Source organism: Vigna angularis, chromosome 1 (assembly GCF_016808095.1).
Source record: "Vigna angularis cultivar LongXiaoDou No.4 chromosome 1, ASM1680809v1, whole genome shotgun sequence".
Taxonomy (NCBI): Eukaryota; Viridiplantae; Streptophyta; class Magnoliopsida; order Fabales; family Fabaceae; genus Vigna; species Vigna angularis.
Window position 1 is genome coordinate 8,873,287 of NC_068970.1, and position 288,358 is coordinate 9,161,644.

General features: G+C 31.6%; 30 protein-coding genes and 1 long non-coding RNA gene across 50 annotated transcripts; 15 read left to right on the plus strand and 16 right to left on the minus strand.

Annotated features, from left to right (window-relative positions):
* Positions 1–5,165: 5,165 nt before the first annotated feature.
* Positions 5,166–9,967, plus strand: LOC108335703 (MADS-box protein EJ2). Its single transcript, XM_017571820.2, has 8 exons — positions 5,166–5,564; positions 8,177–8,255; positions 8,608–8,666; positions 8,821–8,920; positions 9,069–9,110; positions 9,193–9,234; positions 9,463–9,596; positions 9,693–9,967. The coding sequence occupies exons 1-8, from the start codon at positions 5,380–5,382 to the stop codon at positions 9,775–9,777; spliced, it is 726 nt and encodes a 241-aa protein (XP_017427309.1). The 5' UTR covers positions 5,166–5,379; the 3' UTR covers positions 9,778–9,967.
* A 409-nt stretch (positions 9,968–10,376) lies between these two features.
* On the plus strand, positions 10,377–14,409 carry LOC108337472 (probable choline kinase 3). 7 transcript variants are annotated; one of them, XM_052867893.1, is made up of 8 exons: positions 10,401–10,494; positions 11,672–11,767; positions 12,387–12,535; positions 12,705–12,820; positions 12,982–13,037; positions 13,297–13,414; positions 13,627–13,704; positions 14,103–14,409. In XM_052867893.1, exons 3-7 carry the CDS (start codon positions 12,501–12,503, stop codon positions 13,671–13,673), a joined length of 372 nt encoding a protein of 123 aa, XP_052723853.1. In that variant the 5' UTR covers positions 10,401–10,494; positions 11,672–11,767; positions 12,387–12,500; the 3' UTR covers positions 13,674–13,704; positions 14,103–14,409. The 7 variants fall into 7 exon arrangements, 3 of the variants coding, with proteins under 3 accessions (XP_052723856.1, XP_052723853.1, XP_052723858.1); XM_052867898.1 differs by having other exon boundaries at positions 11,678–11,767; XM_052867896.1 differs by lacking the exon at positions 11,672–11,767 and having other exon boundaries at positions 10,377–10,494.
* A 5,187-nt stretch (positions 14,410–19,596) lies between these two features.
* LOC108332173 (truncated transcription factor CAULIFLOWER A) lies at positions 19,597–25,387 on the plus strand. Its single transcript, XM_017567351.2, has 8 exons — positions 19,597–19,928; positions 22,766–22,844; positions 24,049–24,113; positions 24,192–24,291; positions 24,380–24,421; positions 24,633–24,674; positions 24,768–24,877; positions 25,074–25,387. Exons 1-8 carry the CDS (start codon positions 19,639–19,641, stop codon positions 25,171–25,173), a joined length of 828 nt encoding a protein of 275 aa, XP_017422840.1. The 5' UTR covers positions 19,597–19,638; the 3' UTR covers positions 25,174–25,387.
* A 4,359-nt stretch (positions 25,388–29,746) lies between these two features.
* On the plus strand, positions 29,747–30,934 carry LOC108341451 (uncharacterized). The gene is made up of 3 exons (XM_017579133.2): positions 29,747–30,131; positions 30,296–30,381; positions 30,466–30,934. The coding sequence occupies exons 1-3, from the start codon at positions 29,843–29,845 to the stop codon at positions 30,748–30,750; spliced, it is 660 nt and encodes a 219-aa protein (XP_017434622.1). The 5' UTR covers positions 29,747–29,842; the 3' UTR covers positions 30,751–30,934.
* Positions 30,935–39,281: 8,347 nt separating this feature from the next.
* On the plus strand, positions 39,282–43,184 carry LOC108325185 (hexosyltransferase GAUT11). The gene is made up of 2 exons (XM_017558246.2): positions 39,282–39,741; positions 41,356–43,184. The coding sequence occupies exons 1-2, from the start codon at positions 39,586–39,588 to the stop codon at positions 42,808–42,810; spliced, it is 1,611 nt and encodes a 536-aa protein (XP_017413735.1). The 5' UTR covers positions 39,282–39,585; the 3' UTR covers positions 42,811–43,184.
* Positions 43,185–47,346: 4,162 nt separating this feature from the next.
* Positions 47,347–49,077, minus strand: LOC108331712 (isoaspartyl peptidase/L-asparaginase). The gene is made up of 4 exons (XM_017566595.2): positions 48,802–49,077; positions 48,477–48,710; positions 48,293–48,379; positions 47,347–47,944 (listed from the first exon to the last, which is right to left on the minus strand). The coding sequence occupies exons 1-4, from the start codon at positions 48,961–48,963 to the stop codon at positions 47,459–47,461; spliced, it is 969 nt and encodes a 322-aa protein (XP_017422084.1). The 5' UTR covers positions 48,964–49,077; the 3' UTR covers positions 47,347–47,458.
* Positions 49,078–50,385: 1,308 nt separating this feature from the next.
* LOC108341415 (protein BREAKING OF ASYMMETRY IN THE STOMATAL LINEAGE) lies at positions 50,386–51,489 on the plus strand. Its single transcript, XM_017579103.2, has 3 exons — positions 50,386–50,727; positions 50,802–51,088; positions 51,277–51,489. Exons 1-3 carry the CDS (start codon positions 50,446–50,448, stop codon positions 51,383–51,385), a joined length of 678 nt encoding a protein of 225 aa, XP_017434592.2. The 5' UTR covers positions 50,386–50,445; the 3' UTR covers positions 51,386–51,489.
* A 1,193-nt stretch (positions 51,490–52,682) lies between these two features.
* Positions 52,683–57,036, minus strand: LOC108346996 (protein MICROTUBULE BINDING PROTEIN 2C). The gene is made up of 5 exons (XM_017586119.2): positions 56,752–57,036; positions 56,397–56,480; positions 54,331–54,663; positions 53,501–53,719; positions 52,683–53,020 (listed from the first exon to the last, which is right to left on the minus strand). The coding sequence occupies exons 1-5, from the start codon at positions 56,917–56,919 to the stop codon at positions 52,850–52,852; spliced, it is 975 nt and encodes a 324-aa protein (XP_017441608.2). The 5' UTR covers positions 56,920–57,036; the 3' UTR covers positions 52,683–52,849.
* Positions 57,037–66,118: 9,082 nt separating this feature from the next.
* Positions 66,119–67,624, minus strand: LOC108337978 (dof zinc finger protein DOF5.4). Its single transcript, XM_052878492.1, has one exon. The coding sequence runs from the start codon at positions 67,326–67,328 to the stop codon at positions 66,471–66,473; it is 858 nt and encodes a 285-aa protein (XP_052734452.1). The 5' UTR covers positions 67,329–67,624; the 3' UTR covers positions 66,119–66,470.
* A 12,596-nt stretch (positions 67,625–80,220) lies between these two features.
* Positions 80,221–88,162, plus strand: LOC108347093 (uncharacterized). Its single transcript, XM_017586221.2, has 7 exons — positions 80,221–80,371; positions 80,464–80,754; positions 81,083–81,183; positions 84,897–84,994; positions 85,718–85,923; positions 86,803–86,855; positions 87,856–88,162. The coding sequence occupies exons 1-7, from the start codon at positions 80,362–80,364 to the stop codon at positions 87,874–87,876; spliced, it is 780 nt and encodes a 259-aa protein (XP_017441710.1). The 5' UTR covers positions 80,221–80,361; the 3' UTR covers positions 87,877–88,162.
* A 2,968-nt stretch (positions 88,163–91,130) lies between these two features.
* LOC108323785 (transcription factor BIM1) lies at positions 91,131–98,261 on the minus strand. 9 transcript variants are annotated; one of them, XM_052876484.1, is made up of 12 exons: positions 98,130–98,214; positions 97,927–98,036; positions 97,706–97,747; positions 97,206–97,595; positions 94,660–94,762; positions 94,424–94,551; positions 93,453–93,558; positions 93,237–93,306; positions 93,059–93,154; positions 92,389–92,834; positions 91,700–91,835; positions 91,131–91,586 (listed from the first exon to the last, which is right to left on the minus strand). In XM_052876484.1, exons 2-12 carry the CDS (start codon positions 97,940–97,942, stop codon positions 91,479–91,481), a joined length of 1,641 nt encoding a protein of 546 aa, XP_052732444.1. In that variant the 5' UTR covers positions 97,943–98,036; positions 98,130–98,214; the 3' UTR covers positions 91,131–91,478. The 9 variants fall into 9 exon arrangements, with proteins under 9 accessions (XP_052732444.1, XP_052732454.1, XP_052732442.1 ...); XM_052876494.1 differs by lacking the exons at positions 97,706–97,747; positions 98,130–98,214 and adding an exon at positions 98,243–98,261; XM_052876482.1 differs by having other exon boundaries at positions 97,927–98,224.
* Positions 98,262–105,787: 7,526 nt separating this feature from the next.
* On the minus strand, positions 105,788–114,531 carry LOC108320391 (uncharacterized). Its single transcript, XM_017551795.2, has 3 exons — positions 114,102–114,531; positions 106,541–107,837; positions 105,788–106,171 (listed from the first exon to the last, which is right to left on the minus strand). The coding sequence occupies exons 1-3, from the start codon at positions 114,402–114,404 to the stop codon at positions 105,936–105,938; spliced, it is 1,836 nt and encodes a 611-aa protein (XP_017407284.1). The 5' UTR covers positions 114,405–114,531; the 3' UTR covers positions 105,788–105,935.
* Positions 114,532–115,435: 904 nt separating this feature from the next.
* On the minus strand, positions 115,436–116,306 carry LOC128194972 (uncharacterized). The gene is made up of 3 exons (XM_052871619.1): positions 116,216–116,306; positions 116,047–116,105; positions 115,436–115,962 (listed from the first exon to the last, which is right to left on the minus strand). The coding sequence occupies exons 1-3, from the start codon at positions 116,304–116,306 to the stop codon at positions 115,636–115,638; spliced, it is 477 nt and encodes a 158-aa protein (XP_052727579.1). The 3' UTR covers positions 115,436–115,635.
* A 16,703-nt stretch (positions 116,307–133,009) lies between these two features.
* On the plus strand, positions 133,010–134,473 carry LOC108332562 (E3 ubiquitin-protein ligase CIP8). Its single transcript, XM_017567888.2, has one exon. The coding sequence runs from the start codon at positions 133,273–133,275 to the stop codon at positions 134,290–134,292; it is 1,020 nt and encodes a 339-aa protein (XP_017423377.1). The 5' UTR covers positions 133,010–133,272; the 3' UTR covers positions 134,293–134,473.
* Positions 134,474–136,600: 2,127 nt separating this feature from the next.
* LOC108339754 (basic leucine zipper 43) lies at positions 136,601–138,076 on the plus strand. The gene has a single exon (XM_017576957.2). The coding sequence runs from the start codon at positions 137,119–137,121 to the stop codon at positions 137,752–137,754; it is 636 nt and encodes a 211-aa protein (XP_017432446.1). The 5' UTR covers positions 136,601–137,118; the 3' UTR covers positions 137,755–138,076.
* Positions 138,077–144,522: 6,446 nt separating this feature from the next.
* On the minus strand, positions 144,523–154,285 carry LOC108323796 (serine protease SPPA, chloroplastic). 2 transcript variants are annotated; one of them, XM_017556547.2, is made up of 13 exons: positions 153,856–154,284; positions 153,581–153,764; positions 152,403–152,540; positions 152,039–152,209; positions 151,857–151,960; positions 151,486–151,553; positions 150,675–150,841; positions 147,614–147,683; positions 147,148–147,302; positions 146,482–146,587; positions 145,375–145,462; positions 145,148–145,291; positions 144,523–145,062 (listed from the first exon to the last, which is right to left on the minus strand). In XM_017556547.2, exons 1-13 carry the CDS (start codon positions 154,192–154,194, stop codon positions 144,832–144,834), a joined length of 1,965 nt encoding a protein of 654 aa, XP_017412036.1. In that variant the 5' UTR covers positions 154,195–154,284; the 3' UTR covers positions 144,523–144,831. The 2 variants fall into 2 exon arrangements, with proteins under 2 accessions (XP_017412036.1, XP_052726007.1); XM_052870047.1 differs by lacking the exon at positions 152,403–152,540 and having other exon boundaries at positions 153,856–154,285.
* A 7,464-nt stretch (positions 154,286–161,749) lies between these two features.
* On the minus strand, positions 161,750–162,175 carry LOC108340928 (protein SOB FIVE-LIKE 1). The gene has a single exon (XM_052871637.1). The coding sequence runs from the start codon at positions 162,173–162,175 to the stop codon at positions 161,750–161,752; it is 426 nt and encodes a 141-aa protein (XP_052727597.1).
* Positions 162,176–173,037: 10,862 nt separating this feature from the next.
* On the minus strand, positions 173,038–178,891 carry LOC128194208 (protein GLUTAMINE DUMPER 5-like). Of its 2 annotated transcripts, none has more exons than XM_052869133.1 (2): positions 178,392–178,882; positions 173,038–173,126 (listed from the first exon to the last, which is right to left on the minus strand). In XM_052869133.1, exons 1-2 carry the CDS (start codon positions 178,691–178,693, stop codon positions 173,093–173,095), a joined length of 336 nt encoding a protein of 111 aa, XP_052725093.1. In that variant the 5' UTR covers positions 178,694–178,882; the 3' UTR covers positions 173,038–173,092. The 2 variants fall into 2 exon arrangements, with proteins under 2 accessions (XP_052725093.1, XP_052725092.1); XM_052869132.1 differs by lacking the exon at positions 173,038–173,126 and adding an exon at positions 174,687–174,879 and having other exon boundaries at positions 178,392–178,891.
* Positions 178,892–181,172: 2,281 nt separating this feature from the next.
* On the plus strand, positions 181,173–182,971 carry LOC108341820 (uncharacterized). The gene is made up of 3 exons (XR_001833316.1): positions 181,173–181,303; positions 181,452–181,523; positions 182,769–182,971. It is a non-coding gene; the product is annotated as an uncharacterized LOC108341820 (long non-coding RNA).
* Positions 182,972–183,275: 304 nt separating this feature from the next.
* LOC108318892 (uncharacterized) lies at positions 183,276–190,635 on the minus strand. Its single transcript, XM_017549880.2, has 7 exons — positions 190,449–190,635; positions 190,120–190,348; positions 189,240–189,382; positions 187,502–187,645; positions 187,065–187,250; positions 184,765–184,889; positions 183,276–183,795 (listed from the first exon to the last, which is right to left on the minus strand). The coding sequence occupies exons 2-7, from the start codon at positions 190,322–190,324 to the stop codon at positions 183,570–183,572; spliced, it is 1,029 nt and encodes a 342-aa protein (XP_017405369.1). The 5' UTR covers positions 190,325–190,348; positions 190,449–190,635; the 3' UTR covers positions 183,276–183,569.
* Positions 190,636–192,950: 2,315 nt separating this feature from the next.
* LOC108319654 (agmatine deiminase) lies at positions 192,951–200,761 on the minus strand. 2 transcript variants are annotated; one of them, XM_017550869.2, is made up of 11 exons: positions 200,583–200,761; positions 199,962–200,169; positions 199,760–199,873; positions 199,586–199,675; positions 199,418–199,505; positions 199,206–199,261; positions 199,036–199,114; positions 197,937–198,071; positions 196,842–197,074; positions 193,932–194,090; positions 192,951–193,387 (listed from the first exon to the last, which is right to left on the minus strand). In XM_017550869.2, the coding sequence occupies exons 2-11, from the start codon at positions 200,049–200,051 to the stop codon at positions 193,304–193,306; spliced, it is 1,128 nt and encodes a 375-aa protein (XP_017406358.1). In that variant the 5' UTR covers positions 200,052–200,169; positions 200,583–200,761; the 3' UTR covers positions 192,951–193,303. The 2 variants fall into 2 exon arrangements, with proteins under 2 accessions (XP_017406358.1, XP_017406352.1); XM_017550863.2 differs by having other exon boundaries at positions 199,962–200,107; positions 200,583–200,760.
* A 4,474-nt stretch (positions 200,762–205,235) lies between these two features.
* On the minus strand, positions 205,236–216,961 carry LOC108346041 (inorganic pyrophosphatase TTM1). 3 transcript variants are annotated; one of them, XM_017584974.2, is made up of 12 exons: positions 216,719–216,961; positions 214,081–214,444; positions 212,334–212,448; positions 211,167–211,362; positions 210,964–211,077; positions 210,710–210,883; positions 209,748–209,942; positions 207,873–207,995; positions 207,684–207,796; positions 207,402–207,525; positions 206,789–207,061; positions 205,236–205,720 (listed from the first exon to the last, which is right to left on the minus strand). In XM_017584974.2, exons 2-12 carry the CDS (start codon positions 214,412–214,414, stop codon positions 205,502–205,504), a joined length of 1,980 nt encoding a protein of 659 aa, XP_017440463.1. In that variant the 5' UTR covers positions 214,415–214,444; positions 216,719–216,961; the 3' UTR covers positions 205,236–205,501. The 3 variants fall into 3 exon arrangements, with proteins under 3 accessions (XP_017440463.1, XP_052734214.1, XP_017440471.1); XM_052878254.1 differs by lacking the exon at positions 216,719–216,961 and adding an exon at positions 214,922–215,034; XM_017584982.2 differs by lacking the exon at positions 216,719–216,961 and having other exon boundaries at positions 212,334–212,404; positions 214,081–214,228.
* A 3,573-nt stretch (positions 216,962–220,534) lies between these two features.
* Positions 220,535–229,253, plus strand: LOC108321419 (phenylalanine--tRNA ligase beta subunit, cytoplasmic). Its single transcript, XM_017553168.2, has 20 exons — positions 220,535–220,664; positions 220,763–220,818; positions 220,940–221,040; positions 221,584–221,713; positions 221,800–221,915; positions 222,333–222,399; positions 222,812–222,853; positions 222,964–223,005; positions 223,121–223,197; positions 224,357–224,483; positions 224,577–224,744; positions 225,444–225,572; positions 225,687–225,818; positions 226,032–226,166; positions 226,774–226,848; positions 227,704–227,811; positions 228,061–228,156; positions 228,263–228,346; positions 228,652–228,736; positions 228,869–229,253. Exons 1-19 carry the CDS (start codon positions 220,607–220,609, stop codon positions 228,718–228,720), a joined length of 1,812 nt encoding a protein of 603 aa, XP_017408657.1. The 5' UTR covers positions 220,535–220,606; the 3' UTR covers positions 228,721–228,736; positions 228,869–229,253.
* Positions 229,254–237,657: 8,404 nt separating this feature from the next.
* Positions 237,658–239,931, minus strand: LOC108338518 (protein MIS12 homolog). The gene is made up of 7 exons (XM_017575442.2): positions 239,729–239,931; positions 239,590–239,647; positions 239,387–239,506; positions 239,005–239,097; positions 238,789–238,918; positions 237,976–238,113; positions 237,658–237,882 (listed from the first exon to the last, which is right to left on the minus strand). Exons 1-7 carry the CDS (start codon positions 239,866–239,868, stop codon positions 237,821–237,823), a joined length of 741 nt encoding a protein of 246 aa, XP_017430931.1. The 5' UTR covers positions 239,869–239,931; the 3' UTR covers positions 237,658–237,820.
* A 2,791-nt stretch (positions 239,932–242,722) lies between these two features.
* On the plus strand, positions 242,723–244,111 carry LOC108341436 (tetraspanin-11). The gene is made up of 2 exons (XM_017579121.2): positions 242,723–243,277; positions 243,495–244,111. The coding sequence occupies exons 1-2, from the start codon at positions 242,774–242,776 to the stop codon at positions 243,810–243,812; spliced, it is 822 nt and encodes a 273-aa protein (XP_017434610.1). The 5' UTR covers positions 242,723–242,773; the 3' UTR covers positions 243,813–244,111.
* Positions 244,112–245,254: 1,143 nt separating this feature from the next.
* On the minus strand, positions 245,255–248,861 carry LOC108324328 (protein CHAPERONE-LIKE PROTEIN OF POR1, chloroplastic). Its single transcript, XM_017557263.2, has 5 exons — positions 248,581–248,861; positions 248,362–248,432; positions 246,820–247,202; positions 245,654–245,730; positions 245,255–245,557 (listed from the first exon to the last, which is right to left on the minus strand). The coding sequence occupies exons 1-5, from the start codon at positions 248,637–248,639 to the stop codon at positions 245,407–245,409; spliced, it is 741 nt and encodes a 246-aa protein (XP_017412752.1). The 5' UTR covers positions 248,640–248,861; the 3' UTR covers positions 245,255–245,406.
* Positions 248,862–251,859: 2,998 nt separating this feature from the next.
* On the minus strand, positions 251,860–254,134 carry LOC108332711 (calcium sensing receptor, chloroplastic). The gene is made up of 6 exons (XM_017568026.2): positions 253,778–254,134; positions 253,434–253,679; positions 252,770–252,962; positions 252,494–252,635; positions 252,278–252,409; positions 251,860–252,194 (listed from the first exon to the last, which is right to left on the minus strand). The coding sequence occupies exons 1-6, from the start codon at positions 254,000–254,002 to the stop codon at positions 251,954–251,956; spliced, it is 1,179 nt and encodes a 392-aa protein (XP_017423515.1). The 5' UTR covers positions 254,003–254,134; the 3' UTR covers positions 251,860–251,953.
* Positions 254,135–261,187: 7,053 nt separating this feature from the next.
* LOC108340966 (ethylene-responsive transcription factor CRF1) lies at positions 261,188–262,179 on the plus strand. Its single transcript, XM_017578558.2, has one exon. The coding sequence runs from the start codon at positions 261,274–261,276 to the stop codon at positions 261,925–261,927; it is 654 nt and encodes a 217-aa protein (XP_017434047.1). The 5' UTR covers positions 261,188–261,273; the 3' UTR covers positions 261,928–262,179.
* A 10,441-nt stretch (positions 262,180–272,620) lies between these two features.
* LOC108329710 (uncharacterized) lies at positions 272,621–273,001 on the plus strand. The gene has a single exon (XM_017564058.1). It carries the CDS (start codon positions 272,621–272,623, stop codon positions 272,999–273,001), a length of 381 nt encoding a protein of 126 aa, XP_017419547.1.
* Positions 273,002–274,055: 1,054 nt separating this feature from the next.
* On the plus strand, positions 274,056–274,711 carry LOC108347414 (probable calcium-binding protein CML15). The gene has a single exon (XM_017586638.2). It carries the CDS (start codon positions 274,154–274,156, stop codon positions 274,634–274,636), a length of 483 nt encoding a protein of 160 aa, XP_017442127.1. The 5' UTR covers positions 274,056–274,153; the 3' UTR covers positions 274,637–274,711.
* A 1,710-nt stretch (positions 274,712–276,421) lies between these two features.
* Positions 276,422–282,643, minus strand: LOC108347407 (phospholipid-transporting ATPase 10). Its single transcript, XM_017586626.2, has 11 exons — positions 281,798–282,643; positions 279,990–281,338; positions 279,761–279,871; positions 279,375–279,651; positions 279,120–279,208; positions 278,924–279,032; positions 278,486–278,695; positions 278,161–278,286; positions 277,926–278,024; positions 277,574–277,765; positions 276,422–277,447 (listed from the first exon to the last, which is right to left on the minus strand). Exons 1-11 carry the CDS (start codon positions 282,188–282,190, stop codon positions 276,746–276,748), a joined length of 3,657 nt encoding a protein of 1,218 aa, XP_017442115.1. The 5' UTR covers positions 282,191–282,643; the 3' UTR covers positions 276,422–276,745.
* Between the last annotated feature and the right edge of the window lie 5,715 nt (positions 282,644–288,358).

Here is a 288,358-nt window from a genome sequence, read left to right on the forward strand (position 1 = left end):
CGTGAATAAAAGTAGTTTTTTAAATACGTAGGAACGGAATAAGGTGAACGTCTCGACTATATTTATTTACTTAAAAAAAAACTTAAATATGTTAGTTAACATAATTACATATCATATTCTTTACTTTTTGTTTCAGTATGGATGTGAAACCGAGATACAAACCTAACAAATCTCAATTGCTCCTTCCTGTGATACCGTTACTGTGGTGTCTCTCTTCCTGTGTTATGCTCTCCGAGGGGAAAATGAGCTGGGTACCTGCAAAGACACTCCGACGCTCAAGTCAGAAAAAGGATTTCCTGAACCTTTTCAGTTCAAAGTGATCAAGAAGAAGAAGAATAATTTCTCTCTCTCTCAATTTCTCTTAAGGGAAAAACGTACCTTTTTTCTGGTGTGCTTTGTGTATTTAAAACAGTAGAATAAACCGTTTACCTGAAAGTCCGGATGGTTACCGAATTTTATCTCTGGAAGTTATAACCGCTAGATCGTGTCTAATACTGGGTCAGTTTATTCCTGTGATTTATGGCATTGACCGATATTCATAATTGGTAACTTCTAACTGCTACACCTTTTAAGTTTAAGATATCGCTCATTATATGTCGAGCACCTTATGTACTGATGTAACTATGCGGACTGTCGTGCGAGCATTTTGTCACGACATCATTGTGTCGATCACTAAGTGGTCGGCGTTGAACATAAGAAAACCCAGAAAATGGTCGGTTGGGTTATATGTCGATCGTTTAGTAGACTGTATCACTGTTTGATGTCGATCACCAAGTAGTCGACATCAAACTGTAAGTGCTACGACCATAAGAAGGCCTAGTGGACGGTCGGTTGGGTTATTTGTCGACCGTTTAGTGGACTTAGGTATCCTACGGTATGACCATAAGAAGGCCTAGTGGACGGTCGGTTGGGTTATTTGTCGACCGTTTAGTGGACTTAGGTATCCTACGGTACACTTTTTATTATTTTTTTAATTTTTTTCAAAGTAATAGAAAAATATTTGTTTTTGACTTTTTTATTCTACACGCGTAGAAATAAGTGCCAACGATACTAAAGTTTTCTTTGATGACCCTTTTGATAAATGTTTGTTTACTGGAATTCCTTTCTCCAAAGTTCAAGAATGATAATCTATTTTTTTTTCACAAACTTAGTAAGTATTTTTACTTTACTTTTTATTTTTCTTATGACATTTTTCTTTTTCTACCTGTTTCGGATGTAAGGGGGCAGTGCTGGTCCCACGTCTCCACGTCCCTCTCTCCTCGTCCTCCGTACGTTGGATCTTCCGTGCTCACTGGTTGGTTCGTCGGTGGGAGACCTGAAAAAGATTCTCCGATGCCAAAGTCAGTTGAGAGCTAAGACGTTTTTCTCAGACAGTAATAAATGTGCAATGAATGTAACCTAACTACCACTCACCCTGGATCTGTATTTATAGTTTTCGCTATGGGCTTGGGATTAGTGAAACGTTAATCACGGCCCAATTTAGCCCAAATAGCTTTTAAACCCCACTTACCTTAAACTAGGATGACTAGTTACATGGCCGGCCTATCCGGATTGACGGACGGCCGGCTCCGGGTGAGTTCTGACAGGGCGTCCGCCCTGCCTTATGTAGCCTTCTACCAGAGTATGGTCACGGGGCATAAAGGAGGCCGCCCTATAAGTGGATAGGAGTGTACTCTTCTGGGTCTATGTTGTAGTGGGCGGCCAGTCAGTAAATAATCCGCTGACAGGGATGTCCTTCCGTACGGCGTCCGGCCTTGAGGTTTTGTACGTTGAAATGGGCGGCCGGGCCGGTCTCTGCTGATACACTACCAAAAGATATATTCATCTTCAAGGCATAAAGACTAATATTTTCTAAATCATTGTTAGAAAATTGCAAGCAAGTCCAGTTTAGCTAATAAACTCAAATGCAGGCAAAAAGAAAAAAATGATTACGAGTTTAGTTATCAATGATTAACATCTACTAGAATTAAAAAAAATTAACTCTTTGATTCGCATAAAACATTTAAAACTAACAATTATTAATTTTGTACTGAATAATCGAATATAAGATAGTTTTTCTTCCTCTGCTAAGAAAAAGAAAAGCATATTTGGAATCGCAAAAAGCTAAATTGAAGCGACGAAAAGTGATGGACAAATATGGAAAAAGGAAGAAAATACATTTGGAGGTTGTGAAAAGTAAATAATGAAGAAAGATGTTTCCTCGGAGAACAATACAATGTTGTGTTCCTTAAAAAGGTCTTGTGAACCTTCGGTTTATAATGCGCCTCGTTATTGACACGTGTCCATGACGCTGTACCCGTGTCTGTCTTGTCGCAAGAGCCGTTTATAACGTACGGTCATGCTCGCATACTCTGTGTGACTGCAACATATTGGAGACTGCCCACTCCAAAGTCGACACGTCGCATCCACTGTCACTTTGCAATGACAGTTTTAAGATCCTAATCTAATTGGACCCATTAACTTTTATGCATTTTTAATCTTATTCACAATGCTATATATATATATATATATATATTCATCTTTTAATAAATTAATATTTTAACTCATTTATAGACAAAATTAAACACAAGTTTAGAATGTATTATAATTATAATTATTACAAAATTGACACTCTTACTCATGTAGAATAATAAATGGTCATTTGATGATGTTAGTCTAATAAAAAAAATGAAAATAATAAAGTGTGAAGGTAAAAAAAATGGAGATGATCCTCCAAAAACCAACCTCCACCTTACTCTCAACTTAAGTTCAACTTTTATAGGCTCACCAACAAAATTCTTATTAGTTTTAGAAAGAAAAAAAAATGTTAACAATCCCAAAAATTTTATACAACCCTTTGATGAGATTGTTTTTAAAAAGCATATAATAAAAGATAAACTTGTAACTAAATGATGTAAAGAAAAAAAAAACTATTATATAATAGTACTGAGAGTTAATAAGTAGGCATAAAAGAAAATTGGGTTCTCAAATGTCTCAAGTTCTTTAGTTTTAAAAGCAAATACACTAAATATGTTAACAAAAAATTTCGACATATAAATTTATCTTTTAAATTAAAAAATGTCTCAAAATTTGCTTTAAATGTACTTATATATATATATATATATATATATATATATATAAAATCATGTTAGACATAGTTATTAAAATTTAACATTTCAATTGAATTGATATTAAATTTTCATCAAACACAAACTACATGAAAATTCTATAAAAACGGGGAAAAGTAAACAAACAATATAAGAAATCAAATCGAAATTTACCTAAAGAAAAAAATAATCTCCAAAAACTAACAAAACCTAAATTCTGAAAAGGCCTAAACGGCTCTATAAATATCAAATGAATGCTGTCAAAATAAAAACCTTCTGTTTGGTCACCGACCTCATAGCAAATTCAATCCTATCTTTTTAGATTTTTATTTTCAACTTAATTAAAATAATATTATATGGTGTGCAAAATAGATAAATTCAATTGTATCAACTTCAACGATTTTTCACTAAAGTCAAATTATCATTAAACTTAATAGAAAAAATCGCTGAATTTGGCTTTTGTATAATTTGCATATTGATTAAGACCAGCTAAATAAATGTTTGCAGTGATTTTATAATCTTCTTTATTTGAAGTTTTCTTCGGTAGCAGGTCATATTTGGGTAGAAATATTAGATAATTATCACATTATTTTTTTACATGGATGTCATGAATAGTTAGGTTATTATATACACACACACGTTGGAGATCTTATCTTTATTTATAAATAAGACTACGTTTTATTACAGATTTCATGTTTTGTAAAGTAATATTAACTTAAAATTTAGGTAAAGTTTATTATAATAAAATTGACTAGGTATTATGTATTGAACTATTTATGAACATTTAATTTCATGCTGCCCACATTTAATCTTTATACGAGAGAGTGTGTTAGAGATTTTACACTATCTATATAGAGATAAGTCAAATTATATTATTTAGATGAATATAAATATTATCTTATAATTACATTATGTAAGGTTAAATGAAACATGAAAAATAATTAAGAAAATATGTTTAGTAGTAAGAAGATTTCAAAAAAAGAATTCTTAATTAAATTAAACCTGCTATTTTATGTGAACTAAACTCCTTTAACAACTAATTGAAAATGACTTCATCCGTGTTTAGACGAGTGGTTGAAAAATGGATTTTACAAAATAATATCTTAATTAAAAGTAATTTTGGGAAAAAGGTTCACTTTCAAAAACAGTTTACATTTTGTTCCAGCCCTCTCACTTTTTGTATAAAATTCTCACTGTAGTTTGTTTCACGTCAAAGGATTTTGAACCCGTACACGTACTCATACCTCAGTGCAAGGTCAAATTTGTGAACACCTAAATTGTATTCTTACTTATAAGATAAGACCGTAATAGTTAAACTTTCAACGTAATTTTGAATAATCACATGTTAATCTAACTATATATACTTAATTGCATGTTTGAAATAATAGATTTATTTCTTCCTCATTTTAATTCCATGCTAAAAAGTTTAAATAATAAATACCTGTTTTCACTCTCTTTTTGTCTTTGTTAAAATGTGATTTTGGAAGTCTGAATAGATTTTGGCAGTGTTTTGAATCAACCAAACATAATTTTTGTTTGTAAAATGCTGATATGTTTGGCTGCCTCTAATTGCTATATATATAATAACGAATCAACTCAAACCCTAAAACTTGTTTCTGTTCTGTGCCTAATAAAGAAGAATGTTCCTTTTGGTAATAAAAAAGAAGAATGATCCTTTTGGTAATAAAAAAGAAGAATGATGTTCTTAACCTGCCAGCTTTATCGCATATGTGCCAACATTAAAACTGGTTGGTAATGAAAGTGAAGATAACCTAGTAACTCAATATACATTTCCTATTCAAGCATAACCAAAGTTGAATGAAGTAGTAAATGTGTCTAGAATTTAGACAAAATTTTGGGGTGTGGAATTGTGGTAAGTTAGTGAGCTAGAGATTTTTTGTGGCTACCTAGGCGACACTATATAGTTAGTGGCCTAACAATGGACAAACAAGGATTAAGTTCAACTTTTTGGGTACTAAGATAAGGTACAAACAAGATATATCAGAAAGTATGTCAAATTAGTATGCAAGCATAAAAGGTTGTCATTCTATTGTTTAGCTGATTAAACATATTATGGAGGGTATACGGCAGGGAGATGAAAAACAAACATAAGGGAACCTTTTTCAGGTTTCCTCTTTTATTTCCTCTCTTGCACTATTGTTTTATCCCTTTTGGTACCCTAAGCAAAGAGTCGATTTAAGAAAGCACACTCATCTGTTAACCAATACAGGAAAGGGAGTTTCCAGAGCGAGAAAGAGTGTGTTTTTAAGAGAGGTAGAGAGAGAAAAGAGAGATGGGAAGAGGGAGGGTTGAACTGAAGAGGATAGAGAACAAAATCAACAGGCAAGTCACATTTGCCAAGAGAAGAAATGGCTTGCTCAAGAAGGCCTATGAGCTCTCAGTCCTTTGTGATGCTGAGGTTGCCCTCATCATCTTTTCCAACCGTGGCAAGCTCTATGAGTTCAGCAGCACCTCCAGGTATATGTACATACATAAATAAACTCTTTATGCTTATGTCTGTCTCATGTTTGATTGTTTGAATGAGAACACAAGTGCAAACATGTCAGCAATTACTTCCCTTTTTGTGCACTAATAATGTTCCTGTTAATTTGGAGCACTTTTTGTGCAAGATCTGTGCTTCAGTGCTGCTTCTCCTAAGCCTAGCTACTTCCTGATTGATTCAAACAACTTATGATTAAGTTTTCAGCAGCTCACACCCAAAATCAAAGGCCCTTTTTACCTCACGTCTTTCTTCTTTCCATTTTTTTGTTTCTTTTTCCTTACTTGTGGGAAGTGTAAAGTTCCGATCTTTCTTCTCTGTTCGCTTTCCATAATTTTATATGAAACAAACCAAGTTGTTTTATTAAACTCCTATACTTTTAAGTGTGAAGATCTGAAATTCTATCTTTTAACCTCCTCTATATGAGGAATGAAGGAGTGTCAAAGGTGGGAAAATTTTCGTTTTGGTCTCTTTCAGATGTTCTTCTGGAAAACTTTGCTGCTTCTATTTCATCTGGGATACACATACCCTCTTGAACTAGGGCAAGCTCATTTCTGGAACAGACGAGTGTAGAAGTCGTTGATCTTTTGTTTTATTTTGGTAAAAGAACTTAAAAATAGTGTGACTTTGTCTTCTAACAGTCTTCTTAGTCTTTTTGGCGAAATTTGTTACTTTTTTTTTTTTAACTTGGGTGATCATGAATATAAACCATGAACTGGCCCTCCTGATACTAAACACTTGAATTTTTTTAATATTTCTGATTAGAGATGGAGCCTTAACAGTTCAAGCCAGGGTTTACTGTTATGATTTGGTGTCAGAGATGGGATGTTTGATGCGAAAACCTGTTTTACTTTGCATTAAAATTTAAGGATTACGCAGACTCAGAGAGGGAGAGAGACAGAAAAAGGGTGTCCTTTAGCTTCTAAGGCTGTGAATCTACGTCTATCCTCAAAACCGTTGTGGAATAGCTTGTTTGATCTACAAAAACTAAAAGACAAAAACACTTTTCTCACTATACTTGCTGAAACAATTATAGAGAGCAATTATTTTCCTTTTTCACATATTGAAATGAAAGAATGGAAGGTCAGAATTTGAGCAAGTGAGCAGTAATCTAACAAAAACTCTTCAATCTGTCTTGATCCCTTCCAGTTCTCCGTTAATCTATATCTTCTTCCTTTCACTTTCTCTTCTCTTCATTCAGTGACATTTTACATCAAACTTTCTTCTTATTTTCTTCCAATAGAAGTCTCTCTTGTGCACTGGAATGTGTTTGCGGCTGTTATTGTAGTAAGTTTTGCTTGATTGTTGAAAAACTGTCTTAGGCTTCAGGACTTTGAATATATACGAATGCTGGTGTCCGTGTTCTATCAAGAAGCGTCATTGTTTTCGGCTTTTTTCATAATGATATTAATATAACGCCTCCAAACGTTAGTGTATTATGGTAATTGTCATTGTTGTATAACCATTGGATCATTGTATGTCACTCAAAAACGTAATTTTTGACGGGTTAGCTGCTGGTATAATTAAAAAACGGTTCCATTTATGAACTCTTCTGCATTTGTGGTCACAATGCCCAGTTAAAAATATTTTTGCTTTAAATCTACTTTGTAAAAGGTTTTGCTTTTCTTTTCTTTTTTTGTTTCATTTGTTTGACCTTAAGTTCATTTACTTAGTTATTACTTTTGTTTTGGTTAATTTAATTTTTCACTGTTTTGATAGTGTTTTATATTATTATCAAATTGCCACAACGTGAGATTAATATATTTATAAAACTAAGTGTTTGATATCAAACTTAATGATGTAATTAATAGCTTAGGATTGGGTGAAAGTGTTCTTAATAAAGATAAAACAAAACACATTTTATAATATACCCACAGGCTGAATGAGTTGGATGTTAAAATTTTATGCATTTTAGATGTTCAAGGTGGAAAAAAAATGAAAATATCTGAAGCATAGAAGTTTGTAATGTGATCAATAATTCAGCTTAACTCAATGTCTGGACACAAATCAAGATAAATAATACAAAAATGTCAGCTAAGATGATTCCTCTCTCCCTGTCAACATGCCATTAACAATGTTTGAAAAATCCTATAACAGACTCAAAAATATATAAAGAATAGGAAATGCATCAAAAGTGATGTTTTAACTCCTAAAAGTGACACAATACAATACTTATCTTTTCAAATAATCATCTTCCATATAAATCTAAGCAAAGGGAACACCAAAATTCAAACTTTAAGATATTTTAACACTGGTTACTAAAGTCACAGCCGTAAACATTCAAATGGTGCAATTTTAGGCAACTTAACAGAGCAAAACCTGTTGATTTTCTAACACACAAACACACACACACGCATATATATATATATATATATATATATATATATATATATATATATATATATATATATATATATATATATATATAAAAGCATGCACTTTTCTTTTTCTAGGGTTTGGGGTGTACGCTTTTCTCACTAAAAATTGCAGTTTTAAACCTTATCATTTTTCATTTTTTTGTTCAAAAGTTTTCCTCGTTTACAGATCAATGATCCCATAGTTTTTATTGAGTGATTTTTTTGTAACACAGTATGATGAAAACACTGGAGAAGTACCAGAAGTACAGTTACAGTGCACTGGAGACCACCCGACCAATTAACGACATTCAGGTAAATCTTCTTGTATTAAAAGAAATCATTTTCTTGGTTTAAACAAAGGTTCCGTGGACTTTATGAATTCTCTCCATATAAATATATCTGTTTTTTTTCCTTACTGTATCACCTCTCCAATGACCTAGCTTTTTGTCATGCATTCTATTTGTGATATATGAAATAATCTTTTGCTGAAAAAGACAACTCAGTTTGAGCCCTAGTGATTCGAGTTTGTCTAGTAACCATTGCTTGCTGTTAACTTGTTGAACCTTTAGGTGATTCCTTCTTATTAATTTTGTTAACAAAACAGAAAATAGCTACTTTGTGATAGATATATTAAGTATCTAACAAGAAATATGTCATTTGACAGAACTACCAGGAATATTTGAGATTAAAAGCAAGGGTAGAAGTCTTGCAACGATCACAAAGGTAATTAACATGAGAAGAGATTCCATGACATTAATGCACCTTGTTGGTACCTGTGGTTTTGGTCTTAAATCTCATATTGTATCTATTTTTTTTTGTTTAATCTCTTTTGTACTTTATATGAATATTTTGCTGTCATTGATTCTAAATGATGCAGGAACCTACTTGGGGAAGATCTTGCCCAAATGAATACAACTGATCTTGAGCAGCTAGAGAATCAACTAGAGGTAGCACTGAAGAATATTAGGTCAACAAAGGTAATAACTTATTGGACAACTTCAATTTCACTTATAAGTATTATCAACTTATTTCTACTTCTTAGCTCTTCGCAAATGCTTTCACTTCTTTTGTGTTTTACCTTAAGATTTCTTGGATATTGTAATAAATATTTCACAATTTTTTCAGACTCAATTCATGCTTGACCAGCTTGCTGATCTTCACCACCGGGTATGCTTGCGTTTTTTCATCCTTAGTTTCTGACACTGTCTTATTCTTTGGTGTAACCTTGGCTTTCACGAACTGAATGCAGGAAACATTGCTAGTTGAAACTAACAATGTGTTAAGGAGTAAGGTAACAACTATTTCCAATTCAAATGCTATTTTTTATTTATTTGAAGTTCTGAAGTTATATATAGGTGATCTGATGAAACTCCAATTATTTGATGAAGCATTGTCAATGTTCCATTGGGTAGTAAACATGAGGAAATGGACAGATTTTTATCCATAACTGATAGTGCACCTAAAGGTTCAACTTAACTTAGGTTTTGGTTTAAAATGATTTGTGTTGAAATTGAAACAGTTGGAAGAAAGTAATAACTCACAAGTGAGTCTGGCTTTGGAAGCTGGAGGACCTAACATCCATTACACAAACTTTCCTCCTCAAACAGAGGGATTCTTCCAACCAGCAGGAGTGAATTCCAACTTGCAAATCGGGTAAAGTCATTCCCAGAAAAAAATTCTCAAAACACATTTTGGTTTATACATATAGATATGCATATATTTACTTCAAAGTGTGTTTGTTGATAACAGATTCAACCAGATTGGTGGTGATGATGCAAACGTTGGAGCTTCATCCTTGAGTATGCATGGATTCGCCTCTGGGTGGATGCTTTGATGACATTGATTTTACATATAACAAGGAAGCGCGTCATGGATGTGTAGAACACCCATAGTTTTATATATGTTCTCATATCGTTTTTTTTATGCATTATTTGTCAATGTTTAAATGAATAAAAAAGGTTGCCAGTAGTATTGTCATAAACATTTTATGAACCTAAAACGCTGTATATTTGCATTAAAGTTTAGACTTTAAGCTTTTATTATAATTAGCTTCAGATCTATGATTGTTTTTTCATATTATTTAAGATAAATTAAATTTTAAGCTTAAGAAGTGTCAATAAAATTTATTTTAAGCCTGCTTATATATATGGATTGATGAAATTCTCTTCTAATGAAAATTGTTAGGAGAGTCGTTTTACTATTAAGTTTGACACTTAATGTGATTAAAAAAATTATGTTTAACACTCACTAATAATCCGGAATAGCAAAAAGCCAATGATAAAAAGTAACAATATAACTAGATGTATAATGGCCCAATAAATTATGGACAATGGACAATGAAAATAGTCCCCATCTTTGTATTTGGGCTGACCTTTGTTATAGAGTTCTGAACCCAAAACAAACAGTACATTTTAAAACTGAAATGCCAGTAATATATAATTAATTGTTAATGGAAAATTTCACCGCATCTTTCTTAAGAAGATTAGCATCGGATTCTGCTTCGACGTTCAGAAACGCAGTGTTCTTCACATCGCATGGTCTTCTCCAACAGGTTAGGGTCCCATTTACACAGCCGTTCACCTTGGAATCAAAAATGTGATTTGTGGATTTGTTCTTTTCTTACTATTAGTTATGAAATTCATAGAATTCGTATTTCGGTGTGGCTTAATTTTAAAACTGCTTTGGTTGCAAATTATAAGCTCAAGCTGCCTTGACAACGGTTCATTTTAATGCTCCAAAAGCTTAGAGCCGAAGGAAAAGCAGGAGACTTGCAGTCTTGTTAATAGTAAAGAAAGATCTCATAGGCAGTGCAGAGGCTCGTGATCTTGACACAAACACGACACATAGAAAGTGAAACTATGTTAAGCAAGAATTTGTATTCAAAACTAATATGTTAAACAGTACGAGATAAGGTGTACCTGATCTCATGGTTTCTCAGCCTAATCAGCCCCAGCATTCCCACCCTAGTAGAGCACATGTGTTCGATAATGAATATGCTGATATCTGCTTATCCTATGAAGGACTTCCATTCTTATGAGAAGAATGATGTATAGAAGCATTGGGTACAAACAAAATCTCAGGGATAAAATATGAAATAGACATAAGTTTATATACACATAAGAAATTTTTCTTATTAAGAAACCTTTTGGAGTGGTACCAAAAGCAAATCCGTGAGGGCTTAATCCAAAATGGACAATATCTTATTAGTATGGAGATATATGGATATGTGTATATATTGAACCTATACAAACATCTGACATGGTTTATTTAAGAGTCTAAATTAATAAGTCATGGCTGAATCTTAAATATGTTATCACAGGCAAACCCATCTTAGCAACAAGTTAATTGTGGTACCATTGACCATACTTTGTTAAATGTAAGCAACAGGCGTCATCATTATACAATTTTGAAAATGTTTTAAATAATAAGCATGCCACTTTTAGGAGTATAAAATTGAAGAAAAGGGTCAAATATTGTTTAGAGGCTTTTTCTTTCGTAATCATTCAATATAGGGTCGAATGAAAAAGAATAGTATGATTAGAGAAATCTATTTTTCAAATTTGAACACTAATGATTCGTTTAAGCTCATTCCATTTTATCTATGAGTAATTATAAAAAAAAAATTGCATTATAAACTAGTGGTTAGGAGTTTCCTTTCTTATTAACTAGTTTGTAAATTTTTTTATTCAGATTTGTCATCTTATTCTGATTTGATTCATTTCATCTAGTTATAGGTTCACTTTCTTCATTTGCTCATTAGGAGCAGAAGCACAAGTTGAGAACGATCACGAATTCAGAAGAGCATACTCCCTACAGTTGGCTAGGTCCTTTTTTTATTTTCTCTTTCTCGTGTTTGGATCTAATTAGCTATAATTTCTCTAATATTACAAGTTTATCATTCTTATGGTGTGAGATTTATCTGTCTATTCTATAGCAAAAACTTTCTACTTTTATTTACACGTAAATTGGTTCAGTTTTGGATTTTACAATCTTAATCTCTGCTGGGTTAGGATTGTACTTGTTCATGTATGGTGAGCACTGGAAGTTGGCATAGGTAAAAGGGATTGCATTGTTTATGTAACCTAGAACAACAAACCTGTAACCTGTAATGCAGGGTTGTAGCTGTTAATGCAGGGTTTCCCTTTTATTCGTAGTTCTTTTTCTTTTGTTATTCTTAAAATTTTATTGTTTGCTTTTGGGAGAGTATGTTTGATAGGGAAACTTGCAATGACAGTGTTATTACATTGTTCCTAGTTTCATGAGATAGGGATTGTAGGTATATAGATAAACAATTCTATGTTATTTTCTGAGTTGTATTTTCTTTTTGGCAAATCATGGGCCAGTAGTTATATAAACTACTTATATAACTACTGCACAATTTGATAAACATATGAATTAATCAGTTCAATTTGATAAACATAAATTTATTTGAATGTTTTACAGATTGACTTAAGGAAGCCAAACGCTTGAGTTCTCCTGAAGATGTTGAAGCATTTAAACTGAACAGTTTGGACAAGGAATATCTACTTTGGAAAATAACTTATGAGGCAGTAAGCAATGCATAGGATTTTTCCACAACGATTTGCAATATGGTAACATAATGCTTTATGAAGAGTCTTCTGCTGTCACCATTATAGTGAGTCCTTGTTTATAGTATTGAGTATTACTATCTAATAATTGTTTACTTTTATAGCTCAAACTAGTTAGAGAATGTAAATTTTTGCATACTAACAAATAATGAATGTTGTACTTTTATAACAGGATTGTGAATATGCAAGTTTCAATCGTGTGGCATATGATACAGCAAACCAATTCAATGAGATGGCTGCCAATTATCACACATACCCCACATATTCTCGACTTCACTAAATACCGTGGTATATGAATAATCATTGTATTACTAATCTAGAGAAAACCTTTTTGAATTGAGAAATATTAGTTATTATTAGTTAGTATCATTTCTCATAATGAGAAATATTAGTTAAATATATGTCAACTCACCCCTTAAACCACTGAGTCGAGCAATTGCTTGATGAAGTTGAGAAGTATGCTCGTGCAAGACATCTATATTGGGACATTTGGGGAATGATTTCGGTAATCATCACTTTCTCACTTTAGCATTGATTTTTCTATTTTTAAGCTTCTTAGTATCTATACTATTTCCATTAATAAAAGCATCATGGGGATTATTGCACTCATGAATAACCAAATTGTAGTCTAGTTATTGAAATAAATAGTCTAAAATATTGTAAATTTTCCAAAAGGACGATTCTACATAATATAGATTTTCCAAATGAATATAAAATATTTTGGTATAAATGGTATTTAATTATCTTCTGAATTCCTTGTGGAGGTGCATGTAAATAAAATTGGCTTTAAGTACAAGGAATATGCAGAACAGAGGTTCCAACAGTATTGGTCAAGGAAAACTTCTATTGAAAGCTCTAATGGCTCTTCTCAAGAAGATAATGGTAATAGTACAAAATCATTACGATGCTTTTAATAAACTTGTATTTGTAAACATAAAATTTTGATTTCAGTTCCATTTACTTTCTTTCAGCATTAGCTCCAATAAAAATTTGAAGGTCTTAAACATTATCTACACATAATTTCACTAACCTTAATAAATTGTGTTTATATGTAGCATCAAATATTGCTATTCTAACTAGTTATTTGTTTGCAGGGGAGCAAGCAGCCACATTGACCAGTAACCATAAACCAGTTTATTGAAGATCTAAAAGAAGATGAGGTTGTTGTTCAGGTATATTATATAAGATTACTATAAAAGTATAATGCTAATACCAAATGGGTTATGAAAAGGTTGAAGCTTGCTGCTAAAATTTGCCTTTTTTCTATTGTGGCAAGGTAGATGATGCCATGAATACTTATAATTTTCCTCTTAGACTAGGTTTTGCCCTGTTTCTGAGAAGCTCTTTGAAACAATCCATGATGAACCAGACCTTGCCCTTTAACATTACTCTAGTTCTAGATGTCTACTTGTTCCAACCCAAATGATCCCATAATTTATATAACATTGGGTGAATATTGCTGTAACATGTCTGCGAATTTGTCATAATTTCTATTGGATACATTGTTAGATAATTTGCTTTCTTTTATTGGTGTTTTATATAAAATTATGATTCTCCTATCCTCTCCTAGGTGTGTTGAGACAACAACCCAGGTCCCAGCACAAGCTTCCTTCAGTACCTCTGAATTTCTTCACAGGGCTGCCTGCAAAAACTGATTGCATGCTTTGATTCATAGATACTGCACAAACTACAAATGGACCTGCTTTGTTTTTATTGTTTAGCACCAGATTTTGTGGGTTTACATTTTATTATGTCATAGGATTTTCTGTTTTTGAACTTTGTGTTAGTAATCCTGGTTAAATTTGTAATTTTGTAGGTTAAATACATGTGGATATCAGTATTTTCCCACTATGATATTAAAATAAAGCAGTTGATTTTGTGAATCCTTTTTATAACAACATTAAAATAAATATAAATATATATATATATATATATATATATATATATATATAAATATATAGTACCCAATACAATTTCATGAGAATCAAAATATTTATTAATTTCGCAAACATTAACGAAACAAAATTAGTAAAATAAAAAAGTAATTTTAAAAAATTGTAAAAAAACAAATATTTTAGTTCAAAAATATTTGAAACTATAATACAACACATACACACAAATATTAGACTAATAGTAATTGAAATTCAATATAAATATTTCATTTATTGTACTTTAATTTATTTTGGAGGATGATAAATAAGATTGGTGACCGTGACATTAAGTTATTAGATTAAGTTAGTAAACAAAATCTCTTTAGGCTATGATAAAATTATACTTATATAAAGAGTTAGAAAATGAAAATAAGTGTATTAGAAACAAAAATTAGTATTTTACATGATAAAAATAAATAATAAATAAATTTTTTAAAAAAGTTAAAGCAATCAAATGTGCATTTTATAAATAATTTGATATGTCGTTAAATAAAATAAAAAAACTGTATAATTAAAGATATAATAAGGTAAAAAATAACTTGGAGATATAAGAAAACCTTTTATATATCAAACTAATCAAATTGTTGAGAGATAATGATTTTTTTAGTAAAACAAGTTTTCTAAATGTAACAAAATAAAAAATGGAAGAGAATAAATAACATGTTTTATATATTACTTATTAAATTAATGTTTTATTGAATATTTGTAATTGAGAGTTAAATGTAAGAAATAAAAACTATTTAATAATACATTAGAACATAACTTGATAAGAGAAAAATTACCGAACCAAACCAAATAATTAGAAGAGATAAAAAATATGTAAGGAAAAAAATAATTATTACAAAACAAAAGATTTTAAGAGAATAATATATATATATATATATATATATATATATATATATATATATATATATATATATATATATATTGGAAATAGGGATCATGATAGGGATGAGTATTAGAGCGGGTACAAGGACGGGAAAAATATATAATGTTCATCCACTTCTCCATACACAATTGAAAAATCAATTACCCATGTTCATACTGAGTAAAAAAAAATGATATTTAATAGAAATTATTTTGTAGAGAAAATAAAAACTCTCTGCAAATTAATATTTATTAAGATGATTATGGGAAGTTGTATAAAAGCTAATAATATTAGTGATTTTAATTCTTTATTGAAAATATTTATAACCTACACAAATTATAATATATTTTTCATCATTCTTCCAATTTTTCTCATTCAACATTTTACACTCACTTTACTTTTTCTCCAAATTCCAAAAATCTAAGTATGTTCTCATTTCATAAAGTTCATCTCTGTCATCTTTGTTATCAAACCATAATTGTAAGTGCTATTGCTCGTAATATAATAGTTGGATGTAATATATATTAACTTTTTTAACTTTTACTATTCAGTATATTTTTTTTTAATTATTCTTATGTTCGCATGATATTATATATTTTGAAAAAGAAAAGGATGATGAATTTGAGAGATGAATTGTTTTCATTTGAGTATGTACCTAAAGATAGATTTACATATAGACTTTTTTTTATCACCCACGAATTTGTTCGGATTTGGAGTGATTTCCTTTAAAATGTTAGTTTTGCCCTCAACATTTTGTAAAATACCAAAGTCCATATAGATGAAGAGCAGAGAGGTTGAAGATGAAGAAGATAAAAAAAAATCTTGAAGGAGGTTGAAGAAGACTATGTATTTGGTTCTTCCACTCCACAAAACAAATTTAATGAACGTGACATTGTATTGGGTTCCGATGCTGGTGTAAAATTCACTCTCACTCACCTTAAAATCCTCTAAAAAAAATATAATCAACTTACTCTCAAATCCACTCAAATCTATTCATTCTCTTTCCACCTAATTCATCCTTCTAAAGTAAACATATCCTAAAACTTATTAAACAGTAGTGTGAATGTTAGAATAAAAATAAAAAATATATTGTTTATGTTTTTATATTAATTTGATGCATGGAATTTTATCCGAGTAAAGTATTTACCATATAGGTATTTTCATACATTTAACTATATTATAAATTTTATAATTATTTTGATAAAATTTAATTATTTTTATTATTCAAAATTTTGTTAACCTGAATCAATAAATAAATATAGTTTTTTTATATAGTGTGAGTCCCGACGAGAAAACAATATTTAAATTTTCTTTATTTTAGAATAATTAATATATTATGTAGATTAGATGATTGATTGAGCTTAAGAACTTTATTCTAAATATGGGTCCGTGCGGTACTAATGATATTATAAATTATTATTATTTTATGAACTAAAACAGAACATTTTTCTAACTTTTATTTTTTCTTTTTAAATATTTCATCCAGTTGACAGTTTTATTAAGTGTGGTATCTCAAAATATAATGTTACTGCTAATTATGTAGTTAAGCTTTTATGATTATTAAGAGTATTAGTGATGTTTATGATATCAAATAGAAGCGTAGTTTTTTAGTAATTTAAATTATTTATAATTGAAATTAATAATTTTCGTGGAAGTCAAATGAATTGCAAAAAAGACAGGTCCAAAACCAATATGTGGTGTCCACAGCACTATATTATTGATTTTGTTTTTACAATATTTAGTAGGAACTCTAATTATAATGACATTTGAGATAGCAACAGTTGCTCTACGAAGAATGATTATCGATTTGATCTTTTATATAATAAATAATACGACACAATAATACTTATCAAATTCATGAAAGGAAAAAAATATATCGATTTAATTTTTTATATAATAAATAATACGACACAATAATACTTATCAAATTCATGAAAGGAAAAAAAAAAGAAGGTTAAATATCAGGTTACTTTACATAACATCACATTATATTATGTTATATATATTGTTAGGACAGAACAGTGCAGAGAATTTTCACACTTTTATGAATGTAAATGTTTATATTTTATAGGCAATAAAATATGAATAGAATTTTCAAATACCTCTTATCAAGTAAGCGTAATTATTTGTATTCACCACGCCTCAATTACAATGAATAAATAAAGTGATAAAATATTTCAAAAATATATTTAATTATTAAAATGACTTTTACAATTTATTACCAATAATTATTTTTTAAGTTTTTTAGTACAAAAAAAACTTCAAAACTGTTAGTTATCTCACCTAAGATAGAAGATATTTTCACTTAATCTTTGAATGATTCAACAAAGATGAATACTTGTAAAGATTCAAGTTAATTGATGTGTTTTAAGTAATTCAATAATTTAAATTTGTGTCAAGATGTTTTACTACTTGATAATTCGTTACGAGTATATATTATTTACAGTTTGATCATTATTTGATTGGATTTGTCAACTGTATTTTAAGAATGTAATTATGTTAAGGAAAATTTAGATATTGTAATAAATATTATATTGTAACTTTAGATCGAGGTGTTATTGCCTCAAATAGACTGAAATGATATTAACTAATTTCGTTTGACTTGATCACTACTTATGTATGGTGGTTGTAATAATCAGATGGGATGATTCTTGTCTTACATTTAAGCGTGATTCTCCTAAGGTGGGAAAATGTAGTATTATTTATTAGGAAGCCAAATTTCTACCTTTGATTATTGATAGTCAAGTTATTAGTAGATTATAGAAAATTCTCTTCTATTCAAGTTAGTAAAAGTAAGATTCATATTTGGAACTACTTTTCCATTCCCCAGTTAAGGATGAAAAAAAATAAGAGTTTGTGTTTGAAACCTCATTTTCACTCACATTTGATGTAGAACATTTCATCCTAAGTTTGTTCACACAACACTATTTGGATCAATTTTAGATATCAAAGTTATGTCACAATTTTATCCTCAAAAGACAGTTCAAATGATTGAAGGAAAATATATTTAAATTTTCTTTAATATCAACTCAAACAATTTAAGACTATCGAATATATTAAAACAAGTCTCTTAATTGATGTTTAAGAAAAACGAACCTTCATCTTTAAAATCATCTTTTCATAAAAATTATTTAATGTACCAGAACAAACATCCTAGTCAAAGAATAAGGGGAATGAAAGTTCATCTTTTTGAAACTAATTTTTCATTACTTATAATTTATCTTGTTGAAAGTTAAAAGAAAATATGAATTTCAATTCTCTTAAAGAAAATAAGGTCTGTCTTTAAAACTTTATTTTTATTTTCATAAATGATGTCAATAGTTTGTCTTCTAAGTCTATAAATATAACATTGTCAAGATCATTTCTGATTCGAAGGTATCAACCTCTTCAAAGCTTGAAACTCCATAAAAAATTTGTCCATAAAAATAGACTCACTTTAAGAATTAAAGTAAACACAATTTAAATATATTTTGTTCCTAAAATCCTTTAACACATCTTCTAAAAATAAAATCGAAAAAAAAAATTCTGAACTAACAAAAATTCTCATGCGATATTAAATTATAATAATATTATCTTTAATTAACTTAAATTTAGAATCCAATTGGCGAAACACATTTAATTTCAGTAACTTTTAAATAATCATTTTAATATTTAAATTTATTTTAATGATTTAAAACTGAAAAAAATGATCAATTAAATTTAAATAGTTAAGATTAAATTAAATTATTTTTTTAATAAACAAAATACAAGACCTAACTAAATCAATGATTATGCAAACAATTTTACCCAGTGTCGCTATTTTCTCGGTTTTCTCATATTACATTGTTTTAACAAAAATTTTTATTTTTTTTATCAGACCTTTATAAAATTTCAAATTAATAGAATTTTTAATTATACGGACATCTATATTTTTATTATAAATCTGAAAATTATTTAAAAACAAAAGACTGAAAAAATAGAGTAAATAATTTAGTTAAAATCATAACAAAACAAAACAGAAGAGTCTGAAAGCACTGTTATATAATAACAGAAAAGAAAGATTGTATATGTAAGGTGTGTGGCAGCGCTTAGAGAAAGGGTGGGACCAGACTACAGGAACAGGACAGTGGGTCTAACCAATCGCAGGCAGACAACGTATTTGTGGAAACCACTCAGGTTTTGAAAACCACGTTGTAGATCCGATCAGCAGTTTGGCTTTCTTGTGTTTCCCCAATAGTTAATTTATTTATAATAGTAAATAGAAAATACCCACCATAAGATATTTGCGTTTTCTAATAAAGAACGTAGAAGTTGCGGTATTTATTTGGATGTACCTTTTCCTTCCTCTGTCTCGTTTCTTCCTCTCACATTCTTCCTCTCCCATTGAATTGGTAGCAGTGAGGCAATCGTGGAGAAGCTTCAAGAATTTCTCAATGGGAAGGGGAAGAGTGGAGTTGAAAAGGATCGAAAACAAGATCAACAGGCAAGTCACCTTCTCAAAGAGAAGGTCTGGTTTGATCAAGAAAGCCCGCGAGATCTCTGTGCTTTGCGATGCTGATGTGGCTCTCATAGTCTTCTCTACTAAAGGCAAACTTTTGGAATACTCTAACCAGCCTTCGTACGTTACTGTACTCTCTCTCTCTCTCTGTATATGCATGTGTCTCTCTCTTCTACCATTTCTGTGCAATTCATATCTAGTTTTTCTCTACCAGTGCACTATTATTCATCCTCTGTTTCTATGTGTTTTCTTCTGCATTTGCTTGTCTGTACTTTTCAATTTCTTTCTTCCTACATATATACTTTGATTCGTTCTCTTATTTTCTTTTTCAAGATTATTAGCGTTAGATTTCTTTTTCAGTTAGACTTGATTTCTGAAAGTAAGAAAGAAAACAAAAGAAACCGAACTTCTGCACCTCGATCGAGTGCGTGCGAGGTGTTTGGGCAAAGAAATTGTTAGAAATAGAAAGTTCAGCTTCGCCATTATATGTTTGTATTTTCTACTGATTTTAATATCACACTTATTGTAGAATTAGTTTGGTTGTGATGATTTTCCATTAACTAATTAGAAATTCAACCCGACATTATTTTAGGTTTAAAGCTTATTATTAATTTCTTCCCCTTTTTTACAAAACGCAAATAATAATGTAAAATACATTATCGTTTATTATTAAAAGAAACAAAGACAAGATTATAATAATAAAAGTTATACATACTAATTTTATACAACTGATTCTTGAAACCTAAAATAAAACCTTGAGTTATCTTAACCTTGTGTAGTCCTGCTTGATATATTTTTTTTTCTTTTGAGAGTGGTAATTTGAGTGTGTGTTGTTGGTAAAGTCCCTCATCATGTTTTTAAAAGAAGAATTGAGTTCGCAATAATTGAACTTTAACAACTTTTAAATTTAGAAGTACTAAAATAATCAAAGACAGATAATAATTTTGTCATCTACCCTACAGAAGTTGAATGTAACCAAACATATTGTAGTGAAATATATGTATGTGATTTTCCATTTGGAGGCCATCTTCATATCTAACATACATAGCCACACCTAACTTTATGTAAAGAAACCAATTTGGAAAAATATATTTGGATAACACTCGATGAGAGAGGTATGATGATGTAATAAAAAAAGTGAAAGAGACTCAATGTCTTAGCCCCATTCAAAATATGAATATTTAAATGCTATTTGGTTCCTTTCTTTAAGCGTTGTCTTTTAAGGAAGAGCCTAGAATGTTTGAATGTTTATCAATGAACTGTCTGTGGTGGGTGTCTTTAAAATGACTACTTACTGAAGTTGAATGGCTTTTTTTAAGCATGAAAATTGAATTTCGATCTCTAAATCTATAAAATAGTGATTTTACACATTGGGATTTCAGTTTAAATTTAATATAGCTAATATCTCCACACAAGTTATTATGTCTAATGTATTTCAAACTAATTTGGTAGAACTAAATTTAACATATTTAAATAATCATTTATTTAATATTTTCAGCAGTTAAAGAGTGCTCACAACACTTAAATGGGATAAACAGTACAAGTATCAAATCAAAGTAAGTTACAAATAGGAAAATGTTAGAAATACAATGGCTAAAAAGTATGCAATGACTAGATGTATCCAAAGCTTAATAAAGGTAGAAACGGGCTTTCCTTTTTTCTTGTGTGCTGATGTTCTCCTTTATTTTTAAAATATATTAAAGAATTTTTTAATGTATTTGTGGGGATAAATTGGTGGTTTATCATAATATCCTCGTGTGGGTGTGAGTATGGGATGGAATAGGTTTCATGATGTGAGTGAATATCAGATGAAACCGGTTCTATGGTGTGAGTGTGTGTGGGATGGAATCGAGTCCATGTATGCGAAAATATGAAATCGACTTTATGGAATGTGCATAGGAGATGAAATCGATTCCATTATAAGATGATGCATGTTTAGATTCTATTATTTATTGAAATGTATATGTTTTTTGTTTTTATATATATAATAATAATTATTATAAATAATAATAATAATAATAATATTTATTTATTAGAATAGTATTCTTTTAAATTTTATTTTTTAAAATATATTTCATAAAATAAATCTAATTTATCTAAATGTTATTTTTAATATTTAATTTAATTATCTTATTTTTCTTTTTATTAAATATTTTTTATCTATTAAATCATTCACAAATTTTTATAAATTTTATTTTTAAATTTACTCAATTTTATTTCAAAATCCCTTAAAAAAAAGACAACGTAACTTTAGTATAAATTCATCTGAATTTATTCGGTCACTCTTGGTCAAATCAATCTTGTCAGCACAGCCTTAGTCCTTAGTCCTCAATCTTCCAGAGCTTGATACTTATCCACTCGAGAAAAGCTGAATACAATATCTCATTGTTGAAATATCATGACAGAAGCTTAAAGCAATGTTTGACCGCTATGGACGGAAACGTCCAATAAGTTACAGGAGAGTATATAGATCTTTCAAGGAAAATCATTCGGTATTAACAAAATCTTCTAGGTAGAAACTGGGCTTCTTGGGTGAGGGTGGAAACTGATAATTATAAATTTCCCTTATATTATGAATTGATTGCCTTTTCAAATTATTACATTAAGTTTCATTGTATTTAAATGGTTATTGTAAAAGAAATTTGAAATTGTTAGTTTGTACTACTTTTTCCTTTTTATATTACTTCTCTCTCTCTCTCACTAAATTAATAATGGAAATAATTTTGTTAACCACTTAAACGAACAAAAGGATTGAATTAAAAAATATAGTAAAAAACCAAGTAGAGTAAACAAATCACTTAATTATTTGAAAGCCTTTAGCCTGCTATATTTGAAGTATGAATTAAAAGCTATTTGCTTTCCAATGCAGTTGTTGTGTTTGTTTGTAGGCTTTTAAGGTGATGCAATGAGCATATAAAATTTTGCTCACTGCAACTTTTAATTTCCTGAGTTAACAGTATGGAAAGAATTCTTGAACGGTATGAGAGGCATTCGTATGCGGAGAAGCAAGAAGGTGCAGCTGATCAACCACCAAATGTAAGTCTTTAATTTCCTCTTAATCAAATTTTAACTCTTATTTTCATATATAGTTTTCCATTGTGTGTCTAAACTTTTAGCTGTCAACTAATTAAAGATTATTATTAGTATCGTTTTAGTATAGTTTGATACTAAATTTTTAAAGATATTGGAATGATGATTAAATTTTCAGCAATGAGATGAATTTGGACTGCAAAAAATAAATAAATCTATTTCATCATCTATCGAGTTTCATCATAGTTAAATGCGGACCAAATTTGTAGGTTGGTTGGAGAGTAAAGGAAAATACCAAATGCAAAAACAATGGTTGCTTGGACAATGTATATAAGGTGGATGAGATAGAAAAGGACTAGGTCACGAGGTCATTGAAATTGGTTTTTAAATTTGGCAAAAAGAAAAAAAAATAGTTTAACACTCATATTAAATAGAAATGTAGAGTTAAGTTAAGAAGAAAAAAAAACCTCACAAACACAAAAGGTTTAAGAATTTGTGTTAGAAGTGGTATCGTAACATCTTATATAAACAATTTATATCTTAGATACAAATGATAAATATTTCCAAATTTTTTCTAATATAAAAAATTGTATCGAAATTATTTTGCAGGTCCTAATTAGTTTGTTACCGTTTTAATTGGGATAAAATTTAGTTCCAACTGCAATAGATTTTTTCAAGCAATATGTTTCCATATTTTTCTTGTTTTCTAAATAATTGAAGATAGAATATTGTGTAGTTAAGTTTTTTGTCCTCATGAATTTTTAATTAGTGATACAAATAATTGCAATTTCTGAAAAATGATTATCTAATTCTAAGAAAACAATTAGCTTCAGTTGAGTTGTAATAAATTTAATTTATTTTATGTAATTAACAATAGCTTCGGCTTATTTCATAAAAATAATGCCAAAATCATTTTTCAAAAGTCAATTTATTCATATTGCACCATTCTACTCAGCGTAATATGTTATAATTAGAGAACGAATATGTAATTCAACCCTTATGGACCCAATCTTCTTCCTTTCTTTCCAAACAAATAATCTTAAATACATGAACCCAAACTCATGTTATACATTTAATCATATTTCTAAATGGCACGGATCTTCAAGAAATATTCTCTTACAATCATTAAGATAAATAATTGTTAGCTGTTACTGTTACAATAAATTAAAAGCCTTAGAATACTGGTTTAATCATCTGCTTGCATTGCTAGGAAAACTGGGCTATAGAACACGAAAAGTTGAAGGCTAGAGTGGAGGTACTACAGCGACACCAAAGGTATTGAAATTTTGTGAACAAGACATGTGTTTGTTGTGTAACAAAATATGCAGTGACAGTTTTAGTGCTTCCTTTCAGGAATTTCATGGGAGAAGAGCTTGATAACATAAATCTTAGAGGACTTCAGAGTTTAGAACAACAACTTGATTCCGCCCTCAAACACATTAGATCACGAAAGGTGAAACAAAACTATATATATATATACATGAAACCTACATATCCACAAATGCATAACTACGTATCATTATCTGTGTGTTAATGTGCAGAACCAAGCCATGCATGAATCTATTTCAGAGCTTCATAAAAAGGTGATTTTTTTTTTGGGGTGTATAATATTGAATGTAGTAAACCACCGGGTTGTCATAACATGAAACGTAGTGAACAGTTTTTGTTTCTCTCTTTTTACAGAAGAATAGTGAAATATTGTTTTCATTGACAAAAAGTTCTGGATGAGTTACCCGTGTATGAATCATGATTTGATTAAAGTGACATACGTACTTGTATTATTCTGTCATGCAGGATAAGGCACTTCGGGAACGTAACAACTTGCTCGCCAAGAAGGTTATATATATTGTTGGTTTATAACAGCTTGTGTACTAGTTTGTGAAATTTGGATTTCAAATCTTAAACATACATGGTTTGAGTGCACAACAGATAAAAGAAAAAGAGAAGGCAGTGGTTCCTCAAGAACAGGAGGGGTTGCTAAATAACGGGGATGTGACTTCTCTCATGGTAACTAAGCCATTGGAGTCCCTGAATATTGGGTTAGTATCTTTCCTCTGAATCTATTTCATGTTTTTTACATCATTTATCATATCTTTTTCACTGCATTCTCAAAATAAGTTGTATGCAATTAGGGATAAGAACTCCAAGAAGTGTGTCATTTTTGTAATTTATTATGAGTTGAATTGCATTTGTAACTAATGATACTAATTAAGTGACTTGGGAGACTTGATGTAGAGGCTCCCCAGAAGCGAGATGTAATGAAGGAACTCCAACATCAACTCAACCTAAAACCATAATTCCTCCTTGGATGGTGACTCTTCCTACAGATGAATAGAAGAAGCTTGTTAGATCATTCCACTTGTATATAAGTTCACGTACATGAAGACATTTGCTGCTGTCTATACCGCTTGGGTTGTAACTTGTGAGCTACGTTACTGCATTTTGCTATGTACATCAAAGGTTCTGCATATAATAATACTAATTAAATTGTTTCAACTAAAAGGGTTCAAGTTTACGACATGTCCAATATAAAATTCTTGATAACTTTACCAATAGTGCCGAAGCTTTTTTTATAGGCAATGAATATATTAAAAGGAGCATTTTATTCATATGCACAAAAAACCGACAAACTCACGATGATGACTATGTTATATTGTATTAGTCAACAAATATTAAATAATCACCTTTGTGACCCAGTGTAGAAAGAATTCGCAGTCCAATTATATTGTTGCAATACCCAAAACCATGGAGGTCATTACATAACAGCTCTTGTCATGCCTATCTGTGTAACCTTTATCTTTGCTTAATATCTGATTTCTTAAATATCAAATCTCAAAATTGATTGATTTTCTCCTTTTTGTTTATTTTTTAATTCTTGTTTTCTTATCTGATTACATCTAGGTTCTAATAACACATAATTTTGTTTGGATGATAATTAAAAAAATATTCATCTAGGTTCTCTTCTCTTTGTAACACCATTTTCTTCTTACATGATGTTTTTTCGAACAAGATCACGCTAGAATGAATGTTCGACATATTCATAGTTGTCCAAGTAAATAAGTCAATATTAACCTTCGGTGTCCTTTCTAGATCCTTCTCATGCTCTCGACTCAAGGAATTGTCAACGTTCGTGACTTACCTTTTTTTTTACTAAGACCTAACAACTTGATGTCGCTTTGTGGCTCCACACGGTCTTATGTGTTTGTTCGTGGGTCTAGATCGATCATCGTTACCTCGAATCTCTTTCTTCTTGAGAGGTATGTAGGATTCAACTTTTAGCTTTGCCACGTAACACTCTTGAGTGGTCTTATGGTCTGCGTGGATTGTGCATATTGTTCTCCTATTAGAAGGGAACTTCATAACCAGGTGAGACGTGGTGACAATTGCACCAAAATCAGTCAGACATGGTCGCCAAATTAGCACATTGTATGAGGTATTCGCTTTTGCTAACATGTACATCACCTTCTTTGGATGGTCGATTTTAACATACATATGAAGGTGACCTGCCTGGACCAACTTCTCTATCTTGTTGTAGAGGATTGCGTACTCCTCTGTTGTTTGCCTCAAGTTTTGATGATACTGATAGTGTTTCTTAGTGTCAACATTCCATGCACTAATAAATTAATAATAAAACTAAAAAAAATGAAATAATAAAAAATTGACACATATGAAGAAATAAAAAGGATAAGTGAACAAAGTAAGATACCTTAAACATCTTTACTAATAAGAGGTAGACTTTCAACTAAGATAGGAAATGTATATATTTAATCAATATAAATACCAAATAAAGTGCATTGAATACATAAACTATTGTGGAAAAATAAAATTTCTTATATAATTTAATTAAGAAAAAGATAACATTTAACTTGAAAAAAAAGTATTTATGTTATCCATAAGTTTCTACTTAATTTATATTGAACTTGATCTTTACCCCTTTTCCAACTCTCTCTTACTTTCCAATCTATGACATATGCATTAAATAATGACTACATTAAAATGTAAAGTGAACTCGACTTAACGTAATTTTTAATTATAATAGGTACACCATATGATCGTCTGGTCAGTCACAGATCAAATGATCAATTGTTATTGGGACGCATAAAAAAAGCTATCATCAAGATCAGATGGTTGGGAAGTTGGATTGATTGGTCTATGGTCAAGATGATTAACTTTATTGTTGAACAACTTAGAGGTAAAATGTCATTATTAACAATTTGGTCATAATTAGGTCATTATTAATCAAAAACTTATTTCAATACCTATAAATATAAGTTTGAGATAACGAGGTAAGTGATATGTATTTATTGTACCATTAATAATTAAATTGTCAAACCTTAAAATAGATTACTTTTTGGTGTATTTACTTATTAATTCTTAAAATATTTGGTTTAGAATACTACTTTGATTCATCTTTCGAAAAGTTTGGAATGTTGATGGGTAAGATTTTCTTTTCAAAGTTTCATATTTGAACAAATTTTTATAATGAAAAAAAGTTGTATTGATGAAATCATCGTTCAAAAGTTAAATAATGGTGGCTTAAACTTAGTTTAGGATTCCAAAAATTTTATTTGTTCTTTTAGATATTTGTTATTGTCATTTGTTTAATAATCAATAGCAAATATTAATTTTAGTATTGAAGGATGTATTTTTAGACTCCACATCTATACAAAATAGAGAATCCAACCAGTGATGTTTTTTTATTTTGGAGTCAAATATCGGACCAGAGTTAAACGGCCAGGTTTGACATTTTTTCACTTTTAATAGATGTTATAAATGTTATAATGATATTTTTATTAAAATTGATATTTTTATTAATATTTTTAATAATATCAAGTTTATTTAAATTAATATTTTACATTAAACTTTATTTAAATTTTGTTTTTAAATTTTAAATTGTTATAAAACTATTTTAAATTTTATATTTGAATTTATAAGATTTTTATTTTTAAATCAACTCTAACATTTATATAGAATTTATTAATATATAAATATTTGAAAAAAAATTTACATAAAGTTCAATAGAAAATATAAATTTAAATAAATTTAATATTATTACAAATATTTAATAAAAATATCAATTGTAATGAAAATATCATTATACATCTATAAAAAAGTTAAACTTAGTCTTAATTTGAAGATGAATGAAATTGCTCCAATTTAAAAAAAAAGGACTGAATTGTGACAAAATACAGATAAAATGATTAAATTGAAATTTTTTGCATATGACATTGTCATGTCACACTATTTCTACCAGATGGTAGAATCCTCATTTGACATATGATAATTTCTTTTAAAATATATAAAATAAAATTTGAAAAAAAATAATAAGTTAAAAAAAATTAACAAAACCACGTACTGACACGTGGTACTGAGTTAACATCATTGATACTTTATTAAAAAAAAAATTAGACCATCTTATTTTAAAAAATAAAAACTTAATTGAAACAACTTAAATCGAAAAAATCGAATTGAAAATCCAATACAGATATGAATATCATCCGATAGTTTTAACCTATTTAAAAATTATGACATTCATATTCTTTAATTTTGTATACTTCATTTTTCAGAATTTTCTAAGTTTCAAATAAATCCAACATTGCTAATTGCCAAACTGTTGACATAAGCATAGATGTTGTTTCGGGCAATGATGTGGCAGTCGCGCCACTAAAATCAATCGTGGTAGTTTTGTAATTAACACAAAATAGTTGTCGTCGAAGACTTTAAGAATAAATGTAAAAATTAAAAAGTGATTATTACAATTTCAATGTATTGTCTAAAATGTTAAATCGTGTAATATTGAGATCAATTTTTTTAGCTACTTATTCTTTGGGGTAGTTGGTTTTGTTACATGTAGTATGAACAATTATCACGATTCGGTAGAGGAACTATGATACTATAAATATATAAATAGGAATTGTTTAAGTTTATTTGTATTGAATTTGAAATTATTTAATCCTAATTTTATTTTGAATTTTTTTATGTTTTTGAACTCCATGACCCCTCCTTTTTTGGGCTACAGAACTCTAGACTCCAAACCATTGAATGAAATGGCTGAGATTCACAAATTGATGTGGGCCAAACATGGACCAAAAAATTTAACAAAGACCTAATTGAAAGTTTTTACTTCATTTTACCTTAATTTTATATTATTATGGTTTTATATAAGTCAAATAATGGCAATTAATGCTATTATTTTATTTCATTCTATTTGATGCTTGTTTCATCCTTTTAAATATAAACTGAGGTTAACGTTACACTCTTTTAAATAAATAATAGAGAATCAGGTGGATATAATTTGTAAAGAATTAAGCAGAAACATCAACTATTTCTATTTAGATCTTCTGCTTATAAATTAATGTTGATTAGATTTGACACACTTATTTAATTCTTCACAAAATTATCGCAAGGGAAGGAACATGTTTAATCATATCTTTGGGAGCTTAATTGTCATCGTTTCCTTTTACATAGAACATCCTCCCATCCAATAATGGAAGGATGTTTTGTGAGTTCTGTGATGAAGGAATCTCTGAATGATTGAGATTACGTGACTCCATGTTTCGATCGCTTAAAATTCTAAATCAACGTGATCTCCATGACTCCACAAACTGATATAAGTGCTTTTCTTTTTTTTGTTTAATGATTAGAGCGCACAATTCTAAGTTAATAATTTTGTATTGGTGGGTGTTGTGTCGAGAATTATTCTTCCACGCGTGTGGAAAACCATTAAGGATTAAAGAATTTATGTCAACATTGTCAACTCCGGTTCATCATGCAAACTCTTCTTGATGGTTGGCACGTTCAAGATTAGGCCCACATCGAAGACATCACACGGAAACAGACGAAGAAACCATTAATTAGCATTTGAAGGAGAGGCATAAGAGAACAAAGAGGTTCGAAGTCAAGGGTGAGTGAGAGTATGACAAAGAAGCTGTCCTTCATTAATTTTGTTCCTATTATTGTGTGTATATAAGGATACAGTTTGAGTGATTTGGGACCAAAACAACATGGGAAAACCACGTATCAGGCTGTGCTTTGGTCACGCCACGCCTCGTGTTCGAGCCTGTTCTGCATCTACTTTTCGCTCCAAGTCTCCCTCCTCTGCTTCCATCAAATATGCGAACAGAACAGAGTTTACAGGCCACCACTCTAACGGGGCCGAAGCAGGCAACAAGATAATGGTGGTTGTGGATTCTAGCTTTGAAGCTAAAGGGGCTCTTGATTGGGCACTTTCTCACACTGTTCAAAGCCAAGACACTCTTGTTCTTGTTCATGTCACCAGACCCAACATGGAAGGTCAGAAGTGATATTCTGTTATTTTCTGATTCTACCTTATTCTAATTAGCATGCACTTAAAAATTGGCTAAAGCCGTAGAAAAGAGGTAAAAAAGAGAGGCTAATTAAATAGGCAAGTGAATTGTGTACAAGTATTAACAAAAGCAGTGTGTTTGTATTGACAGATAGGGAATCTGGAGGGAAGTTTAATGTGAAGGCTTATAAACTTCTCCTTGATATGAAAAGCATGTGCGAAAGGAAGAGAGCTGGGGTAAGTTTGTTTTGTGATGAAATGGAGATGCAAGAGAAGAAGAAGTAGTGTACTAACTGTGTTGTTGTTGTTGTGGGGTTTCAGGTGGTGGTGAATGTAGTGATGTTGGAAGGAGAGGAAAAGGGTGTTGCCATAGTGGAAGAGGCAAAGCAACAGAGGGTGTCATTATTGGTTGTGGGACAAAGAAAACGATCCTTCTTAAGGTGCATCTTGCGAACATGGGCACGAAAAGGAACAAGACCTGGCTTAGTCGAGTATTGTATACAGAACTCACCCTGCATGACAATTGCCATAAGGAGGAAGAATAAGAAACATGGAGGCTACTTGATTACTACCAAACGCCACAAGAATTTTTGGCTTTTGGCTTAGTCTTATCACCATTTCTCAAATCTCATCAACACTTTTCTCTCTAAAAGGCCATGTTCTTTTGAGTGGATTTGAGAGGATGGATTTGAGGGAATTTGAGAGGATTTGAAGATAATTTTTTTTGTCATTTATTTGAGTGAATTTGAAGGTAAATAAAAGTGAATTTGGAAATAATTTTTTTTAATTTGTCATGTCCATACAATTCTATACTAATTCCTCCTTCTTCAGATTGTTTGCTCCAACTTTTACTCTACTTCAAATTAAATTATATATATACCTTTACTTGTGCATTTTACAAATACTCCTTTAAAAGCTTGCACAGCATTTTGGGTGATTCTCCACACTGTTCCACACCACGCAGGGGATATAATTGAAAGCTCAAATTTAAAGTTTATGATTGAAGGAAGTTAGAAACAGAAAATGGTGGACAAAGTACAGATATGAAAGTTAGAAACTCGGATATAAGAAGTAAAAAAAAAAAGCAATGAAGCATTGTTTTGGTATGGGCTAGCCCGATCTAAAAAGGTAGCCCGACAGGGTGAAGGGTGAAGGCTTTTTCTTGTTGGAAGAACAGGTTTCAACAATTTTAAATATCTGAATAAAGAAATTAAAATATCTTATATTAATTCATTTTAGAGAAATTATATTTTTTTTCAAGGTAAAAATTTATTTTCAAATATTAAATTTCAAAATTCAATTTGACCAATATATATATATATATATATATATATATATATATATATATATATATATATATATATATATATATATATATATATATATATATATATATATATATATACTACTGAAAACATGTGTTCAATTTTTGTATGATAACAAGAATAACAAAATTATTATCGTTATAGTTATAATTTTAAAATTAAAAGTCAAATAAAAAATATCAGTTTAAAAAAAATAATCGATAAAATGGTAAAGTAATTATTTTAATTTATAAAATCAGTTATTTAAAGGATAAAATGTAAAACAAATGTTTTCATCAAAATGGAAACCCCTCTATATAATAAATAGTACAATAAATATAGCATTGATAAAAAAACAATAAAATAGTTAAGATTAAAAAACAGTAAAAAGAAAATGAATGATTAAATTTCCAAAAAAGAATTATTACAAGGATAAAATCAATAAAATAATCATTTTAATTTAAAAAATATATTTAAAAGAGAAAATTAAAAAAAAATGTGAAAAGAAAAAGAAAAATTCACTTATATATAGATATAGATATTTATACTGGTAAAATTTTGAATATTCAAATAAATTAAATAAATTACATTTAATTATATAATATTTAATGATTTAAGTACACAAGCATTAATATTTTTATTTTATATATTAATGACTTTTATAAAAGAACATAATGTTATTCACTGATTATTTCACTCAATAACGACAAAATAACTTAGTTATAAACGTTAGAAATATAAGACATATCATAAAAGCGTAATATCATTAACCACATATAATTTAACTCACTATAATAATATAAACATGTAAATGGCTGTCAATCTCTTTCTTATAATTTGTTTTCCAATCATCTCTTAAATTTATGATGTCTTTTGAAACCCATGAAATCCAATAAAAGATGTTAATTTGAGCTCAATTTGAAGTAAGATGGCAGTATACTTTTGCACTTTGTTCACTTAAATGGATGTGGGAAGAGAATAATTGAATGCATTTAAAAGGATTTGAAGTTAAATTTTTTGTTATTTATTTAAGTGAATTTGGATTGGATTTGGAAATAATTTTTTTTAATGTGTCACATCAATCAAATTCTACACTAATTTTCACAAACTTTACTTCCAAATCCACTCTCACTTACCTCCAAATCTACTCAAATAAACTACAAAAATTTATCTTCAAATCCTCTCAAATCTATTCAATCACTCTCCCCCAAATTCATTCAAGTAAACAAAGTCTTAACGAGCTTAAAATTGTTCATATTAAATTTCTCAACCTATTTTTGTTGTTATAGATACAATTTTCCATTTCCTCTTATCATGAACAACTTTCATGCCAAATATTTGTTTTACTATGAAATTATCTCTTGCAAAAGATTTTCTCAATTCCTTTTACAGATTTTGAATATAGTTCATTTCATGACCAATAATTAACATGTCATCGATATAAAGTAAGAGAATAATAAATCTTTCATTATAAAATTTCTTCACAAAAACATAATGAGGTTTTGTCATACCTGTAGTTTATCATGAAGTGTTGGAAACCCATAAAAGAAAAACATTATTTTTTCTCTATTTTTAAGTCAGCATGACCCATAAATTAGTGACACGCTTTCTCTAGAAGAGAATCTGGAAAAAAAATTTAACATTCACAAAGAAACCATTTCATAATCAATCAATTTGATTTGTATTTCGGTGGTAATTTTTGTGGGACCGAGACACTAACCTTTTTGACGTGGCTTTCCTTCTTCTAACCTCTGAATCTCCTGCTCCAAGTTCTTCAAGTCCGAGACGAGGGGGGAAGTACCTACAAAAGGCACTCTAACGCTCAAGTTAGGCGTTTGTTGAAGGAGTTGTTGCTCACAAATGAATATTATGATAATTGAGTATTATGAATTCAGTAGAGTGTGAGTAGAATGTAAATGGAATGTTTTGGAGTATGAATTGAGCCTACCTGGTTGATGTCCCTGACCTTGTATTTATAAGTTGTCACAAGCCAAACAGACTTACCTTAAAATCTGGGTGGTTGAAAACAGACTTCCCTTAAAATCCGAGCGGTTGCTCATAAACAACTTTATGAATATCTTTTAATCAAATATATTTGACTGTTTTGATCATCCACTGAACACTTGGCCCAATGAGCGCTAGCCCAATTTAATAAAACTGATTGCCCTTGTTGGCTATAGTGGTGACCGAACGGTGCTGAATGTATGACCGTTTGGTATCTACATAATTGTCGAGCGTTGTCTTGTTGACGAACACTGTTGCAGTAGATAGATCGATCGGTCTTGGATGCTAACCGTTCGGCCTAGATATCATACTATACATAATGCCCCCCCCCCCCCAAGTCCGAGTTAACCGTTTGGCTTTAGCCAAGGTTAAGTATAGGACTTATATGAGCTTGGGGAAGGCCGTCCTTGTTCTATTGGCCGATCGGCTTGTGATGGGAGTTCTTTTTAGAACTTTTTCCCTATGTTGACTAGCGACTTTGATAGCTTTTGTTTACCTGCAATATGTAGTCGACTGGCTGAATACTTTTTGGACCAAATGGCCGAATGTCTGTGAAGCCGAACGACCTAGTACTTGTGAGGCTGCATGGGTAAGCACTTTTGAGGTCGAATGGCTGTGTACTGGTGAATGCGTATGAGTGAGCGTTCTTCTGGATGATAGTCCATGAGGGACTGTCTTTACCGCTTGATTTATATATTCCAGGGAGGACTGTCGTTACTGCTCGGTTTATAGTCCACGGGAGACTGTCTTTGATTTATAGTCCACGGGGGACTGTGTTTTGATTTATAGTCCATAGGGGACTGTCTTTGATTTATAGTCCATGGGGGAATGTGTTTTGATTTATAGTCCATGGGGGACTGTATTTGATTTATAGTCCATGGGGGACTGTCTTTACTGCTCGGTTTATAGTGCATGGGGGACTGTTTTTGATTTATAGTCCATGGGGGACTGTCTTTGATTTATAGTCCATGTGGGTCTTTACTGCTCGATTTATAATCCGTGGGGGGCTGTCTTTGATTTATAGTCCATGGGGGACTGTTTTTGCCGTTCGGTTTTGAACGTTCCCTGAGTTTTGTGGACGACCCTGTAAGGCTGATTGGTCGAGCGCCTGTGAGGCCAACGGGACCGAGCGCCTGTGACGCCGGATGGCCGAGCGCCTGTGAGACCGGATGGTCGAGCGCCTTTGAAGCCTGATGGTCGGATGATCGAGCGTCTGTGAGGCCGGATGGCCGAGCGCCTGTGAGGCCGAACGGCGGAATCGAATGCATGGGATGCCGAATGGCTGAATACATGTAAGGCCGAACGGTCAAATGCATTTGATAAAGCGTGATGGTAGTGTCATAAACGTTTATTCCAACAAAAGAATTTAAACAACAAAAGTCTATGCCTTAAGAAATTGAAATAAGCATGATAGTAATGTTCAAGTAAACTTTGAGATTTGTTGCACTTCACATGTTAGGAAGGAATTTTTATCATATCCTTTAGTCGATACGGCCCCGAACTGAGCGGTAAGGGCTCTGATTGCGGCTACGACTTCGCCTGTGTCTTCGTTCGGCCCTTTGATATGACCATTCGGTTTCTCTATGCTAAGACTTTTTTCTGGTAGGACTTTTTATTCAGGTTCTTTCTTCTACAAATCTCTGCAGATGCCCTCCTCGGATGAGCCTTTCTATCTCATCCTTTAATGCATCACATTCCTCTATAGTATGTCCTCGATTTAGATGAAACTAGCAGCTTTTGCTTTCGTCAGCTTCTTTTGGAGAAGACTTTTTTCCGAATTGTAAGAAGCTCAGTATTTAGAGCTTCCTCAAGAACTTTTACCTTGGGTGCGTTGAGGGGAGTGTAATGATTATACCTGGGTGTTCGCAAGAAATCCTTGTGAAACGTACCTTCATTCCTGTAACTATTGTTGAATGACTGCCTGCCTTCTTTCTTGCTTCCACCTGTAGATACTTCTGGTTGTTTCTTTCTTTGTGAGATTCACATATCCTCCATGTGGATGAACTCAGCTACTCTTCCTTGGAGCTCTTCCATAGTTTTTGGTGGTCATGCATATAATTTTTCAGCAAAATATCTTGGTCTCAAGCATGAAGGCAAATTGTTGATAACAAAAGAGTGATTAACCTCTTTAACTCGTCGTGTAGTTTCGTTGTACCTTTTCATGAAGAGCTTTAAAGTTTTCCCTTTCTCCTGTTTAGTATTTACCAACTCCGCCGGTGTTATCTCTTGTTTTTTATTGGAGGCGTATTGCTTTCTAAAGAGGGTTTCCACGGTGGCGAAGCAATCCACTGTGTTTGGGGGAAGAATGTTATACCACTCCAATATCTCGTCCTTGAGTGATAAGGAGAAGGCTCTACATACGACTGGATCACTGTCTGTGTAGAACGTCATTGCATTGGTGAAGATCCTGAGATGATTGTCGGGATCCGTCAAGCCATCATACTTCTCTAATGTAGGAGGATTCTTTTCCGGCATTGGAGTTTGCATGATGGTCAGTGTAAAAGGGAGTAAACTGTTAGGCCGAACAGTTTGGATAGGGATGGTCCTCTCCTTCCTCGACCGTTCGGGTTGGTGTGTTGGGATGGTTGCCGATTACGGCTTCTCTCGTTTTCATTCTCTTGGTTTGAGGCGGACCGTTCGGTATGGACTCGTTCTGCCCTAAGCGTCGCAATCTCTTCTGCGTGCTTTCGCTGCAACTCCTGTTGTGCTTCCGCCTGTACCTGTATTATTCTTGCCTGGGCTTGTATTTGTGCCTGCATTTGTGCTATCAAATCTCCGGTATTCTACTGTTTGTCCATGCTCCTCGTGGTCACCATTTGGGCTTCTTCTGCTTGCTCTCGACCCCATAGTGGGCGCCAAAAATGTTTCGGTGGTAATTTTTGTGGGACCAAGACACTAACCTGTCTGACGTGGCTTTCCTTCTTCTAACCTCTGAATCTCCCGCTCCAAGTTTTTCAAGTCCGATTCGAGGGGGGAAGTACCTGCAAAAGACACTCTGACGCTCAAGTTAGGCGTTTGTTGAATGAGCTGTTGCTCACAAATGAATATTATGATAATTGAGTATTATGAACTCAGTAAAGTGTGAGTAGAATGTAAATGAAATGTTTTAGAGTATGAATTGAGCCTACCTGGTTGATGTCCCTGACCTTGTATTTATAAGTTGTCATAAGTCAAACAGACTTACCTTAAAATCCGGACGGTTGCTCATAAACATCTTTATAAATATCTTTTAATCAGATATCTTTGACTGTTTTGATCATCCACTGGACACTTGGCCCAATGAGCGCTAGTCCAATTTAATAAAACTGACTGCCCTTGTTGGCTATAGTGGTGACCAAACGGTGCTGAATGTATAACCGTTCGGTATCTACATAATTGACGAACGTTGTATGATTGACAAGCGTTGTTACAGTAGATAGACCGATCAGTCTTGAATGCTTCGGGCCTAAATATCACACTATATAATTTGTTATCAAAATGATAAAATGTTGAATTCATTCCTAGTTGATGTTAGAGAATTTTGGGTGTGTGGAATAATGCAATATAAGTATAATAAATACTTCGATAACTTCTGTTTAACACTTTCTAGAAGTTGCAGAAGCATATCTTCACTTTAGGAAAATGCCATGAGTTAACTTTTTTGCCAGCATACCGACAAGATCCTTGGCTGACCTCATATTTTTATTTTTATTTATTTTTTAAAACTTTTACTTGTATTCCTGTTTTTCCAGTATTTTTGTGAATATGAAGTTAAGATAAAAGAGGAGGAAGAGAAACTGATGACAGCACATGGCATCATGTGAAGCTTCATGCACAAAGTACATCTAATTAATTAGGTTATGTTTCCAGTTTTTATGAAACTATCATAATAAGTAAGAAGTTGTTTTAGTTCTATGAAAAAATTTCCGACAATTAATGCCATTTATCATACCTTCATATATGTGGAAAGAGAGTTATCGGTTTAAACTCTCTATGTTACTTTCACATTATTTCAAATTTTATTGCTTAATTAAATTTTTATTATAATATAAATTGCATTTCTGAAACTTTATATTGATATAAAACTGTTTAATATTTTACAGTATACACTAAAAATTATCTTTTTTCACAGATAACCTATTTTTATATGAAAATTATCCTCTTCTATTTCATTTACATATCCTCTTTTTATTTACTTGTTATAATCGAATCCTCAACTCATTTCATTTATTTATGATAAATGATGAGTATCAACATGAGTAACATGATTTAATTTCAAATATTTTTAAAATTAAACAAAAATAAAATTATAATAAAATATAATATATTTTTAAAAATTTAAGATTTAGTTAATAATATAATCTTTGTAATAAATAATATACGCGATGAGAGTTTTGAGAGAAAAAAGTAGTCTGTAAATATTTTTAATGAATTAAATATTATTCGTTTTAAATTTTTTTCAAAAATAAATAACATTTTGGAAAAATAAAAGAGGCAAAATTTGTGATTTAGAATAATAAATTGTCGTCCTCTCGCATACATTGGAAATAATCTTCGTATGTCTCGCAGAATTTAAGCAATTGCTTCTGCATTTTTAGGGTGAATATTGATGTAGTAATAGACAAATACATTGAAGAGTGTATAATGGAGAAGCAACTATGTAATATGCTGCATCTACTTTATCATATAATGCACCAAAATTCTAAAGATAATAGTATAAAATATGATGAATTACACATTTATATGAACTGTCATATTCGTTAACTTATTGATTTATTAATCTATTACTTATTTATCTTTTTATTTAATAGTTCATTAACATATTAATTAATTATTTTTTATTCCATTAGTTTATCAAGTTATTTATTTAAAATATCTTATGAACTTATTAATTTTTTTAAGTAAATTTTTTAACTTATTAATTGTTTTTTGACTAAATGTCTGTTGACTTGAATTAATTTATTAACTTACTAGATTATTAGTTTATTTTTAAAATGATTAGACCGACTCAACAAGCAAATGTATGCCTCCATTAAAAATTAAGAAATTTAATAGTGAATGATATAACATATTTAAATCTTAATATATAAGTTTTTAAAATGATGACTTTAAGTTTAATTTAATTTTATCAAAGTGATTCGTAAGAATAAAATTATATTTATTTACGTATTATAATTTGATATTATTTTTAACTAATATGAAATTTTAATAAAAAATAATTAATAAAAATTTAAATAATTATTATAAAACATATTTATAATTTAAGTATTCTTAGTAAAAGATTAATCCTTTGACATGTTGAGATTATTTTAAATATGGTGTGAGATGATAGTTGATTACATTATGTGATAGATTTTTTCTTTATTTCTTTAACTATAGATGTCAATTTTTAGTAGGGATTAAATTTACGTCCTCTCTTGCTCATTTTTCAATTTTTATTATCAGGTCAACTTTATCATATTGAAATAAATTATTATACTTTTTATATTAATTCCTAATTTCATTACTTAAAATCAATTTAGTATATTAAAATTTAATCACTTTAAAGACTAAAATATTTGAGTAATTACATTTAAGGATTAAAATAATACTAAGAAATAAAATTCAAAAAGTAAGGTGATAGTTTTCTAATTAGAAAACTAAAGTGATAAATAAATTACTCTTTAAATTTTTTATTTTTATTTTTGAAAATGAACTCTCTCACAAATTTGAATAATGATAAATAATACTTCCATTTTCATTTCTAACAAGAAAAAATTTATATAATGTTTAATACAGTAAATTTTTCTAAACTTAAAAATATGACTTTCTTTGTATAAAATATAGGGAAGGTATTAATAAATGAAATTTGAGTTTTGAGAGTGGAAGGAGTGTTTTTAACTGTAAGAAATAATATAAGAGTTGGCTAACAGGTCCGAAGTGACAAGTTTCAACCTCTATGTGTAGGTTTCATTTGATGGCATCATTCATAATTTTTGTCTCTGATTCATTGAGGGAGTAAATGAATCCACAGTGAGTGAAGCCTCGCAATTGCATGCTTCTTTGCAATAGCAAGTGCCGTCAGATTCAGATTGGAATTGGAATCCACAGTTGAATTTGAATTTATGCTGTTGGGCTGCCGCCGGTTCCGGATTGACTGGTGAATCGGTGAAAGATGCGACGACGGGCTGCCGATTTTCGGCGCCCGGTTCGACGGAGGTTTTCATATTGGATCTGGCTTCTCCTCGCCTTCTCCTCTATTATTGCTCTCCTTCTCTTCCTTCTCCAACACAACCACCACCACCGAGATCCGCATCATTATCCTTTGCCGGTAACTTTCAACTTCTCTTTTCACTTTTCATTCCCAATCTACTAATTCATACTTAACTCACATATATCTTACATTTACTTAACCGATAAGATTACGATGCCACTCATTAGATCCTATTTCAAATCATGTGTTTTCGGTTATTCACTCTTATTCACTAGCTTCACGCCATTAGCGTGCTCCTTTGTGGTAATCCGGTGTCCGTAAGTTTGGTGATAGATGAAGTTTGTCTACAGTGAGCCAACAAGAGTGCTTATGTTTTTTAATTTTAGTAGGATGAGTTCACTGCGCGTTTTATATCAAATCTTGGGTGGATTCAACTTTACTTGCTCCTTTCGGAGGAATTTATCTATACAAGTAACAATAGTAACGTTTATGGTTGGATGGGTTTTTGGTCGGAGAGGAGCCTTCAGGACTCTGTTCATATGGTCTGAATCTGTTTACTTTTGTTACCGGTGGCTTTAGCTTAGCATGTTAAATCATTTTTTTCATTGTACATTGGGTGCACTGGAATCTATGTTTGAATCGTATTCGAAACACGAAGTAATGGAAATTGGTGATTGTTGAATTAACAAAAAAAAATTAATTACCTTTTGTTCTTTTGAAATGTAAGAGATTAGAGAACTGGTACAATAGGTGGAGATCGTTTAGTGATTAACTACTAAAATGGGAAGCAGGTACTAATTACTAGGTTTGGGAACTGTTCTGTATTTACTTGCACATCATTTCCCTTACAACTGTTCACTCACATGCCACCCAATCTTAAGAAAATTTTATGCCATAGTTTCTCATTTAATCAAAACCTGTGACTTGTTTCGATAATCATTCTACTTTTCAACAACAATTTATTACTCATTTGACTCCCCTTTCCGTGTCATGTTTAGTATCCATCTCTTGTTCATTTAACCTGTTTCCAGATACGTAGTTGATCCGAATGATGATAAACTTTTCGTCATTCTATTATTTGCCATCCTTTGTTGTGGTTATATCATGTGACGCTCTTTGAAGTCATCCAACAATCAGGAAAATATCTAAATCGATGACATGCTTCTCAGGAAATGTTTTCATTACTGAGTTTAGTTTGGATAAAATTATCGATAAACACTTACAGGAGAAGGAAATGCAATGGTAAACTAAATCAAACTTCTCTAAACAAAAACTGAATTCAGCATATGTACCTCGCCTGTTCTGAACTTTTATCTAATTTTTCCAAATCCGGTCATGATGCTAAATGTACGCATTTACTTCTGTATGCATAAATTACTTTCAAACTCAATTTTCTGTTTGATATCCAAATCATATGTTAAGTGAGTTCTCATCAATATGAAATATAGTAAACAGGATTAAATAAGCTTTGATAGTGTAAAAGAGTGGGTCTTGAAGACTACTGATGCATGTAAAATAGACTATAGAAGTTAGAGGCCAGAGACCTTAAATTAGAGTCCGAGAGAACTTATCCATTTCTATGCACCACTGGAAGAGATATATTATATCTTCATATATCTTAGTTGCTGTTGTTACCTTTTAGTTAATATCACTTTCTGTTGTTACAACTTACAAGTATTCCTTTATTTGTCCGTTTTGGATACTGATGGAGCAGGTTACTTTGCTTTGCAGGAGAGAAATGAAAGAGTTGAACAATTTGCTAAGGAGAGTTTGAATTTTACTCAAGAGATTTTAAGTGTTACATCATTCTCACGACAGTTAGCAGAACAAATGATTGTGGCCAAAGCTTATGTGGTTATTGCCAAAGAGCATAACAATCTTCACCTTGCCTGGCAGCTTAGCTCAAAGATCAGGAATTGCCAACTTTTGCTTTCAAAAGCGGCCATCACAGGTGAGCCCATCACGTTGGAGGAAGCTGAGCCAATTATTAGAAGCCTTTCTCTTCTGATGTTTAAGGCACAAGATATCCATTATGACATTGCAACCACAATAGTGACCATGAGATCACATATTCAAGCTCTAGAAGAGCGAGCCAATGCAGCAATAGTTCAAAGCACCGTGTTTGGTCAAATAGCAGCTGAAGCAGTACCCAAAAGTCTTCACTGTCTAAATGTTAAACTCATGTCCGATTGGCTAAGGATGCCTTCCCTGCAGGAACTCTCAGATGATAGGAAAAACTCCCCACGGCTTGTGGACAACAATCTATATCATTTCTGCATATTTTCAGATAATGTACTGGCAACATCTGTAGTTGTAAACTCAACTGTCTCCAATGCTGACCATCCAAAGCAATTGGTCTTTCACATTGTCACTACTGGAGTCAGTTATGGGGTAATGCTAGCGTGGTTCCTACGCAATGACTTTAAAGGAGCCACCATAGAGATACAGAACATTGAGGAGTTTCATTGGTTGAATGCATCTTATTCTCCACTTGTCAAGCAGCTCCTCAATCCTGATTCAAGAACCTTCTATTTTGGAGCATATCAAGATTTAAATGTTGAACCCAAAATGCGGAATCCCAAGTATCTTTCTTTATTGAATCATCTTCAGTTTTACATCCCTGAGATTTATCCGCAACTCGAGAAGGTTGTCTTCCTGGATGATGACCTTGTAGTCCAGAAGGATCTAACCCCACTTTTCTCACTGGATTTGCATGGGAATGTGAATGGTGCTGTGGAAACTTGTCTTGAAGCATTTCATCGATACTACAAGTATCTCAATTTCTCAAATTCAGTTATTAGCTCGAGATTTGATCCACAGGCATGTGCATGGGCATTTGGTATGAACATTTTTGACTTGGTTGCATGGAGGAAGGCAAATGTGACCGGAAGATATCACTATTGGCAAGAGCAGAATGCTGATGGGACACTCTGGAAGCTGGGGATACTTCCTCCTGCTCTTCTGTGTTTTTATGGTTTGACAGAGCCACTTGACAGAAGATGGCATGTTTTAGGATTGGGTTATGACCTAAATATTGACAATCGACTTATTGAAAGTGCGGCAGTCATTCACTACAACGGGAACATGAAGCCGTGGTTGAAGTTAGCCATAGGCAGGTACAAGCCACTATGGGACAAGTACATAAATCAAAGTCACCCTCATCTTCAAGATTGTGTCACAAGTTGAAATGCACTACTTCTCGATTGCTGATGGATTATGCAATCTCAGATTATTTTATATTCTTGATCTTTGGTTGCCTAAATGTAGAGTCAGAAGTAGAATTTTTTTCTTTTCTAGGAATTATTTTTCATCCCCTCTCTTATCTATTCCCCAAATTTTCTTTTGAATCAATCTTGAAAGGAAGCAGAATGATTTCTTATACACGACAAAGTTTATATGCGTTAGGTGAAGAGATATGGGAGAAATCCATTTTTGGCCGGGAGGGCTATCTTTTCCCTTTATGCAAGTGGTAGAGTGATTGTTCTTTAGTAATTCTTGTAATAATTTATCAGCTCTTTCAAATAGCAATGTAATCGAATGAAAACATTTTTTTCCTTTTCCGTCGTGTTATGGGTTACAGAAAACTTACAGTTGTCTTTTGCCCTGTGAACGCAACTTTATTTGCTAAACCAACTGTAATTTGTTGGGTGTTGTGATCCATTTAAAATACGTATCATTGTGAAGGATAAGGCAAACCAATTCAAAGCTGATTCTATTATCACTGTTGATTTTAGGTAATTGGTGGAACAAAGACAAGGATTGAGGAACAAACCAGTAAGTAACTTACCACAATGGTAGGACAATGACAGCATAGGTTACCATTTCAATTCCTCGGCTTTAATTTACCATAATAGCAGAACTGGTTAGACTGGAAGCATGTTTCAAACAACGTCTTTGCAATACATCTAACACTTAACATCAAATCACTAAACTAATGTACAATAGAATCACATTAAAACGAATAGCTGTTGTGTTAACTACTTCGTATTTTGTTGTCTAAATATTGTTTTAATTGTAGTTTTTGTTCTCTCAGTACGTAACATTTTTTTTTTCAAATTGTTTTCTTTAACCGTGATTCACCGATAATAACATTATAATTATTAAAAATAGTTCTTTAAAATATTACATACTGATATCCACCCATAAAAAGTACTTAATGAAAGATGGAATGATTTTACTTTAAAATTTCATAAATGAACAATACACGCATTACTCAAACGGTTAGGATTAGGGATGACAAAAAAATCCGCATCTACGAATATTTGCGGATAAAATTCACAACGGATAATTGATACTCGTACTCAAACGGTTGGGATTAGGGATGACAAAAAAATCCGCGTCCACGAATATTTGTAGATAAAATCTGCGATGGATAGTTGATACTCGCAAATATTTACTATCCCAAAGTTGTGAGTAACGAATATTTTAATACCCGCTTATAAACGGGTCGGGTACGTGTATTATACTATCCGTACTTGCGGATATTTGCTATCCGTAAAAAATAAAAATAAATATTTAATTTATATTTTATTAAGTTGAATTTAATTAAAAAAATAATAATTTATATTTTATAAGGTTAAATTTAATTAAAATTAAATTTTAGTTTATATTTAATTTAATTTATATTATATTTTATATATTTTTTATAATTTTAATTTAATTTAATTTTAATAATTTATAAAAACATATTTTTTTAAATATTTATGGGTATCCGCGAGTTTTAAAATATTCACAAATATTTTTTAAGCAAATATACGTGTAAGTAACGAGTCGGATGACGGGTAAATTTTTCTTTTGTCGGATCAGATTGTACGGGTAGGCATTATCCATATCTAATCCGACCTATTGTTATCCCTAGTTGGAATTGAATCTCTAGTTACCTACGTTACCAAATTGACTTGTGTATTTATTTAAATATTTTTTTAAAAATATTGTACCATTTTGAATCATGAGGAATTGACCTAGAAATTGGATTTAATATTTTCTCATAATGACTCGTTAAAGCATTGAGTTGAACCAATTTTTACAATTTTAATAAATAATATTGTTATAATGAGTTAATCCAATATAATTTGTCCTTGAACTTGAAAAAAAATTGGGTTTGGTTAAAAAGAGAAAAAAAATATATGAAAAATGAGTAATACATAAATTAAATCACCAGGTAAATAAGGTGATATAGTAAATAGTTATAAATAATCTAAATATAAACATAATTTTACAATCATATTTATTATCCGACTAGATTATTTTCGCATAAATGTTCTTCTTCACAAACTATAAATAACAGTCTAATAAATATAGTGTAAAAAAATATTGTAAAATTCACAATAGTTTACAAAAAAGATGTTTCACAAAATAATATTTAACAAAACAATCCATCAAAATATTTTCCACTAAAATCCCAACCTATCATGCTTAGATGTATGAAAATGAGTTTGAATCTCTAAGTTGGAATGACTCATCATAAGACTGACTCAGGTTAGATTGAATAAAATATATTTTTTGAAGATTAAATTGAATTTGACCTACTTAAGCTTTGTCTTTTATAACTTTGATTCGAATTGAAGATGGGTTGACCATTAATTTATTAACAAGTCTTTTATTATTTTCTTATTATAATTATTTATCACTTCTAATTATATAGAATGATATTTTGGTTTGTTTTAAAACAAAAATGCCGTTAGATGTTATTTGAATTATTTTAATGCTTAATTTTTTATTTGTCAAATTATATATTGCTAATTTGATTTTCATATATTATTTATATAATATAACTTAATAATTAGGCTTATTGTTTAATTGAATAGATGAACACATCACTGTAATTATGTAAGCTAAGTTATTTTACTTCTATTATTCTACAATGATCATATGAAATAAGTTAGAAAAACAAAGTACAATATATGCTTAACTTAACCATTCCACCTAACTCACAAATATGTGATGGCTTAACTTAAGTAATCGACTTTTTACTCATACAAAGTGAGTTAAGTTTGGTTAAATTTTTCTTAGTTGGTAATTAACTCCGGTGAGTAAACATGTATGAATCAAGCTAATTAACTTTTAACAACCTTCCTTCTTAATCAATTACGGCACTGAGCGTGTTATGCAAGTTAAAATATTATATCAAGTAACTCAACCTAATGCCATTTAACATTTGACATGCTTATACATAAGTTACATTTTCAACACTCATCCAATCAAACAATTATATCAAAAAAATATTTTTCCTCAACCCTATTAACACCTAATGGTAGAATCCATGGTGGGTATTAGGAATCTAAGTGTGAGTTTAAGTTTCACATTAAATAGAAATGAGAAAGTAGAACACCTTATAAAGATGAAAGTTTCATTAACCTATTGTCTTAAGATTTTGGATAGAGAGTAGTGTCGATCCTTTATATAATTGGTTTCAATGGTGTCCCTATAATTTATACGGAGTATTATGTTCATTTTACTAAAACCTTGATAACCACTTGTGCAGTTTTTGTAAAGAATCTCTTGGATTATTTATCTTCTTCCATATGTATTTATACTTGTATTACGATAGTTTTTTCCTAAAAAATCATTGCTGTATTCTTCATATTCTCTTTATAATTTTTTCCTCAAAAAATCATCGCCTTATTTCATGTTCTCTTTCTTTTATGAATGAAAAATTTATTCCTTTCTTTTCATGAAATTAAATTGAATGTTTAATCTTAATTTCATTCTAGTCTTTCATCTTCAACCTAGCTCCAAATGTCACATTTTAGTGGCAATTTTACTGTAGTAAGTAGTTCATCAGATAAAGTGCTAGAGTTTCTTCTGTTTACGGTACATCATTATACATTGTTCTTTTTCTCAAATGGGGCAATCTCTTCTACGGAAGTTAGTAGTTCTGTCACGCTTTGTTAGAAGTTTGCGTTGTTGCTAGGAATTTTAAATGAGGGAGGTTTATTACAACTTTCCCAATCAATTATCAACAACTGATACATCAAATTAATCAAAACCTATCTCATCATTCCGAAATTAACCAGTGGTTGGAAAAATAAATCATGCCAGATAGTTTTATCCCTCTACCTTACCACACCAAAGTTAACATTTTATAACATTACGAAACTTTTCCGTGACTTCTGTTTTTGAACTGAGCTTGGTACTTACTGCTAAACTTAAAATGTAACCTAATTTCTTCACAGAATGGAAAGAATGTCGTCCTCCCCCTTCCCACAAAACAAAAAAACTAAAGGAAAAAAGATAAGCATTGTATGAGAAAGTCTATAATAAAGGAAAACAGTGATATATATTGTAGGAGAAACCAACAAAAAAATTAAAGTACTGTAATTCTGCAAGAACTGTGCATAACAAAACAAACAATGAAGTCTGTATGCTGATCATCTAATTTGTGATAAATTAACTCTTGAAGTCTTTAACCTTCCCTGGCCAGAAAAGTTCACAAGTTCTCTATCACTCCAACAAACAGGAAGTGTTGGTTATCGTTTTGCCTTGACAAAGTCCATGTGGAATCTCACGTGAGATTAAATTTTGATGTTTGATCTGGTTCACTAATAAAATTTACGCTGTTATTGACAGTTATGCTCTATCAGAGGTCAAGAGCATAGGTTATATTGCGTTATGGTTGTTTTCCCGTCAGCATTTATGGAAGACGATGATTATAAAACACCTGATAATGATAAGGTGATCACATTCACAATGTGGCACAAACTACACAAAAAAACACAGATGTCATCGATAATGGCAATCTGTACCTTGAAAAGCATATAGATTTTCCTTTGACATAAGCGCATGAAGCATCATCAAATGTCAGAATACATTAAGCTTGGGAATCAGAAAAAGATCACTCAAATTTGGCAGCAGGCCAAATTGAAATCTCAGAATACCCATCTTCAGTAGCACAAGCTCTGAACATGCCTGTTGTATTAAAAGGCATTGCAACTTCTCCTTTGGCAGACACAGCAACCAAACCAACAGTGCCTTTTGGCGTGCGTTCATGCACAACACAAGTCGCAGCTTCCTCGAGAGAAAGACCCTTAAACTCCATCAGAGCAGCGACATCTCTTGCCACAGTTCCTCGTATTATTGCTTCACCTTTGCCTGTTGCCGAAACTGCACAACGTGTATCAGCATAGGTCCCAGCACCTATGACCGGCGTGTCACCAATTCGGCCAACCATTTTGTTCACTAGTCCACCAGTAGATGTTGCAGAAGCTAAATTTCCATTACCATCAACAGCCACACACCCAACAGTTCCAATTTGACTATCACCATTAGCAATTGCTGTTTCTTTCTTGGTATCGTTTTGGATAGGTTGGGTGTAGTCAATCTACATATATGTGAATCAACATCGTTGGAAGAATAAAAAAGGAACTTTGAGGCGATTAATGTAAGGAAACAACTTATATGTACTTTCTTAAGCATGTTTTAGTAATGTTGTCTGATTAAAATTAGAGCACTCAAGCAATTTATATTAATATTTAATGCAAACCTACATTGTACAAATGATTAAAATGAAATTACAATTCCGACAAGAGGATGAGAATAAAAGCTACATTAGCATCAAAGTGTAATAAAAAAATACTGAAAAGAAATGAGTTTTGATAAGAAAACAAACAGTATGACATAAATAAAATATATGCAGAGTAAATGCATGCTTGCTTTCAAAATTAAGTACCTGGACCCTATTGGCTTCTATTGCCTGCTTTAGCCTTTCAATGTTTTCTGCGGTGATAAAATGGCTTGAATGGAGAGTCTCAACTCCCTGAAGACGAAGGATGATTAATGAGGAAGAAAGACGAGTGTTGTTGAAGTTATAGTAGTAATAAATGACGATGATAAGAAACGGAAAGGAGAGTAACTTGTTGTCTTGCAAATTCCTCTGCTCCATCGAAAGCGAGATAAATGTGAGGCGTCTTCTCCATGACCAATCGAGCGAGAGAGACGGCGTTGACAACCGTAGTGAGGCCGGAAACGGCTCCGCAATTCATAGTGGTGCCGTCCATGATTGAAGCTTCCATTTCGACGGTGCCTTTGGAAGTGAGCACAGATCCCTTCCCCGCGTTGAACTGAGGAATGTTCTCCAACTCCCGAACCTAAACACCCTCCAAGACAAAAAAGAATCAATAAATCACCATACATAAATACGTAATACGTACTTGTGAGGATGATTGATATGATACGTACGACGCGCTCAACCACATCGAGAGGAGGCAGTTTGGCTTTGAGAGCTTCGACGCCGATTTGGAGGCAGTGGCGGAGGGCTTCCTCTCGTGGCTGACGGCGCTCCGGTGCTAGCGAGAGAGGGATGTCGCCGGCGCCACCGTGTAGAGCTATGGCCCAACCCATACGTTGCTGTTGTTTGTTGAGTGTGTCTCTGTTGTGAAGATGACTCGCTCTTAACTACCCACACTAACTCCCATTCTCTGTCACACCAAAATATTATTTCATACTTTCACGCGTCAAATCTCAAATACGTGTAAACAAGGATAAATATAAACACTCAATTATTATAAATATAAAAAAAGTTCATAAATCAATATCTTTCATAAAAAATTACGATAAAAATAAAATTTATGAGAATTAGTATAGAATTATATTAACGTCACAAATTAAAAAAAATTATTTTTAAATTCAATTTTATTTACCGTTCAAAAAAAACGATAAAAAAAATTATCTTTAAATCCTCTCAAATCCGTTGCTTCAGATCCACTCAAAATAACAACAAGCCTAAACCTTGCCAATCTACAGTAAGCATGAAAAAAAAAAGTGAAAGTGGGATTTAGTTTCAATTATTTCTGTGAAAATGTGGAGAAAGTGGTGGATGAGTATGAACATGCTCCTCATCCACCTCAGCCATGATTTCAGAACTGAAAATCACTTTAATAAAAAAGTTTCTTCTCAGTTTCTCCGAACAGTGTAAACTATGATATCAGGATTAAACATGTTTGCAGGATTTGAATACTAAATTAAAATTAATCTTTATTTCAAAATTTAATGTCAAATTTTAAAATTGAATAGATATAATTTTTTTAATCTAATTAAATGAATTTGTTTTGATATATTAGAGAGTGTTTCATAAGAATGTTTGAGTTTTTTACATCATCTACTACATTTCATTTCATTTTTAAAACACTGTTTAATTTTTCTATTTAAGAACCAAAATATAAATAGGGATGAATTTCCATTTTATTTTAAAATTATTTTAATTGTGTGAAAGACACCCTTTGAAACTATTTTAGTTATATTTTGGAAATAGGTAAATATATATTAAAAAAGAAGGTTAAAATTTGATACCCAATAAAGATCTGTAATCCTTAATGGCAACGGTCACAACTCACTGAGGATAAAGTTTATCCACAGCCCATTTTTTAAAATGCTATCATTATTTATTTTTCTGTTACAATCCTTTATTTATTACATCAAAATGAAACATTTGATCAGGAATTTAAGCCACGAATTATGGTACATTTATTCCAAATTTATTTTCTCTTTAATTTCTGGTCAGTTTCAATAGGCAAAATGAAATTGTGTCATTTGGTTTTTGTCTAAACTCTGATGTTAAAGCAAGTTCTCCTAATTTTAATCTGTTTCCGGACAGAGAACAAAACATGACCACAATGACGTGTCTACTCAGATCATGTTTCTCTGTTTGCCGGTTGCCCTTAGGTAAAGTGAGAAAGCTAATTTCTTGCTTAATATTTTGTAGCTGTACATTTTAAACAGGATAAAAAAAATTACAATGTTTTCATTCTTATTCTCTCACCATTTTCTGAACTTTTGTCAGATGATCACGAACTGACTTCACCCCCTTGTGTGGCAGCGAAAAACATGACATTCAACAAAAGCGAGGAAAAAAACTTCAACAGTGTCTGCAACAACAATTTCTCACGGTCGAGCAACAAATGCAACAGCAAAAAACACCTGAACAATCCAATAATAAAGGACAAAGATGTTGGCGGGGTTCCCATCCGAAAGAAGTTCAATCATTCAAGTTGGTCACTCTCTGCAGATGAAGATTACATAGTGTTTTGCTTTGGAAAGGATGTGACACAAGAAAACAAAGAAGTCAAAGATCTCAATCTCAGAAGTTCAAGACCGGTGAACAGAAAGGTACGCAATTGCACATCATAAAATTTTGTTACCCTGTTTGGCTTTGTTCGATAACTTTCGATAATCTTTAGCAGCTGAAATATGGTACGGATGAAGAACAAGACAGTGTTTGGAACATTCATGACAAAAGTTCAAACTTTAGCCAGCATCGTAATGATGAACATGATGGAGCTTCTGTAGTTCACTACCACCACCCTCAACTATCCTTGCATGGAAAGGAACGAGTGATGGTACAAATGGGCACACAGAAACAAAGGGACAGCATAAAAAGGGCGTGTCACGTTGAGGGAATTGAAGAATCTGCAGAATCGAGAAACTCTGACCAATCTGAGAGCAGTAGAAGTTCTTTTGCCTTCCCTGTGTAAGTTATTTTTTGTACGAATTTTCGGCAAAGTGTGTATTTATAATAATCTTAGGTAGATTAGACTCATCCTAGTAAGTAAATTTCATTACACAAATAGCAAAGGAATAGTTTAACTATGATTAGAAATAGACAGTATGGATGAAAAAATGAACATATGTATTGATGGTTTTGTTTGAAAAACACAGACTATCTTGGGAATGGATTGGAAGCCCTGTACAAATGCCAAAATCATCAGGTTTGCACCTGAGGAAGCACAAGTCGAGAGCTGTGACATTTCAGTGTTGGAGATTCTGATTCCTGCTCATTCTTTTATTTTATTATTTTGTTCCTCAAGAATGAATTCTTTTAGTCAGCTACCAAATTGTACTTTTTGTTCATAGTCAATCTCTTGTTATGTATTTTCAGATCTTTGCTTTGATTATTTAATATATTGTTTGCTTTGATTTTTCACGCATCAATTTACATCCATGTGCGACCAAATACAATGTTAAAATAAGATAATCAATTTACAACCAAGGTTACTGGTTGCGCCACCCAAGCCAAGCTTGGAGTTAGCCCATTTTAACCTGAGGGATGAACTTTAAAATTAACTACCAAATCAAGGTTATAGTAAATTTTCATGGAACATATACATCTCAAAATATACATAACAATTATATTAATTATTAAAATAAATTTATTTGTAGTTCAAAATAAATAATTATTATGTAAAAAAAATTCTAAATTATTCCTTTGAAAATATCTCACTTAAAATTTATGAAATTATAAAATGTTTCTTATCAAAATTTAATTTATTTGATTGTATCATTTAAACAAACAAAATATTCATGCCAAAAGTATATTTTAAACAACACAACATATATTTCATAAAATACCTCTTGTTAAATACCCTCAATAATCCCGTATCCATTAAGATTAAGCACGATTTAAATATTCATTCTAATTTCCCTCCATGTTCATTAGCAGAAATTAACTTTATAAGTAAAATAATTACAAATTACTATTACTGTTATCATCATCTTCATCCTTACTTTCTCTATCATTACATTTTTATCATCATTACAACAACTATTACCATAACTACTGTTTAATGTTTATCTTGCTTTTACTGAAATATTATATCATATTATATAATATCTTCACCAAATGTGTCATAAATCGATTTATACAAGAGTCAATAGATAAACATAACTGAAAATAGATAATCATCAACTGGGTCCACGCAGGCGTATAATGCCTATTAATCAGTCATCACCGTTCCTTTCATTCAAGAAAAAATTAACCAGAAAACAATTTGGGAACAAAGTGTAATTTTACACAAATACTTTGCCATTGTCAGCCGTAACAGTTGCAGCTCGCAGGTGTGAAAAAAACACGGTACACAAATCGATACAAGTATATATATATATATATATATATATATATATAACTACTGCCAATGGGAATCAGCTGCTAGAAGAAAACTTGCCGAATGCCACTTCAAAGAGAAACTAAAACAAATCAGGTCATGATTAACTCTGGTTTTGAAAAATCCGATCCATTGGTCTGGTGAAATTCTGAATGCAGTTAGACCCGCGAGAACACATTTTCATTTCATTGAACATGCTCGTTTAGTACTTCGTCACATAAACGGCACAACTTTAAATATTTGTTCAGAAACAGGCTTGTAAGAAAATCAATCTCCCTAAGACAGGATAAGTGCCTTACCATTTTGACTAAAGGGACATAACGTGTAGACATCAAATAAAACTAGTGACTTTACAGGTTAAAATCTTTGGATTTGAAAACAAATGACTGAAGATGTAACCTAGCATTAGCAGCAGCCGCAATAGATTCCTCGTCTTGTCTTTCCTTGGTAATAGCAACAGCAGCCATATAAGCTTTTCTTGCTTCTTCCATTTCCTGTAAATCCATCTCGTCCAAATCATCCTGTTCAACGTTTACTTGAAAAGCTCAGCATCCAAGGATTAGATATTTATGCACACTAACACAATTCTGTTCTAGGAAACAAAGATATACACTAAAAGTCGATTTGGTAGGTAAGAAAGAAGTAGAATGGACGAAGCAGGAATGGTAGAATGAATGAAACAGAAAAGGCACATGAAAACAGATTAGAAATAAATCAAACAACCAATATTGTTTTCACTCTCTCCCTCCTATTTTCATTCTACCAAACAATGTATAAATTTATAGTCTCGTACCATATACCCCTTTACTGAAGTGAAAAGAATTAATAGAATCACTGAATTTGTAAGCATGCACAAGTGGAAGCCACGCACGCTGATAAACAAGTTATTCACGTATCTTGAACCAGGAAGGCAATCCAAATCATAGGACGGTGTTGAAATTGTTACCATAAACATGCGGAAAAATATGCCGTGTACATTTGAAAAATATTCATAAACTCACAATACTTGGCAGATGACTGAAATCATAAGGCTTCACATCATAATTGTCGGTGTATTTAGCAGTGTCAGTTTTTGATAATCCTTCCAGTAATAACGTGAATGATGAAATATCCGCTTGCATGGAACCTAGCTCATCTTGAAGTTTCTCTACTTTCTTGGTGGATGTCATAGCTTCCCACTGTATCTTTTCAAGAGCAGCTTGCTTGTCTGCGAGCTTAATCTGTGGAAAAAGGAGACTTGTTAATGTGTGAAAAGAAGTACTTTAAACTTCCCTAAGGGATACAAGGTTGGCTTGGTGGTAAAAGTGGAAGGGAGGAAGGAATAGATGGGTCATGGGTTTAAATCCCGGCTAACAAAAATTAACATTTAACAACTAACTTCTTGCTGATAAAAAAACAAAAACTTTAAAACCTCCCCATCACCAAGGAATTGAGGAATTCTTCCCCACTGTATATTATCTATCAGAAACTAAGATTGGATAAGGCAGTATAAGATCTGAACACAACATTTTATTCCATTGCATTCTATGATTGAGGTTCATAAAGTCCAAATAAACCTATAGTAACAATTTCTGTGGGGCAACACGCGTCAAATATTGAACCGTTGCAAAATCTTAAGTAGAATCGAAAACAAAATCAAATCTGTCAAAGTTAATCGCGTTGCAATTGTTAAGCCTTTCAACACATAGATAGATATATATATGTATGAAGCGTCCGTATTAAGTGAATAGGTATCATTAAGTCTAAGTGTTAAACTTGGCTAACGTAGATGTATAGAAAGACCTTACGACAAATTATTAATGGAAAAAAAAATTTAGAAGCGGATCATTACTTTAGCATCAGAGAGCTGCTGTTGCGTAACCTTCAGTAACGTGTCCTTTTCTGAAGCCTGGTGCTTCAGCTCATCAAGTTTTGCGCTAAAAGCATTCAACTGGTCTCTTGTGTTTTCTGCTGACTTTAGAAGTTCATCTTTCTCCAACAATTTCCTCTGAAGTTCCTCTACCTGCTCCTTCAACACATTCAACTCTTCACTGTCTCTTGAAGAAAATGTGGAATAAGCATCAGTGTCATTGCCACCAGTTTTTCCTTGTTCTTTTTCTCCATGATCCCTTTTCTTTTTGGCAGGAATAGATTGGGCAACATTCCTACTTTTAGTATCCGTTACCTATTAGAGGATGTAAATGATTCACTACAACAATCACGGTAAAGAAATGCAGTCACTCAGTCATAAGGCACTATGCACAGAAAATTTAGCATTTATGAGAAATTATTCTTTTCAAAAGAATAGTTTCAGACTACCTATGAACAAGACAGGAAAAAAACTAAAATAACGGCAATAAGCAAGTTGAATCTATAGTAAGAAATCGATACAGATATTTATAAATTGAACTTCAACATTTGGAAATAGGACTAAAGCTCATGTTACTTGAACTACATAATACCAATGGTCAGTCAGAAAAACAACCTGATTCGAATAACAAAATCTACATCACCACAGTCATACGAATGGACCTAGCATTCCTTCGCTTGTGTTGTATAATATTATTATTATTATATCACATTATAAACAAAGACCTTTCTGCTCACCATCTTACTGAAGGTTTTCCAGTCTAAACTAATGGAAATTTTTTGTTCAATGGTTCAATCTTCACTGACTGAGTCAAGGTGGTAGCAGTGCCAACCACCTATGATGAGAACATGGGTTTGAATCTCAACTTCTAAGGAAGCAGCTGCTGTAAAGAGGCAGTTAACCCATGTACTAACATGATCACACAGGGATTAGTCTCCAAAGTAATTAAAAGGGCCCAAACCAATAGGGATACTTCATGGGTTCAACAAAAGGGAGAAAAGGGGAAGTGAACTATTCAAACGAAGGGATTTAATTAGGTGAAGAAGTATGTAAAAGGTCCTAATACACAAGCACATATTTCAGATATAATATGAAAAAAAAGGACAGTCAGCAACGCACGGATATTTTTCATAACATACAAAGGATCGAAAATTATTAAATTTCATAATCAAAAGTCCAAGTATCACTAGAACTACATTTGTTTCAAATCAGGAGATTGAAGAGACAGAATAATAGAGATTTGTTATGTTACTCAAATTGTGTCCTCATTTACATGAATAACTATCATATTCAAACCCATGCACAAAAGTTTCCCGAAGTAAATGTTGCTAGGCATTAACTTTTGATTATGGACACATGTACAACATGCATTTAAGAGCAGTAAAAAGTACCAAATGTGGTAAGTTGGAAATATACAGAGCTTTTCTGGTATTTGTGCTTGAGGAGGAAATAGCTTAGTTCCACAATTTTTCATATAGAACTTCCATCATGGCAACACTCATAAATCATAAACGCAGTCAAAATATGCAAAATCATTCCACACAAGGATACTTGTACTAATACCAGAGACTCAAAATTAGGTAAAGCTTCAGCCTTTCAGCCTGTATTGATAACTGAAACTGAAGTGTGACAGATTCAAGTGGGAATTTAAACAGAAAGATGGAAACAACAAAAACTAACTCTGCATCATTGCAATTTTGAGTTGACTCCTAACTATTAATTGTTTACTAACCTAGGTAGAGAAAACAAGTTAACTATATGATACGCATAAATTTTTCATATTTTGTTTACATTAGTTAAGGAGTTGAGTCTATCAGCCAGGTCTAAGGAAGTTCCATAAGTAAAACAATCTTGATTGCAACTGCCATGATAGAGAATTTCAAATATTTGCATAATATATCCAACGGAAGGAAGTCCTTAATTGCTCCCATGATTGAACATGTAGAGTAAGATTTATGAAGATTAGAATAAACCCAAAAGAAAGGGAAACTTCGAAGAAATGGAAAAAATTTAAACAACCGCAGAGGGAAAAGGTGATCCGGTCTTACTCTTTTAGACAACGATTCTCTTGTAGGTGTCTTGGTGTAGATCATGGAACCATGCCGCGTGAACGAACTGTTCGCTTTACGATCCTAATCATAATTACACAACAGAGTACTTGAGATAATTAAATATAAATTCAAGAACACCAAATGTCAGAAGATCGCCAATTCTCACAAGTCACTAGATTTCAAGATGTTGTCAGCACACAAGCCAATACAGTAAAGTGGAAGTTACATAATTCCCAAGTTGTTATTTCCTTTTCCTCTTGCACAAAAAAAAAAACAAAATTTTCCTCCTTTTTGCGTTACCCTGAATTCGGAAGAAAGGAGAGGGAAAAGGGTTGAAGGGTTAGAGGGTTACGATGAGTGACTGAACGAGAGGGACAATGCCGACGAGGTCGTTGTAAAGGTCGCGATCCACATTGGTATTGGGCGCCGCACCGGAAGCTAACGCGTGCTCTTTCGATGAAAGCCATGAATTGGTCTCAGACAACTCCGAATTCTCCTGCAAATCCATGAAACGCTGCATTTTCTGCACTTCTCGCCGCAGTGGAGAGGATAGAGAAAGTTAGAGAGAGAAATACTCTGAGCTGACTGCACTTTGAAAATGCCTCACTCCTCTCTGCAGACAGACAAAACAAAACAACGGATATTCATCTTTAAATGACGGATATGCCCCTACACCCTCCTCTTACAATTATATAACCCTGCTAAAGTTTAATTATATTTGTAACGTTGAAATTTAAAGTGAATTCAATCATAATCTCTTAAATTAAAAATATTCTATTTTCCAAAAACTATATTGTTTTTACCTCAAAATATTAAAGTTTAGATACTAAAAATAAATTTTTAAAAATTATTTTAAATTCTCAAATTCAGTATTTAAGTTTTAGCCATATTTTTTTTTTTAAATTTGAGAAATTAAAGTAAACTTTTTTACACTTAGAAGATAAAAATAAATTTATTTAAAATTTCAGTAGATCATTTTAATGGTATTGAAAATGGAAGAACTAAAATAAGTTATTTTTTTTCTAATTATTTTAAATTTTAAATCTTTTAAAAGTAAAACATTTTAACTTTAAAGAATTGTTTCTCCATGATATAGTATTGCAAAAATGACAATAATGTGAGAAATTCCTACAAGTTTTATAATCATCAAGTTAAAATGTATGTTTTTATATTATATTAGTTTACATTATTCATCCACAAGAATGATAATTAACATTACCGTAGAGTTAATTGTGAACAAAAATTAATAGTTCTCTCAATACAGTGTCTAAAACTCCAGAGAAAATAGTATGGTGGTAGTATAAAATAGTGAAACTCGATTATTTTATTATTAAACGGTTTTATTATAAATAAATAATTTTGTTATAAAAGAGTTTCAATATTTTAAAATGTACCATCATTTTAGAAATTACTTTGTCTAGAGTTTTATACCTTCTCTCTAAGAGTTCTAATTCTTGAGTCATCTCTTTGACCATCAGAAGGTACCTAATCGACCACGACAACGAGGTCTACGTTTCTATCCGATCAGTTTCTTTAATAGAGCAAGTAGGTTTCGACTTTTTTTCCCCTTTCGTTTCCAAATCTGTTTTAGAGGAATTTAATATTGTTGCATGTGTAATCATGCATCTCTTACTCGTTATTGGTTCATCTAGAGTTCTAAGAACTCTGTCCGTTTGCAATTTGGTGTTTCGTAGGTTCGTATAGGTATTCCTTGCGGTTCAAGTAATCGATGGAGCGTGGGCAGTTTCTTTGAGAGGTAAAGGAAGCTAGACCTTGTCTTAATTGTATTTGTAGTGTAAATTTTGTAATTTTATAAATTTTATACGTTAGAAATTGGGGTTAGAGTAAAGTTGACGTATGTGAAATTTGTGTTTTTGTGATATGGTGTCACTGCAAATGATATAGGGATGTATTTGTTGTTGTATATTGTATTGTTTGTGTGTGATGAGGATCTTTCATTGTTTGAAACAAAATTCAAGTGGTAGTAAGAGTAGAAATTAAGTTACTTAGACTTTAAGCTTAAATGGAGGGGTTTTAAGTAGTGAAATTTAGAAATAGGTATGGGAATGTTATGGGATCTGTTTTGGCACTGTCATGAGGTTATTTAGAACTTGTTAGAAGGGTTATATGATTAAAAATTGTATGAAATGAAAAGGGTCATTTATAGGGGCTATTTTCAAGTGTTTTTGGTGTAAAAAGAGGGTGTTAAGTGGTAAAATGGTGAGGTAAATGGTCTGCACTGTTTTGAAAGGTTAGAGGTATGTTATCACACCTATTAGGACTTGTCTAGGTGCTTAAACCAATAACATATGTTCTAAAATGGAAAATGGTTTCATATGTTGAGTTTTTAGCCTATTTTAAGGGTTCTAAGGGGTGAAAATGAGAAGTAGGACAGTTGGGAGTATTCTGTGGTTTTGGAGTGTCCTATCAAGTGCAATTGGACTTGTTTATGCAGGTTGCAAACTGGTTTGATTGTTTAAAAGGATAGAAATGAAATTGAGTAGATTATAAGAGTGAAATTGGGTTTTCATAGGTCAATTTGGGTCTCAAGTGGTCAATTAAGGTTAGATGTATGTTTTTATATGTTTCTTAGCGCCTAAAAGTGTTTAAGATTCATTTAAACTTGTATAAAGGGTCACCAAAGTCAAAATAGGTGAATTTTAGAACTTGGTGCAATGCTAGGCGCCCTCCAAGGGGCCCTTGGGCGTTTTTACGAGAAGAATTCGCTTGGGCGCCCCTGTTCCAGGGGTCTGGCGCTCGGGTACCCCTTTTTGGGGCGCTGGGCGCAACTCAGCAGATTTTGGTTTTTTTTTTCAGTTTTCAGGATCTCAAATTTGGGGTTTCGGTTATCATTTTTTACGTTCTTTACGTCGTTTTGGGAGTTTTGGACCCTTCCGGAGTTGTTGGTGAGGGTTTCAAAGATGTTTTCCTTACCTAAATATGAGTATCATTATGCCATGAATAAATTGTGTTATTAGGTGATTTTTGATGACTTTTAATTGTGTTTCTATTTCTTTAATGCATGATCAATAGTCTCAAGTATTGGTGTACTATGTGAATGTGAATTAATATCAATGGTTTCAAAGGTATGGAAGAGAGTTCCAAGGAGGAACTTCTCAATAGTGGTTTCAAGTGTTGTAAGTATGAATATGGGACGCTCAATCTTGGAGTTCATCCTGACATTCTAATGGTCACCTATTCTCAAGTAGAGAAGGGTGAGGCATGTCATGAGAATAGCAAGAGGTCATAGTCTAGGGGCTTTACCTTGGCCTAAGGCGAGTGATAACGGACTAACCTTGTGTGGTAGCTTGGGGTGGGCCAGCTGTTTCACCACAACAAGTGCACGAACTGCTATAGCTACATATTCATACTAATCCGGATGGTCAAGTAAAAAGGGGTTGTCATGCATAAAAGTATTTGGTTGATTTGGTGTGAGATATATATCATTAAGTAAAATGTTTAATGTGTTTTGATGTATTATGAAAATATTTTGTATCACTAGCTTACCCTTGCTTTTCTGTTGTCTGTCTTTGTATGTTGTTTCTCTTTTTGCGATGATCACCTAATGGTGTGAGCTTAGGGAGTCTTCTTTTCAGTCGTTTGAGCTAGAGGGAGAAGCAGATGAGTTGTTAGATAAATCTACAGAAGTAGATCTCTTATTTAAAAGATGTTTATTTTATTTAGTTATTATTTTAGCATCTATGTAACGTTTTATTTTGATGGTTTTATACTGTTAAAATGAGATGTTACAGTTTGTTTTATATTTAAAATAGAATCCACAATTTAATATTAATTGATTTAATTTTAAAGAATTAAAAGAAACATATAAGAAAAGAACACAATATTTTTAGGGTTTAACTTCACTAGCTAATTGATTTAATTTTAAAGAATTAAAAATATATATAAACTTCACTAGTTTGGAATTATGATAAATTAAAAGTAAAAAAAAAATTAACAACAGGACACAATAATGTAAAATTAGAATAAGTATTTTTTGAAAAGTAATTTATCTATCACATGATAGATATATAAAAACTAACATTAAAATAACAAAAAAAAAAATCATGGTTAGAAAGAATACATGATATTGGATGCATAAGCCCAAACCATAAAGACAATGGAGACCGACATCACTGAAGATAATATAACTATCAACCTTCGTTTTGACATAACATTGGACGCCATCATCCAACTTATACATGAACAAGTATCATGATATAATAACTAGAAAAGAAACCAAGTTATTTAACTATGTCTTTTTTCCTTCTAATATCTATTAATTATTTATCATAAAGTAAATTTTATGTGTTAAAGATCTTTTAATGGATTGATATTTTTAGGTGAAATGAAAGTCAAAAAATTCACCAAATAAATGTATGGATTATAAGTTCCATAAAAGTGATTTTGAATGAAAAAAAATGTTTGTTAGTTAGTGATTCAAGTTTCAGGGGGTGGGAATTCACGCATGGAACTTTTTACAAGAATGGTTTTTGTACAAGTAGCGACTGGGCAGCGAACAGACCGGACGTCCACATAACCCTAATGGTCCGATCACGCTATCTTGCCGCTCGTCATCAGGAGGGGTCGGGCAGTGATAGGTCGGACGTCCGTAGGTCCATGATTATCCAATTACGCAACCTTGCTGCTTGTCATCCGGATGAACAACAACTCATACGAGACCGGTCGGTCATATCGCCAATTAACCAGACTGCCTATATGGGCCGGCCGGTCGTAGGACCAAACGTCGTGAGGGCTTGACCCAAAGTAGATGATATCTCTCTAGTGAGTCTATTCCTTTGATCCCCTGATGTACACATAATTCAGTCATTTACGTTTAAAGGCTAACCACTAGTGTATAAAAAAAGAGATTTCATACAAATTTAGAAAGGAACCTAAGAAAACATTTGAAATATTTATAAACATGAATATTTGATTTCTTTTTCCAATTTTTTAAAAATATTTTATAACTTTATCAACTTTGTTTCATTAATGTTTGCAAACTTACTAGATGTTTTTAATCTATATATTGTGTCACTTTGGAAAAGGTTTACTTAGTCATGAATTCATATTAAGTCTTCTATAATGTGACATTTAATTATGTGTGTTCATTAGTGAAGATTTAATCCCTAATGTCCATTAAAAGATGGTGTCTTACTTCACTCTAAAGAAACTCATTGAGTCATGAATGTGTATCAGGTTTCATGTAGTGTATATTGTTCAATCTTGTGGGTTGATTTGCCAGAATTTAATTAAAAGGTTGTGCACTTATCTATACATTACCTCACTTTGAAAAAGATTGATTGGATCATGAATGCATTTCGGATCTTATGTAATGTAACATTCACTCATGTGTGTTCATTTGTTAGGGTTAATATCTAAGGTTCATTAAAAAGTGATTAGTTGAGAAGTTATCTCTAAATTTTAATTAATATTAGTTTAATCATTTTTATATGTGTGATTTTGGTTAAATAATATATTACAACCTTAGCGTATAAAAAATGAAATTTCAATAAAATTTTAAAATTTGAAGTCAATTTTTTAATAGAAAATAAAATAAAAATAATTTAAAAAATTAAGTTTTATATATTATATTATTTGAAGGGTGTAAATATACAATAATATTATAATTTAAATTATTAACAATTATTAATTAAGTTTTAGTTATTAATTATAATATGTAAAAATAATAAATATTTCATTTATTCATTAAAAATATTAATTAATCAATTAAAACTTAAAAATTATTTAACGTATCTTTTTAATATATATATATATATATATATATATATATATATATATATATATATATATATATATATATATATATATATATAACTTTAAACTTAACCTGTAGAATCAACTTGTAATTCTAAGTTATTTATTATAAATATGTTTTATTGTATCACATTTTTAAAAAATAGAAATCTAATTAAAAAAATTGAAAGACTATTTGAAATTTTCTTACAAAAATGAGAACTGAAAATGTATTTAAACCTACCGTGTAAGTTGTTTTTACTTTTAATTGATATGAATTTCCAGCACACCTCACTCAGAAATATGTACATATTCAATGTTTGACTATATATTAATGATGACTCAATAATAATAATATTATAAATTTAATAAATAATAAATCTTTTTAAAAAGTATACTTTAAATTTAATTTTACAAAATAAACTTGTAAAATTATTTACTTTAAACCTGTTTTATTTCTAGTAGATATGAATCTCAAACTAAAAATTGTCACTCACAACAAAAATTGTCACTCACAACAAAGGAGTGATGATATTCAGGTGAATTATGGAACGCACAAATCAACAGATTGATCGACATGCAGAGTTATCTGGGACGAGCATGTTCTTGTGCATTAGATACTCAATTTCTACTACATCTTACGTTGTTTTTGGAACAAAATCTGAACGTGCGCCATAAATACAATGACAGCAAATTAAGCAGAACATATCCTCAACCAGTCAATTATGCAGCACATATTAATGATACGTGTTGTCGATACCATAGATCTGTCGGATACAATATGTTATATGTATCATACAGTTATTCTTAAAAATACACAAGATATGATTATATATCTATATGTGTACGTTATACATATTTATAAAAAAAAAAAGGACTTAAGAATCATAGAGAAAGCAGCTTGGACCACAACTGGAAAAACAAAAAAGAAGGTTAACCAACAACGTGGACAACATAAGACAAGGGAGGAAAAAGAGAGAAGCCACTACACTTTTTTTCTTTTTGAGTGTTTTGGATATAGATATTCTACACAGGAACAGTCTAAAAAAGAGGGTAGGTTCCATTTTTAGTTCATCAAGAGCAATTTTGTTTTCTCTTGCTAAAAGAAACCATAATTATATTAACTTTTTATAGTTTTTAAAATGATACTTATTTATGAGATATGAATAGTTTAGACAAATTAAAAATTTGTGTTTTATAGCTCCTCGAAGTGCAGGAACACGTACCTGTGGAGGGAATGGTGGGTGAAAATGGTGGAAAGACAGTATTGAGAGTATTAACGGTGGAAGACATATTTACCCTGCTGCAAATTCTCAGTGCTAAACTTTAACATTTTTACCTTCGTTATTGACACAGAATTGATATTAAATTCTTCTAATCAACACATAGCAAAGGGAGAGGGGTTTCATTTTCAAATCCTTTTGCCGGGGACATTTATGTTTTGTGTAGTGTGAGACAAGCAGAAAACTTTGCGGTTCCATGTTTCACTTTCATGGTGTCATACGGTGCTAGTGGTGATAATGTAAATTCTCTTGGCGTTGCCATATTTATGACTAGATATATGTCGTTTTACGCATGAGGTTGGAGCTCCTCATTATTGCATAATAACCAATAGAAAAGATATTTTTTCCCCAAAACAAGATAAGGATTTACGATATTTCATGCATTGAAAAGAGGGGTAAGTGCTAGCCCCACATCCAATTATTTTAGATGAAGAAGTCGTTTTTCTATGTCTGCAGGAAGTGTTTATGCATGTTTAGCCCGAGTTGGAATAACGGGTACCTAATCCAATTAATCAATGAAATATAAATTTACAGATGAAGGGTGAAAAGAAAAAAGGTACAATCGGTTTAATTGCGAGGTTGAAAAGAAGGTATAATGTTCGAACATCTTTCTGTGCAGTTTTTTTCCGTGAGTAAAGTCAGTGTGAATTTGGATCTAAGTAAAGTTTTGAAAAATTCTGAATGTATTCAGGGTTGGGATAACAATGTCTTCATAACTCAAATGATGGCTGAGTACATAAAAAATGAGTTTCTCACTTGCTTCGAATTGAATGCGAGTTAATAAGTCATGTCATGCAAAAGCATAAGGTGTTACTGTGGTGGAAGAGTGGATGTAAGTAGGAAGAGCAGAGGCATGGTGAAGAGAATGAAAGATAGCATTAATAATATGGGAGTTTGATGGATATGCATTTGAGGCAGAAAGTACAGAACCTCGTCCAAATGAGCCCACACCGGTTGGGTAAAGTGATTGATTGGATTATTACGGAGAGAAGTACATGTAGATAAAAAAAGTAGGAAGACTTGAACGTTACGTAATTAATATAAAGGGAAAAGATCGTGGGAAATCTGTTGGCAGAATGGGAAGGAAAGGAATACATTCCTAACCTTAACATCAAAGGAATACATTCCTAATATTAACGTCACTCGTCACCAGACATATGGTCTACACTCTGACTCTCTTCCAGAGAGCAATATAATAATGATAATAGTATTAGTTGAAGTGTGATTAGGGAAAGGAAAGAGCTAAGCAATAATGGTAGAAAGCACGAGTTCAGACGTCAAGGTTTGAATAGGGGCAGCTGTGTATGACAACACAATAGTGAGTGGAGAGAAGGACCACGAAAACCATGTGCCTACTTCTGAGGCCCTAACATGGGTGAAGTCGCAATCCACGCTGCTCTGTCACATTAAAAGGCCACGCCATGGACCAGTTGTCTCTAGTCTCACTCCATCCTTTCCATCAACCTATTTTGGCAAACAATATGGGCTAACTCTGCACACCCCCTTGACTTATCTTCATGCATTTCCCCCATCCCTTCCAACCTCTTCCCTACGTCTTACTTTACTTTTTATTACCTCCTTTGTTCACTAACCCATCGACAACAAAACATTCACCTTCAATCTTACATCTATATAAATAGATAAATACACCCAGATTGCTCGCTCCTTTCGCTATTCATTCTACCCATCAATTCTTCCATCATATCACTCACTTTCCTTCAAACTTTTATCTTATTGTTTGAGGATTGCATTGTGCATGTATGTATGCATATGTAGAAGAAAAAAAAAACTACGAAGCCACCACACCTAGCTGATGATGAGAAGGATTCCCTCTAGCCCTACCTAGATTAATTTAAATATACATTATGTGAATTTGGGTTGTGACTGTATTGGGACAGTGCAGTAAACAGTATAGATGACAAAATTTGGTATGTGTTGAGACGGGGGAAAACAGTAGTATATGGTGAACGATAAAGAAATGTGATCCTATTTTAATATGGTAAACAGAGGAGTGAGGGAGATTTGAAATGAAAGGTTGTTGGTTTGGCGTGTTGGAACAGAGGCATCCGCGTCATGAATAAATAATCAGAGTCAGCTTCAACTGTCGTTGATTTCTGGTGAAGAGAGAGGCCATCATCATGACCACCTTCTGTTCCCATGCATATCCCCACAAACAACAGTGCTTGAGTTGATACTCCACTATGAATGCACTACTTTAGATATGTCTTCTCCACCACTCCTCCATCCAGATTAATTGCTCTTCCCTTCTCATCCACCACACCACATCACATTCTTCTCTTCCCACCCAAACTCAAGCCCACGTGTCCCTATTTAGATAATTCCTCTCACGCACGCGGACTCATCAACATGATCGCGCATGCAACTCATCACTACCCCACGCCCCAACCTACCCTATCCCACCCAATCCCTAATTTCTTACTTTCATTTCCCTCATCTTAATCTCAATAATCAAATCCCCGCAACCCACGCTCCAATCAATCTCACACTACAAAACCAGAATACCAACCCAACTTACGATTTAACTAACATTCAACCAATACTTGTTATTTCTTCGCTCATTCTTCGTATTATAAAATAACAGACATGCCATGATCATCGTACGGAAATAAACAAAAAATGCCAAACATAAGCGACCGACTCAATAAACAATTACGCTCCGTATTAAAACACTCTGCTATAATTCTCTGTTAATCAATCAAATTCCACAAACATATATTAAAACGTGATCACATCAAACAAAGGAAAAAGAAAAATCAGATAGAAACTAACATGGAATTAGTTGTGCATGCACATCACTGATTAGAATCAAGCTCAATCACCCCCCAAATTTATAAATTAAAAAAAATATACACCTCGTAATTAATTATATCAAGTCCTTCCACCTTCGCTTTGGATTTTTTTTTACTTTGAGTTTGGTTTCAAATATCCTTTGCCCTCCTTTAGAGTTAAATTATATAAGAGATTAAAAAAAAACAAAAGGTGAGATGAGATTTGTGAAGGAGTGGAGCCGTTTTCAGGGGAGATGGAAGAGAGAAGAATTGTCGTGGTCAGACCAGTGAGTGTGACTCCAGTAAGCGTGATCAACGGTGTTAGGGAGATCAAACAAACCTTGATCCGCACCGCCCTGCCAATCCAACGATCCGAATGTTCCGTGGTTGGTTTTACCATGCAGAGTCGACAAATCAACGGTGTGATCGAGGAAGGAGCTTTCGGCCAACTTCAATTCCTGGTTGCTGCTCACCTTCGAGTGCTGCCACTGAAACGACGACGCATCGGGCAGACCGTTGCCGAAACCGAAACCCAAGGGCTCGTTAGTGGAAGTAGCGATCAGGCTGGTGAAAGGTCCAATCTCTGAGAAGATACCACCGCAGTCCCCTGCTCCCTGCTCCAGAGGATTCGTTCCCAAAACAGGATCCACGGGGACCGACAACTTCGACTCTTGCATGTTGGTGGAATCGGAGTTTATCGGCGCCGATACGGGCTCCGCGGCAGCGGCGGTCAGGCTCGAGCTCTCGCTGCTGGAATGGTCCGGGTCGGGCGGCGGGGGCGGGGGGGCGGCGTCGGAGGTTTTGGCGGGTTTGTTGGAGCGTTTGGATTTACGGCACCCGCCGCCGACGGGGACGTTGCGGAGGACGCCGCCCTTGGTCCAGTAGCGGCGGCAGTTTTTGCAGAAGTGGCGAGGCTGGGAGAGGTTGTAGTTGTTGTAGTAACAGAACTTGGTGTTGAGGGAGTCACAGCGGGGGCACTTGAGGGCCTGGTGGTTCTGGTGGTGGGGTCGGACCCTCCTGTCCGCGGAGGCGGTGCCGGAGAAAAACCTGGCTCCTCCTCCTCCTCCCGCTGTTCCTGGTGCCATGGAGTGTATTTGCTGCATTTGGTGGAGTTGGATGGGAGGGAGAAGATTTGATTAGATGCACCTGAAAGCAGTGTTTATGTCAGCGAGTGTGTTGGTGTTGTGGTCGTTGAGTAAACACACATGTGTCTGTGTGGAGAGAGTACGGAGAAGAAAAAACAGAGAGAGAAGAGATAAGAGAATTGGGATGCGGAATGAGAACGGCGTTTGAGAGAGTGACAAATATGCCTGCACTCTGCAACTATGTCCTTCTGAGCTCTCTATATTACTTACTTACATCTGTGTCTATCTAGCGAGTTGTAATGTTTATGTTATGTTATGATATCTTTCGGGATTTCGACCGAAGGTGAATTGACCCAACAAGCCCTATAACATAGCCGTAACTACTTTCGCAGCCCAACCCACGCACTTTTTAATACGCCTAAGATCTTTAATAAATTCATATTTATTCTCTATAACTCTCTCAATTATAACATAACTCACACCATAATTAAAACCATATAATATGCATATTACTAAGTTTATATACCAAACCTACTTATCCCTCTACAAATTTCGAAACCGTATATTTGCCTCATATAACTTGGTTAAATATTACGTCACAGATTGGAATGGATAATTGCATTTTTCTTATTTTATAATTATTTATTTCGTGAAAGTATCTGCTAATTATTACCACATTATTCTTATATAAATCAATTAATTTAAGACAGTGATTATCAATATACTTTTAAAAAAATATTGTTAAACAATTATTTTGACAAAATTCAAGTACTGTTTTCTATTTAAACTATTTAAATCCAAAGTTTCCGTCTCTTCCTCTATTGAAAAACTAAAGTGTATTTTTTTTTAAATAATTGGTGTTAGTTACTACAGCATTGATAAACTAAGATTTTTCCATAAAAATATGGTTATTTTTAACCAAAACCAAATAGTAATCTTATTTTCACCTCTCTTGGACCGTATGGATATATGTATTTTTAGATCATTTTTAATTAGAAAATACCGACATACTCCAATAACAAGTATATATATTAATGAAATTTAAAAGTATTTGTTAGTGTATACTTACTTTTTTAGTTTAATGTTAATAAGATATGTCATAGATGTACGCTAGAAATTTAATAACTCGTACATTATACTAATATTTTTTATTGGCATAAATTTTATTGTGGAATTTAAATTATTATTATTTTTTTCGTAACAGGCAAGTGATGTTGAAATTAATAATTGAATTTATATTAAGAACAGCATATTGATTATGACATTGTTACTGTTAAATTATTTCAATATTTTATTGTACTAAAAATAATATTTAATATCGATCTGTCTTGATATCAAATTCAATGATTTTTCAATAAAATTGAGTGATACATTTTAGTTTTAAATGAATAAGTATGTTATGTTTTTCATTGTTTGTGGTTTTATATTGATATTTGTACAGATGACCTCGGATGGCACTCGACAAACACTTACGACAGACGGTATTTTTCAAACATTCAGGACTGGAGGACCGTGACAGGTAAGTCTTCATACATGATTAAGGGAAAACACTGGTTAAAGAATTGAGTTCTGGATTGGGCCGTAATTAAGACTTTGCTAATCCAAGGCCCATGACCAAAACTATAAATACAGGTCAAATGTAAGAAGTAGACAGATTCATTAATTACGTATTCATTGCAACTCTTAAACTACCGATCGGACCATTACTGACTTAAGTATCGGAACACCTTTGACAGATACCCTCCCAAGCAGACAGGACAAACGGACTTTGGAGACCAGAGAAAAGAATCTCGCAGAGACCGAACGGAGATAACAAAAAGTGTGCAGATTTAGGTGACTCGACCCTATACAATAACAATATTTTTAGAATGTGTTAATAGAAGATGTTAATTTTGTCATTATATGTACATGACTAGTAATAAATTACATGAGAATTCTATATTTCTATATTAGATAATTATATGACATCAACTATTTAAAAATAATAATATATAGTATGCTTAAATTATCTATTAACATTTTTTATGTTATTATTGTCTATAATATCATTTGTTTTTCAAAGAATGTATTATTGTAATTACAATAATACAAATAAAAATGAACCAATTATATGTGTGCATATCACATTTATTTTATAATTCTGACTTTACATTATAGATTATATTGTTATACCATTATACTAATTGAGACATTATTAATATGATATTAAGATTCGTAATTATATCAATGAAGTAGAAAATGTCTTATTTAAATACCTTGTTACACACACTAATATCATTCTAAATATCTAAACACACCATAAGGGGTCATATATCATAAGAATGTCATGTAGATATATTATCTTGCATATCATTCATTAATAATGTAATATTCTAATTACATATGTTTTGTAGTTAATAAATTATATTAATGTTGATTAAAATTTTCTCTAGTTTTTTTTACAAGCCTATAAATTACATATTCTCTAAGGTAAAGAATAACACTTTAGTTATTCATTAAACTTATTTTCTATCCCCTTTCACCTTATTTCCATTTATCTCATCACTCACACCCTTATTACAAGATGTTTTGTAATGATTGTATCTAGTTGAGTTTTAATTTGATTTTTTTCACCACTGTTCACATTCCATTGGTTATGGATTTCTACTTCCAAGATTTTTATGATGGTTTGCAGTGCAGTATAAAGCTTGCGACTTGCTCACACATGGCCTCATCCCACCCTGTTTTTTTTAACTAATTATTATTATTATTATTTATCATCAATATTGTAATAATAATAATAATTTTAACTAATTTATCGATTTTTCTAGCATAATATATATATATATATATATATATATATATATATATATAAAACAAACCATGCAATTAATACATCGTTATTACAATTTGATTATTATTATAATTTATTCTTACCTTATCAAATATATATATATATATATATATATATATATATATATATATATATATATATATATATATATATATATACACTTAAAGAGTACCAGTAACAAACTTCAATAAGTTTCTTCATTTTGAATCAACCAAAATTCATGTTTACAGGAATAATATTATTCACATATAAATAAAATTAATATTTTTTAATAAATACCCACTTCATAATCACTCCTACTTTATATATTTACAAACATTTTCTATATCCATAAATTTACGCTCAAAATTATGATAAGATCACAATTATTACCACTTTAACACATTAACACATGCCTCCAAAAATCATAATTGGATTTCTTCTATATTTATTAAGTATCAATTTTTTTGGTTAAGTATCTCACAATTTGCATTTCTCTCATTAATTTTCAAAAGTTCTAAGTATTGTTTAATTAACGCTTTAGAAACTAACTCTCACTTGAGCATACATCCTCACATAATTACATAATTCGTAAAGGTTTTAAAACTTGTGTAGTACTATCATATTTTTGTTTTAGTGACTACTGTGCAACATCAACGATTTCCTTCTAAAAGATTGAGTTTTTATAACTTTTTTTTCTTCAATTACAACTTTTCGCTTGAGTTATTTTCTCAATCACTTAAGCGTTTAATTATGCAATGAGTGATGAAAGCAATCACTAAACACAACTTAAACTTGACCATATTAAGTATAAGAGCATTTGTTTTCATATTTCAAAGAAAAATACAAGGAAAAATAAATCCAAACCATATTCAAAAGTCAACAACACATTTCTTTATCAAAAATTAACTCTATCTGATTACTACTTCCACTTATTATTTATTAGGATACAAACAAAAATCTCACATAGAATAAAACAAGAAATGGACATAAATTATATACACATAAGATACTTCTATTAGTAAGAAACCTTTTGAAATAATACTAAAAAATAAATCCATAAGGACTTAACTTAGAATGGACAATATCTTGAAAACAAACATTAGATATTTTACCTACGTAAAACTAAATTCATTGTAATTATTAAATCCTCTTACTAAGATGTAGGGTGTCTACAACATTTATATTCTATTGATAAAGATTTTATTTTAGTTTTAATTTTTTTTAAATCATGTTACAATACGTAATGAAAGTGATAAGCATATTTTAATTTCAATTTTGTAAAAAATATAAAAATATTCTAACAAATTACACATCTTCTAGATTTGAGCAAATTGCAGAATATTGAGTAGTTTTCAAGAAGAACTGCATTGATATACTAACTAATTAAAAATCAACCAAAAATTAGTAAACTAGTCATAATGAACCTGTTAGCTCTCAGTTGGACCAGAAAATTACTTTCCAAAGTAAATCAGACTATGTAAGTTTATTTTAAACAATTCATATCTCCAACTTGTTTGGTCAATATAAACATAATGTTGTCATTCTGATTTATCATTTGTCGCATAAGTGAAATTAAGAAAAACAAAACACACTGAATTTCAAATTGGTATTTAAATTTAATAAGTTTGTTACCATCACGCTCATAGTTTAACTTCTACTCCTTTCATTTCTATGATTTTATAAAAATTGGTATTAAGAAACTAAATAATTTGCAACTATTATGGGTTGATGCTAACGTCTTTCATGAGGGGTTTCTTATTTTTTTTTTAGTTTTGAAATTATTATAGACTTTAGCTTTTTACAAAATTTAATAACATTCAGAAGGGAAAAGATACTCCAATCAAAAATCAACATCAATATCATCAATTATTTTGTTATTAAAGTAGAAAACAAATGAACGAATAAAGAAAGGATGAAGATGAGAGAAAAACAAATTGAATAAGTAAGGAAGGTGGATTAGAGTTAGGTGAGTGTTTGTGATTTTTTCACTTAAAACTACTGTAAGGATGACAGAGAAAATGTTGAAGTCAGAGAGATGAAAGAGAAAAGGTTGAGAGAAATGAAGGATGAGAGATGAGAGAGATCAATAAGGGTTTGGAGGTTTCTTGTTTTTTTTTTTGTTTTCAGAATAAAAATTATTCAAATATCCTTGATCTTAAAACTTAGAATCCATAATATATGAGGATATTTTTGTCTACTAAAATTCGGTACACTTTATTAAAATGTATCAACTGAATAAAGAGTTCACGTGTGTTAGCAAACCTCTATATATAATAAATACAAAAATATGAGAAAAAAATATAATTTTTTAATATAATCAATTCAATTTTAATAAAAAAATTAAATTATAAAATAAACTCATGATAATCGATATTATGGCATTTTGTATGTTTTTCTTGAAATTAAGGTGAGAGCATGAGAGTACTAAAAAGGAAAATAAAAAATGAAAGAGTTGAAAATGCAACACGAAGTTTGGGGATGTAGGGTAGGGTGGGGACATGCAGCTAAGTGAGGGGTAGTTGAAAGGTGTAATCCAGAAAACCAGTTGTCGCATTGCTTTGTCGGCCACTCCTATCTGTATGTGTACATCATATCTATTCATCCATAGTTCAACAACACAACTAACTCCCTCCTTCCTTCTGTGTTTTTTTTTTCAAACACATGGTGGACAATCACCCACGTCCCTCATCTTCTTCTTTCACAAAATCTCAAATCTCTCTTCTTACCGATGTATTCTGATAAGAAGGAACAAGTTTTTTGTACAATCCAACACCTGCATTCCGATGCTCATAAAATGATTTTTGACTATATTGAAAAAAGTTTAACAAACTGAGTTATTGTGGATTCAAAAGATAAGTTTAACTCAACATTTAACTTCCCAGAAAACTTCCTTTTGTTAGTCTATGGAGGTTAATGTAATGATATCAGTAACTTGTGGCATACTTATTCAACGGATAACTAAACATTATACTTGTTTGACTAATTGTTTAACCTAATTTAAGTAGTAACCGTAATTGCATGTCTTTGTTTGCTGTTTTTGTGCTACTGAAAAAAATGTAATAATTTTTCTGAGAATTTTAATGTTTTGTAATAAAATATGTTTTGTTAATAATTTTTTAAAAGAATATGATTTTAAAACTATATAAGAGTGATTGAATTATTTAAAAATAGATAAATTCAAATTCACCTAAAATATAAGAGTTTGAAATTCTTCTTATTATCAAATTTATGTCTCTTTTTTATACATTATCTCAACAATCTAATTATAGTGGTGGTTTCATTGGTTTAACTAAGTATAATATAATAATTTTTTATATTAAAGTAGATTATGTTCACCTTTTTTTTACTGACATCATTAACGTTATTTTATTATTGATGTGTGTAGACTATCGTTATTTTTTAGTTAATTAACGTTAGTGAAAGTTTTCTTGGTCTACATTAAATATATTCTTAGTTAATCTTAAAAGACTTTTCTTTTTCAATTTATGTCAACTCTTGCAGTTGAGGTCAACCATGCTTATTTTTTTTAATCAATATTAAATATAGTTATTTTTTGAACAAGGTAAGTAAGAATTATTTTTTTATCAATATTTTGCGCACCATTTATATTTTTTTCTTATTAATGTTAATGAGATTTTTTTTATCTCCAGTATTAAGATTATGTTGTTCTTCTATATCATTGTTATTTTTCAGTCAATATTAGTTTGGGTTTTCATTATAAATGTTAATGAGACGGTTCATGCATGAAAGGATGTAGAATGAATTCTATTGTTATTATTTGTTCATCATCTATGTATAAATATAGATAGGAACTTTTCTCGTTGTTGATATATATATTTTTTAATTTAATTATTTTTTAATTATAAAACTACTTACAAACTAAAAAAAATATTTACAATAAAATTATTTATATTTAATTTAATAATTATAATAAAAAAATCAATTTTATTATTTGTAATTGACTATATATTTTTTTCAATGAATTGTGGAACATTTTCAGCCATATTAATACAAAAGTTAGTAAAAAAATGTGTGTATCTAATTTGATGATTATGCTCCTATAACTATGTTGTTTACTTCTACAACTAAGTTATTCTAATTCAAGAGTTTTCATATTCACAACTATATTATTTACTTCTACAATAATTAATGAAATATGATTCACTTTCTTAACACGATTTAATGTATAATTTGTTTAAATTTTGAACTTATCCTCTGTATAACGATCAAAATGATTAAAAAATATAAATAGAATGATTTTGTATTTTACTAAGATGACAAATTGTTAAACAATACATACATAGTTGAAAATGTTACGAATAGAAAAAAATGATTATTCCAGTATTAAATGTTGCAATTTGACCACTTTTATTAATTTAGTTTTCAAGTTCTTTTACTCCCATTGGTAATTTAGTTTCTACATTTTATTGTGTTCTTTACATTTCATTACAATTTGTTTATTGTCGTCACCTCTACATCATTTCTAAATTTACTATCTTAAATTTATTCTTCATCCATTTTAATTTTGTTCCATTTTCATTGTTACTACAAAAAAAAAAAGACAGATTGTGTTAATGGACATACATGAAATTCTACGTAAAAGTTTTACACAATAAACAACTGTTACATCAAATTAATCTGTTTTTTTAGAAGTTTAAAGACAAAACATCCTAATTAATTAGATTAAAAAGTAATTATTTACTAGTCTTATGAAAAAGAATTCACATGATTTAATTTAAAATAATAACAATACAACTATCAAAACTAAATCATCAAAAAATAGTTATATACTCAATCCAAAGCTTAAAAAAAGAAAAATATTCATACTTGTTAAGACTAAGGTATATAAACTTACAAACTATACTCTAAATCAGTGAGTAGTTTCTCTTATTTTTTTAGATATTATTTTAGTTCGAGCATAATGTGAATTTGTATTTAGATAATTAAAACTTGAAAAAGTACTTTTCAATAAATAAAATTTTAATTTTCTCTGCTACAATCATTCCTTTTTTCAGTGTCCTCTGCATGCTTCATCCCACCCACCATTGCCACGAATAATTCCCCCCTCTCCTTCACTAAATAACTTTTCGTTTGATATTACTCCTATTGTTTATGTTATAATTTTGATGCTTTTGATACCTATGCTTAGTTTACTTTCATATTTTTCTTAATAGAATTTGATAACAAAAAAATTATACCAGAATTTGTTCATGGTTTATCTTCCTAAATTTGTTTGAATTATGTCAATCAAATTAAAAAAATATATTTATTTAAAAATAGTTTTAAAAAGTTAAAATTTCATTTTATGCTTTAATTATTTTTCTTGACAGTTTTCCTTATTTAAAAATAGACTCAATACTAAAGCACTTTAAAATCCAAATTGTTTAAGTAGACATTTAGTAATGTTGATTTGTTCCTAATTTAAGCCTCTCTGGGGAACTCATATGCTGAACTATTTCATTGCCAATAGTTACCTCCTTGGTAATGTTTGCAATTTCTTCCTCCTCCAATATTTTTCTTTAATTTCTCTATTACTCATCAAATCATTTTTCAGATTTGGTTGATTTTCGATTTTGGTGATATTAATTTGAGTCATAAAATTTGTCGACGGTTGATTTTAAACCCAACGAATAGTTATTAAAGTTTATGAGGTATTTAAAAGGCCCGTTGGATTAAATATCGGATTGGTCCACGAGAATGTGAACAAGCAACTTGTGAAATATTTTTGTATTAGCATGACACTAAATTGAAATAAATAGTTATCGGAAAGAAAGTACTAATTAAACAAAAAACTAATAGCATTATTTTGATTGTTACAATTATTTGACTAAAAGAGCGGTCATTAATTAATGTATAAAACATTTCGTAAGGGTTGACATGACATGTAAAATAAATGGCGTTTGTGTAATTGAGGATTTAATTTCCTCTTACACCACACAAAGTCATAATGAAGAGTAATTTTCTCTTTGTAATACATCCAATTATAAAGATTAATTTGTTGCTTGTTAGGAAATATTTATAAGATTTTACGTTAAGTTTTTTAATAATATTTAAAAGAGTATTGTCAAATGTTTCTATTTACCTAATGGTTTTACATTGAAAACCTAAAATAATTTAAATACTTCTTTCACTTTTTTAAGGATAAAATTGTGACAAAATTTCAGTTTTCAAAACCGACAATATTTTGGATGTATGATGATTGATGTCACTCAACAAACTTGGGATCGGAACATTGATGTTTATCGTGAGGTTGATAATGGAACAATTGGTTTCTTAAGTCCTCCATTGGAGATGATCAATCATTTCTTAAACCTCAACTAAGGGTTTATGTTTCTATTACACCAAATAGCTTCACATCACTAAGAGTTGAAGCTTAAACAATTTAAATATTTATTTCACCTTTCGAGACATATTTTGAAAACAAAGATATATCAGAACTCCAATCTCCAAAACAATAATACTTCGAATGTATAATAATTAACCCTAAAGATATCATTTAACGAATTTGGGATCGCACCACACAAGATTAATTATGTTAAATTATTCTTTTTCTTTCAACCCCTAAACACATTAATCTCCTTCCTCCTTACTTTCAAAAGTGATAAATTCCAAATAAAATAAAATAAAAATCAAGTTGTAAAGATAATTTAAATTTAGATGGTGATTTAAGTTGTTCAATAAAGTAATGTGGACTTGTAGTCAATGCTAATATGTTTTAGCAACCTAAATCTGACATTAGTTTGCATTAGTTAATGATGGACTTGCTAGTGTCCTTCTATAACCTCCACTTTGTCTTACTCATGGTACGTGTTTTCTCCACAAACTTTTTTAAGAAATTAGTGTCAATTTTATAACTCTAAGTTGTCGGCAATTTTTTCAATACAATGCATTAATTTTGGACATTAGTATAGCGTAATGCCAATATTTGATAAAGCAAGTTAATATTTGATAAACTAATAAATAATAATTCATTGTGTCAATGAAACATACCTCCATAAGAGAGGTTAGTATTATTGTGGTGTAGGTACATTTCTGATCTTTATCTAATCTTATACTTCAAAAGATAATGGTTGTTCGATCTTATTTTTTTGTCTGTCTCCACTCTATCGGTATCCTATTCATCATTTATTAATGTATATTTAATAAGAAAATTCTGATATTGTCGTTAAATTTTTTTAATTACTTTTTAATAAACGAATATTACACTAATAAATACAGCAAATCACACAGTAAACAGGAAATATTAATATGAGAAAAATTATAATATATTATGCTATATAAGAGTACAAAATCCTCTTCCTACTCCTTGGATAGAATAATTATATTTATAGAAATTTGAAAATAATGTTCTTAGTATAGACGTAAAATTTTATTTTATAAGTTAGATAAGTAAGGTGGAATTAAAAATAAAATTTACTTTTTAATATATCATCAATTTCTATTAAAATGAAGTATGTTGGGTTTATTGTGTCAGCTATGTTAATGAACTATTGATAAATATATCTAGTTTCACACTTGAAATATCATATCTTCAATGTACCAAATTGTATAGATTTCACGATGATTTAAGATGATTATAAATCAGAAAAAATAAATATTTCTAACTTATAGGACAGTTTTGTTTTTGTTTTTTTCATTTTATCTTGAACTAGATTTAAAATACACTAGTTGACCTAGTTGGTGGAGTTTGGTGAAAAAAAAAACATAAATAGGAATATCTAGGTTAATTTCGGTGTAAGCAATGTTACCAGAAGTGGTCAAATGGTACGAGGGAGTGAGTGTCTGATCAGTATCGGAGTGAATGAAAGAGAGATCCTGGCTTATGTTGGGATTAAATCTTTACTTAGTTAATGGTGCGATAATTGATAGAAAAGTTGTTGTGCCTTTGCGCGGTGATCAAACAGAGTTTGGGGACTAGGATTGGATTGGTAAAATATAAGACTATCCAAAAGAATGCTACTTTAGAGAATTGATAACGAAGTTGTGATTGATATCAACATTAGGGATATACATATGTGTCTGACCCAAACGTTAAACATTGTACGAGTACTAGGTAGAGAGTACATGTGTTAATTTGAAGATAGATATATATATATATATATATATATATATATATATATCGTTTAAAACATGGAATGGTGTTGCGGCAGAGAGATAAAACGATGATCGCTCTCGTTGTTTGGACATGTTATGTGGAGGAGTAGGCAAGGAGGACCACCATATCCAAAAACAATAAGTGAAATTACCGTAACGAAAATTGATGGACAAACGAATTGGACAAGCAGCATCAAGAACAGTATAGAGTGTGGAGTATGTAGATATTAAAAACGGTAGAGCTTGATGTTCTGGTGTTAGTATTATTGTTGTTGTGATGATTATGAATGTGTGATTGGAAATATTGCATAGTGTGGCGGGCGAAGAATAGTGAGTGACACTGGAAGAGTTTAATTAAACACATAGATAGGACACCCACCCTTAATTATTATTCCAACTAATTTGGACAAAAGTTGATCGATCCACGGTCAGCAACATATGCCTGCTATTTATTCAAGACTTAATTGTTGCTGTTGGTGAATCATGGTCACATCAAAGCAACAGAGCAGTGAAGTGAAATAATTGGTAATAAGAGAAATAGTGAAGCGTGATTGGAAGAGGTTGATATGCACATGGGACGGTGGGGGGCTCCCATTTAGGTCTACCGGTACTTGTCCACATCTATCAAAATTGAAAAATTAAAAGCTGGGTGCCTTCTTTCTGTGTTTGCTTACGTGTACGTGTGTGCATGAATAATAACAATAATGCTAACACAATAACAAGTTTAAATGGGGGGCTGCATCTTATGGACTTTTTCAAAAATCTCCCTCCAGCTTTCACGATCCATCAGATCGTGAAAGATACGCTATTTCATGCTTCTTCGTTTAATGGGTGTCACTGTCACGACCCACCAACCATGGGCTTCATCCCTATGCCTCAGGCCCAGTCTGTTCTACCTCTTGGGCCCCACGTTACCCCTATTGTCTTCTCCTTCGGTCCCACCACCATCTCCACCTATTATTGCCTCTCTACTCTGCAATCAACTACCTAGGTTTTCCTTTCACGCTTTTAAGGAACAAATGTGAAACCCAATTCATCGTTCATCCAAAACACGCCATTAACACAACATTCACACTTGTTACTGTTCCATAAATTAATTTTCAGAGTTAAATATAGTATATCTGTGGATGACTTTACTTTAAGCTATATGTTTTTTATTTTATGTTTAAAAATTTAAATATTTAAATAATTCTATAATAATCACATTTCCTAACTAATTATGATGCTTTATTTTATATGAAGATATTATGTATTCTGAAACACATTCTGTAAAATATAGTTTGGTTTTATAAAACGAACATCGTATTTTTATTTAGTTTTATATAATATTAACATTTATATATCATGTCAATGAATTTATGCCTCTGGCCTTTTTTTTTAATATTATCGAACTTTAATTGAATTTGGTTCAAATTGAAAAAAAAAAAAATCAATCCAAACTCGTTAAATTTAGATGAATTCTCGGATGAAAAAACTGATTAAATCTGTTGCAGTGGAAATAAGAAGAAGAATCACTTAAATTATATTTATGAATTTTTACGATATCATTTGGTTTTTTATATATATTTGAAATAAAGAAAGTGCTATAAAAAGGTTAAATCTGGCTAAACAAGGGGTAAATGTAGAAAAATTAAATTCGCTTGGATGCAAATAAAGCCCAACCCACTAAGAAAATAAGACAAAGAATTCCTGCACCTATCAAATTTCTTGGTGCACTCTATGAAAAGTATCGTAATAAAAATAGGATGATTGTCTATAAAAAAATTTCCAGAATTATTTTAATGTGTTCCGAAAAAATGAATTTCGAGGAATAATAGGGTGTAGGATATGGCCCAAGATGTATAATTTTAAATTATGAGATGTTATAACAGGTGTACGTTTTTTTATTTAATTTTCACACTTTTTCTTATATGTTTAACTTTTTTCACAAAAATACCTAATTTTTTGTTAGATCAACATGTCAAATAAAAGTACATTTTTGTTGTGCACAGCGAATTCGTCCACCCTGTTTTTGTTTATGAAATTAGTATATGTTGTTTTACTATGGTCATAATTTGTTCAAGATGTTTTCTTAAAAAAAGGAAAAAGTTGTGACCTTGAGGGAATGAAAATAAGGAAGAAAAAAAAAAGACAGAGAGAGTGATGAAGCACAGTACGTGGCAACCTGCACTTGTTCTTCTCTTCCATTCCCAATGAAAATTCTCGTCGTTAATTTGCGATAATTCTTTGTCTGAAATTGGTAAGGAAAAACGTGTAATCAATCAGAAGAAAAGAGAAAGATGGAGCTGTGGAACAGAGCCCGAAGCTTTGCGGAAGAAGCAGCGAAACGATCGAATGATCTGTCCTTGGGAGCTTCCAAATTGAGCGATATCATTACAGAGACAACCAAAGAGATAGCGGCACAAGCTTCCAAGCACTTGACCCAACCTTCGCTCATAAACGACGTCGATCTCCACCGTTTTGGCATCACCGAAGAGTTGAGAGAATTCGTCAAAGGGATCACCATCACTACCTTTGAAGATTTCCCCCTTGAAGGTCTTTTCTTTACCTTTTATTGTATCTATGGATTGACATTTGCTTCGTTTTAGTGAGAAATGGAAATTAGACTACAGAGTGAAGATAGTTTGCAATTTGTGTCATATTCTAAAGTGAAAATGGGGGCATTTTATTCTCTACCATTTATTTTTTGTTATTTAAAATCTGTTTTAAATGATTTTTCTTTCCAAAATTTCCGTCATTATCAAACACTAACAGTTCATTACAAATGCTACCTACCAAGTTTGAATTCTGTATCATTCGGCTGCTACTTTCCTTTATTTCACGGGAGGATCTTATTGCAGTTTTGGTTCTCATCTATTTTCAGATGATACGGAATTTTCTGATGTTCCTGCGATTTCAAATGTCAGGCAGGATCTAACCGATTGGCAGGAAAAACATGCCGGTCTTGTTCTTTCTACCGTCAAGGTAGCATCTGCTGTGTTTCTGTGAATCAGAATGTTATCAAAGCTGTGCATGGCATGGCTGCTTTTATTAATATTAATGCGCCGCGTGTTTTCGCAATGCTTTCATTAAATTTAAGAGAGGCACCTTATCAGTTTTTAATGGCATGCAAATAATGTTTGGCTTAGAAGTACTGATTACTTTTATTTAATGAGTTTAGTTTTAGATTCTTAGACATTTTTTTTTTAAATCAATCATATTAACTTGAAAACTTGACATGTCTTGGATATTATTAGTATTCTACACCACCTCACACAAGAGGAGAAAGAGAAAACGAGAGGGGAAAGGAGACCGGAGAGAAAAATGAATCTAATTAACAGAATTGAATGATCTCAGTTGATTAGAATATGTACATACTATGCTATTAGAATACACCAGAAAGAATGAAAAATTAGTTACAGCTTAACAGGCTAATCTTGAAGTCCACTAATAGAATTAGTTATATGTAAGATTCACATGGTATCAGTGGGAATTTCATCCTTATTGTCTAGTAAGGTCCCAAAAGCCGGAGTATGTATATGATACAAGTTTGACTTGGACAAGTTCTCATGATAGAAACATGAATGTAGAAGTTTTGTCAACATACCAACCACTTGGGCAGGGAACCGAATTGAATCCCAAATTGACGGGTTAGTGTGAGCTTATCCATGCGGAGTAAAAAATGAATAAGACCTTCTTGAAGCTTTCTCAGAATAAAATGAGAGTCAACTTTTATATGTTTTGTTTGACAAAAAAAGAGTAGAAATCTCTCTGTACAAATCATTACACAAATACTGTGACTACTGTAGGTCACACACAAGCAATTCAAGAGCTCTTCTATACTCTGTCTCCATAGAAGACCCGGACATTGTCGCTGTCTTTTCAGATTTCCAGGGAAATAAAAATATTTCCCATGAACACACAATGATCGGTCACTGACCTTCTGGAGTTAATGCAAGTACCCCAATCAGAAAATCCTTTGATAAATAGTTGATTATCACTTATGAAAAATAAACAAAGTCCTGGACATCCTTTTAGGTATCTTAATATACACGTTGAGCTGCTGTTGTATGATGTTCTCGTGGGACTAAAACAAATTTACTTAGCTTGTGAATTGCAAAACTAAGGTCAGGCCTAGAGCGAGTAAGATGTAAAAGGCATCAAATTAACCTTCTATATTCACAAGATTGGAAGTGACCCTTATTCATCATATAAATGACAAGATGGCTCTATAGGAGACGCGGCAGGTGTGCAGCTAAGAAACCACTATGAGAGAGCAGATCTAAGCATAAGCAATATTTTTGTTGGTGATGAACAAGTCGTGAGGATGAGCGACTTATTTCAAACCAAGAAAATATGTGAGTACCAAAATCTTTGATGCTGAATGAGTAGTGAAGATGAGACTTAACATGTTGAATTTCTGGAACATCATCACCTGCCAATACAATATCGTCAACATATACAAGCAAAGTTATAAAGCAACGACCAGTTTTGCAGACAAATAAAAGATGATCACCTGAACTTTGAACGTAATCAATGTCTAGGTTAGTTTTGAATTCCTTTGCTCGCTAGCCTGTTTTAACTCGTACAAATACTTTCTAAGTTTACAAACTTGTTTTGGACGTGAAAGAAGACCAGGAAGGAAGCGGAATCATGTAAATTTTTTCATGGTTGTCTCCATCAAGAAAAGTGCTATTCACATCTAACTAATGTAGAAACCAGGGCTTAGCACATGCCTTTAGCAAAATAAATTAAATGGCAGTAATCTTTACAACTAGAGAGAATGTCTCAATGTACTAAAGACCTTTGGTCGGAGTATAGCCCCTGGCAATCAAATGGCTTTTTATATATCAATATAGCCACTGTTTTATGGTTAGCTATATCAAACCATTTACTCCCAATAGGGTGCTTCCCTTGAGGCATATCCACTGAAGACCGAGTTTGATTACACTCAGGAGCTGAAAGTTCGTGATGCATTGCTTCTTTCAAACAATGATGTTGAAGAGTTTCTTCAAAGGGTTCAGGCTCTTGGATAGATAGAGGAACTATTAATTGAAAGATGAATATGTAGAAGAATGACTAAGACAATAAAGATAATTTTGAATAGAATATGTAGTACCTAAAGAATGATTGGAAGTATCCATTTAGGAAAAGAAAGTAATGTGGTAGTCTTTCCGGTATCTTGTCTTTTGTTTAGGACGAGTAGAAACTCTATTTGGGTTGAGGTTGTAAATCATGATTTGGATTTTTTAAACCAAGAATTTCATTTGACTGGGATGAATTGTTAGAATCAATATATTATCACCGATGACAAAATGGGTTCTGAAACAGAAGGGACAACATCTCTAACAGCTGCTGGGACTACAATGTCATTATCACAAAAAAATAGGGAAAGTAGGCACAACTTTATATGGATCAACTTTATCTAAAATTTCATTCTCGTGAAATGGAAAACTAGTTTCATGAAAAGTGACGTGTTCTAACAATTTTTTTTTCTAATCCCTATCAAAAAGTGTGTAACCTTTTGGTTCATCTTTATAACCAAGAAAAGCAAACTTTGTTGCTCTGTGACTTAGTTTTGCCCTTTGTTCACCATTAGTACTGGCAAAAGCTAAGCAACCAAAACACTTTGCATGAGAAAGATACGGGACTACATTGTAAACCATTTGAATGGTGATTTATTATGTAATAGGAGTAGAGTAGGTGTTCTATCTATATTAAATGGACAACATGCTTGACCACATATGACCATAGACAAAGAGGCAACTGAGATTGAAAAATGAGTACACGAGTGACATTAAAAATATGTCAATGCTTTCAGTCAACAATTGCATTTTGATGTAGTGTTTCCACACAACTAATTTACTGAACAGTCCCTTTTCTATCAAAGAAATCATTCATTATTATCACTTCTCAGCACTTTCAAATGAACATTAAACTGACTTTCAATCATGATAATAAAAGTTTCCAAATGGCTGTTCCAGCCTAAGCTTTCATTCATGTATATATCTAGTAAAATCATCTACAAGTGTTATGAAATATTTGTACCCTTTACCGAAATATGACTCAATGGGCCCCATATATCTACATGTAGTAGATCAAAGAAATTAGCTGATATAGTATAACTAGAAGAAAAGGGTGATCTCTTATGTTTTTTATGATGACATATATCACAAGGTTTGAAACATTTGAGTGATATGACGACAAAGCTGTCAACCTATCATGAGATAAGTATACCGTTCTAAAATGTCAACGTTTTTCATTATCAGTATCTATACAAGTTTTATTAATATTATTAGCCTTATTTTGTTTGTGTACTTGAGGAAGAGAGAAGGAGTGGTGGGGATAGAGCATTGGTGTAAGAGTTAAAAATCGTGAATTGCACCATGGTGAGTTATGGTTGTCCTTTTTCATTCTCCTGCAATTGTGACCTTGTCAGATGCACTCATGATGGTTGGTGATATGCTGCATGGTAAATCATAAGATGCTCGGTATTTTTATTTCCAAGTTTGTTGAAGCAAATCATTGTGTCAAAGACATTGCATGTTTTTATGTTAATCTCGCATGACTAAAGTAAAATCTTTCACCTAGGTGTATAGGGTGGTTTGTGTATTATAATCTGTCAATTAAATTTTTTCGTGCAATCACATATTTGAAACATAATGCACTCCCACTATTTAGTTGATTTTTTGTTACAGGAGATTTCTCGATTGAGGTATGAACTGTGTCCACGAGTCATGAAAGAGAGGAAGTTTTGGAGAATATATTTTATACTTGTGAATAATCATACTGCACCGTATGTAATTTTTCTTGTTGCTTGAGTATTTTGGTTACATATTAAGTATTGTTTTTGAGTTTCATCTGACTTGGCTCGATTTAATAGACGACTGCTAGATGCTTGTAGTCTTGAAATACTAAAGGGTCATGTATTCTATGCAGGTTTTCTTGATACTCACCAAATGAGAATTGAAGAGAGATATATAATATGCTGTTTTCAATTTTAAATAACTAAATATCATATTCTAGGCCTTAAGCAATGAATCCTCCTAATTTAGGACATAGGAAGTATAAATGTTCCCATAGTTCCGAAAGTACGAAATACTCTCATCCTGGAGGTATAAAAATAAATACGCAGAAAAAGAAATTGAAGGAACTTCTGCTATAAGAATATGAACATGTGAAGTTTTCAGAAATGTAATTTAGATGATTAAAGGAGAGTTCACACAAGCAACAGAATGTCGTTGAATTTTTTAAAATAACAAGTATTTGGTACAGTATAATAACAAAATTTAGTTGGATGTGCATAACTTATTGCAAACAATAATTTTAGCAGATTATTGATACACTTAAGCAATCAATATACTTGTGGAAAATTGTCATGCTGGTTATGCTAGCCCATGTGTCATATGAAATGCATCTAGCAATTAACTCATTCAGCTGATCATAACTTGGGTTATATTATTATATTTATGCTGTTTTTGTGACATTTAGTAAACTTCTGTCTTGTGATTTCTGTCAGCTATGAGAATAAGTACATGGAAGATGAAAAACTAAAATCTTCTGAACAAGGAAAAGATCGCATAGTCACGATGAAACCATTAAATGCTGAATTGATCTGTAACCAAGAGGCGCAGGAAATGCCAAAAAAGGACAATTTATCAACTTCAACTGAGCAAGACTTGGATGTATTTCTTCTGGGAGACGGAAACAGTGATGATGAGCCCGGTACACCTTATTACTTTAATCTATTAAAAATTGTTATTTATTTCTGAAACATGGCGTATATGAGTTTGGTACATCCCCATTTATAAACTATCCAAACACATTTAAAGTCTCAGTAATTTAAAGGATGTTAACCGTATAGGAAAATAGATGTATTGTTGGAAGTCTTCCATCAACTAAAGATAAGATCAATTTATAGTATATATATAGGTCCAAATCTTACTTTACAAACTGGATTTGTGAGATTGAGCTAAATTTAAAGTTCACTTCTTTAAGTCACACAATTTATTTTTTGGATAATTGAGGTCTTTTGATTATTCACGAAATTTCAAAGTTTTTAAGAGAACGAGATAGACGGGAAGGGAAGGGACAAAATTGTGTAATTTTGCATTCCTCGTGTTTGGATGATTTATGAGAGAAGAAAGGGCAAGGTAAAAAATGTTCCTAATATCACCTTTAAAAAATTTCAATATGACACGTTTTTATTCAAACAACTAAATTTATTCAAATAGTAAATGGCACGTTCTTAAGATAACAGCAAAGCTCCTTACCCTCATTACACCCTAGTTTGAATGTGAACAAAAGTAGAGCTTGAGGGCATTATTTCCTTTCCATGACTTCCCTTTCCACTCCTCATCAAGCAAGTAATCTAGATGTAACTCTTAATCAATGCAGACAGAACTAAAGTCACTTGAACTTTCGTCATGTTTTTCCTATTTGTTAGCCTATATACCACCATGTTCTCCGGAGTTGGAGTTATATCCAATGACAGTATTAGATTATTCTTTTGGGTGTTTGAGTTAAAGTATAGAATAACATGTGCTCTGGGTGAATTTAAAATTGGTGACTTTACATTTGCCTATAATCTCTCTGGACTTTCAGATGATGGCGATGGAAGATACAATGAAGATTTGGACAAACTGATGGATAATTCGGTAAGCATGATATAATCTGTACTCGTTAAAATTTAGGATTACTTAGCAAACAATAATTTTATATTTGTCAAAATGTTTCTGAAACGGTTGCTTGTTAAAACTTCTCTGTATGTCTTTTATATTCCATGAGTGAAAATGTTATCTATAACATGAACTCAAAAAAGAACTACAATTTGAAATATTTTTGGGGTTACATTAAAAATTTAAATGTTATAGCTGATTCTTCTTTTTGCTTTTGTTCCTTCATGAAAAATAAAAAACATTTTTATTTCCACATTTACAAATTGGTCCCTCACTATTTTTTGACATGATAAAGTTAAAGTTGTCAGATTTAGTACTTGCCAATATTTTTCGATTTTGTCCATATATGAAACAAATATACACTTTGTTTTGATCTTTGCAAGAAATAGATAGAAAAATCTACCATTCGATTCTTCCCTTGACACATTTTCTTTTGTTTTAATTCTACTTTTTTTTATCACCCATTCAATATTTTAAATTTAGGTTACAGTAAAATATACTTATTTGGTAAACTTCCCGGTGTTCCAGTTTTTGTTTACTTAATTCTAGATCAAGCCTTTTGTTATTGGATAAAGAAGAAGGTTAGCCTTTCCGTTTGAAATAAGAACCGTTTTCTTTTATACAGCCATAACCCTAAATCCATTGTAGTTCTAAAGTTAGAAATAACAATATAAAGAAGTTACAGTTTCTATAAATTAATTTTATTACCAAACAAAAAAAAAACTTAATTTACAAGAAGATCCCATGCACACTACAAAATATTAGTATTACTTTGTGTTATAATTTGGCAGTAAAAGAGGAATGTGTTTTGGTCAACAAAAATACTGTCGAACCATATATCGGATACTCTTTTCCCATAATAGAAGATATATTTGGCCTTTGGAACTTCAGTTTGGTCTTGAAATTTGATTAAATCATTCATTGAAGTTGGTGGCACTTATGGATATTAATTTATTTGAGGACTTACTTGAATGTACAGGATGATGAGAAAGGGAAATGACAGATGTTGGATGAAATTATTGGCTGACACATACGATGGCTGATAAGTTTTGTGATGCCTACGTTTATTGTTTCAACCCTTTCTTGCAACTTTATTTAAGTGTTAGTAGTAGTTTCCCCTGAATGTTGGGTTTCTGATCATAAAATTTATGATTATACGGTGTCCAGAGCTTTGTTGTTGTTTAAATGTTTTTTTCTCTTAGCGTGTAAAAAAGTACACATTGAATGTTCAGAAAGGAAAAGGAAAAATCATACTTATATTAATTGTAGATCCTTTTGTATGGACAGTTAAGAGGTTTGTCTGGGTCAATAATGTTGAGGTAAAGGAACTGTTGTAGTGATTTGAAAAATGTGTAGCTTTGGAAAATAGAACGACTAACAATAGCAGCTAAAACGATGTAAAGAACAGAGTACCGAAAAAAGAAAGAGCGCACTTTTTAATCACCCCGCCCTCTTTCTTTTGTAGTTTCCACCAAATTAAGGCTAGGTTCCTTGCAGATAATATGTTCTTGTTTTCCTATGGCCTCCGTATAACATCGGAGAAATCACCCGGTTTAGCTTCTGCAAGTATTGCAGTATCATAGGCAACAATGTTCTAAGCACATATGTACCAAATCACCAGATACACACTAGCACCAAAAAAAGATAAACTTTCTCAAACAAGGATGACACAATTGCCTTTACTTAGATGGTGGGAACTTCAAAAGCATAAACAAATGTCAACTGGAGGATACATACAAATTAACTTAAAGGGATACATACAAATTTGTATAGATTTTTATAATAGTTTAAAATGAAGGAACATAATGAAATTAACAATTGAAAAAGGTGACTTTCTTGGTGGTGTAAGGTGTCGGCATTATGCTAATTGCTGAATAGTAGTGCGTTGTATTCCACTCTGAAACACTTCGCCATATTCAATTCCTCATTTCTTCACACCATAAAAGTGGCAAACACACAATTTCAAACCACCTTTTTCTCAAACCCTAAAAATAAAACTTCCAGACAAGAGATGATGGAGAATCTTCTTTGTTTATGAAATCAAAGAGACTCTCAATTGATAGCAATTAGAGGTAAATAGAAAAATATATTTTGGTACATATTTTTTTAATAATATTTGAACAGTATATATATATATATATATATATATATATATATATATATATATATTATTCATTCATTATTTATTTGTTGTAGTATGAAATCGAAGAAAATACCGAGAAACTAATCAAGTAATTATATTTTAATATAGGTTGAAGGATCCAAGAAACACCAACTGTCAAAAGTATCCACTTCTATAAATTATCTGAAAAGCTATATATAAATGTCATTAATGCTGCTAATGGTAACACTAACTCAGAGACTTCATAACTATCAAATTATTATTCGCCTTTGAGAACACGTGCTTATATTAATTCATGCTGCTTTCATCGACGTTTGTCTCAATTAACAACCGTTAACACGAGCCATTATCAAGTAGATAATAATTAATTAAATGGAAGCTGTTTTCTAAAGCTTTAACATAAAGCGACTAATTGTTGACTTTTCAATCTAATATACTATCGTTCTTAAACTTTACACCATTAATAATGAAATTATTTCCTTCTTTTATTTTAGTTATGTTCATTTCGAAATATGGATTCGATGCATAGTGATTAGGTTGATTTTGTGTTATTTCTTTTAGAGAATTTGAAGATGAAAATAAAATTTGTAAAAAATTTGATGAATGTAACAAAATAATGTTTTAATAGATTAAAATGTAATATTATAATTTTAGTTTTTATAATTAAAATTAATATAAAACAAAATGTTATTATTATATATTATTCTTTACTTTAAAACATTAGAATGGATTCCTCCAGCACCGATTCTATCATTCCGTGCTCTTCATAAACACTTTCTGTAGGAATAAGAATGTGTTTGCATAGGCTCTAATTTAAATGAATTTTAATATTGGTCATGCTAAATTCAGATTAAAGGGATCACAAATACACATGTAGACATTTTAGTATTCATTTATGTCAGAACGTTCTATTTAATTTATTAAATAACTAGTAAAAATACATTTGTAATATCTGTGTTTAATTTTTTAATAATAATAAAAGGTAATGAAATTATGATTATAAAAATAAATATAAATAGCTTTTATATTGTAGTTTTTATTTATTTTATAGATAATTTTTTATTAAAAAAAATTAATTTAAAAATATTATTAAATAAAAAAGAATTAGATACAAATAATTAATTTTTATAAGTAAAATTGATAAGATAACTATTTTAGTTTATAAATGTTACTTATTAAAAGATAAAGTTAAAAAAACATATATACACAAAAAAAGATGAATATATCTTTATATAATGATGATATGAATACATAAAAAAATTAAATTTTGAGTTAAATTTAACTTGGTAACACGAAAAATTAACACGAATTTTTTTTTTCAAAAAATTTAAATCCACGCTCTAAATGCGAGTTACTCGAGAAATCTTTTGCTTAAATTTATTATTTACACTTTCATCCTCAAGTAAAATTTTAATCACTTTATGTAAATGTATTTATTATGATATAAAAGTGTAAAAGATAAAATAGGCAATCTCGTAAATATCTTATAAAAGATAATTCTTTTTTATTATATTTCTTAATTTCGTCATAACAAAATCGTAAAGGTCATGCTCTCCCTACCTCTTCGTTGCTTTGCCAGATAGAACTACCACACGTCTTCAAAGGGATCAATTTTCCGTACACAGTCATCAAACATTTTAACAATGCTTTTAAATTTTAAAATACCCAATAGACGTACACACAAAGAAATTCACCAACAGTAGCAATTTTTACAGTTTTAAACCGTCAAAAATTTATTTATACTTACTAAAAACTAAAAACAATTGTTGAAATTTTTTTAACCCACTAGTTTCTTCACGTTGAAAGTAAATGTGATGGAAAGAACTACAGTAAATCACTTAAAAAAATATAAAAGATCACACTAAACATAAAAAATAGGATATAAAACTGCAGGTAAAATTTGTCCTGTGAATTTTGAAAATATTAACCAGAATTGCGATTAAAATCGTTTGAATAGTTGCCTCCTTTTTAGTTTTCTAACTTTGATCCATTTAACGAGTTCGTCATTCTACTAAAACTCAACTATGGTTGGCTATATTATACCATCCAAACATTCTAAATATATAATAGGTTTTCGATGTAGTTTATACGATTTCATAAGAATTCACTAGACCACAAAAACAAATACCAACTAGACGAAATGTCAAACAATATGCAACAAATAAAGGAGTCAGAGTTTACAAACTTTACATGAATAGAAGCTGTGGTTAAAAAATAGCTTCTCAATTAGTATGGAAGCCTTTTATATTTATATGATTTAGAAACTAAATTGATTCATATTATTTTGTTGGGGTGAGCCTAACGATCCCAAATAACTAAGAGGACACTGAATGTACAGTCGATCTCACCCTCGCAGGATAGCAGGCCAGCAGAAGACATAAATACCCCTTCCAAAAATTAATTTTAAAAAAGTTACCCCCAAATAATTAATAATTAATGAAAATTATAATAATAAGGAAAGAATGAATATAACGGTCCAATTAATTTCTGCAGATCTTTAGCTTCTTAATTGCTTGGTCAGACTTCCCTGAGCTAGCAACTCTAGAGCGCATCATCTTTTGATTGTTGTTAGAAGGTACTTCACCATCCTAGGGGAACATCATCGACAAATTAGATAATGTGAAATTTTAATTCAATACTAGAACATAGCTTATGTTCAAAACAAAGACCCGGAAAATAAGTAATTAGAGTGTCACTATACCTTAGCACCACACACTGACACGGGTACAGTTGGTCTGATGTTTGCTTGTTTACCAAGTTCAATTTGCACTGAGATGCTAGCCTGTGACAGATCCACTCCTGAACTTTGCAGTGCATGTGTAAGCGTATGCAGCAACCTGTTCAAGTGTAATACATTTATCTTAGTATATTATAACCAAAATGCTCCTACCGGGTCCATAAAAATGTTTTCTCAAATTATCTGAACTAGTTTCTAATGTTGCATACCTAATTGTTCGAATGGAACAGAGCAGCACTATATGCCATCATTGCATAAGACAATTGATCTAAATTATTAAGAGATAAAAAGGATAATTTTTCAAGTATGAACTGAAATCATGAACTTCTTCCACAATTACACAGCATCATGCATTGCAAATCATAATCAGCGAAAAAAGTGAATTTAGTTTAAATTAAGGTTGCATAGCATAATCCAATGACTCTTCGGCATTATGTCAGGGTCAAGATAAGTATGATGCAACATTAATAGGTTATTATCAAAAAGCGTATCTCCGTAACGTGCCACATCTGCGTTTCCTTTACATGAATGATTACTAGAGAATAGATCCATTTTTTTATGTCCAACAGACCAACATAATTTCAAAATGGTATAGCGATTTCAAAACTACTTTTTATTATACACAAACAAATAAACATAATATAAATACTCACCCTTTTGAGTACACACTTGATATGCTAATTGCACCACCTTCAATAGCGAGCTCTTTCTCTTTCAGCTTTTCACTGGTAGCCGCCATGGTCTGACACTCCACTGAAGGTTGATATTTGTTCTCGGCATCAGAAACCGGTATATGTGCGACCTGAGACACTACTCCCCCTGGACCACCCATTTGGGCTGGAGGGAAGAAATTTAGCTGTGAAGAAATAGGAATTGGAAAAGCGTTATTCACTATTCCGGCCTGATGGTCCACTGTCTTGGAGGTAGTTGCTGTACTCAAGCCAGATTCTACATTCTGGGTACTCCCAGGAATTGTTGGGGAGATGCTAATATTTCTCTCCTCATTCTTTGAAGAAAAAAGCAGTGCTGGAGATGGACTTGACCCATTATCAGTGCCACGATGTTGGAAGTTTTCTGCTGGCTTGTCATTATTTCTCTGCTATAAAATTAAGAAAAAAAAAAAGAAAAATAAGTTTTTGGATGGTTCGCAATCGTTATTATATTTCTAAATTCAAATCCGTTGCAACAAGCTATTGATACTAATGAATGAACCCAACAAACATATGCGATTTAAATGATAGGAAACAGTAAATATCTCAAGGAAGATAAAGTTTTATTCCTTTAAATCCCGCGCAGCTTATGATAGGTATATATGGTATTTACCCATGGCATCAATTTTTCTTGCTCGTTACTCCACCCTTGAAATGAACCTTCATACTTGTGCACCTTCTCTTGTAAAAAATGAATATACTCAATGACCTAAAAATATTTCAGATTTAGCACTAATCAGAAATATTGTAAACTTATATAAGATAACAACTGTTGTCTCATATGAATGTACCTCTAATAAAAAAGATGCTTTGTCCCTCTTTTGGTCACTGTGTGGAATAAGCTCTCTTAGCATTTGGAATCTGCATAATTAATTCAAATGTTCTGTCAGAAGACTATGAACACCGTAAGGAAATTTGCTTTTAACCATGTTAGTTTATGTTCAGTTCTTAAATAATAAAGTAAAAAGGAGAGTTCCTTTAAGCCTGCATTGTTAGGGAACACATGCCTGTCATTAATTTTGCTCCTTCTCCGCTGTTCTGTTGCAGAGTGTTTTGATCTTGGTGTATTTGGCTTTTGATCGGTACTCTTACCATCCACTTTCACCCTTAGCTCTGTCGTAAGTAATCAAACAAATTAACTTGGTCAGAAATTTTTAAATAAATGACTTTGAGGACAAATACTCATTAACCTGCATCAATTTCCTTTTCCGCCAAGCCGAAACGATATAATTACATAAATAAGAATTACAAAGCGGTTGTTGTGCACAAAAGTTTCTCCCCCTCTTTACATTAAATTAAATACAAAAGCATGACACAGAAGAATAATCATCAAAGAGTAAAAGATATAGTTTATGCTAAGCATCACCGGAATGCATCACAAACTTCGACTTGTTTTGGATTGAGATTCCTTTCTAAAGTCTCTCCCAAATTCTACTTGAATGAAGAGAAGTGTAATTGTACGATATTTTATTTATAAGAAACTTCTTCCAACACATTTTCTATTATTAGCTATAATTTATTAAGAGCTATAAAAATTATAAATAAAGAATGAGACTCACAAATTTATGTTTTTTCATATTTTTATGCAACATAGAGAGAGAGGTACAGAAGATAAAAAAATGTGAGATAAAATTATATATATATATATATATATATATATATATATTAAAAAAGATACTATTAAAAAAATATTATAAAAATGATGAATAAATAATACGTTTTTAAAATTAGAGAATAATAAAAACTGTTCGATTAGCTACTTATCCATTCATAGTAATACATTTAAAATTTATTAATTCCTGAAATTTAAAACAAAAATGCCCCATTTGTGTGGAAAACCCAATATCTAGTTACAACTTTACAGCTAAAAGGAGAAATTTAACATGAAAATTATTTAGCAACCTGAGCATATTGCATGAAATATGTACGGTCAATGGGTATGGTGCACCTTTCTCAAGAATGGAATGTTAAAAGTTACCTCTTTGGTTATTGGAAGGTTCTTTCTTGAGAAAAAATGTTTCTTCGTTCTCCAGCACTTCATCCTGGGCACTATCCCTTGCGGACTTCATCATTTCCATAAAACTCTGGTTCTTCTGCCCAGTTGTCCTGTTCATCAATTCCACAAATACAACATAAACATTAATAAAATTAAGACAAAAAAAGGAGTATAAATATGGTATAAATATGGAAGAGGTGGCAGAGAGAGAGACTGACTGAGATGAAGAGCGAGGGCTGAAGCTGTCGTGACGATTGGTACAAAACGACTGTGAGGTCCGCTCCGTTGATGTCCACTGCCCTAGCTTTGTCGCCGCACACTCTGTCATATATTAAAACCGTTAGACATACCAATTATAGACAAACTAAATATATGTATATACTGCAATTCATATTTGACACTATCATTATTTCTACTGTTTTTCTTATTGCCGAATACCGATAGACAAACACTGAATTTGGTCTGGCTAACTAGCCCACAACGCTGCTTCGGTCTATCTATGACATTACATGTAGATCTTAATGAATCAGCATGTTAGATCATGTTATTAAACCTAAAAAAATTGTTAAATGAATCAACGGACACATTATTTATATAAGTTGAATTATTTTTCACCTTGATAATCCTATAAAAAATATTTGAACAAATGTTTTTCATAAAATCTTTTAAATACTACGAACATAATTTCATATTGAAGATATATGACTTTTTCCATCTACTGGTTAAATTTCCCAGCAACTATATTAAGATTATTTTCTTTTCCACTGTGAACAGAAAGGTAAGAAATTCACATGAACGAAACAAAATTGACAATTATAGTAGTTGACATAATCAGATTATTTCTTCTGCCGGTGACTGAATTTTTATGAAATAACGGAACAAATTTACAACATGAAGAACACCTTTATTATATTATTTGTGGAGAATAATTAAATGAATCATCGAATACGTTACAAGTAAAATAAAGATATCTTACAACAATGACGTGATAATACACAAAAAATACAAACACGATTTTGATCATTTCCAAAAAATAATAGAAAATGTGGATTGTATTTCACGAATTTGTTTGAATTATATACAAATAAAAATAAAAAAACAAAAAAAAAACATTGATTAGTTACAAATTTAAATAAAATTCAAAAATATAAATTAATCAATTTAATATATATATATATATATATATATATATATATATATATATATATATATATATATATATATATATATATATATATATATATATGTGTGTGTGTGTGTGTGTTTTAGTGTTATTAATAACAGTTGCATATTTCATTATAAATAGAATGAAATCAGGAATGTGACATGTTTAAAATAAATAAAAAAGATAAATAACCAATTTATTCCTTAAATATGTAAGGCTGGATTGATTTAGATCTTAATAAAATGAGAATATAATACAATTTAAAAGCTCGTAAAATACTCAAAATGGTTCGTATTCTCTAATTTATTGTCGAATTAGTCTTTTAATAGCAAAATATTTTAATAATTTAACAGTAAAATAGTCCTATAAAACTTAAAATAGGACATAATTTCAGGAAATTTATCAGATAAATATTTTCTCTCTCAATAATAAAATTAAAAGTGTCTTGGACCAGGTCATTTAATTAAAACGGAAATTACTAAAATCAACGGTCGTCAATTTATTTACTGAGAATATCACCAGATTTAAAACTTAACAAAATCCAACTTATGATTCATTAAATTAAAAGTGTATTTATCCACAAAGGAAAAATTATACATAACTCGATACAATGTGTCAACTTTTAAAATAAAATGAAATTAAAATCAGAAATGATATTTGGAATGAATAAAAAAAATTAAAGCAAAAGTAATTATTTAAAGCAAAAAGTGACTTGAGTTAACAATCATGAAAATCACTTTCAAATTATTGTAAAATGAGGGTTCTGATTTACTATGGAATGGTAGATTTTAACAAGTAAACTATGTTTAACACTGGAATTTTCAGCAAGTGGGTAGAGTATAGTATTTCAACAAACTTTAAGGATACCGTATTATTTTTTCAAAAAGAAAATACACAACAAGCTTGTCAATTTGAAATTAATTAAATATTAACTATTTATTTATGTAAAATTGCGATTTTTTTTTTTGGTTTTAACAAAATTTTGTAACTTATTTGTTTCAAATATTTTTTTCCCTCTAATATTTGTTTAGATAATGTTTTAATTGATGACATAAAATAATTTAGATCAGGGTTTCGACACTAAAATAAAATTAAAAAATGTTGGAATAAAAAATTTAAAAATAAAAAATAAAAAATAAAATTCAGTAATTTCTCAGAAAAAAAACATAATTTAGTCTTATTTTATGAAATAATAAAATTATAAGAAATATAAATTCGATTTCGTATTGCGGAAATAGGAAAATAATTGTGATTGCTTGACCTTGTTTTGATTTAGGTCTATAAAGGTTTTAGGAAACTCCATGAAAAATGTAGGAAATTGGTGGGACAAAATATTTAATAAACATTTATTCAATAAATTACCATGATACGAACTTTATCTAGGAAATTTATTGAGATAAGATGAAAAGTATTTTTACATTAACAAACCAAAAAAATATTAATAATCAATAATAATAAATTAAAAAGAACTTACAAATGTCATTTATTTATTTATTTTATAAATTACAATCAATTGGATGAAGTTTTTCCTAGATAGAGAGAGAGAAAAAAAGAAAAAAAAAAGGAGAGAGAGAGAGAGAGAGAAAATTTATGGTTTACCTCCAGTAGAGGGTCTGTCGCCCGAATTATTCTCCTTTCCTGTTTTGCCCCTCTTCCCCGATGAGTCTTCCCACAAAGTGAAACCGCTCGAAGTAGTATACGAACTGCAGTTGGAGTTCTCATCGTTCCTGTCCGTACTAGTTGCCTGACGCGCAAAAAGAGACGTCTCCGCTTTGGGAAGCCTTTGATTATTATTGTTATTGTTATTATTAACATATGAAATGTGGTTAATGCTGTAAGTCCCAATTCCTCCAGGTAAGAGGTGCTCAACCGAAGGTCCTGCCTTCTCAACAACCCATGATATTTCATCCGTGGCTTCTTCCTTCGCACTCCCCTTCGTCTCTAGCCGCTCCAGTGGCTGCAGGAAATCATGAGTCTTCAGACAACTCCCTGTATGTCCACAGGTAAAAAACGCCAATAAGATCGATGCAAGTCAACGGAACACAAACCTAATTCATTCGTTTCTCGCAACTTCTCAGCACTCTAATCTTATTACAAACCGTTCTCACACAGGAGCAGAACGCAACAGACTCCCGTTCCTCCTTAACAACAAAATTGAGTTTCAATATCTCACTCAACCGGCACAAAATTCTGATGAAACTAGGGACTACAGAGATCAAAACTGGAAATGAAAGAAAACAAATACGAAACTAAATTCCAGAAAGTTCGTGCAATGAATTAAGTAATTAAAAAGATAGAAACAAGTAATTTATGGCGAAACCTCCGTTGGCAGTCATGACGGTGGTAGCGGCGAGGAAATCTTGAAAAATCGGCAGCGGTTGGAGGACGGAGATCTAGATCGACGGCGGTGGTGGTCGGACGTGAGCGGATCTGAAATGGTGGAGAAGAGTGGAGGAGGTGAGAAGAGCAACGAAAGGAGAAAGTGAAGGGAAGGAGTAGATGAAGAGAAAGAGAAACAGGTACATGCAGTGTGGGTGGAGAGGGAAGAGAAGAGATGATAGAGAGGGAAGGGTATGTATGTATCGTGGAATGTGTGTGTTTGGGTTGGAGAAAGAAAAAGGGAGAGAAATACTTACATAGACATCTACCCAATACGTAAGCATTACACACTACCACTCCGTTAATCACAGCGCATCAACTCACACGTGTAACACAACAATAAACACCTACCTTCCTTTCATAACCCTCACACCGTCATAAATACATTACTTCTTCTTTAGTTCACTCCTCTCTCTAATTCCCTTCTTAAACTTAATTAAAACCACTAAACCTTTTCCATCTTAAACCGGATAATCCCTCCCACCACTCTCAGGAATGTTTGGATTTATTACTACAATAAAAAAGATAGGTTTCCAGTTTCAAATGTTTTTGTAACAGGTGATTAAATACCAAAACGACAAAGGTTTATGAGTTTTGAGTGTAGGCGTTGAGGAATGGTTAAGGTCACGTGAGAGAGGAGGGTAACGGGAGCGTTGACACGGGAACAGGAGGTGGTTGACGTGGTTAAATGAAATTAAGAAAGTGTTAAATAGAGGCCTGTGGTGATGATTAGTGCACAGATCCCTAGCCGGAGTTACTAATTAAACCCCTCCATTTTTTAAGAAACTGGAAATGGATTTACATTTCCTCTGTTTCGTTTTTTATCCATAAAAGATGAAAAAGAAAAGAATGAAGACAGAGAAAAGGAACAGAAGATGTTGGTGGTGAGGGAGGAAATGTCACGTGCCGCACGCACCACCTCACCTCACCTCCCCACTCTTCATATCCCCTGCTCTATGATGGATCTTTTTGCCTGTGCCGTCAAACGCCCCATTTTTCTTTTCTTTTTTATTTTTTATTTTTTATTTTTTCTTTTACTTTTAAATCTACCCTTCTCTCCATTCCATCATATCATGCCTTCTCCTATGCCTCCATGTGCATGCCCCTCAACATTCTCTCTCTCATACCCACCACACATATCTATCTACATTCACATCAAATATAATATAATATTTTTTTAATTTCTCAAAATATATATCATTTAAAAAATATATTTTACTTAAGCGCATTAAGAAGTAAAATAATTAATTAAAAGCGGGAACTGACACCGAATCATGGCAATTAACTAGCAACTTTATCATCTGCCTACGAACGCTTTACGATTATTTAAAAGAAAGAGTTGTTTGAAGTATTTAGATATAATTTGCGATAAACAGAAAATTTAGAAAGTTGTGACGTTAGAGAATTGATTATGCAGAGACATGTGAATTTTGAAGGTTTGTCGTGGGGTGCAGCTTCCCCCTAGCTTCTTTGTGTTTGTTTTTGTTTTGTTTAATAGTGTTTTACAATAATTGTTTGTTTAAATGGCTTTTAATTAAAGAAAGAAAGGAATATGAATTGATTAGTGAAAGGATTCTTTAGCCCTCCGACAATCATGGCGAGCATTTACAGTGTGATGCAAAGATACAATGGTACAGCTTGGAGTTACGATATCCATGCATCTTTATCTTTCTTCTTTCTCTTTTCGGATATATAAATACACACACAACTTATCTTTGCTTCGGACTATACTAATTAATCCATTCCTACAAAGTACAAACACACTCAATTTTCGGACACATGCCAATGCTTTTTCCCGTCAAATATAATACTCCACGCTATCTCATTACACACCTCAAACTTTTATTCCTATTAGTTTCCCTGCTTTATAAAGAGTTTCAAGTTTAAAATCTATATTCTGGTCCGCAAACAGGTTAGTGAACATGCATTACCAAATTTTTAGTTATTCTCAAATTATGAACGTTATGTGATATTCTCAAATCTGTTCATATAGATCGATAAGGTTAAATACTGTTCTTTTAAAAAAATTATTTATAATAGTAAGGAAACAATATGAGGACTAACAGATCAGAGGTTTTTCTTTTCAAACCATTTTTTCATTATGTTATTCAGATTTAATGTACCAACTTCAAACATATTGGTATATCAGTGTCAGAGTAAATTATCATATTTAAAATATTGTTCACTTTATCATAATTTCATCTTTAAAAAGTACTTTAATATTTTAAAATCTAAATTTAAATAGAATTAAAAAGAAAACATTAAGTAACATATAAGAAAAAAATTCATAAATTCATTAATTTTAGAGTTTTGATTTAAGGCACGGTGATTCTTTAATTCAAGTTTCATTAGTATTACTGAATATTTCTTTTTATAACTGATTTAAAATAGTATATATAAAATTTTCATTACATTTTAAATTAAATTGGTTATGCTACCATCGATTATATATTGTGTTCTAATATCATCATTTTTCACTATTCAAATGTAAAATAATAAAATTTAATTTTCGTATAAAAAATTTAAAATAATTAGTTATGTTAGTTAAATATTTAATTACATTTTGGCTATTATATATTCAATGCAAAACGTATACTATTTGATTAGTTATTTCTAAAATTTGTTTTAAACTCTTCTTTTTTTATGTATAATAAGATTATGCATCATCTTTCTAGTTGAAATATATATATATATATATATATAGGGGTTTGCTAACGCGCGTACACCTGTTTTTCAGTTGGTACATTTTAGGAATGTGTATCGGATTTTAGTAGACAAAAATACCCTTATATATCATGTATTCTAAGTTTTAAGGTTAAGGGTATTTTAATAATTTTCATTCTCAAAACAAAAAAAAAAATTCAAACTCCTACTCACCTCTCTCATTCCTCTCAACTCTTACTCTTTCATCTCTCTCACTCCAATCTTTTCTCTGTCATCCTACTGTAGTCCAATTGAAAAAATCAAAAGCACTTGTCGTTAAACAATCTTACAAAAAATGATTTTATAATGAATTTTCATTTTATAATTTTTGTCGTATATAATTTTATCTAATTTTCACAAGCATAATGACATCCGAAGGTGAATTTGTCAACGACTCAACTCTTTACAAAGACAAATTGTTTAACGGCAAGTGTTTCTCATTTTTTCAATTGGGGCTATATGGATGACAGAGAAAAGGTTGGAGTGAAAGAGACGAAAGAGAAAGGGTTGCGAGGAATGAGAGAGGTGAGTAAGAGTTCCCTTTTTTTTTTAGTTTTAAGAATAAAAATTATTAAAATACCCTTAACCTTAAAACTTAAAATCCATGATGAGTATTTTTGTCTACTAAAACTCGATACACATTGCTAAAATATACCAACTGAAAAAACAGGCGTACGCGCGTTAGCAAACACATACATGTATATATATTTAATATTTCAACTAAATTAACTTCATTAAATGACTGTAAAAAAATGAACTAACAAGTGCTTAAATCTCTTTCTATATAGTGTAAAATATGATCTAAAGATATTAACTCGTAAGTGTTGGATATATTAGGCAGCGGGTTGAATTCGATCTTGTGAGAAATAAAATAAGAAGTATAAATTATTGGGATAATTTATACATGATCAAAATATGTTAATTAATCGTATATTTATTATTTTATTGTGGAATATTAGTAATATAATTAGATATTAAAAAAAAAAAGGAAGAATGTAGGGTGAAAAAGTGATGAGCGGTGATATGGTTAGGTGGGTGGGGTTAGCGATGGAAGGGGATGGAGGCCACGTGAGGTGATCGAAAGTCACGTGCATAAAAACAAAAGGAGTATGCGAAACACAACACAACACTGCATAACCTTACATAACCTAACTCAACTTGTATGACCTCCCATAAATCATATGATATGTGCAGTGCAGTGCAGAAGATCACACACACAGCAACTCTACTGTCCCTCCGTAGGCCCACTTATGTAATGGGGTCCCCCACTTTATCCCTCACGCATTCCACTGCCCTCACATATTTTCTTCATTTTCATTTTCTATTTCCTTAAAATAATATTATTTTAGGGTTAATAATCCATCTATTTATCTATTTTCGGTGTATACAAGTCATTAATGTGTAATCTTCCTTTTGCTTAATTTTATTTTTTACGTATAATATGAAGAAAGGGAGTGTTGTTTAAAAAACAAGATTAAAATAGAAAAAAAGATTCTGATGCGTGAAGACAGCGTACAAGGTTCATGCACGGAGTCGCAACTCAGTGCTTCCTCAACATAAAATAAAATTAATATCATAAAAATATTGCTTAAAGCTCCTTATCGGCATCGGAGTCTGTTTGGTTACAATAATTGTTTCACTGATATTTTATTAAACTGATGAAATGAAAGCAAAATGTAAAAGATGGATCGAGGCCTATTCAGTGACCATAGCTTTTTTTCATACAGAATAACAAAAGTACTATCTGACTATGCTCTACCATTATATATATATATATATATATATATATATATATATATATATATATATATATATATATATATATATATATATATATTTATTAGAGAATGAATTGCACAGTCGTACTTCAAAAATCGGAAAGCAGAAATAAAATATACAACCAAGAACGTGACACTCTAATTCTGTAGTGCAATGCACTTTTTCAAGTACTAATTCATTTACTTTTTCTACAATATTGCCTATAAAGATGATCTCAATCATTAGTTATGTTTTTCATATTTAAGTAACACTGAAGATAGATCAACACCGAAAAATGTATACTAAAGAAAGATAATTATATCCATAGAATAGATTAGTATGATTATTAAAAAAAAACAGATTGTCTCACAACATATTAACATAAGCAATGAAATAATTATGAAAATTTTAAGCAGATATAAAGATTCAGTTAATTTTGGTGAAAAAAATAATTTAATATTTATGGCATGTGCTGGCTGAGAAGGTGGTGACATTCCTCTGTTAAGGAATCAGTTTAGGGATCAGTTAACAAATCCATTTTAATTAAGGTGATTTAATTATTACGAACTCATCCCCTCCACTCATGATCCTAATAGAGACATTCTTGCTAATAATCTAATTACAGAGTCGTCGAAGAACACTTCTAAAGCTTTTTCTTTTTAATTTTAATTTATGTTGGGTGTGTTTGGGAATCAGAAGTTAAATGAATATTTAATTAATAAATAAGTTGTAATTAGCTGTGTGTATGAGTTATGGCTTAAGTTAAGGCAACCGAAATGGAACAGAAAAGCATATCGGGTTCCTGCACGTCTTAATTGAACGGACACGTGTCGATTTCTCCGGAAGACCCGCACCCCATCACGTGATTAAAATGTATGCACACTTTCTCTCTTCACGTGGCCAACTCACCTATCATAGTTGGTGGCTCCACCATATTTACGTTAATTAATTAATTTAGAAACTTAATCCCTTATGCATATGAAATATGGTTCCTCTGTATAATTTAAGCGAAAAGGAGCATACGGCTCACATGAAGTTTTAATTATTTAAAAGCGGTTATGGTTTATGTCTATCATAATTAGATAGTAGTCACATTTGGTCCAATCAAAGTTATGGAAACAATCTGAAAATGGTAGAAATGTACTAAAATGAAATTCAGGAGAAGGAGTAGGTGCAATTAAACAAAAATTCCTAATAGTTGTGTATATGTGTTGGTGAAGAATGAGAAAGGAGTTGAAACGTTGAGTTACTTTGTAGAATCTTCAACGCCATTCAATTTTTCCTCGTTATTCGTTTGTACTGCCATCATGTTGCAGAGTATGTGATACATCAAGTGACTCTTCAACTACTTCTACTTTAGCTTTTGTGATGCAAGCGTGCGTCATTTCACTCACTTTCATCAAACTGAAATAGTTTTAACCTTTTTATGATTAATAGAGAGATTAATTAAAAAATAAAAATTAAAATGAGAGAAAGAGAGAGAAGAATGGAAAAGATAAGAGGTTATGAGAGTTGCAGGGGATGGTAGTTTGTTGTTAGAAATAGGGGAGCACGGTTGGGAGAGCACGTGAAGAAGCAGTAGGTCACGTGCGATGATCCCCTGCCGTTGGTCTACCCCGCGTGCGGTGGGGACCATTTCAGCTTTAACCGCCGTTGGGTGGTTTAGTTACTTGTGTGATGGATGATGTATGTGTATGAATGGATGATGGATGGGATGGGATGGGATGGGATGGGATGATGGGGTAGTGGGTGTGGGTATCTTAGTGGTGAGGGTGTCACGTGGGGGTGGGTGAGGGACCCACAGAGGAAGGGATGGAAAAGTGGGAAAAGAGGAGAGTGGGGGCATGTGCTTTCCTTTCTCAACTGACCTGTCGTTTATGGGTGATTCAAATCTGAAAGCGATGCAATAAGAGAGACACTTCTTTCACATGAGGTGCCTCACTCACGTGCCTCACTCACGTGCTTCTCTTTCTTTGTCGTTTATATCATGCATGCCACCCAATGGACCCACTTCTGGTAGGACAAGTGTCTCCATCCACCCCACTCTGTCCCACATTCCATTACTTTTTTTTTCTCAATTTCCTATTCCTATTCCTATTCCCTCCACTTTACATTTCTTAATACAACAATAATACTTTTATATTTTTATTTCTCCAAATTTTAAATAATATTCATTTTCTTATCCTCGCAAAATAAATACAACATGCCTCTTTACTATTCAAAAGAAAAAAAAAATCAAAGAACGCGTACACTATATTTTTTTTTCGAATTCCAAATCATGTAAGACTACTGATTTAAGTTTTTTATTAAAACAATCCTGTCACGGGAAAACTGTTACAGAGTGTCCAATTGGCATGAATCCAATACTATTTAGATCAATTTCATAACGATTGCTATATGAAAGCGTTTAAGGATGAAACAATAAATTATTGGAAAATAATATAGAAGCTTCAAATTAGAAATCCTTAGAAGTTTGTCGAGATTACATTATTTTGTTTATATTATAAGCAATATTTTATATGGAAAATTTTGGCACAGCATTTTTAACCTAGTTAGTAAATATATAAATGATTGCAACGTGATATTTTTCGTACCATTAAGAGATATTGATGTGAGAATAGAAAAAAATAGAGATTAATTGTGTAATTTCTCCCATTATCATAAATAGTTAGAATAATTTAATATGGAAATTAAAGCCGCACCTGCTTTAGCTTTATTTCCTCTTCCAAGCTTTCCCAATTCTGATGCTCAAATTTTTATGGACTGGGCCATGAGTTCTGAATCAATGCTACTGTTGAGTTTGTGCTCGGAAATAACCAAACACTCCACATCCACCAAAGAGCATGTTTGGAAATTCGTTTCGATATCATTTCAACATAGATTTACGTGTATTGAATATATTTCTTTCTAAACACGTAAGAGTTTGTTTAAATATGCAAAACGAGTAACTCTGTACCCTGATATATACTTAAAAATTTTAAATTAGTGACAAAATAGTCTCTGCTTATTTAAAAAATTCTTCATTAAAATTTACTGATCCAGTAATTAGCCACAAAAATGTCACCGAAGGGGTTGCAAACAGAAGCTGCTTTGGTACGGCCAAAGTTCGTGCCGAACGTAGTACAACACTCCTAATGTTTTAGTGCTTTCATGATTCGTGACGCAATAGGACTGGAGTTTACACACTCATTGGAGGCAACTGTACATTTTGCTTTTTCTCTGTACGACTGTACCCAAATAAGTGATACACTTACATAGTGCAGAAAATAATTTCATCATGCATAGGCTTCGAGTGATGAGAATTGTGCATACTAGAAGAATAGGTAAACAAATACTACGTGTTTTCAATTTAAAAATCCTCTCTTATTCCATCCAGGTAGAAAGTTAATAGATTACACTGCTATCCCCTAACTCCGACTTGAATTTTACAATGGAGAACCATAATCACAGCAATAGATAGAAGCACACAAGAAAAAAAAATAACGCAGATCAAGCACAACCCACTTTCTCCATCATGGTGGAACTGACAACGTTGTTTACAAAGGCGTAAAAGCATTGCCTGCAACAATTCGGCATTAAAGTAGATTTCTGAAACTGAGGAGTATTGTCGGAATGACAGCATACTGAGCAAGAGGAGGATGTGCTGCACTTTTGCTGCTCAGAACTGCAGGCAGCCAAGATGGTATGGGTGGCCTGCCTAGCAACTACCTTGAAGGTATCAAAACCTGCATCAAGAACAGAAGTGAAATACTTTCATTCAAGTAACAATTATCATTTGCATAAACATGTTTAACAGTTTTACAACAAGCATTCGAGAAAAACCACTTCAAAATAAGAAGTTTCTCGCACAATTTTTGTTTTGCGTGATAAAAATTGAGAAACCAAGATGAGGGATGGAATTTATGTTTGGTATAGGAGTGCATTCGGCCACATGACTGATTATTTCTCCAAAATAAGCTGAACTATGCACACACGCTACCTAATTAAAGATCACATATGGATTGTAAAATGTGTAGACAAAGCACCTATAAATATTTCAGCCAATACGATAATGTAAATCTAGCGCAAAAAACTGAATTTTGATAACTAATTACCTAATTTTTTATCTCTGGTTAAGAGCTTCAGATTCAATTTGACAAGAGACTGGATCTCAGTTTTTGCATCGTCAGTTTTTCCTGTGCTTCCATCCTCGAGACTAGCAGCTAATTTCTTTTCTTCATTGACAAGATCCACGTCCTTACAAGGGGAGAGGTCACTAACAAACTTGCCACGCGAGGAAGCTAAATCTACCGAAGTTACCTGGCAAGCATTTCTCTCTTCTTCACGAAATGGAGCACCACCCTGGATATTAGTAGGGACCTTTCTAGACAATGGACTTTCACAATATCCTTCTGAATGAGTAGTATGGTCCCTTACACGGTGTATCATCTCCTCACATCTAACTCTACTTTTCTTTTTCTCTTCCAACTTTAGAGTTGAGCAATTTTTTAAATTCTGGAAGAGTCTAGAATAGTCACACTGCTTCTCTTTCGCAGTGTTCCTTAAGTTTAATTCTTTGGAATGTTGATCTTTCAGTTCTGGGAAATTAGAGTGTTCAACTGATGTTTTACGAGCTCCACTGCATGAGGGTCTATCTACTCCCTGCCGATTGCTTCTAATTCTTTGAGGATTTACTTGCTTCCTCCTTGCTCTGTCCACCATTTTCCAAGCCTTGTCAACATTATCTTTAAACACTCTCTCATTCAACGTTTTGCTAGAAGAAGGACCACCCTGGACAGTGGATTGCTGCACGCTTGTGGAAGCCCCGGATTGTGAATCATATAGTTTGCCATGTGATAATGATCTAGAATCTTGCTTTTGACTAACCGTACTGCTGGCTTGATCTGCATCACAATGGAACCGTAATGAACCACTCCTCAAAGCATTCCAGTTCTCACGAAATGCCCCAATATTACGCTGCATACTATTGACACCTTCGGCAGGACTTTTTCCTTTGAATCTACTTAACCTATCTGATAAAGGAATAGCAGAAGGAGATGACAGGTTCTGTTGTAAAGGAGATGCCCTTGGTCTTTTAACCACCCGACTGCCTGTTTCCCTCACAATATCAAAGATATCAACGGTTTCACTTGGCTCAGCCTCTGGCACAACACATTGTTGGTCTGATTCTTCATTGGCATTGGTCCCCCGTGAAATAGCACAATCGTGACAAAACCAATCACCTTCAGGAACAGTATATCCCAGGCCAACACAGTATGTGTGTGAAGCAGAATCACAAAGATCACAAAGTAGTAGAAAATGTTCATCTGTCCCAGCACGACAAACACCACATTTGGTTTCGCCATAAGAATCGAGAGGACCAATTGCCACATTCCCATGAGGATGATAGGCCTGCAAAACATAAGAGATCATTTGCATATTAGCATTAGTTCATCTACTATATAAATACTAGCTCTTCATTCTTCAAGTTCATTGAGTCACCAGTTAGAATTAATTTATAAATTAAGAGTAGTATGATTTCTTCTCTGGTTGCGACAAAAAAAAGAAGAGAATTATGATTTCTTTGAACTTTGTTATTCCCTGTTTGGTTTAAAAGAAGTTTTTACACTAACTTATAATTTTGCCATTCACTTGTGACATCATGAGTTTGACAATTTGAGATGTCAAAATTACTAAACAATGACATGTTAGATAATGTAAATTGCATATAAACACCAAACTTTTGGCGGGACAATGTATAGCCACAAACAAAAACGTACAACGAGGCCGAATGATGTATAGGACAGTGAGGCAATAGCACTTCCAAATTTACACTTTGTTTGGATTAAGTGATGGAAAGTGGGAGAGTGTAAAACGAAAGAAAAAGGATAAATAGAGTGGAAAGTACGACTGTTTGGATTAAGGAATAGACGGTGAAAGGAGAGGAGAGTGGAAAGTTTGTAAGTGATTATTATGATTGATTTGAAAGATATAAAAATATTTGGTAATTTCTTAATTTGGTATTTGGTCATTAGGGCATAAACAAATATTTGCTATGACAATGAAAAGGGCTAAACATGAGAGCTTGTTGGTAAGGGTCCAGACATTGTTATTTTGGCACACACATAGACATATTTTGTTATGATTAGGGCATAATCGATTATGCTCTTCAAAACATAAGCATTGTGATGACTTTTACATAATTATGTAGGTCTGTGGTGCCACCATGAAGTGATCGAGGATGTGCATAATCAATTATGCATCATACATAATTGATTATGATTGGATAATAATTGATTATTCGTGGTAACATAATTGATTATGATTGGAGTATGATTGATTATGCATGATAGAGAATCGATTTTGCAACCATGGTAAGTGAAGGTATGGTTATTGGTTGTTCTTTGAATAATGATACAGAACCAAACCACTTTTGTGTTCCTTCACAACGTCTTCATCCTACTGAAATGAGCTTCACAAATCACAACATTCTCAGGGTGCTAAGTTCATAGGATGATGCCAATATGTGGTAGCTAAGTTTAGAATAATGGCAGTGTGTGGAGTGTTGGCAGGGTAGTAACTGATAATGGATTGACACGTGGATGTACCAAATGTCAGTGCCACAATGACTTTCCTTGCATTTCTGATGGTTTGAGCAAGGGACATACAATCAAGGCACCCACATACTTGTTTTCATTTCTCCTCAAATCATCCAATCCAAACCACCAATTTCCCATGCAAATTCAGCCCTTCACTTTCCTCAACAACAGTACATCACTGGAAGCAGACAAAGTCTGATTGCAGTTATGCAATGCAACATGGCATCAGTTACATAAATATTTGTTTAGTGTCTTTTAAGCTTTTGTTTCCTTATTCAAGTCACTTTGTAAAGCTAAGATTATATCAACTTCAAGATTAGAATTGCTTCTAATAAATATGAGGGTTTAAATTTAAAGGCTAGCTGATTCTTAACCTCAAAAATAGCTTCCTACTGATTGTGTGGTATATGCATCCATTCTTTTATCTCCACTCCTATCTAGCATCCCGAACCCTCCAAATGATGTTGAATTTAATTAAAATGAATTAGCATTAATGAATAATTAAAACATTATTTAAATTATTTGAGTCAACTATGGAACCATAATTTTTACTAATGCATTTAATCAATTTTTAAAAAGTGTAACTGAACTTTGTGACCCGTGATGAATTGGGTCATTCAAATTTAGTGGCCTGCTAACAGGTCCATATTCTCATCCTCATAACACGCACACTTGCACTTGCTAGACGGACTATAATTGTCTCTCACAAACTGATCAATGCAGTAAATTCTCTCTTCAATTATCATGGATTTTGAATAAATCCAGGTACTTGTTCTTGATATACCAACATCATAGCATAATGATGCTTGACATATTAACTTGTGTCTATAAGTAATCTGGACGTTCTAAATTTGCATTAAATTCTTCAAGTGATATCAAATCCATGTAGATCCAATTTTGAAGAGTTCAAGTGATGCCGACTCACAAGCTAGCACACAATTAGGTGTCTGGGCCCATCTAAAAGGTAAATTTATATATCTATCGAAAAATATTTACAAATAATCTTGTAATTTTGGTAGGTTTTCTAGATTTTTATACACCAGTTTAGTCCCTCAACTTTGAGGCAAAATTGAAATTACTCTCTGTCCAAAACTTTGACACACTTTTGTTCCAAACTTTAAAAATCAATGGATATAGTCATTTTAACCCAACTATGTTAAATTGTTTTAACGTATCAAACGCGTTTCATGATATCATTTGAATTGTTTACCCTGTTTGACGCATTTCCGCTTCAATGTCAGTGGGAAAACAAGTTTGACACGTCAAAAAGATTTAAAATAATTGGAGTAAAAGGACTTTATCCATTTATTTTTGAAATTTAAAAACCAAAATGTATCGAAGTTTCGAACAAGAACAAATTCCACTTTCATGTCAAAGTTGAGAGACTAAAAACATATTTATCATTATTCTTTTCAAGGTAGATGAATTCAATAGAAAGTATGAATTGGAAACCCTATTTTCTGAACAGCAAATCAAATCCTACCTTGAACTGTAAGATTCATGATCAATAATTAAACATGGCGTATAAATGACAAATAAATAAAAACATATCTCTAGGATTGTGAAACCCTGAATAATTAGTAGTAATAATTCTCTGACACATCACCACTAATACACACACCACGTCACTGCTACGGGTAATTAAAACCCACTTCTATTTCTGCTAAATCCTTCTGCTGGCCACTGAAACCAAACCTCATCATTCTCTGAAACACGCGCACGTCATACACTCAGTGCATTAAAAACGCACCAAGCGCTGCATGCACGCATGCCACTTGTCACGCTGGAAGTTTCGGAAGTCAGAATGGAGGTGCAGGTGTCCGAAAGAGAGACGCTCGTTCGTCTGGATTTGGAAGGAACAAAAGTGATTTTCGAAAACCCTTCCGTTCACCTGCATCACTCATCTTCTTCCTCACGAAAGCTCACCCCTTCATTTTCTCCAACTTCTCTCTAGAAACCCTAAACTTCTCTCTACTGTAATCCTCACGTTTCTCCTCCGATCCCATTTCCAGAACCGTAGGAACGTTCGTAGCACTGAGAGCTATCCACTGGACCGAACAGCTTCAAGGACTGAAACTGGTAAGTCCCCTTCCATAGCTCGTCCTTAGGTTTCTGGAAAACTAGGGTTCATAGTTGTATGCAAGCTTGTAGTCTCAGTGTTCTGTATTCTGTGGTTAGATTTGTGTTGGAAGAGTCAAGAACGTAAGAAAAGCGTAGTTGGGCGAATCCACTGTTGCATCTAAGACCAGTTTGGTTGCCAATCCGGGTAAGGGAAGCTTATATGTTTAATTTATACTTGCATGTTGTGTAATCTGGATTGCATGTATGAAAAGTATGAAGTTTGAGCTGTTATGGACGTTTACTGATATCTGGTATGAATTCTGGTTTTGATTGATCTGTCATGAACGAACACTGCCTGTATGTATTAAATACGTTGTGGATTTTGATTGAAATGCATGTTGATTTGATTACGTATGAATGGAGTATGGTTATTGTATAGTTGGAATGATTAAAATGATGAGATCTATATGATGATGATATTTAAGGTGAATTAAATCTGGAATGAAAGTTATAAAGTTTATAAATTTGAAATCTGGAAGAATTTTCTAAGGTTGAGAAATCTGGAATTTTATTCATCCCCTTTGATAAATGACGCTCGTCACTGTACGGTCTTAAACCGTTCGGTTCCCCTTAAAATAACTTAGAATGGGATTCCTTCATTTGGAAAGAATTCTGCTCGTGAACGAGCGTCCCCATTTGAATCTTTGAGAGCGTTCGACCTTATGTCGAGCGTTCGTCTTTGAGAGCGTTCGACCTCATGTCGAGCGTTCGTCTTTGAGAGCGTTCGACCTCATGTCGAGCGTTCGTCTTTGAGAGCGTTCGACCTTATGTCGAGCGTTCGTCTTTGAGGGCGTTCGACCTCATGTCGAGCGTTCGTATTTGAGAGCGTTCGACCTCATGTCGAGCGTTCGTCTTTGAGAGCGTTCGACCTCATGTCGAGCGTTCGTCTTTGACGGCGCACGGTATTCTACCAAGCGTTCGTTTGAAATAGCGCTCGGCTTATAACGAGCGTCAGTTCTAAATCGCGCAAGGTCCCATATCAAGCGCTCGTGCTAATTGATTAATTATTTGATAAATAGTGTTCGTCCAAATATTTCAATATTCAATTTCTTACGTTCATTCAAATACTGGTATCAGTTTATTTAACTGGTCAAACAGGGAGCCACGTCCGATCATCCAGTACTATATTTGAACGTTCGTCCTATTTCTTCAAAGGACTGAACGTTCGTTCTTTTGTACTCTTAAAGTTAAATATGAGATTGATTATTAATTATGATGAATTACAGTGTGAACGTTATATCAAGTGATTTTATGATTATGGAATTTGAACGAGCGTTCCAAGGAGGAACGTCTCAGATGTGTTAAATGTTAAATTTGGTAAAGTATGAACCTGGATAAGTTAAGCCTCGCTGTCCATCCTGATATTCCGTGATACTTCTCTTCAAGTAGAAGGGAGTAGTCATGTGTGGGAATGGCAGGAGACCCTAGTCCTATTGAGTATTTTGGACAGATAGGGTTAACCTCGAGTGGCAGCTGTTTGGTGTATCCCAGTTACTACATCACTCGGGTGCAAGGACGCTTGTAACTACATGGTTCATACAGTCCGGACGGTCGTCTAATATACATATAAATTACTATGTTACATTATGTTAAATTGTATGTTGTGCGTGTGCATCTAAATGTTAATTGTGTATGTTGAACGTATGGATTAAATATTATAAGCTTACCCTTGCATTTCCATTGTGTTGTCTACTGTCCATGTGTCTTCCGTCTTGTCAAATTGCAATGATCATCCGTTGTGGGTGTGAGCAGATGGGGGTGCATCTCTTGAAGAAATGCTGGAAGAAGAAAATTTGGAAGATGCAAATCTGGACGAGGTGGAAGTCAAGGCCGAGCCTTAGAGTGCTCGTTAGATTAGGCTGTAAATGTTAGCATAGTTTGAACGATCGGCTAAGTGTTTTGTAAAGCCGTTCGTCCTGGTTGTCTTTGTTCTCGGATTAAACGTACGCTATTTTTGTATTCAAGCCGTTCGGCTTTTGAATTTCTGCTTCCTGAATGTAAAGACTGCATTGTTTATATTATTAATTGTAATTAATCCTGATTTATGGTAATTACGGTATTTTGGGATGTTACAAGGATCATTTTAACCTAAGGAGACATATGACAATTGAAAATATATATATATATATATATATATATATATATATATATATATATATATATATATATATATTAACATAATTCCAAATGTTATATGTAAATGAGACAAATCGAAGCTATCTGATGGGCTTTCAAGTTTAAATTGCACCCCGAATTAGCTATTTAAAATAAACAAAATAAAACATAACAAACAGAGATTTTAAAAATTCATACGACGCACTTAGCTTTCTATGTGTGATTTCTTAAAAACATATAAATTTTGAAACCAGCAAGGCCCATACCCGATGCCCACACCCGACCTAGTTTTCTTTCCTTTCCTTTCTTCCTAAACCCTGACCACCACTTTCTATCCCTGACCCGCTGGCTGGATTTAGCCTCTGTATCTCGTCAGAATACCCTTGACAAAAATGCATAGCCTAGGACGCAATTCAAACCTGTGATGCATAAGGCAGCTGCAACTGCCTCTGTTGCAGACTTCACTACGTCATCACATTGCACTTGCATTTATGTCGAAACCCGCAAAGTTGTGCCAAAATCGTGGGACTTGGAGATCGCAAATTGCATCATCAGGCTTCCAAATCATGTCAAATCAATAATACCGTATGCTGATGCGTTCGATACTAACTAGCATGTTTATTTTTATCAATCTGAGACTATTTTAATCATAAGTAGAATACTTTTAGGTAGTTCTGCTGTTGGGAGTGACACAACAAGATTAATAAGACATCTTTTACGCTACTGAATATGTGTTAAAAGCGTATCCCTATTCCCTAAATTAAGACACCAATTAGGGAAGGTATTCTTCATCATCTTCACTAAATAATAGTCATATATAAGAAAGGAGTATGACAAGAACCTGGTCACGATGAGGGACCTTCACGTCCCGGGAGGAAGAAAATACGCCGTGCATGGGGAGCCTGCGAACGTTGGAGAATCTCTGGCGACAAATTGGGCATCGAGACTCGTGCTTAGCCCATTCCATGATGCAGACGAAGCAAAAGTAGTGGCTGCAGCAATCGATTTCCCCTGCGATCGAAACCCCTCGCTCCGCGTAGCAAATCCCGCAACAAACGCTCTCTTCGTCGTCCTCATCCTCCTCTACCTGGGATTTCGCTCTCTTCTTTGGAGAACTTAACGACGCCGCCGACGACGACCCCATCCTCGCCGGATCTCTCAACTCCGAAGCCTGCACCACTTCTCCTTCCGATTCCGAATCACCCACTGTTCAGAACCATATGGTGAAGAAGACGACAAGCTCCACCGCACCAGAACTTTGTTGCTCTGGCCCAACTCATCACTGTCTCGTATAACTCTTACTCTTGGGCCGGAGGCCCAATTTCACATATGAATGAGAGGTGGCCGTTTGAACTTGCCCAAACGTAAATTTTCTGGAAGAAGATCATATTTTATTTTTGTTAATTCAATTGATGAATTATAACTATTTATTATCTTAATTATGTATGAAAAATTATTATAGTATTAGTAAATTTATAGTTAAATAATTTCTTCTAACATATTTTAAAAACATAACTAGTTGTTAGTTTGGGGTTTAAATATATTATGTCTCTCAAAGATTTTTTTTATTCATATAATAAAAACAAAATCTGACTTAGTTTCTTAGTCCAAATGTCTTCCCCCTAAACTTCCTAGAAGAATAATTTGAAAAATTAAAAAAAATACATAACTTGTTTGATGAAAAAAATGTAATATTAAAGTAACGTGAACAAGTCGTAGTTATCAGACAATTTTCCTTTTGAAAAACTAAAAGTATATTTATTTTTAAATCAATATTAACTTTTAATCCAATAATGAAGTATTCATTTAAAAAATATTTAACAACGTTAGAAATAATATATCTACAATTGCTCAGAATGTGAATGTGTTAAAGAATTAAAATAAACAAGAATTATAATCTGTTAATAAATTTTCACAATAACATTTTTTACAATAAATTAGATATCATTATTTTATTGGTTCATATATTTGAAATAGACTAATAACATGTAAATGTTGTAAAGGAGTTGTCAACAAAATTATTAAAAAAACATTTTTCAATAAATAAAGCAAATGTTCCAAGTTGGGAGAATTTTGTTCTTTTAAACGAGTTCAGTAATGGATTTGTTAAATGTCGGATTTAACCAAAGAATACTATATATTTAAACCAAATCTTAATATAAGTAGTGGAAGAGCTGCTGAGTTCACATTCAAAGCCTCAATTTACATACAAGTATAATCACCTATAATTTACTTGTAACTATTCTAAACAGTAACATTACAAAACTGAGAGCAAAACCAAAGCAAATATGGTTAGAAGTAGGTAAAAACTAACCAAACTAAAAAAACACTACATATATATGTCAAATCCTTATATATGCTTCAAACTTTGTGATTCAGTTGTTCTTGGGAGGGTGAGGTCTTGGAACATAGTAATCAGCATTCAGAGGCACCAAACCAGACATGTTGACTTTCCCAGAATGCCCATTTATATTTCTTTTACCAACTTTATACTGTTTCACATTCAAAACTTCTTCATGGTTGCAGTTTCCAACCACACAACGCGCTTTCCGTTCGGTGGTCAAGCCCTTTGCCGGATTACTTCCATTCTCAGCCTCTTTCACCTTCAACTTCGAGTGCACTTCTCTAGACATCATCTTTCTCCCAGAAAGAAAACTCGTTCTCTGATCTGTCTCAGCAACTGCTGGAACACCATGATAAACCTGTTGTGAAAAAAATGCTGCCACATTAGTTAACTCACTGTTTGAATCACACTATTCATAGCATATATACAGTATCACACATACCTCCAAGTTCACTTGACTTCTTGATGTTTCAGTATTGGTAACCACCATGGTCTTCTTACCTGAACAATTAAGGTTGCAACAAAGTGAGGCAAACTGATTCAACACAATATTATGACAACAACAGAAAAGAAAAGAGAGAGATGATGAGGAAATAGAAAAGTTAGTGAACCTTGGTTTTGGGTGTGTGCGCCGGAGAATATTAGAGGAAGCAAAATGAAAACTAGGAGAAAGGTGGTGGACCTTAAGCTTGCCCACACCATTATTGCGAATGGAATAACAGAACGGTAATAAGGGTATGTCGTTGAACAAAAAGAGGAGAGGAATCCTGCGAAAGAGAAAGGGTCTTTCCTTATAGGGTCCACGTGCATCTCAAATTCTTTTAGCTATTTGTGAACAAATCACAGAAAAACGATTAATTTATTACTGAGACTTCCATGGTCGTTACTTGGGAATAGGAATTAACGACTAGCGAGAACAATGTTGAAAAAGGGCTTTGTTTTGTTTGTGGGAGTGAAACTAGGGTTGAAGTCAAAGTGAAGAAAAAGGTGTATGATCGCGTGAAATGGAAGATACGAGATGTTAGCTCTTGTCGGCCGTCATGCATGCAAGGAGGAGAACTTGTTCGGTCAATCCTCCATGACTCCATGCTCCACTTCCTATGAAACTTCATACACCTTTTTCGATTCTCCTAACATACAAATGAGACAAGAGATTAGTGGCTATATATATATATATATATATATATATATATATATATATATATATATATATATATATATATATATATATATATATATATATATAATAAGTGTTCGATTAAGTCTATGTGTAAATAGAGTTGGTTCTTAGTTATAACCTATGTTTATAAAAGATTGGTCTCGGATTCAGCTTTTAGAGACAACCCTTGAGTCCAATATGTAAGGTTTGTTTGTTGAAATCAATATACTATTATTAAACAGTGATTTTGATAGCTTGAAGTTTATACAATTACCTAAAAGTGAGTGGGGATGGGAGAAATAAATTAGGGCACGCTATAAACTAGGGCACCCTTTGTGGTAAACTGTGTATAATGTGCATTATTATATGAAATAAAAGGTGGTTAGTGTAGACTAACAGTTGTATCTCTCCTTCTTGGGGTTTTAAGTATGGAGCATCCCTTGCAGATAGCTTTAAGCCTTTTCTCATTTTGACCAGATTATAGGATGCTTTGTAAGAAGTGTTCTGATTTGACCATTACCATTGGCCAACAATGTTATAATTAAGAATATTTAATTCATTCAAAACAATAAGAAATGTCATTACAGAAGTGATTAAATAATGACGGTGACCACAAATGATTAAATATAAAAAAAAAACATTTTTTTGTTACCTTTGTATTGGCAGACAAGAAAGAATAAAGAAATGTTGTTTTTTCTTGTTTCTAAATTTTTAAAGCTATTTTATGTTTAATTAATATATAAGGTAAAAATGAGGAATAATTAAGATTTCGAATTAACTGATGATGTTTTATTTGACCCGCCTTTTTTATACATATTATATAGAAATTTAGAAATTTATTTAAATTTTATGATAAATAGTTAGGAGCTCAAAAATTAATGGAAGAGAAAATATATTAAACAATAAGAAAAATGATAAATTAACACCCACGAGAGTTATATTTAATCACTAGTACAAAAAAAGACCTTTAACGTCACCCTTTAGATGTCTGACTCTCGAATATCCAACGTAAAAAATGATCGGTGGAAGGGTCCGACGTCTAAATCCTAAATCCAGAAATTTAAAAAGTCACTTTTTGACTCTATTTAGACATCTGATCCCGTCACTCCGACTTCTGAAGCACTTTAGACGTTTGTTAATTGGGAGACGTCTGATCCCGCCACTCTGACTTCTAAAGCACTTTAGACGTATGTTAATATAGGTTAAAAGTCCAAAATAACATACCTCTAACACTACAAAAATAATATTTTATAGGAGGGGTTTATTACTAGGGGATTTTGAAACCTCCGAAACACTCAGCGGTTTTTTTTTTTAAACTTCTGGAAATTTTCGCGGTTTCGTTAAAACCACAAATAAATTATTTTTTTTATTCAAAAACTTTTTAAGTGAAAATATGTTTTCATTTTTCCTCTTTACACCGTGCTAATATTTTTTCATTTTCCTTCTTTACACCGTGCTGTAAACCTCTAACGTTTCATCTTCTTTCTTTTATGATCCTCTAACCAACAGAGAAACCAGCCATCGCACATCTCCTCCTGGAATCACTGCCGGTGAGCATGGTGTCCGGCGACGGAACTGGTGCGGCCAACTCTACTCCTCTCTCCTTCTTCGCTCGTGAAAAGTCAGGGCCAACTCTAATTTTTTGTAGTGTAAAGTCATTTTTGCACTAATGAATATATAAAAATTAGTGTAATGATTTGACTAAATTGGTATAATGATTCGTTAATGATTGAACTAATATATTGATTGTAGCACATCCAAACATTACATAACCATTAAAACACATTCATCATCACCGTTAACATTGTGATAACATTAAAATTCAATATTCACTTGATTATGATAGAGAAACATGACCTTCTAATTTTATTTTATTTTTTTAAGATCATGCACTCTTTTATACCAGTACAATATTTTGATTAAATTAATACAATTGTGAATTAAAGCCTAAGTAATGTCAATTTAGTATATACAATTTTAGTAATGTTTGCATATTATAATATACATATTATCATTCACACAATAATATAATGCAAAAATGTGGTTAATATGCAAAATGATGAGGTTGCATCATTATTTAATGTGTACCACTAGGCATTACTATAAAGTAAAGTGAAACCCTATAAAAATTGGATATGATTAGATAGAGTGATGACGTAAATCACCAATAATTATGTAATTTATTAGTAATATTGCTAATATTTTTATTGTAGATGAGTACTTGTTAAAAAAATTGTCCATGACTTATATTTGCATTAATTAGTTGGTAAAAAAAGATCAATATTAGTATTATACCTCTTTTTTTTATTGCTGAATATGAATTGTCCTATTTGTTAATTTTTAATTATTAGAAGATATGAATAAAATAAAATATAAATATAAAAATTAATTTTATTTTAAAAATTAATTATATAAAGTTTAATTAGATTTAAATTCATGGGTTAAATATGTTTTTAGTCCCTAAACTATTGGCCGTTTCTGGTTTTCGTCCCTCTTTCAAAGTAAGGTACGACGATTTGGTCCTCAATCTTTAAAAAACGTTCGTTTTAGTCCTCAAAATTTTGTTTTTAGTCATTGTTTTAGTCCTCAAAACGTTTGTTTTTTCGACTAAAACGAACGTTTTTTAAAGATTGAGGATCAAATCGTACCTTAATTTGAAAGAGGGACGAAAACCAGAAACGGCCAATAGTTTAGGGACTAAAAACATATTTAACCCTAAATTCATTTTTAATTTGATATTAGAGTAGAAATAGTGAGATTTTAATATTAAAAAATGTGTTTAACATGAGTTATTTTTATTATTTTAGCTATTTTAGATCTCTTTTATATATATATATATATATATATATATATATATATATATATATATATATATATATATATATATGTGTGTGTGTGAGAGAACATATGATAATAGTTACAATAAAAAAATGCAAATTATTTAAAGTTGAGTAAATTAGATTACTAAAACATCCCAATAGATCAATCCTAAAAATAAAATTGTAAGAATTGATAGTTTAATTTTATACCAGTCAAAACATATCTTATATTTTAAGAGCATTTTGACCAGATGTTTATATCAATGTATATAAACATTATATCTTTGTATCAAATCTTGAGAGATATGAGTATCATTTTTTTTATAGTGTTTTCTCACATATATCTTAATAATTTATTTTCAAAACAAACTATAAGATTTTTTTTAAAATGTTTATACTATTATTTACAAAATTCATTTGACAGAAAAAAAATCTTACAATAAACATCAACATTAAAGGATCTCTTAAAAGTATGTTAAAATTATTTTACACTGACAACATCTTAGAAAGATGTCCCTACGACACCAATCTCATACTACCCTAAGGATGTGTTCACTTGGGGTGATTGGGGGAGATGATTTGGGAGAGAGTGATTGAATGGATTTGAGGGTAAATTTTTTTTTGTGTTTATTTGAGTAGATTTGGAGGTAATTGAGAGTAGATTTAGAGGTAAAGTTTGTGAAAGTTAGTCTAGGATTTGATTGATATGACAGTTTTAAAAAATTTGTTTAATTGGTATAAATTATAGATTACCAAAATGCCCCTAGTTATTAAAGTTTTATAAAATGATAATTGTTAATGTTATATTTAATTGTAAAAATGTTTGTAAAGTGTAAAAAATTAAAAAAAAATTAAAATAATTTAAATATAAAGTAAAAAAATTATAATTTAGTAAAATGAAATTAATTTTAAATGTAGTATTTGTTTGTAATATAATTTAGTTCCAAGTAGTATGAATTTATTTGTTATGGAAGTGAGATTTATTAAAATAAAAAGTGCAAACATAATAACATACAAATATATTTGTAATAGATCATGATGAAGTTGCTTGAGTGAGGTATGTAAGCAATCTATTGAAACGATATTGTGTCGACATCCCTATTAAACGTCTTGTATGGGATGGATGTGAAGATACAAACTAATTCATGCCTGGATTACATGGCTAAGCGGAACCTCCAGGAAAAAGACCACATGAAGTCGTAGGTGAAACAAACCAGATTGAAACCAATTACTGAAAAATCTACCTGTGTTCGTTTGTTTACATTAAACACGTTCAGAGAGTAAAGAAAGGTAGTTTTCATTTTCTCTAGAAACATAATTTAAACAATTTTTTTTAAGAAAAAGAAAAGACAAAAAAAAAAGACCTTTGTAACTGCATTTACGGAGAAGCACAACAATGATTTGTTGAGTCGAATCATCAGCTTCCACAAGCAACACCCGAAGCACCATCCGAGGCAGAAAACTTTCCCACCGAACCATGGAGCCATTGTTGCTCTGTTCCTCCTGAGTCTGCATCACACCCTTCTCACCCGCCACTTCAGTCATTCTCAATCAATTTGTTTTTGCTACATTAATCCAAAATCCTAATTGAACGCTAGAAAAGTAAGAAGAAGAGGAAGACCTCATGCTGAGTCTTAAGTTGTGCAGTGAAAATATCTTAAAAGACCAATTGTTTTAACCACCATTGCATGCGCACTGCTTCCTCCAACATGACGGATCATGGCGCTTCCACCACCAACGTTCCAACCACACGCTGCAACCAGCACCTTCGTCACATGCCTACACCATCATCGTTGCAACCTCCATCTTCCTCAAACATCAACGCGCCATAACCACCAAGCCACCAAGCACGAACCAAAAATGAGAATGGGAACCGAATACACCTTGTATGGAACCGAATACAAGCTGCAACGTCCAAAGTTGAACCCTTCGTAACCGAATACGTAGCTGGGAATCGAATACACCATCTTCTGAAGCAATGGCGGAACCGAATACGCAACATGGGAACCGAATACGCTTTCCCTTTTTCTTCTTCAGACCTTGTAATCGAATACGGCGTGTTGGAACTGAATACAGTTTTAGTTCTTCGTCTTCTCCAGCGTCTTCTCCAGCATCTTCTCCACCTTCGCAGCTCTTGGTCTTCATGAAACACTTCGTTCACTTTCACTCTCTTCAGCGTTCACTTCCACCCTCTCATGAGTGAATAGTGTGTTTGCTGTTTTTAAAATGCTTAGAATCGATTCATATTTGTAATAGAATCGAATATATTAAGCTACGAACAATGTAGTGTAATTGTATATTTGTCGAAGGACACATGAGACTTTTTCATTTGGATCCCTCCAAATCTCGTCTCCTCAGTGGGTGATTAAAAAGGTGTCAATCCCGCAAATCAGTTGCAATCTGTCTGCGCAAATCGCTGCAAGTGAACACGTGATTACCTTGGATTCATCGCTTCCGAAACTGTGTAAAGAGTAATTCACCCTCAAGTGAACACAACATAAATGAAGTTAAAAGATATCTTACAAAAACTTGAAAAATTATGTTAAATATTACTGTGTCTTCAAATTGAAGTTAATATTAAATGTTGCACGGAAAACATTTAATACAACTTTGGATTAAAAAAACGTCTCTGAGTCTCACAACAACAAGTATAAAATAAGAAGTCACATCTTTCCAAATATTTCATATATATAGGAGTAACTTTTGAATAAAGAATAACTCTTGCACAAAAGTTTGTTGGCCTATGATTAATCTCATAAGTGCAACCTAGCTTGTTGATAAAACAATGTTATGGTTTTTAGCAATATAGTAGAGTGAACATTATATTGTATCCTTATTGGGACATTATAACTTATTTTAGTAACTTCTTGTAATCAAAAGTTTTAATAAAGTGTATTTCAAACAATATTTGACTGTTTAGTCAAAAATATTTAAATTCTAAACAATATGCAGTTATTTAATTAAACGAATATGGGTCAAACAATAAGTAATTGTCTAGTCAATGAATGTTTTTGAACAATATTCTTGTACTAAAAGTGTTTGTTTATGTAGTGCAACTTGATTGTATATCAAGAATTATATCTTGACTTTTATTAACAAATGAACCAATATAAAAACACAAATAAGAATTTATATACCTTTATTTCGTTCAGATTGTATATTATTAAGCTTAATCTAATTTTAAAATGTGTTCTTAAAATATTTTTAGGTCTTACACATTGCTTCCTGAAATAAAATAATAATAATATTTTATTTCATTTATTATTATTTATTATTATATTTAATAACATTTTTTTGGTATTTTGATTTTTAATCAATGTAATTTTAATTGGTATCTTTATTCCAAACAAATTGATTAAGCACTATTATACTATAACAATGTTTTATTAAAATTGATCAAACACTATTATACTATCCGGTAGTCGCTAAAAATGTTTTATAACAGTTGTAAGATGGAATTCAAAGTATAGATAAATAACATGACACAAAACAATAATAACGTGTGCAATAATTTATTTAGTCTTTTTGTACAATCCGGGGCACACATTCCCAAAATATAGTAATTACCATAGATTAGAATTAATTACAATTAACAGTTAAAACATGCAGTTTTACACTAAACTTAAAATTCCAAAACCGAACGTTCTTACGTACAGAGATAAAATACCATACAGCAGTATTTCAAAGTTTAAAGACGAACGATTTTACAAACTTTAACCGAACGTCCAAAAGCTAACAGAAAATAAAAGCTACAACTAACGAGCGCTCTAGGGCTCGGCTTTAACCTCTACTTCGACCAGATTGGCGTCCTCCAAATTTTCTTCTTCTAGTGTTTCTTCAAGCAACGCCTCTCCGTCTGCTCACATCCACACGGATGATCATTGCATAGACAGGACGAACGTTCATGGACGAACGACAACACAAGGAAATAACACAGGGTAAGCTTATTGAATTTAATTCACAAGTAATTCATACAAGTAGCATTTTAACATTCATAAAATATCACAACATAGAAAATCAGCTCAAACTCTCATAAGACAGACCGTCCGGACTGTATGAATCCATGTACCTACAGGCGTTCGTGCACCCGGGTGATGTGATAACTGTAAACATTCAACAGCTGCCACCCGAGGTTAGCCCTATCAGTCCAAAGTACTCATTAGGACTAGGACCTCCTGCCGTTCCCACACATGACCTACTCCCCTTTACTTGAGGACGAGCACTCACCGAACATCAGGATGAACTGCCATCAGCAGATTTACCATGGTCATACTACACAACTTCTCATATTCAAATCATAGAGACGTTCCTCTTTGGAACGCTCGTTCAAATTCCATAATCATAATTTCATCTCATATACCGTTCACACATTATACAATTCCCTCTAGATCACATTTTCATTCTTAGTTCCACTTTCATAAAAAGACGAGCGTTCAGCCCCCTTCATAATGAGGACGAACGTTAACCTGATACCGAGAGATACTCGTTTCTGAAAGAAAGAAAACGAACGTCTTTCCAAGGACGGACGTCATGACCACTTGAATCAATTAAATGGACTGACTCTAGAACGATTCAACTGATACTTAGAATAATTTAAATTCAAGGACTTTAGATCGAATCCAAATGAATAAAGACATCGCAAGACTTTTAGATATTGATACGGATACGAATTTATAAAAGATATTAACCGTCAGTCAATGACCGAATGCGGTAGCGGATATTAATTTACTGTTTGGACGAACGCTATTTTCATACGTTGGGAATCCAAGGGTAAGAACGAGCGTTCGGTATAAGACCGAGCGCTACCCATAACGAACGCTCTGGGTCGAGACCCATCGCTGAGGCGGGATATTAATAGAAAGAGAAATTTATAAGATAATCATAGTGAAGGGAATTATTTAGGAATGACTAAGTATATAAGGTGGAATTTTTCTAAGCTTCACACTTTCTCGCATAACTCTCAGTGCACCTACGTTTGGCCGAACGTTCAAACGTAAGACTAATAGAAGAGGGCGTTCGTCCTAGATCAGTATTCTTTCCAAATGAAAGAATTCTGTTTTCAAGTAAGTACAAAATATTTGACCGTTCGATAACGAACGTTCATTTTCATAGTATTTCATATTTCCAGTCTCAATTACAGTAACTCATTTTTCAGTATAAACCTTCATACATTTAACTACTCATATCATAGCACATTTCATAAATTTCATATATCATCTCATCATCCAGATCATACATCAAGGATCAAAAATACAAATTTCATACTTTATAATTTCATATAATTCATACAACACAACACATACACATGAATTAAACTTAATAAGCTTCCCTTACCTGGATCAGTAGTGAACGAATGTCCTAAAGCGAAATCCCGAATTCACCCAACCATCACTTCTATCCTCAGACCACTCAACTTCTTGCGAACTAAAACAAAATCCAGAATCAAAACTTGATTCAGATAAAGAGAATGCATGTAACCATATTTGGTTTTGCATGAACCCTAATAATGAACAGCTAAGGGACGAACGTACCAGTATTCAAAACTTGAACTTGTTCGGTTTGATGGAAAGCTTATGACGTCTGGATTGCTTCTACGGTTTCTGAAATTGGATCGGAGAAGAAGAAGGTAAGTTATGGTAGAGAGAAGATGGAGGTTCTAGAGAGAAGGCAGAGAGTTTGGAAATCAAAGGTTTAGGGAAGAAGATGAAGCATGCAGAGAAGTGGGAAAGTGTTTTTCAGAAAATTAATTTCTCTCCCCACGTAGGACGAACGTCCATTCACCTGCTGCCACTTGGATTCCACTAACGTTTTCGAATGTTCCAAAGTGACACTTGGCAGCTGCATGCAGAATGAGTGTGAGTGCGTTTTAATGGCACTGCACGTGTGACGAGGATGCATTAAATGGTGCTCAGAACGAGAGGGTGTGGTGCGTTTCTTAATAAAATTTCTGGACAGGATTTTAGAACATTAAAGACGTGATTTGACAGGTGGAGGTGATTTAAATTTTCAAGATCTTACAAAAGGATACTTAGTACCAGTGTTATTTTATACACATTTTTATGTTAAATAAATTCACCATTTTAGTCAGAAAAACCTAGTTATTATGGAAAACTAATTAAAATGATCTTAAATGGTTGTTATTAAATTTAAATTAAATTTTTTAATTTATTTCTTCATTGTCTTGTTGACAGAGTGATTTTAAATTTTTTAATTTATTTCTTCATTGTCTTATTGACAGAGTGATTTTAAATTTTTTAATTTATTTCTTCATTGTCTTGTTGACAGAGTGATTTTCAATAACGTCATTTCAATTTTAAAATTATAAATTCTTTATCGAAAATTACATTTACATATATAAAACTTTAAAATGAATAAAATATAAAAATATTTCCATCAAGATATATTTAGGAGCAAAATGTAACAAAACAGGAAAGGGTGTTTTATTCTGCACCTCCAACCTTTTCATTCTGCACCTCCAACTTCTTCACCTGCACCTTCCCAAAGATATCCTCTAATTAATGAAGTGAGTGTACCTCTAACCTTTTCACCTGCATCTTCAATTTCTAGAAATGTCATCTAATTAATAAGGTAGTTAGTTATGCTAAATATATATATATATATATATATATATATATATATATATATATATATATATATATATGTATATATAAAGATATTTATTTATTTATAATAATTATAATAGTGTATATATAGTAAATAGTTGATTATTAAAATAATTGTTTTGTTATAATTATTTAATTTTGTTAATATAAAAATCCATTTTAAATGTTTAATTTTTATAATATAAAAAATACACATTTATAATTATTTAAATTATTTTTAAGTTTATTAAATTATTTATAAATGTATAACTTATTTTATCAGATTTTATAATTTAATTATAAATGTTTAATTTATTGTATTAATTTTTTATTTTGTTAAAATTTTGTATAAAAAATATAAATAATTGAAAACAACAAAACTTAATCAAAATATAAATATTTATTTATTTAATTAATATAAATATATGTCTATGAAATAATAAAATCTTATTAACAATAAAAAATAATAAGACATAAAATTTAAGCATACAATTTTTTTAGAAACGCAAAAATAAAGATACAAAACTCAAATTAAAAACGCAAGACATTTAAACATAACATTTTTATAAAATAAAAATAAATTAGAAAAAAAATATTGTCACTTGAAACGCAATCAAACGTTGATATCTGATGAAATCTAATCGATTTTTGACGTCAGACTTATGCGCGTTTCAAATTTGTTATTGTACGAAAGATGAAACAGAAATGAAATGAGGCAGAGGAAGTTGTGCCTCCCAAAGAAAGAGTGTGAAGAAGAAATCAAATTCCAAATGAGGAAGAGGAAGGTTCTGTGCTGAGAAAGAAAGAAAACGAAGAAGAAATCGAAGCCCAAATAAGGAAGAAGAGAGAGCAAATGAGAGAGATTTTGTGCTGGACAGTAATGAATGTTTGAGTAAGATATTTTTTGTTTCCAAAAAATTAAAAGTGTTTTTAGTTAAGGGTAAAATAGGTATTTAATTAAAGTTTGGAGGTGGAGATGAAAAAGTTGGAGGTACAGAAACACCCAACAGAAAAAGAAATTTGGGTGGTATTTAGCCGTGACCCATACAAGGCTTTTACTTCCTAAACCCCATAATTTATCGCTCACCCCCTCAAGTTTTCGAAATAACCATTTCTACTTTCCGTATAAATAATTTTTAGATTACGTATTTTGAAATTTTTTTAAAGTTTCGGAATTTAGAAGATATTCGGAATAAAATGTTCAGAATGAGATTTTTTGAAACAAATTTTTCATAACAGAATTTTCACAACATATACATTCTAGAACAAATTTCTCAGAATGGGATTTTGAAACAAACTTTTCAGAATACATATAATTTATTTTCATCTTTTCCAAAGAAAAATTATTCTTTGCCACACTCAAATTTTTTACATTTATTTAATATTATTTTATTTATTTTTTACTCTTTTCTTTCTTAAATTATATTCTGTGTCAATGTAAAAATGTTTCAGGGTTTTTGAAACTGTGCTGCATTAAATATGTTTCGAATATATATATATATATATATATATATATATATATATATATATATTATTTTATTTTTCACGTTTTTTCTCTTCTTCTTTCTGTGCTGTAGTCGGCATGAGACGGTGGTGACAGCGTAACATTGATGCAATGCACTGTATGAAATCTCTGAATCTTTATCTGAAATTGTAGCGGTACAATTAGTATGTGTGAGAGTGCAGAAGTAATAGCCCCGAGTACAGACATTCGATTTCCTTTCAATACCAAAATATGAATTGAAGAGACATTTTAACTTAAAAGAAAAGTTTAAATTAGCTTTTAAAGTAATTAAAATTGATACCTGTACAGAAAAAATAGTATATAAGATCATTTTTATAAAATTCAGACTTTGTATTTTAAATAAACAATTCCAAGAAGATTTTGTCTATGAACAATTCTTTTAATATTCAATATTCTTTAACACTGAATATTTAATAAACTAAACATTTTAGTCTGAGTTTTTTTTCTTTTTTATATCTATTTTTTATTTTTATATATTTATTAAACTAAAACATATATCAAATAATTTAAATTGTTAAATGTTATTATTTAATAACTCGACCATCACATTTTACAAGATTAATTTATTACATTTTAGTGTTTGTTTTTAAGGATTTTGTGTTAACAAATAAATAGATATAGTATTTCGTCATAACTAGAGCTGTCAAAATAGGTCACAACTCACGAGTCAACCCGGCCCACCACGGATTTGAGTCGGGTTGGGTTAGAAAAAATTATATTTTTTTTATGTGGGTCAGATTTCAATCCTGTTCGTTTAAATCCGGCTCATGCGGATTGAACCCGTGGTGGGCCGGATTGGTCCACCAACCCACCTACCTAGTTTTATTTTATTAAAAATTAATTTTAATTTTATAAAAAAATATTTATTATTTTGTTTTTGCTTGAAAAAATTATTTAAGTTTCTTATTTTCAAAATATTATTAAACACTTAAAGCTAAAATATGTCGTATATTAAACCCATAACACTTACTTAAGTCTTAAAGAAAATTATAACAAATGAATCACCAAATACTTGTAATTGAATTGAAGGCTATATAATACAATAAAAAAATGCATTATAAGTTTTTTGAAGATATTATTACAAAAGATTAACTTAACAAATTAATCTGTTAAAATATTTGATTTATCAGAATTCTTCTACGACGTAAGAAATAAATGTAATTACTTTTTTCTTATGGTTGATATATTTTATTTATTAGGAAATTTTATTGAAAATTATATTTAATGGAATATTCTTTATGTTTTTTCTAGGATTCTGAACGTGAAAATTCTGCCAATATGAGTGGATTAAAGAATTTTAATATATATGTTCTTGTGTATCTTTAAGATACTTGAGTCAATAAAAAATTATATTTTTATGAATAAAAATATATAAAAGAGTGTATATTTCCTAATAAAATATCGTGTATATTTATAAAGTTTTTGAATTTTATAATTTATATAATAAAAATTTATAATATTAAAAACATATCAAATAATATTAATAAAAATAATAATTTACTATGTATATGGTAATAAAAAAATAATCATAATAATATAATATTTTATTAAACAAATATTATGTATATATAATATTAAAAAATACCATAACGTAATTAAATTATTAAAATTTAATAATATATTTTGTTAATATATAAATATTTATATTAACAAATATATTTTAAAATATTATATTGTTACTTTATATTAACAATATTCAAATAAGTTTTATTATACTCTGTCGCTAAAGAACATGTTGAATTATATAATTTTACTTGGTAGTGATAAAGTTGAGAGTTAAATTTATATTATATGAACCAATGTAAATAGGAACGAAATTGTTATCATTAAGACCAATAGCGTAAAGGGTGAGATAAAAGCATTTATGGAAACCATAACGTAGGAAGCTTTGATGGATCATAAAGATGCTATTAATAATCCCATTCCATCTTTTATTAAAGAAGGAAGCAACTAATGTCAAAAAAACCCATAACATTTTTAATGTTCTTGAAGTGAGAGGAATCTTTCCTTCACATCTAAGTACCCTTTCTTAGCCAAATAATATATTATAATAATTCACCTTTATTATACTCTTATTTTTATGTTAATACTATATATTAATATTATTTTATCTTTTATTTTTTTAGTATACCTTTTTATTCTTAAAGCGAACTAAATAAAAAATAATTTAAAAAGTTCTTAGTTAGATTCTCGTTTTATTGGATTTCCCAATTTAATCATAAAAAATAAAAATTTGAGTCAATTAAGCCCCTGTCGTTAAATTTGTTTAATGGGATTAAGTTTTTTATAAGCTGGGACGTTGACGTGCCCAGTTTTTGAAACGTGACATAAGCAGGGTATTACGTGAAATTTCTTAAGTTTGACGTGAAAAATGTTTGATTTAAAAATTTAAAAAAATGTCATCTTCCATTACAATGAAATCATCTTCCCTCTCTATCGCCCAGAAATCTTCTTCCCTATGCATCACACCTGTGAGAAGAAATCCAAAAATCAATTCCAAATTACATTTGAATCGGGCCTCACATAAATCTGTTAGACGTGAAACCTAGATGCAAGCCATACTCTGTCGCCTCTTCTTCCAATCTCATACTCTGTATCTTCTTCAATACCCTAGACGAGGAGTCCCAACAACTTCTGCATACTCTGAAACTCCACGGATTACAAAAACAAATTATGGCGCACCTTTGCCAAAACTTTGACATTTGAAATGTTCGGAAACAGAAAACAAAATTGAAATGATAAAAGGTTATCAAGATTGATTCACCTCGGCGGGAGAAATAGAATAGATAAGTCTTGAAGTTTCTCTTGGGAACTGACCTTATAACAACAATTCCACCAATCAACTTTGGAGCACTCAATAACAAGCTCCTTCCCCTTCTTCACAACTTATGTTATTCCTTAGTTGGTTTATCCAATCGCTTGTTAAGACCATCTATCTGCCTACCAATCGGTTCTACTTTTTCAAGGATGGAATACAAATTTTTCCAGGGTGTCTCTGAACTTCACTGTCTTTCATTACCTTAACAGTGCTCAGCAGATCATCAAGCACGTGTCCAACAAGAGCATTCAAAGCCATAGCCATGAGTAGTGCATGCAGAAACTAATTAACTAAAAACACCCAAAAACAGAAACTTTGATCTAGGTTCTAACACTATTATGTAACCCAAACAAAATCAATAATAAGATAGTTGGGGACGACGAGGATGAAAAGGAGAGTGGAGGAGGAGGTTTGGGTTGGGATGGAGGAGCGGGGAGAGGTTCAGAACAAGTGGATTGCGTCTATGCGTTCTCTGAATATAGGGCTACTGGATTGGGAATGGGATTGGAAGATGGTTTGGGGATCGATAACTTCAAGCACACTAGCCAAACCGGGCTTCACCCCCTTTGACGTTATCGAGACCTTGCAGGACTAATCAACCTGATAGAGGAGGTCATTGTCGGCGCTTGTCGTTAGATTGGTAAGGTTGAAGACGATGAACCTTGGGTTTCAATTTTCAGATTTTTTTTTTAATTATATATGCCACGTATAAAGGTATGTAAATGTCACGTTTACAAAACTGCCCACGTCGACATCACATGTCATAAAAAATAAACCTATTAAGCCAATCTAACGGCAGGAGCCCAATTGAGTCAATTTTTCATTATGACTAAATTGACAAAATCGCATAACTAAGGAGGGGGTTTAACCTAAAAAGATAATAGATGCCAAATAAACCCATGAAATGGCTATGGTCTAAATTCCTAAACATTTTACTTTTAAAATTCTATATTAAGAAATTATGAATGTGTAATATTTAATTTTTAAACTAAGTAATCTAAATAATATATATTTATTTTGTTTACATCATTTTTTCTATCTTTATCCATTACTTATGATTATGACTGTATTATATAAAACATAATGATAATATTTTTAAATCAAAATTTTAAGATTCTATGTTTAAATTTTTATTCTTCATATTTATTTAGTTTTATTTTTTTTTAATGTATAGTAATAAATCTTGATCAATAATTTTGAGAGACTAAAATAATGTTTTTAAAGATTAAAAATGTTTTGATTCTTCAACGAGATTTTGGTTTTAGTCCCAAATCAATTTTATCTATTTTTTTCATAGAAACTCGTGGATTTAATTCTCCAAAAGGTTATTAAATTTTTATGATGTGATTAACTGCGTGACACGTGTAAATATAGATATACAAAATTATGATTATTTTTTGAAATCGAAATTTATCTTCCTCAATGGAAGTAAGTATTTTGTTTTTCTATAGCTTCCGAAATTATGGAGCTCAAACTCCACACATCAATGGCTACTGTAGGATTCATTTCATGCGTAGCAATCTCTGTCGTGTTTACCCATTCCTCTACCTCCATTCTTATTTGCACCTGGTTCCTGATTCCAACAGGCGTGCAACAATACTAATCATTCCACTTACAAAACTCCTCCTTTACGTAAGGGGAACCATCCCATAGAACCCAAATTGAAGCTTGATCTTTTGGGAAAACCAAGAAGAAGAAGAAGATGATTAATCATCCAATATATTTCAAAGTAACTCATTCCACCAAACTTCATTTCAACTTATTTGATCAATTTTCTCAACTTATTATAGATAATAAATAGAAGAGAAATCGAAGTGAGTACTTTGATATTTGTTAAATACTTTTAGTTTAATATGAAATTGATCAACTCTTTCATGGATTTGAATATGAGAAGTGAAAGGTGTTCCTAAAAAATGAGAAAGGAGATTTCATCCACATGCAAGAAAACAAAAGGTGAAAAAGATTCAAAAATAGACCAAACCTTTTGAATAATCGACTGATAAGAGCATGTTAATTTGTTATATGTGTGATTTTGTTATTATATAACCCGAATTAAATTTTAAAATATTATTAAGGACATATTTAACTTCTTTTATTCTAGAAAATTCAAATAAAATAAATTATTTTTTCTGTATATAAATGGCACGTCACGTTGTTATTGTTATGTGACACAATGTTAACTTGACCTATAATAAAATGTTAACTTTTAAACGATGTTAGTACGAACTAACAATAATAATTTAATTATTCAAATTTTTAGAAAATAAAAATTCATTTAAAACGAAATAACAACTAAAAGATCTATTTCAGATAAGCAATCGAAGACTTTTTGAACTATTAAACCTTTTAGATAAGTTAGGAAATAAAAACTAAGATTAAAAAAAAAAAAGAGTCAACTTACCTTAAAAAATTACAATATTTGAACAAAAGAAATGTCAATTACTATATAATTTTTCTTTTTCTGGTAACGGATGGGATTGAGCATTTGAATCTTCTCCAATAAATAATAAAAAAAAAAGTGGAGAATTAATTAATTTGTGTGGCGCAGAAAAGGAAAGGAGACACATTCAGAACGTGTTCGCAAAGAGAGCGGAAGATGGTGTGCTTCCCCGTATTCCGGAGGCGAGAAGGCACGGAATTGCAACAATCAGGGGCACTTCCGTCATTCCACATCCCGACCCATTATAGGCCCAAAAATCCCACAGTTTCCATTCACACCACACTTTCTTCCTCCAACAAACAACAATGGCAGATGTAACCACCTACCCCCGCCACCACCGCCACTCCCGCCACCCCGACGATGACCAAACTCTGATTCCTTTCCCTTATTGGGACTTAGATTTTGATTTTGATCCCGAATTCCACTCCAACCGTTTCTCCCTCACCGACCGCGAGAACCAGGTCAATTTCGTCATGGATCTCTTTCACCAGCGCGTTGAACAATCGCAACTCACCGATCCCCTCTCTAACGACGCCTTTTTCGGCGTTATCGACGCCCTAGACGCCATCGACCTTGGCTTCCCCGCCGCCGACGACTTACTTGTCGGAGGTCGGCTCTCCGTCGGATCTGACTCCGACGAATCGCTCTACCAGTCTGGAAACATCGACAGCGTGCTCGGGATCTGCACGCACTCGGAGGAAGAGTACAACGTGAACGACGACGTTTCGAACATCCCTCTCTGCTTGGACGCGCTTCAATTGGAAGACAACAGAGACAGTTATGATGATTTCGAGTGGGAGGAAGTGGTCGACGAGAGAGAAGTTCTGAGCATGTTCGACGACACCTCCGTTTCCGTCTCCTTTGGAATCGAAGAGGAGGCGGAGGAGGAAGTAGAATTTGAAATGGAGACCAACAATTTGGGGTGGCAGGTTCTGTTGAACGCCAATTTGGAGGGAACGAATTCCGAGCCGTATTTCGGAGACAACGAGGACTTCGTGTACGCCGCCGAGTACGAGATGTTCAGCCAATTCAACGACGTCGCCTTCGTCGGGAAGCCTCCGGCGTCCGTCTCCGCCGTGAGGAAACTGTCGGCGGTGGTCGTGAGCGCTGTTGACGTGGCAAACGGAAACGTGGTTTGCGCGGTCTGTAAGGAGGAGTTTGGGGTTGGGGAAGAGGTGAAGCAGTTGCCGTGTTCGCATCGTTATCACGGGGACTGCATTGTGCCGTGGTTGGGGATAAGGAACACGTGTCCCGTTTGTCGCTTTGAGTTTCCCACTGATGATGCTGATTATGAGCAGAGGAAGGCACATACATCTGTTATGTGATCATGATGATATGTTTACTTGATGAATTTTCACGTGTAGGGTATTTGATCAAGTATAGATTTTTTGCTCCTGAAAAAATGCATGTGATGGTCTTGTTTATTTTGGAGATTTGAGTTTAGGGATTTTGTCTTCGAATTGTACTTTGGGATACATCACAGAAATGGATCATTTTTGCCTAGAATTTGTGGTTGTTGTGATTTCTTCATGTTCTTATTCTAGATGATTCAGCTCTCTTGTGCCGTTCTGAGTCACCGGCATATTGGAGGAAGTCTCCGGCAGATTGGAGGAACTCTGGAAGTGTAAGCAGACCCTTTTGACGGATTTTATCCTCTCATATCTTTATTATTGTGTGCATTCACATTCAAATCTGAAATTACATTGAAATATAATGTTAATTGTCATAACTTGCTGTGATTGGTTGGTGATGTTCAAATTGGGAAAAACTTTGCATATGCAAAAGTAAGTATTTGGCAGGGGAAATTTTAGGGAGTTCATATGTTTAATTTTGGATTCTGACTTCAAAATTTATTATTTCAATGTTTTTCTTCAAAAAAGTTAGCTAAAAGTTGAAAAAACTAGTTAAAACTGAAAAAGTTAGGTTAAACTAGTTTATCAATTAGTTGAAGTTGTAAAATTTCAAAATAAATGTACATTAATTTTTGAATCAATTATAATCTAAATTTTTTATATAAGTTAAATTTTAGGTAATATTCATATAAAAGTATTTTTCATTATAGTTTAAAATAGTTATCATTATGAATAAAAGAGTATTTTACTGAAACTATTTTTTTTTCTGCCAGAAGTCATGTCATGAAACTTAAATGCCAGAGGATTGAAAATCTTCCCTTGACTGTGAAATCGTTTTTCATCATAGAAGGGAGTCGAAGAGCCTTTTTTTTGAGAGAAAAATGGCTGTTGGATGGGTATTCTTTGTTCATGGTTTACCAATTAGTTTTATATATTAATAGTCATTGGATTTTGACAGTTGGCTTCCTGTTCTGGTTTGTTATCCATTCTTCATGTAGCTGAAGTCTTGCTGGCTTTCTTTGTTCTTGAGGAAGAAATTCTTACATAGATCTCTTTTTCTGATTGGAGTGTGATTTCTAGGATTCGTATGAGTGCTGAGGTTATAATACTAGAGTTCAGCTTTATGCTATCCTTTTATAGTTAAGGACAAGACGGGGTGAGATTTCTACACTATTCCTCAGCCACTATATGATATATTTAGTATTTTCTTTGTGACTTTCTTGAATGAAGTTACAGTTTAGGACGCACTCAAATTTGGTGCAGTTACCTGAAAATGGAATAATGAGGAATGCGAAGTTGCATTTTCTTGTGAGAGTAACTTGAAATATGATATTTGTTATTGAAAATATTATTTTGGTTGTAGAAACGTAGGTATTCATTCCTTTCTTTTAGGGGTGTTTTTGTTTAGTTGCTTGTTGAAGATTCATTTGTTAGGAGGAGTGGTCATTCTCACTTCGGTGTAGGTGATTATTGCCACGCACGGCACGCCTATGTAAATTAAATTATAGGATAATTTGTCACGTGAACTCAATATTAGTAATAATAATGACAATGAAGAGCGAAAATTCACTTCAATATCGCCTGCTATTTTTTTCATAATGCTGCATCTGCAAGATATTAGTAATAGGTTTTATCTCAATAAATTGAGCAATAACAAACCTATTCTTTTCTGTTAGCTGTTGGTTAGCATAAATATGTTCAACTTCAGACTAAAGAATTAATTTATATAGTTTATTAAGATGTCTATCTAAATAAATTTCAGTTGGATAAAAACTTGTAAAATGGATGTTAATAGGTTATAAATCCACATATGCTTGGAAGTCAGTGATTTGAAACTCCATGTGACAATGGGATCAAAAGCTGGTGATTTACTATGCATGAGAATACCTATTATAGGCAATATATTAGGCTTTTAATTAGCATCTGCGCTATATAAGCAATGAATAGAGAATACCTATGCCATTGCAAGTATCATACTTTTTATATACGTGTTAACCTTGACATATAAATGTCATCCGTGTAAGCAATATCTCATTGTGATTGCCCACTAAGTAAAAGTGATAGTTTATGATGGAAGATTCCATGGAGACGCCAGATACCCCAATTATTTGATTTGCTTTTCATATAACATTTGACATTTTTTTAATCCAAAGCTTAAAATGCTACTGTAAACAGTGTCTTCAATTTATCAAATCTCCTTAAGTATAAAAAGTTATAATGTTTATTGGGTAGAGTGAATTTGTCTACTTTTATTTAATTTGTTGTAACCTAATTTTAGGTTGAAATAGATGAAGTAAAATTTTAACGCGCATTGCCATTTTTTCTTGGGTAGAGTATATAATCAAGACCAAAAATAGGAAAAAAGAACTGCAGATAGAGTCCTTAGCCAGCATTTTACTGAATGGGGTATAAAGTTCTGAGCTTATATGGCATAATTTAATTTTCTGGCTCTCTTCTAGGTTAGAGAATCACTGAATTTGCTGCTTTGTATAAATTTTTAGGCATACTTATAATCAAAAAGTCAATGGCATTGCCTTCACAGCCATTAAACCACTTTACTTCTCAGATCTCTGTCTCTAGGTCAATTATATCCCACCATTTTACTGAACAAAACTTATCTGACCATTAGTTGTTATTAATCTTGATCAAATATGTATTCTTAACTTTCCTAGCATCGGCCAAATGTCAAGAAATTCCCATACCTACTCGTGTTCTATCTGCATTAACTATCCAATTCCAATCTATAAAACTTGTAGGTCAGTTAGTTCCGTCTCTCATACTCGAATGAAAAATTGAGACATGGAATGCAATGAAGATGATGAACTCCATGTAGCCCCTTATGCTTCCTTAACACAGTGCTTTCACTATCCTTCTCCAACCCAGAAACCTATCCCGACCTCAACAATGGAAACTGGTGAAGGCCATAATTTGACCCATCTGGACCAACCTCATAGTTTACACCACTTTCCATTTTTCTGCTCCCAATTGCACCTCCCAAGCAACAGCCACGACCCAATTAAAATCCCACTCCATAAACCCTCTCCCAACACTTCATCAAACAGTAACAACAATAACAATTCTGATGAAGCAAAGGCTCTCCTTGATGACAGAAAGAAGAAAAGGATGTTCTCCAACAGAGAATCTGCTCGCAGGTCTCGCATGCGAAAGAAACAACAGATTGAAGTCCTGCAGTATCACGTGGATCATCTGCAGACACTAAACCATCAACTCTCCCAAAAGATCATTTACTTGCTTGAATGTAACCAACAAATCCACCAACAGAATTCTCAGCTAAAAGAAAAAGTTTCCTCTCTTCAGGTAGTACTCTATGACTTGTTGGTTCCTGCAGCAGGTGCAGAACAACCTCACCACATCCCTAATGGCTTCCTAGCCGAGCCTTCTTCAACTAGACCAATTTCAAGTTCCCGAACATAGCCATATGTGCTGTAAGAATAGTTATGAGCACTTGAGTGTGAATCTGACGCAGACCTTTTGGCCTGAAGTTCTGGTTGGTTTCGGTGATGCAGTCACATAGAAAGCTAGCTCGGGTAAATATTATAAGACATAGTTTGTTACTACTTCCCAGCTGGTTAATGCAGCATCCGAAGTGGCAAATGTTGCTTAATATGACAATTTTATAATATTGGTGATCAAATGCTATGTATGTCCTGTAAATGTTGATTCGATACTCTACCATGGGATTAACATTATATAATATACTGAATATCTGTTGAATTAACCATCATGATTCACTTCTCCTGTACAAACTTTGCTTCTCTTTAACCAAAAGAAAGAAATAGATGAAGTTATACTACCCACTGGGAACGAGGATCGAACGTTTAACCTCGTGCATATTATCCAAACTTTTCAGGCTGATTCTAGTAGTTTATTTTAATACCTTTTTTTTTTGTCATTATCAAAGTTTATACTAAACTTTATTCGGTGTCGATGAAAGTGAAAGATCATGTGTTTGAAGTTTTCTTTATTATTTGTTTCGGGTATAAGGTTTGGGGACGTCCTACGCTAAAAACATTCCATGTTGTGCCGAAGACAAGGCAGACCTTGATGACCGGACGGAGGTTGAAGACTGGACGGGTCACGTAAATACTTCAAGCGTTCCAAGCTGTGGAAGAACAGACGGTTACCTGTTTGTTGAGGACTGGACGTGCTGGCGAAGACCGAACGGGCTCTCTCCTCTTCTTTGTATCCCAGTTGTAGTGTTTGTTCTCCCTCCTCGTTCTCCAAGCCGGGCGGGCACTTGTCAAAGGCACTCCGACGCTCAAGTCAGTAAAATGACCGAGCGGTTATTATAGCAAGTAGAGCATGTATTATGCAACCTGGTGGGAAGTCATACATGAGACCTTTATTTATACTGGTTGTAATGGGCTTTTACCTTTCGTGGGCCTGATGACGGCCCAATCATACCTTAATCTCCATTAGGGGCTTTAATGAGCTATTATCGTTTGTAATCTAATCATGCGGTCTGTTCGGCCGGGATGGTCGGTCATTATGGGTGGTCGGCCGGGGTAATTGGCCTGGTGTTGGCCTAAGAAGAACCGTTCGGTCTTAGGAATAGCCGTTCGATCTGGACCATGTGGTCGGCCAAAATGATTGGCCTGGTGGTCGGCCTAAGGACCGTTCGGCCTATGGGGGTAGGGAGGACCGTTCGGCATGTGGGGTAGGGAGGACCATACAGTACATAAGCCTCCCAAGCTCGAGCATGATTTTATTATGCGAAGGGGTTATGTTTATGGCCTTCCTGCTACGGACGGGATCTTCTGTTGGCCTTTTTTCTGTCTTCGTCGTTCGTTGATTAAGATGACTGGCTAGAAGGCTGAAACGAGTCATGCCTTAAGGACAAACCGTCGAGGTTGAACGCTCGATACCTAATTCCGCGAAGTTTGAGGCCATCGAAGGCCGAGTAGTAGAGGTCGAACGACCAGAGATTGGTGGTCGAGGAGGACAGATGGGGTAGAGGCCGAATGGGCGTGTACTGAAGGCCGAATGGACGTGTACTGAAGGCCGAATGGCCATATACAAGGCCGAATAGCCGTATAGCTGACGCTAATTTGGTTAAGTATCTGAATGGTAGAGAGGCCGAATGGCCGAACGGTTGGGGCCGAATGGTTGGCTGAGTATTTGTGAGGCTGGACACTTGATGCCAGTTTTGGCTAAGTACCTGAGGCCGGATGGAAGAGGTCGTATGGCCGAATGGTTGATTGCCGAATTTGGCTAAGTAAAAGTGAGGCCATGGACGACCAAGAGGAGGAGTTGAGGCCTTTAGAGGTCAAGTTGAGGCCAAGAGATAGTCAAACGGTTGAGGCCTTTGGAGGCCGAAAAGTTAAGGCCTTTGGAGGCCAATAAGTTGAGGCTGAGGGGGGCCGAACGGTTGAGATGTTGAGGCCTTTGGAGGCCGAGAAGTTGAGGCCTTTGTTAGGCCGAACGGTTCAAGCCTTAGAGACCGAGAAGTGGAGGTTTATGCAAGGCCGAGAAGTGGAGGTTTGTGCAAGGCCGAACGGTCGAGGCTTGTGAAGGTCGAACGGTTGAGGCCGTGGTGGCCGAGAATGTTGAGGCCTCTGAGGGTCGAACGATTGAGGCCATTGTGGCCAAGTTTTTGAGGCCTTTGGAGGCCGAGTTGTTGAGGCCTTTGGAGGCCGAAAGCTTGAGGCCATTTCAAGGCCGAACGGTTGAGGCCGCAGAGGCCGAGGAGTTAAGGCCTTTGAAGGCCGAGGAGTTGAGGCCGAGAAGGCCCAGTTGGGGCCAAGCAGTGGCCGAACGGTCGAGGCCTGTAAAGGCCGATTGGTTGAGGCCGCAGAGGCCGAGAATTTGGGGGCCTTTGGAGGCCGAGGAGTTGAGGCCGAGAAGGTCAAGTTGAGGCCAAGCAGTGGCCGAGAGGTTGAGGCCAAGGGAGGCCGAGATGTTGAGGCCTTTTGAAGGTCGAACGGTTGAGGCCACGGGAGGTCAAGATGTTGAGGCCTTTTGAAGGCCAAACGATTGAGGCCTTTGGAGGCCGAGATGTTGAGGCCTTGTTAGGCCGAACGGTTCAAGCCTTGGAGGCCGAGAAGTCGAGGCATTTGGAGGCCGATAAGTTGAGGCTGAGGGGGCCGAACGGTTGAGACCTGTGAAGGCCGAACGGTTGAGGCCGTGGTGGCCGAGAATGTTGAGGCCTCTGAAGGCCGAAAGCTTGAGGCCATTTCAAGGCTGAACGGGGTAGGCCTATAAAGGACGAACGGTCGAGGGCTGTGAAGGCCGAGAAGCTGATCTTTTGAAACACCTCGAACGACAGGGTGGACCTCGAAACGACTGGTGCGGCAGGGTGTCCCGTTCACCGTGCGACCAAGTCGACAGAAGTGAAACTCCATTCATCAACTTGGGTTTCCGTAGTAACCGGGTGACAGTGGTTCTCTGGGAAGAACTCGTCGTTCACCACCCGACCAAGTTGACAGGAGTGAAACTCCGTTCATCAACTTGGGTTTTGATACGTTTCGGCCGAGATTCCTCGTAGTATGGCCGACTGGTTGAGGGTGAACACTAGGGGCCGAATGGTTGGTTAAGTACCTGTGAGGCTAAGTTTTGTAGAGTACCTGGAAGGTCAAGATACGACTGAATGGTTGAACGTTGAGGCCGGATGCCGGTTGTACTTGAGACCCTACGGCCAAATGATCTGACGTTGATGCCAATTTTCACCATGTACCTGGAGGCCTGGTTTAAGAAAGTACCTGATTACCACGGCCGAACGGCTGAGGCCTTTGGAGGCCGAGTCCCTAAGGTCAGATTTGGTCGAACGGTAGGGGTCACGGAAGGTCGAGAAGCCGAGGCCGAACACCTGATGCCAGATTTGACTAAGTACTTGCGAGGCTAGGTTTGGGGAATTACCTTGGAGGTCGAACGGTAGGAAAGTGGAGACCGAATGGCCGTGCGAACAAGGCCAAGTGGCCGAGTTGTCGGGTACTCGAGGCCGAGCGTGAGAGGCCGAAAAATTGAGCTGACTTTCTTTTGAGGCACCACTCACTAGTTCCTTGTGGCTAATATGGGGAATACTAGCTCGGCCCCACGGTGGGCGCCAAAATGTTTCGGGTATAAGGTTTGAGGACGTCCTACGCTCAAAACACTCCATGTTGTGCCGAAGACAGGGCAGACCTTGATGACCGGACGAACGTTGAAGATTGGACGGGCCACATAAATACTTCAAGCGCTCCAAGTTGTGGAAGACTGGACGATTACCTGTTTGTTGAGGACTGGACATGCTGGCGAAGACCGATCGAGCTCTCTCCTCTTCTTTGTATCCCAGATGTAGTGTTTGTTCTCCCTCCTCGTTCTCCAAGCCGGGCGGGCGGACACCTGTCAAAGGCACTCCGACACTCAAGTCAATAAAGTGACCGAGCAGTTATTATAGCAAGTATAGCATGTATTATGCAACCTGGTGGAAGTCATACCTGAGACCTTTATTTATATTGGTTGTAATGGACTTTTACCTTTCGTGGGCCTGATGACGACCCAATCATACCTTAATCTCCATTAGGGGCTTTAATAAGCTATTATCGTTTGTAATATAATCATGCGGTCTATTCGACCGGGATGGTCGGTCAATATGGATGGTCGGCCGGGGTAATTGGCCTGGTGTTGGCGTAAGAAGAACCGTTCGGTCTTAGGAATAGCCGTTCGGTCTGGACCATGTGGTCGGCCAGAATGATTGGCCTGGTGGTTGGCCTAAGGATTCGGCCTATGGGGTAGGGAGGACCGTACGGCCTAAGGACCGTTCCGCATGTGGGGTTTAGGGGTTGGGGTTTACGGTTTACGGTTTTGGGATTTAGGGTTTACGGTTTACGGTTTTGGGTTTTGGGTTTTGGGTGGGTTAATCAGAGGGAGAGGGTTAATTAGAGGGAGAGGGTTAGTTAGAGGTTGGTCAGGAGGAGAGTTGATTAGTTAAAGGGTGGGTTAGTTAGTTAATGGTGAGGGTTAGTTAGTTAGACAGTGATGGTTAGTTAGTTAATGGTGATGGTTAGTTAGTTAGAGGTTGGGTTAATTACATGATGAGGGTTAGTTGGTTAGATGGTAGGTTAATTAGAGGTTGAGAGTTACTTAGAAAGTAAGTTAGTTAGAGGGTGAGGGTAGTTAGTTAGAGGGTAAGGGTTAGTTAGTTAGATGGTGAGTTTGTTAATGGCGAGGGTGAGTTTGTTAATGGTGGGGGTGAGTTAGTTAAAGAGTGAGGGAGTGAAAGTTAATTAAAGGGAGAGGGTGGGTCAGTTAGTTAGAGGATGAGTTAGTTAGAGGGCAAGGGTTAGGTATAGGCTAAGTTTGTTAAAGGGTTTAGATGGTGAGTTCGTTAGGGTTAGGATTAGGGTTAAGGTTTAGGGTCTAGGGTCTAGGATCTAGGGTTTAGTGTGTGAGTTAGGTAGAGGGTGGCTTATTTAGAGGGAGAAGGTTAGTTAGAAGTTGGTTAGAGGGGAGAGTTAGTTAGTTAGAGGGCGGGTTAGTTAGTTAGATAGTGATGGTTAGTTAATTAATGGTGATGGTAAATTAGTTAGAGGTTGGGTTAATTACATGGTGAAGGTTAGTTGGTTATAGGGTTGGTTAATTAGAGGGTGAGAGTTAGCTAGAAAGTGAGTTAGTTATGTGAGGGTTAGTTAGTTAGAGGGTAAGGGTTAGTTAGTTAGATGATGAGTTTGTTAATGGTAAGGGAGAGTTAGTTAAAGATGAGGGAGTAAGAGTTAATTAAAGACAGAGGGTCAGTTAGTTAGAGGATGATTTAGTTAGAGGGTAAGGGTTAGTTATAGGCTAAGTTCGTTAGAGGGTTTAGATGGTAAGTTCATTAGAGGGTTTAGATGGTAAGTTTGTTAGGGTTAGGGTTAGGGGTAGGGTTAGGGGTAGGGGTAGGGGTAGGGGTAGGGTTTAAGGTTCAGGGTTTATGGTTCAGGGTTTTGGGTTTAGGATTTAGGGTTTAAGGTGTGAGTTAGTTATAGGGTGGGTTAGTTAGTTAATGGTGATGGTTAATTAGTTAGAGGTTGGGTTAATTACAGGGTGAAGGAGTTGGTTAGAGGGTTGGTTAATTAGAGGGTGAGAGTTATTTAGAAAGTGAGTTAGTTAGATGGTGAGGGTTGGTTAGTTAGATGGTAAGGGTTAGTTAGTTAGATGGTGAGTTTGTTCATGGTGAGGGTGAGTTAGTTAAAGATGAGGGAGTGAGAGTTAATTAAAGGGAGAGGGTCAATTAGTTAGAGGATGATTTAGTTAGAGGGTAAGGGTTAGTTATAGGCTAAATTCGTTATAGGGTTTAGATGGTAAGTTTGTTAGGGTTAGAGTTAGGGTTAGGGTTTTGGGTTTAAGATTTATGGTTTATGGTTTAAGATTTAGGGTTTAGGCTTTATGATTTAGGGTTTAAGGTTTTTGGAGTTTTGAGTTTATGGTTTAAGTAGGGTTTCGTGTTTTTGGATTTTTGAGTTTAAGGTTTCGGATTTTGGATTTAATATTTAGGGTTTTGAGTTTCGGATTTGGGGTTTCGGGTTGGGATTTAAGGTTTAAGATTTGGAGTTTGGGATTTAGGATTTAGATATTAAAATTTAAGGTTTAGTAGATAATGAGTTAGTTTGAAAGAAGGAGGTTGGTTAGTAAGAAAGCGAAGATGTAAAGAAGGTAAAATCAGTTAACTAGGATTAATTAAACACTATTATCATAATTAATTATGATTAATTAATTAACTGTGAGTTGATATATAAAATTAATTAACTAAATTTATTAAGTAATTTAATTATATTATATGTTTCACCAACATCAACACATCAAAAAACACGTGAAAAATACGCCACATTGACCATTGTCTATATGGTAAAAATAATTATATTTGTTAAGTTATATTGAGACTCAATTAGCAAGTTACAAATAGTGAAAATTTATCAATAATCAATTTGCAAATAACAACTATAACAAATATCAAAAAATTAAATTAATGTTTTTCTTTAATATTATTGCAAGACAATCCCATTTTGATACTCTTGTCTATTCCACTCTATATGCAAGCTTTGGGGGCTTAAATTGCTTTTCAACCCGGAAACTCATTTCAAACATGGATTATAGGTAAAGTATAAAGCTCAAATATATGAATCTACAATTACACTAATTTATAACGCAATTAAAAATACTTAATTGGTTAAGGAATTCTTATTTTCTTTTTCACCTTTTCCTTATCAAACCCTGAAGTCCAAATAATTTCTGCGTTCGAGTAAATTAGCATAACTTCTAATTTGTTTTTTGAATGAAATTTTCTCTAAAAATGTGGAGACAACATAGTTTTCATGGTACACGAAACATCGGAATGAGATATTCTCACAGTAATATTCTCTCTATTATCTGACACTTCAAACACTTATCTGACACTTATTCTCTCTATTTCTCTTTTTATTACATTATATTATATCTATCATACCTCCATTTCTTTCTCTCTCTCTCTCTCAAATAAGCATACCTCACACTATACAATGAAAAACACAAACAGGAAAAACACTTAATACTTAACAACTAAAGGGAACTAAGATGATCTTTCATCAATGCCAAAATGGGGTTGGCGTATGGATATCCTTCCAATTTCTCAAACACGATTCCGTCCATCCGTGCTTGGACTCCATTGGAAAATGTCAAGTCCTGTAGTAATTCATTTAAAGTTCTGTCTACTCCAACGAGAGAATTACCTAGACCACTCAAAATCTCGGGCAGAGAAGGGCTGGGTCTGGTGACCTCCACAACAGTAACCTGACAGATCAAGCACAAAAATCAAACTGTCAATTGAAGTGTAAAGCATACCAACTCTAGAAACAAAGCCATTATCAAAACCAACCTGTCTATCTTGAGGTATACCGGCCTTCAATTTTGCTATGGCAACAGCTCGAGAAAGGCCACCAATAGCATCAATCAAACCATTAGAAGCTGCATCCTTGCCAGTCCAAACCCTCCCCTGTGCAACCTCTTCCATCTTGTCTACCTAGTAACAAGTACTTATGGTAACTTCGATGTACAAAGATGATCAGAAAGACAGCAAAATAGCTTGTTTAATTTAAAGCGTACAGTCATAGATCGAGAAAAGGCTGCTTTATCTCGAAATTGTTTATAAGCATGCTGAACAGACTTGGAAAATAGCTCTGCTTCATCTGGTCTGTATGTAGCAGAGAAAGAGAGAGAATGATCATGAGTACCAACCCTCCAATCAACCAAAACTAATGCTTTTTCACTTGAATGGATTTGAGGGAGAGTGATTGAATGGATTTGAAGGTAAATTTTGTTGTTGTTTATTTGAGTGGATTTGGAGGTAAGTGAAAATGGATTTGGAAGTAAAGTTTGTAAGAATTAGTGTACAATTTGATTGATGTGACAGATTAAAAAAATTTACTTCCAAATTCATTCAAATAAACAAAAGTTTACCTTCAAATCCTCTTAAATTCATTCAATCACTCTTCCCCAAATTCATTCAAGTGAACAAAGTGTAAGTGATTAAGCATAAGTGGAAGCTAAAAAGCAAGGCAATAATGACAAACAGGCTATATAAAACGAAAAAAAAAAACTCATTAAATCAGCATTAGCATCAGTAAAATAATATTCCAACACTGCGAGCAAGCCCTGGACATGTTTAGGGTGATCTGAAGAGCCTAGAGGATAGAGGCAGCATGAATGTTCTGCGTATTTAACTTCTTTTGCCATATTCCGCTCGCTCAGATTAGAAAACTTACAGTAGGGGAACAGCTGCATTGATGACAACGAGGGCAACTGCAAGTCCTTGGAAAAGAAGTGTACATGTTTCCATCATACATTTCAACTATTTGCACCCCTAAAGTCATTAATACCCCCAATATGCTCTTTTAAGGGATACTGAAAAGGAAGAATATAATTGATACCGGTATCAACTGATACATTGGAATCCTAATCACTGAATTAAAAAAATGAGTACACTGAACCCAGAACCGTGTTAAATGAAAGGATTTCAAATACCGCCACAAATATGGAATTTCATTATCAGCTTATTAGAACTACATTGGATACCATTCAAACCGATACATTATGTCTTCCATTCTCAAACAGACAGTGCCTCGCAGTCAGATATCAGATGGCCCAGTGCGCTGGTTAATACTCTCTACAGCCCTAAAATCTTGATAACTGAACAATAACAAATTCCATTACCTAAATGAACGCTGTTCAGCTGCCCGCAGCTCAGCATATCTACCCCTTGATATGATTTCTTTGTTGAAGCCAATCTTCTCATAGAGTTTCCCAAGGTTAAGCTTTCCTACAAATATATTTGTTATCATATAATCAAATTGTTAGATTACGATGTTTGGAGCGCTGTTTGTTTATAAAATTACAATGTTTCCCTCATTATTTCAGAGCTCAAACAAAATACTTTCGTTTCAGCTACAATTTCCTTTGGTTGAAATCAGTTATCATTCAAATAATCCTACAGACTGCTACATTTTTCTTCATAAAATGCTATATTATATTACCATATAGACACAACTCATAATATGCTATACATATTCCTGGGTGGGAGTTAACAGAAATTCATGCATATAGACATTTCTAAGTTGATTTTCAAGAAGAGTTTAGATTTGACTAAAAGGGAAAAATAGCAATAGTCATTATAGTCATCTAGCTATAGATTATGAGTCTAAATCACTAGTTTCCTAAATTTAAGAAATGCCAATTCAGTTTTTAACAAAGAGATCAGCATTGTCGACCATACAGCATGCTTATGTGGGTTCGTAGTAATTATTAAACTTTATATTATTATTTTCAGTTAAATTTATCATCCATAAATCCCGTCTCTCGTACTGCAACACCAAGGTTCACCTGTGACCACTCCAATTGAACCAGTTAAGGTAAGACTTTCTGCCACAATAACTCCTGCTCCCATTGCCATGTAGTACCCTCCACTTGCTGCCACATCAGACATTGAAGCAATGACTGGTTTTGAGGCAGCCAGAAGCCTGATTTCTCTCCACATCCTGCAAATCATGACACCCAAGCTTTATTAGTAAACAAGTAAACTAACCGAAATACTTGCAATTAGAATCATAATTTCATGACAAAGATCACACGTATTTCCATTTTCACTAGATCATTAAAGCCCTCTTAATTACTCTAAAACTAAAAGTATCATCTGAAAGAAATTATGAAGAAAAAAAATTATAGTACAATCCTTAAAAAAAGTATTACTGATGTTGTATAAATCTTTCTTAAATGTATTCAACCAACCTTATTGTATGTCACTTTAACAGAATGAATTTTGAACAGTGGGTAATCTACCAGCACTTACAAATCAGAAGCAAGGGCATCCCCTCCTGGACTGTCAATTCGGATAATAGCAGCCTTGTATTTATTTGACTCTGAGGAAAAAGAAGGCTCAGTGTGACCTCAAACTATGAAAATATATAACCAAAAAGAATAAAGATCAATATCATAGGCCAAATGTTTCATGTTTGACAAACAGCGTCATATATGAAAAATGATAGCCAATGTTATCCCTATATTTTGGTCCTACAAACAAACAGAGCAGTTGCACCTTGCCGTTTAATACTCACTCAAGTTACCTAAATGAATATGATTAACTCCCACTGCATACATCGTGCAACTTAAGGACAAAGATCTCATTTGTTATTTACTATTTCTCCAGCAAACAGGTTTCGGCCAAACTATACATCAGACATACGAAGGAAATTATTCGTCTAAAGCCTCATTTTTAGCTGCAAAAACATAAAAGGAGTGTATTCCCTAAGATTGTTCTCACAGCCTCCTTTTTACAACCATTTGTCAAAGTCTCTAGAGACAGAAACCTTATTTCTTAAGCCCATTTAGTTGAAAAACTTAAAAGAACTCCCTGAGCTTGTTCTGGCAGTTTCTTACGTACAATCATTTGTCAATGTTTGGGGACAACCATATTTCTAAAGAACCGCGTTAACTTTAAGAATGAGTTATTGGAGGAAGGTAATTGGGAATCAAGGTAGTGCTAACCTCAATTGGGATGGGATGTCTACAAAAGTTAGGAAGGGATGTTAGACCAATCTTTAGTGAATCAAAAAGGTTTCAAACCAAGATAAGCAATCTTGGTTATGGAATGTAAGTATTCAAGAAAAGTAAGAAACAAAAATGAGTGTTTTAAGGCCATACATGTATGCAATAATGCTGAAATTAGGTAAGACACTAGAAAGACAGAAAGGAGACTGTTAGGAGATGGTGAGTTTACGAGAAAAGGAATAAAACATTAAATGCCTAACTGCTAAGGCAGTTAGGAAGGGCGGGGTTATTGGCTGTATAAATAGCAAATAAACAATTGTAGTGGGGGGTCGATTGTTTTGATTGTAGTTCTAACAGGATTTGTCATCCTGAGGGGGGAGGTTAGGCTCTCTAGAGGGAGGTTATGCTCGCAGACCATTCTTTGTAAAGAGGATTCTTTTACTGGAATAATAGAAAAATCCATTCTTCCATTATTGTTTCTATCTTTTGAGTGTCTTCTTGTTAGGTTCCAAACCCAGGAACCTAACAGAGACCGTGGAAACTGTGACTGAGGCAGACTCCAAAGCTTTGAAGAGTTTTACTGAGATTTAGGGTTAAAGAATGAAGAAGTATATAGGGAAAGAAAATCAAAAGATTTGGACCAAGATGTACTAAGGATGAAGAGGGAAATTTTTCGGTTACATATAGATGAAAATATCAGAGGGATAGAAAAACTATTTTTATCAGGTTTTCAATAATAAACAAGGATTGACCTCTAATATGCAAGAATAACTAAGCAAAAGGAAGAACAAATTTTGGTTTACTATTGATGAATTCATGTTGGACAGGTAAAAGAAGCCTTTAAAGGGGATGGATAAATAAGGAGGTTGCTGATCCTAATGGTGTTCCTATTAAGTTTGCAATTGCGAACGAAATTAGGGTATCACTTGACTTACTAAGTTAACAAGATTTATATATAGGAACAAGAAAGTCAAAAATGTAAAAAAGGAGCAATTTGGGGTTTATATATAGGAACAAGAAATGTTCAGAATTTGTAAATTACAAAAAGATAAACTTTAGAGTCACACTATAAAATTATGAGAAAATGTGATTGAACATAAACTAAAGAAGAGATTAAGATTGAAGGGAACCAATTTAGTTTTATGCCAAGAAGATCTACAACAAAAAGCTATTCATCTTCAACAGTGTTAATTGAAAAGTACAGAAACAAAAAAAAATGCTTACATATAGCTTTGATTCAATAGTAAAATACGTATGATCAAGAGTCAAATGAGTATTGTTGAAGGTTTCGTAAAACAAAAGTGTTCGTGTGGCTTACATCCGAGTTACAAGTACATGTATAATTTTGTAACTACTAGTATGAGAGATCCTAGAAGCAAGACTGAGGCCATTCTATAAAGATTGATACGTCAAGACTTTACTCGATTAATAGTCTTGAATGGGTTTGTTAGGGACATTTAAAAATATTATCTCTAACTATAACTTTTTTGTGGGATGATATAGTTTGGATTAAGGAATTAAAAAATAAGGAAAGAGGTTAACTCTAAACTTGAGATTTGTAGGAAAAAGCATAAAAATGAAACGGTTTTCTTTTGATTAGAAGATAGAGTATATGCATTCCAGTCTAAGTAAAAGAGAGATAAATTATTGGGAAGTAAAATTTAGAGAGGTCGTACCACAAGTTTCTATGTTTATTACAAAATGATTGGAAAATTAATAATGTCACACACAATAAACAAGATGGGAGATTAAACTGATCAAAGAAACCAGTGATTATTTGTGACCACAATGTTTCTACCAAGCTCAACGGGAAATTCTCATTGTTACATGATCCGAACAATTATACTTTTATTAAATTGAACTTTAAAGGGGCACAACCAAAGATACATCGGAAGCATCAAAAAATGAAAATCTTAAGAAGCACACAAGAAATAAGAACATACAATAATGATTATACATAAAAAAATATGTTAGTATGCAACCTATGAAAGGAAACATGACAGGAAACCAGTTAAGATGGTTTGTGCATGTGCAAAGAGTGTCACAAGAGGCTCCAATGAAAATAATAGATCACATGGATTTTAACTGTATGAACAAGGGGTGAGGGAAAAAGGAGATGGATAGAAATCATTAGATCACAGAGAATAATATCACAGGGAATTTGGTTTTTAATCAAGCTGAATGACAACATTTGATTTCATGCAACTAACCTCATTGGGTGGGATGAGGCTATAGTTGCCGCAGCTTGTTATAGTGACATGACAATTGTTAATAATGTGACTCTAATGAAACCAAAATAGGTATGATGTACCACTAAAGACTCTATCGAATTAAAGAAGGTAACTCCATAAGATTAAGTGTACCTCTTATACTGCGTATCTTCTCAATTAACTTCTCTCCAATGATACCTGAGCTACGGGCACCTAGTGGACTCTCAATACGACGAATACTCCCTGAAGCTCGGATGATGGCTATTAAATCTTTACCATTTGATAGTCCAAGAGTTGATTTCCTAACTCCGGAGTATTTTCTGCATTTGAGGAAAGTAAATATCAACATATGGCTGAGTCTTTAGGTTATTTTAATTTATGAAAAATATTTTCAGATTATTAATCTGTTGGGAAACAAGATGCGATATACTAAGTCTTATTTTGCAATGTTAGTATCACCACTTGAGCTGCTCATTTGCAACCAATAAATGGTGGATGACTACATCACAAAAGCTAGCTATCTTAGATGGAGAGCCCGATGTGGGATTCAAGTCTAATACCTTGCAATTGGATCCTAGCAATAACTAAAATCATGGAATCAGATTCTGACTTGTCATAGTCAAAACCTAAAGATCAAATAAAACCTTCCCCCATGATGCAGGGGTGAGGAGGGGAATCCATGGTTCTAGGTTAATCCCCAATAAGAGTGAAACAATAAAGAAACAGGTAAAAGTTAAGGCAACGTTATTTGATTATGCAAGTTATTACAGCCTTCAAACTATAAATTTCTGAAAACGGAAATAAAATGAGACAAAGGAACAAACATTTTAACAGTCAGAAAAACTTTTATTTGAGTAAGGATTTGTCGAAAACTTTGAAGTTAACTTTTTTCTATTCTGAATAAATGCCATACTTCAATGTAAACCATATTAGATTTTTGAGGCTCTATAAGAAAAAAAATTACCTGTAATCAACCATAGGCAGATTTTTATTTGTTTTTACTTGAAGTCTCTCCTTCAACCTAGTAATAACCTGCAAACATTTATTGTTTCTTATCTTTTTAAGTGTTGGTCCACCTTGATAGTATCCTTCAGAATTGTTCACCGATGTTAATTATCAATACAATACATATGAATGAAGTACGCTTCACAAGTTAATTGACTGATGTAGCAAATAAAACCAACAGACTCTAAAGGAGCTGGACAAAACCCCTTTTCAGAAGCTTTCCATTAAATGAGATTGCCATACTCTATATGATTATATTAATCATGCCATCAGTTAGCAGGTTGACAAATGCAAGTGATCAGTCTGACAGATGCAAGTAATCAGTCATACCTCATCCTCATAGATTATGTCTGATATGAAGCCCTCCTCTTTAAGTGTCTCTACTTGATAAACACCTTTATTTATGAAGTTCTCAATATCTTCTCTTTTCTTTCCTGTATAGAATATGCAGAAACTCAAAAAAGTTAATTTATTGATTCAGGCTTCAAGTTGGTCTTTAAATACACTTGCACCTCTAGCAGCAGAGACTTTGTCCAGCCAATGTGTATAGATATTATCAAGCAATGAAGTAAGCATCTCATGATGATCTTCAGACATGGTTCTACGGGTAAGTTGATCTCCTACACTTTTGTACTTGCCAATCCTTTCTACTTCTGGTTCAATTCCAAGATTCTCTAAAACACCTAGAGAATTAATAAATACCATGAATAATTAGTTTTAGGCCAACTATAGTCATCAAAGAACTTAAGGGTCTATTTAATTTGAAAACATGCCCAAAGTTTTAAAACTTTTATTAAATAATTTAGTAGAGTGCACCAAGAACTAAAAGAACATTAGTCCAGAAAAACAACCCAAGGAAAAGCAGAATCCGCGTACCTCTGAAGAATGGAGCCTGAACAGTCAATCCAAACAAAGAAAAATAAGCACTTGGAGGGGCATATATTTCTTCACACGCACTTGCAATATAATATTCCTTTTCTCGACAGGAAGGGACATAAGCCACAATAAATTTTCCTACAAGCATCATGAACTATCAAAGCTGCCCGTAACTGGCAAAGATCAGAGCTTATGGACCAAGATATTAGATGATTCATAACATTGTACATATTTAGTATCACCAATTACCATATTTAAAAAGCCTTTGGAAGAGCTTATATATGGACAACATTTGGCTTAAGAAAATAGTTCAGCATGCTTCATGTATAGCTTATCAAAATAAGCTCTCTTTCTTTAGCTTATTCCAATGAGTCTCGTGGTAAAAATTATAATAGATGGTAAGTCACTCGAATAGCTTATAAATTGCTTTAACTAGCTTATAAGCAGCTTTGACTAGATTATAAGCTATTTTGATCCAAAGTTTGTTTGTTACAAGAGTTTATTTAGTAATTTCTAGCTTACACAAGCTACTTCATGCAGCTTATGAAAATAAGCTAGCTTATAAGCTACTAACTTTTTTTTTATATTTTTCATTTTTATTCACGATAGTTTATTTGGAATATCTCTTTACCTTAAATAACTAAATATGTCCTTTTATGACATTTTTTAATTTACACTTTCAATTCAATTGGCTAGCTTGTTAGTTCATTTTACCAAATACTTATTCACAGCTTATACGCTTCAGCTAGTTTAACAAACACACAACTAAGCCCTCACATGATAAAGGTTAATCGAATAAGCAATTAATTAAACTTAATACTCTCATGCATCCTCACTCGAGGTGCACAAACTTCAGTTGCATTATTGCCTCAGAAAACCACAAGCATCAGTTTTCTATCGTAGAAGAGAAAACACACTGATCCAGGCAACAGACAAATGCTAACCAGTTTGCACTTTAACAACATACTGGAAAAAAAAACATTAAACAAGTAAATAATTCTTTTGAATATCCTCTAGAGGATACGTGATTAAAACCACACAGACTGGCAATCAGTATATCACCATAACTTATTCACTTGACCCTGGCAGATAAAATTATTGTAAACTACAAAAATAGTTATACGTAAATTATACGTGTTACTACATTTTTTTTCCACCGTAACAGTAATTTCACACACCTGACTTTCTGAAATCGAATATGTGCCTTCGAATTTCTTCAACCTTTGCCCAGCCGCAATTTAAAATATCAATGTGGAGATAGATACCGGAAATTCGAGGATCATAAGCTGCCTTCAAGAAATTATCACAGATTTGAGGCAGAGATAATCCCCGAGAGAACCTACTCTTCCGCTGATCCGATACCTAAAGTGAAGAACCACGCGAAATAGTTAAAACAGTTATTAACATAACAATACTGTGAGCTAAGCGAAAAGCGAGGTTGAGAGGGTGAAACCTGGCCGCGCAACTTGATTGTCAAAACGGTGCCGTATCGGAGCCGGTGCCAGGGTAAGGCCGTTAGCATCTTGAGCTTGACGATGAATTTTTTCCAGCCAGTGAGAGGCGTGAAATCAAAGTCTCCACTCGGATAATTCTCGACACCACAGTTCAAGGTTTGTTTGGGGACAGACGAAGAATAACGATAGTGGAAGTGGAAGGGGAGGGATGCGCGCGTGAGATGTTGTTGTGGACATTGGAACTGAAAGCGTGTAACTGCAGATGAAGATGAGGTGATCGACGATAATGCGGCGTAGGTACAGCGGAAGCGGTGGACGGCAATACGAGCCCGTGACATTTCCGTCACTTTGCCGCTTCCCTGAGGCAAAACTTGGGAGGGAAAAGAAAGCCGGGAAATTCCAGAAATTTCAAGGCAAAAAAAGGGAAGAAGAAATAATTTTTTTATTATTTATATTATAGTTTACTTTATTAAAAGAATTACAAAATAATCTGAATTTATAGGAGATATTAACTACGTGTCCATTTTCTTTTCATTCAAACCAGAATGCTTTTTATTCAAAAACTATGTGTCCACTTTTTTTAACGTTGATAATTAATTGGATTTAAAAAAATAATCAAATTTAAATAAAGAGACTCTTAAATGTAAGAGAATTATGTTAGGTTAAAAAATAATTAAACTTAAATAAACAGTTATTCAAACAAAAAATAGTAAAGTAATTAATTTAATTTAAAAATAGTTAAATTTAAATAAATTGTCGTTCAATGTATAAAAATGCTAAAACAAATTACTTTTGTTTTAAAAAATAGTTATATAGAAAATGAGATTGAAATAATAAAAATTCATTTATTAATAGTATAGATAGTAATTATAAATTTTAACGTTCAATTAAATTATCCAGTTTAATATTTTGGACAAAGTTACAAACTATCATATGAGATAGCAAATAAATTTCTTTTCATAAGTATTATTTGTCTTTATTTTGATTTCATACATTGATATGGGACGAAATTAATATATATTTATCTCGTAATATTTATTTTATTTTCGTTTAAATTGTAAAATATACCTAATTTATCATGTAACTTAAAAGTTATACATATATTGTTATTATAATTTTTTTACTTCTTAATAGTTTGATTTTTTATATATTTATAAAATTTATTCAAATATTTAAAATATTTTTTGTTTCATCACAATCTTAATTATATATTGTTTGGATTGTATGATTATGTTATTATTAATTTCGTTAAATCAAATATTCCTATATAACACATTAAATTATTTTTATTTTTTAAAATATTTTTATTTATTATTTATAGTTTATACGATAATGTTTTATTTTCTTTCTATTGTTTAATTGCATAATTTTTTTATTTATTTTGGGGTAAAATAAAAATATATATATTTCTTTATTCTTTTAATTTAGTTTTAGTGGTAAAAAAATTTATTTGTTAAAATAATTTTCGACAAGTTTTTTTAGATTTCTAATGTATTTGTCATGTTATTACACTCTTAATTATATGTTCTTTTCTTTTGTGAGATTTTAAAATACTTATATTTGTTTTTCATTTTTATCGTCTAGAATATTATATGAAAAATTAAATTAGTGTCTATTAACACGTGACGGTGTTTCTTTTGACTGTGAAACGTTTATATAGACATTTCTAACCCTAAGATGTCAAATTTACTACTGTGAATGGTGAACCTTGATCCTTACATTTTTCAATAATAACTACATAAGTTTCTTTATGAGCACATAAACATTCCTCTCCAAATTGACTACCTAATTACTACATTTTTTATGTTTTGTATCACATCCTTTAAAAAAATTGCATATTTTTGGATTTTCTTGATAGTTTCTAACAAAGGTATATTAATTTCTACCTTTCTAATAGGCATCCATGATCTCCTTATCCATCTCTTCCACCATTTTACTCTTCTGGTCAATTCTCTGTGGGAAAGGAAGGGGAATGGACGATGGCTGCTCATCACTTGCACAAGGAGACATGTTTATAATTATCTTTTTGCTGGACAGTATCTCCTATAGTTGTATTTGACCCATTAGACAATGTAATCCTATCGTCTGATATTGTCTTAAACCTATTGTTTAGGTTGTCTGATGTTATGTTAGGATTTTTTTTTTCTTCTTCATCAAACTATGGATTATTAGGTGCTTGAATGATTTTACTTGATCTCAAAGTAATGGTACTGACATATTTCGAATTTACGAAAGACTGGGCTGGGAGCTGGGCTGGGAGCTTAAAGCCACGAGACTGCAATTGGTTCAAACTAGTAGCCCTTTGTCCAATCTAATTTTCCAAATTTTGAATTATGGCTCCTATTCTCCACTGGATTTGGATGCAGTGAGTTGCCATTTGCTTTACTAATTCATCCGAAGATGATTCACTTTGAGCACGTGCAATCGCTAATGGAACAAGTTGTTATCCTGGTCGTTGAGGATAATAAGACATATTACTCATCGCAACGTTGAGTTTGATATGAAATATGGTTGTTGTGGTTGATGATTCCCAATCTAGGGTTAGGGTGATTCCTTCGACTTGGTGATGTAAAAAAGGGTTAAAAATTATAATAAATTTAAAAAAATAATAACATAAGGAAAATTCAATATCTTTTCATGCATTGTGAGTATCAACCAAATAAAACAAAAAACACATAATAAAGAGATACCAATAAAAAACACAAAATGATTACAAGTCATTTAATGTAAGGGTAAAAATCACAAGTCATTCAGACCAAAGAAAAAATCAATATAATCAATGATAGAACACAAAATAGCCTCCAATAAAAAACACCAAATGATATTTTCAATCAGTCAAAACATAAATGTTTACAAACAAGAACAAAGAAAATGAAAATTTTTCAAGATAGAGATGAACAACTATTTTCTCTCAAACTAGACCTCCTATTGACGATTAAAACAAAGAATTATATGTCTAGAATTTACTGTCCAAAAATCAACCCGATCCAACAGTGAATGACTTTACAACAATAAAAATATCAATACAAACTTTTTGTTATGCGAAAAAGACTTTATCTCCTTCTCTCTCGCTTGATTTTTCTTTCACCAAATAACTCTTTTAGTCCTTACTAATATGATCTTTCTCCACAAAAAGTAAAATAAGACGTAATAATTTACATTATTTAATTATATTCTCATCACATGAAAACAACCCAATAACGTAACACTTGTGTCCTATTTATGATTGTTATATTATCAAAATAATTTATTAGTTCCATATATATTTGTAACATGGACTCAAGATCATATGTCACAAATATCTTTTTAAAATTTAAACAAGTAAATATATATTTGAAATGTTTTAGTAGATGAAAATGAGACTGAGAAAAAAAATTATATTTTCATAAGTGAAAATTTTTAAAGAGGAAAAATAATAGAAAAAAAGGTTAAAATTTTTGTGTTGGTGAAAATAACTAAATTGCGTTTTCAAAAAAAAAATACAATTATGTATATACTTATATATAGAAGAGAAATGAGGAAGATATATTTTTAAAAACATACTATCTTTTTTGTATATTTTCCACTTTGTTTTACTCACTTCTATAAAATAAAATATCTTATATTTAACAGAGAATAACACTTTTATTTTTATTATTAAACAAGAGAATTATTTTCTTTGAACTGATTGTGTTGTACATTTCCATTCTATATTTCTTTTTCCTCACAATCAATTAACGCTAATGAAAAGAAAAAAAAAAGAGTAATGGTTTTGTGATGGAAAGGTTGAAAAAAAAACATAAGATCTGCTACTTTTTTTAAAAGACAAAAATAAATTCTAAAGAGGTTGAGATACATCATAATTAGTTATGTTTTAGAAATAATAATATATCTTCAATTACAAGCGTATCATAATTTGTTTTGGAACCCTTAAATCAATTAAAAGAGGAAGAAAAAATACTTTTAAACTATATTGCTATAATTATAATGAATAAAAATGTCATTTTTATGATAGAGTCATACCGATCGAAGATTATAGGTCTGAGATCGTAAACTTAATTAAAGTGTTAGATGTAAATGAAAACCTTCTAATTTTCTTTTTTGGAACATGAAGTTAAAGGAATAAATTTTTTAACAAATATTTTGGTATTACATAATAAGTGAAACTTTTGTTAGCGTACAAGTTCATTTTTAACGTTGTAAAGAAACTTTTGGTTTCTGGGAATCTAACACTCTTAAATGCATATTACTTTGTGGATATGCTTTTTCCATATCCAAATGGAAAGCGACTTTGTCTTGAAAGCATGATGATGATTTGCGTTTAACTTCTTCTTTAGCGAGACACAGTCGCAAATATTAATGGTGGAACTCAGTAGGTAGCACCTAGCTACCACTTCATCCACATCTCATCATGCACTCCATACCATACCATAACATACTACTATCATTCATCATCTCAACCATTTCTCTCTTTTCTCATACAACAAAGGAATCCCTTCTCCTTCGCATACATCTACACAAATCTTATATTCATTTTATAACTTTTTTAAATGCTGATTTCTACTTAAATTTTTAATTCTTTTATCAGAAATGAGTTAGTAAAAAGTAATACCATGTTTTTTTTAATAATGATTTGCTTTAATTGAAGTAAGAAAAATAAAATTGTAACTTCTCCAGTGAGATTTTTCACGAAAAGTTCTTTAGTTGAAGATCATCATGGAAAACGTTGTCTTCAAGAAAATGATATATTATTTTAAGATAAATAAATTTTTAGAATTATAAAAAGTTATCAAACATTCTTGTATTAAATATTTTTCAAAATAATAAACTTTCATTATTAAAATTTATTCAAATATATTCCACGTAACTCATTATCTAAGCATTTTAAAAAATTCATTTTGCACATCTCAGTTATGTTAATACCACAAATTTCATAATTATTTATTATTACATAAAAATTTATTAAAATAAAAAATAAAAGCAAAACATGAAAATCACATCAAGTGGATCAAAAATCACACTTCATAAAAATAGATAAATTATACTATCATAAAAAAAAATATAAATAAATATGTAAAGGTTAAAATATTAAACGACATAAAGAAACCATTCATATTCATGTTCATTTGGCTCCGTCTAAAAATACCAAGGTAAATAGTTAAATAAGAATAACCTCTAGTTGCATAAGTAATATTTATCTTAAGTAAATAAACAATGAAACTTGTCATATTACATTAATAAATGAAACCACCCGTTCTTTTGATATATAAAAACTTTAAAAAGAAAAATCAAAGATAGTATTATATATAATTATTCACGGTTATATGCATTATCTTCTTTTTTTTGAAAAATAACGTAAGTAAAAATAATTGAAAAATGAAATCTATTATAATTTCTTATCCTCAAAACTATTTAGATAATTGTAGTAATGATAATCACTTTAATAAAAGAATTGGAAAGAAACTTCATACATTCAACAACCAAATTCAAAGATAAAAATTGCAAATTTTAAAAAACTTCCTTCAACCATTTTTACAACTACATAGCAATATAGAACACTAACATAACATGAAAGAAAATTCTCACAAAAATAACATAAAATTACACCCCTTTTTTTAATCTCCAAATTAAAAGATAAACAATTATTCAATAACTTTCAAAAAAATCAAAATTTTAGTTAGTAGCCCACATCCAACCAAACCAAATTGTCCGAATCTACATATTCCATACCATAAAAGTAATATTTTTTAATATTTTTTTTTAGAGAAAACACACTTACATAGTTTATAATCCAATCAAACACTTCATCAAACTAAAGAAAAAAAATTACATAAATTGACAACAAAAATAAAAAAGTTTAAACACCTATCAAAGCCAAACTAACAATTGAGTATAACTTTATTTTATCAAAATAAGAAATTTTAATCTATGCAAATGTTGGAACAATCATTCTAAATATTAAATACAACCATTCTTACTTAATTTCCAAAAAAAATCTAAAAGGATAATATCATATGCATCCGATACAAAATAATAAGTTTTTTACCATTCAATTATATTTCTATCTCAACATATTCCGCATAACGCATAATCCAGTTACGATAAATACTGGAACCTATATAACTTATATCTTATAGATGATTTAAAGATCTTGTTTCGATATTTTAGTGACGATTTTTGTTATCTAGCATGTATTATTAAAGTATTTTTTTTAGCAACAATAATGTATATAATGGTATTTGATAATTTTATTAGATATCTACTTTAAAAAAAAGTTTTGAAAAGTCCACCAATTAACAATTATACAAACCGAACTACACACAAAAAAATTCAAGGCTTCTCATTTTTTTTTAACACAGGACGATGTGAATACGGACTATTATAACTTCGTCGTGGGTTTTGTTTTTCTTATCTTTAATTGTAGAGAGAATGAATAGATTTAGAAAAAATTGCAATAACGTGGCTTCAATTCTATCACACAAAAATATATATGACAAAGATGTGGCTTTGAATTCTTTTCACACAAAAATCATACAAGTTAAAGACGACATTAATTTCATGATAATATATCGAAATTGTGCATATTGAAGATAATTTTTATTTTTTTAAAGTAAAGTTATATTTATGCACAACTTCACTCTTAAAAAGAGCATAGTCATGCTTCTCATACACGATTTAAGTTTAAAAATGAAAAAAATTGAAATCATTTTTGTAATGCACAATTTCAATTTAAAACATTAAATTGTTTTCATCATAAAAACTTCTTAACATATTAACAAAAAATTAATAAAATTAAAAATATCTTTAATATATACGATTTTTGTGCGAAGAAAAAAAATCAAACTAAATTCATATTTGTCATACACACAGTATTTGTTATTTAAGAAAAATAGCTTTGAATTCGTCTTTTCGTCCCGAGTCCTAAATGTGACTTACTCGACATTCAATAGTAAAAAAAATTCCTACTACTAAGAACATTTCCCTTGAACATTCCTAATCTTTCCTTGTTTAAATTTTTCCTAAATGAAAAAACTTCACAATCCAGTTGCAACTAATATACAGTATTTATAATTCATACCAAATAAAACAAATAATACTAACTAAACGTGGTATGGTATAGAAATCTATAATAATATTTATACCACCAACATTGTCAATTATAGTTATCAAAAGTCTATTATTAGACTCTCTTATACAAACTGAATAAAATATCATAGATAAACGATATGTCAGAATATATAACTATAAATACTCTGTGTACCTTTAACCAAGTCCTCATAATTCAAACAAAACCTTTTATCATAATTATATTTGATGACAAATCATGTTTCGCAACATGCGAGACAGAGGGACGCAATTTATGCATAGTTCATGATCAAAGTTAGTTAAGGTTTGCTGGTGGATTTGGTGCGATGCAACGTTATCGATATATTGATATATGAAGCAAAAGTATTGTTTGATCAGTACGTAATTACACAATTGGTGAGTAACAGTAGGAGTGCTAAGTTCAAGGATTGTCGTCATTGTTTTCTAGGAAAGCTTTAGTAAAGAAGATTCCTAGCATAAGATTGTTCCCTTCAAGCTCCTTTCTTGACTAAATCAACTAACCAAATGGGATAAGTATTGAATTCACTGCAACTCGGGGGAATCTGATGCAATTGGATGGAGTGTGTTGTTTTTGGAATATCAGAAGTGTAAAAATGAAATGCCTCATAGCATAAAAACAGGAACATACTAGCTAGTACATAGCTGAACAACATGTTTTAGAAAATAATAACCAGATATATGCATCCATACCCTTAAATCCTTGCATGCTGTAGTTAATGCAAATCGGTAATTGCAGCTATAAATTATTTAGTTAAAAAGGAAACCTAAGCAACAAATTAAGAAGGTGTGGAGCAGGAAAACATGTGTCTATTTCCTTTTCCCCACAAAGTTTCTTTTCACCTTGGCACGGCCCTGAACTGGAGACTTATCTTTGGTAGCAACGAATAACATCCCTTTGTTTTCCGCCTTTTTCCCTTCCATTTGCTTGAGTTGGGTTTTATTTGCCTTCTTCTCTAAGCAACACTTGTCTGCATCACATTCCTCTTGAGCATCTTGCTGGAAATCCGGAAAACCATGATTAATCCCAAGATGACTTGGCCCAGAAGACGCATCAGAAGCCATAGAATCATCATCACTTTGATCGTCATCGTCAGCATTCTGTGGATCGGTTTGAATGAGTTGGTGGTCGTTGTCAGCATCATCGCTGTGTCCACCATCATCCATAGGGGACCCAATGTACATGGTCCATCCAGATTCACTGCTGTGACATTCCTCTCCACCGAATGGCTCCATCCTGCGGGTGGGAAGAAGGAGAATGGAGAATGGAGAATGGAGAATGGAGGAGAAAGGGAATGGTAAAGCAAAGAAAGGGTATATGTGTATCTCTTAAATAGGAAATTAAAAATAACAACTAGTGTCCGTTTATGGACACCTGAAAACACCAGCAGTTGAGTTATTCACAGAGAGAGATGGTATGCGATGATGGTTATGTATGTGTAAAAGGTGTGAAAGAAAGCAAAGGTTGGGAATATGTCTTAAATGAGCATAGGGATATGTCTTCTCCACAGAAGACCACCTGGAAGTGCATCTAAAGACCCATTAATTCTCTGACTTACCCAGCACCAGACAGGTAGAAGCTGTCAATGAAAGTGAAATTAGCCTTGAGAGAGCATAAATAGCAGAGTTTTCTTGAATTTGAAAGGACATAGGGGTTGTTCACTCAGTCATTGGGTTCCATAAGGGAGAAGATGCAATCATCATTATTTCTCTGTATACCTCATTAAATAGGAAAGATGGGTTTAAATGCATAATAGGTGGCACAGCCTACAAAAACTGGAGAGAATATAAGACCACTTTGTTTAGCTACCACTCAAGAGGCCTTCTTCATTACCTGATTCAGCTTCCCAACCTTTTATTATCATTCCCTTGTCCTCTCCTATTAAACAAGCGCCACTTTTCCTCTGCTTCAAAATTCTTTCACCTGTCGGGGCTCTCTCAACAACTCATTTTGTTTTCTTTTGTTCAAAATTCTTTTTTCATGCGACAACTTTGTGATGACTAGATTTTTGTGTTGGGTGTGGTAGTAGGCATTGAGGATTGCATGGTTGGATTGAGATGGTCAATCCTAGTTGCTGTTACGAGAAACCACATGCTCCACGTTTTTCGTTCTTCTGCAAACACTGCCCCACCATGAAATGAAAATAAGCATCACGTGAGATTTGTTTTATTAAAAAAACATGAGAAGTTGATAAGCATAATGAAGAAAAAAACTGGGTATGAATAGTTGGGAAGTTGATGGTGGTGGTAAGTTTTGGTTGTTGAAGTTAGATGAGAAGGGAAGAGAGCATAGTTGTGCATGTGCAGTGATAAAGACGTGGAAGGGGTAAAAGAAGCGAAGCAAGAAAAACTGAGTTGTGATAAGTTTGAAAGGCAGTGTAATAGGGTTGGACCACTACCACTTTAGGATGCACTTAGGGTCTTCCCCACCTTAAATATGCAATTCTTATGCTTCAATGCCTAAAATTAATTGCCCCACTTTTTATTCCATTTCTTTCTCTTTTAAATGCCTTGGCCTCTGCTCCCTGCACTTTTCCTTCTTTTCAATCTACACAATCTTTTCAACTTCATTACCTCACAGCTACCCACTGTAGTGTCTTTCACTTTTTTCTTTTTTAATTAGTAAAAGCCCTTTTTATTATTTCTCAGATTTTCAAAAATAAGTCTGGAGGACAAGAATCATCTTTTTATTATTTTCTAATATTTAAAATTAAAATACACCAAAATAATATTTTGCTGTATTTCTTGCTTACGCTCCTCCTCTTCCCTTTCTGGGTCGATTTTTTTTATTGCTTAAATTTTAGATATATTTTAAGCATTACGTTGTCAAAATTTGGTACCATTTGTGTGATATATTGAGTGAACCTCGATTTTTCATTTAAGGTTCAATTTAAAATTTAAGTTTTATCTCCCATTGAAATTGTCTGTATGATTTACTTTATATAAAAACAAGATAACAAAATACTAATAGTTTATTGTATTAAATCTTGAATCAACAATTCACTACTTGAAAATATTAAATACTTTTTAATGGTTTATTATTACGTATACTTTAATCTATGATATATATTATGAAATTTCTTGTTAATAGTATTGTTTTCATCTTATCATGGAGGGACGTAGTTTTGATACTAATTATAGGGAGAGATAACACACATAAATCTCCATAATGGTAAGATGTTACTCTCACATATTTATTTTTGATATCATCTCAAAAGGTTTTTTTACTAATAGAAGTATCTTATGAGTATATAAACTCATTCTATATCTTGTTTTATTCAATGTGTGACTTTTGTTTGTATCCTAACAATATATCTTTTTTTATCCATTTGTGGCGCATTATGATTCACTTTTAGTGTTTTCTCTTCTCTTTTTTGTGTTGCTCTCTCCCATTTTGTCTTTTTCCATCATTTTCACATTTAACACCTCCAAGAATAACCTTCACTCGTTTATAACAAGCGTGCTTCCTTACACTTCAAAGATACTTTGACAATGCTATGAAACAATGAAGGACTTTATGAAACTATGATTTTAATATGATGTAATTTTGTAATGTAATTTTGTTTATTAACCTGACATATATATTACATCGATTATGAAACAATAGATGTAAAAAGACTTATTACATAAGTATAATTTACATCGAATCTAAAATCAATGTAATTATCGATAAAAAACTTATGTAGAATGTTATTTTTGCACTAGTGACTTGATGTTATTGTTTTATTTTTGTCATAAAGTGAAATGTTACAAAATATTATAAAATATAATAAATGATGATTAAAATTTATGGTTTAGTCAAATATGCAAACGTGAATATTTATTAATGGAATAATATTACATATTTGATTGAAAAAAATGTGATGTTCATGCATGGTGATGAAACAACAATATAAATCGATTAACTCAACATACATAATAAATAATACGAGGAAAGAGTGTGGTAATTTGTTCAATTTATGCAATGTAATGATGATGATAATAAGTGTGATGGATTAAAATTAAGTGTTTTTATGTGAATTGTTTAAATATAAGAAAAGTGCATGTCAGTAAAATTGTGAAGCATCTCTATGTGATGATTTTCTTAGAACTTGTACAACATAGACACCAAATTGACAAGGTTGTTGATTCAACCATGAACGACTTCTTTATATACATGGTCTATATGATATTAGAATCAGTTTGCAAAAGTACATGTATATGAAAATATGTCTAATGATAACTTTGTTTATATTTTGGTTCATTTCACACAATTTATAATGATTTTAAAGTTGATTAAAAACAATTAATGGGCAATTTAGTAAAAGATTTCAAAAAATTGCTTCACTTATTGAAAGACACTGTATTAATATTGGTTTAAATTACAAATTAATATTTTATATGTCGGTTGGGTGAGACAAATATTTAAAAAATATAAATAATATGTTTATTTAATTATGGATAACAATTTTTATGACAAACTTTGCAGCTTACTAAGATCTTCCCTGTGTAATAGACTATTTTTTTCAATGTTTTCCTAATAAATATCAGTGGTGACTCAGTTTTTTTTTCTCTTTTGCCGACCTGTCCCAGTTACAATTACAACAACATATACTTGAAAATGGTAAAGTATCGAACACATAACTTACAAAAAGAATATACATATATATATATATATATATATATATTATAATTTTTTTATTTTTCTAAAATTATTTAATCAATATTTAAAATAATAAGAACACGAATGTCGACGTAAATAAAAATGGAAAAGCAATCAAAATTTTATATTAATTAAGTATGAAGGTAAAGATGTAACTTTTAAATAAAAGATAAAATAGTTAAACCATATATATCTCTTACCATTGCGAGTTTTGCTTTAAGATTTAAATATTTTTGTTAAAGAATTATATATGTATGAGATAAGTAATTATATACCATTTGTTTCGGTTGAATTTATCCGAGGATCAATCATAAATGACCATTAACTCCTATCAGTATATTTCATATAATATATAAGTCTCCCAAGCTCAAGCAAGCTTTTTATTGAGCGAGGTGCACATAGATTATTATGAGTTTAAGAGAGGTCGCTCACGTTGTATTTAGGAAGTCTATTTTCGATGCGCTTTAAGTCTTCATTTCTCTCTGCACCGAGCGGCGGACTCTATGAGTTCTCTTTTGAACTTTTTCCTAGGTTGAGTAGTAGGCGCTAGGAGTTCTCTTTGGAATTTTTTCCTAGGTTGAGTAGTAGGCTGATATGAGTTCTTTTTTTAAAATTTTTTTCTAGGTTGAGTAGTAGATGTTAGGAGTTCTCTTTAGAACTTGTTCCTATGCAAGAAATTTTCACTCACGAAAATTATGTGTTAAATAAAATATTCAATATTTTTATTTTTATAATAAAAAGTCATCAGAACCTGATAAGGTTGAACGTTGGTGGTCTAACTGACCAAGCGGTAAGGGAATGAACCTTCCTGTACAGGATATTTTTACTCAAAAAAATATGCGTTAAATAAAATATTCAATATTTAATTTTTATAATGAGAAGAGGTTGAACGTTGGTAGTCCAACTGACCAAGCGTTAAGGGACTGAACATTCCTGTACATGATATTTTTACTCACAAAAATATGCATTAAATAAAATATTCAATGTTTTATTTTTATAATGAGAAGTTATTAGAACCTGATAAGGTTGAACCTTCCTCTGCAAAATATTTTTACTCACAAAAACATGCGTTAAATAAAATATTCAACATTTTATTTTTATAATGAGAAGCTATTAGAACCTGAAAAAGTTGAACATTGGTGGTCCAATCGACCAAGCGGTAAAAGATTGAACCTTCCTGAAAGTTCTCAAAAAAAATATACATGCCTTTATTATGAAATTTTTTGCTCTTGTTGCAAAACCTGGTATTGATCCGAAGTAGCCATGTCGAGACTGAGTGCGCGTCTGGTTCCTCGTGGTTTCATGGGAATGTCGCTCGACCCCACAATGGGTGCCAAATGTTTTGGTTGAATTTGTCTGAGGGGTCAGTCGTCATTCCTTACTCTGCTCTCTTTCGATCGTCCAATCATCTCTGTATTAGAAGTAGACTTTAAGCCTAACTCAACCTTACAAAATCGGCTTTATAAGGTGAGGTTTGCACCTACTTATATATATTATAATTTGGCCTTATCTCTAGTCGATGTGAGACTTCCAACACACCCCCTTCACGCCGTCGAGGTATAGACATCTCGTGCGTGATAGTAGAAATTGGGTGGTCCGCTTAGAACAACTCGCTAGGATAGGCTCTAACCATGGCTATGATACCATGTTAGAAATGGACTTTAAGCCTAACTTAACCCCACAAAACCGGCTTGTAGGGTGAGATTTGCACCTACTTATATATTATAATTTGGCCTTATCTCTAGTCGATGTGAGACTTCCAACACTCCGAGAATGCAATTCACTCCAATGGGTTGTTGATTCGCAAAAGACACTCTGATACTCAAGTCAAATATGTTTCATAAAGAGGTTTCTATTTTCACTGGTACAAATCGGGGAAATGACACCGGTTATTTTCGTTGATAGACACCGGTTCCTGAACCGAGGCATATTCAGACGAAGTAAAAAGTGATAGACTTTATGCCTCGATTGCGGAACGAGGCATAAAATGGTACGCTTAGGCATCGGTTATTAGAACCGAATTTGTTTCTCTACCTCTACTGCCTCCGTTGAAGACTGAACCGAGGCGGTAGGTCTTTTTTTTTTGTGGTCTCATGCCTCTGGTCAAGCTCCCAAACAAACAATTTTTTTTAGTAAAAAGAAAGCAAGTAAACCCGAAGCAGGAAGATGTTGTTCTCAGATAAACACATAAACAAACCAATTCTTTTTTCAATTGATTCCAAAGCTTCGGTCAAAACAAGAGGGAAGATGTTGTTCTCATATAAGAGTAAAATGAAGGTAAAATTTAGGGAAAATTACATGCATCACTCTTACAATATAGTTGTTCAACAAATCAAAACAAAATCAAAACAAGAGGGAAGATGTTGTTCTCAGATTCAATTCAACAAATCAAAACAAAATCTCACAAACGAAATCCAAAACTCTATTCAAACCCAAAGCAGCTCTCCGGCACGGTCACAGCTACCTGAAACCCGAAGCGGCGGAGAGCGACGGAGCGAGAGAGCAAGAGAGCGAGAGCGAGGGGAGGCGAGAGCAAGGGGAGGCGAGAGAGAGGGAGGCGAGACCGAGGGGAGGCGAGAGCGAGGGGAGGCGACCGCAAGGGGAGGCGAGAGCGAGGGAGGCGAGACCGAGGGAGCCGAGAGCGAGGGAGGCGAGACCGAGGGGAGGGAGGCGAGACCGAGGGGAGGCGAGAACGAGGGAGGCGAACGCGAGGGAGCGAGAGAGCGACGGAGGCGAGCGCGAGGGAGGCGAGACCGAGGGGAGGCGAGGAAGCTAGGTTTTCGCGCCGCTGGTTCTATTTCACGCTGAGAAGAAGATGAACATTGAGAGAAACAAATGTTACTGCTTACTGCCCTCCAACACCCGAAAAGTAACGTTATGAAATTTTAAACAGCTTACTGCCTCCAACACCCGAGGCGTAAACAAATGTTACTACCTCGGTCTTCCAACACCCGAGGCATAAACAAACGTTACTGCCTCGGTCAGCATTGTAACCGAGGCGCAAAGAATAGACAAAAATAAAAAAAGCTGCGTCATCACCTCGGTCAGTGTAAAAATACGAATTGCAGGTCTTTTATGCTTCGGTTCTGAGTACAACCGAAGCAGTAGCTGTACATCAGAACAGTTGGGCGGGCGGAGCAGGTATGAAGCAGAGTTTTATGCCTCGGTTTAGCTTAGAACCGAGGCAGTAGCGGGCTTTAGGCATCGGTCTCGGGGCAGCCGAGACATATAGATCTATACACTTCGGTTTCTGTAAAACCGAAGCCTATACGGTGCTTTCTAATCCCTTTATTTTACTAGTGTTTATTAGAATAGATTCTGGTTATTTTACTATATATCAATCTTATATTTATAGGGCTTGTGGTAACCAAGTACATTGATTTATTAACAATTAACACTTATACAATTAAACCCAATAATACCTGTTAAAATACCGGTTAACTGTTCATAAATTATCATAATAGCAATAACATGAAATACAACCAGAAATTTTATAACATGTTTTTAATTCTAATTCAAAAGGATTTTATTAACTGATAAAAAATAGATTTTAATCTAATTTGATTTTATAAAATAAAATTTAAGTTTCTTATATATTATCAAATCGGAGGTAGAAATTTTAAATATTTATTTAATCGTCTCGTATCTGTGTTACGATATATGTTAAGATACGAAGTAATGATTTTATTCAATGAACTGGTTTTGTTGAATCTGGTGAAAAGCACGAATAACAAAAAAAAAAAGTTCAATTCAAACATAGAACACAGGTCATAATCGACAAGATCAAAAGTCAAAACCTTGACGTATATCTGTAAGGCATTTGTGACATTGCAATCAAAGTACAATTGTCCCACTTTAAGCCATTTGCATTAGTGAATATGTGGCATCCAGCTGTAATATGTCCTTCACGAATCATATTCATTAATTATAATATAGAATACAACCATGAAGAACACCTGCCATTGACTTATTGGATATGGATTTTCAACAAAATATATATATATATATATATATATATATATATATATATATAACTTATAACTATTAAAATATTTCGTTTATAGAATTGTTTTTAGTGTCGATTGTATTTTCATTAGAATAAATTAATTATCAACCATTACAAAAGTTATATGCATGATAAATTTATTAAAACGGCTTATTTTATAATTCTCTTTTACGGACATATCTTTTAATAAGTTTAATAATATTTGTTTAATAATTATGATCAGAATTTATATATTTTATTGTTATTATTATAATAAAAAGTGGACACGTATATCTGCCATATATTTTCTCTAAATTTAATTGAAATAAAAAGTTCATGTCATCATATACTAAATATTTAAAATAAATATAGGTAAACATTTTTAAAATAAAACCCTAGAATAAAAATAGAATTAATAAATGTTTTGTTATAAAATATAACAATTTTCCAACTATATTTTATATTCAAATACATTGTTTGATATAGATTTCTGTAAAAAAAATGAAACAGACGAACAATATACATTTTACATTTAACCTTTCATACAATTCATAAGAAACTCAAATTATAAAATTAACGAGTAGTCACAAAAATTTTCGGCTTCATATGAGTTAAGTCGATTTAAAACAAACAACAATTCAATCAAATATTTCAAGTCGATTTAAAGCAATAATTTAATCAAATATATTACAATTCATTCCGACATCTTTATTACAATGTAATCGGCATGCATTATTGCGATATTAAAGTGTTTGAATATAAATAAAAGTAATATGTGTCCTACTCAAAACATAAACATTTTTAGAAATGTGTATATATTTTTCTTTTAATTTTATTTGTAGTATAACGGTTAATTATGATACATCAATCAAAATTAAAACTATGTACCAATTCAACTAAATGTAAAATAAATTTATAATATATATGAAGGAATAAAAATCTTATTTTACAAACAGATTTTATAAAATTAAATTATATCTAAAATTTTATTCTTAATATGATATAGAAGTGATTTTTTTTCCGAAAATTAATTATGTGAAATTGAATTAAATTTAAAATTAATCTCTGTCAGAATTTTTCTTTAACTAAAACTAATCGCAATACTAATCTGTTTAAGGTAGGTAAAATCTGCAAGACGGACTTTTTAATAAATTTTGATCATTAAAGGTATAATAAATTTAATGAAGTCCTTATTGAAAAACTTGTGCAAAACATCCTCAGATACAAATCTCCACTGTTTTTGGACAAAAATATATTACTGAACATAGTGTTGTCAAAAGTTTACAAAGGTGTTTAGATGTGGCTATCATTATAATAAGAATACGTTAAAATATTTTAGAACAATTATTAGATATGGGAATTTGGTCCTTTTACATTATTTAGCACTGATTCATGTAAGTTGGAGTTAAAAAAAGCACAAGCTCAAAAAGCTTCTATTAAAATAATTTACAAACTAAAATATTCACAAAAATTCTATTAATCAAGACCAATTCATAAACATTTTTTTAGATTACTATAATCTAAATATTTTTAATTTGTCAAAAAACTACCTACAAACATTTTAATCAGATTAACATAGACTTATTAAAAAGTTTTAATAAATTTTGTTGCTTACTTATATAGAAAAATCATACAGCAACATATAATTTTAAAATCCTTATAACTGATTAAACATATTTAATTTAACTAAACATATTTTTAAAGTATGAGATAATCATTTAATTTTGTTGTGCGAAAAATTAATCTATGTTTTACTCAAAACTAAATACAATATATTATTTTTTTAAGTTTTTCATGGACTCTCACATGTTCACGTTAAGAAGTGTTAAAATCATTACAAAAAAAAAATCTCACTATTTACAACAAAATTTCAAAAGTAATTGACAAAATTCATAAGTAATACAATTTTACCTATAAATAAATGTGCAAGTAAAGTGATGGTGGCAAATGAGAGTCATGCTCACGTGTCAAAATGTAATGAATCCATATATTGAGGCTGATACAATGAATTCAATTTTTATGTTTTTCCTAAATATAAATATGTTTATTTTTTTAATTATATAATATAAGTAATGTGAAAACAAAAATTCAGGTCAAAGCTTAAATCTAATAAATTTATAGAGTCCAAAAGTGCGGCTAATCAAGAGTGGTTGGATAATTACAGTGATCAAAGCACGCTGTATCGTGATTTTCTGTCCTTAAAAAAACACAGATTAGATGTCCTATTTGCAAACGTCCACCATTTGACGTATGCATGCACCAAATACATCAAATGACCTAAATAAAATAATTCGCGAGAGCATACCATAAGCCATAAATTATAGTTATTTTAGGGTTACTTAATGATTGTCGGTTCCTAGTCTAAAACAAAGTTTTTGAACTATACTTGGAAGTATAGTTTATTATCACTTATAGATTATATTTATATACTAGATTTTTCAATAACTGTACTTTATTATTATTTATAAATTATTGTTCTTTTAATAATTGTAGTGTATTATTTTTTTTTAATATTTTTAGATTTAATTAGTAATTTAGTTTCTATATTTAACTCTATTATTTTGTTTTGATTCTTATATTTATTTTTTATTTAATTGAGTTTTTATTTTGTGAAAAGGCTTAATGTAATTTGGTTTGCAACATGAACACAAAACATAACTAAAACCCTAATGTAGATGATCAGAAACTAGAAATTACATGTATAACTGATTACAGTGAATGATGATTTATCAAGAATGTATTTATAAATAACAAAAAGAGTCATTTAGCCTAATGTATTGTACAGATCTATAAAAATAGGTTGATCAAGTATTCTTAATGTAATTTATTGATTCAAAATCCAATAAATGGTTAAACATCATCGAAATACTAAAAAAAACAATAACTTCAATTAATATACATAGATAAAAGTTCTTTAATTATGAATTAATTAGATAATTACCTTATTTATATCTCTTTGAATATCTTGTCATTATTGTATATATAGTATATACATTTATATCCTCCAACTTGTTTATTATACAACAATATTGAATATCAACACAATTAATAACTTTAAACGAGTTTGTAATCTTAGAATTGATTTGCCTTTTTAATATATTATATCGGGAGTATAAACTAACAAAGAAAAACATTGATTTAGGGTTTGCTTATATAAAAAAAATGAAACCACATAAATTTTCATATTAAATCTGAAATAGAAAACCAAGATTCACATTTAATAACAACTTAATCTTAACTTCACACAAACTAAATTTGTCCGTAATGTACTTTGAACGAATACACAGTATAATAAAGTGGATGGATCTTATCATCAAATTCAACAACTCCACAAAAGTAATAAGATAATCCCTTTGCACCACCTTTATTAAAGTTAGCCATTTCAACCTTGTTTTCGTCTCCAACTTGTGTTTCTCTAGCTTTTCTGTTACTGCAGAAGGATACAACAACCCTAAATTTAAGCCAAAGAAAACAACATTCTCCAAACACTGAAAATGAGTCACGATCAAAACCAGCCTCAAGGTCCTTATGAAGTTCCCCCACCTCCACCTGTAATAATTCTGGAAACGAAATTCAAGGGTGATGGCTTTTGGAGAGGATGGTAACATCATCATTCATATATATTCTTAATTTATCAGTACTTACCTGTTTCAGAATTTAACAGTCATATTTCACTAAATTATTAGTTTTCATTTTTACACAAACCATGAATGTTGTTAAAGTCTGAGTACTCATCATCCCCCTAGTTACATGTTACACATTCATGATATATACTGCTACTAACTTCTGGAATAAAGTTAAACAGTTTCATATATTCCAACAGTATTATTATAAAGCTATAATTACAGAACATGGGTGGTGTGTTCCTTCATGTTTTAAAATCTTTCTTATGACTCTTCGTCACGACGGAGTCAAGCACCGTTGGTTGTCGGAGAATGATGTTTACGACGTTGAAGCAGAGTTTTGAGACAAGGCGAATCAACCGCTTTGTGTCGTTTGTGAGATGTTTCCTAAATTCAAGATTTCTTGGAAGACAAATTACATTTATATTCTTATTAAAAATAAATAAATAAAATAATATGTCAAATAATTTCAATTATCAACGAATAAATTAGGACATATAATTTTCTTAAACATGAACCAGAAACACAATAACAATTACCTAAATTTGATATCACAAAATTAATCATATCTACTCGTCTAATAAAGTATTTATTGTTGGATAAGAACCTTATGATAACTATTTATAATATAAAATATGTTAATGTTGTTTTATAAAAAAATATAAATATATATTTTAAAACTATAGAGATGTAACATGAAGAGTGTAATTTCGTCATAAATTTAATTATTTCGTTCGAATATATATTGGTTATATTATTTTATTTTATTTGTGACTAATATATATTTATTTTACTAAATTTGTTTGCAGTTGTGCTGGAATTTGTTGCTACTGTTGTTTGGACATTTGCTTCTGAGATAATGGGAATACTATGCATAGTACTGCATGTATTATATTTCTGAATAAAAAGTATATGTTTTGTGCGTGTAATATTATAAGGTTTCAATCTCTATGGAATCTACATGTATAATTAAATTTTACTTCTTCTTTTTTAATCTCTATACATTTTATTGTATTCTAAAGCTTCTAATGTATAGTTTTATTAAAAATGAGTGTACTTTTATTTTATTTTTCAAATTTACTGAAATGAATAATTTTTTAAAAATTATATAAATAAGTTAGTCATACTTCTAAAATAGCACCTTAAGATAAAGTCGTGCTTCCCACAATAGTTGTACAGCTAAATAGAAGTTATTGTGTTTTAAATACAGAAACTTTTATTTTCTTACTGAATGGTGAATGAAACATACAAATTCACCTTTTTTATTATTTTAAGAGTTTCTAATTATTTGATTAATAAATTAAAATTTAGGTTTAATTATTTTGAAGGTCCTATTAAATTTTAACAGATAATCTGATATGAAAGAATTTAAAATAAAAGTATATTAAAGTTTGTGTATATAATAAATTTTTTTAAAGATTTAATAAATAAAAATAAAAGATTATTATTTTGCCTTTAATTATAAAAGTAATTTAATATAAAATATAATTTCTCTTCACCGCCATTTCCTCTTCACTGTCAAACCCAGAGCATTTTCTTTCTCCCCATAGTTCCGACGAGACCTTGATGGGTCTTGACCATCAACGGCGTCAACGAGAACCGTCGCTTTATCGCCATTTCTTCTTCACCGCTAGACCCAGAACAAAACATCTTCTTTCTCGTCCACAGTTCTAGTGAGATTCCGATGGACCTTGATCATCAATGACGTCAACGATAAAATGATAATTATTTTTATTCGCTTATTATAAGCATCATTTAGTGATTTTATATGCATCACTTATCATACTTATTATTATCTTAGTAGTTTTATGTTTTTAAAATATTGTAATGCTCTTTCTGTATTTTCAAATTTTGTTGTCAATTTTTTTTAACATCTTTTAAATCTTACTTTTTTTTTTCTGACGTTACATTTTATTATAAAGATCATTAGATTTAACATTTAATCCTTCTAAAGTTTGTCGTAGATTTCTTTAAAATTGCTTTTATAGAAAAATTTGTAGAAATTGTCAAAAATAAGTTTTATGATTGGTTGTGGAAGATTATTTGTTATTCATTCTATATATGGTTGATGGTCTGGACAATAACAACTACATCTATAAAGATAACTCATTCGGGATTTGAGAGATGAAGAATCAGGAACAACAATTACATAGAGGAGTTTTAAAGGTGAACACTCAATAAAAGGATTTGATTTACAAGCTTAGTAACAAAATTAGTTTAGAGCTACCTCTTATTAGAAATAGAGTGTACTTGTGCCAATTTCTAAAAAATGCCTATTTTCTTTTTTGAGGCACATCTTCTATGGAATATGAGTACAAGAAGTTTCACGACAAATACAAAATCACTTTTAGTTTGCAAAACATTAATTATTTTGATATAACATTTTTATTATATTAGAAGATATACGATATCAATGAGATTTGAGTTCAACCATATAAGTGATTGACATCATTTTTAACTCAAAATCTTAAGGTAATGAATTAATGGATCTTCATTTTCATATACTACTCTACTTTATCATTTTTATCCAATGTAAGACTTGATTCATACTCGAAATTATAACCAAGGAAGGTGTTGGGTTAGGTTTCTAATTATGTGTCTTAAGAAAAAAGAAAGTTTAAAATTATCAAGTTCCTTAATTAAGTCAAGTGAAAATGAATATTTATAGGATAAGAAATATGTTTGTTTTCATAGCATTTGGGAAAGAGAGAAAATAGAAAGATGTTCCTTTTAAAATGATGAATTTGAGAAATGATAAATTAAAATATAAAATTACTATTTTGTTTTATAAAAAAATTGATATATTATTATTATTATTTATTATCAAAATATATATATATATATATAAACCCAAGGAAGTGGTTGTGTAACCGGTTCCTTCCCTCCCATGCCCATATACATCTAATATAGTCATGGATATGGAATCCCTCAACTTGGAAGGCATGTTCTTCACCAATGAGCAATGCATGTGAAAGGGACATTATGATAACATGTTATCTGCATAAATCTTTTCAACTTGATATAATGGAATTAATGTTGTATTTCACAAATCATCATTCATACCTGTGAATTCGTCCATACACTAAATCCAAATCATCATATATGCGAACACAGTCATAATAAAATTATTAACCACTGGTCAAGTTAAATAGGGAGAGACAATAGAATGGAAAAGAAAAGAGGACAATAAACTTTAGCACATGTAATGAAAGAATGATTGTAAAATTATTATTTTTGTGGCTTTCATTGATATAAACATTTTTTTCCTATATAAAGCACACAGACTAAATCAACAGAGTAGTTTTTATGAATTTAATGAAATTTTAAAACTTATTTTTATAATTTTGCTTGTTAGAATAAGCTGTAATAAAATAGATAAATGGTGCAATTTGCTTATTGATTAAAACCAAACATTATCATTATTAAAAGAAAACAAATAATTATTAAACAATCTGGTTATATGTGAAAAACTTTCAATTCGCCAAGAGCCACAGCTCCATCATGAATTGGAATGATTTAATAAAAGGTGTATGATCATTTTATAAATTTACAATACTTACCTTAAAAACCATTTCTCATATAATTTTTCATTTATTCACAATAAAAACTTTACATACCATCCTATAAAAACTAAAGTGAACAAAATTATATGTATAGAAAGGGGAAAAAAAATGCATGAAGATTATATATTATAAAAACATGAAATATTTCACTGAAAAAAATATCATAAAATGTTATTTTCACAATTAAGATTGCATTATATACATATACTTTTATATATGTAATATTATACATTTTAATTGTAACACAAGTAAATTTAATTATTGTCAACGAATTAGTGATTGTTTAAGAATAAGAAAGATTAGCTAGTAACAGTTCTGTATAGCAAAAACATTTCATACTTTTTTTAATCTTTTTAGGAATACTTTTGGGGGTTCAGGATATCCAATATTATATTCATTTTTAGGCCAATTTCTTTTCACATGTTCATTGAGTCAATGAAAGGCGTCTCAATGCCCATTTTCCTCATTTAAGACAACTTTATATAACAGAATAAAATATGTGATCTAAAAATTCATTCAATCTCACAAGAGATAAAAATTATCTTTTCATTTATATATATTATATTATATTTTATCATTAATTTGTAATGCACACGAGACTTGCAAACAATAATTTTTCATTACAAATAATTAGATTTATCTAATTTTGATAAGTTAATCAAATCAACTCGATGTTGAATTCTTTATCAATAAAACTAATAAATAATTATTTTTAATCTAAATTAAAGTGTTTTAATTTAATATTTTATAATTAACACAAAATTATATGTGACCAATTTATATGTTGAATTAATTTTACAAATAATTGATTAATACATTTATATATATTAAAAATAATTAGATTTATCATTATTTCACGTAACAAAAGCAAACAAAATAAAAGAAAGACATTAATACATAAACTCACTATAAGTAGCTACATAACTATCTTTCTTTAACAAACTATTAGATACATTTTTTTTCTTATAACACCAATAAATTTTTCTCTTTATGAAGACGTTTGGTCTTACTCTCAACAACTATAATTCATAAGAATAATTAAATTTTGTTTGTGTTAACAAAAGTTTTCCTAAAAATATTTATATAATTTTTCCTCTTAGAAATCAAGAAACTAAACTAAAACATAATTACTTTCCCAGGTTGGAGAATTAAAAAAAAAATTCTCTACCAAAGGTCTTCTAATAAATGTAGATACATTATAATATCACATTCGGTGTGATGTAATATTTAAAAAAAAAAGAGTTTAATACCTTCTTTTAGTTCTCTTATTATAGTTTTTTTCTTTAATTTGATTTCATAATTTGTAACGTTCATTTTGGATTTTTTTTTTAAAAACAAGTTAATATAATTTTTCTGTTAAATCAATGGGAGGGATAGTTCAACAATAACACAAAACATAAATAATAAATTATGAGTTAAAATTGATTTATATACTAAAATGAGATATAAAATGTCATTATAATACATAAGTTAGGTGAAAAATATGACTTAGTTAGAAAAATAAAAGCAAATTAAGAAGCTCATAAAACAAGATGAGAAAATTAAAAAATATTATTTATAACAACAATGGAAACTGAAATGGTAATGAGAAAGAATGAAGAAGGTGTGAGAGATGCAATAACAGAAAGGAAGAACTCACTGGTTGTGAGTGGAAGGGAGAGGCTTGGCCAAATGCGTTGGGTGGTTTTCTCCAGCTACGATTACCAAAATGTTAGGTCCTTCTTCAATTTCTGCCACTGCTACTGTTGCTGTTACTCCTCTTCTCAGGTTCATCTCAGCCTCTCTTTCAGAATCAGACCTTCGACACCGCGAACACACCACCACCAACAACGCCAAACCAATCACTCCAAAAATCGGTGCAAGACCACCGTACAGAAACGAAGCCGAAGAGTTCCACCATTCGTACCTCCCGGTTTCATTGTTAGCCATCGTCTCGTTCATTTTATCACTCAATCCTCAAACATTTTTCGCACACAAATAGAGATTCAACAGCAGTTATATTCTATATATATCTACTCAACCAGACTCTGTTTTTTCTACACAACTCAACCAAACTTCTAAGTTCTATCTTTAACTTTTTTTTCTTGTTACTGCTCTGGAACTAATTGAGGGGTTTTTTTATAGGTGGTTATGGACACCCATTATTTAATTTCAACCTAGGGTTCGAATTTGGAAACTTATTTTTACGTTCTTCAAAGACTGTGTATGGATTATTATTATTATTATTATTTAAATCTATGGAATAATAGAATCTTCATATAGTTTATTTATAATTTTTTGTTCCACAAAATTTTGGCGCGACTTTATGGGGAAAATAAAGGTTATGAAAATAAAATAAATCCCTTTAAAATTAAATATTGATATTTTTCTTCTTTTTATTTATAAATTGGGTGATGATGGTGGCCGCGTGGTTTTTGCCTTATCATAAATCCAAAAGTCGTTGATTTGAACATTGGATTGGTCACAGATAAATCATGAAAAATATGGTTTTGTGGTAAGGATAAATTTAAGCATTTATTTTAATTTCTTAACGTTGTCCATTCAGAAAATGGATTCTTGCGAAATTCCAAAACGAAAACTGTGTGTGTATATATATCACTCAATTTTATGTTACCTAGATTTAATCACACACACATTGTTTCATTACATGAAAATGATGTTATTTTTTAAATTGAGAGGTTTAGTAGATCATTAAAATATGTGAAAAGAAAAATCTTGAGTGATAAATTTCACAAAAAAAAAAATACTGATAGTGTTAAATGGTGTAAAAGGCATAATTAAATTAAATATATCATATATTTAACATCTAATGAAATAAAGAGGTAGAAAAAAAATATAATAAGTGTAAAGAATTTTTACAATAACTAATTTATAAATAATTGCTTAATGGAAAAAAAAAGTTCCAGTAAAAGTGGAAATTGCTGTACTAAAATTCTTTGCGGTGAGATTCACACATTTTATAGAGTTGTTAGAAAACTGAAGCTATCATATATTCTTTTTCACTTCGATCTATTCTTCCATTTCAATTACCGTTAACGAGTCATGTTCTTATCCCAATTAGATTTGTAGTGAAATTAAGTTTTGGAGAGAAAATAAAAATTACATGAATTATCTATCAATGAACTCGATAGTGTTGGAAAAATCACCACAAAACGTAATTATAAATGAAATTAATAAATATAGAAAGAGATACATTTATAAAAGTAATTGCTTTTAGACTCTTGAACTGTGGGAGAATTCTTAGGAATCACAGCAATCACATCTTCATGTAGTAGGCATAATCTCAGCATCTAAGTTTCCATAAAATAGTAAATTTGAACTTTTCTGCTAAACTCCGAGAAGGGATAATGGTCACTTTTTACTTTTCGGTCACAATCCACACTCTTTAATCAATATGTCTATGGTAGTAATTAACATGAATGTATTTGTACAAATGAAATGGAAATAAGTAAAACTCCTAATTTTCTTTGATAGTAAGAAAGACAAGTATGTATACATAATATTATTTTATATATATAAACTTTTATTTAATATTTAGATATCGTTGATAAAGAATTAAAGAAATAATATAAAATAAATTTAATTACTATTTAGGTTTTTATATTTGTTGTTTTTATTTATATTGGTCTCCTTAATTTTTTTTCAATTAAATATTATTTTTGTGTTAAATCAATTTAATTTAGTCATTTTTATTAAATTTGCATAAATGAAATTTGGATAGTCTATGTAAACGTTGCTTGTCAGTTCATAATAAAAATTTGCAGTTTTGGTTACAAAAAAAATTGCACTGGATGGATGGGCTTACAATCTTATTAAGAAAAAAATTGTACTGGTCGTTGTACGTTTTTAATATTTTTAAAGATAAAATTATGACAAAATTTTAAACTTTAAAGTGGATAACATCTGATTAATTAAAACATGATATTTAACTTTAATAATAAAAAAAACAACTCTATACATAGTAGAAAGAAATGTAAATGATTCACGATAAAAGAATTATGATGTTTTTTCAATTATTTTGATAATAAAACACTTGGCTAACATGAGCGTGGAATTACTGTAGAGTTAAAAATATTTTAAATTTTATAAGAACAATCCCTTTATTTAATAACAGGAAAAGTATTATATTTAAATTAAACTTGTACTCTTTTTAAAATATCTAAATTTATATCGTTATTTAGTTTTTAAATTAGGTTAAAAAAATAAATTTTAAATTTCTTCAGCCAATTCTGAAATGTCCTACTTTTGTGAAATTATCAAATAAATTATGGGGACTTAGATTTCTTTCATGCCACTAAATTTTTTTCGACCACCTATTCAAAGAATGTTAAAATAATCCGACAGATCGGTGAAGACATGTCAAAAGTAATTATATATATATAAAAGTCAATTCAACTTTTAACAAACTCTGCACATTTTCTTCAAAGTCATATCCTCTCTCTAAAATTTCAGTCCTAACTTTCTCTGGTGCATTGTCATTTAGGTGGTGATTCTGCATTTCCGGAGTCGAGAGCTTCGACTTGAACCGATCAGTTTCGCGTTCTATAGCTGGTAAGTGGTTTTGCCCTTTTCCTCCACTGTTCTTGAAATTAGGGCATGTGATTTTGCTCTTGCATGTGCCTTGTGTATTCTTCTTATCATTCCTTGCGTTATTCTAGCTCTAAGAGTTGTTGGCTGTCACCAATGCGGTGATCTGTAGGTCCTGTTTGGTTCTCCACTGTGTGGGGTCCTGTTTAAAGTATTCTAGCAAGCTGTACTGCTCAACTTCCAGGTAAGGGGAGCTAATTATTTTTGTATGAATTTATTTTATACAAATATATGCAGGTTGAATGTTGAACTGGTGTGTTCTTGTGAAGCTGTTCTACGATGTTAATTTTTATTGGATAATTATAACTGAGACTGTGGGATTGTGCTTAAATAATTTATGCTTTGGTGTTGAACTGGTACATGTGGCAATTATGTTTGTAAGTGTCTCTGTTGAAATTAATCTTTTTTGATTGAAATTGTTCTGGTGGGAGGGTTTGGAGTAAGGGCTCTGTGATAGCATGTATATGTTTAAGGTTACTGTTAGGGAAAATGTGATATATATAATTGGGTATTTGATGTCTAGAACACTGTAGGATAGTTTTAATAACTTAGATAATTAAATCATAACTTGTTAAAAGCCTTTCTTTGTTGGTACGATAGAGGGGACTTAAAAACCTGAGTTGGCACATCGTGATCATAGAGCAGCCTGGCCTGGTCCAGTACGTTGTGACTAGTCATATGTGCTAGCGCCGAAGGTGAGTCTGATGCGTTCAGACATCTGAACCATCTCCGGTGACCAATTGGGGGAAAGTAAGATCTCTACTATGATGAAAATTAGACAAGTAGTTTACCAAATAAGAACCATGATATATATATATATATATATATATATATATATATATATATATATATATATATATTATATTAACATATGTATGTATGGTGTTGTTGAGTGGTTGTAAAACATATGAATGTGAACTACAATGATGTAATTGAGTATGAAGTGAACATCTCAGGGTGAGATGATTGAAAGTGATGTGTGGGGTGTTGTTGTTGTTCTGTATAACTGTATGGAGCTTTAAACTGGTATGTCTATCTCTACACTCGAAGCACTGTTCATGCTCAAATAGATGAGAGCAGTGTAAGTGGTGAGAGTAGAGGGAGGTTCTCGTCTATAGTCTTAGAGTTTAGACATAGACAGATGGGGGATTTACCTTGCATAGTGTTGGGGAGTGCCAAGTGAACTACACAAGTGCAAAGACGACCAATAGTTCGACAGTTATACCAATCCGGATGAGTCGTGTGAGTGTTTGAGTCATGGTTTAAAGTGGTATGCCTTGATTGTTCTTTATATGTAGCTAAGCATGATGACATAGATTGATTGAACTATATGATTACTGCTTGTTTATCTAGCTCACCCTTGCTTCTTTGTTGTGTGTTGTTTGTGTATGTTTTCCTTTGCAATGATCATCCACTTGGATGGAAGCAGATGTTGTTGAGGAGGTTCCCTTGGAGCAAGAGTTGGAGGATGCTGATGATGCAGTATAGTATTTTTAGGATTTCTAAATTTAAGTTGGTGTTATTTTGAAGTACTCTAAACTGTTTAAGTTTTAAGTTCTGTCCTTTTGTGGATTGTAATATCAGCTACTGTTGTGGATGACTGTAATATCAGCTACTGAACTACTATTCTACTCTGACTGTCCTCTTTATTGGAATGTGGTATGATTGTGATTATTATATATTTGAAATGCCACAATTATAATTATTCATATTAAATTTTATTAAAATCAAACAAATAAAATTATCAAATAATTCATAATTAATTATATTTTAAGAAATATATGTTTCATCAATTTACATTTATATAAATAAGATATCGAATAATTTTATACTAATATAATTTATATTAAAAGAACGTTTTGACTTTTGAAAAAAAAAAACTTATCCTATAAAAAAATACTATAGTAAACAATATAATATACATAAAGAAAGAAAGTGAATAAATAAATGATACATAATATTTATTGATAAGTTGTGAAGACACGGGGAGATTGGAGATTTGATTACAAAAACAAAAATTATGTAGAAATGACAGAAAGAAGACTTTGCCAACGGCGGAGTGACTACCTAGACTAACACCAAAAACGAAGATACATTATAAGGTTAACTCCGTCAGGCGAGGAACTGCTGTTGCTTTTCTATCCATTAACATATAACCGGACAGTAAATGCACACCAAATCTTTAAATAACTGCAAAATATGTAATCTCATGCACCACTTTTCCCTTCTCTCATTGGGTGAACTTTGCAATCAACTTATCCACATGGATGATGATATCATCTATTCGGGGCCTCATAGCAGCCTGGGGCTGAAGCATCCATGACACGAACTGGTGAAAAGCTTCTGGATATGGAGGCTTAGGTCCAGCTGGCCATTTCACCTGAGCATTTACTATAGCCAATTGCAGGCTTCCACCAGACTCTCCCAGTGCATATTCAAATGGAGATACCCCATACCTGAACATTTCAACCATCAGATACAAATAAACAATTAAACATGAACTATATCTGCCACGATATAATTCTAACATGAAACCCACGAGGAGGAAAAAACCAAGACATTTCCAGATAAAAATCATCATGATAGAGCTTTGGAAATGTAGTTCGATGAGCCAAATCAGTGAAATATGCAAAGGGACACCATAGCTAAAAGATTTCGTTTCTCGTCATACTTGAAGAAGTAGAGCTTGCTCGAATTTCCTTTTCAACAACTCAAACGAGAGTTCATTTCAATTCCTGCTCGCACATCTCCGTTCAACTGCCTTGGAATTCGTGGAACATAAATCAAATACACGTTGTATTTGATGAAAGCATTTCTCCAAATCAATACCCTATGCAGAATATCATTATGTGACAAGTTTTGTAGCTTTCTTTTACACAAATACACCACAATTTTGAAGCCATAGCTCTGGCTAATAAGTATGATTTGCCAATATCAACCCAAACAGCAGTTGACTTTCAAGCATAATGTTCTTGGTTACACAACTATTACGGCAAGAATTGGTCAGGGCACAGCAAATAAAATAACTTATTTTCCGACTCTCCCTTTTTTTCTCTTATTTTATAGGTCATACTCAAGCAACAAAAAAATGTGAATCCACCATATGTTGTTTTTTCACTACAAAACAACATATTGCAATTCCATACAATATTATAATGGTGAGTGATGGTAATAGAATAACTAAGAAAACCTTCCTCACGCTATTTAAAATTTTTTAATACGTTAATTTGCAGAATCTGTATGCACAAGGGTTCCAAATCAAATGCATTGCACATTGAAACATGATTTTGATGAAAAGAATAAAAACTTAAAGAAAACCCGAAGAATTACCAAAATATGGTTATCATGCTGTATAAAGGCACAATTAACAAACGTTCTAACCATAAAAGTTAGCACAATCAGGCAAAAGAAGGATTAGTACTCACATTATTGCATATAATGTGCATCCTAGTGACCAAACGTCAGTCCTCTCATCTATAGAAGCTTGGCTTGGACAATCCCACAGCTCAGGAGCTCGGAAAGGTGCAGAGCAGTGTTCAGCTGCCCATTCCTACATAGGAAGATAAGCAGCAATTAGCAGGTTAGAAAATCCTAGCCAGGTAACCGAAATGTAACTATGATCCTTCAAATTTGTAAAGCTTGTTCAAAACATAAAAGCTACTAAAAGAATTTAATATTGCCAAAATGGACACATAAGCGAAGCAATTGAAATGTTTAAATGAAACTTAGAACCATTTTATGTACAACAACTTCTATATGCACCTATCATATTAGGTAATACAATTCACAAACTTCAAATGTAGCAAAAACATTTAAAAAATTCAAAAATAAGATATACTTTTAAGGCACAGCATATTCAGAACTGTGCTGAAGAAATTATCAGGATTGCCAGTGGAACTGCCAAGACATTAAAATGAAAGAATATCTTTATCGATAAACCATATTAGAGTATAATGTGTAATATGAAAAATATTACCTTTTCATTTTTCTTTTTCACTTTAGAATATTCTATTGTTTGTTGTGCCAGTTGTAACAGTTTGTTATTCTGTTGCCAGCTTTTGCACAACTGTACCCTAAGAGGAGCTTCTATAAATGCTCCCACTGTACTCTGTTCCCTGTTAGCTAAATGAATGAAAAAATGTTTACAGTTTAACCTTTTTCTCTTTTAATTTCTCTAAGATGGTATCTTAGCCATTGATTCAAATGGTAAATCCTAATCTTCCTTGAAATTCTTTTTCTCCCATGACAACCTCAAATTCCATCTCTTTCACATTGAGTCCTCCTCGGTACCTAACTGATTCAAGATTCCGATGCTAATCATCAATCCTGCATATGAAGATTGGGAATATAAAATGCTGCTTTTTCAACTTCAATCGGTGTTGATTTTTGTGAGAATTCTCCTGTTAAACCTATTACTATTAGACTCATCATCACTCTTGCCCTCACTAGTAATTGGGAATTATTTCATTTGAATGTGAATCATCTTTTTCTTAATGACTTCTTGAATGACACAATAAATATGGTGCAAACCCGACAATTTGAAGTTGAAGAGAAATCTTTTGTTTGTAAACTGAACAGGGCCCTTTATAGCCTAGAACAAACACACGCAGGCAGTGGTTTGACAGAACAAAAATCAAGCTCACTGTTTATGCAATCATCACTGTCATCTCATCCACAACTCATTCAGCAGATTACTAAAAATCTGAGCTCCACATTTTCTATTTAAACAGCTGGGTAATTCGGACTATATTTTGGGTATTGAGATCAAACACCTACTTGACAAATCCCTTCTTATGACTCAAAGCAGGTACTTAGAGATCACCTACACATGACAAATATGGCTGATGCTGAATCAATTTCGACTCCTATGACCTTTACATGCAAGTTGTCTAAAGCAAGTGGTGATAGATCCAAATCTTTATATAGATTTGTAGTTGGTGCCTTGTAGTATGCTACTCTCAGAAGATCTGAAATAAGCTTTGCAATTAAAAAAGTTTTCCAATTCATGGCAAATCTCATAGGGTCAATTTGATTGAAGTGAAAGAGTAGAGTGGCAAGTGACTGATGCAGGAAAATAAGAAAAAAGAAAGTATTTTCCTTGTTGATGCCAATTGGGATTCTGATATTGATGAGAGAAGAATCACCTCGCTGATTCTGCTATCTTCTAGGAACATAACTTGATCTATTGGTGGTCAAGAAAACAGCAAGTTACAACCAGATCAAGCACATAAGCAGAATATCACAGTATAGCTCAGACCTCAGCCAAGTTAACACGGGTTAAAGCTTTGTTAAAGGAACTTCATGTTCCTTTTACTACCTTGTCCTGCTCTATGATAATCAGAGTGCAGTAGCTATTACTCACAATTCGGTCTTTCACAGTCAGCCTAAACATTCTGAAACTTTTGATCTATCACATTCCAGCTCCAGGTAATGGGCAGATGTGCTCAACAAGCCCCTCTACCCCAGCAGGAGGATGGGGTGGGGGCGCAGGGATTAGAGTATAATACATGTTAAATGGAAACTATTACTTCTAGAATATTTTTTTGTTCCATCTGTAACAGTTCGTTATTCTTCCTTTTCACTACTGTACCCTAAGGGATGCTTCAATAAATGCTCCTTCTGTATTATGCTTTTGGTGGGTTAAATGAAATGAAAAACATTTACCATTTAACTTTTTTCTCTTTGAAACAATTTATAAGAAAAGGGAGAAGGGAGAAAGAAGCACCTGTAACTGGAGTGCTTCTGATCTGTTCGTAATTTGCTTCCTTGCAGGACGAGCACTGCCAAAATCCATCAGTATGGCAAGAGGTGGCTGTCCTTTTCTGTGTGTTATGAGAACATTACCAGGTTTCACATCATTATGTGCATAAGGAGGATCAAAGCTGTGCATGTGCTTGAGTCCTGCACAAAGCTGTTGACTTCACAGGGTTAAAGGAGTGAGTTTCGGAACAAAACAAATTGTTTTCTTCTTCTACAATATAATTCTTACAATAACAGATAGCCCCATGTCGCAAGAATTGCTAGGTTAATACAAAAATAAGTTATGAGTAAGTATATATGAATCCAAGAAAGGCTATAATATTAGTCAAAAAGAGATTTAGTGCCAAAAATCTTTAGCTTCAACAGTGATAGCATATTGCATAATAGAAAGATGGTTCATACCTGACGAAATATTTGAAGAACATCTGAGGTGGAATAGAATTCCTTCTTGGTTTTCATTACTTTGGCATTGTCTAGCAATGTTCCATCCATATGAACTGGAAACAGCAAGTACGCTTCATGGTTCCAAGACGTTTCTTGGGTAGGCTGCAAGAATAAAGGACATCTTGAATGCAACTATAGAAGCCCAAGAAATGACACAGCAAGAAGGAATAGTATTAAGCCAAATCCTTCCCAAGGAAATGAGAAAAGCTACGCGTTCACTTTCTAAGAATAGTTTCATTCCTACTACACTATCGATTCAGAGGATATATTACCAAAAGCAAACTTGTTACTCTTACAGACTTTATCAAATTACAAATTGTAGAATAATAAACTTTGATCAACTTGGTCACAACATGAATTGAGTTGCAATGGTGCCTCATTATAATCTCTTCACAACCACATATCTTAATAACATATTATCATTGAATTGAGTCTCGCCAAGAAAATTATGAGATCATTGTAGCCAGCCAATACAAGTAAAATAGAGAAACAAAAAACATTTTGGCCAGAAGGCTGCTCAGTCCAATCAAGATACAAGGGATAACATTTTGCATTCAAAGAGAATATCAGAAATTAATGTGTACTCATTTTCTATTGCCTAGATATTTCAGTGTTCTAATTAAGCTCAAATGTTCAATCACAACAAACAACTGATATCATAAACACGAAATTAAGATAGTAAAGTAATATTCCCCACAACATTATAAATCGTAGAAGCAAATGTAGTAGAGCCTAGAATTCAGGAACTTCATTTAACAAACAAAAGCCCTGTTTGAATACAACTTTTAAAAATAATTTTGTGGCATTAAAAACAGAAAAACAAAAAACATGTCTGATGCCAATCGTTTTTATTTTAAGTTCTGAAAACATGTTTCTAAAAACAAGAAAAGAAAAACGGAAAAACATTTGAAGATGATTTTTGAGGACGTGTTATGTTTTTGTGCTTCTTTGCACCCTTGAAGATCATGCGCTTCTCTGTTCCATGATCAAATCAAAATCCTACACCGATGCACACACCCATCATCATCAGGGTTCATGCACTCGAGCTTGACTCAGTCAGCACAGCAGAAACTGTTTGGCAGGGTTGTCATGTGGGTTTCGGGGACCAAGAGTATGTATGTGATCTGAGACCATGGAGCAGGGTGACCCATGTTCGAAGAAGGATGGGACCCCTGGGATCCAGGTTTTCCAGCAGGTGGTGCTTGGACTTCACAGCCTCAGCTATGCAGCCCTTGATCGAAGAAATCGGGGCAGAGGTTAGGGAGCAAGAGCATGGGAAGTAAAGAGCTTAGATGGAGGTGTGCCGTCCAGAACGATGGCCTCATGACAAAGCGGTTGGACAAGATGGTGGGAAAAATTAGAGGAAGAAGGGTGGTGGTTGGTTGTCGTAGAAGCCGAGGGTGGAGGAGGGTGGTGTGAAGGGCAGTTAGAAAAACTGTTATTGAAAATGTTTTTCTTTGTTCAATTTTCAGAAACCATCTAAAACAAGTTCTAAGAAAAGTTTCAGTTAAGATACAATACGGCAAATTAAGTCGTAGTCCAGGAACAAATATTTAAGTGAAAATCCGGACAGAAAAGGCATGTGTCATAGCTGAACCAGTAACACTCTTTAGTCAACTTCTGTTTATCCGAGAAAAAAATCCGAATTGTGACACAATAACGAGAGGAATACGTGTTGGCTACAAAAACTACTTACCTTAACAGAAATAATAGCATGATCAAGAAGTGGGAGCAGATTGGGATGATTGAACAGTGACGAAACACGGATCTCCTCCCTGACCAACTCCAGCTGTTCATTGTTCTGAATGAGGACCTTTTTCATAGCATAAGTCCCATCCTCTGCAGAAAAGAGATGGTATAGTTAATGAATAAATTTCAACCACAGAACCTTACGTTGCCACCTACTTAAATTTTATTTTAAGAAGACCACCGAATAATTTTAGTTTCTATAATAACGCTCCAATTTCTTCGTCACTGATAATCGAAATTGAACTGACACCACCACCATTGCATAATAACCCAGAATCTCCTATTTTCAATTGCTGAAAGGAGTGGTTAAATTAACCGCCAAATCAATTACCACCACCATCACAACGAGAAATAGGACGTCCAACACATCCGATCTAAAGAAAAAAATTGCGTTAAATATATCTCTAAGAATAAGCCATAGGCTCCAACGCGTGGATTCAACAAGTATTCAAAAACAACAAGCTCGATTCATAAACTAAAATTACTTTCTCAATATCCACAAAACAAGACTAAGCAAACGCTACACATCAACAGAATTGCATAACACTATCCACGAACAAGCCACATCCTCCAAGTCCAGGATTCCATAAACATTCCAAAACAACAAGCTCGAATCAGAAACTAACTCAATCAGATCCGAAAATAAATCTCCACGAATAAACGAGTATCACATTTGGCGAGGAAATGCAGCACTGATCAACAAAAACGCATGTAAGAATACAACAAAAATAACACAGATCACACAGATCAGGATACAACAAGGTCAATTTCAGGAGAGAAAAAAACGAAACACGAAAGACAGAGAGACGTCAAGGAATGAAACGAACCGGAGACATGAGAGGAGTCTTTGAGCTTCTTGGCAAGGCCACCGGCGGCGGAATCGTTGATAAGCTCCTTGACGAGGTAGACGTAGGCGAAGCCACCTTCTCCGAGCTGGCGCACGATGCGGAAACGATTCTCGTTGATCCACGCATCGCCTCCGCTGTTAACGGAATCGTACAGCGCGTTCAAACCAGAGAATGAGCACCCCATTTTCTTTTCCCTCTTGTTCGCTCCCTGCTCGTGTGGGTGTTGGTGTTGCGTTGCGTTTGTGTACAACAGAAACAATTATTAAGAAAAGAACTGAAATCAGGTGTCCAAATTGATTTTCGAATACCTGATTTCACGTTATTTGTGTTGGGAGCAATGAGATTCGTAATTTGCAAGCGTCAACCCTCCTCTCCTATATGTTATTCCGGGTTTCAGATTTTCTTAATAGCCAACACCTCTCTTGGATCCCTCCATTCTCAGCCCAACGCTTGTCTCGTTTATTTCAGGCACGCATTCCGTTCTTTTTTCATCCATACATTTATGTTCTAATTAAGAATTTACTTCAATTTCCTTACAGTCATATACGCCAAATTCTACACATTAATAATATTATTTCATTCTTGATTAATGACTAAATAGTGAGTTTCTGCACTGATATTCTAAATGTCAACTAATAAAAAATCACCCCCGACGCCATTTCCAAAATTGTCCTTCTAAAAATTAATTAATTTACTTCATATGATATTTTTTTTTTCAATTTCACTGTAAAAAAAAACAGACAACAACATACTTGAAGAACTCAACTATTTATTGATTAGGTAAAACTTTGCTGGTATTTTCTTTTACCGTTATCATAAGCTTAAATTTGCTTTGAATTATTCATAATTTATATCGTAAAATTATGTCCTCAGTTCATTTGAATTAAAATTTTTAAATATTGTTTTGACGACGCTTGCCCAACTTAGGTTTGATCCCAATGTCAAAGAATGAAATCAATATTCAGAACTGATGGTGATAAAATAAATTAAATAATAAACTTAATAAAACTAACTATGCACATCCACCTAATTACCTTGATCTGGACATCACAGTTGACTGAATACATGAGTGGCATGAATATGGAGTAAAACAATAGGAGAATTTCAACAATTAATATTCTTGTTAAAAACCGCAAAATAACAAAGAGCTTAGTTGAAGAATTAATTAACTGTGCGTAAATAAATAACTAAATGAATAAATATATCATTACTTTAAAATAATTAATTTTTATTTTTATTTTTATTTTTGTTACAGCACCTTTTTATTTCTAGTATAATGATTAAGTGTGAGTGCTTTATCAAAATTATTGGGTTAAAAATTGTAAAAGTTGAGAATTAGAAATGAATATCTCAAAATATCGGGTTGGAATATTAGTTTGGCGATCATTTTTTTACTCAAACCTTGTTGAAATATTCTTGGATCAACTTTATTAGAAATTGAATTTTTTTAATATGATTATGTTGATTTTCTCTTTCTTCATGAATAATTGTTCTAAGAACTCATTAATTTTCAATCGATATCACTTGTTGAATCAAATATTTATTACTAGATCAAAAATTAATTAATAGATATCAAATGTAATTTTTTCTATTTAAAATGTAGTAGTTTGAATATTATTGTGTCTGGCTTTGATAAAAATGTCAAAATGAATTTTAACACATGAGTGAATATGATTTGTCACGGTTTCAGCCAAATTGAATTGGAAAAGTTTTAATTTTTTTAAAATATGTTAAACTGAAATCAACTCACTAAACTACAAGTTAAACGATTTCGAACTGAATTGAAGATAAGTTGACCCTACAACTCACTAATATTATTTCTTTATTAATTTTTATTATCATTTTTTTGTTAAATTTTCAACTATTATAGTTATTATAATATTTGAATAATTAAGTTAACGCTTTGATTTGACTATTACAAAAAATAAAAATCATGTCCACTTTCATTGTATTACAACAAATATATAAAATAAATTATAAAAAAAACATTTATAAATAGTTAACCCATTAATTCATTAATCCGTAATGAGTCGCAGGTTAAAAAATGTATGACTCGTAAAAAAATGAATTCAAGTTGAAGTAATATTTTGTTTAGCTCAATTTATAATGAACCAACCTATGTAGATTGGATTGTCTCTCTCATTTTAACACTCCTACTCATTAAGAGTTCGAACGAGACTAGATTGAAAAAAATTTAAATTTTTTAAATGTAAATTAAATTAAACCCAACTACGTGTTAAAGATGGATAATGAAATATGGCAACTTCTTTCTGGCCTTCCATAATTTTAACATACACTTTTAAATTTTTTATATTTTAAAATATATCATGTCAAATACAATCTTTTTATTTCAAATTATATATCATAGAATATAAAATACAAAATATATTTAAAATTTTACAATCTAAAATATATTTATTTTTCAGAATATATAACTTAAATTATAACTTTTGTATTTTAAATTGTCTATTTCAAAATAAAATAAATATATTTCAAATTGTATATTTTAAAATCTAAAATAAAAAATACAATATAAAAAATACTTAAATTTACTTCTAAATTACAGACTCCTTATGGAATCACAATTAAAAATTATGAAAATTATGGAAGTGCAAGAAAAAGATATTCACAAGACATGGTAAGAAATCTCTACAGGGCACGGTAAAGATATAAAAATATAGATCACATCTTTACAGCCTCTACCAATTCACAATAATTCTTTTTCACTCATTAATACAAAACCCAAAAAACACAGCGATTGATTGAGACATTTCGAGATATCTTCCAGTGTGTGCAAATTTAACACGGAGTATCAAAATTTTGTTATTTCATTTCAAGACTTAGCAATGATCTGCACTGCTTTTTTTATCAAATCCTGAACACCAAAAAACAACGCAGGATCCATTTTCTACAACTTGGTAGCAAAATAAAAACTATTATTCCGTTGAAAAATAAGTGAAATAAATAGGATTTATTTCAGAGTAACCACGATATCCAGATTTAAAATTAATAAATCTGGTTTTATTTTCCTCGGTTTTCCATCTGAATAGCATACCCTTCCACCCAAGCTGCTACACGCTCCTCCTCATTTGCAGTAAATAATCATTCTGAAAACCTAAAAGCATCAATACCACCTGTCAAGGAATATTGACATTGCGGCTGATTAAACTGCTGGTTGTTGCTGAGTAATGCAGTGTATATTTCCACCGCCCAAAACAATCTCCCTGGCACCTTCAACTCCCACAACCTAATAACCGGCAAACATTTGAAAATGTGATTCAGTAATAAGAACCATACAAAATACTAAAGCAATATAAAAGAGTACAATATAAAAGATTAGTACTATGTTGCTGCTACTACTGGCTCTGCAGCTCGGCCAAACGACAGCTATATACACCGTCAAATTTATTCAATAATTCATTATGATAGTCAATGCAAAAATCCAAATTATTGAATAGTGTTATAACTATAAAAACAAAAAGCAAATCCTATAATACAAAATACCTAAATTATATGTATTACTAAGAACAATATTTATTAATATATTTTACATACCCTTTTGGTTAATAAGTTAGACCGACTAGGAAGTCGACCAGCCAGACCGGCTGGTGGGACAATGTACCCTTTTAAGGGATATTCTTCAAGACGTTTTAGAGAAAATGTACCCTAAATTCCTATAAACCATTCGTAAATATTACTTTATTTACACAAACAGCGGTAATTATTGCAACTATACGTGCCTCTACAAGATTCTTTAACCAAAAAAAAATGTTAACAAAAGTTTTACTTACTTCATGATGAGGGAAGGCATTAGATAAGACTCGGATAGCTTCGTCATCCCACTTTCTATCTCCAAATTGTGGTGCAATGATAGCTTTATTTGCAATGTAAAAGTTTACGTAGGAAGCAGCAAGCCTAGTACCCGCAGGTCTTGGCTTAGCCTCACCGTCCTAGCAAATATAAAGTTATAACGTATCAAAAATTAAATGGAAGTGAATCTATCTGCTTCATAATTCATCACTCACTCACAATTGCAATAAACAGACAACAACAATCTTTAACCGTATCACAGGTATCAATGTTGCATTGAGCTCAGTATGTTAATCTTCACATTATCAGTTGCAGTATAGCGCCATAGCCATTATTAGAATATCACAGTTAAGCATACAACCGACTATTGCAAACCACTGTCACTAAAAGTTGCATGAAATATTTGTCTAGTTTATGGCACCTCATTTTGCTTATTTTAAATTACAATTATTAGGCTAAATTAAATTTCAAGTCCCTTATAAATTTGTGTATTTTCAATTGAGTCTCTATTAAATTTTTTGCCAATTGAGTACTTGAGTTTTTTATATTTTTCAATTGAATAATGACATGATTGGTATCTTGCCGTCATCTTACTTCCTTATCTTCATGTGTTAAGAAACATGAAGTTTTGTGATTAATATAAAACAATATAGTGGTTAATGTAAAATGAAAAATGTTAACTTGCAGGATCATATATCGCTTTGCTCAATTGGCGTTGGATGTGAGTCATATGACCTTTCCTATCTCTCTCTCCATCACCATTGGTATGTGCATCTATGGTCTCCAATGATAATCCATACATCTTGGGTTGACAAAATTGCAAAAGATAGTGATAATTTTAAAACATGTCTAGTCAATCTTTTCCTAATATTCTTAATAAACGAACTTTGTCTCCTTTCTTTTAGTTCACTTTGTTATTTGGGGTCCTTCCACCCCATCTAGTTATCATTATTTAGTTACCTATATTGATGATTATCCTAATGTACTTAGATTTGGTAAATGAAGAATCAATCAAAAGTGTTTTTTTATATTTCAAGCTTTTTTAATGAAATCAAAAACAATTTGATATATCATTTTTTCGGAGTGATAGTGCTCATGAATATTTGTCTCACCAATTCTAGCAGTTCATGGTATCCAATGATATCCTAAATCAATTTCATGTTCGTGTACTCCTCACAAAATAGAGTAACCGAACACAAAAAACATACGTTTTATTGGAAATACTTTGACAATTCTTCCCATTCATCTTCCTCGCCATTTTTGGAGAATGCTGTCCTTACAACATGTCGTCTCATTAACCAGATGAGATCATATGTCCTTAATCCCACTTTCTCCGTTTTCCTCATTCCTATTGTCTCCCTCCATGTGATTTTGGCACCACATGTTTTGTGCACAACCTCACACCTAGTCAAGATAAATTTTCTCCGTTCAAATGTCTTAGTGGGATAACATCATCCTTCAAAAGTGTATAGATGTTTCTCTCCATCTTCATGGGTATTTTGTATATGTAGATGTCTCTTTCTTTGAGTTTTTTGCACACTACGAACCTGTTCCTTCTAATGATGACATATATAGTCACTTTCCTATCACTAGCAATCTTCATTACTACCAGTTGGCTTTACCATAACTTGGAAGCTTCTCCATCATCTCTTCAAAAGTTTATCAAGATTATTCACGACCTATTGATATTTCAGTTCGGGACCCATCTTCAATGGATAATGATATGTATTGCTTCACAAAAGTTCACGGTGTACTCATAACCTTTCTTCACATTACACAAACCTCAACTATCATTCACTTTCCATCATACATAACACTTGCTTGTCTTTATTATCTTTTGATTCCATTTCTAAGTCTCCAGGTGAAGCTTTATCTAATCTAGAGTAGCATCAAGCAATGTTTCATGAGATGTATGCCATTTAAAGTAGTGGTACTTGGGAGTTCGTTCCTCTCCCAGCGGGCAAATAAATTGTTGGGTTTGGTGGTTGTACACACTTAAAACAAGACTTGATGGTAACATTGATTGCTATAAAGCTCGATTGATTGTCAAAGGATACACGAAAATCTATAGCCAAGATTATACTATCAGTTTCTCTCGTTGCCAAAACGAAATTTATTAAACTTTTCTTTTCCATTGCAACTATTCCCCATTGTACTCTGTTTCATCTTGACCTAACAAATGCATTTCTACATGGTGATGTTGATGAAGAAGTCTATATGAAGCAACTTTCTGGTTTTGTCACTAAGGGAGAGTTGTTTGATATGGTATGTTGTCTATTCGGGTTCATAGTCTATATGGCCTTAAGTAATTACCCGAAGCATGGTTTGGGCATTTTAAGACTATCATCCATCAGTTTGAAATCATTAAAAGTGATGCAAGTGATGCTGATCTTTCTCTGTTTTATCATCATTCTTCCCAAGGATGTGTCTATCTCATTGTATACATGGACGACATTGTTACCATAGGCAACAATGACAAGGGTATTGTACAACTGAGTCAAATTTATTGTATTAACTATTTTTTCTTAATTAACAAAGCATTTTGTTGTCTCAGAAACATACAGTTTAAGTTCAATGTCTCTTTTTCCAATAGTTTAACAATTACTGATGAAAAAAATAGGGGCAACACCATGATTAAAAGAAAAACCAGAGACACAGACAAAAAAGGAATGAGCTGCAATATGAAATCATAAAATTCCATAGCTGATGACCAACAGCAACTATGCATTGTAAAATTTAAAGATATATTTCGGTAATGATGGCGTCAGTATGAACTATTCCTTAATTTTTTAATGAAATGAAGTACTAATGACGACTAGGTATTTTGTTTCTCATTATCATTATTTTCAACCAAGAACAGAAAAACTACATGAAAAGGAAAAAATGTTTACCTGGGAAATCCCAGCAGACTCGCTCTCTGTCATATAGAGTGGACCGGGAACATGGATTTTAATGATTTCAAACTTTCTACCCTTAGCATCTGTTTCATTTGAAAGCAAAGAATAAGCTTCTATAGATCTTCCATACTGAGGATCAGTTTCATCTTCAATCCAAGACAGCATAACCACACCAGGCCTCACAAAACAGCACATGTTATCAATGTGACCATTCGTGTCATCATCCCCTGCATAAAAGCAGTATATTAGACTTTTGGGGGATATGTAAAATCTACAAACCACTTTGAACCTATGATATATACTCTAATATGTACAATAATACTTCAAGGTCATCTGGAGGGGCAGACATGTGCTCTTAAAATTTGCAGCCTCAAATGGAGTTCAAGTGCAAAAGGAAAAAAAAAAAAAAGTCATTACTGAAGTTAGCAACAACACAAGGATCCCCAAAGACAGTTATAAGAACACCATAACAAAATAAAATATCTACCGGATTGTTGTTTCTTTCTACAGAAACCTAACTGGCAAGACTAAGGCAAAAACTCCAAATTTCTCATTACTAGTGTCCAGATGTGTCCTCCCAATATTTTGTATTAGCTTTCACCCAAAAAAGGACAGAAAGAAATTTGTCAATTGTACCTTAATTTTAGTTTCATTTTGTAATAAAGAAAAATACTTAGGTGATATAATCACAATAAACTAATTGAGTAATAGTGAAAGTCTGAGTCTTTTATGTAACAGGGAAAGCTAGTCAAATGCACAGAAGTTAATTTCCTGACACAAAGGGCATTCAGCAGAAGAGAACAGCTATATTTCACTTATCATACAAGTATCATTATATGGTTCTACAACCAATTATCTTGCTATCATTGATTCTAAGTAGAACCATATATTGATCCATTGTTCTATTAGTTTACGCAAGTCAAGGTTTTAGCATGTATTGAATCAAATTATTCTTGCTACGAAACAAATCTGCAATTCTGCATCAAACCTTGGGAAACAACACATGATTACTGGTGCAGGGGAATTTTTTAACTACCTTACATTATGGAAAGATTCTTAATCTAGAATAGCAATATCAAGTTTGTATACCATATAATCCACGAGGCAACCATATAACCTTCCTGACTCCAAGATATGTCTTAAGTTCATCCTCTATTTGGTCCTTACTCAAGTGAGGGTTCCTGTTCTTGTTCAAGAGGCACTCTTCTGTTGTAAGACAAGTTCCTGAAGGAAGACAAAAACGCCGAAGTAAACCAAAAAAACTAGTACAGTTTTTAACCAATTCATATAGGCATCAAGGTAGAGCAGTAAATCTAAATATATACGATCTGATTGACAAATGAAATGAAAGACATGAAATTAACAAAACCACATTCATGAATACAGCAAGAATAAAATGCTGTCTTGCACAGCTGCATGTTATCCTAGTTATTGAATAAATCAGCAGTAAAAGTGCATTTATTTAGAGATGAATATCTGCCAGATAACAGGCATGTAGTACCCAGTCAAAGTCAAATTCTACTTTGTATACAAAACTTTTTAAATAAGGCAAAACTTGTTTGCAGTTCTTTGGGTGCTTCTGAGGTTCTGTTCTCCAATCAAAATTGGATTTCCACCTTGGTAATTTGCACTGGTCTTTAATGCAAGTCTTTTTATGCAGATTACAGGAGTCACTCCAGTTTTGATTAGAAACCAACACCAACAACATCAAAGGAATTTCATTAGCTACATAGACTTATAATTTGAGATGATAACAGAAAACAACCAGTGTTTTAGCAGCTATCCAGGAAGAAACACCAAATAAATACTGAAAAACATAATAGGAATACACAACAAATATAAGTGATGATCAAGGGAAGGCTTAAAACATAAAGACCACTGGTTAGGATACATTATCAAAATAAATTTATTAAAACATGGGACAAGAACATTTAGCGTCAAATAAATTATATCACCTTATTTAATCATTTCACAAGATCTCCATTGACCACATTATATAGAATATTCTCCATCTAATTATTATTATTGCATGAATAATTGACTAAAAAGTAACAGCAACAGCAGGTTAGCCATTGAGGAAATTAATAAAAACAAGTACCTCTACATGGTTACAGATTTACTAGTTCGGACATCTACATGGAAAAAAATGTACCTTCAACATGGCAAATAATCACTATATAACTCTTACCTTCTCCATCCACATGGATACTTCCACCTTCAAGCACCATCGATTGCGGAAATCTTGGAATCTTCTCAGTTTCCAAAATCTAGCAAACAGGAAAACAAAATCGGTAAAGAATTCACATGGTCAAAAAAATAATAAATATATAAATAAGAAAAATGTGGAACATTCCAAACCTTCTTAGCCACAAGCAAATCAAGACTCCAATCACTATAGCATCCATCTTCTAAACCTAAACAGTTCATAAAACTCCATTAGTAAAGGAACCAACAATCAACACACAATAATAAGATCATATTATATCCCCTAACCATTCTTCAAATAAGCCATCCCAACAAACGCTTTTAGAATAAAAAGATCTGAATATCAATTGTGTCCTGGTGCTTACCCCCCCAACTATTAAATTGCCAGTCAATCCCTGCAATTCTGTCAACTGCACCACCAGACTCTGTTGTCGTGCTTCTTCTCACAACAAACTAACAAACAAAACAAATCACACAGCATGCTTATACATCCAATCACACAAAGGTTGATTTGCACAGTAAGAGAAACTCACAGTGGGTCCAGAATCACGAAACCAAGAATCATTCATACTCATCTCAACCACCCTGATATGTTCAGGCAACTGACTTCGTGCATTCTCCCACTATTAAACAATTCTGGCAGCATCAAAGAAAACCGCAACAATAATGTCCATTAATAAAAATAACGTCTAACATCAACAACTTACCTGGACAGAACTAACACAAACAGTGACAGACTCAAATTTTGAGATGGCAGTTGCCACCCTGGCAAACACATGTTGGGCGGGTGCGGCGCCCTCTCGCCAGTTATCAGGGCGTTCCTGTTACACTCATCGGGCTTGTAATCAAAAAATGATAATAATAATAATATGTAATAAAATAATAATAGAGTTTAGATGCAGTACTCACTGGCCAACCCATCCAACACTGAGTGTGGATTTCCCACTCTGCAGGCATGTAGAATCCAATAGCAGAGGGTGTTCCTTGGAGCTGCATCATGAAATTCTAGCTTCGGTTTGGCCTTTTTTCTTTTGAAGCTCGATGTTGAAACCAAGCTAAAGTGACCACAAATCCCAAATAACGTCGGTGAGAATCAACCTAATTTGTCATAATTAACCTAGGAGATACATATCATATCCCGTTTTAGTTCACTAAAAGTGCACCCGAAATCCTGTTAGAAAGTGGGGTGAAAACAAAATTGACCACTTAGAACTAGTTAAGATAGAATCTAACCACGTCTCTGATCCTATATTAAAAAGTGATTTTATAACTAACTCAAACCCAGAAGACCCAGCTTGTTCCACCTCACTTGTTATAAATTGGCCTATTCCAACGAAGACTTTCAAGGATTTTTATATGATAATCCTAAATGACAAAAATATAAAGATTGATATTGAGTAGAAGAACAAGCAGAACATAACCTATTATATTACAACTAAATCACAGAATGGTGAAAACAATATCGGATCCTATCCCATGCAAGCCTAACGAAAAGGTGAAACGACGTGAAGGGTTGGAATAACTACTTACCTTAATGAAAACAAAGACGAAGATCCTTCGCAAGATACAATCGAATTCAGAATACTGTAACGCCACCGTCCCAAACTTCTGTAGAAAGCACAATAGAAGATAATGGCAGAGCAGCAGAGTACACCAGAAATGGTACGAAGATAAGATAGCCAGGGACACACCCCATTATTATTCAGAGAGATTCACTGTTGCTAACCTCTCTCTTTAATTTTATAAAAATAAAAAATTGAAAAAAAAAGGGATACATTTTTTTTACACGGGAGTTAAAATATTGTTAAAAAAGAGTCAAAATTTTATTATCCTATAATTATTTTTTTTATTATATAATTTTATTTTTCTTTAATAAAAGTCTTCAAAGAATAAGACGTATTTGCGAATTTTTTCTTAGGAATAAACTTCTTCACATATTTATTATATTATATGTATTTTATTTTGTCATATCTTTTATTATAGCTGCAGTTTAATTACTTTCTTTGTTTTTGAAAAATATTAATTTCTATTTAGAAAAAATATAAAAATAATATTTAAAGTTATGAAATATATAGATTTTGTTTACAAATAAGTTTTATTTAGAAAAATATATCAAAATAGAAAATTAAATATATAACAAAATATATATATTTTAATTAAATTTTTAAAATGGAAAACATATTAAAATTATTAAATAGTTAGAAAAAACACATAAAATAGAAATTTAAAAATAATGAAAAATATAGAATTTTTAATTGAAATTCATAAAAAATTGAAAATAAAAAAGTGTAAAAATATATTTAAGAAATTTTATTTTAAAAGAAATTTAAAAATATAGCAATTTAGGATATTTGAAATAAATTTGATTATTTTTATTGTATTTAAACATATAAATAAAAAGAAATATTTTTAAGGATTTAGTGTTTTTATATTTAATTATTTAAATGTGATTTTTTTTTATTTTCTCTACCGTTTTTTATTTACATGTTTTACACAAAATAGTTGGAGTTTTTTACATTTTTATTTACATTTCTACTCATAATGTATATTATAAAGAAGTATTTATAATTGTAAACAAAATATTACAAATACTCTATTTCAAAAAACTAATAATTTGCATGATTGGAAGATTACTAAAACTAAATAAAATAAAATAAAATATTATAAAAGAAAAGTCTAACTCAACATTTCACCTATAATTTTCACATGAGTTTTTAATATTATATTATCATTTTCACTGTCCACTCTTTTTCAAGAATAACACTTCTTCGTATTCCAATCATTACATTATCCATCGAAACATAAAGGAGTTGGATTGTGCATCAGTGTTGGATAAGGTTTTCTCCATTGGTTACCTAACAAAATTACTATCTTATTTTTACACCTTACAACACACTTGACATTTCTTAAAAATTGCATATACTCAACTCATTTTCTTAAATCATTATGGTATGAACACAATGAGATCAAATTCATATACATATTTTGCTTCAAGATAACCCCTTTTGGCAGCTATTTTCAAATCTTTAATGCCTTTTTTTTCAATATTTCCCTTATATCTAACTATTTCTCTCAATCTCTTTCTATACAAAGCTTCAATATTTCCACTCTCCTTACAACTTTGCATGAAAATATCAAATGCCCTTGTTTCTTTACATGACCATGAACTCAACAAAAACTTTTCTAAAGAAATTTGTTGCCACATATAATTGTCTTTTCAGACATGCAAAATTTTTCTACGATATACTTTCATGTCGTAATGATCAATGTAAGATTCATAATTTATCTTTACAATCACATTAAGTAATAAGTCCGTGGGAAGTGATTTGATTGAAAACAAAGTAGATTTATCATGTTCAATGCATTGTCTCTCCAAATTGATTCTTCCATTATAGTCAAATGACTATGCTCATTGCTTTCATGGTGTTGCCTTTTATTGAACTGTATCTTCTTCGTCAATTTTGAAGTTGTCATGTTTACTTGATATTGAAATTCAAATTTAAAGACTCAAACTAAAAAGTTGTATGACAGTGAATGATGAAGTATGACTAATTATGGATTATATATAAAAGATTTAGAAGATTTATATGAAATATTTTGTATACCAGTATACTAAATATCAATTTTCATTTTGGCTTTTTTAAATGATAGTTTTATTTTTATATTTGTTTTTAAAATAATTTTTTATAAGTTTTAATAATTTTTCTATTTACAAATTTCAATTAAAATATGTGATATTTGTCATATTTTTATATATATTTTTTCTAATTAAATTAAACAAAAGTTATATATTTCTATAGTTTAAAATATTCTTTTTAAATAAAAATATATATTTTTTGAAATATAAAAAACTATATCAACAATAAAAGGATATAGTTAAAAAGTTGCGTATATCTAGTGGTGATAATAAATAAGTGAAAGAATTTTTTACAGGAAAAAATTATAAAATTCAGTTTTTGCTGTAGGATGAAAAAAAAACTGAACATATTCATAAAATATGTAATAAATATTAAATAATTGTTTAATAGATATCCTTCGAAAATAAATACGAATATTAATTGTTTGCTAAAGAGGTGGCTTATGGATATCCCGAATTTTACTTGAATATTTTTAAAAAATTATTGTAATTAAAATAAAATATTTGTAAAACAAAATTAATTATAAATTGTTTTTTTTTAAATTGACTTCATATATTTTATACTATTTTATTTAATATATATATTAAAATTATTTTATGAAATATTAAAATATTAAAATTATATTTTAAAATTACTCAGTTAAATTTGTTTTTCAAAATTTAAATTTATTTAGATAATATTTTATTAAGTAATATAATTTAAATTGTTCTTAAAAATTATATTTTATGTAAAATTGTATTTTAATTTTTTTTAAACAATATATATATATATATATATATATATATATATATATATATATATATATATATATATATATATATATATATATGTTCATAGATTTCAACACATATAAAAATATCATAATGAATATTTTTCAGAGGACAATTTTTTCAAACGCGACAAGTAGGCATGACCAATCTTATTCATTCTCATTCCTAATACTTTATAATTTTAAAAATATTCCTAAAAAATTTAATGATGATAATTTTAACATTTAATTTAACAACTAAATGTAATTTGATTGAATACTTTATAGACACTCATTTACATATATTTTTTATTCATCCCGATTACTAATAATGATTTAAGGATATACTTAAGTTTAAACATTAGAAACACCTAAGATGTACATTTAAATGTTAAATAAATAAATATATTTTTGTAAACATATTTCATATTTTTAAGAATTTTGTAAAGATATAATAGGCATCCCCTATTTTTAGCTTTAACCTTGTCCTTTTACATATTTCCAGGATTTATTTTTATTTTCATTTATAAAATTCTCTATTTTAATTAAAAAGAATTCTTAATTAAACATGTGGCTGCAACACAAATACTAAATGCAATCTTTTTTAATCAAACCTCATCATAATATATGTAATTTAATATATAGATATGGTATTTATATATCAAAACTTGTTATATTATTAAAATTATTTATTTTTTATAAAATTATACATAAAATAAAATGTGTCAATAAATATATATATATATATATATATATATATATATATATATATATATATATATATATATATATATATATATTTACACATCCAAATGTCCGCTTTTGGCGGAACTTATAACTCATCTTCCTTGTCCTCTTCTTCTTCATCCAAATGGCTCTATTTTCTTACCATTGCCTTTTCCAGTTATTTGTTTTACACCAAAGTAATCGTTTGAAAATTTATTATAGGGATAAAATGATAAAAAAAGAATTATTTTTTGTATTTGTAAAAAATTAAAATAAATAATAATAAAAACTAATGTAAAAAATGTGTTGGTCAAGTAAGATTTCTGTCATTCATAAAGAAAGAATAATATCATGTAACACTATATATAGTGGATGTTGGATTAGAAAAATAAAAAAAACAAGGGTAAAAGCATAAGCATAAGCGCTCCAGTCAGTTTTTTTTTCCTCTTATTTCATGTCACAACTGTATGAGGGTGATAATGACACTTCCACAAATCACAAATAACTTAAAATAAGCAAGCATAAAGAAACACTTAAAATCCACCCTTTTCATTTGATGCACATGATTTGGAAATAGAAAGAACATTAAAGCAAACTTTCAATTATATTCCCCTTTCTTACACTCCCACTCTCACCCCTATCAACATCTTTCCTTCATATTCTATCACTGTCTTTCAAGTTCTGATACATTATCTCGTTCTCTTTCATTGAATTTGAAAATAAGAAGAATGAGTTGAAATTAAGTGATATAAAGAAATGAACAACACATGCTTTTATTTTCTTTAACCCTAAATCCCTAAACCACCACTAAATACTGAAAACACATGCTTTTATTTTCTTTAACAATCAAGAAATTATGATTTTTATTAGAATTAACCAAAAGAATGTAGTGTAAATATTGATTATGATTTTCAACTGAAATTTTATAGTATAATTACATAAATTATATATTACTTAATTACTTAGAGACAATTTTGTATAAATGAACAGTTTATTACGTTGAGTAAACTCGCCGCTAAAACAGTCAAGTGGTTTAGATCTATCGTAGTCTCACGGAAGCCATAAACGATATATGCAAGTTCAGTATTCCACTAAGTGGACGAATTATTTAACGAGAAGAAACACTCAGAAGTTTATACATTGAGTAATGCCACACGACTCTATTACGTCTTAAGTGAATGCCAAAAAGGTCGTCCACTACTACTAGTACTTCATGTGAAGCAGTCACTCGCAGATGTAATTGTTTTCACAAACTCTTTAAGCTTTATATAGTTATATTTACGAGGTTTCTCTCACAAATAGAAAGAAACACATATATATATATATATATATATACCCTACTTTTGGGATGTCACACCCTTGAACAAAAACACACCAACAACACCAATGACCAGAGTCAGAACCATAGGGATGGCAACAGAATCAGGTTCACGCATTCTACCTGTCTGATTTGGTCTTCCAAGGCGTGACCGTTCTCCAAAGTATTCATGCAAAAGATTGCTCAGAGTGTCAAGTTGATGCATGATTTGACGCTGTCCCCGTGCAATAACTAATACCTATTTTAAAAAATAATAATTAAATAAAGAACTCAATTGTCTATTGCTCCTTGCAGAATTTCAAAGTAGAAATTTGTGCTCGATGTTGTTTGAAATGAAGAGAAATGGGAGCTCCTGAATGAAAATGTTTGACAAGATCACTTAATATCAAAACATAATATCCACCTAGTTTTGAGGATGATAAGTTCACAACTGCATAAATTTTTTACTCCTAGTTTAATTATTTTTTATAAAATAAATTATTTTCTATTTTAATTAAATAATTTATTTCTAATATTTTATTATTATTTAGAATTGTGAAAAGGTTGTAAAGTAAAAAGTGGGTGAAAGTCATTTTTTCCTATAAGGAACCATATATGTTGTTCAACAGAATATGGAAAATGGGTAAATGACATTATTAATCTTCATTAAATTATTCCCAATCACTTTAAATAATATTTAATGACTTTTGGATTTTAAGACTATAAATTGTTGTATTTTTCATTTAAAAGTATCTAAGTTTATTCCTAAACACGGGCAAGACCATCTCAACAAAACCTTATACAAATTTAATCTTTATCTTTTCCCATCCATTACAAGTCCTTTACATCATGTTCAATCTCAGGTGAGACACAGTACGCATCTTTACACTCAATAGACACATGCACAGTATGCATATGATATGTGTAGCACATAGCATTGTCATGGCGTGGCGTGTTTAGAAGGTATGAAATTGGGAGGAATGAAAAGACAGAAGGAAAACCACCAAAATTTTCTTTCCTTTCACTGTTTTTTAGCATTTAAAAAAGAAAGGAAGGAAAAGAATTGACCCATCTATATAGTCTATCCTTCTAATTAAAGAAAAAGAATCTTTTGTAATTAAAAGACTAATTTATTCTTATCTTTAGGTTCTTAACCTTTATTATTATGGCCATTTGTTTCATTTTATTATTTAACTTTTTCTTCCCTTCCGTCTTATTTCCTAGGAAAAAATCTACAAGATCTTGTCATTTTCTACTCTTTCTCTTTCCTTTCTCTTTCTTTGATAAACCAATCATGTCACGTGAATTAAAAAATCAGGAGACCAACCTCGTCCATCAGGGGAGACTCTTTCGCCAATTGAGAAGATGATGAAGAATTAGGCAGCAATGATCCAGTCAATGAACCATTGCCTAATCCAGTTACAAACAAGGAAGTAGGGCCTGAGCCATTACCGGCCTCAGCCTGTGAAGCCAAGTTTTGTTGACTGGCCGAAACTTTTTTGCTAGCAAACTTTGAATTCAATTCTTCAATACGGGAGGTGAATTCATCCATTCGTTCATTTAATGTGGAAATTTGATCAGAAAGTTGAGTGATGACCCCCTGGACAACTCAAAAGCAAATATCAGTAGATGAATCATTTAGATGGGTAGAAAATTCAACTTCTTAGGCACAATGGCAAACATTTATTACTTGTAACACCTATATGCCAAAACACCAGGTGAATATAATTTCCATAAAATTTTAAGATAGATATTTTCTGAAGTTTCTTGCCAATATGCACTGCAATTGTATATCATTATGTTACAACATTTCTGTCTATGGACTCAACAAGTACTTTTCCATGTTCCACAAAATAAGACACAACAGGTGATACATTGATAAATGAAGAGGCCAAAATGATTGCAATTAAATGTTTTCTCAAGGAAAATATATATATTACATGGTTAGCAATCGATGCAGGTGATTCCAGAGTTCTTCCATCGAATCTTCTGTTATTTATAGCAAGTTTAGTCAGCTTAGGTAGAATCTTGTCCCTTTGAGTCGAATATGAGTGTGAAATACCACTACAGAAAACAAAACGAGAAGAACATGACAAAAACATTACTTTAACAAACTTTTAATCAGATTCAGAAATTCTTACTCCAAATATGAAAAACAAGTAGAAGCAATATCATTATTATTTTTAAGACAGGACAAATAGGTAATGAAAGTTAACAATTACCGATTAAGATACTTCATTCTTCTATCTGCAGAAGCCCTGGAAAGGGCTTCTTTGGGGCTTGAAACTACGTCATCATCTATGCTGAGTTTTGACTTAAGATCGTCTGGCAATGCCTGCAGTTTAATCAGATTAGAGATTGAGTGTATAAACATTTAAACCACAAATAAAAGGTTAAATGATAGTTTATACCATCACATCGTTCACAAGCTTTTCTAGCTGAATTTGTTCAATATAAGTGCGAGAAACATAGGAACCATCCAACCCCAGTTTCTCTGCTACAAACTTGCAATAGTTCCTGTCTTTCCCTTGCACCTTGAAAACAGCATAAATAAAGTATTCAGTGAATGAAAACAAAAAGAAACAAAGACAAACATGTAATAGGTAAGGGCATGTATCTCGACCTCCATACACCTCCAGGCCTAGCCAAAAACATTGAAGTTCTTAGGCTTGAATAAGTGCCTGAGGGCTGGAATATGTTACTGTGTTAATGTTATGTTTAAAACCGAGTCCAGGACCACTCTAATACCATCTAACAAGGACACATGGGAGAAACAAACACTAGAAAATAAGTTAATAAGGATATTTACAATAAAACACAATAACAATGCCAACGGTAAACAAATAAGATGATCATTTTAATAGATACATTTGTTATTAATAATCTTAATGCAAACATAACATTTTGTATTGAAATGATACTGGCTCTAAAACATTTTATGCAGATTCACATAAGAAATAGGTGAGGGAAAATGGTACAAGGAATTATTATGGTCAATGATGGAAGTGGTACCTTTAGACAAGGTTTGAAAACGAAGGCAAAAGAAGAAAGAATTTAAGACTAACAGTAAACTATTATTCCAAGGTTTACACTTAAATGAGAACAATTTTGGTTTGTCAGTCTGATACTGTCACCTGACAGTATGACATTAATGAGGAGGAAGACTATGTTGAGGAGGACAAATTATCACCTTGGATAGTTTGTTTGTATTAAGCAATACGAATTTATTGGTTATTATGAGCAATTATATGACATGTGAACCTATTATTCCATTTGTATTATGTATTGGATCTCAATATTTACAATATATTGAGTTATTTTTCTTGTTTATATTAATTTTAATGCATGCATAGGCCTACAAATATAGTTTTTCATATATGTACTCGGTACAATACTTGAATTACAATCATTTATCTTCCTACAATCCTCGTGTTTCACAACATTGTTAGTAGGGAAGCTCAGTCATTTATAGCCCCTGGCGAACCAAACATAACTTTATGTTGTGAGTGCGATTAGTCAATTCATGAATGATCCAAAGAAGCAACATTTGCAGGCTGTGAATAGAATTCTTCAGTACTTGTAGACAAGTCTAGGAAAGAGATTGTTGTTCAAGAAGGATGGAAAATTAAATATGGAGATGTATATTGATGCAAACTATGTTGGGTTAGTTACTGATAGGAGATCCATCCCAAAATATTGCATGTTCTAGTATGGAAAGTGAATGATCTTAAAGTGAAAAGAGAAGAATCTATGGCTCTCTTTTGTGATAACTAATAGGATATAAGTATTGTTAACAATTTAGTCCAACATGATAGGACCAAACACGAGATCAAAAACAAACAGAATAATGGTCTTGTCATTATATCCTACATTCCATGAGAATTTCAGCTGAGAGATTTGTTTGCAAAAGGGACTTTGCACAAAGCAGTTGCAAGATCTTACATGCAAACTGCGAAATATAGGCGTCCATTCATCAACTTGAGAAGGAGTATTGAATTACGAGGATATACTATTAGTTATTGGGACTATTGAGACATTGTAGGGATATGATGAGTTATTTATTACTAATCATAGTATTTATATGTAGGGCAGTGGAGTTTTACATAATGAATCCTCTTGTCCTGCTTTCATCAAGAATTTGAATAAGAATTTCTTCTATATTTTTAATCTTTTCCCTAACCTTTTTCAAGAGTAAGGAAATATCAAAAGTTAAGACTACTTGTCACATAACAATCAACAAGCATAAAAGGTATGTAAGGAATGATAGAAACAATATGTCGTTATACCTGAACATATGTGCGATTCAGTTGTTCCAACCAATCAGTTTTTATGGTCACTTTATCATCACGAAAGATATGGCTGCTTCTTTTCAGGATAGAAGCAATTGTGTATCCTAAGGCCATCAGCCCTCCAAGAAGGCGCACACTGACCTCAAAAGTAATTCGAGGAGATATTATGAATGGACTATCTGTCACCCATTCCTGAAACAAGAATTCATTACCATTATAGAGGTTTTTCAGTAATTTTACTTCTAGATGCAAAATTCTCAGCAAATCTCAAGCTCAAAAGGAAGGAGGATGTTGAAAAGAAAATAATTCCATACATTGAAAAAGGCATCAACCAAAGAACAGGTTTGAGACAAACAACGTACCGAAGTCAGTAAAAGAAGAAAAATAAGTGGGAGTACATGTCTCATTAATTTCAAGAACTCAATTTGCAAGGAGTCTGTGGTAGATATGTACACCGAAAAAAAGTTCAAAAGTTTAAGCTTTTGAAAATTTATCTATGGTTTTCTTTTTCTCTTCCAGGGGTCATATTAAGTATCACAATACCAATGAGTGGTTATACTGTAACTATACAGGGGGCTAAATAAGCTTCTTTTCATTATAATAGGTTCTTAAAAATATTGTAAGTAAACAATATTATTAGTGACACATTGGCATAAAATAAATGTCCAAAGTACACATTTGGTTAAGAATACTTACATAAATATTTAACAAGAACTTATTCATAAGCTTTCAATATGAAGTTTACTAAATTAAGCTCAAAGAACATATTTTGATCATTTTTTCCCTGAAGCTTATTGAAATAGTTTAAAAAAACCTAAAGGGACCATAAGCATCTCTCACAGGTTCAATTAAGTTTTGTATGCATTCTTACAACCCCCTCAAAATTATGCCTTGTTTGCTAGACATTCTCTTAAAAATTGATATAACTATAACACTAGACTAGTTTTCCATCACTTAACCTCAAACATGAGATTGTACTTTCCATCGCGGTTTCTCATCCTCAAATATGATTGACAAGCTTCAGGGTCTTCCCCAGGCGGTAGAAGAAATATGTCATACGTTTCCTCTTTGGTTTCAGTATGCTGTGCAGCAATAATTTCCTTGATTTGATCAACTGTCACAGTTCTTGCTGACTAGAACAACCAACACAATGTATCATCAAGAGTACACTTAAAAATATAGAGTACCTTACTATGATAGCATAGGACATCACCTTCAATATATATGTGGGATTTTGAAATCCAGAGAATGGATTAAACTTGTTTATGACTTTTATATGTGCTGTTTGAAGATCTGGCTCAATATAAGCTTTATACATAGGATATACCTACAAAGGGAAACAAAATAATCGGTCTTACATTGTGCAATGCAAGTTTTCAACACTCCTAAAAAATCTAACATGGGATCAGTGAAAACCGTTTCAGAGATTTGATGAATTATTTCTTCAGGCTCTTGACCAGCACGGTGAATGTCCCGTAATACACGCTTAACAAGGTCAAAATGAACTCCACCAGTGACAGAAACACGAAGATCAAGTAAAGGTCTTAATTTTTCACTTAAGGCGTAGATGCCTTCTATGATTACAATACGAGAGCTAGGGACTTCAACAGTCCTGTAAAGAAAATAGTAGAAAAGGAAAGAACAAAATAAGTATAAATGAAACAAGATCTTCGGTTGGAATAATATGATGCTAATTCTAGTACTCATGTATTTCCACATTTATACATTTTGTCCTGTACCTCTTGCGTGTCTGTGGATTTCCAAAGGCGGATGCATTAATAGGTGTGCATTTACACATGCTACGTGAATAAGAACGGAGAGAGAAGAATGACGTGCTTAGGGGTAATAGTAGAAGAAGAGAGGCCGGGGATGGAGAGGAAACTACACACACAAATATATATATATATATATATATATATATATATATATATATATATATATATATATATATATATATATATATATATATATATATATATATATTGTTTGAATGTGGACTATTTATTGGGCGGGTGTTTGACAATCTTTCCAATAAGAACCAATCTTTTTTATGTAAGTTTTTTTGATAAATTATAATATGTTTAGTTTTAAGTGATCTCATTTATACTGAAAAATCACCATTTATAGAAAAAATATTTTTTTACTATTTTGCTTGTTAACATCTTTTATTATACTGCATCTCTAACGAACAGCTTACATGCTAATATATATAAATAGTTTTACATACACATTTGATAGTTTTAAAATAAAATGTGATTTTCTAAATATACTTTTATATGAATGTATAATTTTAAAATCACTTTTCAATTTGAGTATCAAAACATGAAACTGATTTAATCACACTCAATAATTGAACAGTCGATTATTCAATTGCAAATAACCAGATGACAAGAATTATCTAATGCTGCGCATAAAGCATTTGAAATCTAATAACTTGATCCATATAAAACATTGTTGAATTTCATTAGCTTTCGTATTCTCTTTTCCACGTTTCTCTAATCTGTGAGAATAAACCTAGATAGAACAACTAGAAAATAGACAATTGCACATTATTAAAATGATAAAAATAAAAAGGTACACAACCTGTAACCTATGCGAGAACTAGACTTGAAATCATATAGTGGAACTTGAACAGGCTTCCCTGCTTTAAGACCCTGTATATTTTCAAGCAAGGTATCATAATCCGTCAACCGAGGGTCTGTTTCAAATAACAATGACATTAGAATGTAGTGTTTCATAACATCCCTTCTTATTTCTTGAACATTGATTAATATGATTAACAAGTAAAACTATTGGTTATAAATGAAAATAATAAATTAGATTAGATTTATGGGAAACTTGTGCATATTGCCAACAATAGATGATAAGTGTGTGTTTATGTAAGAATGAGTAATTGAGTAATATATAGAGAAAATTACGTTGAGATCCCATGAAGTTTTTTTCAAATTAAACTTACACTATTTTTTTTCATCATTACAATGACTTTCCTATAAAGGGTGCATGTGTAATGCAATGAGAGAGACATGTGTAATGTTTTTAAAACGTAAATGGGTACATGGGTAAAGTAAGACGGGGGAAATGCAATGCCTTTTAAAACAATGAGGAGGTTTGTGTAGAATTAAAAAAAAAATAAAAAAAAAATAATAATAATAATAATAATAATAATAAAAACAGGAGTGTCAATGTAATTTGAGTAAAATTCAAGGTTTATTAGTGTAATTTACACTAATATTTACTATTAGGCCAGCAAAGGAAACTTGGAAATTATGACAATGTATTAGGAGTCTCCACGGCTGTCAACAAATTTCAAGATTAAAAAGATGTTTTGTCTAAGTCTGAGCTTGGAAATTGGTCATGAATGATTTTTCACGTCAAAGCGAATTCTAGTAGCACTAGCTTTTGCGCTTTTGACATCATGAATGTGAATTTTAAGGTGTTGAATGAGTTTCCAAGAAGACTGAAATTGAGGTGAAATAATTTTAGGATTATTAGTCAGGCAATATTATAGAGATAGCCATAGACAGTAGAGGTTATTTATCGGTGCTTTCAGCAACAATCCACTTCATTATTTGGTTCAACTTCAAAATTTGGTAAACATATAGCGTGTCTAACGATGTATTATTATTGGTTGCTGTTTCTGTGTTCATATAGCTAGTTTATTTCTAACTCAAATATACATTGAACATGTAATAAAACGGAGGCCGTGCAATCTACTGTGTGCAAAGAAAGTAGCAAGGGACTGTCACCACATCTCTTGAAAAATTTCATCAATTCTAACCCCGTTGCCCCCTAACCCACAAAAAAAATCTTGACACATCTGTCACCGTCCATAGAGAACCTGAATATTAAGCTGTATATTTGAAAATTGCTAAAAAATAGCTTTAGATTGACCTTGGCAAAATCAACAAAATGCGCATCAAACCATTTGTGGACAGGTTTAGAACGTTGTTTTAAAAAATTGAACGTTGCTTTAAAAAAATACAATACATCTGATGAATATGAAAGTACAGGTTTAGAACATTATATTACCACATAATAGTCATACTACGGACATGAAGAGAAATAAACACGTATCACTCTGTTTTCTACTCTGAACCCTATTTTTTCCCTCTATTTCTTAAGTTAGTTTGTGTTCTTCTTAATTGCAAACAATTGTGCAGCAGCAGAAGTAACTTTGCTAATAAAAGTTCTCGGTCATACTCACGAGTAGCAGGAAGTAACACTCAGGCAAAGAAAAGAAAACTCTGCAAAATCCTAAGTGAAACAAGAAATACAGATATACACAATCATCATAGACTACTTAAAAGTAAATAATTGAAGAAAGACTTACCATCAAAGTTTCCATCAATAATTCTACTAGAATCGTTATAATTGTCCATTGTTATGACAGCTATGCTTGGCATAAAATTGAGGATCTTCTCAGTGAAAACAGTTTTCCCTGCTCCAGATGGACCTGCAACTCCTACTAATATGATTCCATCGTTCTTTTGAGCCAGTAATTGGCACGCACGAATGAATATGAAAAATCCTTTCTCAAATGACAGGGAATCTTGGATAGGAACAATTTCGTAGCGATCAGAATCCTTTCTTTTAACAACTTGAACCTGATCTCGCAATAGACGTCGTCGAGGTGAGTCAGCACCAAAAACAGTATCTTGTGCCATTACCGAAACCAAAGTTGTTTAAGTCATATGCTGCAAAAAAATGAAATTGGCAATGAAAGTTGAACAGAAAAATACAAACCAAACAGGAACAAATAATGACTCAGAACTGCATAAATTGCACATGGAATCAAAAGATGAAATTTGACAATTCAAAACACATAACACAAACAAATTGTCATTCTCATACTACGTTTTACCGTTACAAGGAAAAAGGGGGAGAAATACATACTTCCACTAACACAGAACTACAAAATGCATGTGAAAAGAATACTGAATGAAGATACTAAACTTTTGTCTTGGCCTAAACTTTTTTAATCCCTAAGAAGGTTGAAAGAATCATAAAAAATTGAACAAATTTTTTCTTTTGTTGTGGATTTAAAAACGGCTGAAAAAAAATTACAGGAGTTGACTTCAAATATTCAACCAAAAATGCATTATATATATAGGACCATAAAATTGAACTAAATTTGATGAAGCAAAACGGTGAACAAATTTAAGGACAAACACCTGTAAAAGAAACTACCGCTAGATATAGTGAAACAGAGAGATCGAGCCTCTTGAAAAGTGACGGAATTCGGAAACTGTGTTATCATAGTGTTTTTTTTACACTGTGGATTCAAGTACCAGCTCCTTATCATCGGTACAATTATATAAAAGGGTGGTATCCATAGTAATTTCCACAATTTTATCATTTAATAAATAAATACTTCAATAAAAACTTCTTTTTTTTAATAACGAATACATAATCTTTTGAATATTATTTTTATAAAATTATATATATATATATATATATATATATATAGATATATGATTTTATAATTTATTATTTTTATCAATAATAAATTAAAAATGTTAAATATATATATATATATATATATATATATATATATATAGTAATATAATCGAAATATGATTTTATTAAAAATCATATTTATATCACGGTTAAGGATAAAGGTAGATTAATTGTTTGATTAAAATAAAATGAAAAGTGAAGTTATATTTAATGACACAAATCTGAGTTTTTATCACCCAGAATATTAAAAATTAGGGTTTCAATACCCCAATTAATTTATCTCAATAGAAAAAATAACCCAGTCAAAAATTAGGGTTTCAATTTCTTGTCTTGTCCTAAAACCTGTTTATTCACATCGGAGAAGGCTCTCCCACGGGAAGGTCTTTCACACATAGTTTCAGCTGCTTTATCTTCTCTGCCGTTAGTTATTTCCGTCTTGCGCCTTTCTTTAGGTGGGGTCCTGCGCGGGGCTACCGCCTGGGTTCTACTTTTCTTCAAGGGAGTCAACGTGTCAGACCCATTAGACTTCTAAATCTGTTTCTTCTTTTTAGTCCTTTTCTTCCCGATCTATATCTCTGATTTTTTTAAGGATAATAATCCTAGTCAGGTTTCTATCAACCTTCTATACTATTATATTAATTAACCCATTACTACTAATCTCCTTCTTATCACAATTCTCGTATATCAGTCTCTATATCTATCAACATTATCTGCTATTACTATAAATACTTATGACTTAATTAAACAGATGCACAGAACAATTTAAGAAATTAATTAACCATCTTAATTTTGACTATAGACTCCATTACTATTATTAATGTTGTTGTGTGTTAAATCTTGTACACGAAGAGTGATTTAAATATGTCAAGTTCCTTTGGGTGTGACAAGATTATAAAGATTCCCTAACTACTAGGTGTAAGTACAGTTTTTTATTTAATATTGGTTAAATTTAAACCCAATTAATATATTCACCAAAGACACAAACAATTAGTGGGCGTGGCCCAGGTGATGGGGAAGGCAGTTTCTGTTTTTCTTGCAAACAGCACAAGTGGTCTAAATTAAAACAGCTCAACACGTTCCTTTCAGAGATTTCTATACTCTTCCGAAACAGCAGCCCCATTTGCAATTTCTACAACGATAGTGTTGCTCGAATCTCGAACGTTATTCCCCAGCATCACACCAGAAGTTTACGTATCACTAATTCAACGCGTTTCACACAATTCAACTTCGAATAATATCTACTCCAACAAATTCAACACTCACGGTTGCAGTAATTATTTCCCTGGTCATAATCTTTTTGGTTCAATTCTTCCACTAATTGTAATTTAATTTGAAAATCACAAACTATTAACAAGAGTAAGAAAGTAACTAAACTCAGAGAATCAGAGAGGAGAGAATCAAACAAGTAAAACAATCCAAACAAAAACAATTACAAGGAAAATAGAACAGGCCGTGTTATCACCAGCACAACCTCATCAAAACTAACGAGGCGTTAATGACTTCTTCCGTACCTTGAATATTCAGGAATTGAAATGTAACACGTTCCTCTTCACAGGCTTCGAACAGAGCCGTGGCAACTCCAAGATGAAACAAATAGAAAGAGGAAAGTTTGAGATGTGGAGAGAAAAATGGTTTTGGGAAGAGAAAATAAGCAAAGAAACGACGACAAAGAATTTTGACGCGGTACTCTTTCTTCCTTCAGACAGACGAGAGGAAGAAGAGGGACAAGAGATATTTTTTCCATTCAATGTGATCTAACGGCTTCAAATTCGTCCACCCTTCTCGGCCTTACGATTTCACCACAAATTTTACAGTTAACTGGATATATGGGCCTAGAGCCCAGTGACAAAGGAGAGGATATATGGGCCTAACCCTGCCCCGTAGGAGAAAATAACTAATAAAAATGGTTATCTTTTTCATAATTTCATAATTTCAACTTCTACTTCATAAAATTTTGTATTATGAAATATATCATTTAAAATATGAATTTTTATATTTCAAATTATATATTCATAAATACAAAATAAAAATATATATTTCAATTTATATAATTCGAAATACAAAAAAAAATTATACATTTTGAAATACAAAAAATTACATTTTTATTTTATATTTCATAATATAAAATAATATTCTACGTTATAGAATACAAAATTTATATTTTAAATTATACCATTAAATATAATAATTTATGAAAAAATATATAAATAAATTTAAATTTAAAACATATATGCTTTTAATAAAATATTGAGAATTTTATAAGTTAAAAAATAAATTGTTTATAAGTTATATAAAAATATAAACTATAAATATTTTGGATAAAATAAAATTATGATCTGAGATACCATAAAAGAACATATACCTTATTGAAAACATTAAAAGTCAAGTTTATTAAAAATTAAAATGAATATTGTTCTTGAGTACAAATGTCATTTTCATTCATTGATGTTATTTTCCACAAGGGCCCCCAACACCTACCAAACTATATAAAGGAGTGTGACGTGATTACACGAAGTGAACTATAACAAAAAAACAAAAAACATAAACAAATATTTATGCACTAACTTACTTCTTAAAATAACATAAACTAGTAGTTATGCAATCAATTTAATGTTCGCCCTTGTAAAATAAACACATTTAATAAATTGTTCAACTAATTAGATAACAATTTTATTAAAGTTTTAAATAAAAAAATCAAAAAATTGATCTCACAATCATTTTATTCAATGTATTTGATATCTCGAAAACTCACCTTTTAAATGGGTTATTATTAAAAAAAAAGACAAAAATAATTATACCTAGGAGTATATGTCGATAAAATCTATAATGAATAATTGATATTGGTAAATATTTATTATTTACGAATGGATAACAGATATTTTAATAATTTTTATAAACAAGTTGAGTATAGTATCATTATTCGTATTTATAAGTATCCATTACTTACAACAAATTAAAATAAAAATTTAATTTATATTTTATTAAGTTAAATTTAATTAAAATTAAAATTATTTTATTTGTTAATAGGTTAAGTTTAATTAAAATTAAAATTTAATTTATATTTTAAATAATTTATATTTTGTTTTATAATTTTAGTTTAAAAGTTTATAAAATATACTTTTTAAATATTTGTAGATATGTACGTGTTCCCGACAAGTAATGGGAATTTTTTATAATTACGATTAAGGATGACAATGGGTCTGGTCGGACAGGGATACTGTCTACTCGCAACCCGACCCGTCGGATAAAACTGTACTTGTTACTTGACCTGCTACCCGTTGGATATCCGCATAAACAAAATCTGTCGAATTTTTCAACCTGCAGATACCTGCTTTCAACCCGCAAATATTTTAAAAAAAATATTTTATAAGTTTTTAAATGAAATCTAAATTAAATTGCAAAAAAATAAAAATAATATTTAAAATATATATCCAAATAAGGTCAATGGATAAGTAAAAATACGGTTACACATATGCATGCAGAAAGAGGCAAAGAGGTAAAAGAATAAAATCTAAGGATAAAAGCGTAATTTCAATTTTTTAGCGGGTAACAGGTATCTGCGGGTCGAATAGTGTAATACTCGCATACAACCTGTTTATAAGCGAGTATTAAAATATCTTGTTACTCGCAATTCGCAGATAGTAAATATCTGTGAATACTAACTATCCATCACGAATTTTATTCAGGTTGAATTTTTTTCATCTCTAATTACGATGATTATGGATAAATACATTTCGTATTCAACTTAACTTATTGTTGTCCCTAATTAACAATATTAATCAATAGCCATATAAATTAATGTGATTGTCTTCTAATTGTCATATGGATCCCACCATCACAAACAAATAATTATTTAATCATTGTTCATATTTATTTTTCTTGTGTGCTTTAAGGAAGAATCTCTATGACAAAAGGTAATAACTTAACTTATATTCACTTTAATGTTCTTTATAACAATTTTTATTTTATTATTTTATAACTTACTTGAGTGTATCGTTTATAAGTGGACATACATTTAAATTTTAAGACGTTACACTCGTAAAGGAATAGATAGAAAACTAGTTACAAAGTTAAGAAAATTTATCCTTGACACATAATACACAATAAAGAATTTTGAAAACAAAAATATGAAACAAGGGATGTTAAAGATACAATCTAATATGATGTTAACAAATAATTGAAATAGTTGAGATATCAACGTTTATAGATATACTTAGCTTAAAAGTTTATTTAGAATAAAAAAAATCTATCACCAAGTTTTTGTTAAAAGTATAATTTTAAAGCTTCAAATGTTTTATAAATAGGCAATATTATATATGGATGAAGGTGTGTGCAACCATGTATTTTGGCAACTACTGGGTTGTCAATATAGATTATAAAACACTCGGTGCAAGATAAAATTTACACACTTTAGAAAATAATTTTAATTATTTAACCAAGGTTACAACAAATGACATCTCCATTAAAACATATAACAAAACCATACAACAACATGCATTTTCTTGTAACAAAATCTATTTGAACTTATATTTCCTTAAAGATCTTGTCATGATACCAAGATCGGCTATTAGAGTTTAATAAAAAATACAATTAAACTTAATATAAAGAGACAGTTTATATGTGATATTTTACATTTTTATTGTACATATAAAGTGAGAGAAAAATAATAACACAACAAAATATTTTTTAAAGTTTATTATTTATAATAAAACATATTTTCTTCAAAATATTCTTATCATTAAAAAGTTGTGTGTGAAGTGAACAAATTGTCATGAAGAAGAAGAAGTATAAAGTTAGACATTGTTCTTATGGGTATTTTTTCACAACGTCCATATTTTATTTCTCCACCTCCACAAGTTAAGTGAAAAAGACAAATTTATCCTCATATTTTTCTCTTAATTTCCTTCATCCTCCACCATCGTATTTTTATAATTGAAAATGTGTTTTTTTTAACATTCTATACAAAATTTATATTTATAGACTATAAAATTTGAAATGTAAAATGAATAATATATTTTTAATTATACAATCTATAATATGAAATAAAAATATATATTTTAATTTATACAATTCAAAAAATAAATTCATATTTCGAATTCTCAAACATATATTTTATTTTACTTTCTAAAAGTATAAATTTTAGCTTTCAAATTATATTCGAAAACATTTCCCAATATTTTGAAATTTTAAAAAAAAAAGAGAGGATAAATTTGGAATTTTAAAGTGTATGGAGGTGACTAGAAGAAATAATAGAGGTGGAGGAAGAAACTCGGCCCTGTGTAATGGATTCAAAAGAGAAGCAACGGCCCATTTAAATACCTAGGAAAAGGTTTTGGGATTTCGAACATTTCTTTCTCCGTCGTGGTTGCACTCACTCACTCCGAGACCAAAACGGCGCCATGCCTACCGTCAGCGTGGGGCGGGATCGCCTGTTTGTGGCTCTAGGAAGAACTTACAGTGAGCTTCCATTTCTCAATTGCTCTGTTAACATATTTATCAAATTTCACTTCGACTTCACTGAATCGTCCATTTTGTTGTTGCCTTTCTTTATTCAGCGCAAGAGGAATTCGAAGACTTGTGCTTCCGTTTCGGGATCGAGCTCGATGACGTCGTAAGCATTTCACCGTCATTGTTATCGTCTAAACATGGAGCTTCGACCACTGCATTTTTAAATTAATAATAAATTTAATTGTTATAAACATCATCTGATGACTTCAGTCTGATTATACCAGACGACGGAGAAGGCAATTGTAAGGAAAGAAAAACATTTGGACGAAGAAGAAGCTGCTGAGGATGAAGAAGTTATCTACAAGATCGAAGTTCCCGCCAATAGGTACACCGCTGTGACGTCTTTCATTTTTATTTTTTATTTTTGCTGCATTTAGGATTCAAGAAAATGTTTTAATTCTGTTAAGAATTTTGTTTTCGATCCATTTTTTTTATCTTTGTCGGTTCTTTGACTCGTATGGTTGTATGGTTGTATTTACGGAGCGTTTAGTGTGGGTAATTTAATAAACTTGTCGATTTTTTTTTATAATCTTTTTCTCTTACCCGGTATTCATACTCTATTGCATTGTAAAACCGGGTTTTTATACTTCAGTGGGAGATTGACAAGAAAATTCAAACATGTTGATTTTTCAATAGGAATTAATGCTAGCGGGATTATATGTTGTACAAGAAAAGTTACACAAGTCAGAATGAGTGTTGTGGTTCACTGTTTTCTCATTGCAATTCTCAAATTACTGAATTCTGTAACATGTTTGCTGCTAAGCGCATAACTTTTTAAAGCATGGTATTACAGCTTGTCACCCCGTTCTGTTGGATATATTTCCCTATCGCAAAATTGGTTATAATTTTGCTTTCTTGTTTCACATAGATATGACCTCCTGTGCCTTGAAGGGCTTGCTCAAGCCCTCCGTGTTTTCTGTGAGATTCAGGAGATCCCCAATTATAAACTATCTGACATTAGTAAGAATGAAATGCTGAAAATGCATGTGAAGCCGGAGGTAGTCTTGTAACTCTTGTTCTTTTGTTAGAATAGTTCTTTGCGAAGTTGAAAATGACATGTTTCTTTTCTCTTGAATCATTGAAGACTTCTGTGGTTCGTCCATTTGTTGTATGTGCTGTATTAAGAGGTGTAACTTTTGATAAAGCGAGATACAACAGCTTTATCGATCTCCAGGACAAGCTTCACCAAAACATATGTCGGTAATGTGATTTGCTTACTTCTTTATTCATGTTGAGCTGAATACTACTTGTCTCTGAAGTCTAACTTGAACAGGTTTCAAATTTGAATGCGTCCAAGTAATGTGTTTCTTGTTGCCAAGTTTGTGATGAACTACTTCCATACATTTTAGGATATAAAAAAAGTCTGTGTTATCAGACGAGTTTAGTTAATGATATTGTAAATTTTATTTTGAATGTTTTACTTTGCTAATTTGATAGAAAAATAGGTAAGTCCTCTGTGACAGTAGGTATTGGTTTAATTTTATTTACACTTTATGTACTTCTTTTTTCTCCATTAGTTTATCTTTATTGTGCTTTTGGTCTTCTCATGTCACGAAATACCTAAATTTTCTGGATGAATTTCAGTTAAATAATTGCATTCCTTTCTATATTTTGCAGGCGAAGAACACTTGTTGCCATCGGAACCCATGATCTGGATAAATTGGAGGGTCCTTTCACCTATGAGGTTTCTTTCATCGAATTGTAGATCATGAAATTTATAATGATGTGAAATTTGAATAGATAGATAACCTACAAACGTTAGGATTGAGATAGACATCTGGGTACTATGTTTAAAGAAGTAGGAGACCTACAGCTTAGTGCTAACTAGAAGAGGAAGTTTCTTCCTGGCCACCTTTATTGATTACATCACTGACATATTAGTATGCTCTGACTGAGAACTTATTGGTATCAAAGGAAGCACAGTGAATCTTGACGTTTTTTACTGCTGTTTATTATCCAAATTCTCTCTGAATTTTTCTAAACCCAATTAACAAGAGAGACCTTAATAGCTGATGAACATTTTCTTGTGTAATTTAATTATATCGAATTATTGTACATCATCTGTAAAGGTAACTTTGCTAATATTTAATTTCCAGGCTTTGCCACCTTCAAGTATAACTTTTACGCCACTAAAGCAGGTGACATTTATTACACTACAGATAACATCATATGATGGACTTCAGATTTTTTATGTCAACCGCCAAACTTATCTTTTGTCTTCTTTCCCCCTTTTCTCTTTGCATGACAGGAAAGGAACTTCAGGGCTGATGAGTTGATGGAGTTCTACAAAGTAAGTTTTTTGTGTGATATTTTCCTTGTTGTATTTATAAACATTTATTAGGAACCCAGTAGAAGAAGGCTTAGCAGTTATTACATTTCTGAATACATGTTGGTTTGTTTGACAGTCAGATTTGAAACTAAAGAAATTCTTGCATATAATTGAGGATTCCCCTGTCTTCCCTGTATTATATGACAGTAAGAGGTATTGTGTTTTCATAGTATCCTTATATTTAGATTTTCAAAGATGTGAAATCTTGGCTCATCTGTGTTAGGCTACAAAAAAGTGCCATCCAAGATGCTATTTTCATTTATCCTGGCATTTAATATCGGTAAAATTACTCATTTTCTCCCTATACTTAGACGACTTTACCTTTTTTGCTCCTATACTTATAAATTATTGAATTTAGTTGTTAAACATATCTTTTTTAATATTCTTTAGCCTCTATGAACGGTAGGAACTAAAAGAGATTAAAAATGGTATGCATATTAGGGACTAAAAGGGATTAAAATGGTATTTTTCTTGTGAATAAAGTAGATTATTTTAGAGGGACCAATGGATAACGTTTGGACCACTATAGGGACTAAATCATTTATCTGTCATTTGCATTGCATTATGCTGTTAGAGTTTTGTAGAACTCTATGGGTAGTATACTCAGAGTATTATGGGTAGTTTTAAAAATATATATTTAATAAATGTAATTAAAATAAATAAAATCATGTATACATATTATATTTCTGGTCCATATAATATTTTTCATGGGGATGGCAAACCAGTGAGGCGCCCATCATGTAAGCAGTTCAGAGAGTGTGTAGATGCATGTAGATTATCCCCAAATTGCTGTTTATAGGGGTGGTAAGCAGTAACTATACTGTTTGTCCAACTGCCAGTGCTCACCCTCAAATCTGAGGATAAATTCGGCTAGAAGTTTAAGGGTAACTATAACGATTATGGCATGATAGGGAAAAAAGATCGACTTGACAGCTGTCTCAAAGTTATATTTTGATATCTTATTGGTTTGGATTCTAGTTTATAAAGATTAAACTGACAGGTTTTGAGCATAAAATATACATATATTGAATTCAATGTAAACACATACATGCACATTAACAATTATATGGATGCATAAACTGAAACCATGAAAACTTTCATTTTTCTTCAATGAGATGCATTCCCGTTTCCCACTAAAATTTGATCAGGTTAACTTGCTGGTATTCTTTTAATAGTTGCTCCTTGTAAAATTTCTGCTTTTTGTGCATTTTCTGAACAACTAACTGCTGAGTCTTGATCAATTTGCTCTAACATTCTACTTACTTGCAGTTGTTGAATTAAACTATATTAATATGCTTGAGTATATTGACAGAACTGTGTTATCTTTACCCCCAATTATTAATGGTGCTCACTCAGCCATCACTCTGGAGACAAAGAATGTGTTTATTGAATGTACTGCTACTGATCTGACAAAGGCAAAGATTGTTTTAAATACAATGGTAGGGTAGTGAGTTTGTTGTATGTTTTTCCATTGCATTTTGTAAGCAATGCAATTGTTTTAGATGATGATAGACTGTTTCATATTTTCTCAGGTAACAGCCTTCTCAGAATATTGTGCGGACAAGTTTGTCATTGAACCAGTTGAAGTGATTTCTTCTGATGGCAAGTCAAACATATACCCTGATTTATCTGTCTACAATATGGAAGTTTCTCTATCTTACATTACTGGATTGATTGGGGTATCTTTGGAGGCAGAAGAGGTAATTATTTTGCCGCTTCATATTGAGTGACGTGTTCCTGCACTTGCTGTTAACATATTTACTATATGATGTAGAATAATTTCGGATGCTTCTAGTTGCTGATTGTGAATGTCTAATTTTGTAGTGATGTTCCTTAATTATTTGAATTCTCGGTTCTAATAGTGCTGTCAACTTTTGGGTTGATTCTTGATCTTGGTGTGAAATTTGGTAAATGTGTGCTTTGAAACAGAAAATGAGTGATTAAATAATTTGTTAAAAATAAGGAATTATTAAAAGTTAAGCTTTCTGACAGATTTTGACATAAATTTCTTTTTATAGGTAACTTTTTGTCCATATTTTATTTTTATGTTCAGAAGATAGCTTAATCTTTTTTCTGTTTCATTTGAGACATTCACATTAGAATATAAAAAGCTCAAGCAAGACAGACTGTTGGCCTTGTTTTCTTCTCTTTTTAGTTTTAATTGTGATTGTAAATTTCCATATTAATATATCTCAAGGATTTATTTTTTGTACATGTTATGAAAACTTTTTTTACTTCTAGTTTTGGTTACTCATTTGTTAGTGTTAAATTTCCTTAACTTTTATCTTTTTAGTCTTTATGTTGCTGATGCTTGTCTCTGGTGCACGATCAGTGCTCTTGCATATTAGCAATATCAAGTGAAACAAATATTGTCGAACTTACTGGTTCATAACCTTCAGGTCACTAAGTTCTTAAATCGGATGCAATTGCATGCCAAGCAGTCTACGTCTGCTAAAAAGCAGTGTAACTTTATAGTGTCGGTACCTCCGACTAGAAGTGATGTTCTTCATCCATGTGATGTTATGGAGGTATGGATAATGACAGACTTTCTCATTCCTGAATGTATATTGGATCTAGTGTGTGGTGTGTATGTTTTACTGACAAGGCGTGCCTTTTTTATTTTTGGTTTTTTCTATCTATAGGATGTCGCAATTGCTTATGGATTCAATAGTATTAAGGATAAAGCTGTAGCAGATAATAAGGGCTCAAAGAGGCTGGCTGGTTCCCTGACTCTACTTCCACTGAACGAGATAAGTGACCTTATCCGAAAAGAGGTATAAAACAAAATAACAGAACATATTATTCTTGTGATTGGAGAAGTTGATGTTTCATGAGTAAAATTCCATAAAATGTCTTGATCTTTTTGTTATCTTTGATTAAGGTGATCCAATAGAATTAATTACCATAGCATAACATATTCATGAAGGTTTTTTTCAATTATTTGAAGTCCCTAACTTCTTAATCTACTATTCCTAACTTCTTTTCAGGTTGCATTGATTGGGTTTACAGAGGTCTTGACATTTATACTCTGCTCTAAAAAGGAAAACTTTGCCATGCTTAACCGCAAAGACGATAAATCTAGAGCAGTTATCATTGGAAACCCCAGATCTTCGGACTTTGAGGTTTAAACACTTTATCTTTCTTTTCTGACACTGTTAAGCTTTATAACTATTTATTTAATTGCAATGAAAACATAAGATCTCTTAAAATGGCCCCTCTTCACATTGTTTCTTTCTTTAGTTGTTTTGCATAGTTCTTGTTGGTGGTTTATAATTCTTTCCTGTCAGCAAACAGTTTTGAGTTCTTATAGCCTTTACTTATGTGTTATGTTATTGATTCATCCTCTTTATTTTCATGATCTTGGTACTGTTATACATGCCTATTTTTGGTTAATTGCAGGAGGAAATTATACATAGATACACTACTCATGCTAATTTTAGATAAATGAAATTAAGATAAATGAAAATAAGAGCATGCTACAGTATACATACAAGAGGATAGCAATGCAGATGCATCCAGCTGACCATCTAGAAATCAATTCACAAAGCTTACTCCTATCTTTGATGATATTTTCTCATTAGATCACTGTTTTATTTTCCTTTTCTTTTGTACCCTATATTGAGTTGGAAACATCGGAACTGATATTCTCCTTTGTTTTTTTGTTTTTTTTTTGCTTTCATTTTTTCTTGAAGTCATGTACTGTAATTTTTAAATCTTACCTGTATTCAGGCTGTGCGAACTAGTCTTATGCCTGGCATTTTGAAAACTGTTGCTCACAACAAGGATCATCCAAAGCCTATAAAGGTATTATTTTCAGTTCTTCCTTTGGGTGTTTGGTTTTTTTTATCATAAATCTTTACAACCATATTTTCCGTTTTTGATTTAGTTATATATTTCAATCTTACATTTTATTCTGTATTGTAAATTATTGTCCAAATCATTATGTTATTTTAACATTGAGCATGTGCTGTTAATGTGAATGTATTTAGAGAAATTAATCTTTTGTATTTGTGATATCATTTTTAAAGAAAACAACAATAAATGGCATATACATAATCGGAAAACAGTAAAGAAAGCCTTAAACTGGCTTGTAATGTAAATAAAAGCTGCAAATGAAAGGAAAAGTAAACGTAAAAAGCAATTGGAAGTTGGAACAAAGATGATTTTGCGGTGTCTGGGCACATCTTGAGTGGCTTATAAACTCTTCATATGGACTGCTGCAGAAAGTGTGTAAGCAGTAACCGCTTAAACTGTCTCATCCCTTGAATTTGAGTCTTTTCCCACTCGGTCTGTCTTCCTTTGTCATTATTGAATAATAGGGCCTTTATTAAGTCATCTGACTTTGATTTCATCCTCCAAAAACTGTAAAATTGTTTTTTGTACTGTACCCTGCCATGATGTTATAACATGTGTCCAATTACCTTTTGTTTAAAACTTCCTTTTAGGTGCCAGAGACAATTGTTGATTTTATAATTAATTAGCTTGTGCAACTTTTAGTGATTTTCATTCAACAATATTTTAAGGCATGGTAGTGTCTTTTGAAGATTCAAACTTTCAAAATTATTGTTTACTCTTCCTCTAATGTGTACATTTCTATTTTTGTTTTTCTTTTGTGTTGCAAGTTTGTAAGAATACGTATCTATCTTAACTGTGTTTCAGATTTTTGAAGTGGGTGATGTAGCACTTCTGGATGATACTAGAGATGTTGGTGCAAAAAATCTTCGCCAACTTGCTGCTCTGTACTGTGGTGCTAATGCCGGATTTGAGGTATATGACGCTTCATTTGGTTGTTTGGTATTTCAATACAAGTTATTAAATGTTTTCTATTTTACCCCAATTATTTACTTGATTGACTAGAACTCCGGTACTGCTTAGAATTTAAAGTAGCTATATTTTCAACAAAAAATCATATCTAAAATAAATTACTGCTTTTCACTTACAATCTATTATTCCTTGACATGGTAAAAATAAATGGGATGACTGTATTTCAATATATATATATCCAATTATATGCAGATAATTCACGGCTTGGTCGACAGAGTAATGGAAAAGAACGGTGTTCCCTTTGTTTCACCTGGTGATAAGTCGGGGTATTACATTGAGCGGTCAGATGTAAGTGAATAACATTGCATAGGAGTTGTCTTTTTTATTTTGTCCTATTTTTGCGATATTTATTCTGCTTAAGATAATTTATGTATGACTCATTTGCCCATTGAAGGAACCCGAGTTTCTTGCCGGTAGACAAGCTAGAATCATTTACAAGGGAAAGCATGCCGGCACTTTTGGCATTGTTCATCCAGAGGTACTTGTGATCGCTAAAATTATGTCATCGTCTTGTTGTAATATGTCCAATTAGTATATAATCTGCAATTCCTTTTTTTTTTTTTTAATTTTGGTAATATATTTTTTAGGTAGTCAAGGTATATATAATATGCGTATTTTGGGATGCGTGAATGAAAATTAAGTACTGCATAACTTTTTTATCTGTTCACCTGACCATGGTTTCTACCTATCTTTTTCCATACAGTGACATTATTCTTTCGGAACGAAATATTTTGGAGTCGTATATAATACAACTATTAATTGTGTTTTTATATATACTTTCAGGTACTCAACAACTTCGACATTCCTGATCCATGCTCCTTTGTTGAACTTAATATAGAAAGCTTCTTGTGATCATTTGTATCAATTAGTAAGTGTCATCCGAAACTTATTCTTGTTAGTTTTTATTTTTTTTTTCATGCTGTTGCTCATGTCATTCACCTCTATTCCCCGAACTGCTACATTGCCTCCTTAGGTAAATTCTGGCTTGGTTTTTATGCAGGTACGCTTTGACCGAATCACGCTTTAAAAAATATATAGATATTTATCAAACTGGGAATCACGATGCAAACGCCTTCTTAGGGAATCACGCCATACATGTCTGGTCTGCAATTAGAACTACGCTTGCTGGGAAGCGGAATGTAACTTAGGGTGTTTTGTTCATTATATAGATGTATTATTTTTTACCGAGTTTTGTCGTTATTACATGTTTAGAATATCTGAAGTTACGAATTTGTTAATAGGTATAATCTCTACCATAATTAGTTATTTTCAAACACGGTTAATTTTGGTTTTAAATCCAGACTGCAAGGATATTGATTCCTTTGAAAATTGTCAATACAAAAGGTGTCTGCTGCTTGGGCTGCGGCAGTTTTTCTTGCCTTTTAGGTTAGGGTGTTTCTTTCTCCGCTCTATTTTTTTTTTCTGCAAATCTATAATTCTCGAACTACTTGTCATTAAAATTATAATATAAATCTTTAACTTTTGTTTTAGTATTTTTTGGATTGGATGCTTGAAGACATTTTTGAAAACGAAAAATATTTTTCAGAATATTCAATTCAAAAAGTATTAAAAAAACATTTTATATTGAATATTCCACTAAATTTGGTAATATCTTTTGGAGCATCTAATCTCAAATATAAAAATGTTTTTCATACTGAATACTTTAGAATGTAATTATAGATTTGAAAATACATTTTAAAATATATTAAAAATTATATTTGAAATGGAGTGTTTTGAAAGGTATTTTTAGATATGAAAATATTTCTTCAAAATATTCATTTGGATTGAATGTTTTGGAAAATATTTTTTGAAATGTTTGTTTCGGATTATCAAAAAATATTGTTTTCGAAATGGTGAATAATAATAATAATGTAATAGTAATACCAATCATAGTGATAATAATTGTCCTAATAAAAATTCAAAATCACATTTCATTACTCCAAAATTTTGTCTTGTGTAAGGTTTTTAAATCCAGTTCGTTCCAAAATTCATTTTCACATTTTTACACGTTGTAAATCTAAAGATAATTTGTCATTTTTTTTTATCAAAATCTATGTCATTACCACTCTAAACAATGTAAAATATAATATATACTCGTTTCACAAAAAAAATGTTTTAACTAAGAATTAGTATTTCTCACTTTTTTTCTTTTACAAATTTGAATAAAAATCGTTCTCTAAATCTTACTTCATTCTCGAATTCCATAATTCGGTCAAGAAAATTAAAATGGGGTTTCCTGTTTTTTAAAGATTACTTCAATATATTTATTAATTCAAGTATGACATTTAATTACAATAAAAAAAAATAACTCCTCAATAGAAAAAAAAATTAATAATTCAAAACAAAATTCACATCTTTATTCAAATTGTATATTACAAAGAAGTATTTATAAATTGTAAAACAAAATGTTATAAATACTCTATTACAAAAAAATTGATAATTTGCATTATTGAAAAATAACTAAAACTAAATAGGATGGAATAAAACATTATAAAAAAAGTCTAACTCAACATCCCACCTACAATTTTCACATGAGTTTTTAATATTATGATCATCATCTTCAGTATCCACTATTTTCCAAGAGTGACACTTCTTCATACTCCAACCATTGCATTGTCTCTTGGAGCATAAAGGAGTTGAATTGCGGACCAGTGCTCCATAAGGTTTTCTCCATAGGTTACCCAATAAAGTTACTACCTTATTTCTACACTTTACAACACACTTGACATTTCTCAGAAATTGCATATACTCAACTCCTTCTTTTCTTAAATCACTATCATATGAACATAATAAGATCAAACCATATACATATTTTGCTTCAAGATAACCCTTTTTGGCAGCCATTTTCAAGTCATTAATGCCTTTTTCAATATTTCCCTTATATTTGATTATTTCTCTTAATCCCTCCCTGTACAAAGCTTCAATATTTCCACCTTCCTTACAACTTTGCATGAAAATATCATATGCCCTTGCCTTTTCTTTACATGACCATGAAATCAAAGAAAACTTTTCTAAAGAAATTTGTTGCCACATATAATTGTCTTTTGTGGCATGCAAAAAATCTCTACAACATACTTTCATGTTGTAATGATCAATGCAAGATTCAGAACTTACCTTTGCAACCACATTAAGTAATAAGTCTGTGGGAAGTGATTTGATTGGAAACAATGTAGATTTGTCATCTTCAGTGCGTTGTCTTTTGTTATCTCTCTGAAGTGATTCTTTCATTCCAATCAAATAAGCATACTCATTGCTTTCATGACATTGCCTCTTCTTGGACTGTGTCTTCATCGATTTTGAAGTTGTCATGTTTACTTGATATTGAGATTCAAATTTGAAGATTCAAAATAAAAAATTGTATGATAATGAATGATAAAATATGTCTCAGTGTGAGTTATATATATAAAAGGTTTAGAAGATTTATACGAAATATTTTGTATATAAATCAAATATGATAAATACATATTAAATATCAATTTTCATTAACTTTTTTAAATGATTATAGTTTTATTTTTATCTTATCTTATCTAATATAATAATCACGAGTGTGATAGTTAAAAGAAGATAAATTCCTTTTAAAAATAATAAAAGATATGAATATTACTTTGTCATACATAAAAATAAATTATTTGATTTAAAAATAAGTTAATGGTTTATTTTAAAACGAGTAAAAATGTGAAAAGATATAAATTTTATATATATAAACACTAGCCAAAATAATAGATATTGATATCTATTTAATCTTATTTACCATATTAATCTGTTTTATAATATTTATCTTATTAGTTCTAAAAATAATAAATAGATAATGTAATATATTTTAACCCCATTTACCACGTTGATCTATATCAATATTATGTTATTAATTCTGAATATAATAAATAAATCTTTTTTGTGTACTTTTTTCTTTACCAATTGATATTCTATTACATTTATTTTATTGATTCTAAATATGATGAATTAATATTTTATTTTATGTTATTGTGTTTCACTGTCTATATTATCTTATTTGTCGATTTAATTTTATAAATATCATGTTTTGATTCAAACAAACAATAAATAAATATTTCTAAGTATTTTTCCATTACTATTTAATTTTAATTATTTATTTACTCTGAGTATGATAAATAGATAATTTATATTTTTGGTCAATTTAATATTTTTACCAAATTTCTTTAATTGAATTTGTATATTAATCGATTTTGCAATTTATTTTATCTTGTCTGCCCATTAAATCTTTCGCCAGATAAATAATTTTTGTGATTTTTATTTATTACGGATTTAGTATTTTATTAATATATATTTTATTGAATCTGAATACAATAAATGAATATTTGTCCTATTATTCAATTTAATCTTATTAATTGTGATGATGATTAATATTTCTAACCATATATTTTATCCAATTTATCAGTTTCATCTTTTACCAATATTATCTCAACGATATTTGAAAGTGTGAAATGAGTGTTTCTATTAATTTTATAATATTTATAATTTAATATTTTATCATTGTTGATGATGAGAATTTTATTATACTATTAGATAGTATATTTTTCTTATTCTATCTTATTTTAAGAGGTTAACTTAAATATTTATTTAAATTTTTAATTATATATATTATATTATTTTTATATGTGACATGTAATGAACGAAATGTTAAAGAAACTATATATATAATGTAACTTATATGAAAGAGGAAAAAACAATAATGGTGTGAAATAATGACGTATAAAGTTATTTTAAATGAATAATTAGTTTTTTTTTTAAATTTCTGTGTAAATAATAGACTAATAATTTGATACCGAAATATAAAAAAATTAAAAGAGTTATTTACGGTAAACTAAAAATATGTAATAAATATCAAAATTTAAAATATAATACTTTTTAAAAATAAAATTTAAATCATATTATTTCTAAATAATATATATATATATATATATATATATATATATATATATATATATATATATATATATATTCTTAATTTTAATTATGTGTCTTATTTGAAATTAACATATACTTTTTATTTTATATATCTTTATTTATCATATGAAAATAAAATAATTAAATATATTATTTATTCTACAAAATCATTCTAAAGATTTATAACTTAATTAGACCAAGTCAAAGGTGGATGGTTTATTTTTTTCATCTCCAGTAAGTTATTTTATTATCACGTTTTAGTGTTTTTTTTTTCTCTTTTTTCGTTTTCTGTTTTAATTTTATGAATGGACATATTTCATTTTATAATTTTAAGAGTGACTTTAAAATATTATTAAATATAAAATAAAAAAATTGAGTATATGTTCTTATAAATACTAATTTAATTATATTAACATTGTTAGTTTGACTAAAATAAATAAATAAATATTTCTATGCATTTTTATATTAATTAATATTTTAATATTTTTTAGTAATACTATCTTTTTTACAGCGATCATGATAGCCAGAGATTTTATCTATCGAAACATGATAATAGATCTGGCTATGTATTTAATTTTATTGACCAGAATAATCTTTTAATAATATTATAATAGTTATGGAAATAATAAATTGATCATGTTACTTAATTTATCTTATTTATACAATATTATTTTATAGATTTTTTTAATATGATAAATAACTTTTTCATACTATTTTTCCCTTCACTACATTAATATTTCATTGTATTTATTTTATTGATTCTAAATATGATTAAGAGATATTTTATTTTATTTTACACCATCTATATTATCATTTACCGCTTTAATTTCAGAAATATTGACTCTTTGATTCTCGGCGAATAATAAAGAATACTTTAGGTATTTTTATAAATAAATATTTATTTCATTTACTACGAGTATGATAAATAAACATTTTATCTTATTGGGCGCAATCTAATAATTTAATGTTTTTATCAATTCGTTTTCTTGAATCTATTAGGGCTTAATTTTACTCCAATTTGTTTGAAAAATTCAATATGATACATAAATTTTAATTAGTAAAATTAAATCTTTTTAATTTTTAAAAATGATCTAATTATGTTTTTTTATAGATTGTGTTAAAGATTCATAATATTTTATATTTATTTTATCATTTTTCTTAATCTATCGCGTTTGGTGTAACATTTCATTTTTAATAGTTTTAACACTACTATGAAAACATCACATATTCAATAAATAAAAATAGTTAATTTAAAATAAAACATATGAAATATGTTATCTAATAATAACCATAACAACAAACTTTATATACAACAACATTCTAACACTAAGAGTTTCTAACTTTAAAGATACTAGCACTATTCAATTTATCCTATGCTTCTCTTCCAAGATCCATCAAACTTGTAGTTATTTCGATGATTACATTGAGTCCAAACCATTACTTCTTTAACAACTTCTCTACCTACTTCTTCTACTTCATACACTCCAGAAAAAAATATTTGATTAGGAACCATTGACATGGTTCTACTTTAGACACCAAGACAATATTGAACGCCATTGCTCCTAGGTGGTAATTCTACCACAACTATAATCACACACTTCTATTCTTCACTTGTCTTTGTCAAACATCTCTCATTCACATAAAACTTGCCCACATCTTTTAACTTAATCCATATTCGATGCATAACTACTAGTTCACCCTTTTGAAACAAGGAACATCTCTGGAAGATCGAAATCCACTAGAATGAGATTGGAGAACTACCAATCCACTCTTGATATAAACTTTGATCCTAAATCCTTTGATCACCACAAGACATGTCACACATTCAAAAAATTTTCACTTGATCACAACTATAGAAAAACGATCCACTCAACTTAAAACCCTCTTCAAGAATCAACCTCTTCAACTTTATCTTATCTGGCATACAAACTCTGCCTCTAAACATCAACACACCATCTAACCCCATCCTCAACACTCTGGCCTGAACTGTATCAATCAACCTCACTATACTTTGTAGTTTAGGATCCAATAACTATTTCTCTTTGATCAAACTTAGAAGATCACTAGATATAGTTAGGCCACTACATTTAATGAAATAAGTTCCAAACTTCTTGTGCAACTCCAAGTCTCTTAACTTCTCAACCCATTCAAGCTCTCTGATCATTTGTGATAACCACTTCAAGATCATTTGTGATAACCACTTCAACAACTTCTATCGTAAACACCCTTTTAGCTTTTTTCAAGACTTTTCTTCTCCTTTATTCATTCATTGTGCTTCAAACTCACTAGCATAAATTTTCCTTACAAAATTGATTTTCTATTATGCTTCTTCCTTCAATGCTTGGAATCTTTCACCTTAGCCCACGGTCAACCCTTACTTATGTACTAATCACTAATCTTGAACATCTTAACTAATCTTGACTTCGATTTGACACTTGTTGAGAAGGTCCAACCATCTTCTTTTGATTGTTGAATTAAGCACAAAACCTTAATGATACTTCATTCTTATCAAAACTATGTTTTCCTAACTTAGAAAACCCACCTTACCTGACTGCTTCTCAAACATTATTTCAACTTAGTCTCCTTTTCTAAAGATTGATCCCTTTGTTTACTTTAAGATTCATATATCCTTCATGTTGGAAGTACCATGAGATAAGGCCAAATTATAATATATAAGTGGGATGCAAACCTCACCATACAAACTGGTTTGTGAGGATGAGTTAGGCTTAAAAATCACTTTCTAATATGGTATCAGAGTCATGCTTATAGCCTATCCTAGTAAGATCTATATGGGCATTCTGTTCCACCGTTGTTGGGTCAATCGGACCACCCATTAATTCTACTCTTACGCTTGAGATGTCTATACCTCGGTATGAAAGGGGTGTTGAAAGTCCCACGAGATAAGGCCAAATTATAATATATGAGATGCAAATCTCACCATACAAATCGGTTTGTGAGGATGAGTTAGGCTTATAAACCACTTTCAAATAATTCATAACTTTAATCTCAAATCTTCCACCATTTTCCTCATCTAACATCCGATGTTGCAGAGATGTAAAATCATGTTCTCTTTGGGGTTGGTAATTTAATAAATTTATCTATTTTTCTTAATAATCTTGTTCTTGTATAGCGAGTTCATAATTTATTGCATTGTGAAACCGGTTTTCTTTTATTTGAACATTATGTACTTCTTTTTCTCAATTACGATTCTTTCTTAGTTTATCTTTATGGTGCTTTTGGTATCTCATGTCACGAAATACCTAAATTTTCTAAACGAATTTTCAGTTAAGTAATTTCATTCCTTTCTTACATTTTTCAGGCAAAGAACATTAGTTGCCATCAGAAATTCTTGCATATAATTGAGGATTCCCGTGTCCCTGTATTATATGACAGTAAGAGGTATTGTGTTTTCATAGTATCCTTATATTTAGATTTTCAAAGATTTGAAATCTTGGCTCTAATCTGTGTTAGGCTAAAAAAAAGTGATGTATCCATATTATATTTTGATGGAGATGGCACACCATTGAGGTGCCCACCATGTACGCAGTTCGGGAACTGTAGATTCATGCAGATTACCCCAAATTTCTGTTTCTTGGAGTGGTAAGCAGTAACTATAATGCTTGTCCAACTGAATACATGTCAAATCTGAGGATAAATTCGGCTAGAAGTTAAAAATCTGTGGACAAAAAATTCACTTAGAGAATGTTTAGGGTAACACTAACAATTTTGGCATGATGGGAAAAAAAGATTGACTTAACAGCTGTCTCAAAGTTTAATTTTGATATCTTATTGGTTTGAATTCCAATTTATAAAAATTAAACTGACAGGTTTTGGCATAAAATATTCATTTAGTGAATTCAATGTAAACACATGAGATGCGTTCCCAGTTTCCCACTAAAATTTGATAAGTTTAACTTGCTGGAATTCTTTTAATTATTGCTCCTTGTAAAATTTCTGTTGTTTGTGCATTTTCTGAACAACTAACTACTGATTTATCTGTCTACAATATGGAAGTTTCTCTATCTTACATTACTGGATTGATTATTTTTCTGCTTCATATTGAATGACGTGTTCATGCACTTACTATTAACAACTTTACTGTATGATTCAAAATTATTTCGGATGCTTCTAGTTGCTGATTATGAATGTCTATTTTTGTAGCAATGTTACTTGATTATTTGAATTCTCGATTATAATAGAAGTGCTTTCAACATTGTTGTCATTTTGGCTCGATTCCTGATCTTGGCGTGAAATTTGTTAAATTTGTGCTTCATAATAGAAAATGAATAATTAAATAATTTGTTAAAAGTAAGGTATGATTAAAGATGAAGCTTCCAACAGGTTTTGACGTCATAAATTTCTTTTTCTTGGTAATTTTGTGTCCATATTTTATTTTTATGTTCTAAAGATAATCTCTTTTTTTTTTCATGTGAGACATGCACATAAGAATCAAAAACTCAAGCAAGATAGAATGTTTACTTGTATTCAGGCTGGGCGAACTAGTCTTATGCCTGAACATTTTGAAAACTGTCGCTCACAACAAGGATCATCCAAAGCCTATAAAGGTATTATTTTCAGTTCTTCCTTTGTGTGTTTGATGTTTTTATCATAAATCTTTACCACCATATTTTCCTTTTTTGATTTAGTTATATATTTTCAAATCTACGTTTTATTCTGTATTGTAAATTATTGTCCAAATCATCATGTTATTTTAACATTGCTACCATTCGATGACCAGAGATATAACTTTGGGCATGCCCTGTTAATGTGAATGTATTTAGAGAAATTAATCTGTTATATTTGTGATATCATTTTAAAGAAAACAGCAATAATAATTTAGGCTTCTCAAACTTATTTAGTTACCACTTAACATTTTCAACATAGATATAGTATATAACTACGGGAAATTCAGTCCAATTAAATTTGTAGGTAATTTTAAGATTCTGAAATTGACACATATACAGGAGTAATTATATAGTGGGTAAAACACGCAGCGTCCAGTCCAACTAGATTGATGAAAATGACAAGTTCACATACTCTTCATGATACCTACAAATTCTTCAATGTCGTCTAAGTTCTTATTTGAGAGTCCTGGAAACATGAATAATCAATTAAAGAACAGAATAGAGTTTAACTAGCAAAAGTTGATGCATGTTGCACTACAATGAATTAAATTTTGGCTACCTTTAGCAGAATGTACAGCAGATAGATCCATTTCTGTGCTATAGATCCTTTTTGTTTTCATTTGGTCAGTCTCTTCAATCATGCTGGAGTTTAGCTTTCCCAACTTCATTCCAAGTTCTGAGGCAGTGGTCACAATCTCTGCAGCAATCAATGGTTTGTATAAAGATCTGTCAACTCAGACGCTTAATATGATTCAACTATGTTTGACAATAATTCAACCAGAAATTGCATTTTTTTTGCCATCATATGAGAACAATATAGGACACCGGAAAATGTTGTTAGCATTATTTGGCAGGACCTTAACATCCCAATCCATAGGCACCAATGATGGTGCCCCTAAATAATTGGTGTGGTTTTTAAGTACAAAGAACTAAAGTAACCCTTCTTACAACTGTTTTGTCAAATTCCTATCAGATAAAAAACGACGTATAAAAAAAATCAGAATAAAATGACCAATACGATCATGAACGTACATCATTTAATAAAATGACCAAGGTATGCAACTGTAAAAGAAAAAAGAATAAATAATGGGAAATGCCATTTCTGAGGATCCGTAAAAGGGATTTTCTTAATAATTAAATCACGTTCTATCTGAATTGTACATAACCTAAGAATTCAATGTTCTTGTGGTTCACTGACTGTAAATCAAAAGCAATATGCAGGTGTCGAAACAGATACCGTTTAGAAATGGAGTATCCCCTGCTTGATTAAAATGGAAAGCATAATTTTGCTATAAAAAATAGTTCAGCGGGATTGAATTGTGAATACTGATGGTCAAGATATGAGCAAAAAGACGAGGAGCTCTTTAATTACCCTGAAACAACTCATTCATAGAGTTTTTCTCATATAATTGTACTGCTTCATTGATATATCCAGCATTGACAGTAGACTTTCTTTCTAATAGTTGAATTTCTTGATTAAGCATTTCAGAATCCTTCGCCACCTGACAGCATACTCATTACCAAGACAAGTCCAACAATAATCAATTCTGAAAAAAAGAAAGAATTTAGCAATCACCATTCTTATTACCTCAGTTAATTTCTCTCTCAAAGAATCTAACTGAGCATCTATATCTGGATCAAAAGGAGCACCTGGATCATGGCCACTCTCAGTTGATTCATCCTGGAAGTACACATTCTATCATGGTCAGACAATCAACCAAGAATGAAAATTTATACTAAGGAAGCAATAAACCAGCACATATATTTTCTACGTATGACTTAGGGTTTAGATGTCAGGTTTTCTGGTATGCACTTCAAAGGACACATCCACCATACCCAAAGCATCATATATAACATTATCAACGAAATAGTAATGTTATAAAGGCCAATACGCGCAAATAAAAAATGAATTAATACTTTACTTGAGTTAAAAAAGAATGCTTAAAAACAGTAATTGCAGCAGAAGATACCGTGTTTGGCAAACGAAAACCTCGGGGGAGAGAAAAACAGTGACGGATGATGTAATTCTCCCAAGCACCAAGCTGTTTGTCTAAAACAGATTGAACCCTCTGACGAATGCAATCAACACCCTTTCACAACACAACAGTAACACAATAAGATCCATTACCCTAATTTTTGTATCCAACGCAATAAGAGAAAGAGAGAGAGAGACCCTTTTCAGATCTTGGGACTTTTGGGTGCCTTCGATGTTCAACTTCGTGGATGCGTCCCTGCAATTGAAGCTCACCTTGCATAATTTCCAGAATTGTATTTCAAAAAAGTAATAGAAAAAAAAAGGAAAAGAGTGTTACTGATAGAAAAAATTGAAAGCTTCATCGAGAACATCGTCGACGTTGTTAAGAACTTCGTTACAGAAGAGTTGTGGGTTCAGATTGAGAGCATCAAACACCGCTTTACTCTCACTCCCTTCCATTCCCGCCAAATTCCCCATTTCCCTTTCAAAAACTCTTTGCTACTTCAACTAGTCTCTCACCCTCGCATAGCCGGGTCTTTTTCTTTTTTAATTTCTTTTAGAAAAATAATATAGTTTTATTATAATCATATATAATATATAGATATGTTAAATAAATAAAAAGTTGAATCATGTAAAAAAATTAAATAGTTATATTATCTTATGATAATATATATTAAAACAATAATAATATCAATAATAATATAATTATACACAATAATGATATCAAACACTCTTGTCTGGTGCATTATATGTGAAAATAATATCTAAAGATAAATTAACAACAACAAAAGAGTGTAAGTAATTGAAATATGGTCCCTGGTAAATAAAAGTAGAATGTATGTAAAAAAATAAAATTATAAGCTATATTATGAAATATGAATGATTCTACACAAAATAGAAATAATATAAAGTTGATATTAAAATTTATAAATAAAAACACATCTAGATATAAACAATTTAAAAGATAAAAGATAATACAAAGTGATTATATGGGAGAATACATAAATGATAAATATTCATTGTTAATTTTAAGAGAACAAATTGTTTTTTTTTGTTAATGTTTGTTTAAGAAAATATAATCAAGATTTCTACTTGACATTACTATAACTAATTTATTTAGGTGTGAAGTTTCATTTCAAATTATTTAAGGAGAAATACGAGAGGATGAAATTAATATAAAAAAACAACATAAGATATTATAGACAACATAAATGGTAGAAACATAAAATGAAAAAAAAATAGGAAAGGTAAATGGAATAAAAGATCGAAAGACAAGAAGCCGAAGGGAATAAAGTGTTCACACTACTATAATACAAGATAAAAAGTGGTGGTGGTGGCAGTTAAGCCTTGGTTCAAGATAAAAATAGCTCAAAAACACTCAAAAAGAAACTATCTCAACCCGTTCTAGAAATGATTAAACATATTAACTTTACTCTTGAAAATATTCAATCCCTTACAAAGTGATGGAAAAACTCTCTTAAATAAACAAAGAGAGTGGTCTTTTATTTACAAAAAAAAAAAACAACATTCTAAAAATTAGAGCAACCTAAAGATGAGATGCTTTCCAAATCTTTATGAGACCATTTAATCTTCAAGAGATGTTAAAAAAGAACGTTTTTCTCTCCTATGTATCTCAAACCCTAACACTTTGTTTACTTGAATGAATTTGGAGGAGAGTGATTAAATGGATTGGAGAGGATTTGAATGTAATTTTTTTTTATTTTAGTGAATTTGGAGGTAAGTGAGAATGGATTTGAAAGTAAATTTTTTTAATCTGTCACATCAATCAAATCCTACACTAATTCTCACAAAATTTACTTTTAAATTCACTCTCACTTACCTCCAAATTCACTAAAATAAACAACAACAAAATTTACTTTCAAATCCTCTCAAATTCATTCAATTACTATCCCCGAAATCATGAACAAAGCTTCAATCTTCTGTAGATCTCATCAAATATTCAAAAAAATATTTTTTTTTCTCTTCATGTAAATGCATGAATTTTTCACACAGACAACACAACGTGAACTTCTTTTCAGCAAAATAACATATTATAGGTTTTATTTTTACCTATATAATATGCTTTTTGTTGTGCTAGTTGAAAAATTAGTTTTTGAGAAACCGAAATTTAAACATGTTTTTAGAGTTTTTGTTAAAAAGCCATACTAATGCAAAAACATGTTTAAAATTAAACCGAATTAATAGAGTAGAAAAAGTAAAAGTGTACTATCTGGGTAAATAAAACCTACATTATCTGAGCATAAAATATAATACAGTGAATTCAATGTAAACATATATATGCACATTAACAATTATATGGATTGATAGACTGAAAACTTTCATGTTTTCTTCAATGAGATGCATTCCCAGTTCCCACTAAAATTTGATAAGTTTAACTTGCTGGAATTCTTTTAATTATTGCTCCTTGTAAATTTCTGTTGTTTGTGCATTTTCTGAACAACTAACTACCGATTCTTGACCAGTTTGCTCTAATATTCTACTTACTTGCAGTTGTTCAATTAAACTATATTTATATGCTGGAGTATTTTGACAGAATTGTGTAAATATTTATTTTAATTTTAATTATATATATTATATTATTTTTGTATGCGACACATGTAATGAACAAATTTTAAAGAAACTATATATAATGTAACTTATATGAAAGTGAAAAAAAAAACACTTGTGAAATAAACGTATAAAGTTATTTTAAATGGATAATTAGTTTTTCTTTTTATTTTTTTTATCTTATGCGTAAATAATAGAATAATAATTCTGAGACCAAAATATGAAAAATTAAAAGAATTATTAATGCTAAACTAAAAATATGTGCTGCACACAAGGTGTGTGAGTATGCCATCCCTTTTAGTGGTAAACTAAAAATTAAAAGAAATTAACATCATTAAACATTAAACATTAAATCCATTAATTTCGTAATACAAGGATTTATCATAATCAAACTTTAAAATGTAAACTCAAACCAAAATCTCGTGTAAAGAAAAAAATATTAAACATCCTAAATTTTTTTAATCTCATTGTCGTAAGTAGAATATGAATATTTTTTTTCATAAGTGTACGAATTTTTTTTCATTATAATTTAGTTTTTTTATTTTTCATATAATATGATACAAGGTGAAAAAATATATTAGGTGAAACAGTTTCAAATTAGAACTGATACAGAGTGATGTGGTGTATCCACAGTGCGCCACGTGGAACACCACACCATGACAGATCGCATATCCGTAATTACACTCCCATCCCTCCCACAGTTACATTAAAAACTGCTTTTGTTTCCACTTTTAAAACAGTTCCTATTCATCCACAACGTTTCACCAAACATTCATTCTTCAACTTTTCATTAATTTCCTCGTAATTTGCCAACATGTTCCGCATAAGCAACACCGTTGTCGGCGCGCTCAACATTCTCTCCTTGCTCCTGGGCGTGGCCGCCGTGGCCTCCTCCGCTTACATCCACATCCGCGGCGGCTCCGACTGCCAGAAGGTCCTGCAGGTGCCGCTTCTAGTCGGCGGCATCTTCGTGGTGCTGGTCTCCACCTTGGGAATCGTGGGGTCGCTGTACCGTGTCAACACTGCGCTCTACGCCTACCTCTTCGTCACGTTCGCGCTCATCGTGGGCCTCGCCTTCTTCACCGTCTTCACGCTGTTCGTGACGAACAGGAAGGTGGGGCAGCAGGTTTCCGGCAAGGGCTACGGCGAGTACAGGGTGGCCGATTTCTCGCACTGGCTGCAGCGCTACGTCGTCAACAACAAGAACTGGGACGAGGTGAAGAGTTGCTTGATGGACGCGCACGTGTGCCAGAACCTCGCCATCAACGGTGGCCGCAACAACGACTTCCTCATTTTCAAACACCTAACAACAACGCAGGTTTTATATCTCTTCTTTCTCCTTCTAATCTCTTGTTAACTTCATTAATTAAGAATAAATAACTCATGTAAGTTTATCATTCACTTGTTATCATCTTGCAAACAGTGTTCGAATCATGGTGATTAAATTACGTTATCATGGCTAGGGTTGCGACATGCAAATGCATTTGAATCACGTACGTAGCAATTACTTAACTTTTTGTATTTTGTTTTTTCAGGCTGGTTGTTGTAAACCACCAGCGTATTGTGGGTTCATAATGAAGAATGGTACGTTCTGGGAAGTGCCAAAAGAGGGTCCAGCAGTGAATAATTCTGACTGCAGCACTTGGAACAACAGAGAAGACAAACTGTGCTACGATTGCAATTCATGCAAGGGAGGAGTTTTGGCTAACATAAGGAACCAATGGAGACGTCTCACTGTATTCAACGCATGCGTGCTTTTGGTAGTCACTGCCATATATGCCTTGGGCTGCTACGCCATCAAGAACAACAGATTCGATTCACAGTGCAACCACCCCAAAACACCATTTCCTTGATTCCACTAGTGTTCTTGCATGCAACATATACAGAGAACTAGTTTGTGTCCTCAATATCTAGGTTAATTAGTTAGTTATAATGTTTGAAGTACATTAGTATTAATTGTTTGGACGTCAGTATGTGTGTATATTATGTATTGTTTTGTGGTTTTGTAATGCTGGATATTGTTACTCAATTTCTTTAATCCTTTTGTTATTCGTGGCATTTAGCGTTTAGATCTGTTTTGAATGTTCTGGTTTCAATCATCAACGCTTAATGATGTTAGCCTTCATATCATATGTTTCCTACTCAGTCGTGTTCATCCTTCAATGAAAACTGCTTTCCAGGTTTTTTGTTAATTTTAATCATTTATGTCAGCATCGAATTTTTATGATTTTAATAAAGTGATGATATATTTACTTTTTTTATATTTTTAGTAAAATAGCACTTGCTTTTCTTATTTTATGTAAAGATATTATATTAACTAAAACTTAAAATAAAATTATGAAAACTGGGAGTAAAGTTTAAAACATAAAAATTATTTTTTTTAAGAAAATATAGATATTTAGTTTCGTATAATAAAATACAGGTGAAAATCACTTTATTAAAGACATATAAAATAATAGGAATGTTTTGTTTACTTAAAAATAATAGAAAATAATATTTATTTTAGAAATTACAAGGAGTGAATGATATCTACTATTATATAGAAAGGATTTTCCATTTTTATATATAATTTTTTTCAATTTATTTTTTAGGTATTCTTTTTTTAAAATTAAAGTAATTTCTTAAGGGATCCTTTTTCGTTTGACCATTAAAAATGATTTATATTTATTTTTATAATTATAATAATAATTGTATTATTATTTGTTATGCTAAAAAAATATGGATACAACGTTTCACTAGATAAGGAGAGTAAATGTTTATCTCAAGTGTTATTTCTTTATTTTTATATAATAAGTTTTCTTTAAAATTCACGGGCTGTCCGGAAATATCTAGGGTGTTTCTTCCTGTTCCCCATCAAAATTCTCCCAATACCCTACCACAAGCTTCTGGAAATGTTGATCCGAAACAGATGTTTTACCATGACAGCATAAATAGTTTTGGACTTTCAACTACATATTTTGTGGTCAATTTAATAATAATAATTGGACTAAAAGTGACAATTAAAATTATTTCTTACTTTATTAATTTTTTAGTTCAATTGCCAACCGACGTTAATAGTAAAAGAAGTTTTAAATATTAATAAAAACAATCATTTTTTGTGTGTAAATTTTAAAACAATTATTATAAAAATATTGTGAAAATTAGAAGACGGAATAGAATTTTCACCCTGCTAAGAATAGAGTTTTGCACGTTGCACCTCGTGATACTTCAAAAGGAAATAATCATTACAATTTCAATATTTATTAAACAGCTGCAATATGTGATAGATAAAAAAATAATGATTAAGATGAACTTATTTTGAAATAATTACGCTGACCATTCCCAATTCAGAAAGTTGTTTTGATAAAGTATAAGACAGTAAACATTTAAGCTCGCTAAACAAAAGTGCAGCTCGATCGCCTATAAACTCATCTCCTAATAAAACGTTGAAAGAATTGATGCTCTACTTCACTTGAGAAAAGTACAAGCAACGAACAAGAATGTATAAACTACCAATGACGTTAGGAGTTCAAGTGTCCAAGTTGGGCGCAGCAACACAGCTGGAATATTGGGTACCAGCACTGAACCAGATACCCATCCAGCCACCAGAGCTCCAAATCTATCATAGTGCAAAAACAAAACAATGTAGACGGTGATGGCAAATAGGATAAAAAAATCAGCGGGAAAATATAAGCTGGATACTCTAGTCACTTACCCAATAATGAATGCTCTCCCCAAGCTCTTTGTCTTTTCGTTAAGAAAATATATGCAAGCAGCCAAAGAGATCGCCACCTGTAGAAGCAATACGATAGTTCTGTCAATAAGTAGACATGCATTGACAAAGGTAATATTACCAAAGTCAATTGATCCAAGTAGAAGGGAACCAGGTTCCCCTTATGTAAAATCTCAAGTTCAAGTCCTTTGAGTGAGTATGTATGCACATAAAGAGGAGAGCATTACTGCCCGCCCGAATCTACTTAGAGTTGGAGGAACCCAAAGTGACCATTGAGCATCAACCATGTAAGGGTCTTATAAGAAACTCTCATGAGATCTTATTTTACATTAAGTGGGTCTCATCATACCAAGTCATTTCTAAGCTACTCTTTGAAATCTTGTTCTAATAGTGAGGTCTTGTAAAAGACCCACACTTTTATAATTTTTTATTTGCACTTCAATGTTTTAACTTAAAAAAATTAATTTAATTATTATAACTAAATATTAATTTAATGTTGGTGTTTCAAAGAGGCTGATGTTAAAAGTTACCTTTTATACTTAAAGACTGAAGGTCTTATACATGGTCAGAGTCTTAACTTTAAGACAAGACTCTGACCATGTAACATCAGCATGATCTATGAAAATTTCCTTCCTATAAGACCCTTACATGGGAAATGCTCTTGGAAAACAAGACAATATTAACATTTTATTAAAATACTGAAAACCTTAAAAAAGAGAATGGCCAAGGAGAAAATTGGATTAAAATCATGGTTTATGGTTAAAGTACTGAACACGGTAACCTGAAAATCCGATAGTCACAATGATCGGAAATTTCTATGGAACCGTAAGTAATAGTCAGGCACCACTCAAGTATAGCCTTTGAAGCGAGGCTACAATCTAGAGAATGGTAGTTGACTTCATTTCCAGCAGTGTGGATAAGGACAGATACACATATGCTAAATGGCTCGGAAGGTAAGGACTAAATGAATATATAATTCGGTTTTCTTTTTTAAAATCTAGGGGCGTCACTCTCCAAATATTTATAGAAAATGAAATCTATAAAGTTTTTCTTCCTGAAAAAAATACAGTTTTATTCTAAAAAATGCATTTAGGTATACACCAAACAGAAGAGGAAAGAGAAAAAAAAAAAAGAAATTCAAAGCAAACCTGAAAAGCAGGTCCAGTTTCGGCGGAATTCATAATACTCCAGCCACCCATGAAGGCAAAGAGAAACAATCTTCTGAGGATGATTTCAGGCGGTGGAAGTTCAACAAAGTTTAGCAAGTTCTTCACCCATGGTGGAGACTCTTCTACTTTCTTTTTTAACTTGCTTTTCAAATTAATTTTTGTTTTCCTCCTCTGTATGAAACTTGCCATCAATAATTTTTCAAAAGCCGCTTCAATTGATTCTTCACTCCTCTCATGCCCAGCATATTGTTGCAACAAAAAATTTCTTGATCCCCAAATTTCTTCTTCAGAAGCATCAGGGCTAATACCAAGACGACGGTAAGGATCCCAAACATTGATTCGAGGGAATTTCTGGACATTACCTGCATATAAGAATTATATATAAATTCACATATCAATAGTTAACTCATAAGGTGGAAAATAATAGACAGAGAAAAGCAACTAAGAGCATAAATGCAGACTTTACAAATTAATATGAATCATGATCTAAGTCAGTTAAACTTCAGCTGTCAGGCAATAGCCAATGATATAGAAGTTGACAGGCTTTTTGAGATCACTCAACTAGCAAGATAATAAGAAATAGCACCAGAAATTAAAAAAGGCATGTTGTTCTTGAGATCAAATTCTGTAGCCAAAAGTTTGTTACTAGGTACAAAAGATATCTCTCAAGACAGGAACATAATGCTGCCAATTAAATAAGTCTCACTGGAGACTCATACCTATATGTCTCACTCCATCTAAACAAGACCAAGCACCTCTTGACAGAGTGACAGGTGACCTCCCACAAAATTTCATAGACAATGAAACTGCATTGTTTATTCTTTTGGTTGATCAACCGACAGCCTCCTTGCTGGAAAACTTTGTTTAATTCACGTCTGTTGGGTCTCATCTTAACCTTTAGAGATAAAGTTTTCCGTGATTGTTTCTATAGAGTCGTATAGTATAGCTTATCTTGTACTTTTGCAAGATCAAATAACAAGGATCCTCGTTACTTTCTTTAACTCTCAGCATGATTTTAGTCAGAAAAAAAAAGTAATGATACATCTAAATAGTTCAGGTAACATTGCTAAAAATTCCATATATTTAAATAATTAATATATTGAAAGGGAAAATCTGAAGGGGAGGGTAGGTGCAGAAGGTGACTTACTATTGGAGGTCCTTTAAATAGGAATAGAATTCATCTAAATTCCCATGTCCCAAAACAAAGCAAAACAAAGCCCAGCTTGGATTTTCCATCAACTTATACACAAAAGGGAACTAAGCTTGAGCTAAAAAATCAGAAGCCTGAGCAGGACTAAAAATCAAGGCTAGACACAACTGAATTGAAGCCCAAACAAGCCAAGAAATAAACAAGTACGCATTAATGTGCACAGTAGCGAAACCTTAACTATAAAGCAACTTCACCGCCTCATGACTGTATCAATAATAAAACATTTCGAGGAATTTATTTTATATAATTGATAGGGTTGGAAGTTTTGTTGTGTAATTAAATGAATAAATTTGACAGGTTTTAGGTGATACCTCCGTAGGGCGTGTCCACCGTGCATTTAGTGCGAAAGGCCGTAAGCTTCTTCGCGTGTTCTCGGAGATACCTGAAGAAACCCAAATTCACGATTTATGCACGAGCAATGATAGACGAATCCGAAACCATCAATATAAAATAAAATAAGAGGTCGATTAATCTGAAAACTAAAGGCAATCAATCAAAACGCAAAGGAAACCAAAGAGAGAAAGAGGTACAATTTCTTAGCGAGAAAAGCGGTAGAGAGGTTGGGAGCTGAGAGCGAAAGCACAACCATGTCGGCCTTCTTTGTAATTAACAGAGCGAAAAAATTAAGAACGCCCTACGTCCTAACCCTAGTTGAATAGCATGGTAGGTGGAAAATTGGAAAAGCAAAGGGGAAATGGAACGTGTTCTTCTTTAGGTTCTGGCACTGAGAAGAAGAACAAGAAGAGTAAGAAGATAACTGATTACTTTTGTCTTCTATTGTGAACCACTTCCTGCTAGGGTACCATCTTGTTTAAAATATGATACGTTAAGTTTTATCATCCTATATTAGAAAAAAAAAATCACTATGATTCTTGTACAATGCATTTCATACATTATGTATCTGATTAGTTTATATGTTCTCTATTACTCATCTCAGTCATTTTGTTTCTTCTAAAAATAGTTTATATTATTAATTAAAATTTTCACTACATATTTAAACTATATTTTTTATATTGAAAGATATTCGTTTGTTGAAAATGCAATTTCAGTTTTATAAAATAAACATAATCATTGCAATTTACATTTTAAACTATTAGGAAAGAAATAGGTATTTTATTCATTTGTTGTTTTATATATGTACGATAATAAATTTTATATTATACTATTTACATGAAAATGATATATATATATATATATATATATATATATATATATATATATATATATATATAAAGTATGTTAATAAGTGTTTATATTTACATTCACTATTTTTAGTTTGTTGTATATTATTGTTAAAATATATATTTATTGTTAATTATTTTATAAATTCAAATATTTTAATATTAATAAGAAAGCTAAATTTAAATAAATTGTGATGATCTAATATATTTAGATGTTTTATTACTTAATAAAAAATACCTAATATGAAAACAATGAATTAAAAAAATCTGAGAACATGGTTTAAAAGTTAATAAAAAGTTAATAGTTAGGATGTAATTTTTTTATTTAAAAACTAAAAGATAAAATACATAATTTGACTGTAATTTAACTTTCATGAGTTAACTTGTAAGATGAAATTTATTGTAAAAAATTAAAAATAGGTGTAGGTGATAAGATTTGTAAAGATGAAAAAATTGATATTTTAAAAAGGATAGTGATTTAAAAATAATTAAACTTAATTATTTTAATATTAAAATATTTTAATATAAATAATTTTGTTATAAATAAGTTTAATTGTTTTCAAACACATCATATATTTTTTTTAAATTACTTTTTAGAGTTTTCTAGTTTCTTATCTGTCATTCTCTATTCATCTCCATTAGTGAGTGGTATTGTACCGTATCGTACCGTTCTTATTCTTGGCCATACAGTCCTCACACTTGGTCGTCCTTTCGTACGGTCTTCCCAGGTCGTCAACCGTCCTCTCAGGACGTCCTTCCATGGTCGTCCACCTAGATCGTGTCAACTGATAATAACTCATTAAGTCCTTAATGAAGATTAAGGCGTGATTGGACCGTCATTAGGGCGGCAAAAGGTAAAAACCCATTACAACCAGTATAAATAAGAGTCCCAAGTATGATTTCTGGACCACGCTGCTCATTATGCACACCACACGCATTATTTGCGGTGCTAACCGTTCGGTCATTTTACTGACTTGAGCGTCGGAGTGCCTTTGACAGGTGTCCGCCCGGCTTGGAGAAGGGGGAGGGAGAACGAGCAACGTCCCTCCGTCCGATCTTCAATATCCATCCAATCTTCAATACAACCAAGAGTGTCTTAGCGGGGGACCTCCAAACCCTACCTGAACACGTATGAATATTTGGTTCCTAAGCTTTCTTATTCATAGACTTTAAAAGGAATTAAGGCATGTGGTCGTGGAGTCTTTGATGTTTGGTTCTTTGCTGAAGTGGTGCAGTGTAAAATAAAAAGGTAATTAAAGTGCATTGTAGGTGTGTCTAGAATAAAAAGAAATGCTATATATTCTTCTAACCTGCTTGGTGCATGCGTGAATTAGCTGGAGTGCAATTTGTTTTGTGTGTCCTTGGCCAATTAGTGAGTAGGTCTTGAGCTAATAAAACCCAGCAACTAATGCAAGACCAGTTTGGAGTTTGGTGCAGCGGTTTGAACGTCTAAATCATAATTATAGCTGAGCAAGCCATTTGATCACATCTAGCATTACTTGTTGAGTATAAATATTATAATTTTAACTAAATCTTTATGTCTCTTGTAATATGTTTAATGTTTGTGATGATGTGAATGTTAAAACAATAGTTGATTTTTAATATGATTTGAGAATAGTTATTAAATAAATATGTATGATATGGTGATGAAGTTGTTAATGATAATTATGGTTGTGAACAAGTATGATGAAACATTTATAATAAAACACGATAATGTGGTAAAGTTTTATTTTAGTCGTTTAAGGGTTAATATATTTATTATTATAATTATTTTCTTTTAGATAATTATATTGATATTATATCAATATATAAGTTTGAGACACGTATGTTTTGTTTTACCAATTTTATAATGTTTTTTTTATGAACTATAAATTGCAAAACTTGAGATGTTGCAAATTTTGTGAGAAAGTTGATATAATTCTTACAACATTTCGTTTTAGATCAAGGGATTTAGATCAAGGGTGCAAAGTTGGGTATGGATAGTTTAAACAAATGAAGATGAGGTTTTGGGGTGTTAACTCTTTCACAAAGCACCAAATTTCATAAGTAGTAAAATTGGAAAGTATATTATTTTTCATAAACATTTGCATTTGTTTAAACGCTGTGCATTTATTAATGAGGACTACAACTTAAAAACATTGATTCACAAAAAATGAGGATTCTATTTGAAATTTGTCCAAAAAGTGCAAGTTCATTTGCCAACCTTGTTTGTTGTTAGAGTTGTAGTTAATGTAAAATTAAAGTTTTTACCTAACAAATATATTTGTTAGCCTAGCAATACAAAGTGATTCTTGTTGTGCAAGGCGCTTATGATTACCAAAGCAAAAACTTCCAGTGATTTTTCCTCCTTTATTACTTTAAACTTTAAAATAAGAATAAAAATTTTAAAATAATGATACAACTGATAATCGAATTTAAAAAAAAAATTCTAACCTTTTCGTTTTATATGACACCCAACTTTTCCATCTATATTCAATTGGAATTTAACTTGTCATATCTTTATTCAATGTGTATATTAGATTGACACTTGGAATTCCAAAACTAATATGTGCAACTAAGGGATGCAATGCAGGCACTCAAAACTTGTATAAAGGTAAAGGGTTGAAATAACATGGTTGACAAAATTGATGAAATAATTATGGGAAATAATTAATAAATATATAGGATGAGTGAAGCATGAAGAAGAGTGATTTCTATTAGCAAGAGTTTAGTGCACAAAAAGTTAGTCAGCCCCAGGAAGAAGCTTAGTGCTGGATTGGCTAGTTGTGCCAAAAGCTCTCACAGATGCAGGGATGATCCTGGATGGTGACAGCACCTCTGCGAACGAAAAGTTATAAGAATCTGTTCCTAATCTACTCTGCAACCACCCTTTGTTCCCAGAGAATCCATCAGCAACGATCCATGTGTTCTTAAAACCAAGGTTAGTCAGTGTTCTTCCCACTGTTTTTGCTACGTCCGAATACCTAATGTTACAACAAATGCTCAAATTAATATGAAAAACAATGGAATATAATCAATCAAAGCGTAGACATGGAAAGAAACCCACGAGTCCAGGATCACAACGTTGGTGCCTTTGTTGATTTTCTTCAGATAAGAAATCTTCAAAGCCACTACTTCAGCTTCCAATTTCTTCACATTCTTCACCTGCCCTTTGAGCTTACTTGGCAGTTCTTCCAAACTGAAAGACCAAAACAAGTGATAGTAGGTGAATGTTTTTGTTTCTCCTAGAAAATGGTCGGTAGTGGATAAAGCAATAACTTACGGAATGGCAACCAGCCTGTTTTTAGCACTAGAGGGAAGGCGAGGGATACCAGTCTTGTCCTTATCTTTCTCTGACCTGATATCAATCAAAACGTAGTTTTGTGCAGATATCAAATCAAGGGCTTGAGCAGGAGTTAGGTCTCCTACAAGGTCATGGAAGCAGAAGTGTTAAGGCTCCATAATAGGGTTGTGGAGCTTAAAAATCCATCAATGCAATAGCTTAGTGCATGCATACAAAAAACAAGGTAATTTGCATCAAAAGAAGTCTTTAAGGTACCTTTGTAACCACGAAGATTAGAGGAGATGACAGACCAGATAGGAGGAATCAGGAGGTAGGCAACGAATAGTGCTCCTGCAGTTCCAGCAATCACAGTAGGGTCTGAAGAGGATATGGTTTCAACGGTTGAAGAAGCTATTGGCTTGGCAACATCAATCACCTTGGTCGTTTGTTGTGCAGCATCTGCCACTGTCTGATATCAAAGAGACTATCCTGATCAGGTTTTGCCTTTTCAAATGTCAAACAAAACTGAATCTTTGAAAAGGAGATTGAATCAAAAGAGAACTTGTCCAATCAACTGCTAACGAAATAATAAAATCCATGCATAGAACCAATTACAAAGTTATAGAATTCTTAACATGTTTTAATTTAAGGTGAACACACTTTCCTTTAGAATCAGAGTAGTTCCCAGAGATACCAAATTCCATTTAAAGAATTGATCTTTCTTAACATGATATTCCATAGTGTGATTATGTCAACAAAAATTTATGATTTATCCACACATAGGGTGTAATTGGCACAAATGAAAGTAGGAAAAAGGACCTCAACCCCATGATTGGCTTCCAACCAGGGAATGGTTTTGCATCCAAAAAAATTATTTAGCACACAACGACAGTGCAACATGTTCATCCTACCAAATGACTATGCAGTTAAGGAAACAAACCTTAGCAGCAGTGATAACAGGTTGGGTATCAACACCAGAGCTTTGCAGTGCTTCTTGGGCTTTCTTGGAAGCTTCAGAAATGGCAGGGGAAGCAATTTTCAAGGCCTCTTCCCCAGCTTGCTGCACAATCGGCAACGCCGTTTCGATACCAGGTTTCAAAGCGTTCCCAATTACCTCAGCAACACGCTGTGCCGTGTCCAGAACATTCGAACCCACTTCCTGAACCTGGTCAATCGTTTTCTCAACCTATAAATAAAACAAATAAAGTTAGATTCTTTAAAAGATAAACAAAAGCTGCGAGGTATTCCAGATAATGGGTAGGCAAGGAAATCGAAAAAAATTACCTGGGTGAGAGACGAAACAATCTGATCCTTGGCGATGGAGACAGCGGCTTTGGCTTCGTTGGGAGGGGCGAAGAGAGCGAGGAGCGAAATGGTGGATGAGGTTGGCAGTGCTATGTGGTTGCGTCTGAGTTGAGGTTTGGTAAAAGTGGTGACTACTGGGTGTGAAGAAGGAGTTGGAAGAGAAGGTCTTGGAGTAGCTGAAGAAGCCATGGCAGAAATCTCCATTGGTGATTGCTACTCTCTACACACTCACTCCCTTACTCAAAGATTCTTTGCCAGTGAGTTTAGAAAGTGATTGGTTGAAGGACGATAGATGAAAAAAGTTGGTTAGAGTGATGAGAGATGTGTGGCCAAAATCCATTGTGAAGCCATGACAGTTTAATTGTTCTTTATGTCCACCTATGCACCATCTATGTTTGAGGCTGCAAAACTATCACCACTCCACGTGGCATACCATGAACTTTCGTGGAGAACGATAATTCAAACAGTTTGGTAGACCCGATTTTAGTCCCATCTCACTTCTTTACTTTACTTTCTTATTTGTCTTTCAAACACTCCAGTTTAATCATATCAAGTCCGAGGTGGTTGTTCAAAAATACTTTACACTATTTTCGCCACTCACGTGATTTGATTTACGTGTATTTTGTATGATTTCATGTTTGACTTATTATCGGTATTTGATAATTCATGAAATGCTGTTTTGCAAACATGCTTTTGTTGTGTTTTCACTGTGTATCGAAAAGTCATAATCCTATTACACAACGGAAACAATACCTCGTACAAACATCATAACTTTCTTGAAAAAGCTAAGAAAATGTAAGGGTGAAATTAGAAGAAAATGAAGGCGGGATGGTAGTTTACTATGGTAAATATCAAAGACAGAAGGTAAACTTTTGTATCGACTACGAGAAATGTGTTTTGCCTTGTTGTACCCATATTATTACTAACTGCACCGAATATTAATGCAAATGACTAAAATATCCTCTGTTATTATCTCATATCAATTATCATTGTTACCATCGTCAATGTCAACAATGTCTCACCTCAACAGTGACGTTTGTTCGGAATTTTTCTTTTTAAAATTTTAAAATTATAAAAATAACATCGTATTATATTATAATATATCTAGAAAAAACAATTAGAGAGGTCAAAGCCCCCAAAGAACTAAAAAGCTCCCTCATTCACCTCTACTCAAGGCAACTTCTTACAACCCATCATTCTCTTCATGAACCCTATCATTTTAAGAATTTATATTATTTTTGAACTTAATAAACAATTCTGGAATTATTTTTTGGAAGTTAAACATCTCGTCGTTTACCGAAAGCATATTAAAAAAAACTTGTTCAAAAATATATTTCATATTTTCTAGAAAGTTTGTTATGAAAAATTTATTCTAAAAAGTATTATACATATATATTCTGAAAATCTTATTTCAGATTTTCTTTTCTGAAGATTTCTGGAACAAGTAATTTTTATAAGTCGCCTTTGAATAACGTAAAATGGTCATTTTCAAATCATGGTGTGCAGTTAGAAATTATGAGGTGCAAGAAAACATGCTAACAAATGTTCATCACTTCAAGTTGGGTTCCAAACGATTTTAAACCCGCAATCAAACCATTTTGCATGTCCAAGATGGTGAAATCAGGAATTCCATAGTTTACATTTTAAGGATTAATCATATTTAATTCACGACACTTAATACAGTAATTTTCATAGCGTTCAGTTCATTAATTCAACCATTAATATAAAATTTTATATTTATCAAAAATTTTAAAATAAAACAATACATTTATAACTGTCAAAACGGTTATCAAGGTCCACTTAATTAAAAAATATATATAATTTTTTTTGAATCTAACATTTTCTAATATAACCAAAATCTAAAAAGTCTAACATATTTTTTTTTCATTTTAGAGAATAAATAAACCATTTATCACACAAACAAATGATAAAAATGATAAAATGTTAGACTAATAAGAAATAAATGTAGAGAGTGAATGAGATATGATGGATATATTTGTCAGATAGTCATGCCAAGAAATTTCTTCTTCATGTGACAACTAGAAAAAAAAGCTAGCTAGGTTAAAATCTTATTCAATCTATAGCACGTTCTTAGTTCTATACAACGTCGTTTTGTGTTGGATGTTTTCTCACACATGCATCCTGCATGCTGTCTACCGGTAATTTAAAATGGTTACAAATATTTGAAAGAGTTTAAGGTGGGATTTGAAACAAAATTCTAAAAAGATAATTTAGTTTTACAGGTAATTTAAAATATTTTTGGAGAAGATATTCTCTTTTATTTAGAAATTTTGAAAGTTTTAAATGAAATTAAATTATTTAAAATGATGTAATTTTAGTAAAAATTTAAAAGTCTTATATTCTCAATTATATATATATATATATATATATATATATATATATATATATATATATATATATATATTTTCAATTTAATTGTTGGTTTGGTTAAGGTTTGGGTGTCTTCAATCAAAGTAAAATAAGTTCATTAATATTCTATATTTGAATTATTAATAATTATATAATATTTAAATATTTTTGTTTAAATTATTCCTTTTATCTAAATAAAAATATATTTTATAAATTTAAATAAATTTATCTAAGTAAAATATTTAAAAAATAAAATAATTTAATATAAGATTAATTTAAATTTGATATATTTAAATATTTAATAAATATGAAATTATGTATCCAAAAATAAAGTAAAAACAACACATGTAACATCCCAATATCTCACGCCAGATAATTCATAATTTATATATTGTAACATTATATTTACGGTAATATCCCGTAATCTCACACTTATAAATTCATAATTAATATATGTCTACACATGTTTTAAACTCAGATTTCAACTATAATCTCATAAATATAATTCGAATTCTTCTAACTTATTCTTCTGTCTCTCCCTTCATTGGCATTGGATCAGACGACATTCCTTCATCTGCTCCCGTATAACGAATTATACGATCATCGCACATACCCAAACACAAAACAAACACAAACAAGTAGGGTGAGCTAACATGCAACAAATCATTTAAAACATGTATAATTACCTTGATATAAACATCATATAATAATTATGTTCGACACCCTCATACCACAATCCCTATTAGACACTCGTCTCACAATACCCAATAGACACCACAATACCCAATAGACACTCATCCGGATGATACGTTGATGAGCGGTCACGGGAGGTTATGCACTTGGAATGACTTCTACTTCTTCTTACAAATACACTTCCAAAATACTTCATACCATTCACAAGGTTAGTCCCCTCACTATGTCCAAAACCGGCACATAGACCAGGACCTCCTGCTCCTCTCACCACATAATTCATCTCTCTCTACTTGAGACTAGATGATTATTAGAGTATCAGGATAACCTCCAACTACGGGACCCTCAACATCAACATATACACAAATACCATAATATTACTGAATCTCTCCACGAGACTCATGCCATACTCATATTCCTCAACTCACATTATACCCCTACAAAATCTCCCCATAATACTCATAACATGTTCAGATGCATAAATTCAAATGCAATATAATAAAATACAATCATCACATAATCACACAAACTCAATATATTGCATAATAATTTAACAGTACTCAATCTGTTCAATAGGATTTAAGTTAAAAACTTGTCGAGTAGACTTCCAGGAAAGAGAGGTGCGTCACAATGGACAACTTAAGTACCAAGTCTTTCCTTAGCCAAAGTGTTCCTCAACTAGTTTTTAACAAATTTCTTATTTACAGATTCAAAACAACAGCATATAATATTTATACCGAATTTCAACATAGATAAACATACAGTAAACATTAACAATATTCACACAGAATTTCAATATATGAATAGTAATAAAATAATACTAAATCATAATATAAAAGCATAGAACTATTAAATCATAAAAAAAAAACATAGAAAGGTTAGCTCCCCTACCTCTATTTCAGACTTAATCTCCTGCTCCGAATTTGTTTCCCCCGAAACCCTTCAGAACCTCTACTCTTCTTGCAACTAAAAATTTCTCCCTAACTCTTTCTTCTCTATTTCTCAAGCTCTCACTTGATTCCTCTTTTCTTGGTGCAAAATACCCTTCCCTCCTATGACTATTTATAGTAAAAAAAAATTTACTATTCATTAATATTTTAATATTATTTATTATTTTAATATTATTTAAAAATAATATTTCAATCATTTTCTCACCAAATCTGATCCTAATTTCTACCTACTACTTACTTCCATGCTAAGGAATCCAAATGCTGAAAATTTATTTTTACTATTTACTATTCACTTTTACTATTCACTTTTTACTATTCACTTTTTACTATTCACTATTCAATTTTTACTATTCGATTTTTTTTAAAAATTTACTAAATAAGTTATCAAAAATTTTAACTTCTCCTTATAAAATTACTATAATTTTATATCCAAAATTTATATTTTTCTATCCATTAAAATTATTATTACTAATAAAATGCTAAAATTTACTATTATAAATTTTTTCATGGGTTTTACAACACAAGCTTAAATAACTGTTCATACATGCTTCTTCACCTCAATCTATCATAATGCATGTTGATGAAGCAGTGGTGTATCTTGACCAGTAATTCGGAAAACCAAAATAATATACTTAAAATTTATATGTTTTATTATTATCATTAATATAAAAAAAATAATATATAATATGGTATAATTATAGATATAAAAAAATCACATATTCATTCTTTGTTTTTTTTAAATTATTAAATCTATCAATAATTAAATCAAATTTAAAATTTTCAGCTATTTTTTTCAATTTAAATGATAATATTATGTACAAGAAATTTATTTCTCATTTTATTTTTTAATCTTGTTTTAATAAATCATTAAGAAAAAAATCCTATTAATTAAAATGTATTTTTTATACTTAAAAAAATTAACACAATTCGAATATGATTAATAATTTTTCCAAATTTGAATTGTTAAGAACATCTATAATAAAATGCTGAAATTAAATTTTTAAAATAGTTTTCTTTTGAATATGATATTTGAATCATAAATACAAAAATATTAATTGATAAAAGTGAGAGAAAAAAAAGACATGATAAATGTTAATATTTTTTTCATGTTTTCAAATTTAATAATTGTTTAAGTTTTACCTCTAAAAGACATGATTTTTTAAATGCTTATATTTTAAACTAATGAAAATATATTATATTTTAATTAAGAAGTGAAAATCTTTTTGGGAGTCAAAATCTTAGAGACCAGCAAAGCTCCGTTTCTGGCTAAAAAAATCTTTAGAATGGTCTTGTCTCATTTGTGTTTTTATTAAATTTTGCATTGTTATATAAATGATTATTAGATATTTATAAATATCTTGAAAGATAAGAGTTAAGACGAATAAAATATAAGAGAAAAAGTTATAAATTTATTGTGTGAAGTTTAAAAATAAACACCTTTTATAAATTTTCTTCGTGACTTTATCATGATTGAATATTTTGGATATTTATTTTTAAGACCCACATCCAGTTAAAGACACCCTAACGCATCATAACTTTTATACACAACAAAGAATCGTATCCTTTTGTAATTATAAAAAGTTAAAACTTGTGTTACATTTTAGATAGTTTATTGAAACTTACATGGGCTACACATTTTAATAATTGCATTAGTAGCCTAAGAAATTGAATTTGATTCCAACAATCGATCTTTCATTACGAGGTTTCTATCAAGAGATGTTAAAACGACTTTAAATTTGTAAATCAACTTCACTCATCACGCATTTCAATTAAATTGAACTATAAAATAATTAATTATTTTAAATATGGAATAGATAGAATCGATTCAATTTGTGATTAAAAGGATTTGTGAATTAATCAATAATTTATTAATAATATTTTTTATAAGTATTTTATTATAATTATTCATTATTTTAGATTATGTAGATTGACAATTTGATTTTTTAAAATAAATTCAATTTTAAATATTTAATTAATTAATTTATTATATAAATTGAAATTTTAATTTTCAATTAACATTTTTTTTAATAAAATAGATGAATTGTTTGATTATATTATTATAAAAAAATATGGATCAAGTTAATCTATTATCTTTAAATGATTTGATTTATCTAATTCATTAATGCATAATAATTTTTTACTCTCTAAAATATAACTCGATGAGAAAAGAAAAATTTGTTTAGTATATAATTTTAGTTTATCTATAGTCAATACGAGATGTTGAATTGGTACGAGAGACGGAAAGAAAGAAGAAAGAAGACAAAGCAACTTTACTTACAAGGCAGAAAGCATATGATTTCTGTCCCAATTGCATCCTTTATTGCGTCTGTATATTGTATCAGATTTGGTCACTAGCCTTGTTTTATGCAGTATTCGACAAGACATAGTGATACACCTCATTCTCATACGTAGGCTCAACATATTAAGCGTTTCGAACGAATTGATTGAGCGTCGGTCGTTTTTTTTTTTGGTTTTCTTTTGTGTATTCAATCCTTTTCGAAAGTGTAATCATTTTGACGTCACGATTGATTTATAGAAGACATTCTCACGTTTATTAATATATTTATAGCGGTTGTGATAGTCAAACACATTGATTAATCATTTCGAACGAATTAATATATTTTTAGCAATCAAACTCAATAATTAATTATTTTAATATCGTATATTTGTAAAGTATAAGACAATCTGAACTCATTAATATCTATTACAAATAATCATTAACTCCGATCGGTATATTTTATATAGTAGATAAGGAAATCCAGTAATTGCAATAGTTTGATAAAAATTACAATTAACTTTTAACTATATAAGAGGATTAGCAATAGGCAGATGGTTTTAAAAGAAAATAGAGAACAGAACTTGAGATAATCCAACAGATAAACTACCCACTGATTCATCTGCAGTGCAGCAGAATTGAGAATAAAAGCATACTCGGAAGAACCAACAATGACAACAAAGACATCCATTATGTGACAAATGTTCCATATTAGTTCTTAATTGGAGTCAGAAAGTGAAACCAACACGTGGGTTCTGTTTTTTTTCGGACTTTTGAGGTGTTAACTTTGTTTTTAGGCTGTTGGAGCCTTCCCTCAAGGGTACTTGTTAAGCAAAAACGTCATTTTTCACTTATATTAAAATCACAACAAAACCAACTTATATATATTATTGAACCATGCTTCAGAACCATGCCACATTTAGACGTGTTCATCACAATTTAAAGGAGTAGTTAGAGCAGTGTTTATCATGATCCATGTTTCCAATATGACAGGGATGTCTTTTAAAAAGTATTTCTTTCTGATAAGATTCCATAATTCTTCTCCTTTATTGTTGCTTAATTATTTCTGTATAATAACCTTCGAAGAAGGAAACAAACCCGAATCCGACAAATAGCATGCTATAACCTCATCATCGACATCATTGTTACATCAAGGCTTTATTAGTGATCAGTGTTCACCCTCTTCTCATATGTATGCTAAAAATACTCTCATGGAAGACATAGACAGCTCAGAACTTTCACACCAATCTCAAAACCAAAACAAGAATCTTTCCTTGATGGCTATTGAAATAGACAAGCCCTATGAGAAGAGAGTGATGAAGATTCCAAAAGTAGGAAAAAAGATTGAGAAAAAGTTTCTTGGGGTGAGACAAAGACCTTCAGGAAGGTGGATTGCTGAGATCAAGGATTCTTCACAGAAACTAAGGCTTTGGTTAGGAACTTTTGACAAAGCAGAAGAAGCTGCCTTGGCTTATGACTGTGCTGCAAGGCTTCTTAGAGGGAGAAATGCCAAAACAAACTTTCCAAACCCTGGAATCATGAACACTCATGAAGAAGACTACAGCATTTTGGGCAAGAATCCAAGGTCTTACCAACTTCTTAAGCATGCAGTTATGAAGAACCATGCACTTTCAGCATCTCTTTATTCCACATTCATGCCCAGCTGGAAAAACCAGATCATGCTGAGAGATGAACACGACACCCTTGTTGAGGAAACTATAGTTTGTTCCATTCCGGAACAAGGCTCTGCCTGCTGTGGAATTTCTTTCGGAAGTTCTAAGGTTTATTCTTCTGTTGTTGTAGCTCCTTCTTTCAGTGTTTCTTCTCATGATGAAACCCCCTAAGCCAGCATGTCTTGCTGCAATTATTGCTTGCTATGTCTTTCTTGACCTATTTTACTTCACAAACAGATATCTTGTTATCTTCACTGCATATATGATATCTGTTACATGCATGCTATCACCAGATGATGATGATGATGATGATACACTCACCATGTGATGCAGTAAGTATTATTTTCTTGTTTTCATAGAACTCTTCTTTTAATATCTTCTCTTCAAGAGTCTATATTTCGTAACTACTTTGTTTAGTTATCACTCAAGAGATTTAATTTAATATCTTCTCTTCAACTTTTATGAGATCTGCTTCCTCTTAGAAAATATTTTTCATGTCTACTTAACTTATAAATTAAAATGTAATTATACAATGGATATTTAACCTCATAAAAAATAGAAATTTGTTCATCTTCTAATAATTTATATTTTTTCTCAATATGTTCTTTCTTTTCATAACATCTCTGGAACTTGGTCATTTCTTGGTAATCAAATATCTTCACGTAAGCGAGATGCTGCAACTCACCTTTAAAGATCAATATTCGTATCCAAAATAAGTCTGTAATAACCACTAAATATGTCAAATTTTTAGGTCTTATTTATATATGCATTAAAAATATTCGTATTATCTTGTGAAAAAAAAATCATATTAGCAAGAATTAATGCTGTGATGTAGTTAGCTCAACAATATATTGAAAAATATAGACACGTATCTTATATTCGTATTCTACATATTTTAAAGCATCCCAATTTCATGTGTAGAAAGGGAATGAGAAATAGTTAATTTAATCATGTGTTCAGAAATCCAACACTTTTCTCCTGTTAAAAGTTTGTAGCAATGTTTGTTGTGGTATGGTACAAACAGAAGAGAAGTATATTAATAAATAATGAAGATAAAATCTTAGCAAAATAGTTGTATGGTTGCAGAATTGTTATTGAAAATTTCAAATTTCTGGAAAAAAAAATCATGTTATTATGAACCGATTAAAAATGATAAAAACTTTATATTCCGATTTTTTTACAAATAGTGTGTATCTTTCGTAAGAAAAAAAATTCTATTCAAGCGGACTAATACTATTAAAGATAGCAAAAAAAAATTAAAAAAATATTCTGGATTCAAAATCACGTATTAAAGTAAAACAATTAATGATATAAGTATTTCATTATCAAGGTTAAGGCACCCCACCTAAGGCACCGATCGAAATCTGGTTTATAATTTAAGGGAGTTACTATTATTATAATTAACCCGAACTATTTGATTGATTACCTTAAATTTGTTTAAAGTAAATAGTTATGATGATAACACATGTTCCACGAACCAAGGTATAGACACAACTTCGAGCTGTTATACATAATCAAGAGATGAAAAATGCTAAAATCACACAACCAAGAGAGCTAAAATCTATTTACTCAATTTTCATTCTAACTCCTCGTCTATGATTATTACTATCCCGATTGGTCATACCAATAATTCTTGTTTTTGTATAAATTTTTCTTAGTAAATAGCATCACTCTTTAAATTCTTGGAGTTATGGAAGTTGATCCTGGAGAAATCAGTTGAATTCGTTCCATCATGATTAAGATATACTATAATAGTACTTCATAAACTTACAATAAGCACTCTTCAATGATCACTTATTTCAACATTTTAGTATTCAGAAGTTAACAAATTTGAAAAAAAAAAGCTTTTAAATGAACTGTTTCCTTATTAGCTTCGATCAATTTGACTTCCTTGTTGTCTTCGATCACACGGTAATGGAGGTTGTCCCCAAATCTGTTATTACAAGTGTAGTTTTAGTTTAGGTGAAGCTTGATATTGTGGTCAAACATCTAACCTTTCACTATTGTTTCTAAATTTTAAAAAAAAATTATAACAATATTATGTGTCGAGATCAATTATAAAAAAATAAAATTATTTGAACATTTTGATACACTTTCTTTTTTGGTTGGTGGACAAGATAGGCATAAATTAGCTGAATGCATTTGGGTCCTAATGACATTCATTTTTCCTTTCATGCATGCTTGATTCCCACTAAACTTCACACAAAAGACATAAATAGAGAAGTTTCTTATAGCACTTATTCACATAATGAATCTATTAAAAAGCTTTTTTTTGATACAACTGTGCATAAGTTACAAGTTTTCGTCATTATCACCATTTTATAAACGACAAAAGGTCATTGTCATGGAGTTTGGCATCTTGTATGGGTCATTTTCTTTGGTAGCCACCATACACCAATAGCAGCCACTGCAACCGCAAACCCTCTTCTTAAAAACTATCCTTCTTATTTTCACCCTTACAATCATCACCACCTTCGATTTATTGCCCCAACATATAGACACCATTAGCATTATATATATATATATATATATATTTACATATATATATATATATATATATATCTATGTATATATATATATATATATACATATATATGTACATATATATATGTACATATATATATATATACATTTACATATATATATATATATATATATATATGTATATATATATATATGTATATATATATATATATGTATATATATATGTATATATATATATATATATGTATGTATGTATGTATAAGCCACCACTATCTTCAATAAGATAGGCACGTAAAACAAAAGCCTATGAAGTTGCTCAGTAGTATACAGGCTGGCTACCGGGGATTTGATGTAGTTTACATAATATGAAAAAAAATATCACATTTAAGTATCCGTATTTTATGCAATAAATATCATAAAAGGACCTCAATCAAAATTATTATTTTGTCATCAGTGCTTTAAATATGATTTTTACAATCTATTAAATGCGTGTTTGGTTCATAACCTCTTATAAGTTTAATTATTAATTGTTACAATCATCTACCCACTTAAAAAAAAATTACCCTAGGGGATACATTTCTTCGTTTTTGCTAAAATAATATATATAAAAGAAAATTTAATCCAGTTTCAATTAAAGTTAAAACTTACTTTTAATCCAATATAGCCCAACTATGTACATTATTATTCGATACCAAGTAATTGACTCTTTTCAAACTAAAAGCAGGAGGAATAAAAACACGCACAATGATATGTTTAATTTTCATAAATAGCCTTTAATATTTACACAATCTGACCAATAGATATTTCGATTGCCGGTACATTTTCTTATCAATGAAAGTAGTTGAACTTAAAGAATACTAAAGAAGCACTAATATTCATATTATTGTTATCCTTAAGCGGAAAATTATAAATAACCAACCCATTTTTTTTCCAAAACAAGTTTATAAAGGTCCTTTCATTAACATTTATGAGACAAAAAAATATGACAGAAAAATGAAATAAACCTTTCATTAAACTAAAAGTAGCGTATGTTTCCACATTAAAATAAAACTGACTAATATCCATGTACTAAAATAAGCTTTTAGGTAAACCAATATGTAAAACTACATTAACAAATTGGTCATATATAAACAAAGTTTATCTAAAATAGTAATGATTTTTTTTATTGTTTTATTTTCTTCCAAGTATTTATAAAAGACTTTATTCAGAATAACCCAAACTCTAGATGACTCATGAATTTCTTTGTTTACTTTCTGGCACTACTTTTATATGATTGAAAAGGAACATTACTCCACTATTAAGCATAGGCGAACAGAATGGGCAGAGAAGTGAATATAAATATAGAATGCTAATTGTTAAATGGTAGTGCATGAGAAAATTGTGAATCAGGGAATACGAACAAGTGATGAAACGTCAGAATATCCTTGGATTGATGACGCTTCCCCACATTATTACCCTACTTACTCAATATGTACACACAGTTCTTAGAATCAAAATTTGTGCTGCGCATAATACCCAAATAGCCTTATCCGATTCTGGTTTACTTCGATTTCATTCAACATATATAGGGGAAAATTGATACCAGATTCCCTTAAAAACCAACTAAATGATTCCCTTGCAACTTGGACTCTCTTCAAGAGTACCTTTTATTGACATTCACGCAGCAAAGACCTACATACAGTACAACTAGGTGAAGTGTAGTGTGCTGCCTACCACTTGGAAACCTACATTCCAAATACCTTTTCAGGAAAGAAACAAGCAGAGACCTTTAGACCACATGGTGAAGAAAATGACGTGTTTAGTGTAAGGCACTCCCTTGAGCTTCTTCAAAAAACTCCAAGTAATAAAAATACTAACAAATGTTTAAAATGAACGTAGACACTTCTTCCCGGTTGTTATTTGATACACATGTGAATCAAGAGATTTGTCTCTTCTGATCTGATGTGTGGAGAGATGATTTAGAAGACAAATGGCCACTGATCTCAGAATCAACCCTGGTGACTGATAAAATACATGCCCATGTAAAATAGGTTATGCTGTTAAAAACACATCGATTGATTTTCAAATCCACTGTCATTATTGCTCATTATTCTCTAAAATGCACCCTTTTAGATAAGTCCATTCCATGAACAAACCAGTATTTGGAGCATCGGAATAAACCCGGAAGAAGAGTGCACATCCATTTTACGTATCAGATTCAAAAACTCCAACCAATCAAGACAGAAGTTCTTTCAAGAGTGAACAGTCCAGTCATGTCGATTAAATGACTGAGAACAAACTAGGGTCATAGATTATCATCACCATAAATTATGCTATGGACGTCAAGGACCGAAGTTTCACGAATACACTAAAATTCACTCTTGAATTTGAAATGCGAGTGAAATTATGCATAAACAAAAGGGAAAATCAAATTACTTCTTCACGAAGACAGAATGAAAACATGAGATATATAACATGCCTTGTGAAAAGGAATTCCTTACCGACGCGCAAGAATATCATTACTTAAACACAGGGCCGAAGAACTAAAGGTTGGAAAGCATTCTGTTAGAGGTAAATAGGTTGTTATAGGGAAAGGAAAAAAGGAGCACAACCACAAAAAAGAATAACCTGCGCTTGCAAGGATACTACAATCTCAATAAGAATCTATTTCATAAACTTCTTAAATAACTTGCTTACGAGAAAAAATAAATAATCTTTTTCAAAAAGTAAAATATATTTATATGGAAATTAAAAGACATAAGCATTTTAACAAGTTTAATTCTAAAAAAATTCAAATTAATTAATACGTAAACTAATTATAAAATCTGAAAAAGAATTCTATAAATGCTTACAGAAAAATTTATCATACTGTATCATCAGTTTTGTTCGGAAGCAGACAATTTCCGAAAAACATAATTGTTATTTTAAAAAAATTCTAAAAATGTTGAAAACACTAGATTGTGAGTTCAGAATAAACTCAATCAAACACTACAAGAAGTACTTTAGACTAGTTAATCAACGCACAAGGATAGAACAATGAAAAGGAAAATTAGCAGAGTATTCTACAGAAGTAACCAGCAGCAAACAATAATGCATTTTGTTCAGTACGGCTAATATATCAGATTTATTTTTTCTAACCTTTCATAGCAAAATCACAAATCAAAACATTGGCTGCCATCCACAACATCTCTATAGGCATTCTCTAGGAAAAACACGAAAGGAACCAATACAACATCATTTCAAATCACACCGGAAACATCTAGATTTAATTACTCTCCTGGAAAAAACAAAAACACTTTGAAAGAAATGTTGATACAGAGAATTCGTCAGCGTTATATAGCTAACTAATCTTGCGGCATGAAAAAGGAGGAAGCATCTAAAGAGTATTATTATTGAAAAGAAGAAAAAGAAAATGAAATTGTCGGTAAAGAGAGGCAAAGTGAGCGCTGGATGCAGAGGTTTATCGACCGATTCTTGCTTTGTGTTCTTCCACAGCCAAATTCAGGAAGAGATCGATGAACCGCTGCCTCCAGTGACTTCACCTCATCTCCATACGCATCAAAAACAAATAATATCTCTCAACAAAAATCAAAACAACAGACAAACACGAGTTCGTGATTTTTCGTTTTCATTTTTTTTGCTTTTTTTGTTTATACGGTTGAGAAATTGAACGCAAAAGACGGTAGCTAAAAACAGCAAATAGGATCCGTGATGTGTAAAACATAGATCTGAACATAAAGAGAAAGGAAGAGGCAATTTCCCTTCCATCACAATCCACACACATACACGGGCGAAAATACGAAATATAAGAAACTGAGCAATAAATAGTATTAAAGAAAAGGAAACAATAGGATGCAGATAGAAGAGAGAGAAAGAGAAATATATGTGATATGAACCAGGAATCTGTGGAGTCACCATTGCACCATTGCCGCAAGTGTGTGTATCGTTTTCTCTCTCTTTCTCTCTCTTCTTCTTCTTGTTTTGAGTCACAGATCCACAGTGACTTTTCAAAGCCCAATCATTCTCCATTTTTTTGTTTCTTTTATCGGGGCATCGTAATTACTATTCCATCCCTCCTTTCCAAACCCAAATTCTGCCCTACTATATGTAATTTACTCAATTTTTATGTAATCAATTTTTTTTTATCATGTGCCTTACCAAGTTTATTATATTATCTCTAATCACAGTTATTTAATATATACTAGTCGAAACATATGTCCATTTCTTTTTATTATAAAAAAAAATATTAAATTATAAAATAAAATTTATTAAAAATATTTATAAAAATAAATTATTTGTATTTTTTATCAAATATTTTGTTACTATAAATAAATATTTAAACTAAAAATATATATTAAAAGAATAAAATAATAAAATCATTATTTTAATTTAGGATAAAATAAAAATGTAATTATTTTAATTTAAAATAAGGGTTGCCTAAAGGTAAAATTAAAAAAAAGTACATTTTATATATAGATAAGTTATTGTTTTAATATGTTTCATAATACATAAATAGTTTTAAATTAAAAAAATATTTATAGTTGAAGAAATTATTTTAAATTATTAATTTTAAAATTAATTGTATTTTTTTCACTAAACGCGATTTTAGTTTCGTTTCTATAACCTTCCTCCTCAACAACATTAATCGTTGTTTGAGATACAAACTGATCATATTGACCTAAGACGTTGATAAAAGAATAATTTGTGAATTACATTCAACAATTTATCACGTTAACATTGTTATACAAAAAAAGAGAGTATATTTATATATTTATTAAGATTATTTATTAAGAGGATTATGATAAAGATAAAAATTAAAATAGGATAATAATTTAGCGACATAAAATTATAGATAATCCTTATTTTTAATTTTTTCAAATTTAAAAATTATGACGTCACGTTAAAATATATTTTTATTAATAGTAATTTTTATATGAAATTTCCATTGATTGGTTTAGGAAAAAATTTAAACTAACATTTTTCTATTGGTTTTACACTTAACGATAATTAAAAAATGAATTTATAGTTACGTAAAATTGATCCCACGTATATTATCAGCCTAGGATGCCTAACTATTTCGTTAACTTCTATGATTAATAATTAATTATCTTTTATTTGATAGAAGTATTATTGAAACCCTAAACTAAAATGAAATAAAATCAAATAAATATTTATTAGGTCAATTTATTATAAAACAACTTCTCAAAATAAAAATACATAAAAAGTTTAGAAAATAGTAAAGATTTAATTATTTAAAAAATGTGAAATTATAATTACATAAAAATAGTTAATACAATTTTTTTTTCTCAAATTAACCGACAACAGAACTGATTGTCTAATAGATCTAATATGTTCTCATTAATTATAGCCTGGCATAAATAAAAGCATAAAATAATGAAAAAGCCACTCAACTTTGTTATCATCTAAATTTCATGTCCTGACAATGTTACCCCATATGGCTAAATCAGAAAGAAACGTACCCTTTATATATATATTTCTAAAAGCACATTCATTATTGATTAAAATTTATTAAATTAAAAATGAAAAAATACTGTGTTTTTTTTTATGTTGAAGCATTTCAAAGAAGTGTTTTAATTTTGCTAAAATAAAAATATAAAAAATAGAGTGGAATGTGATTAACATAAAAGTGCATTATTAATTTGGAAGAGAGTGTTGAATGTGAGGAATGAAAGAGAAAGGAGAGTTGTGAATATAGACAAAGAAGCAACAGTTGGAGGTTCAGAAAACTAATGCATGCAATGGTGGGTATCTCTTTCATCCAATAATGGACTATTTATTTAAGGATTTATTTGTCTTTATTGATAAAGCCTAATATTATCTTCTTTTTCTATAAAACACCTCATCAACTCTATTCCACTAACTTACAAAACGCCCATGCTACCGTCGATTTAACCATTCCTAGCCTTAGAAAATTATTTGTAGTTAAGATACCTAAAGTGTAAAAACAAAAAATAAAAAAGTATTAAGCACGTGAAATTAGAATATTACAGTAATTTTAGCTCTTATTTAAAAATAATATATAAATATACTCTTGTGTAAGAATAACTTTTGAAATGATGTTTTATAGATAATAAATTTAATTAACGTTTTGATTTTCTTTTAAATGTAAATATCTTTTAATTGGATTTTTATTAAAAATTGTTGTTTTATGGAGTATTTGAAATATTTATTTATTTTTAGTTTAATTCCTGTTATTATTTGATTATACTGTGTCGTTTGATATAACATGACTGTTATTTTATATTGTCATTGTTTACGTATTTTTTGTTTTTAAATGAAAAACAAGAAAATAGTTTAATTAAGTTTTTAATTCTGCATGAATTTAAATATTAATTAATTAATTATTATAAAATATTTTATTAAATGTTTAAAAATTTTATATTTTTTAATTGAATCATTGTTGTCAATTAGAGTAGGTAAGTGTTTGATTTTATTTATAAAAAAGATTGAGAAACTTTCATTTTTTTTAATTGTCAAGTTAAAGGTATTTTACTTGAGATCGTAAAATCAAATAATCTAATTAACAGAAAAGATTCAATTAAAAAATATAATGATTTTAAAAATTGAATAAAAATTTAATTAAAAATAATCAAATTTATAAATAAGTGTAAACATAGTCACGTCACTCCAATTGACTGACAAAATTAACAATAGTAACTCAATAGAAAATATAAACATTTTATTTTCATTTAGAATATGATTGGACATCAATGCTTTTTAAGCTACTGCTTATTTTTAAATACCAATGTTAATATTTTCAATGGGTCCAACAAATCATTTTTAATGATAAATTATATTTATATCATATATAAGTTAAAACAAGCAAAAGAATTATGGAATGTATAAGAATAAAGTTTTATTTATGAGATTCAATTTGTAATATTTTAAAGTTATCATATTGAAGTGAAAACCGTTGCTTAACTTATAAGAAATAAGAATATAAGTACGTGTATAGTGATCAAAACCATTTAAGACGTGTTAAAAAGACAAAAGAGGTACTAGACCGAGATTAAGAGTTTATTTAAGTGCATTGATACTTTAAATTAATATCGTATCATAATCATTAGTGAAAAGGATACATCTAATAAAAATTTAATTTAGTTTAATTAAATATTATAATACTTCATTATATTTTAACTAATTTTCAATTTGTTGCCTATTATATAATAATCAGATTAATAATGTTAATCACAAATCAACTTGTTAGCAGATTAATTTGACCGAAAAAAAAGTAAAAATTCATAATAAAATTTATAAAAATCTAAGATATGATTTTCACATAACACAGAATTAAACATGCAACATATATATAATATTAATAATATACTAATCAATCACCTATTAATTTTAACATCAAATATCTTTTGTAAATATAATCTAACTAAACTAGAAAACTCGACCTCACACCACAAAACACGACATAGCACTCAAACAACACAAACAAACAATCCAGAAATCACATGTAGTCACATTAAAGACCAACCACAAACCCTACCCATACATCTCGAAGCAATATGTATTGTGTGAACCGATACCAAAATTTTAATTCTATTATAATTACTTTTTAAAACTTTCTAATCTTTTAGAAATATTTCTCCTTACATCTTTCCGTTAAACAATTATAACAATAATAATATTATTAATAGTAGCATTAAAAGTTATTCAAACTTAATTTATTGAAGTAATTAATGAGATAATGTTTTACCTAAAAATTGAACCACGTAGAGTCATCCTTATATGCGAGAGGTCATGAAAGGCGACAACACAAGAAAAGAAGACGACAAAGTTCAAAGTACTCCATGCATGCACAGTCAACATCTATGTTTGGAATGAGATATCTATAAAAGGATAAAGAAAAAAGATATCACACCTCATTCACATGTTGTTGATGTGGGTGTGGCTCACTTTGAAACTTTTTGTAGGGAGGGGTACCACTCCAAAAGCCATTTGTTGGGAGGTTAAACACACGCATAAAGGTCTCTTATCAATGGAGGTATATTATATGTGTATAAACTTATGTTGATCTCTTATTTTATTCGATATGAAACTTTGTTTGTATCCAATACTTTTAATTGAGATGTCGAAGAAAAAACGAAAGCCCTACTTTTCTGCACAATTTGCGATGAAGGAAGACATCCATGCATATGTAAAAACCATCTGCAAAAGTGCAAAGTTTCTTCTTCCTTTATCCCTTTTCCACGTTTGTTTTCCACTCATTTCAAGTTTCCACACCACGCTAAGAAACCTAAACATCTTTCTTATATTAGCAAACAAAAACCAAACCAACTACCCTTTATATATATATATTCTTACCTCTTAGCAGAGGTAGATTAAGATTACTTAAATCCTTCCACCTTAATTATATTAATGCTGATTAACCATGGCAACACCAGCACTGGCTTCAATGGTGCAGTCAGAGCAGCAACAAGGTGAGGGAGAAGCTGTTCCGAGCACTACTGGTTCTAGCGCATGGAAGTCTTCAGGATCTGTTGGTCCATTTTTTGCTGTGATGTCTGTGCTTGTAATTCTGGCTGTTCTTTCTTGCTATTTGGGTCGCAAGTGGAATCGAAGACCGAAAACACCATTGGAGAGTATCAGAGGGAGAGGGTTTTCTGGGTGGCTAAAGCGTGTGTGCAGGGAACGCATTGGCAATGATATCGAAGTTGGGGGTGTTGGGGCCAAGGTCATGGTTTGTGATGATGACCTTGAGGAAATTCATCATTGTACAAATGGTGAAGTTGATCACCAAAACACAACTTAAGTTTGATCCTAAACTGAAATTTGTTCGATTTCCACATTATTAATCACATGCCTGTCATACTATATTTATTTTAAATCAATCAACTATTTTTTTGAGGGTTTTGGTTTGGAAAAACTTGGTCTAAGGAGTATTTAGTTTGGGTGATAACCCATGCTATACTAAAATTAAAATATAGATGATAAAATTACATTAAAAAGAGAAAATAAAAAATTATTAAAAAAAAAAGTAGCATAGGAGTAGAAGAAGGTCTAATTCATTTACGTAAAAACAACAATTAGCAGCTATAAATGCTTCCAATAATTAGTCCAATTATATTGACTTTCTTTTTCTTTTTCTTGTAGTGTCTGAGAACAAGGCTTAACTAATCATCGCTTTCTAGCAATAAATGAAAAAAAAAGGAGATGAAATTAATAAAGGCCATTTGTTGAACCAATGGGCATGTTGGTGAATTGCAAAAGAACATTAATGCTAGCATGCATATGCATATGCTATAGGATATTAATTAATGCTAACATTAAGTGTGCAATTGTACATGGTGTACGTTACAACAATAATGAACACATGGGGACAAACCCAACTGTTTTCCTTTCTCTTTCAAAGAATCCAAAATGACCAGTTCCTAAAAATAGTGTGAAAATAAAGCCACCTCAACCTAGCTGGAAGAGAGGAAGCATCACATTCACATGGATGGTGGTTGAAGATGCTTACTAATGAACCCTGTCACTTTCATTCTATATGTACTGTACTATACTATTCATTAGTTTAGTCAAACCTTGAATTCGAGAAAAAAAACAACAACCTAAGTAACATTTTAACATAGCACACTTTGGAAATTTTCAAACACTCTAAGTCACCCTTTGCATATGGATCACATGACGGTGGAAATTTCCCATTTGTGTGTGTGCAGATTTCTACGTAATATAATCGTTTACTTTGACCAAATTACGACAATACAAAAACATCATCATGATTAAAGTAGTGGTACCGAGAATCAAACATAGTAGATAGGAAACTTCTCAGAGGAATAGTTTAATCTTATATAACCACCGACGCGGCTTGTGTTTGTACACTCTGACTGAGACATTCACGTCTCCTTTTCCTTTTTCCTCTATTTGTTGTTCCTTCTTCGCGTTGGAAACTATCTGCATTACCATGTCTAAGCTTGGAGTGCAGCAAGTGAAGCAACTGAGAGAGATATTCGGTCGATTTGACATGGACTCGGATGGGAGTTTAACGATGTTGGAGCTAGCAGCGCTTCTGAGGGCACTGGGGTTGAAGCCTTCGGGGGACCAAGTCCAAGCCCTGTTGGCGAACATGGATTCAAACGGCAATGGGAAAGTGGAGTTTGAGGAGTTGGTGAGGGCAATTTTGGATGACATAAACGAACAGGTTTTGGTGAACCAGGAAGAGCTCCTAGGGGTGTTCAAGTACTTCGACCGTGACGGCAATGGTTTCATTACGGCGGCGGAGTTGGCTGGGGCCATGGCCAAAATGGGGCAGCCACTCACTTACCGAGAACTCACAGAGATGATCAGAGAGGCTGACACCGATGGCGACGGCGTTATTAGCTTCCCTGAGTTTGCCTCCATCATGGCTCGCTCTGCTTCTGATTTTCTTGGCCTCTCCTTCCGCTGACTGAATATTCTTTTCATTCATTTTGTTGCTTCTTTTCAATGATTCAAACAAATAAGGGTTCTTGCTTCTGCTGCACTTATTGCTTCACCACTATACTACTCTTCATTTCTCTGTAAAAATAAGATTTTTGGAACTCCGAATTGAAGCAAAATATAGAATTTTAATTAACGTATATATTCTTATTATTATTAGAATAATTTTACTCTTACGTTACGAAATCCTCCAACATATTTAGGTAATCAGTAAATTTAAGACACTAATATGTTTATTTTTTATTCAATATTTTATGAAATATTAAAAAAAATTGCGGCACTATTTTCTGTTATATGAATTATGTTATGAAAAAAAATTACTTACTGATTTATAAACTACTAAAACTGAATATTAATACTTACCCATAGTTTCTCTGTCAATTTTGAGCATCATTTTTTTTTAAATTTTCAGTTAAGACAAGCAGTGACGAATGTTGGTTAGGAATGAGTAACATTGACTCCCAATTTTTTTTTTATATAAATTAATATAATTTAAAATATTTTATATATTTAATATCTAACAAGTTTTGATATTAATTAAAAGAGTTTGATATTTCAAAATATTTATCGAAGAAGATCTACCCTTAAAAAAAGCATACGAAGCGATAAGTATGTTATGGATTCATAATGTACGAAGAATCAATATTTTATTTATATTTTCTCGGTCATAACAAGTACCATCGTAGTTTTGTTTACCATTATTATAATCACTAGTATTCTTAGCTTTCTATAAAATATTAATTATTTTACTTTTAATGTCTTCAAATAAATCACATCAATGTAACATATCAAGAAAAATAAAAAGATATTTGACACTACTTTTATTTTTTTTTTACGCACATTTGAACTCATTTTAATAATAAAATACCATATTAACATAATAAAATTAAATATAAATAAAATAATAATACTTCAAAGTTTAAATTGCAGAGTGAAAGTACCACTGTCCGAAAGAAAATAACGTTATTTTACCAAAACCGTTTCAAATGACATGTTTTCTTTATTACTATTATTATTATTACTATTATTATTATTAATTTGTATGAGTGCGTTAATTTTGAGATCAAAATATAAAGTAGAAATAATTATTTCTCATTGCGTAGATCATGTAGTTATAAGTTCAAGTCTTAAACATGTAATAGGATCAATCATGCATTTAATAATTTTACTCGACCAAAATTGTTAACTGGGAGATGTATATATATATATGTGATTTGTGGAAAAAAAATATTCTTAGTATTTGTATTTCAAGATGATTATAGTTTAAGACTTCCTTATTGAGATGTCACTTATTGAAATAACTTTACGTTCTCAAGAAAGTTTAAATTAAAAAGTTAAAGAAATATTTCATGAAAAACCAAAAACATTAATTAATATATTCTATAGAAATAAAAAAAAAAAACTGAACTGTGGTCATCTTAGTACATGGTTAGTTTTGAATACAAAACTTTTTGACATATATGATATGAACTCTAAGATAGTCCATCTATGCTACTGTTATTAGATCTGAATCAGGGTTTGTCCTCCAGGCTAAAGCAAGAACTGATTCTGCGTGATTTGTTTAGGTACGTATTTTTCACTTCGAACATTGTTATTGTTATCGTTGCATTCTCGTTAAAGAAATTGCTATACGTTTGACACTCAGGAACTATGAAGAGGTTTATGTAAGCATGAAATTATGTTGTTTGTGTTATAAAGCCAAAAGATTTCTGAAATTCGATTCAGACAAAGATACAGAATGTTGGGAAGAATGTGTACCATGAAAGAATGAATCAATATATTCTTCTATACTAGGATAAATCATACATTATTGTTGACCACAGCGCTCTTTCTAATCTCGAAGCACTCAGATTTTATATCATAATCTTCTCAACACAAAAAATACCAACCAACAGACTGCTTTATTGTGCTTCGTTCAAGGATTCATGTCATGCAGCATAAGGAAAACGCTCCTTTACCTTAAATATGTACAAGGTTTGTAACCTATGGAAAAATTTACATCCTTGTCTCTTTTTGTTTTCCTCTTACGGATGAATCCAGCTGAGGCAAAAACACAACAACAGCAACAAAATTATGATTATCGGTCCTCAGACTGCCCTTCAGAACGTTTGGATGATTCAAATATTATGGATGTTGTTTCAGGTTTTGTGCTTGATTCAACTCTTCTGGATGCATTAAAACGTTTGGATGCTTCCAAACGAGCTGTGAATCCAACTGTGGTGTTTCTTATCGATCGCTGCCTTACCACATTGCAGTATTCTGGATCACTTGTTTGGCCGTCCTTCCTTATCCACTGAATCATTTGATGGTACATGGGGAAGAAACGCATTTGGATGGAAGCATAGACGAAATATGGAAGAAGGGAAGCAATGAGAATGAGCAAAGTGATGATCCAGAAATATGGTGCTGGTGCAAGAGCTTCAACGAAGACCTTATAGGCAGTGGTGGAGAAGGAAGGGTCTATGGCTCCATATGCCATGAGGAATATATACCAGAATATAATGCTTCCCCAGATGAATATATGCTGTACATAAGTGAAGTAACTGATAGATAATGCCATTTGGCAATTCACCACCCACACAACGCAGGTGTACATGGTGGCACCAAGAACTTGCAGCTCCACCACTTCACCCCCTTTGCGGAATGCCTGATGTTCCATGGTACGGATGCAGAAGAAGAATATGATGGCAGAAGTCACAACTCCATTAACTATCCAACCGATGATCCGTTTCCAGCTGAATAGAATGTTTTGGATGCCTTCTTGGTATAATAATGGAAACTGTAAAATGACAGCAGAAGACAGGTTTCGTGAGAAGACAACAATCATGTAGTTTTTAACTATATCACTGAGGAAACTGAGTTTTCACTAGTTGACATCGTGAAGCTACTGAGTTCGGAGGCCTACCTTGAGACATAGTTTGGAAGAGACATCCTGATCAAACACTCCCAATGCAATTACAGGAAGTGAAGTAAAGAAGACATTATATAGTGACATGAACCAATCATTGTATGCAGCCTGGCCAGAGAATGAGGCATATATCTCAAAGAAGAACAGAGTGAAGCCGAAGGCAATATTCTTGTAAAAGAAGTAGCAGATCTGCCAAACAAAAGGTAAAGTATGTCACAGACCAAAATAATTATAGTAACCTTAGTTGAACAAAGACTTTGCAATAGGGTGGCATCAGTGCAGATACATGCCAAATTTAGGAGTCTCATAGTATTATGTGACATATGTGAAGACAAGACAAGATTGTTACCATTGATGATATCCTTCTGTAACACCAATGTCCGTGCACAAGAAGCAACCGCTCAAGAAACCGAAATTGGGCTATTGCAATGTCACTTGACATAACTGCCTGGAAGTTTTAATGAAAGAGAGGAATGAAAACATTAGAGACACAAAAGTAAAAACAATACAAATTCAGGGTCAGGGTTAAAGAAAGTATGTTAAAAAAATAAAGGAAAAAAATATGCAAGATGTTAGAGATTTACCTGCATGCCTTCCACACCACTAATACCAATTCCAATGTCTGCTTCTTGGAGCATTCCAACATCATTTGCCCCATCTCCAATAGCTAGTGTTGTACTACCAGTTCTCATCTTCACCAGTCTTGTAACCTGCATTATTATGTAGAAGATGAATAAGAGACTGTGCATGGAAAACCACCAAAGGAAGAGACCATGATTTGCTCTTAAATATATTGCTTTTAGGTAAAAATCTCTTTGCCTTGTTGATCATTAAAAACTTCCAAGGCTAACTATAACACAATAAGTAGAAGACATACATAGCTGGTGCTTTTTTCAAAAAAGAACTTACAAGTGCTTTCTGCTTGGGAGAGGAACGACAGCAGATAACAGATGCGCAGCCAATGGCAAGTCCAAGAAACAAATCATTTACATCATCTTCCAGTGCATATGTAAGAGACTTCCCATCAATGATCAGGGCTAAGGCCTCATAGCTTTCATCTGGTGAAGAAAGTAATGCACTTGCTTCCCTTAGTTGACGAATAATACTTGACTTAATTGCCTGAAAAATCAATAAGATTCCATGAGCCCATCAATACATATTGTACATTAGTTATAATATTCAGTTTTGCAAGTCCCTTTCTAACACATTCTAATCAATGCATGTAATACATAGGATCTCATTGTCGTACTTGAGTGAAATAACAACCTAAAGAGCATGCAATCATCTCATGACATGCTAAATGGAAACCAGTATCTGTCGAAGGAACTTAGGATCAGAGTTGTTTACCGCATCAGCAGCAGCCTTGTCCTCCATTTTCTCTAATGATTTGATTTCAGGAGTATCTGAGCTAATTATAATTTGTTTCATTCCTTGTCTGAGTAAGCTACAAGCAAATCTGCAACCACACCAAAATTTTCAAATCAGTGACATCATATTGCTTGCGCACATAACTCCAAGATTTATTGATTATTTTTTAACTTACCCTATATTAATTGCTGTCTCCATTTTATCACCAGTTAAAACCCATAGCTTAATCCCAGCCTGTGCTAGCTTGTCAATGCATTCAGGAACCTGCGCAACATGAACTGATTCATAAGAAGACAATATATAGAACTATTATAATGAAGTTATTAGACAAGGAAATTTTCAAAACATGATGAGCTGAAAATGTGAAAAGGTACTAGCTCTGCCGATTATTTAAGTTCAAATATATGTGAACACATTATTTAGAGCATACCCCATCTTGTAGTTTGTCTTCAACTGCAGTAGCACCAAGAAGAATTAAATCCTTCTCAATATTTTGTATTATCCTCTCAACAAGCTGCTCCTGGTCTGCACTCACTAAGTTCTTGGCCTCTGTAAACTCTTTATTAAATTGATAGTACTCTTCCTCATTAAGTTCACGATATGCAAGTATCAAGGTCCTCAAACCAGAATCAGCATATTCACTGATGTGCTGCTTTGTGTTCTCTTCAAATTGCCTTCCATTATTTGCAATTCGTTCAAACATTACACTGATTGTGAAAACCAGAAAAGTAAAGCAATTCAATATATGAACTTTGAAAACAAATTGAATGATGCTTACATAGTGTATTAGGGATAGCCAAGTATGAGATTACAAACCTGTCAGCGCCTTTGCTGAGAAGCAACAGTTTCCCCTCCTCATCTCTTACAATTACAGACATCCGCTTTCTTGCACTACTAAACTCTAATACGTTCAGAAGTTTGTAGGACCTGGAAAAGTGAAATTATATGCCATTTTTAATACACAATTAAAGATTCAATTGCATATGTATAAGTATAACAAGATATTAGATAATTAAATCTTCACATTTAAGCACAGTAACCTCACCTTTCAACTTTCAGGCCTGTTATGGGGTCTAATTCACGCAGTGAAATAGCTGCATGTGTCCTTTCATAAAATTCAAATCCAAGTTCCCTGGCCGCAATCACAAAAGCTGCCTCATCTGGTGATTCAGCTTCATATGAAACCTTCCCAGTTCCTTCATCAACTTCTGGTATTGCAGTGTGGCATACAGCGAGAAGCCTTAGGAAATTCTGGATTACATTGGCATTGGGTTCTTTGATCCAATTTCCATTCATGATCCTTTCATCCATAAAGTTAAACCCTTTAATGGATGACTTTGATTCACGAACCATTGCACTGCTGTTGTTTTCTTTCAACTCTTTACCTGAATCTGATTCATGTCTCATAGATAGAGCTCTCTCAACTTCTGTAACTCCTCGGCCATAAGCAACCCCAGCAATAGAACACTTGATAAATTCCATAGAATTACAAGTCAAAGTTCCTGTCTTATCTGAAAGTATGGTATCTACTTGGCCAAGTTCTTCATTCAAATTTGATGTACGAGCATGTGCTGGCTTGTCAGTTTCCGCATAATACATATTCTCATCCTGGTTGATGAAAATGCTTTGAAGAACCTTCACAATTTCAATGGATACATACAAGGAAATCGGAATCAAGTAACTGTACAACATAAGTGCTGTCAAGAAATGCAGAATTGCAGCAGCTACAGGTTCATTAGGGTCATAGAAAATTTCGGTATCATCTGGTCTAAGGTACCATCTCTTCATTTTTCCATTTTCAATGTCATCATTTGTTGTAATCCCAAAGAATATGGACCCAATGAAAGAAATCAAAATAAGTAGAAAGAAGAGGCAGTAGATAATCTTATCCATCCTTTTCTCGATTTTGCTTCTCTTGGATGGCGGGTCTGTTGCATTCTGCATAACCTTTGTGTCATGTCCAGTAAAGATTACCACACCATAAACAAAATCTGTGTTCCTCAGCTTAGAGTCCCTGAGAAGTAGCTGTTGAGGTGCAAGAGGATACTGTTGATCCCCAAACTCCATGCTTCCAACAAATGTGTACAAATTTGCATTTGGATCTTCACATGTGATGACAGCCCTGAAATTTTGAAAGCTCGAATCTTCTTGCAACTTTGAAGTTTGTTCCAATGCTTGTTTCAGTTTCAGATTTGTCTCTCCATCAAGATTCATAGTCTCAACATAGCAAATTGCATCATCATAATTTGACCCAAGTAAGATAAGATCAGCAGGGAAAAATTCATCTTTTTCCACCCTCACTATATCTCCAACTTTCAAATCCCTCCATTTAGAATAGGAAAAATCACCACCTCCACCATGCACTTTAACTTTTCTGTTATTCATCTCTATATCCTGAGGAAATTACAAAACAATATCATCGGCCTGGGATTAATCAAGAGTAGCAGAAAACGTAATCATTTTTCTTTTTGTGAAAGAAAAAAAGTTCACTAACATTAATGCAACCCTTATTACCTATTAGTCAAAAAAGCTCTGCGTATGCCAAGAAGAAAATAGCTATCTGACCTATATGTGAGCATGAATTTAGCACACAAACCCCTAAGCCTCTCACAATTTCACTTACCGGTTCAAATCAACTCTCATCATAAATTTCCCAACCAATTAATATTGTACTCAATACATCTGCAATCAATAGCCACATGTTCTAGTCTAGGAATAATGGATTGAACAGTCCAAATTTTAGCCACAAAGCCTATCATCCATAACTACCCATCACAGACATGCAGTTACCTAACAACACAAGAGAGCAAACATCCTCTGAACCAAGATGATATCAAAATTACAGAACATTACCTGTTGTTTTCTCCTAAAATCTTCAACGAACTCTTTGACCATTGTGGCAGCTACCACAACCAGTAGAGGGACAACATTACTGACTCCAGAGTAAGGAGACACCGGAAAGAAAGACAAAACTGCACAAACGAGGAAGTAGAAATTTGCAACCCTCCTGAACTGCTCAAACAAGGACTTGGGCAGGAACGTGGCCAATGTATACTTAGTTGTTCTGACATAATTGTCTCCATAATTGAGAAGACTCGCGGTTGCACGTTCAGGGTCATTGCAATAGACTTTCCTTGAGAACCCAGGGCCTCCAATCAGTGAATGTTCTTCCTTCATGGAAGCTTTCCCACACGTGAATGCATGGATTCTGCCGAAGTGGTGCCTCCTCCTTCTACCCCCAGCCATGGCTCAAACTCCACCAAAAGCTCTCAAACTTATCAGATTTACCTTTCAAAGTTTCAAACCCAGCTCCAACAACTCAATGACCCTCAAAAGCAGTTGTGAAAATCAAGAAAGATATGTGGCGTTGAAGCAATGAAATGAAAGCAACAAAAGAATCAAACAACTGAAAGGAAGTGATTTGCAGAGGGTGAGAAAGAAGTCTTAAGCACAGAGAAAGACAAAAAAGCTGTTCTTTATATGTATCTGTACAAATATGATAAACCCAGAAAAGAAAAAAACAGAGGTTCCTTTGTTAGAGCTGAAAGGTATAACTTTGGAATGAAAGTGATGAGAAACAAGGCAACCTATTATGTGTTCGATTGGGTTGGAAGCTGAATTGTGACTGCCATCCCAGTTTGACTCGCCGTGGCTAACAAGAATAGACTTTTCAACGTGCACATGGGAATGGATCTTTCTCTTAACCCCTCTCCATACTCGCTTTTAAGACCATAAACAAATACAATTACACATAAAAAAACCACCTAATAATTATCTAATTTTGTTTTTTTTCTCTCTGGGACCAGGGTCATTCATGGAGAAATAATTGGTGAAGGATTTCTAACAAATAACAGATACTGTTCATATGAGAATGCCAATTCATTACTTTGGATTAACTACGTTGGATTTCATAAATTAGCATGTAAATGTATTTTTGGAAAAAGAAAAAGAAAAAAAGCAAAGAGTGATTTTTTTCTTTTACAAGAATAGTGAATAGCGGAATCTCGAAAGTCATGAAAGTCAAGGTAGATGGGTAGATGCCAATGGTGAAATATAATACGTGTGGCCATTGCTGCACACCGCTTCTAGAAACTCCTTTTAATTTAGTAAACAAAACAATACATTGTTCGAGGATGTCGAATGAAATTTTTTCGAGAAATCATTAATGAACCAAAACAAAAATTAATTAAGACAACTCGGATTTATTTCGTGTAAAAAGATGTTTTACTTAATTAAGCCTCTGTCATTGATGGTGAAATAAAAGAGGAAAGAAAGAATCACTTTGCTTCTTACATTAATGCGTAAAATAATGAAATCTTTTTTCCATTTATTTAATTTTGGTCAAATAATTTTCTTCATTTTTCTTTTTGCACCAAATGGGGCATTGAGAAAATTTTGAAGGAGTATTTTGGAAGATAACAAAAGTCTAAGATGTGACGCAGGAGAAAAAAAACAATGTAAGTTTAAGAATGCGTGGGAAAAGGTCAAAGAAGCCCTTCACATGCTCTTGATGCTATTCTAATGAATCGAGTACGTTTCTTTATTTATTTTATACATTTCATGATGCAAAAATATTAAATTAAATGAGATCCTTCTTCAAGATTCGGTCTATGCCTTTTATAGCTGTATAAACAAAAAATAAGATAAAGTAATTGTTCATCATGGAAAATCCAAAACAATAGTTTTTCATTTTTTTAATTCTTAAAATCTAAAGTAAAAATATTGTTAAGTTATATTTTCAATTCTGAAATTTAAGATTCATTTTGTTTCAGCCTTCTAAAATTTGTTCCTTTTTTTTTTTTAATTTGGAGACTAAAACTATACTTATTCTAGATTTAAGAAAAATATGACTAACTTGGTGTTGTTTCTCTTATTTTGGATTTGGTCTCTCTCGTTTATAAATTTTTGTTTAGAAGTCAAACTAAATTTAAAATCTTATAAAACTTTCTTGCTAATTCTCTAAACAAATGAAAGAACTACGCGTAGCGTTTGGGTTCGAAATTTTCATGTTATTAAAAATTAATGACGTAAAAGCTGTGTGTGTATTAATTTTCAATAGACGTGGATTCATGCTATTGGAACAATCAAAGAAAAAAGTTTTATTCAAAGAAAACCAATATTTAAATTCTGTGTACTATTTTTCCCTCTTGATTTATCTTTAAATAAGTTGATGTTTCTTACTTAATATAATACGAAATTTCATTTAGATTTGAGGAATACCAAAAAGAAATATAAATTCAATCATCGAAATTTGCAACAATTAAAGAACACATACTATAACTATATATTGGATTGTAACCTTTTAAATCATACATACATTTAATCAGCTTATTGAGTATTTTTATTTTTGTATTAATTAAGTGTGGAGTCACCTTAAATGTATTTTGAAATAAAGTGAAATTTTCCAAAAACAAAAAGCTTTATTTCTAAAGTGTGGATCTCATAATAGGAAGTATTTCGATGTAGTAATTATTAAATATATTAATAAAGATGAGAAACAAATATAATATTAATATTAAGACATCATTATTACACTATTTGATTTAAGATTTAAGCTTATAAGAACGTGTTTTTCTTTAAGTTCACATGACAATAATTTAAAACCTTGAGTTTCAAATAAGATTATGGGTGACAAAAAAAATATTTTTTACATCAAAGACAATTTTTGTTTCATATAAATACTCTATAATAATAAATAAACAATTATAAATATTGAAATTAACAAACATTATAATTCAACATAAAAGAAATGAGGCTTAGATAGTATTGTACGTATCTTAACTGACAACGATCTTTTGTGTTACGCATTAAGAATAATGATTAACCTAAATTCAATCATGTGTTTTGAACTCTTAATCCAATCCTTACACTAAGTGTAGCAATAAACTGAAAATGTTTATGCATTTTTTATTGAGACTTTCGTACTTATCAATAAACTTTTATGTCACTTTCTAATACCAACCTCTGTATGTTTTTTTATCCTAAAAATATATATTTTTGAACTCAAAATACAAAGATAAATGATTAAAATTGCATGAACAAAATCAAATTCTCCAAATCCTGAATATGTAATATAAATAAACTTTATAAAATATAAACAGGTTACTAAAAGTTGTGATTCAAAAACAAAGTTCAATATTGGTGACAAGTATAAATATAAGAATCATAGTTGAGAAAATAAACAACCGCTAGAAATGTTTCCTAAACTTTAAAAGAAAAACTTTAAGAAATTTATTTTTTAATTACAATGCTAGACATAGAAAAAAAAAAGTGAAAGAGATGTAGGTTAACTAATTTATCTTTAAATTAATTATTCATTTTTATTTTTAATATGTATAAATTTTTGTTTCATTCTCGTCTTTATCACCAGTTTCTTTATTATTTTTAAATATTAATTAAATATATTTTAAAAAAATACAATAAAAATATAATATTATCAAATATTTAATATAAAATAAAATACACATATATTTTACTTTTTCAATGTTTATAAATTTTTTTATAATGTAAATCTTATATAAAATATCAAATAATAATTACATAAATATTAAAATACAAACATATATACATTTACCTTCATTCCTATGTATGTTCAGTTAAAAAACTGATATCATTTATATTCATATTCATATTAAGTAAAAATTTAACATTAACTTTTATTGAAATTAAAACAAATTTAATGGTAAGCTGATTTTAAAATTTAGAATTTAAGATTGGAGATTTAAAATTAAAATTTATTTACTTTGTACATTTATATTACACCAACTACAATAAATGTTTACACTCAATAGATCATGCAACATGATTTTAGACTGGAAAATAAAAAATGAAGAACAATAGAACGAGGTAGAATACAATGAATTTAAAATATATAAATAACATTTTATAAAATTGGTTGATGAAAAAAACACGTAAAAGTAAACCATTTGACCGATGAATGGGAAGAGATATGATATCAAATACATTAAGTTGATGTCATCTATGACTTCAGTCTGCATTATTGTTTGACAGTGTCAATATAATTTTAGATCATAATTTAATACTTATTTTCATTCTTTAATCGTCTTATAAGTTTTATTTATTATTTTGTTATATAATTCTGCAAGGAGATCAGAAACCGCATGGTATTTATGTGCTTTGTTTTTTTCACTGTGGCAAATTGGGCCACTTCCGTCAGTGGTTGTCATGTGAAATAGAGTGCTATAGGTTACAAACTTTGTCTTAAAACATAGATTTTCTAAATTACTTGTATTGTACATACATATACATATATATATATATATATATTAAAAAAATTATTTAATCACATAAGTATACTTTAAATTTCAATTAATTAATAATTTTATTAAATATCGAAATAATATATATTTTATATATTAATTTATTTCATGTTCTTAGTTAAACGATTACTGTATTTTAACTATGTCTTTGTCGAAGTTTTTATGTATACTTTCTTTCGAAGTTATAGATATTTTTTTTCTTTCTTTCATGCATTGTAGTGCATTTGGTCTCCTTCTATGCGTGATCGCACGTCTCATTTGTTCTGAAATAGTTATTCAGAGTATCGAGATCATTTTTTTATTCTTTTTCAGGTGACTTGATTAAAGAATCTTGAATTTTTAAGGTTTGTCTCTCCTGTTCACCCATGACTTCTTTCATTATTGTCTTTTCTGACATCTCTTCTATTAGAGTTTGATCCATCCATATATATTTTTTCTCTAGCTACAAAAAATGGCTTTTGTCAGTATATTTATAATCAACAATGGTTTCATTATCCACCAGATATCAACAATCCATTTTTTTAACAGAAATTTGCAAGAAGAAATTTATATGAAGCAAACTCCTAGATTTGTTGTTCAATCTTCTGATTTGATATTTTGTCTTTTATGTCGTATTTGCAAATTTGTTATATTTTAGATATATTAAATAATTAAATATTTTATATAAATATCCTTATATTTATATTTTATCTTTAGTTTGTTTATTATTATTTCTTATTTGTATTTTTGGTTTAACACATAGTTTCTCTTATTATTTTTTATTTGTATTTATCTTCTCAAACAATATCTTATGTGTATATTTAACACAAGAAAAATTAATCTCATACATAATTTTTGCTATATTGAACAAATATTAATAAATTTAATTTAATTTGTAAATAATAATAATTTAATTTATATTATTATTACATGTTTACATCTTCTAAATATAATAAAATATTAATCTTTTAGATTATTTTATTTATTTTAGTTTCTAATTTAAAAGAGATGACAAAACAGTCTATTAAATTAATAGATAATGTGTAATGGTTTAACCAAACTGATAAATTAAAAATATCAAGCCAACTTGATCACTTAATTTAACTTGTTTTGTAATCTTAACTTTTCTCATGGATTCAAATTTTCGGATATGTTATTTAGTAAAAAAATTGATATGACATAATAATATTAATAAAAATGTGTAATATTAGTGACTGTAACATCCCAAAAATACAGCAATAAACCATATAATCGAATAATTACATTTAATAATATAGCAGATCAGTCTTACACTATACAAGAACGTATGGTCTCGGCCGAACGACCTTACAGAAAGAGTTACTATAATTAAACAATACAGAAGTACGAGTCTGACCGAACGGTTTACAAAAAACCAAAATACCGAACAGTCATACATACAAAGATGGGAAAGTGGCGAAAGACCACCCTATTACAAAAACTACTCTACTGACCGAACGTCCTAAGGTTCGGTCTTAACTTCAACTTCTACCAAATTTTCTTCTTCCAGCGTATCTTCCAATAACGCGTCCCCTTCTGCTCACATCCACACGGATGATCATTGCAACGACAAGACGAACGTACAAAACGAGACACGACAGAAAAACACAGGATAAGCTTATGTAATTTAATTCATGCATAAACATACATTTCACAAAATCATTTAAACAAGATAATTCATAGTTCGTTCACACAAATCCTAATACTAGACTCACTGTCCGGACTGTATGAAATCTGTGTAGCTACAGGCGTTCGTGCACCCGGGTGATGTAGTAACTGGGATGCCCTCAACAACTGCCACCCGAGGTTAGCCCTATCTGTCCAAAGTAACCCTAAGGACTAGGACCTCCTGTCGTTCCCACACATGACCTACCCTCCTCTACGTGAAGACAAGTACTCACGGAACATCAGGATGAACATCCAGCTTAGCTTACCCACAGTCATACTTTACAAATTCCAATATTCACACATAAGTTGTTCCTCCCCGGAACGCTCGTCCATAATCCTCAACAATTCCATATCATATTTTCTTCATCTTTCGTTAATAATCATTTCATTTAACCAACTCGTATAAAGATTCATGAGATTTATAAATAGCGAACGTTCGACCCGAACTCAGAACTAGACCGAACACGTA

Bases quoted from the DNA above. Each gene is read 5' to 3' on its own strand.
- LOC108323785 (XM_052876482.1), bottom strand. The intron at 97,596-97,705 runs GTTTGTAATAAG...GTGGACATACAG, and splicing joins TCTGCTCCTGTGTGAGAACG to GGAGTTGTCTGAAGACTCAT. The intron at 94,763-97,205 runs GTAAACCATAAA...AATATATGACAG, and splicing joins CGACAGACCCTCTACTGGAG to AGTGTGCGGCGACAAAGCTA.
- LOC108332173 (XM_017567351.2), top strand. From the start codon at position 19,639: ATGTACCTTTTCCTTCCTCTGTCTCGTTTCTTCCTCTCACATTCTTCC. The intron at 19,929-22,765 runs GTACGTTACTGT...CTGAGTTAACAG, and splicing joins GAATACTCTAACCAGCCTTC to TATGGAAAGAATTCTTGAAC. The intron at 24,878-25,073 runs GTTAGTATCTTT...GACTTGATGTAG, and splicing joins TTGGAGTCCCTGAATATTGG to AGGCTCCCCAGAAGCGAGAT.
- LOC108340928 (XM_052871637.1), bottom strand. From the start codon at position 162,175: ATGGAGCCATTCGGTGGAGAGGAATGTCACAGCAGTGAATCTGGATGG.
- LOC108337472 (XM_052867896.1), top strand. From the start codon at position 12,501: ATGCATAGGATTTTTCCACAACGATTTGCAATATG. The intron at 13,038-13,296 runs GTAATCATCACT...TTCCTTGTGGAG, and splicing joins ACATTTGGGGAATGATTTCG to GTGCATGTAAATAAAATTGG. The intron at 13,415-13,626 runs GTAATAGTACAA...ATTTGTTTGCAG, and splicing joins CTCTTCTCAAGAAGATAATG to GGGAGCAAGCAGCCACATTG.
- LOC128194972 (XM_052871619.1), bottom strand. From the start codon at position 116,306: ATGGTGTGGGCAAGCTTAAGGTCCACCACCTTTCTCCTAGTTTTCATT. The intron at 116,106-116,215 runs GTTCACTAACTT...TTAATTGTTCAG, and splicing joins CGCACACACCCAAAACCAAG to GTAAGAAGACCATGGTGGTT. The intron at 115,963-116,046 runs GTATGTGTGATA...TTTTCACAACAG, and splicing joins GAAGTCAAGTGAACTTGGAG to GTTTATCATGGTGTTCCAGC.
- LOC108319654 (XM_017550869.2), bottom strand. From the start codon at position 200,051: ATGATGCAGCTCCAAGGAACACCCTCTGCTATTGGATTCTACATGCCT. The intron at 199,874-199,961 runs GTGAGTACTGCA...TGAGTGTAACAG, and splicing joins AGTGTTGGATGGGTTGGCCA to GAACGCCCTGATAACTGGCG. The intron at 199,506-199,585 runs GTGAGTTTCTCT...TTTGTTTGTTAG, and splicing joins TTCGTGATTCTGGACCCACT to TTTGTTGTGAGAAGAAGCAC.
- LOC108347093 (XM_017586221.2), top strand. The intron at 81,184-84,896 runs GTAGCATCTGCT...TTTTTGTTACAG, and splicing joins TTGTTCTTTCTACCGTCAAG to GAGATTTCTCGATTGAGGTA. The intron at 86,856-87,855 runs GTAAGCATGATA...TTGAATGTACAG, and splicing joins ACAAACTGATGGATAATTCG to GATGATGAGAAAGGGAAATG.
- LOC108320391 (XM_017551795.2), bottom strand. From the start codon at position 114,404: ATGGGGTCGTCGTCGGCGGCGTCGTTAAGTTCTCCAAAGAAGAGAGCG. The intron at 107,838-114,101 runs GTTCTTGTCATA...TATGTTTTGCAG, and splicing joins AGGTCCCTCATCGTGACCAG to GCCTATCATCCTCATGGGAA. The intron at 106,172-106,540 runs GTAATTAGTTAT...TTCTTGATGCAG, and splicing joins AACCAGAGATAAAAAATTAG to GTTTTGATACCTTCAAGGTA.
- LOC108321419 (XM_017553168.2), top strand. From the start codon at position 220,607: ATGCCTACCGTCAGCGTGGGGCGGGATCGCCTGTTTGTGGCTCTAGGA. The intron at 221,041-221,583 runs GTACACCGCTGT...TGTTTCACATAG, and splicing joins ATCGAAGTTCCCGCCAATAG to ATATGACCTCCTGTGCCTTG. The intron at 224,745-225,443 runs GTAATTATTTTG...CATAACCTTCAG, and splicing joins TATCTTTGGAGGCAGAAGAG to GTCACTAAGTTCTTAAATCG.
- LOC108341415 (XM_017579103.2), top strand. From the start codon at position 50,446: ATGACATTCAACAAAAGCGAGGAAAAAAACTTCAACAGTGTCTGCAAC. The intron at 50,728-50,801 runs GTACGCAATTGC...AATCTTTAGCAG, and splicing joins CAAGACCGGTGAACAGAAAG to CTGAAATATGGTACGGATGA. The intron at 51,089-51,276 runs GTAAGTTATTTT...TGAAAAACACAG, and splicing joins AGTTCTTTTGCCTTCCCTGT to ACTATCTTGGGAATGGATTG.
- LOC108318892 (XM_017549880.2), bottom strand. From the start codon at position 190,324: ATGGGGTGCTCATTCTCTGGTTTGAACGCGCTGTACGATTCCGTTAAC. The intron at 189,383-190,119 runs GTTCGTTTCATT...TCTTTTCTGCAG, and splicing joins AGACTCCTCTCATGTCTCCG to AGGATGGGACTTATGCTATG. The intron at 187,646-189,239 runs GTAAGTAGTTTT...TTATTCTTGCAG, and splicing joins ATGCTATTATTTCTGTTAAG to CCTACCCAAGAAACGTCTTG.
- LOC108331712 (XM_017566595.2), bottom strand. From the start codon at position 48,963: ATGGGTTGGGCCATAGCTCTACACGGTGGCGCCGGCGACATCCCTCTC. The intron at 48,711-48,801 runs GTACGTATCATA...GAGGGTGTTTAG, and splicing joins TCGATGTGGTTGAGCGCGTC to GTTCGGGAGTTGGAGAACAT. The intron at 48,380-48,476 runs GTTACTCTCCTT...CTTCGTCTTCAG, and splicing joins AGGAATTTGCAAGACAACAA to GGAGTTGAGACTCTCCATTC.
- LOC108323796 (XM_017556547.2), bottom strand. From the start codon at position 154,194: ATGTCACGGGCTCGTATTGCCGTCCACCGCTTCCGCTGTACCTACGCC. The intron at 150,842-151,485 runs GTAATTTTTTTT...CCTCAAATGCAG, and splicing joins CTGCCTATGGTTGATTACAG to AAAATACTCCGGAGTTAGGA. The intron at 145,463-146,481 runs GTAATGGAATTT...TGCTACATACAG, and splicing joins GCTGAACAGCGTTCATTTAG to ACCAGATGAAGCAGAGCTAT.
- LOC108335703 (XM_017571820.2), top strand. From the start codon at position 5,380: ATGGGAAGAGGGAGGGTTGAACTGAAGAGGATAGAGAACAAAATCAAC. The intron at 8,921-9,068 runs GTAATAACTTAT...CAATTTTTTCAG, and splicing joins AGAATATTAGGTCAACAAAG to ACTCAATTCATGCTTGACCA. The intron at 9,597-9,692 runs GTAAAGTCATTC...TGTTGATAACAG, and splicing joins AATTCCAACTTGCAAATCGG to ATTCAACCAGATTGGTGGTG.
- LOC108346041 (XM_017584974.2), bottom strand. From the start codon at position 214,414: ATGGCACAAGATACTGTTTTTGGTGCTGACTCACCTCGACGACGTCTA. The intron at 207,062-207,401 runs GTAATATATATA...TGAGTTGTCCAG, and splicing joins CTGCATCGATTGCTAACCAT to GGGGTCATCACTCAACTTTC. The intron at 205,721-206,788 runs GTTGGTCTCCTG...TTTTTAAAATAG, and splicing joins AGTCTCCCCTGATGGACGAG to GTATTAGTTATTGCACGGGG.
- LOC108337978 (XM_052878492.1), bottom strand. From the start codon at position 67,328: ATGCAGCAAATACACTCCATGGCACCAGGAACAGCGGGAGGAGGAGGA.
- LOC108347414 (XM_017586638.2), top strand. From the start codon at position 274,154: ATGTCTAAGCTTGGAGTGCAGCAAGTGAAGCAACTGAGAGAGATATTC.
- LOC108332711 (XM_017568026.2), bottom strand. From the start codon at position 254,002: ATGGAGATTTCTGCCATGGCTTCTTCAGCTACTCCAAGACCTTCTCTT. The intron at 252,963-253,433 runs GTTTGTTTCCTT...CTTTGATATCAG, and splicing joins CTGTTATCACTGCTGCTAAG to ACAGTGGCAGATGCTGCACA. The intron at 252,410-252,493 runs GTAAGTTATTGC...TTGGTCTTTCAG, and splicing joins AACAGGCTGGTTGCCATTCC to TTTGGAAGAACTGCCAAGTA.
- LOC108339754 (XM_017576957.2), top strand. From the start codon at position 137,119: ATGGAATGCAATGAAGATGATGAACTCCATGTAGCCCCTTATGCTTCC.
- LOC108340966 (XM_017578558.2), top strand. From the start codon at position 261,274: ATGTATGCTAAAAATACTCTCATGGAAGACATAGACAGCTCAGAACTT.
- LOC108341436 (XM_017579121.2), top strand. From the start codon at position 242,774: ATGTTCCGCATAAGCAACACCGTTGTCGGCGCGCTCAACATTCTCTCC. The intron at 243,278-243,494 runs GTTTTATATCTC...TTGTTTTTTCAG, and splicing joins AACACCTAACAACAACGCAG to GCTGGTTGTTGTAAACCACC.
- LOC128194208 (XM_052869132.1), bottom strand. From the start codon at position 178,693: ATGAACGAGACGATGGCTAACAATGAAACCGGGAGGTACGAATGGTGG. The intron at 174,880-178,391 runs GTGAGTTCTTCC...TTGATGATCAAG, and splicing joins CTCCCTTCCACTCACAACCA to GTCCATCGGAATCTCACTAG.
- LOC108325185 (XM_017558246.2), top strand. From the start codon at position 39,586: ATGCGACGACGGGCTGCCGATTTTCGGCGCCCGGTTCGACGGAGGTTT. The intron at 39,742-41,355 runs GTAACTTTCAAC...TTTGCTTTGCAG, and splicing joins CGCATCATTATCCTTTGCCG to GAGAGAAATGAAAGAGTTGA.
- LOC108332562 (XM_017567888.2), top strand. From the start codon at position 133,273: ATGGCAGATGTAACCACCTACCCCCGCCACCACCGCCACTCCCGCCAC.
- LOC108324328 (XM_017557263.2), bottom strand. From the start codon at position 248,639: ATGGTTGTGCTTTCGCTCTCAGCTCCCAACCTCTCTACCGCTTTTCTC. The intron at 248,433-248,580 runs GTACCTCTTTCT...GGGTTTCTTCAG, and splicing joins GCTTTTCTCGCTAAGAAATT to GTATCTCCGAGAACACGCGA. The intron at 245,558-245,653 runs GTAAGTGACTAG...GCACTATGATAG, and splicing joins GGGAGAGCATTCATTATTGG to ATTTGGAGCTCTGGTGGCTG.
- LOC108346996 (XM_017586119.2), bottom strand. From the start codon at position 56,919: ATGCAGCGTTTCATGGATTTGCAGGAGAATTCGGAGTTGTCTGAGACC. The intron at 54,664-56,396 runs GTAAGACCGGAT...ATCCTCTAATAG, and splicing joins GAGAATCGTTGTCTAAAAGA to GTAACGGATACTAAAAGTAG. The intron at 53,021-53,500 runs GTGAGTTTATGA...AACGTTGAACAG, and splicing joins TCAGTCATCTGCCAAGTATT to GATGATTTGGACGAGATGGA.
- LOC108338518 (XM_017575442.2), bottom strand. From the start codon at position 239,868: ATGGGGAATTTGGCGGGAATGGAAGGGAGTGAGAGTAAAGCGGTGTTT. The intron at 239,648-239,728 runs GTAACACTCTTT...CTTCAATTGCAG, and splicing joins GCTTTCAATTTTTTCTATCA to GGACGCATCCACGAAGTTGA. The intron at 238,114-238,788 runs GTAATTAAAGAG...TGATTGCTGCAG, and splicing joins TATGAATGAGTTGTTTCAGG to AGATTGTGACCACTGCCTCA.
- LOC108347407 (XM_017586626.2), bottom strand. From the start codon at position 282,190: ATGGCTGGGGGTAGAAGGAGGAGGCACCACTTCGGCAGAATCCATGCA. The intron at 279,652-279,760 runs GTTTGTAATCTC...TTTCACAATCAG, and splicing joins CTCAGCAAAGGCGCTGACAG to TGTAATGTTTGAACGAATTG. The intron at 279,209-279,374 runs GTATGCTCTAAA...CATGTTGCGCAG, and splicing joins AAGACAAACTACAAGATGGG to GTTCCTGAATGCATTGACAA.
- LOC108329710 (XM_017564058.1), top strand. From the start codon at position 272,621: ATGGCAACACCAGCACTGGCTTCAATGGTGCAGTCAGAGCAGCAACAA.
- LOC108341451 (XM_017579133.2), top strand. From the start codon at position 29,843: ATGGGAAAACCACGTATCAGGCTGTGCTTTGGTCACGCCACGCCTCGT. The intron at 30,132-30,295 runs GTCAGAAGTGAT...TTGTATTGACAG, and splicing joins CACCAGACCCAACATGGAAG to ATAGGGAATCTGGAGGGAAG. The intron at 30,382-30,465 runs GTAAGTTTGTTT...GTGGGGTTTCAG, and splicing joins GCGAAAGGAAGAGAGCTGGG to GTGGTGGTGAATGTAGTGAT.